The sequence below is a fragment of the Ursus maritimus genome, unplaced genomic scaffold (genome assembly GCF_017311325.1).
Source record: "Ursus maritimus isolate PB19 unplaced genomic scaffold, ASM1731132v1 scaffold_18, whole genome shotgun sequence".
Lineage (NCBI taxonomy): Eukaryota > Metazoa > Chordata > Mammalia > Carnivora > Ursidae > Ursus > Ursus maritimus.
Window position 1 is genome coordinate 48,786,509 of NW_024424230.1, and position 210,087 is coordinate 48,996,595.

A 210,087-nucleotide genomic window follows, 5' to 3' on the forward strand; every position below is an offset into this window, starting at 1 on the left:
AGTGGACCCATGTATTCAAACCCATGTTTTCAAGGGCTGATTATACATCTAAATGTCCATAGAGGATGTTAAAAATTATTCATATATTACAGTACAAAGCTTAATATGTTTCTAAATTATGAACATTGCATGGCTCCCAGTTTAAGACCACTAACAATGAACATAACATGCAAAACATTTCAATTATTTTTTAAAATTATTTTCCAACATTGCCCTTAAATCAAAGAAGAAATCAAAACGGTAACAAAAATGATTTGGAGGGCACCTGGGTGGCTCAGATGGTTAAGGGTCTGTCCCCACGTCTGGCTCCTGGCTCAGCAGGGAGTCTGCTTCTCCCTCTCCTTCTGCCTCTCCCTCTGCTCATGCTCTCTCTGTATTTTTCTGTCTCAAATGAATAAATAAAATATTTTAAAAAATAATAATTTGGAAAATATTTTAAATTTTAACATTGAGAGTCAATTACTTTTAAATTTTATTTTTAAAAATTTGTAAATGCAGTAAAATACACATAACATCAAATTTACCACCTTAACCATTTTCATGTGTTATAGTTCAATAGTGTTAAGTACCTACACACCGCTGTGCAACCAAGCTCCAGAATTCCTCCCATCTGGCAAAACGGAAACTCTGTACCCATTGCACAACTCCCCATTTTTGCCTCCCCCAACGACCAATTTTTAAATTAAAACATAAAAATAGAAGTTTTAATATTTCCCCCTACACCTATAGACATGTGAATTGGGGGCCCCCAAACTGCAGGGAGCTGCCAGAATTCTATTTCTGAGCACAGTGGCCTCTGGGGAAGAAGAGCTGGATTCTTCCCCAGTGGGATTGTGAACCGACCCCTGGGAATAATGACACTCGATATCATTTACAGGCCCTTTATAAAACACAATATCACATGTAATCCTTCCAGCATCTGCGAAACCCATTATTTTCACTTTACAGCTGAGGAAACTGAGGCTCACGATGTTCGTGAACCTGTAACCCAGCCCTGTAATGAATGACGGGGAAAAAGTCAGCGGGCAGCGCTGTGTCTCTGGGACCCAGTGACTTTGTTTTTCTCCCTTTCCTCAGCCTCCCCACAAGCCAACAGTGTAAAACTATGAAAAGAATGCTCCAGTTAGGGGTGGGTCAAGTAAGCCAATGTCAGCTCAGTTAAGGTTTGGACACTCAAAGAGTCCATTTAAAAATGGAAAAACCTGTTTAACTCTGAGTCTCCCGCGCTGAAATTACATTAAAGTGAAGATAAAGGATACTTCGGACAAACTATGACAGCAAATATGAGTTTGGTGCCCCAGTCCCCCAGCACAGAGCACCGCCTATCCTCAGGGGACCCAGGGTCATAATGGACCACTCTACAGCCCCTTGCTATTAATATTTAGTGAGAGCATCTGAAACGAACTAAAAGTGGGAACTCCAGGGGGGCTTAAAGTGATTTTAACCTCACACCAAGTTTATATGGGACTTTGATACACTGTAAACTACGGGAATAGTCCGTGGGTGGGACATCTAGGGGGAACAGAAGGAATGGGCGGGGCATTCCTAAACCAGAGATCTTCCTCCACAACATGTCACTACGGAAACTTGGCACAGGTGATTTGGTAACTGGTTTTCGTTGTGGTCTTGGAGGTGAGTGGAAGGAAACAGGTAATAACACACTAGATGGCTTGCTTGCTCATCTCACGTAATACAAAGCCTTCAGAGGTAAACCCTATCGCTATTCCTCTTTGCTAAGGAAGGTACTGAGACTCAGAAATGTTAAGTAATTTGCCCAAAGGTACACAGCAACTGTAGTTTGGAATTGGAAATAGTGGGGTTTTGGTTTATGGTGACAATGAACAGGGTATTTAAAACTGGGACAGACTTAGGAAATGTGGGCAGTATTGTTTCCTGCCACGATAGGGTAACTTTCTTGAGAAGACGTAGGAATCCAAAATTATTCTGCAACGCCCAAGGAGATAAGAAAATCCTCAAAAGATTCTCGGCGCCACATGGTTCTTTGGGCTTAACATGCCAGGGAAGGGTGATTTGTTTTTCTCTTCCATTAGGTAAAAATGCACACTAAATTGGTTTTAAGGACAGAAACTTTGCTCCCTCATGTGGTTTTCACTTAAGGGAATCATTGTTAGCTCTGAAACTGTTTGATGGAGGAATCCATTACACCCGTCTGTCCCCTGAACTAGGTCTCAGGCTTGGAGGGAACCAGTCCTTAGAAGTCCACATGAGCAAGGAGGCCAGGGGGCTAGGCAGGGGTGCTGGCCTTGAGGGAGGTCCTGGGGCAGGGTTGAGATTCTCAGGGACAGGTGTCACTTCTGCTGGGTTCCCTTATCACCCAGAGTGGGACCTGGACACATACAGCAAGGCACCACGAGGGGGAGCACTTGGAATATGGATGAGAAGAAAGACGCCTCCCCCCTCCCCTCTCCCCCCTCTACGCCCCCCAACGCAGCATCTCTGCAATTAGAGTGTAACTTGCTAGGCAGATTTGATATACAAGAATTGCACTTTCTTGCAAGTTTAAGCACATACAAACATCAAAGGCAGCATAAATAAATAAATTTGTAAGCTTTATAAGCCTTAAAGCCCACTTTCCGCATCTGCCAAGAACTAGATGTGGAGACAGACAAGTAAACAAGTAAATTATAGTCATCCGCCAGAGTGGGGACCATGTCATGGTTCACCCACATCTAGTGGTCTGTCCCATAGCAAGTACCCAATAAATAGCTGTTGAATGACAAATGAATAGATGGGTAAGATTTGCAGTCTTCAGTAGGGATCGATCAGTGCTCTTTTCTTAATCAAACAGAAAGGTAGATTCAAGTAGATCTGTCAGCAGCCAGGGGCCCGATGAAAGAATGAAGAAATACATCAAAATATGCACACTTTTTAAGCGGTGAAATCAGCTACGGTGCACACAGAATTACGAGATGGAAATAGGGTATTTGTTTCTCCTTTTTAATCAGGAAGCCCTGAAACTCATGAATGAAGTTCAGGAACATCTGGAAGAAGAAGAAAGTCTATGCCAGGTGTCTTTGCCAGATTCCTGGGATGAATGCAAGTCTTGCCTGGAGAGTGACTGCATGAGACTTTACACAACCTGCCAACCTAGTTGGTCCATGACAAACACGGTAAGGGGAAACAGAGCTCGAGCTTTCAGAATTCTTACGGTACTTACTCCAGTTTAATTTTTTTTTTAATTTTATTTTATTTATTCGACAGAGATAGAGACAGCCAGCGAGAGAGGGAACACAAGCAGGGGGAGTGGGAGAGGAAGAAGCAGGCTCATAGCGGAAGAGCCTGATGTGGGGCTCGATCCCACAACGCCGGGATCACGCCCTGAGCCGAAGGCAGACGCTTAACCGCTGTGCCACCCAGGCGCCCCTCCAGTTTAATTTTTAAAAATTAATTTATCTTACTATTTAGAACAGAGATGCCTGACCTGATTCCGGCCTTTTACGATCTAGACTCCAGCATTCATGCTGGCTTATGCGGAAACAACCTATGTACATTCAACTTACCAGCTCAAACAGCCATTCAGTGTTTGTCTCTCCCGGTAATGGCACTGAATATATCGCTCTTAGAGATATTCTGACTCTTTCTGCCTTTTGTTATTTGTGAATATGTCCCCACTAGATTGTAAGCTCTTTGAGGGCATGGATATGTTATCTATCTTCATGTAAGCATTGTAGGTATCTAATAAACGCCAAATTGAATTCTGAATAATAGTATTATAGTCTCTGATTTCAACCTGCTTTAATTTTTTTCCCTGGAGGCCAAACATTTGGAGACATTCTCTGCCTCCTGAATCTCTCCTTCGATAGGCTTCGCCTCTTCCGGCAACACACACATATGCACACGTTCATGTCCTCTGTAGCCATATCTGCGCATGTCCTGCACGACTGGCATGTTTTCTTTTTTGTTCCCTTTGGTTATCGTCTGGGCAGAGGGAATCACAGAGGGTGGTGACCTGAATAGGATGAGTTCTGCCCTATAAAAGGCTCCTATTGCATTGGCCTCAATTTCTCTTCCCTTCAAGAAGTGAGCTGAATATGAAAGGCAGTGAAATCTCCCTCCCCGTATCAGAGCATGCACTAATTAGGGTATGTTCCTGGCTTGGCAGTGCCATATCCGATTATAGCGGGAGCAACCCCTAGGACAATTCATTTGCCAAGTTAATTTACCTCAACTGTTAATTGCGTCTGCTCTATTTTTATAGCCCCGGTCACTCTCCAATATACCAGAATATGGTAGAATGAGCACTGGCTAGAAGGCAGGAGATTTGGGGACCATTCCTGTCTGTGCCAGTTGTGTGACTTTATGAAAATGTCTTGGGGCTTTAAGATTTGTTTTTGTGGGTGGATTCAGGGAAATAGAAGCTGGCAGAGAGAGGGGCAGACAATTGACCCACAATACTTTTTGAGGAAGGCACGAGTAATGTAGGGATTCCTGGAGAATTCTTTGAACAGCACTAGGATGCTAGCCCTGTGAGGTTTGGTAATTGGTATGCTCTGTAACAGTCAGCATGGCCACATCACTACAATTTAAGGGCAATTGTGTTCTGGCATGAAGTTGGGTACCATATAGATGGAGAGCACTGTGTGACTGCTGGAAAAAATTCTCCCACTGAGTATAAAATTCTACCATTATAGCTTCATTTCTTTGACTACAGCCAAGGAGGGCTTTGATCCTACTAATATATAACCATCCCTAAGTAACCTATCTAACTCAATCAAGTTTCTATAATACAGTGTGAATGTGTTTATCTTTTCCTTTCCATAGTCTAGTTTGTGAGACAAGAAAGAGGAGACCATAAATTCACTAACAATAGTCCACTGAATGAAACAAGGCAACCCCTCCCCACCCCAAACCCTGAGACAGAGGTGAAAACAAGAGCCTTCTTCACAGTTCTGTGGCAACCTAGACGGTACCGGCTGGCATGCCGACCACGGCCACCACATCAGGTGTGGCTTGTCAACAATACTGAAAACTTGGCCTTTTCAGGCCTTGGGTAGGCACATATAAACAAAGAAGAGTTTCAGATCCTCTTTCCACACTCAAAATTAAAGGTACAAGAGTGTTCATAAATGATCTTAAAATGAGTCACCTTTTCCTAGCTTGCCCAGAATTGTTTTTGATTTAGAACAACCAGTGTAAATGGACTTTAAAATTTACAGTAAGAAGTGGTCCCTGTCAATTATCATTCCATTTAAAAATAACAAAATAAAATTGATTTTAAAAAAAGAAATGGTCCAGAAAGAATTAATTTCTTATTCCATTTTATCCTCCACCCCGCAGGTCGAAGAGTTTTTCAGGAAGATATATGAATACCTGTTTCCTTTCCATGAGGATAATGAGAAAGGTCTCCCTGTGGGGGAACAGTTCATTGAGGAGGACACGCAAGTGGCTCAAATAGAGACTGTGTTCAGCCAGCTGACTGTGGACGTGACATTTCTCTTTAACCGAAGTCTTAACGTTTTCAAACAGATGCAGCAAGAATTTGACCAGACTTTCCAATCATATTTCATGTCAGATACAGACTTAATGCGGCCTGACTTTCTTCCCGCTCCATCCAAAGAGCCGAGGGAAAAAGCAGATCCTGTGCAAAGTTGGGACATTCCCAGCTTCTTCCAGCTCTTTTATAATTTCAGCCTCTCTATTTACCGCAGTATCAGTGCAACAATCACCAAGACACTGAATGCAATAGAGGATTCACCAAAACAAGGCAAAGGCAAGTATTAAAAGATGAGCTTTCCTTAGATGTCAATACTAAGGTTAAGCTTTGTTTACCTTTGGAAAGAGTAGACATTTCTAAGTCGTGCAAGGTTTCTGAGAGTGACAATTTATGGAGAATCAAAATTTCAGAGCCTCTTAGAGAAAGCTTTGAAGTCTGCCGAACACCATCCCTCCTCCGTCATTGCCAAGAGCCCTGTGGGGCTGGTGTCTCTTGTTAAAGCAAATTTTCAAAGCTGAGAAAGAAAACGCTAGCAGCGTGAGAAGCTGAACGAAAGTTGCCTCCTTTATTAAAACCCATGTAGATATGCTCAGCTCTATTCTGCTAGAACATCATGGGATTTCTTTAAAATCAGTCTAGACTCCTCAACTCCCAGTTTGGGAAGGAGCCCTCATGTCCTGTATTAACCGGGTCACGCTGAGTGCCCAGTGTCCTCTGCATCACTGCCTTACGCCTTTAAATCGTAGCATTTATGCACAAAAACACAGAAGATGCTCACAGACAAACCCCAAACTACAGACACCAGAATATCTATAAAGGATAAGAAGTGCCTCTGCCAAGGCCAAACATGCCCCACGAGGGTCCATGTTGTCTTCAGGCAGAAGACGATGCCTTCCTTGGGCTTCTGTGGGGGTGGCTGGGACACAGCATCTCAGAAATGAGAGCTGCTGGCTGGGCCAAGGTAACATCTACATTTCCTTAGACTTTTGTCTTATGGACACAGGCCCATGGGAAAATACTCCCCTCTGACATGAAAAATAATGTGGGCTCCTTCTAGAAATCCTGCCATTTGTAACAACATGAATGAACTGGAGGACATTATGCTAACTGAAACAAGCCACACACAGAAGGACAAATACTATATATGGTACCACTTATATGAGGAGTCTAAACTAGTCAGGTCGTGGAAGCAGAGATTAGAATGGGGTTGCTGGGAGCTGAGTTGAGGGGAAAATGGGAGATGTTGGTCAGAGAGTGCAAAGTTTCTGTTACGCAAGATGAGTAAGTCCTAAACTTATAAGTCCAATTGTGCAGGAAAGCGCCTATCATTAAAAACACTGTACTGAATACTTGAAAATTTCCTAAGAGGGTAGATCTTATGTTACGCATTCTTAATAATGATGATAGTAACAATAACAAATAAAAGGGCAGGAGAACATTTTTGGAAGTGATGGATAGGTTTATGGCATGGATTGTGGTGATAGTTTCATGGGTTTATACTTCTCTCCAAACTCTCCAAGTTGTATATATTAATTTATGCATAGCTTTTTGAATGTAGAAAGAAATGGGCTCCTTCTAGTTATTTTCCAATTATACCAGCTGTACCTGCAACATCTGAATCAAATTCTCAAAATCACCATGACATTGTATCGCTGGTCTCTATCTAGAAGGCGCCTACGTCACAGCACCAGAAACTGAAGCCAAAAAACAACACATGCCATCTTTCCCGTCCCATTGTCCCATGAGCAGAGAACAGCCATCATTACTGGAATCCTTGTTGGGTTCTTGTTCAGACTCTGGAGGACTTTCTCGTAAATCAGGTGTTTTCTCTGGTGTTCTATCCTGAGGTTCCAAATTTGCCGATATTCAAGGAAAGCATCAACACAGTAGACTAAACATACCAATCCTGGGGTGATATTAGATAATTTTTGCCTGAACTTCTACAGAGATACCAATTGTTTGGGGATAATGTTTGGCATGTGTTCATTAGAACAAATTGGCGCCCCCCATCTTTCACATTGCATACAACCTTATTCGGGGGTTGCTACGTTCACACGTGCACGGGAGTATATAGTGATTCCTCCACTTTGAAATGGAAATAACTTCCTAATCACTGCAACTCCCTCCCACTCCACTGACTAAGAATGTAGATTTCCACCAGTTCTGCCCCAGCTTCCTCCCCATTCTCACAGCCCAGAACCAGCCCCCCCCCCTCAGCTGACCCTCTGCACAACCTCCACGTTGGTGATAACCTGCATATCCAGAGCCCCCTGTGATGCAAAGGTAATATAATGCAAATATGAAAAACAAAACAAAAGAGCCCGTGTTACACTCTTACACTCTCTTTCCTCTGCTATCCCTCCCCTAACCAGACAGCGCCCAGCTGGCTCCACAGAGGGGACGCTCTCCTCTCAGATGAGCACCTGTGGACTATTTATCAAGAATAGGCAGGGGTTGTAGGGTATTTGCAAGTGGTTTCCATGACTTTTCTGGACAGGTGGTAGGTGAACAATAAACCTAACGCTCCTGGAAAATCTGCCTAATGAAAAGACATTCTGAGCTTTGCCCCCTTGTAGACAGAATAACAGCTGCCCGAAGATATCTACACCCTAATCCTCAGGACCTGTGAATATGGTGTGTTACACAGCAAAGGGAAAGTAAGGTTGTAGAAGGAATTGAGGTTGCTTGTCAGCTGACCTTAAAATGGGGAGATTATTCTGAATTACCATGTGGCTACAAGGGTTGTTAGAAGTGGAAGAGGGAGGCAGAGTGGAATCTCTAGAGATGGTAGCATGAGAAGGACTTGGCCCTACTTTGCTGGCTTTGCAGCTGGAGGAAGGGGGCCAGGAGCCAAGGACTATAGTTGGCTTCTAGAACTTGGAAAGGCAAGGAAATAGATTCTCCCCTAGAGCCTCCAGGGGGGAAAAAAATTGCTGCCCACGCCTTGATTTTAGGCCAGTGAGACCCATTTCAAACTTCTGACCTACAAAACCAGAAGATCATTGGTGTTATTTTAAAACCACTAAATGTGTGGTAATCTGTCACAACGGCAACAGGAAACCAGTACAAGCCTCTTGTCAGTTATAATGGCCAACACTGAGTGAGTGAGCGCTGTGTATCTGACAACCTTCATGGATGGGCTTTATTTGTCATGATTGTCCTAAGAGCTAAAATTAGAAAAATAGCTAGAATTGAATAATGAGCACCATTAAAAGAAAAGAGGAGATTATAAAAAATCAAACATTGGGGCACCTGGGTGGCTTAGTTGTTTAAGCACTCAACTCTTGATCTCAGCTCAGGTCCTGATCTCAGGGTTGTGAGTTCAAGCCCCGTGTTGGGCCCCACAATGGGCGTGGAGCCTCCTTAGAAAAAAAAAAATCTGAAATATTTTGGTTTTTAATATTTGTATTTGATTGAGTGTGGTTTCATTTTAGTCTTCATATGGGAGAATTTCCTTCCCACTTTGGTCTTTCTAAACCTCAGTTCCTGAATCTGTTGAAAGAGAATAAAATAGCTCTTGAAGTTGTCCTCGCTTGCCGTGTCAATCTCTGGAAAGGATAGAGGAGACTGCGTTCAATAAAACTGTGTGGTGTAGTAGCTTGGTGCAGTGCCAGAGGCTGGGAGGTAAGAGTTCTAATCCTACCTTAGAGAGCATTCGTTGACTTTAATTTTCCCTTGAGTGGGGTGGTGAGACAGAGGCAGGTGGGGACAGTAGATGGCCAATATGAGTGATGGCACCGGAAGTAGCTGCCTAGAAGGGTCTGGAGGCTCTGTGATGGGTTACTGCCATGCCATGGACAGGATGAGGAACTGGTAGCGTATGGCTCTGGAATTTACCATCCCTGATCTGTATACCCCATATTAGTCTAGATGCTGGGAATAAAACCACGATTATGACACAGCCCCTGCCTCTCCGGAGCTCAGTCCAGAGAAAGGAGAACAGATCACTGGACAATTACATTACCTCCGTTACCATATTGTAAGTGAAATAACAGAGGAAGGTACAGGAGAATGGCATGATTTCAAATGACAAGACCAAATCCCTTCCCTCAGTGGGGGGAGTCTAACAGAGAAGATAAGAAAGCGACCAGTACAGAAAACAGAGACAAGCTCTGCAGCAGAACTCCTCACAGGGGTCCTGGGGGTGACCTAACCAATGCCTCAGGTTTTTAAGCAACAGACTCCACAATTCAGCTCAAAATGAAATGTTTCATTTTAAAATGTTGATGATTTAATTGAAGAAAAAAATCATCAGGTTGTAAATTAATAATAAATGTTTCCTAATGTGAAACTCTCAGTTGAGAACTGTCAATTTTCTGTGGGACAGTCTTCTTTTTTACATCATCATTTTCATAGGAATTTTTAATTCTTCCAGAAAAAGAAAAGGGTTTCTCAAAAGTTGATTGGCTTTAGATGTTTCCCTAAATCTTTGACCCATCGTTCGTAACATTATATATGTGAAACGCAAAAGGAATAGTAAGAAAGTAAATGCCTACCACCCAGCTTTGGAAACAGTCCCAGTACCTTTCAAACTCCAATGTACTTTCCAATTATAGCTTTAAAAAATTAAAATAATTATTAGAAAATTTTTAAATAGAAAGAAATCCAAAGAGAAAAGTGGCCTATAATCCCTTATTTAAGTCACGGACATCAGAAATAATAATAATAAAAATAAGACACACTAAAATAATTCAAATATATAAAAGAACAAACAAATGAAAGCTGCCCTCTCTCACCCCATCAAGTATCTCTTCGAAAAGATTCCTCATGATTCTTTCCAGAAAATAAAATTATATGCATTAACCTTTCGGAGGCGGGGGGGGGGGCAGTGTACAAACAATCATAGTAATGGGGTTGTTGGATCAAAGAATATATGCAATTTTAAATAGATGTCAAATTGTCCTAGCAAATTGTGCCACAGTATGCCCTCCTATGACTGAATACAGAACGATTTTGAAAGAACTGGTACGAAACAGAAATGATGTCACGCCCACGCCTTTAAAATGCAGACCCTAATGACATTAATGTGCAAACACTATGTTACCTGCAGATTCTAACCATGGAAGCCTGACTTCAAAGGTGTTGCCTGTGCGGGACAGAGGACTGTGTGGAGAACTTGGCCAGAATTTGTCAGAATGTTTCCAGTTTCATGCCAGATGCCAAAAATGTCAGGATTACCTGTGGGAAGGTAAATAATTATTATTTTCCAGGGTTTCAATAGTATTCTGCTCAGAGGTCACAATCTCACTTTTACAAGCATCATGGGTTCATTTACCTTCCCTCAAGCACTTTTTTTTGCATGCTGATTCCCATCTGGGGGTGCTCAGCGTAGGTTTAGAAACTTTCATTATTCAAAAGTAAGCCAACTCCCTTTTTCTCTTATTTAAAATTCCATCATTGCTCCTGCAACATTTTTTATGCTTAAAGACCAAGAACCACTACTGCGTGCAAAAGAGAAGGTAGGAGCAAATTAGGGCACTCCTTCCTTCTTACTGCAAGAAAAAGAGAGCCCACCACGGAAGCCACCTTCCGTTGTATAAGCAAATTGTTAGCCAAGTGAGTTGTTTTGTTTTGTTTTGTTGTAAGTGGCATTAACCCTTTCCAATTGGTGGGTTAATTCCTAGTTCGTATTTAAATATGTAAAATGGCTCCTCCTCAGAAACAACCCTTCTCCTCCCAGACCTGGCCAAGAAAGGCGAGAAATGCTTCCCTCCTACGGCCCCTCACTGTCCTCCCTCCCTCCCGTCTTCTCCTTTCCCCTCCCCTAACTAAAGTCACTCCTCCCACCTGCCAGCCCACCCCCCCCAACACATTTTCTCATAAAAGCCAAGAGGTTTCGATTCCTATGCTTCTGCTTTTCACCTCGCTGAAGCCCTGAAGGAAGGAGTTGCTAAAAGGCTAGAAGATTGAATATAAACTGGACCTTTTTGTTTTTTCTCCTGAATGGCTAATTCACTGACTCTGCACCTCTGTTTCATCACATGGAGAATGGAAATAACAGATCTATTTTATACAGGTGTTTTCCAGATTACATGAAATGTCTACCATACTGATTTTCATTATTGAAGGTTTTGCTTTTTAAGTCACAGTTACAAGGTTGCATGCAGAAACAGAAGTTTTTATAACAGAAAAATATACACAAATACCCTGATTACTTACAAAAATAGTCCCACTCAAACATCCCATCTATGTATCATCGACTTCCTTTCATCCAGTTAAAAACTTGGCTGAATAATCTCTCCCTGTCATAAAATCATGCAGAAGATGGGAGAGGGAACCGGAGAAAGGTGGTCAAGAGGTACAAGCTTCCAGTTATAAGATAAAGAGGCGCGAGGCAGGTAAGCCACGGCGGGATGGCCATCGCTAACCTGCTGTGCGACGTACGGGAAAGTCGGTATGAAAGTAGATCCTAAGAGTTCCCCTCACAAGGAGAAATTTTGTTTTCTTCCTGTTGGATCTCTACGACATGATGGATATTAACTAAACTATTGCAAGAATTAGTTCACAATATATGTAAATCAGACCACCAGACAGTACATCTTAAACTTAGACAGTAATATATGTCAATGATTGCTCAATAAAACTGGAAAAAACACGGCAGAAATCAGATAATACAGTACAAATGTCTCAGGCAATCAATACACATCAGACGATGCGTTCGATTCAGCAGACATCGGGTAACACGGAAAGCAGGCAACGTGAATCGGCTGCTGCATAGAGAAAACGTCAAGGAAAGGGTGCTCTATCGCGCTCCCATACGACTTGAAGCTTTTAGGATAAAATGCATTTTGTTACAACGGTATGAAGGATGCAAGAACAAGAACCCATGTGCCTACAGCTGGATTCAGAAACAAAACATTACCAAAATAGATGAAGCCCCCTCTGTGCCCCTTCCAGATCACATCCTCTTTATCCCCTCAAAAGGAAACTGCTATTTTGAGTTTAGTGTTTATTACTCCTTTGCTTTTCTTTATACTGTTATCACGTGTATGTATCTAATAACACACACAGCATACATAGCAATGTTTTGCATGTGTTTCATTTTGTATCGTCCAAGTATGATTTTTAAGTTTAAAACTATGACTCATATAAATATAAAATGAGCATGTGTCAAGATGAATTGATCCTGTTAATGAGGGAATCCACAAAGTGTTAAAGGTGTTTCAAAGGAGTACAGGAGAGACTAAAGAAATTATAGTCAAAGATAGACAGAACATGGAAGTCAGATTGCAAAATTAAATATAAACTAGTTATTGGGCAATAAAATAAGTTTTGCAGTAATGTTTTCTATCAGACCAAAATAATTTATGTCTCTACTGGACAAAGAGCCCTCGCAACTTTTCAATTTAGATGTTCGTCTAAGCACATAGAATCTGGCCCTGAGCACCAGTAAATGGTAAACCCAACAAAAGATCATTTCCCTAGAGAATCAAAGCGGCTTTAGGTGGTCTCTTGGTCAGTGCTTTATATAACGTTGAAAAGAATGCAGCCATTCTTCTGCCTTATTTCCAAATTTTGGATGATTTTTCTTAACAATGTAAAATATTATTAGTTATGTATTCTTTGGCAACTTGGTTTGTCACAATATAGTTTGTGAGATCCGGCCATGTGAATACGTGTTCTAAGTCATTAAGTCCCTGCTCCCGTCAGTCTGTGCAGACCTATCAAATTTATCCATTCTCCTTAAGTCTAGTTAAGTTGCTTCCATGTGTCGCTATTACAAACAACTCTTCTACATTTTGCCCAACATTAATTTTGCCTCTTCAAGCAACATTTGATTCTTTCCTTGTTCTAAGATGAACCACATAGCTATAATTATAGATGCAAGATCTTATAAATCTTATAATAAATTTATATTTGATAAACGTTTTCCAAGACATCATAAATCTTTTTGTTTTCCCACTAGTTACCATGCATTTTTGACCCTGATTTTAAACAGATTTACTGTGACTCTTTTCCTCTTCTCCCATATCAATTGCTGGTACTGAATATATACATCCAAATTCAAAATAATAGTATCCCTTTGAGAGGACACTAAGGGGTTTTGATGTGGAAGGGGCCCAGTGGGGGCTTCGTATGTTTAGGTAATATTTCATTTCTTAATATAAGTGGTAGGCACATGGGATTTATACCAAGGAACTTTGTCTCCTGCCCATTTTGTTATATAAGACCATATAATTATCAATTGAACTAGATCTGTTTTGAAAGTGATGCGGGTATATAATCAATTACTTAAGAACAATAGGCATAAACTGGGAACTCTCCTAGGCAGAAGGGGGCATATGTATAGATTAAAACAAAATAACCACAATAATTTGTGGTTTCTTCCATCAAGAAATATTCCATAAATCTGGGCTTGGCCGTGGGTCTGTTCTTAGTGAATGCAGCATTGGCAAATGTGACCAAAGTGCAGGCTTGACATGTGCTAGTAAATTAAACCTTGTTCTGGGGCATCTGGGTGGCTCAGTCCATGAAGCGTCTGCCTTTGGCTCAGGTGGTGACCCCTAGATCCAGTCCCGCAGTAGAGTCGGGCTCCCTGCTCAGTGGGGCATCTTCTTCTGCCCCTCCCCACCCCATTCATTCTCTCTCACTCACTCACTCTCTCAAATAAATAAATAAAATCTTTTAAAAAAAAAAACAAAAAAATTCTCTCTTGCTGTTGGATATCTATCTACTACCATGTGAACATTTGTGTATCTCCTTTGGAGAAATGTCTACTCAAATCCTTTGCCCATATTTTAATTTTGTTGTTTGTCTTTTTATCATTGAGTTGTAAGAGTTCTTTATATATTCTAGATACTAAACCCTTATCAGATATATTATCTACAAATATTTTCTCCCATTCCCATGTGCTGACTTTTCACTTTTGGAATGGTCCCTTTTGAAGTATAAAAATTTTTCATTTCAATGAAGTCTAACTTATCTATTTCTTTTCTTTTTTGTATTTTGATGCTACATCTAAGAAGCCATCGCTGAAGTGCCAGGGGGCTCAGTCAATTAAGTGTCTGATTTCAGCTCAGGCTATGATCTCAGGGTCATGAGGTCGAGCCCCACATGGGGCTCCGTGCTCAGTGGGGAGTCCGCTTGAGATTCTGTCCCTTCCTTTTCCCTCTGCCCCTCCCTCCACTCACCCTCACTCTCTCTCTCAAATAAATAAATAAATCTTAAAAAAAAAAAGAAAAAGAAAAGAAACCATTGCCTAATCCAAGGTCACATAGATTCACACTTATGTTTCACCTACAAGACTTACATATCTAGTCCCTGTATTTAGGTCTCTGATACATTGGAGTTCATTTTTGTATGGTGTGAGGTAGGAATCCAGTTTCTTTCTTTTGCACTGGATATCCAGTTGTCTCAGTTCCACCTCTTGAAAAGACTGTTCTTTCCCTCATAGAATTATCTTGGCGCCTTCGTTGAAAACCCATTAACAGTAAATATAGGGTTTATTTCGACTCTCAATTCTATTCCATTGATCCTTATGTCTATCCTATGTCAATACCACACTCTTAAACGTTGTACTTTGTAGGAAGCTTTGGGAAGTGTGAGTGGTCGGTCTTCAGATCATCTTTCCACAGTATCAAGCTGCTCATCAACACAGCTATGTAACTTCCTGTAATCCTGACTCAGTTCAGATGGGCTGTTGTGCAATACAGCACAGAGCTGCAAAATCGTAGTGTCTTGTAAGCACAAAGGTTTATTTCTCACTCTGCTGCGTCAATTACAGTTTGAGTGGACGCTCTGCTACACCTGTCACTCAGGGCATTGCAGCCTCCACTATATGGAGCAAACCTAGTTCTGCCATCAGGGGAAAGGGAACATGATAAATCCTTAACTGTTCCTTGTGCATCCTCCAGAGGTGAGACCCATCACCTTGAAAACACCACACTCAACTTCAAGGTGATGGGAAGCACAATCTCCCATGCGCCCTGATCAGAATGTCAGTGAGTAGCCCTGATGACCCTTCAGAGACACTACCGAAAGGAGGAAAAGAAAAAGACACATTTGCTAAATGTCCAATGAGCAGGCACTTCACAGTGTTATATCATTCACGCCAATTTTACCTAATTGAAAACTCACTGAAGGTCCAAAGGCTGGAAATAGACCTAGAAAGCTTAAGGGCTGGGATTTAAACCCACATCACCCAACTCCAAATGTCATGGGCATTTTCCTTCACCATGTGACTTTCTTCTTTGCTAGACTGTCCCCACGTACCTGAACTACACACAAAAGTAGATGAGGCCCTCGAACTGGTCAACGTATCCCATCAGCAATATGCCCAGGTTCTCCAGATGACCCAGCGTCACCTAGAGGACACCACCTATCTGATGGAGAAGATGAGAGAGGAATTTGGCTGGGTGGCTGAACTGGCAAACCAGATTCCAGGAACTGAGAACGTCTCCAGTTCCATAAAGGTAATGGAGAGACCCGAGAACAGATATGGCGATTCCATGTGCATACATTGATTTTTTTCTGTTAATTCACCTGTGTAGTACATCGGCATTCGAAAACAAGCTGTGGGAGGATATTCGTATTTCCATTATGATTGTATTCAGGCTGACCTGAAACAAGAAACTCTATAAAGAAAACCAACTTAAAATGCAAAATGCTTTCTAATCCAGACATGGCCAATTCTGCTTAGAGCTACAGGGATGTACTTAACTGATACAAGTAACTTTTAAGAAACCTGACCAGTGTAATTTTTAAGAGAGAAAACTTTCAGGTGAAGCAACGAGCTCAAATGCTGACCCTGATACTTAGCAGCTGAGTAAGTTTGGGAACATTCCGTAACCTTTCTAGGTCTCAGTTTTCCCCCCTGAAGAATGGAAATCATAAAAGGATGCCTTCAAACGGATGTCCGTAAAGCCATAAGTATAGGTTCCTTATCCAAAGCAAGAGTTTTGCAAATTCTAGCTCTCAATAGTTTTTGAAACAAAAAGCTGCTGACTTACCTTGCGAGTTAAACGTATTTGTATACTAATATTCACAACAAAACATACTGCCATCTTAAGTTGCACTTATACCATGTTTCCCACCGTCAATCAATAACATAAAACAGTGACTGATTTCTCTTCCAACCAACTGCCCCACCCCCACTCCCGTAACCGCATTACGTTAACATACAAATGTACCGGGCTGACGACTCCTGACGAGGTTAGTTACTGACGGTTCCTAAAAAGACCTGGATACAAAAATCACCAGGCAGAGCAACTGAGGAAGCAATAGTTTGTGCCTCATGTAATATCAGTGCCTTACCCAGATCCCCCGGGATCCTTTTACCAACTTTGGCTGGTGCGGCTGCTAACTGCTCTTCTCGCCCCCAAACCTTCTCCAAAGGCTTGCCCTAGGGGACACTTAAGAGCTCCCAGCCGCAGAAACAAAACAAGTCGAAATCAGAGAGGGAGCCAAACCGTAAGAGACTCTTAATCATAAGAAACCGACTGAGGGTTGCTGCGGGGGCGGGGGTAACGGGTGCGGCGCATTAGGGAGGCACGTGATGTGATGAGCGCTGGGTGTTATTCGCAACTGACGAATCAGTGAACTCTACCTCTGAAACTAATATACTATATGTCAACTAATTGAATTTAAATAAATTTTAAAAAAAGAGCTCCCTGCAGCATCAAGGTGAGGCCAGAGGTCACCTGAAGCCACATTCCTAGATTAGCTTCTCCCTCTTAGTTTCCCCTGAAGTCACCCTTAGTCCGTCACTTGCGTCAGAGTCTCAGGCTCTGCTTCCAGGGAATCTGGCCTATGATAATCTGTGTCCTAGTAGTTCTGTCTCTTTCAGACTGCAAAGTTGTGGCCCCTGTGTGGTTTGAGACATAAGTTTAGAGAGTCATAACCAGCACATTAAACAAACAAAACAGAATAGGGCAGACTGGGAGAGAAAATATTAGAGCACATTATCTTTGACAAATCATATCGCATATATCATGGAACTTTCATTTCCATTATGTGCGTGTACGTGTGTGTAAATATGTGTGTATACATATATGTAAGACTTGTTTTTGAGTCATGACGTAAAATGTATTTGTAACTCTCGAACAGCCAAATGTTCTGAAAACCACGCTCCCATCCCGGCTGATTCTCTGATTCATTTCCTCCGTTAGATAGATCGTACCCGAGGAGAGTAAAATAATTCAGTATACTTGATCATCCGCACAAATACAGACTTTCAGCTAATGAGGAAAAGCTCTTGTCTTAAAGAATAAAATCTGAAGAAAAATTTGAGCAGTGCTTTCAGTCTAATCACAGCCCAGAGTTAATTGCTTTCATCGTCGTCAGTATTTTCCATTCTATGCTTCAGTTTGCTTATATTCTAGTGTCTCTGGGTAACACTAACAGATTTACCTGAAATTCTTTATATTGATGACAAAGGCAGTTCTGTGCAAAAATCTCCAAATGAAATAAAATTATGGTTTTCAAAGATACATTGTTCTAATAATCATTGTCACAAAAGAGCGCTTACTATGCATCAGGCAATGTTCTAAGACTTTTTCATACACCAGACCGTTTCATACTCTCAGTGATCCCTCCGAGGTATTGTTTTTCACATTTTACAGGTGAGGCACAGAGAAGTTAAACAACTTGCCTGAGGTCACACAGCTAGGAAAGCAGCAGAACTAGGATTCAAACCTAAGCAGCATTTTTCCGGAATTGTTGAACTTAACCACTTTGCCAAACTACCTGTAAAAGTTATTTTTCTCAAAACAGCTCTTATTTCATCATGTAACAGGAAGTGCAAAGTCATAAAACAGCAAGGACCGAAGAGGAATACACAAATTCCAACAGGTGAAAAGTTATGCCCCTCAGGTTGTAGTTACACGGTGTTAGCTTTATAATTATTCATTAAACTAGACAAAAAAGCTTTATGCAGTTTTTATGTGGTTATATTCACCAAAAGGAAAAGGGGGGAAATCATGTTCACTATTCTTTCATAAACTAGAATTAAGAAATTATCAGTTTTTATTCTGCTTCTTAATATTTTGTTTTAGTTTTTTTGATAAGGGGGTTATTTGAAAACATTTTCAAAATAGTTCTCTTGAGGTTACATGAACTTGCATGTCAGTACAATGTCATTTAAATTATTAAAATCAAAGTACACACACTTGAGAATTCACTAAGAGTAACCCCTGTGACTTTCAGATGACTGGGTCTCACAAACATCACACATGCCACCCTCAATTGTAAATGTCCTAGGAAAACTCAGTATTAAGCTTGGTGCATCACATTAATATTTGTGACGCTGACAGTTGTGCTCACCAAATACTCTGTCAGCAGCTCTTGCTGTCAGAACTTGCTGGTGCCACGTGGCAAGTTCTGGCCAAGGAAATGCGAACAAGACTGACCAGGGTTATTTCTAGACTGAGAGAGTGGAGGGCCCGTGTGTACTCATCTGCTCTCTGTCTCTGCCAAGGGCACAAAGAAAGCCAGGCCTTCCTCGTGTTACAGCCACGAGATGACATGCCACTGTCAACCAGGGTCCCGAGCAGTGGAGGCTGTGCAGAGCGCCTGAAATGGACACAAAACATGAGTGAGAAATAAATGTTTGCTGTGTGAAGCCACTGGGATGCTGGGGCTACTTTGTTACCTCAGCACAACCCGGCCTGTCCTAACTGATGGCTCTTACATGAATGCTGAATGTGCACTGGGGTAGAGTAATCTTTCATGTGTGATCCTTCTTCTTAGGTGGTTCCAAATGTTCAGGAAGGCGATTTTTCCAAACAAGATGACACGATGGTAGACTTAAGCGTTCTGTCTTCCCCCAACTTCACACTCAAGACCCCTCTTGAAGAAAATGCTGAGAGTTCTAACTTCATTAGCTACGTGCTGGAGAAAGCTGTGCAGCATATTAAGAAACATTTTAAAACTTGGTAAGCAGAGTGTCTGGTTAGGAATGCCTTGTTGATAGGAATAGATGATTCATTAAGGGAAAGACAACAAAACTAGTTTTTAAATATCTAGAAAATAGGGGTGCCAGGCTGGCTCAGTTGGAAGAGCAACGGACTCTTGATCTCAGGGTCATGAGTTCAAGCCCCATGTTGATAAAATACCTGGAAAATACGTTCAACCTCATTAATCATCAAAGACATAAAAATTAAGACGATAGCACTGTGTGCCTATCAAATGTGTAAATTTTAAAAAATACAAAATTTTGATAGGAATGTGATGAAATGGAAATTCTTATATGTTCTTGGCAAGAACACAAACTGTTTTTGCCTCTCTGAAAATAGCTTTTTGAAAAGCTATTTGATTATGCATGTCAAGAGCCATAAAACTTCTTTTTGATATAGCAATTCCATTTCTGGAATCAATCCTAAGAAATAAATCTATATTTGATTAAAAGTCTCCCCAACTCCCCTGCAGGAGCACCTAGGTAGCTTAGTAGGTTAAGAGGACTCTTGATCTCAGCTCGGGTCTTGATCTAGTGTCGTTAAGTTCAAGCCCTGCGTTGAGCTCCATGCTGGCCGTGAAGCCTATTTAAAAAAAAAAAAAGTCTCCCCCAGCCCCAAAATCTATATTTGCAAAATTATTTAAAGTAATAACATTTTAAGGGGCGCCTGGGTGGCGCAGTCGTTAAGCGTCTGCCTTTGGCTCAGGGTGTGATCCCAGCGTTATGGGATCGAGCCCCACATCAGGCTCCTCCACTAGGAGCCTGCTTCTTCCTCTCCCACTCCCCCTGCTTGTGTTCCCTCTCTCGCTGGCTGTCTCCCTCTGTCAAATAAATAAAATCTTTAAAAAAAAAAAAGGAGTAACATTTTAAAAACAATTGTAATGTCTAAAGACAAGAGAATGGTTAAGTAGATTGTAGTTTAAAATCTTCTGAGTTAGTGGCACAATTAAAACTGTATATAACATTCTCTTTTGGTAATATAATCAATCTTAAATAATAATTAAATTTTAATTCTAAGTTATCACTCATAAGGGACCTTGTTAGTAGGTCAATGTATAATTAAGCTAGATATTATGTAACTTGCTGCCTGTCCCTTTACCTTTGAGTTCTGGAGAACTTTTTTTCAAGTTATAGTAGTCAAACGATCGATATCTTTTTTGCATCTCCTAAGTGAAGGCACAGAACCCAGGTACTGTGGAGGAGAATCTTTGACAAGATTCTTCCCAAATGAGTTTCCTCTCCAGCAGGGGCTGGGGCGGGGGTTTAAAAGACGTGCATGTAACAGTGATGCAAGATGGCATATAGTCAGTCCCATGGCCCAGGCCTCTGGGAATTGAAGAGAGGACACTTGACTTTCCAGAAAAGGAGAAACTGTTCAGCCGGATATATTTCCTTTTTCCTCTTCTTTTCCCACTGGCCTTCTATCTCCTTTCCTTTGCTCTTTCCCTTCCTTCCTTTCCTCCCACCTTCTCTTCCCTCTTCTCTTCTTTAAAGAAAATGGGCTTTCCATTATTTTGCTATGTATTAATTTTTTCAAAAGCCCCAAGAGCATTTATGCTATTACCCATTCTGAACTTTTATTCCCAGAAAAAAATACACTGTCTATAAATAATTTATTAATATTTTGATTTTTATGCTTTTTTTTAAAGGTAAGAAAACCTGATGCATCCTATACCTGGCAAGCAGAATGACCTGTGCGGGTACCTCTGAGACCAAAAACCCCAAATGTATGAGATAAAGTAATAAATGAACAGCAGGAAAGTATGTCCGTTACCTGCTACGAAGTACCGCAATTTTCTCATGCTGAAGGGTAGTTTAATAGCTATTCAAACTGAGTTAAAGTAAAATTCCTTAAAAAAAAACCCACATGTACATACTACTGAATTCTATGGTATATTAGTAGTTCTTTGTATATTAAATAAATATAAAATCACCAAGGTGTCTGTTTTCCATCATTTCTACTACAGATATGCCACTTTCTAATGAACAAAGGGTACTTCTTTCAATTTGCTTTTGGATTTACAATATAATAATTGACTTCTTGAAAAAAATCTTTGTTTAGTAAAGACCTGTAACTTCTGCGCAGATTTTTTCTTGTGGTGGCAAAACATACATAATAAACTGTATTATCTTAACCATTTTCAAGTGTACAGTTCGGTAGCATTGAGTACATTCCCATCATTGTGCAGCCGTCACCTCCATCCACCGCGAGCACTTTTTCATCTTCCCCAAATTAAACTCTATACCCACGAAACACTGACTCCCCATTTCTCTCTCCTCCCGGGTCCCTCGCGAGCACCATTCTCCTGTCTGCCTCCTCCAGGCACCTCGCCTGAGTGGAATCAGACAGCACTTGGCCTTTTGTGACGGGCTTATTTTACTTGGCACAGCGTCCTTAGGTTTGATCCATTCTGTAGGCTGTGTTGGAATTTTTTTTTAAGGTTAAAGACTATTCCATTGTGTGTGCGTGTGTGTGTGTGTGTGTGTGTGTGTGTATCACACTTTGTCTATTCACTCACCCATCCATGGATACGTGGGTTGCCTCCTCCTTCGGGCCATCGTGAATAATGCTGCTGTGAACACCAGTGCACTTCATTGTTTCTTTTTAAAACTGACACAACAGGGCTCTCCTTGAACAAGGCCACACGTAGTTTATGGAAAATACAAGATGTCTTTGGCTGACACTTACTTAACCTCATAGTTTGAACCTTGGTGCAATAATAATAATCAGAAGCTTGTTTGCCAGTGTATGTCACCAAAGTTTCAGTGGAAATATATTTATGATTAGTCTTCCCAGTTCTGAAAAGGAATATAATGAGAGAGGACTCAAAACCGTTATAGCATTTTCCACCCAGTCTTGAAATTCTATTTGACAGGAAGGCTTGTCAGAGGAAGAGGGTCAGAGGCAGCCAGTTGAACATAATCGACTGCAAATGAAGATAAAACCTCTCCTATTAACATAAGAACTAGGAAGATCCATAGGAGAAGAAAGGGATAAAGAAAGGGGGGGGGTAATCAGAAGGGGGAATGAAACATGAGAGACTATGGACTCTGAGAAACAAACTGAGGGCCTCAGGGGAGGGGGGTGGGGGAATGGGATAGACCGGTGATGGGTAGTAAGGAGGGCACATATTGCATGGTGCACTGGGTGTTATACGCAACTAATGAATCATCGAGCCTTACATCAGAAACCGGGAATGTACTGTATGGTGACTAACATAATATAATAAAAAAATCATTAAAAAAAATAATAAAAAAAAAATCAAGAAAAAAAAACCTCTCCTATCAAAACTGAGGGCCATAAAAAAAAAAAAGACACTATTGATAGCATCTTGGACTCGTTAATGTGCAGCAGTCTCAAATAAATACAGCCTATTCAACCATATATTTGATATATTTGCCAGAGAAAGTGCCAAAAAATAAGTTAGAAAGGGAACCTGACTATTTTATGGCCAATGAGCTATGGAAAACCTGCAGAGTGAGGAGCAGGAAGGGGGGGTTGGCAAGTGGAGAGCCGCGGCCTTGAAAAGGCTCTGCGCCCAGGCTCACCTGGATTCCACTCCCAACTGCTGTATTTCCTAGGGGTGTGACTTCAGGCGAGACCCTTAACCTCTCTAAACCTTGGTATCTTTACCTTAAACTAATAAAAGGAATAGTTTTTGTTTTATAGAGTAGTTATGAGAACTACAATAAATAATCCATAATGAAAAGCATCAACAAACGGTAGTGTTGATTATAAAATGACATTATTACAAAGTACCTGACTCAGAGTTGGCTCTCCAAAATGTTTCCTGCTTTCCTTGACCTAATTGGATCAACATTCTTGAGAGTTTGGTGTGTACAGAAAAGGTTTCTTTTTTAAAGATCTTATTTACTTATTTGAGAGAGAGAGAGAGAGAGAGAGAGAGAAAGCAAGAGCAAGGGGAGGGGCAGAAGCAGACTCCCTGCTGAGCAGGGAGCCTGATGTGGGGCTGGATGCAGGACTCTGACGCAGGGCTCCATGCAGGGCTCGATGCAGGGCTCCATCCCAGGACCCTGGGATCATGACCTAAGCCAAAGGCAGATGCTTAACCGACTGAGCCACCCAGGCGCCCCAAGGAGGTTTCTTTAGACCAATAATATTCTAATGTTTTTGCTCTCAAACTTCCTAAAAGGAATCTGAAGAAGTTTATATGCTCTTGCATGTGATTTTTCAACATAAGTTGAAAGGAGAGTAAAATTTTATTTCCCATGTATTGTAAATATTAGCATTTTAAAATTATAACAGTTTCATCCCTCTTTAAAATGTATCCAATGGAATCTAAATATCATGGCAGTTTGACACCCAATATCATCCACTTAAAGATAGCAAACAAGTTTTTCTTAAACAGAAATCTTATTTCTTCCCATTTTCTCCTTAAATTCTGATTTTCTCAGAGAAATAAATACAGCCTATTCAACCATATATTTGATATATTTGCCAGAGAAAGTGCCAAAAAATAAGTTAGAAAGGGAACCTGACTATTTTATGGCCAATGAGCTATGGAAATTCTCCTTTTCTCAGAGAAAATTCTCCTTTTCTCAGAGAATTTTATCTTCATGCAATATATTTTTATGCTTAAGCATCTTTTAAAAAAGATTTTATTTATTTATTTGAGAGACCGAGCAAGAGAGAGAGAACGAGTGCGGGGAGGTACAGAGGGAGAAGCAGACTCCCTGCAGAGCAGGGAGCCCGACTCAGGACTTGGTCCCAGGCCCCTGGGATCACGACTTGAGCCAAAGGCAGACGCAACTGCCTGAGCCACTCAGGAGCCCTATGTTTAAGCATCTTTTATTGATCAATAAAATGTTAGCATTTTTAGATTTTAAAAATTAAAAATCTCCCCAGACACAAAAATATAGGTATCAAATATTCATTCTCAGTTGAGTTATCGCCTGTAATTATTATTTGTACATACGGATCAAAATAACATAAATATATTATACATTTCTATGACCATTAAACATATAACATTTTTAACAGAAATAGATCTCTTACTGAGAAGGAAGAGCTTTTCCCCCTAATAAGTTAATGTATCCATTGATAAAATTCTTTCCTAGAATAAGACAGGATTCAGCATTCATACTGCCTCTATTCTTTATTTTTATACATGCAAGTGCTCGGAAACATGCTGGCATGAATGCACTGGGGGTTGGAACGCTTCTTCCCTCAGGGTGATGGGACCTAAAGTAGCTCCTCTGTACATTTATCATGACGAGCACTGAGTAATGTATAGAATTGTTGAATCATTATATTGTACACCTGAAACTAACATAATACAGTATGTTAATTATACTGGAATTAGAATTAAAACTAAAAAAAATTATTTAATAAATAAAGTAGTTCCTCTGTATCTTCGGTAGCCCTTTACTGGGTCATGTAATCATCGTAACACTTGCCACTATCTGCAGATGTCTTGTTTGAGAACATACGCGTTGTTTGTCTCTGCTAGAACATCGGCTTCTGTGAGAGGGACCTTGTCTACCTTGCTCCCTGTTGGAATGCGGTAGGCACTGGGATATAAATTCTTCTTGGATGAATGAATAAATGATAGCTCATCTAAGAGGATCATTCATTTATGGAGCATTCCCTGGGAAAGGAACCATTCTTTCTCTATTATCATCAAACCAAGATCCTCCAAGGACCACAGTGGAAGAGGACCCTCCCCCCAGGCAGGGGAGCCTACTCTTGAGGTTCTCCTTATGGTATGACTGATATTCGGCTGGAACAATTAAACTCCGCTCAAAATAACAAAAGAAAACTAAATACGGGCGGTAACATACAGCTGGAAAATCTGGGATATTTTCAACCTGGGATCCTTCCCATGGTTGAAGATGTGTGAAGACACTTTTCAGTAGGGGTGGGGTTGGAGGAATACCGCATTTAGCTGGCAGTAGGCAGGACAATCCTGCCCAGCAAAGAACTCTGCATTTTCTGGCCCACTCAGGACTGTGCTCCCACATGGCATTTTAGCTTCTTATACCCAGGAGCACTCTCAAGCTAGAGCAGACAACATGAGTCCCCATTCCTGTCTAAAGTCTGTTTTCTGAGTTCAGGGGTTCTGACCGAGCACGTCTTTTTCCAAATGCCCATCAAAAAGAATGCCCACTGCCTCTGGTGATACCCACCCTGTCCAAACAGTACAACACAACACAATACAACACAACACGGGAGGGCCATCATTCCTAACAGAGACAGGCGACTCTTTAAAACTATTATTACGCTGGAACAAGGTAGGGTGGGGAATGTGCTGCAAGAGGGGGAAATGAATTTATGCTGACCTAGGAAAGGCCAGCCTAGTACTGTGATGGATGAAATAGATTTAAAATACCTGCTCTTCTGTAACCCAGTGCATTTCTATTTACTGTGGCTTTTGTGAGCTCTCATGCAACCAAACAGCAAGAACGTGGACTTTCCAGCTATGAGGCTTGTGAAATGTTCCCTGAAACACTCCCTCAGTCTGTTCATAGTATTTTTCTCCCTCCAATTAACCCAAATGGCCAGGTATTTTGTAAATTGTCTTTGAGAATTGACGGAATTTGTCTAGGCTTTGTGCCACATAAAGGCATGCAAGATTGTTTTCCCTGAGTAGACTAGGCAGAGCTGCCGATGAAAGATACTTACCTCTTCCTAGAATTTGTGTTACAAAAATTTTAACCTTGAGGTTGAAAGGTGCATGTTAGCAGAAAGATTGCAGAATCTTGCACAAATTCACTCAAGATAACCAGAAACAAACAAACGCTGACTTTATTGAACAGCAAGAAATAGTGTTTGGTATGTTTCATTCAGAGCCGACCTCTTATTCTTTACAATCCCAAACCCATCAACAAGAAATACATTGAACATCTATGTGCTCAATAAATAGTTGTTGATTCAAAAGCCTGCTTGTTGCATGTACATGTATTAGTACATTTTATTTCATTTTTTAAAGATTTTATTTACTTCTACGTTTTTTGAAAGAGAGAGTGGGGGGATGGGACAGAGGGAGAGGAGAGAGAATCTCAAGCGGACTCCAGGCTCAGCTCAGAGCCTATGCAGGTCTTGATCTCACAACGCGGAGATCACGACCTGAGCCAAGGCCAAGAGTTGGAGGCTTAACCAACTGAGCCACTCAGGCACCCTTTAAAGAGTTTATTCCTAAGTAATCTCTACACCTAACATGGGGTCGAACCTACAAGCCCTCGATCAAGAGTTGCACGGTCTACCTACGGACTGAGCCAGCCAGGTGCCCGTAGTACATTTTAAACTCATTATCAAATAGCTTTTACTCACCAGTGTTTACATTATAAACATTTTACCGGTAAGTGAAAATTTTAGTATTAAAAACTTCAAAATGGCTGGCTGTCACTAATGAAATAGAAAAGCTGCCTATTACACTCGCTCCAGCTACCTCACTGAAGATGGGGGAAAACGGAAACGCACATCGCCTGACCGCACGACCCCCTTCGTTGTAGGAAACACACCTCAAATAACAGGGTTTTGTTTTTATGTTTCATGAACACGTGGGGACTGTTCCAGGATCCCCTTAGTATTGAATGGCGCGGTGGCCTGGAAAACTTTCTAATCAGAAAGGCCTCTTTCAGCCAACGCACCAAGATACAGGACTTAGGTTGTCGGCTTTAAAAATGGGCTTGCAAACGCCATAGCTTTGGAAGTCCGCCGCCTCCCCCGGAGCACGCGCCCGGCCCCACCTGCGGCTCTGCGCGCTCCTGGGACGCCCGGGGGCCGCGCGCGGGCCCACGTCCCCGGGCAGGAAGGGGCGGAGCCGCCGCTGCGGTGGCGGGAAAAGAGGCGCGCAGAAAGGTACCCACCCCCTAGCCCGCCGCTAGTCGCCCGCCGCCGTCCGCGTCCCAGGACCCGCAGCCGCGCCCGCGCCATGCCCGCCCCCGGCTCCCAGCTGCAGCGTCCGCCGTCGCCGTCGCCGCCCGCCACGCAGAAACCGGGCGCCGAGCCGCTGCCGCCACCCCACGGGGAGCTGCAGTACCTGGGGCAGATCGAGCATATCCTGCGCTGCGGGGTCCGGAAGGATGACCGCACCGGCACGGGCACGCTGTCCGTGTTCGGCATGCAGGCGCGCTACAGCCTGAGAGGTGACCCCCGCGCGCCCGGGGCGAGGGAGCGTGCGCCCGAGGGGGCTCCGATTGGCCGCCGGGGGAGGGGGGCGGGGGCGCCTGGGATTGCCCGGGACTAGCCATCAACCTTTAGTCCTAACCTCGATCCTGGGAGCTCCTTAGCCCCGCTTTGCAGACCCCAAAACAGAGGCTCGGGCTAGAGAAATGATTTGCGTAACGTCACGCGGACAGGAGTGACCCAAGTGGGAGGTGAAACCAGGTCCTTTGGGTCCGGGTCCTGCGCTCTAAATCATTGGTCGTGCTGTCTGCCCCAGAGCGGCCGCGGTCTGGTCGTGTTTGCCTCATACTAGAGAGTGGGAGAGACTCTGCCCGGGCTTGGCCCCGGACTTGGCGAGAGGTTCCCCTTTTTTGCTCCTCCTCTTCTCTCCCCCTTCTGGCCCTTCGGTTTGGCAAAGTTTTTAAAAATTGGAGCGAAGGAATAAGGGCGGGTCAACGGCGGCGGGAGGAGAGCGCGAACCAGAGGCTGGGCAGGAACTTGTGGTCCGTCCCTCTTAAACCTTGAAACAGCAACACCAGAGTCCGAGTAGAAGTTCTTACTCGTCTTTTCCATTAAAACAGGATGGCTCCTGAGAAGTTTCTCTTGGCGGTTGTTAGAGTCAGGCTTTCAGGGGCCAAACAGGCGGGTGGGGGGCGGGGTGCACAAGACAAATATCCTTGACACAGCTATGGGGTGGTTTTGAGTAGGGAGATGCACTGTTAGTAAAGCTGATTCAGTGTGGGGAGCAGGGGGAGGACCCTCAACCCCACACCCACTTAGAGCCTGGAGGTTACCCAGGCTGCAGGGTAGACAGGGAGCCACTTTCCTGCAGCTCCACACGGTGGCCTCCAATGAGCCGCAGGGCTCGTTTTTTACTCCAGCCCATCAGCTCAGACCCTGGGCAAGTTACCTCTCCGGTCTTCAGCTTCCTCCTGTGCTTAAAATAGAGAATATCATGTTCAGTAGGCAGTACTGATAAAAGTAGGTGCTTAAAATTCTCCCCTTGTTACATGAATATCAACTATATGCCTGATAAGGTGAACTGAGCAGGTACTGAATTTAGAGATAACGTTTACATTTTGGTCTCTCTGTCGCTTGATGCAAACTTGTATATTCCCTCCCGGTGCCTGTAAAGTGGAGATCTTAAGGATGCCTCAAGGAAGGTGGTTGTGAGGATTCAGTAGGGTCACGCATAGCAAGTAAACCGTTACTATTTTTGGTACGCTTAAATAATAGAGGTTAATTTGCTTTGCAAATAATTAAAAACTATTCCTTAGCTTTGGTTAGTGTGATATCTCGCATCCCCCGGACCTGAGCAAGTTTTCCCTGGCAGGATAATCATGGACTAGCCCCGGGAGCCTTCAGCCTTTGTCTGGCACATGTTGTGTGTTGTTTTCACACCTCTGTGAAGGAATCCTACTAACTGGGAAGTGGGTGGGAGCTCTTTTCCTGTCTACAAGGGCATCCCTGCCTGGCCAGTGCCCCATCTAACCACGTGGAATTACCGTGGTGGTTGAGGGATTGAGGAGGGCAGTCTCAGTCTGAATTGTGTCACTGACTTAGGCCACGGCCTGGGAGCTCCACCCTGTTGTGGGGCACCCACATGATCGGAGTCACAGTTTTCTGGTTGGTCCTGTGGTCACTCAAGGGCCTTATGTCCCCGGGGGCAGTCCTCCTCCACAGAGAAAGCTGGATGATGTGTTCTATTTTCCCATCTTGAAATTATCTGGCGAACTGTTTTTCAGATGAATTTCCTCTGCTGACAACCAAACGAGTATTCTGGAAGGGTGTTTTGGAGGAGCTGCTGTGGTTTATCAAGGTAAGGAAAATGCTGCTATTGGAAATCAACAGTCAGTTCTCAACCCAGCACCAGTGAGATCCTTTTAAAAGTCCGATCGTGTCACTTCTCACTTATAGCCCTAGTGCATCTCATTTCACCCAATAAGACCCCACTCACCTGGGGTCCCTATCCCAGCTCTGGCTTCAGCAAAGTGCCACTCTGTTCCACCCACCTGGCCTCCTTGCTGATCTTTGAGTACATCAGGACATTCCCAGCTAGGGCTCTGGCGCTTGCCAGTCCTGTTCATGTAGCATGACTCACTCCCTCACCTCCTTCCAGCCCCTGCTGAATGAGCCTTCCCTAACCTTCCGATCTAGGACTGTGATTACCCCCCCATACACATCGTCCTCCCACCCTCCTTTGTTTTCTCCATAGAGAAACATCATCAGCTGATATATAATGTCTGCCCTCTCCCTTTCCCCATTCAAGGGGGAAGATAGACAACAAATAAGCAAGAATGTGTTAGAAGCTCCATGAGGGCAGAGAATTTGTTCTTCCTGTTCACATTTGTATCCCCTGGGCCCAGAACACAGCCTGCCACATAGTAGGTGCTCAACATAGAGTGATATTGAATATAGATCCCAGCCATGTTGTCATATTTGTATAAGCTAGAAGGATCTCTTGAGTTACAAGCTATACTTCTTCCAAAGGGCCAAGTAGGTACCTTGAGCGGAGGCTGAAGTGATATGATGATGGACAGCTTCCTCTCGCTCTGTCTCCTGGTCCAGACCAGTGATCTTCTGGCCAGTGCTGTTCAGAGGGTACCTGAGGAGATGGGCTCAGTTCTGGGCCATGCAGAAGCTGGGATCCCTTCTGCAGAGCACTCAGTGTGGCTTGTATGATCTTGGGCCCAACCAGACCCAAGACTTCTTACTGCATTTTAGAAAGGTTCTTTCAGATGTGGATCCAATCAAGTCTTCCTTACTTCCGCATTCTTGAGGTGTTTTCTTCTGTGTTGTCTTACCTCAGCCGGCAGTGAGCGTCTAGTTCAGGTGCGTCCTCAGAAATCCCAGAAGAGGCCATTCGTAAACCAGCTAGAGCCCAGTCCGAATGGATGAAAGAGGAGACATCAGAAGCAATATGGGAGGGAGTGTCTGGGTGGCTCATTCAGTTAAGCATCCAACTCATGATCTCAGCTCAAGTCTTGATCTCAGGGCTGTGAGTTCAAGCCCTGTGCTGGGCTCTACACTGGGCGTGGAGCCTACTTAAAAAAAAAAGAAGAAGAAGAAACATGGAAAAGATTGAAAGATGACTTATTGGAGGTGAAAAAAATAGTACAAACTCAAAAACAGGGAGGAAATGAGATGCTCAGAAATAAAATGCGTTCACGTGTTTTATCTTAATTTAGCTTGAATTCAGGATTCTTGGTACTCTTCACCAGGAACATGCCAGACTCACCTCCGATAGAGCTGCTCCCTGGTGACTGGGTGAAACACGAGAGTCAGGATGAACCCACACTGCAGCCGGCGTCTGTGGGCAAGATGGAGACTTGGGGTCTGTGCCGAGGTTCAGATCTGTCGAGCGCTGAGCACTCTGCTTAGGTTTTCTAACCCTCACAATAGAGTGTGGGGATGCGAATGTGCTCTTCCATGGGTGGGGGCAGCGAGGCTAGGGGGTCAGGGAGCTGTCAGAGGAGAAGGGTGTGGACGGCAGGCATGGTGTATGTGGCCCCACAGCCCTGCTTGTCACCATTACAGCGTGTCATACCCAGAGGCCCCTGAGGTCTGTCTTTGACCTGGATGCACGAGCAGGACACACGTTAGGATGATACGGGCCAAATCTAATGAGATGACGTATAAGTAATCAACATTGGCTTGTACTTGGGAAAAAACAAAGCCCCACCTTAATTGCAAATACGGGTTGGGGTAAACAGAACTGGACAGTGGCACATATGAGATAATGTGACTGATTTGTAAGAAGAGCTGATACTGATTTGGCCAGTTAGTGAACTGTCGTATATACCAGGTCTGAGATCCATTGAACAGATGGCGGGTGAGGCATTAAATGCATTTTGGGGGATCACACTTAGACACAAAACACATTTGGTTAAAAAACACAAAACCGTTAGGTGAAGTGGGAATAATGAAAGGACTTGGAGGTGTTTAATCTAGAACATTTAGTTGAGAGGAAGCATCACCTGTCCTGGAAGTGATTCCAGGAGACTGTCGTGGGGGCCCTTAAAAAGTCTGGGCTGGGACTGGCCCTTAAAGACAGGACATGCCGTGCGGGACGTGTTGAGTGCCTGTCCCTGGTATATTAGCCCAGGCCAGAGGCACAGCTGATAGGAGGCCCTTAGGGTGTCAGCTTCTTCACCTGGTTGCCTGCTCTGCTCTCCTGTCTCTTCCAGGGATCTACAAACGCTAAGGACCTGTCTTCCAAGGGAGTGAAAATCTGGGACGCCAACGGGTCTCGAGACTTCTTGGACAGCCTGGGATTCTGCAACAGAGAAGAAGGGGATTTAGGCCCAGTTTATGGCTTTCAGTGGAGGCATTTTGGGGCAGAATACAAAGATAAGGATTCAGGTGAGAAAACAGAGCGATGCCTCATTTCCTGAGCGCTCATCGTAGTGAGTTGTCCCCATTGTTTCAAGTGAAGCTGGGGGCATAAGAAACCAGTGTCTGGGGAGCTGGTGTAGAACTTTGACCTTGTGAGAAGCAGTTTCAGATTCAGGTAGAGGTCAGATCACACTCGGTTGCTAGCATTTATTGGGTGCTTGGTACTTTCCTCACCATGTGTCATTAGCAGGTAGGGACATGGTGGGTCAGTTGATTGCTGTGCTGAGGGAATAACGTAGGAAGAAGCCTGGGGATTGCCTTCAGTGGCTTGATCTCCCTTTTTAAGGCTGATCCACCACACACACTTTAGGTCGTGCCCATGTGATCGCCGTCCTTGGGATCCCCTCTTCTCCCTGCCCTCCTGGGGTGGAAGAAGATGAATCATCTTATTCCTGGACTTACACCTTCCTCACTCACTTGGTGGCACCATTTGCCCCCGTCCTTTGACCCTTCCTGTCCTGCCTGTCCATAGGTCAGGGGTTACAAAAGCAAATGCCTACCTCCTCAGTGTGTGTGTGTGCGTGTCTATGTGTATGTGTACACACACGTACATAGGAAGTAAAGGAAGTAATCGCTTGCTGGCTGGACAGAAACCATTGATAATTTTAGCACCTGTAGAATTATATAAACACCATCACCAAAACACAGAACTTACTATTACAGTGCATCTTTTTCTTTTTTAATCTCTGCTATTACTTTTTCTGAGGCTATGATCATGACAGGACTTCCCCCCCCCCCAAAAATTAAGAACTACTGGACTAGAATGTAGTCTGACACCAGTAAGCAGAGGTTTAACTGGAGGGGAGATGAAGCTCCGTACTTCTCAGACTTCGCGGCTTCCAGTTCCATGTCAGGAGGAAGGAGAGGAGTTAAAGTCCAGAGACCAGAAATGGGAGAAAAGTACAAGGTGGTGTGAGAGTTAGGTTTCTTGATAGTTATAAATCAGTAGGTGTTTGGCTGCTAAATTGTAATTTTGGGTGGAAGTGTTGGGGGATAGCATCTAGACCCTAGAACGGAGTCTACCGTCCTCTGTTATTTCGAGTGTGTGTGGAATGGTGTCTTCTCTTTGAGATCCAGTACTTTCCGTTGCAGCAGCGTGATGAGAATGGTTGATGGGTATAGAGACAGTCCCGTGGGGACCAGTGGAAGAAACGGATCGCTGGGTTTGGAGAAAGTTCGCAACAGGAGGGGAGGGGTGGCACCATGACAGATCAGATATTTAAAGGACTCTTTCATAGAAAAGAAAGTAACTTTGTTATGTCTCCAGAGGATAGACGTCGGACTGAACTCATCATCACCCACGAGAGCGGAGGAATTTGTAGAGCGCCTTGGATATGTTGTAGCATGGGCCACGGGGGGCTGTAGTAGGACAGTGATGGATGGCCTCCAAGGCCATCTCACGGGATGCTGTGACTGACATGTGGGTGCGTCTTCTCTTTTTGACAATTCCACAGATTATTCAGGTCAAGGAGTAGACCAGCTGCAAAAGGTGATTGACACAATCAAAACCAACCCCGATGACAGAAGAATCATCCTGTGCGGCTGGAATCCAAAAGGTTGGAAGCATCCCAGTTATTCTCTGGTGTCCAGACTGTACCAGTAGCACAAAGGGAAGCCCTGTGCCTTTGCATGGAGGCCGCCAATAGGTGGCTGGACCCTGGGAACCACCCCCCCCCCAGCCACGTGGCTGGTGTGACCCTGGGCAAGTCACTCTTGGCCCCATTTTCACCTTCAGATGATGGGGTTGGATGAGGGTGATCATAATGTGTGTATTTATACTTCTTTTACTCCAAAGAGGGCTTTAAATCACCTATAAAAATACACCCGGGATTCTAACAGTTTAAATTGGGGCGGGTGAAGTTCCATATCCCCTCCACCTGGCTGTTAACAATTTAAGTTATATTGTAACATTAAACTCTACCAAGGTGTAATAAATATTACTCAGAGTGGAATGTTTGCTTTTCTAGTAGAGACTTTGAATAGGGGAGCGTGTGCCTGGGATGCTAGTGTCCTGTGGCCCCTGGGGATGAATGCGTTCCTCCCGCTCGTAGCTTGCTGCCAGAAGGCAGCACGAGTAATTCTGGCCGGATGAGTGTTGCTTCAGTTGTGGACATACATCCGCAGACGTCTCGTGTTGATGGATGGGTCACTGTGGGCGTGGTGCCATCCCCAGGATTGGAATGGTCTGCTTTTGACCTAGGGGGCGGTGTGCGTCATGGGGGTCACTGGCTCAGTGGCCTGTTCTCATGATCTCCCACATAGGAGTCAGCTTCTGTTTCTCTCCTGTTCCATGTGCAGCTGCGATCTTTAAAACCACCCGTGCCTCATTTTCCTTTGTGCTGGCCCCTCAGATCTTCCTCTGATGGCCCTTCCTCCGTGCCATGCCCTCTGCCAGTTCTACGTGGGGAACGGCGAGCTGTCCTGCCAGCTGTACCAGCGGTCGGGGGACATGGGCCTGGGCGTGCCCTTCAACATCGCCAGCTACGCCCTGCTCACCTACATGATTGCGCACGTCACCGGCCTGAAGGTGGGCTGCGCGGGAGGGGGCGGTAGCTGCCAGCCCCAAGCGCTGAGCTCTCAGGTTGTTGAACGTGGAGAAACTGACTGCAGAGAAGTCGGGGTCTGGTTAGTTTTAAAATGTGGTCTTCGTAAGAAACGAAGCTGCTCGCCTGGCAGCCTTCCAGGAGCTTTCTGTCTTTGCGGTCTGTATAAGCAAACGGGTTTATGTGGGTTATTTATAATACAAGACACCTTTTGTGACTATCAGCTTTTCTCAAAAACTACACTGGTGAAATTGTTTTTTGGAAAGCCTTAGAATGTCTGCCTAGTCCACATAATGTGCTTTTAAATGATGTGTCTGAAAGGAATTGAAACTAAAACATTTGCCATTTTGCTTGCTCCCATGGGACTTAGCCAGGTGACTTCGTACATACTTTGGGAGATGCACATATTTACCTGAATCACATTGAGCCGCTGAAAATGCAGGTAAGATTGGTATCTGTCACACTTCGGGGTTCGGTACCTTCTCTTGTTAAGATGTTGCCTTCTGGGGCGCCTGGGTGGCACAGCGGTTAAGCGTCTGCCTTCGGCTCAGGGCGTGATCCCGGCGTTATGGGATCGAGCCCCACATCAGGCTCTTCTGCTATGAGCCTGCTTCTTCCTCTCCCACTCCCCCTGCTTGTGTTCCCTCTCTCGCTGGCTGTCTCTATCTCTGTCAAATAAATAAATAAAAATCTTAAAAAAAAAAAAAAAAAAAGACATTGCCTTCTATATCCCTCGTGGAACAGACTTTCGGCTCTGTCCTGGGGCAGAGATAAGATGCCAGCTCCAACCACAGGGACAGGTGGCAGGCAGGTGGGCGGAGACAAGGCAGACACATCCCGCAGCCACAGGCACTTCACATGACAGGTGCTGAGATACTCAGTACCAGTACCAGAGAGTGACAGGTGCTGAAATACTTAGTGCCAGTACCAGAGAGGGAGAGCCCCCATGCAGACCGGTGGGTTTGGGACCTTCCCCAGGGTAGCATTTCAGCTCATTTTTACTTGGGAGAATTTAAATGGTGATGTTTTCCCTTCATATTATGTTACATACCATATGTAGGTATTAACTTTCAAAAGTCTGTCCAAATCCCAAGTTACAGCAGCCAACAAATGATTTGAAATGGCAATTAAAATGAGTGTCTAATGCTTAATGAGCCCCACAGGAAAAATGATCGAACCAGACCCTATCAGCCCCTTCCAGATGAGATCCAGGTTTTGAAAGTTCCTCCTTTGTGGGAGCTTGGCTGCTTTTGTGTAGAGGGTGACTTCGGGGTTTGTCCAGTTGCTTCTCTGGCTGTACGCTGGACAGAATAATGTGAGGCTGGAGCCTGTGTCCACGTCCCCATTGCCGCCATCTGTTCATGCCAGGAAGCCCGGCTTGCATCCCTCTCTGTTGTCACCAGATGTCATCTTACCTCACCCTCTTTGTCAGGGACAGTTGAGATAGGGATTAACCATACTTGAGCGCCTACCAGGAGTTACGGATACAAAAGTGAAAGACTGTTCCCGTCCTTAATAAATTGACCAAGAGCAGTCAATTAGAAGATGAGCCACGGGGCTCCTGACGCAGCATGATGCCACAGAATCTCCTTCGGTCTCGATGGGTGGGAGAGACTCCGTCGGTTACATTGCACGAGTGTGGCAGGGGCAGGGGTCTGCACTATTAGACTCCTGTGAAATAATATTTTGTCGATAAAATACTGTGTACTTGTTTCACAGGGAGAAGTAAAGCAGGTTGTGCAGATAATGGCAAAATAATCATCTCCTATTGTTTTTAGCTTCAGCGAGAACCAAGGCCTTTCCCGAAGCTCAAAATCCTTCGAAAAGTTGAGACAATCGATGACTTCAAGGCTGAAGACTTTCAGATTGAGGGGTACAGTCCTCACCCGACTATTAAAATGGAAATGGCTGTTTAAGTGCTTTTAAAGGAGGTATTTGAAGGCTATTCAGTCTGTAGGGGTTGGACTGAGTGCCCAGGTGAAAGCTTGTTTGCCCTAAAGGAAGAAGGAACTAGGTCAGAAATCTCTTGGCGACCAGCGGTTATTATTAACTGGTAAGGATGTTGCCACTGGCAAACATAACCTTGCCGGTTCTCTTAGTAACCGAAGGCCTTGAGTTTGATTAACTCACTGAAGACGTGTGAAAATGCCGAGTTTGGGAATAAAGTGAGGAGAATAAAAACTGGAAGGCTCTTAAAATGTGTACATGCATTTCAACCCCACGGTTTTATGAAGGTCTGTGAATTTCAAGAACTACACATCAGCTCTTCCCCCACATCTGAGCTGCATAACACCAACATCCATAATAATGTACAGTTGTGGTTATGAACATTTAAAGTTATGTGCTTTAAATATTGCTATAATAAAGGCATTTTCTGCATTGTGTTCTGCATACATCTGGGTTTGTTTTTAATTTTTTTATTGTATATTGCCATTCTGCTCACTTCCTGCCTAAAATAGATTTAACAGAACCCTCGTAAATACACATATGCTCTGTTCTCTTTTGGGTGCTTAGTGGTTTAGTATATTTTAGAAGTGGTGACTAAACTGTATCTTGCCCTATTTTTCTGTGGTTCATCTAATTCTGGCTGCATTTTATCATTAGCATATAATGATTATTTAGGGTAAAGGTTTAAGGACTATGGAAAAATAATGTATGAAATGCCATTTTCCTGCCCATTACTGCTGCCATGGTTTCAGAATGGTGTGAATCCTGCTAATACACTTAGAACAAGAAAAGAAAGGCTAAGCCACTCCAGGGCTAATCCGTGAAATCCTTTTACCTCTGTTGCACACCAGATACCCCATAGTGCTGCAGAACTATTTTTACTCTGCTAATTTTTAACAAGTGGGAGACAGAAGGCATTGTTCCAACAATTATGCAACCTGCTGCTTATTTTCAAAGTACAGTTTAATGTCCAGGTACCAGCACTTGATAGAAATTTTGTAGGAACATCTTTCTGCACTTGGAGTTAAATCTTAATTTGTTTAAGGATTAATTAGGAGAATGTGTGTTTATTTGCTAAAAGAATCAAGTAATAATGACGACTGAGCTGACTCCTGAGGTTAACAGGACTTTCAGCTGAAACTTGTTTTGATTGCTGGGATGACTTCTTTCCCCTGTTTTTGTAAAACCACACTCCAAAAGTGGTAAGCCTTTTCACTTAGGAAAGGGTGTTAGGGCTGAACGTTTAATTCTCTTGAGCAGCAAGGAGTTTCTTCCAGACCTCACCGTCTGGATACTGGTGTTTCTTTATAGATTCCTCCTTCATTTCTGTTGAATAACCAGCATCCTATCAAAGACCAAAAAAACGAGTAATGTTAATAACCACCTGGAACAAAACTATATGTATTTCTGCTGCTCACAGAAATGCTGCTTTCGGATTATTTGAAATGGGGAAGGATACACTTCATTGGCTACGTCTCAGAATTAACCTAATCACACTTCCTTTGACAATTCAACCTCCGTTGGTGAAAATGAGCCCCAGTGTCTCGGACATGATGAAGATAAATGGTCCAGATAACACAACCGCAGCCTAAACGTTTCAATTCACTAACTTGCTACATGGTGCCAGGTTTGGTTTTTGTTGTTTGGTTTTGCGGTTTTGGCGGGGGGGCGGAGGAGAGGGGTTTGCACAAGAAGTGTACATTTTAAGGTCTCAGCTGGTGTTGGGAAGAAAGGCTGGCATTAGAGAAGCCTTGTTCGGGCAATTTCAGCCTCAACCCCTGACCTTCAGGCCTTGGGAATTTGATATTGCTAACTGAAGAGCCATTGGTAATTTCTAGATACTGAAAATAAGCTCTAAGGAGACAGCTTTGTGCTCTAGGGTCTAACCCACAAGAAAAGTATACCAGGGGCTGGAAGCTCCTTGCTTCCTCAGGGAGGCCTCTGGCCAAGCTTACCTTTGGAGGCATGTAGGACGCCTTCTTGATTATTACAGGATACCTGAAATGTTCATGCAGGTGGTCGACATATTCACACATCCTAGGAGGAAGGAATCAGATTAGGACAGTAATGTCTTAGGTCACTCACGTGGTACTAACTGTTAAAGCAAAGAGGTGAGCACCACTGAAGAAAGGGTGGCCTCGATCGGGTGCATGTTTCTATGCAAATCTTTCCTTCTCTGCCTCAGGTTCTTTCTCTGTAAAAGCAATGTGAGGGCTTGGATGAAGCCTCACGTGGGTGGGTACCAAAAGTCTCTTGGAACTCTACAGATGGTCCCTGACTTAACAATGGTTTGACTTAAGATATATCGACTTCACGATGAAGCAAAAGCCATATGCATTCAGTAGAATCTTAGTTCAAATTTTGCATTTGAGGGGCGCCTGGGTGGCACAGTGGTTAAGCAACTGCCTTCGGCTCAGGGCGTGATCCCGGCGTTGTGGGATCGAGCCCCACATCAGGCTCCTCCGCTGTGAGCCTGCTTCTTCCTCTCCCACTCCCCCTGCTTGTGTTTCCTCTCTCGCTGGCTGTCTCTATCTCTGTCAAATAAATAAATAAAATCTTTAAAAAAAAAAAAATTTTGCATTTGAATCTTTTCCCAGCTCGTGACGTGTGATACGATCCTCTCTTGTGACGCTGGGCTGTGGCGGCAGCAGCCCCCAGTCAACCACGCTATCGTGAGGGTCAACCACCAATACGCTAACAACTGTTGTACCCATACAACCATTCTATTTTACACTCTGTGTAGTATTCAATTAATTACATGAGCTATTCAACATTTTATTATAGAACAGGCTTCACGTCAGATGCTTTTGCCCAATAAAGACTAATATAGGTGTCTGAGCATGTTTAAGGCAGGCTAGGCTAAGCTGTGATGTAGGTTAGGCGTATTAAACACATTTTAAAATGTATTTTCAATATATTAATATTTATCAATATGGAGGTCAATATATTACTGTTTCAATATACTATGATGGGTTTATTGGAATGTGAAGCTATCTTAAGCCAAGGAAGATCTGTAAAGGTTTTGTGACCCCCAAAGATATCCACTTAGGCTCCATTAAGTATCTGGGATTATTTGGGGGCCTTTAGCCAAAGGCTAGATGAGTAGATTAAAATCACCAAGTGAGATCCCACCCAGCTGCACACATGATTTAGAAAAAAGAGCACAGGTTTTACTATCAGACCAATCTGTTCAAATTTGGGGTCAGCCACCCTCTAGTTTTGTGACTTGGGGCAAGTGACCTAAGTCTGCTGCCTTACTTGGGTCATCGGTTAATGAACAGCTAGGACAGGCGGCCCAGTGCCGGGTGCTGGGCCTTCACAAAGGAACTGGCAAGACCGGGCCGCATGGTTTCAGCAGACACAGACACTAAGTTATCAACTACAATCTGCGCTACGTATAATCTACAAAGAACAGGCTACAGGTGAGGAACCAGCCCCCCAGGAGAGGACGTTCTGGCCTTGAAGAATGAGCAGGGGACGGGTGTTCCACAAGGTCACAAAGCAGGGGTGCCGAGCTGCACCCCACGGCTGCTCCGCTCACACAACGGCACTCCCGAGCAGGAACGCGGCACAAGGCACCCTCGCCCACTCGTGGGTGGTCACGAGGCACTGCGCTCAGCGCTGGCCCTTTTCTGGGCCCTCAAGACCGGCAAGACCTTTCAAGGTTGGTCTGAACCTCCCCTTGGTCCCACCTTCAGGACCGAAATGAGAGGGGGCAAAAGCAGAAAAACCTAGGAATGTTCACTTTTTAGCGTACAAAATATTTCAGACATAAAAGGCAGCATCTCTGTACTCACCCCCTATCTTAAGAGAAAAACTGTTACTTTATCATTGAGGCCCCATCAACCCTCACAGGTCCCATTTCTCACCCACAGTCCCACATTTGGTGTTTACCATTCTCACGCACGTATTTATGCTGCCACATATAATGATCATGGCCAGTGATCCTTCTGCGATACCACATTTAACTCCAGGAGGAAAGAAATGCATAATAAAGCCATATGCGGGGGCAGCTGGATGCCTCAGTCGGTTAAGCCGCTGGCTCTTGATTTCGGCTCAGGTCAGGATCTTAGGGTCCTGGGATCCGGGCCCCATGTCATGCTCTGCGCTCAGCAGGGAGTCTGCTCAAGCATTCCCCCTCTCTCTCCCTCTTCCTCTGCGCCCCCCCCCCCCCTTGCTTGCTCTCTCTGAAATAAATCATTAAAATAAAAATAAAGCTGTAAGGGGTGCCTGGGGGGCTCAGTCAGTCAAGCGTCTGCCTTCGGCTCAGGTCATGATCCCAGGGTCCTGGAATTGAGCTCCACATTGGGCTCCCTGCTCTGTGGGGAGTCTGCTTCTCCCTCTCCCTCTGCCTGCTGCTCTCCCTGCTTGTGCTCTCTCTCTAATAAATAAATAAAATCTTAAAAAAAAAATAAACCGTATGTGTGCAGATGACTGGAAGACTGTCTTAAAGTTCACCTGGGCCATGTTGAGAAATAAGGTGGAACGAGATGCAGCCAGATTACAGAATTCTCCAGCGCCAGGACCAAGAGATTGGACGGAAGCAGAGAATATGCGTATAATGGAAGCAAGGCTTTAGAAAGGAAGGTGTTCTGGGGGCGCCTGGGTGGCTCAGTCGCTTAGCCTGGGTGGCTCAGTGTCTGACTCTTGATCTCAGCCCAGGTCTGGATCTCAGGGTTGTGAGTTCAAGCCCTGCTGGGCTCCACACTAGGTGTGCAGCCTACATTAAACAACAACAACAACAACAACAAAGGAGTTCTGGTTTCCATGGGGTTCCACCCACCCACCTATCACGCACCTAGAAAACAAAGGCAGCTGCCATGAACCCACTCCTCGGAAAGAAAAAGAGATCTATTAACTGCTGGGGCTCAAGCGTAATGGCCCCATGGAAAAAAGTGGAAGCAAACCCAACTCGGCCTTGGAGTTATAGGACGTGGCGAAGGACAGAGTTCTTAGTGCCTCTGATCTCCAGAGCCGAATTTTACAAGGTCTGGCCTGGGCTGAGGGACGCTGCTGAAGTTAACTCCACGTTACCTGTTCTTGAGGCTTGCAGAAACGGATATGAAGTCAAATATGATCAGGTGCTGAACCAATTCACAGAGGCCAACTCCACCAGCATGGGGGCAAACGGGAACTACAATAAAGACAGATTTCTACTTAATGCCAAGGGGGGTGGGGGTGGCGGATGAAAGAGAACCTGCAGTTTTTCTCATTGCCCGCTGGTGATTACATCATTCATTATTATTTAGGGATGAAAATCGTCAAAGATTCCCTGATTAGGCCGAAAAGAGAGTCCCTCCAGAGGGACCCGCAGGTTTGCGGTGGGCGGGAAATGGAGGTTTGGCGTGCGTCTCTGGGGCGCCCTTACTTTCAAACTTTTTGGCCATCAGCAACACTGAGAGGTTTTCATTGACACTTCCCAGCCTGCAGCTGTCAATCTGGAGAAACTGCAGGGCTTTTGCTTGTAGGAGTTGCTTAAATATCACTCTATTGTGGCACTGGAAATAGAATTAAAATAAAACCAGCAGAAGAGTCAGCTTTGGCCAAAGGCCTCTAAACCCTGCAACTCGCTGATGCCAAGGCACTCGGCAGCGGCCTTGGAGAAGCCCGGGCTGTATTTATTCTTTGCTCTCACCTGACCTGGCACAAAGCGAGGCCCGATAGTACAAGCCGGGGACCTGACTGCTCACTGCTTTGTAAATCTGCTCGTGGGAGGGTGTGAGTCACGCAAAAGTCACACCGGCTTGACATCTATTAAGGCATAGCCGTCAGCGCGGCTGGCAAGTGGGAGGCGAAGCAAAGCATCAGGATGGAGTGTGGGGATGGCGATGAGCAGGTGGCCCGGACGACGACAAACCCGAGGCTAACCAGCATTGCTCCTTTTGCGGAAACCCCAGAATCTGTTCCTTCGCACTGCTCTGCGGGTGGGCGGACGGCCGCAGGTTTTGGCAGGCATTCGTGCTTCGTTTATAAGCACAAAGAGGGAACGCAGTAATGTTTGTTCAATTTGGAAGCTGGCTTTCTTAAAACCATACAGTGCATCTTATGTCCCTGCAGGAGCAACTTTAAATTGCTGCCTTGTAAATTCTGATTAGATACTTTGGAAAAGATACATGGCCTTACGTCATATGGATTGTCAGAAAAGAGACAAACTTTTGACTCTATCCGACTCCAGACTCTACTGACGTGCTGTAAAACATCCCAAGCTCAGAGATTTAAGAACACTTCCGAACTCGGAATAATACGGGTGGTGGAGCCTAATGTATGCCAGTGTCCCCAGCGGGTGGCCAGTGTGTACTGGCCCCAAGGGAATGTCACTTACCTGTTCTCCAGTGGCAACGCCAATTCCTAATGGGGCCAGTGCCTATACAATAGAAGGCAACCTGATGTTATTTTCCTAAGTCTTTGAACTAAAACTCCTAATGTTTAAAAATATTTACAGTTGTTTCACCACTTAGAGCCGAAGAAGGAATCGTGTCTGCTGTGAGGCTGTGTGAAGTTTCCGGAACGGCAGAAGGTCGGCAGGGGGGTTGTGTGTGCACACGGGAGGGGCTGTTCGCCTGCTGCCCTTAGCCCCCTTCCTGCCATAGCTCCGCAGATTCTCCCCGCCGCCCCCCTCAGTAGGTGTTCTAGAACCTTCTCCCTTCAAGCTTAGCGAGCAGTCTTAGATCCACTTTACAGGTCAGGCTGGGCTCATTCCTTACCTGGTGAAATCCTCACCTAGCAAACGCTGGAGCCTTCTTAGCATAGCTCTGCTCTCTCCATCCTCCCACCTAAAGATACCTCACCCTCTCCGCCCAGGCTCCAGGCTGCTCCCTTCACACCTGCACTGGGATTGCCACAGGCAATTTCCTTGGGCACCTCTCGTGTCTCCCCAGCTCAGCTTCCCTTGTTCAGGAAATGATGTCAATGGCACTAATAGCTAACTCTGTCCGAGCTCCTACCACCTGTCTGGTGCTGTGTGAAACCCTGACTGAAATGACTTCTCATCACAGCCCGTTGGGATAGGAGCCACCCTTGTCCCCATTTCACAGATGAGAAACAGGTACAGGGCTAGTAACCATTCCCAGATCACAATGCTAGAAAGGGGTAGAACCAAGGCTTAAGGCTTGAACTCCAGGCTAACTCCAGAGCCAGGGGAAGCATCTGAACCACTAGATAGGAAACCTTCCCTGCAGAAAACCCCTTAATTTAGGAGCCAGGTGCCCCCGATCCTGCTACCTGTCCTGCCCCTATGTGTGGATGTGGGTGAGTCACAGACCACCCAAGCCTTGGCCTCCTTGTCCCCAGGTGAGGAGTTAGAGTGGATGGTCACTGGGGCACCTTCTAGCTTCCTGGCTTATGCTTCCAGAAACCTCTAATTTAAATGAGTGTGGTTCTCTATCTTAAAACAAAAACAAAAACCAGAGTGGTGAAAAATGGTAGAGGAGTAGGAAAGCCATTTGACTTATTCATTCTACCATTTTAAAGCGTATGTTTCTGACACTAAATAGGTACCAACTTCTATTTCTTCCTTTTAAATATATCCTGACCTGCTCTGGTCTAGCTGTCCTGTCCCTTCACCGCCCACCTGCCTAGTTTACTGGGAAAGCCTCCTAGCTTTCCTCTCTGCCTCCAGTTTCTTTCTGCCTGTTTCACACTCCCCTGTATCCCATCTCAATCCACCCTATATGTTTTTTTCCAGTGAAATCTTTGATCCCATTCTCTCCTTCAAGACACTATGGTGGCTCACTGCGTTGGAATGGACCCATCACGCAGCCCCAGGGACCTGTCTTTTCCACAATGCCCAAGGTGCACCTGCACTCTGCTGGGGATCTCCACAGCCCCACCTGTGCCGGCTGTCTCTGCAGCTTCCCTGTGCCTCGGGTTGTCTGTGCCCACATCAAGCGATCCCTCCTGAGGGGACGGCCTTCCCCATGTAAACAAAACCTTAGAGGGCTGAAGCCCGGAGGAGCTTCCAGTGAGATTCTCCGGGCAGGGGTGTGTGTGTGTTGAGGGGGGGGGGCATGCTGGTCCCTGTGTGGGCAGGCAGGCAACACTACCCCCAAAGAACCCCAAGGTGAAAGTCTTTGTGGAACCAGGGCCCTCACCAGATTCTCATTGCAGGATGACTCCTGCTCAGGGTCTGCTCTTGTCTTCCCTCCCCAGCCACTCCACTGCCCCAGCCCAGCCCTGTGTCTATCTGCAGGGACCTTCCTCCTACCATCCTCAGCACTCGGCCCCCACCCAACCATGCCAGCTATCTAGGATTCATGTGTCTTCATTTCTCTGTGGCATGGCCGTGAAGTGGGGAGAATGGAGGGCATCCCTGGAACACAGGCTTCTGTGGAGGGCTTCTGTGAAGGAGCTCATACATTCATGTCCTGAGAGAAATGGGGCAGGATGGCCCCCGTAGGACCCACAGCTTCAAATAGGACGCCCTGAGCTGTCCTTCCCAGAATGTGAAACTGCCTGTCCTCAGAGGGAAAATTTTCAGAGTAGGGGAGAGTAAGAGCAATAGAGAGTCACCTGGCAGGGGTGGGGGTGGGGTGAGGAATCTGCTCCCAGGCAGCCAGGAATGGACTGTAAGGCCAGCAAACCTACACCCGACAGCACAGTGTTGGGGGGAAAGGGCATCAGAGGAAGATGTAAAAGGGGAGTTAGGGGCGAGTGCTGGTCTGGTCGGGGAGGGGGAAGGCTTACACTCAACATGCCTCATGCTGTGCGGGGAAGGCACAGCCCCTCTCTGCAGGCAGATGCCTGGGGCTTGGACAGACACCGTCGCATATTCAAATCACACAACCCATTCCTGCCCTGATTTCTCACTCATCCAAATGCCTTTGGTTTAATGTGGCTCCTCATGGAGCTTGCTCTGGTCAGAGGATTCGAACATTCAGTGCTGCCAGAAGTTGGGACTTCTCCTCAGAAGTGACCGGGCATTCTAGCTTTATATACATCAGTGCCTGTCACCGGCTAAAGGGAGCCGCTTCCTGAGAAAGGATGTTCCTCAGATGTGCTTTTGTTTTTTTTAATTTTTTATTATGTTATGTTAGTCACCATACAGTACATCATTAGTTTTTGATTTAGTGTTTCCATGATTCACTGTGTACAACACCCAGTACTCCATGCAATACGTGCCCTCCTTAATACCCATCACCGGTCTATCCTCAGATGTTCTGATGTACCAGGGTCTCCCTAAACCCGAGAGGTGGGGAGGCCGGGTGGACCTGTGCTGGAAGTGCCCGGGTGTGAGGGCTCTAGGCAGCCTTCTCTTGGGGCAGCCTGACCATTAGCCAAGCAAACCTTTTCTTTTGGGTCAACCAGAGGAATCTACAATTTTGTTTCATTGGGGGTGAATAAAATATTTTAGTATCAGTCAGATTTCTGTGTTTACAAAGTATGGAGCCATGTCTATTAATCTTTGGATTGCTGGCAGTCTTTCAACTTTTAGCAATTTACTGCCTCTAAAATAAAGAGAAATGTAAAAAAAAAAAAAAGGCAAATAAGCAAAGAAGTTTTAGGATCTGTCACAGCCACTCCAGAAAACCAACCAAACAACAACAAAAATGTATAGCAGCAGGGGCAGTTTTTCTACCTTGGAAATGGCGGCGTGTCCCAGAATGTCATCAGGGGAGGTGGGCTCCTCGATCCACAGTGGCTTGAACTCAGCCAGCTTTGACATCCACTCTATGGCCTCGGGCACATCCCAGCGCTGGTTGGCGTCCATCATCTGCACGGAGAGAGACCCTCCACCGTGAGGTCTGCCTGGTGCTGACCTATGACAGGGCTCAGCTCTAAGGGAGGAAATGCTGTCACTCAGTGCCACCAACTGCTGAGCAAGACTTTGGAGGGAGCCTGACATTTCCTCTGTGGAGGACCAGCATGCAGTCAGCATGAAGGTGGCCAAAGAGCAGCCACCAAGACGGGAACTGTGGCCCCACATGTGTCTTCTGGAGGAGATGCAAGTCACTCACAGGGCCACTGTGCTGTCTGGAAGGGCCCTGGGCTGGGCCCAGGAGAACTGCTCGCTGGCCCTGGAGCTCTGGCCCTATCTGCATTTAGGTGCCACCCAATTGCATCTGTCTTGCAGTATCCATTGTTCTGGAAACTATTTTATCACATTCCGAATCATGCATCATCAATTCTGAATTTGTTCACTAGTCATTTTGACTCTTGCCGACTAGGAGTCTGGCACAATAATAAATAACCCAAACTCTACCACTGATGAAACACCTACTCAACTGGGCATTTTATGGATTTTGTTCCGTGTAATATTTAGAACAACTCTAGGAAGCAGTTCATATTAACCCAGTTTACTGAAAAGAAAGCTGGCATGCAGAGCAGTGAAAGAACTTGCCAAGAACAGTAAATCATGTAAATGGCAAGCTCAGGGCCAGGCCTCTGACTCCCAGGCCCCAGCTCTCTGGAAGCCAGGTGCTACCCAGAAGCTGGCTTCTGGGAGTGCAGAGCCAGAGTGCAGAGGCTAAGAAAGGGCCTCTCCACCCCTGACGTTATCACACTAAGAGAAGACAGACATGGGGATGGATGTGTCCAGCAGAAAGTGCTAAGTGGTTGAGCTCCCTCAGGGGCCACTATGAGGACCGGAGGACCGTACAGCTAGAATCACTTTGTATCACAGTAAGGACAGCCCCATAAGACAAAAGCCACATTAACTCATATATAAATAGTGGCACTTCTGATCCCAGGTCAAGGACTCAACTTCTGTTTCTGTTAACTTATGAAACATGCCTCCAAAACCCATAAAAACATCTTATTGGGAGTTTATAAAAGTATTTACATGTACTAAGAAACATCTTACAAAAATATGTAGTCAGGAGTGATCCTTACATTTATCTCAGCAAACGTGTGCCATTTCTTCCACCTTGGCTCCCTGAGACTGGCCTCCCTGCTGAACCAGGCGGGACACATTTGTTAAGGGAAATTAAATAATGACACACGAGGGCACCAAGCGGGAACCTGTTTGCTCAGGGGCATCTGTGCTAGCAAGAAGGAACAGTCCCTAACCCGGATCTTACTTAAGGTTCTGAAGAACAGAAACATTTAAAACCATCAGCTCTCTGGGTTGTTTGTTTGTTTTTAGAGAGGTCACCCACTGCAAGACCACGAAGCTGTCCTTCCTCTCACTTTCAGCTTTGAAATTCCCACCGTTCTTTAACCCTCGCTTGAAAGGAGCTGTATGCTGGCCCAAGACACAGGCTTCCTGCAAGGCCGCTCTGTCTCAATGGGAGGGGAGGACATTTACCAACGTCTTCTCGGGTCCAATCATGTTTCGGATGAGACGGCACCTACGGATGTCATCCTGGAGATCAGCACCCACTTTTACCTTAAACCTATAAAACAAATGCAGTTGGGTGGTTGGGCTCTGTCCCCTCACGTGGCGAAGACACACAGGCTCTCTGCAGAAGCAGCTGCCTCTTGCCTCTCCCGGTTGGTCTCAGACGAGCCACTTGAAAATGACCTCGTTGGTGTATCAGGGCAGCAAGGAGACATCACCTGCCGACCCAAAGTCAGGGACCTGGGAGAGCAGTCAGATCTCCAGCAGCACTGAGTGTTTGGGGTGCCATGACAAGGAAGTAAGAACAAAAGGCGAGGTCAGCACGAAAGAGAAGAGGGAGGCTGGGAGGCGGAGCCAGCCCGTCTCATCCTGAAGGTAAAGAGTCTGACGGATAAAATACCCCCACCTGCGAGGCTCCTTACAAGCCCGTGTGGTGGGCCTCAGGGGTGCTGCAGGCACCGGAGGCTGGGGACTCAGTGACTCGGTCACAGAAGGAGCAGCAGCAGAGGTCTCCTTTACACCACAGCTGGCCACTTCAGGGAGCCCCCTTCATCTGTTTGGATGCCCAAATAGTCTCCAGAGCCGGGCCTATACATCCCCTGGTGACCCCAAGCCAGGAGAGAGCGCGGTCAGCCCGAGTGCGGCACGGCCTCGCCGAGGACGCCGCACCACCGGGGGCGAGGCCAGCCTCCTCTCCCTCACTCAGGGATTGCTCCACATTCTCCCCCCCGCTTTCCCGGTGCCCACGCTCAGCGCGCTGCACGCACTCTGGCTTCTGATGCTTCTCTCCCTCCCTCTGCACGAACACGCTCAAGAAGATGTTTCTGTCCCAGATGCCAGGCTTCTGTGCAGGGAGGCCTCTGAAATCGCTCCTCAGTCTTCTGTGACTCACCAGGTCCAACTGCTCCCACCTTTCCTAGGCACGTGGAGGGAGGGAAGTATCAACGCTTCCGGAGCGCCTGTTGCGACTCCCAGCTGTGCTGGTCCTTTCCAGATAAAAACATCTTATTGCGAGGAGAATCACGAGTTAATATCATCATTCCCATTTTATAGAGAAAGAAAGTGAGGTCTGGAGAGGTGGAACAATTTGCCCACGATCACACGGCAAGTACTTGCAGGCGACGAAGGGAAAAGGCAAGAGGCTGATGCCAAATCCATCACACGCCAAGCCTCTTCCCACTGCTGCAGGCTGCCTCCTTCAAATTCTCACTCCCCAACTCTTTATTTCGCTGATGAGTCGACAAGAATTCCGTGCCTCCCAAACTTTAGCGAGCACACAAATCACCCTTTAACAGGGGACCTTGTTAAAATGCAGATTCGTGAGCAGCAGGTCTGGGAAGAGGCTGGAGAGTCTGCATTTCCCCAGCTCCCAGGGAACCCGGACGCTCCCGCATCCGAAGCAGCGGGAGGCGGGAGGCGGGAGGCGGGAGGCGGGAGGCGGGGGGCGGGGGGCGGGCCCAGAGTTGGTGGAGAGCCGGCACCCGCAGAACCTGCTGCCGTGGCTACACTGATAGACTCACGGTGACCCCACATCACAGGCTGATGGTCCCTCTGTGTCCTGCACTGTGTCAGGTGTGGGGGCGCCTGACAACCACAAGTTATCCAGAGGAAGACCCTAGGACGTCCAGGGGTCCCTATTCACAGAGAGAGAGAGAAGAGCCATGGGTTGGTCTGGAGAAAACCAGCCTAGAGAGGAGAAGGGCTGCCGTCCGAGGGGATGAGGGGGCGCCTGGAGACTCCGTGGAAAACTGGAACTAGTGACTGGAAGTTCTACAGAAGGGAAGGTTCGGATACGCTGAAGCTCTTTCCAATGCGTGGAGCCGTCCAACAGTGCAAAAGAGCCTTACCAGTTGGGCTCGCTGCTCTGTAGGTTTTCAAGCACTGAATCAATGCTCTTACTGACAGTAAAGAGTCGATTTCTATTCTAGACTGGTGCTTGAAATGGACCATCTTCAAGGTCTGTTTCAAATCTGATGTTCTTGGATTCTAACTAGGACTCACATCTCATCTTCGGAGAAAGAGCCTGGCCTATGCTGAAACTTCTCCTGTGTGTCCCTACGTGTCAGACTGTTCCCGGACGAATCCTGGCCTCCTTAGTGCCTTTGGCTCTTGGCTCCTCTCCACCGCCGAGCCTATCGTGACAGGGAGAGTGAAGTGCATTCTCACACAAACAAGTTACCTGGTCCAGCCGTCCTTCAGTGCCTCCGTGCAGAGCTGTGGGAGAAAGGAGCACAGCCGCCATCACACACCAGAAAGCTCTCTTTGGTCTGATGAGTACCCCAGTGGTCTCTGATCTGCTTTCACAAACACATGGCTGCCACATGAACCAGAGGAATGACCACGTGTTGGTGAACGAAGAGCAGGAACAGCTCCGCCAACAGAGCATAACTCCTTGTACTTGTAGGACCACTTTCTTTTCTCATCTCTAGGGGAACAATTTCTTGAATTGTTGACAACATTCTGAGAAGGGAAATGGAGCGTTTATAACCCTTCTTAAAGCGGTATTCTGCAGCATCCACAGAACGCGTGGACGTAAGGGAAACAAACAGAAGCTGTCTCTCTCTCAGCTATGAGTACAGCGTGGTGGGAAAGTCATAAATCAACCGTGCTCTGACTGCACGCTGTGTGCCAGCCACCGGGCCGCGGGCCTTACACAACTCACAGCATTATCCTGAATCCCCCAAACCACCCACGAGATGCATATCATTTCCCCATTTCACAGTGAGGAAACCGAGGCTCAGCATGGTTTGGGGAACATGGTACAATGTGACACTGCTGCCCCTGCCTAGGAATCAAATCCTGGGCTGTCACCTTCCAGAAGCCGAGGTGGGACACGCTGGGTCACAGAGTCCCGCGCCCACAGTGTGAATGGCTTTACTTCACTCCAGTATCAGTACTTTCTGAATGAGGCCTTGGATCCAAAATGATTTAGAAAGGCTAACAAGAAAAGTCCAGGAAGCCAGAAATCTAAAACCTGTCCACAAAACCAGGTTCAAGTGCCTACCTGCTTCAGCGTGTCATCTGAGTACCCCAGCCAGGCGCACGACGTGGTGTAGGCAGGGTAGCCATGCATCAGCATTTGCCCTTCTGTGGAAACACAATGCTTGTCAACATTTTGTGCTTTCCAGGGAACTTCAGAATTACAATTGCCTTTATTTAAAAAAAATTTTTTTATTGGACAGACAGAGAGAGAACGCACAGGCAGGGGGAGTGGCAGGCAGAGGGAGAGGGAGAAGCAGGCTCCCCACTCAGCAGGGAGCCCAACGTGGGGATTCTATCCCAGGACCCTAGGACCATGACCCGAGCCGAAGGCGAACGCCCACCCAACCGAGCCACCCAGCTGCCACAATTGCCTTTAGCTAAGCTACTGCCCCCAGAAAATCCAGCCTGTTCTCCTTCTGACCCTGCCTTTCAAGTGCACTCAGCCCCAAGCCCAGCCTCTGGCCACATTCACCATCACGCAAATACCGGGGATGTCAAACTAGCCCAGGTCTTCCTGTCTGTCACACCCAGGACGCTGCTTCCTCCAGATGCAACCCTTTGTCAGAGGGCCTGGCTGCTGGGCACAGGGCATGTGGGAAGGTGATGCGAACCCCAAGAGGACAGTGACCCTCAAAAGGACAATGACAGCAAAAACAATGAAGGACATTTCCTCACCACCCACCTCTCTCTTTTTTACCAACTTGACCTTTCTGCAGTATTTCTGGAAAAAAAAAATAAGACACATCATCACTTTTTTAGACAACAAAGCATGCTACTACATTATTACACACCAGCAGGTATCAGAAAACTCCCAGTTCCATCACTCGGTATGACTCACCATAGGCTTCCTCCTCGGTCAGGACGTCTGTGATGTACCTGAAATCGATGCAGGATAACAGCGTCCTGGGGTCCTGGCAGCGTGACAGGAGAGGGGAAAGGCCCAAATCAATTCACAAGCAGCTTATGTTTCTAAGGATGGACTTAGCCTTTCCGGGAAAGGGCCTTCAGGATTTGCGTTAAATTGTTTGGTTCTGTCATTCCTTGGTACAGAGCTCTTCAGAGGGTCAGTGCCGCCTCCCCAAGAGGTCTTCAAGCCCTCGTGCTGCCACTCCTCACTCCCTCCCCAACCCTTGCCTCCCCTGACATCGAGGCTCCACCAGCCCAACTAACAGGGCTCCTGGAAGGAGGGCCCAGCAGGAGGCAAGCACTCAGCACGAGTTAAGTGCAGAGATGAGCACCTGGTGTCCCTCCACATACGCATCACTGCTCCACATGTCAGGGCTGACAGTGATCCTGGAGCAGCTCAGCGGGAGAGGAAAGAATGCTGGTCTCAGAGCCAGGCCCTCCAGGTTCAACCCTGTGCCCACTGTTTATTAGCAGCCTGACCGTGGGCCATTTCCTCTCGTCACATTGGGACAATTCACTTCACCAGCAGGAACAGAACGGATTCACCATGAGCGACCCAGCATACTGCCTGGCCCTGGACCATCACCGGCTATTCTCTCCCCACCCCTTCCTACCCCTGGTTCACTGCTCTGGTCATGCTGGCAAGGCTCACAACCTCAGCTGGGCCTCTGATTGAGACCCCTCCCCATCCCAATCTAACAGCTGGGAAGCAACCAGTAGCTTCACTCCCACTCAGGTTTTACTGTGACCAACAGTACTCCACTGGTCTGTTAAAAATTATAAAAGCTCTTCCCACACTGAGATTCTGCATCTTTCAAGACTATTGGCCACAACTGAAACAGGAAATAGTATCCAAAAGAATGGAGTCAGGGGCGCCTGGGTGGCTCAGTTCGTTAAGCGTCTGCCTTCGGCTCAGGTCATGATCCCAGAGTCCTGGGATCAAGCCCTGCTACGGGTCCTTGCACAGCAGAGAGCCTGCTTCTCCTTCTGCCTGCCACTCCCCCTGCTTGTGCTCTCTCTTTCTCTCTCTGACAAATAAATAAAAGTTATAAAAAAAAAAAAAAGAATGAAGTCACAGACATCTTTTCTAGTGGCCCTCAAATCATTCAGTTTTGGAAGCTGCCTCCTACACCCCTCTGAAAGGCTGACCTTGAGCATAAAGGCGGCTCATGTCCTTCCCCTTTGGATGGGGCCCCCATGCCACCTGCAACCATGTCAGAGGGATGGTGTGATCGCCTCCTGTTTCTATTTTCTCCCAGAGAAGAGGCAATGTCTGCCCACCTACAGTCTTCAAGGCCATGGTGTTCTTTGTGTTTCCTTAATTGTAATGCCAAATAATAACAGGGCCTTCGTTTGTTGACCACCAGAGTTTTAGCAACCACGCAAGACCTCACCCTGAGGCAGCTGATGCTCAAAGAGGTTAAGTGACACGCCCACGGTCAACCTGCCAGTAAGTGGTGGAGCCCAGATTCAAAGCCAGGTCTGCCTGGGTCTGAAGTTCACTCCCCTTAACTTGTCCAGACTTTTTTTCCTCCTCAGCTGCCAGGTGCTCGACCCTGCCATAAACAGGTCAAGGAAAAAGGAAACACTGAGGTGCCTATCTTCAGCGTTTGGCTCCTTCCCCTCCAGAATCAGACAGTGGAGACCACCGCAGTCTGATTCGTCACTTTCTTTTAAATTCAAAGTGACCAGATGATATGTGAATAATATCTTAATAATAAACTCTTGCTCTTCAGGAAGCACTTTTATCGTTTGGTCTTTAAACAAATTCTATGAGGTTCTCAGAGAAGTGAGGACTATCCCCTTTTCGTAGGTAGGAAACAGAGGCTGGGAGAATTTGCATTACACAGTGGGCGAGACAGGACCTAAACTCAGGGCTTCCCTCGGACCACTCTGCCTATGTGAACACAGACAGCTCTTACTTCAAATATCAGAAAAGAAATATTAGGGTTTAGTGGGTTTTTGCTTTATCATCACTATCCTGATCCAAAGACAATCCTGAATATATTTACTAATCAAAAGGCAAGTAATCCGTGAAATCCATATCATTTACATTACATTATAATTATTAACATTATAATGTTAAAGAATTTACTTACCATGTCAACAAGTAACTTCCACAGAGGCTTGAAAAAAAAAAGAAAAGAATTGTAAAACATGTATAACGTAGACATTTTTTTTCCCCTGAAAGTAAATGCAAACTCCCAGTCTCAAACACCTGCCCGCTGGCCCACCTGCCTGCCAGGGTCTCTAACACTGCCTCCTAATCCCTCACCTTTGCTGCCCTCCCATTTCTTTCTCGGCCCTTTATAACCTACTCCTATAGTTTCCTAACTACTGCCAGGGAGAAAAAGAATCAAACAATTCTCTGTATTTCTTTTGGAGGCCTGCTGTGTATGTCTTTTGTCTCCAGAAGGCTGCTCATAGAGGAAGTGTTCACCCCTGTGCCACGTGTTGAATTATTCCACAGAGCTCCCCAAGTGCTCCTTCGATGAGTTACCTTTCCCTCCTGCTTGGCCCACAGGTCCCACACAGCGTTGAGAACGGCCGCAGTAGCCAGATGCACAACACCTTTCTCAGGACCGATCTGGTTGGGAAGCAAAACACAACAGCACGTCTTAGAAATGAAAGAGATATTTAGGTCTCCTAGCCAGGGACACATTCAACACTTAAAAGGCATCAGTAAAAGTTCATGTAGAGATTAAGCTGCTTTTTTTTTTAATAGTTTCTAACCTATAGAAAAATTGCAAGAACTGCACAAAAAACTCTTGTATATTCCCCCCATTCTCTCTGTATACAAATAGAACATATATAAGTAAAATTGATTTTACTGAACCATTTAAGTTGCAGATATCATGCCTCTCAAACCCTAAATACTTCTGCGTGTAGGTCCTAAAAACAAGAACATTCTCTCACATAACCGTAGTAGTACAATGATCAAATTCGGGGAATAGAACACTGATAGAATACTACTGCCTAAAAGACACTCCATAATCAATTTCTGCCAACTGTCACAATAATATACTTTATTTTATTAACATATTGCATTTGGTTGTCCTGTCTCTTTAGTCTCTTTACCCGGAACAATTTTTCTTATTTTTTTTAAAGAAGTTGTTGGCATGGGGCGCCTGGGTGGCACAGCGGTTAAGCGTCTGCCTTCAGCTCAGGGTATGATCCCGGCGTTCTGGGATCGAGCCCCACATCAGGCTCCTCCGCTATGAACCTGCTTCTTCCTCTCCCACTGCCCCTGCTTGTGTTCCCTCTCTCGCTGGCTGTCTCTCTCTGTCAAATAAATAAATAAAATCTTTAAAAAAAAAAATAAAGAAGTTGTTGGCATTTTTAAAGCACACAGGCTGGTTAACTTGTAACAGTGTCCCTCAGTTTGGGTTGGTCTGGGGTTCCTTCATAACTGGATTCGGGCTGTATTTTTTTGGCACAAATTTTAAGTAGACAATAATGCCATTTTGGTTTTTTATTAGGGCCATGATCTTTCAGCACTTAGGTAAGTCAGGGTCCACTGGGCTGCTGCACTGTGAGGTTACCATTTTCCCTTTCTAAGTACGGAGATTAATATTGTCCCCAAATGTGGGCATGCATTGATGATTTTTGCCTCAATCAGTTATGGCTACAATATTTGCAATACAATGGTTGTCTAACATTATCATTCTTTTTACATTAAGTTTGTATTCTATTATAATGACAAGTTTTTCCTGGTTGCTTGTCCACTACCTAAATGGACTTATGGATTCTTATGTTATTCCATGAATTACAAGCCATTACTAACGTATTTATTTTGATCTTTTGAATTGTCCCAGATTTGGCCAGTGGAAGCTTCTTCAAGGGAATGCCTTGAAAAGCAAGTTCAACATGCTTTGCAGAAAGTTCAGAATGAAATCCAAGGCAAGATGGCAAGTGCCTTCCCTCGTGCCTTTCTCCATGCATGGACGAGAGCCTGAGCAGAGGTAGCAAAAGACAGAGCTGATGTCAGGAGACAAGGGCAAGGTCCTAGTTATTGTACTGACCTTACTGGGATAGAATCCTTTTTCTAGAGCCTCACTCTTTTCATGCCTTGAACTTAAGGTTCAAAATATAGACCTATACACATAAAAGTACTCTGGTCTCTATCTCTACCTCTAACTTTGTTCTTCTCTTATGTTTCTGGCTTTAATAACTTCCTCCCCAACTCCCATACTACCCACATTATCTCTCCTCCAGAAAGGCTGCCCTTCAGTACTTAATCTTCTAGTGGGTCTAGAATACTTCTTCCATTCAAGGAGTAGGAGTAGAGATGAGGTCCATAGGGCTCTCAGGATCCAACTATGTCCAGATTCAAGTCTAACAGAAAAGAATCAGTTACCTCCAAACATTTACTCTCTAAATGGTTCAAGCCCTAATTTATCTCAATACAATGTTTGACTTTAGAATTGGAAGCCTGTTTCTGTTTCCACGTTTGTTGCCATCAAAGGACATCTTAGACCTTAGTAACATTACTTATAGAAGCATTTTTTTAAACCGGCCCCTTACCCATCTGAGCTGCCCGTCGCTTGTGAGCTGCCTGTAGAAGCCTCTGAAGTCACCAACGATGTCCCTGAGGTCCTTGTGAAGCACATGGTGGGCGAGGGCATTCACAGCACAGACAACTGTTAAGTAAGGATTCAGTTCTTGTGTATGTTTTGATATGAAGTCAATAAATTAAGACACGAAAACAACACAAACAAATGTGGGCATTTTATGAAACAAACTTCAAATACAAAAGGTATATGTTTTTAAAAACTGTCCCAAATACGTCTTCTGTGTTTGTCGTAAGTAATATCATACACGTGGAGTACATATTAATCCATATACAGAGCTTCATTTGAGTGGAGCGAACACATTCTGAATGGTTGTCATGCGGAAAACAGAGCCATCGATGTGAAAGTTTACATCATATCCCCAAACTGTCTTCTTGTTCACTTTGGAAAGTGTCTGTACAGTCAGTTTCAAAACCAAACCTTGCTAGTTCATTGTTCCTAAGGAGTAATAAGACTCTGACTTACACCAAAAAGAAAAAAAAAAAGAGAAGTATCTTCTAATTATTGTCAAGCATAGAAAATATCTTGAATTCACAACATAACACACGATTAAAGATGAAATGAATTTCCAATAAGCTTAATACTTACATGTAAAATGTTAAATTACATGAAAACACTTTTCTTAAATATTACATTTCTTCCTATTGACTTACTTAGGATATACTACTTTTTTCTTAAGCAATTTGAAAGTTAAACTTAATTTGGTTCAGCATGACCACTGATTTTTTTTGGTATTTTACTTAAGTATTTATTGTGTTATTTCAGAAGAACAACAAGTAACAAATTGAATGGGAAAGACCCTTCTACCCTTTAGTCATTCTAGAAAATACTTAGTCTATGCATAAATGGCCAAAATAATCAAATCAAGTCATCTACTTAGCCCCAAACAATTAATTTGTTATAAAAATTTTTGATAAACTTGTTGTTTGGTGTTGCCATTTCTGCGATATGACTCATCATTTCGTAGGACAGCTGGAGAGGTACAGTTTTAGTACTGGCCAGATCCTAGGAAAAAGACCGTTTCAGTATTTGAAACATGCTGTTAGGACATGCCTGGCCTCTACGTGGAGAGCCCTCAGATGATTGCACACTTGCTCTCAAATGCAGCGTTAGGGCTGGCCCAACCATTCCCGGTTCTCCAGGGCTTTTGTTAATGGGATAAAGAATCATTCCAGTTCAGACATGTACTTCCTAGAACCGTGAGAAGACAGAATCCTCCTCACGCCTTAATGGTTGATGCTCATGGATTAAAGACCTCTGAAGAGTCGGCCTGTCAGCAACTCAGAGAGAGGTATACCATTATCTAGATTAAACCTCCATCTCGTTGATGAGATGATGGCCAGAAATCACCGACGAAGCACACCTCCAATGTGCCCCACACGGCAGTGCATTTAACACAAGTTGAGGATGACCTCCTCTTTTACAGCTTCTAAGAAATGCAGCCCTAATATATTCATCTATGGTACGTAGATTGTCCTTGCACAAAAGGAGGGCACTGCAGAGGCTAACTAAAATTTAGTGCATTTGACAGAAATTTGGGTGCTGGTGGTCATCTGGTGTATGAGACAGTCTACTTCAGGTTTGCCTTGCTGCCATGGGTGGGAAATTTCATCTGGAAAAAACTGGCCATTGAAGGCAGAGCCTTGCTGACTAACTGCTTGGGATCTTCTGGCCCAGGAAGGACAAGTCAGTAAAGCTATGAATGGCCATGGTGCCTGAGCCCAAGGGCTGGTGTGAACCCTTACAGCTGTTTTTTGTCTCTTTAGAAATTCTTCTTTCTTCATCTTTTTTCCTCTATTAAAAAAAAAAAAACACAAACTATATTGGTTTATTCTATCCATTAAAAAAATAACTATAACCTTCCCTTTCTCACACACATATACTAGCACTGCCTTTGCAGTAATGAGGAAACCACTATTTATTATTATTATTTTTTTATCATAAAAGAATGAACAGGTAAGTAGGTTGACAAAGGTACAGATGGACTGTGATGAGCTAATGGAATTTTTTTCAACTTTAATGCGAATGCCATGTAACACATTCAGTGAGACCTGTGGTAAATTGCCTGAAATATGGAGCAAGGTTAAAGTTAAAATGGGTTCTGTCATGTTGTGGTCGGCAAAAGGCAGAAGCCAACTACATCATCACAAAAGAGCCGTTTATTAAAGGTATAGAGAGATGGAAACTGATTTACCCCTAGCCGAGATGCCCATCAGGACAGCTGGGAGGTGATGGGAGTGGAGGAGGGAGAGGTCAGCAAAGGCCCCGAAGCACAGAGCTCAGCAACCAGGGAGAGGAGCCTCCTATCTCCTATCTCGGGTCTCAGTGAGCACACAGGGTCCCTCCACCGCGTGCCCGAGTCAGCAAAGTTCAAAGTCTTGGCTACTAACAGAGTGATTCCAATGGCCAGTCCCATAATATATTTTGTAAGCTTGTTGAGTTTTACGCAACCTTTGGGGGCCACCCTATATGGTCTGCAATATGGAGAAGGAGGCTTCATAAAGTACTCAACTTACACCAGAGAAAATTAAAGTCGCAGAGAAGCTGACACATAGCTCACACACCTATCTTGGTCAGCGGTCACTGCCTTAAGGAAAACATTAACAGCAAATGGTTGACTTAATGGACAGGGAGACAGGGAATCGTTGCCGAGTCTCCTCGTGCTACCTGGTAAAGTCCTTCAAGGAATAATCTTCAAGACTAATCTCAAAGGCTTACCTCTGTTCTGAGGCTGCCCAAGGCCCTCCTGGACAATGAACTGAACTTTTCTCCGTGTAACTTATACCAGCTTTTAAAAAACTATCCTCAAACTGCATGATCGTTTCTTCTATGGCTGTGTCCCTGAGAAATTTGTGCATTCCTTCTCCGTATCTGCAGGATTCTGTCTCCTTTCTCTATCTCATTAAAATTCTCTCTCCAGCGCCTGACACATGGGAGCGGTCAAGGGAGGTCTGTTATAGAACTGGCTGATGGCACGACTGAAGGCCAGCCTGTGAAGAGTGGAACAGTAGTCGCCTTGCACCCACCTAAAGTGCAAGAAAGGCTCCCTTGTCCTTACACACACATAGACACACACACGTGGACACCTTTCATCTGCTTGACAATATTAAAATCTTTCAGTGGGGCAAGACTTCCGTTTACATCTAAGGGAGAGCTGACAGTGCAAACATCCAGGGGAGAGGCACTGCATCACCACCAAATTTAGAGAATGTTTCGTACCTTCTTAGATCCTCACACCTCAGCTGTCATCATTTGGCTTCAGACCCTAACGGTCCATAGAAATTGATCTGGCAAAGGTCACCTTTTGTACTTCTTGAATTTTGCACCTTGTACACAGATTAAGTATTTCAAAACAAAAATCAAACAAATAATTTGTATTTTAATGTTGTAGAGGGGCTCCTGGGTGGCTCAGTCATTAAGTGTCTGCCTTCAGCTCAGGGCATGATCCCAGAGTCCTGGGATCAAGCTCCTCATAGGGCTCCTCTACTGGGAGCCTGCTTGCTTCTTCCTCCCCCACTCCCCCTTCTTGTGTTCCCTCTCTCGCTGGCTGTCTCTCTGTCAAATAAATAAATAAAATCTTAGTAAATAAATAAATAAATAAATAAATAAATAAATAAATGTTGTAGAAAGAGGGGTGCCTGGGGGCTCAGTCGCTTAAGCGTCTGCCTTCAGCTCAGGTCATGATCCCAGGGTCCTGGGATCGAGCCCTGCATTGGGCTCCTTGCTCAGCAGGGAGTCTGCTTCTCCCTCTATGCTCTCTCTCTCTTTCTCTCAAATAAACAAATAAAACACTTTTTAAAAAAATGTTGTGGAAAGAAAGTACTTCAGGGAGTGTTTAACTGAGCAGCTGTCTGGGCCTCAGTCTCCTTATCTAAAAAAGAGGGGCCTCAAGACCACCGCTGAGCTCTCTCCACGTCTGAGAGAAGACCAGCACTCATGGCTCAGTGTGCCTCCTGCACAGCTGGCTTTGCCCGGATGACAGCTCTGCAACGGGGCAGCCAGAGGCCCTTCCGCCATGAAGAGCAGTGAGCCTGAAACTACAAGGTGTGAGTACTTTGAAGAGCGAGCAGCTTGCTGTGCACATCACAATAAGCCTTGCTACACGAGTGTCCGTCTGTCCCTGTCATGTCCCTCAGCCACCCGCCTAGCTCAGGCAGAGAAACAGGCTGAGGTTCCCCGATATGTCCGCAGTCCATCGACCCCTGCGAGGAGAAAGGCCGAGTCTCACCACCTTTTCATTGCTCCCCATGAAACACATAACAAACCACGAAACATTGTTTTTACTTAGGCTGAGCAATGTAAACACAGACAAAAGTAAGGTCACAACTGGAATCTAAGTGAAAATGAAGCATTCTGACGCTTACGAGAATGTTGAACTCACCCACTTCTGTGCCTTTTCCCAGAGTGAAGGTAAGCCCGTACCCCTGGAGCCCGTCTTCCGCATCGGTCTCTAAGACGACATAGGCAGCCGAGTAGTCAGGGTCTGTGTGCTGCAGGAAAAATGCACCCCGCCCCGCAATGCAAACATGAGAAACCCGAAGGTACACTTCAGAACATCACATAAGAATAGAAAATGCAACAGGGGACGTGCAAGAAGAGCTCTGATCTGATGCAAGCCTTGGTGTAACCCCCAAGAAAATGGGGGAGTTCTGAATGGACAAAGGGAAAGTCCTACTGAAGGATTCACATCATTTTAACAAGGGCAATGTACATTTTCAGTGCCAGTTTGCAATTAGGCCTCCTCTGATGCTCAGCTCAGATTTCAATCGAAGCTACGTCTGCCAGCTCTCTGAACAGAGCTGTATTCACAAGCAGCCTCCCTCAAATGAAAGCAGCCAAGGCTTCAGAAAGCCTCACAGAAAACTGGACTTTTCTTCACTGATGTAGCAGGGCTGAAAAGACAATGGCGCCGGTTCAGAGGAGATCACTGGGGGAAAACAAAGAATTAAAACTTCAGGACAAATTAGCCCACTTTTTGTTCTGTTTTTTAAAAGTTGCTACTATCAAATGGTATTTTGGTAAGTGTTTACTGACCAACTATGATGAAACTCAACACTACCTGTTGATAGGGGGGATGCAGAAATGAAAAAACCAGTGTGTGTCTAGAAATTTCTCCTACAGTGGGGAGAAGAAGCCAACACACCAGAAGCAGGTGAGAACTACTGTGTGGTCAGCGAGAAGTACCACCGAAGAGCAAGGGAGCGAGCAAAGAGGAAGCACGGGACTGAGACACTGCAATGGGCAAGGGGGCGAGTGAAGGCACGGGGCAAGGAGAGCAAGAGGAAACCCCACGCCGTGTGAGACAGAAGTAAAAGGCCCCTGGGGCACCAGGTGGCAAGTGAATGAAGACAGACTGGAGAGGAGGCATGGGGGCAGATAATGGAGACCCCCTAAAGCCAGGCAGAAGATCTGAATGCATCAATAAGGAACGTAGGATACAACTACATTGACGAATTTGGCATCGGGCGGTGACAATTGATTACTGTTCTTATTGTTATTATTGTTACTACACAATATTTGCTGCTCCAGCACACGATTTTAAAAGCTACTTGATTTAATTTAATCCTCACAACATTATAGAGTAGGTGCTATTATCTCTATCTGACAGATAAGGAAACAGTTTATTATTTTTTTAAGATTTTATTTGAGAGAGAACAAGTGAGAGAGAGAGCATGAGCTGGTGGGGAGAGGCAGCAGGAGAGAAGCAGGCTCCCCACTGAGCAGGGAGCCCCATGTGAGGCTCGATCCCAGCACCCTGGGATCATGACTTGAGCCGAAGGCAGACGCTCAACCGACTGAGCCACCCAGGCGCCCTGGAAACTGAGTTTAAAGAGGCAGAATTTAAATCCCTGTGCCCAGGGAAGGGGAGGAGGCAAACACAGCAGACAGGAGGCCTTTGTCTGGCATCAAAGCCTAGTGGACGGCATTGGGCGTGAAGGGTTGCTGAGCACCAGCTGCGTCTCAGAGATGGTGCAGGTTGCCGAGGATGGACAGACACGTCTGCCCTTAAGAAAGTTATAGTTTAGGGGCGTCTGGGTGGCTCAGTCAGTGGGGAATCTGTCTTCAGCTCAGGTCATGATCTCAGGGTCCTGGGATCGAGTCCCGTGTCAGGCTCCATGCTTGGTGGGGACCCTGCTTGTCCCTCTCTCTCTGCCACTCCCCCTGCTCATGCTCTCTCTCTCTCTCTCAAATAAATAAAATCTTAAAAAAAAAAAAAAAAAGAAAGTTGTAATTTAGAAGCCATGGTTACAGAAACTCCAATAACAAGAGGCAGAACACGGTAAGTCTCTGGGAGATTTACAAACAACGGAAACCAGGCAGAGAGCGCTATTAGGGTGGGCACTTGAAGCTGGAGGAGGCTTTATGCTGAAAACAGAATGTGAGCTGGTTGGTTGAGAATGGGGAGCTTTCCAGTAGTGGGAGAGGGCAGAAAGGACCTGGGATGGAAGGATAACTTTGGTGACAGTGGCAGTGAAGAAACAGAAAAGGAAAGACTGGAGTGTATTTAAGGGTTGGTGACACCCTGCTTTGGCCCCTGGGTTCCTGAGAGGGAAGATCCAGAAACAAGATGTGGGAATCATTAGCACTGAAACTATACACACAGGAAGAGTCTTACTGGGAGCAAACTATGAGACAGGACGGCCCTTGAGGCCAGAACCTTGCAGAGGGAAGAAGGGGGCCACTAAAGGAAGCAGCAGCAGTCAGCCAGGGTGTAGAGAGATGGCAGGAAGAGGAGGCAGCTGACAAAGTGACACACAGACCAGGAGAAAGGACCCTGGAAGCAGAAATAACAGTCAATCCCAAGAGAAGGAAGGAGACAGAAGTTGATTTCAGACAAAGGAGGAAGTAAGTGTAAAGATGAGAGACAATAGGAATGAACCAGTAATTTAGTGTTTGGTGGGGAAGGAGCAGACACAGAAGGAACAAAAGAGGTGTAAGCATCAAGGAAAGGTGATTTCAAAGTGGGAATCCCTGTTTATACGGGATAGAAAAGGAACCACCGGGAAAAGAGACTGAGGAAGAAAATACTGGAGATGGAGGGGATGAGAACGCGGGCCTCGGCAGTCAAAAAGGGTGGGGATGGGGACACAGTAGAATAGATTTCTCTGGGAGGATAGGACTCACAGAATAAAGGGAAAGATGAGAGGGTTGGTTTGGAGACTGATGGATGGAGATGGGGCCCAGGGAGCACTTGTCTTCAGTCTTCTCCATGATGCAATGGGCAATCTTCTAACTGCTGGGGGTGTGGGAATGAGAGTCGGAGGAGGGAGAGAGTGGTCTGGGAGCACAGCCACTCCGGGGAGCTCAGCAGACAATGGGGAAAGCAGAGGAAAAGTATGGCTGGCTGGGAAGGGGTGGAGTCAGCTGGAGCTGGGCTAGGAGCCCACAGCCCTGGAGCTCTCTGGAACCTTGATGAATGCCTCGGCAAGCAAGCAACTTATAAGTACAATGCAGGCCTGCGTGCTCCAACATTTCCTAAAAGGCCGATAAAAAAATCAGAGCTGGAATCCTTTACTTTTAACAGATCTGGGGACAGTTTCAGTGCTCCTTCATGAAAACATCCTGCTTCTGATGAGGAAGGCTCACTCATCCCTAAGTGCTGAACAGAGCTGAACTGCTGAGCTCAGCATGCCCTGAGGGCTTGGGGAGCAATGCCACCACCATGAACTGCAAAATAGCACGTGAGAATCAGCACACAACACACCCCATATCTCTGGAAGATAAATACTTAAGTATTTATGAGTTTGCCATACAGGTATCAGAGAACGTCTTCTGACCCAGAGATCATAAACGACTTAGGCCCAGAGACAAATTCCATTTCTTAAATTATTCTACTTAAAACCAGGCTACTTTAACACTTGACGAATTCAAAGCAGAGAAAAATCTAGGCCAGAGCCCCTTTGACTTCAGTTTTCTCATATATAAATAGTAATTACAGTAAATACTTTTGATGGCTTTCTCTGTGCCAGGCACTTTACAGGCATCTCATTTAATACATGAAGCAGATATACCCATGTTACTGATAAGAAAACTGAGGCTTAAGAGAGAGTGAGTGGTTTACCCACAGTTGCTACATGTCAGAGGGGCAAAGTGGTTGCATTACATCAGGTGTTTGAATTTTACAAGCCAATGAAATTTCAAACAATTATTTGGAGATCCACAAAGGATAGCCAACTGAGTATTTTTTAAGTCATTTAACATCATATAAGAAGGAACACATAAAGATTTTAAAAAGAGGGAATAACATAATCTCAGAATAAAGGACATACTTTTAAACATAATAACTTTGTTTTTACGAGAGATCTATTTTTAAAGAAAATATTTCAAGTACACCAAGAGCATAGGTAATATAATGATATCAGCGTGCCCTCTCCCCACTTAGGAAGCACAACGCCAGAGGGCGAATTAGAGTCCTCTGGTACTCATTCCCCTCCCTCCACACAGGTAACAGGTAACTATCACCCTAACATGGATGTTTCTCACTTCCCAGTGTGTGTTCACACAGTTCTTACAGTCCCATGCAATTTTTTCTCCTCGGTGGATTAAGGGCAATGAGGATCCAGGGGGGTGACAGCCCTCCGGGAGATCCAGTATAGAACTCCTTCCTATATTTGGGAACCACTGCTCTAGACGGTGGTAGGGATGGAGGGTGTCTCTCCAAACACTGTCACTAAGCAAACATGCCCTTCAGTATTTAGGTAGAAGGCTGAACCTTTACAACGTCTCCAAAGACTGGTATTTGCATAACTCTCTACAGTGATAAATCCTTTCTAACCATGTTTTCAGGTAATTTCATGAGACCCCCCTCACAAGCCCCAGAATTACTACGAGTTTGTTTGTCTGGTTTCCCAGCCAGAGTGTGACTCCGTTTCTTAGATGGGCCCAAGATGCCCAGAGAGGTTAGTGTCTTCTCTAGGTCACACAGCAAGTTGTGGAGGAGGCCGGATCATCGCCCAAAACACGCAGGCCCACCACCACGAACCCAACAAGGTTTCAGTGCAGAAGAAGCCAGCAGGTGTTCTAGGGTTTCGTTGGTGGGGATCCAACAAGAGCATTTTGCTGTTGTTGCATATTACTCATTCTACCAGTTCTGGCAAAATGCGAATTGTAAATGTAACAGGAAGTGTAAAACGTCAACAAAGAAAAAATAAGGCAAGGGGGGAAAAAAGCCCAGGAGTTGTGGAGAGTTTCTGGTTACTTTTATTCCCCTTCCCGGGCCTCCCCCTTTTGCAAAAGCAACGGTTCCAGAGTGGGGAACCTCCGCGATCCGCGGGACTCCCTGCGCCTACGTGGGCCTGGAAGTCCGCGCCGCAAGAGGCACCGGGCTGTCACTCAGCGCTTACCATGGCGTCGGAGCCGTGGCCCCCCAGCGACGTGGGGAAGCGCACGTCGCGCACGGAGAGCCTGGAGATCCTGCCACGCACCATGTCGCCGCGCACCCGGAGCTGCCCGGGCCTCCACCTCCGCTCCGGACTCGGCGCGCGGTGGGAGGGGCAGAGCCCGGCCCCGCGGGCGCTGATTGGCCGCGTGGCCGCGCCCAGGAACTTGACCTGACCCGAGTGACAGGCCGGGTTCCTAACTCCCCGAGACGCTCGAGCTGTTCCCGGCGCGTCTGCAGCCCGGCGCTAAGCCGCACCTCCCTCGCGCGGATTCGCAGCAGGTCGCGGTGGACCAAGACAAGGCGGGTTGCCCAGCGCTGTGTCGGCGTCTTGGCAGGAACCTTTCCCGCCTGGACTGGAAACTCGCCAAGTAACCTTCCCGGGAACGGCGTCCTGGAGGAAGGAGCGGGGTCTGAACAAAGTTCGATCGCCCCATAGCACAGTTGGGCCACGGGCTACACTCGTGACCTGAATCAGTGCCGGCGCAGCCAGGGGAGACGCTAGAAAATCCTAGGTGTCTTTAAGTGACCTCAGCCCCAGTTTGCCACCTGATAAATTAAGCAAGTCACCATTTATCACACCCCTTCTGAGGCAGGGTGGTTTAAATACATTACCTCTTACCCATTCAGCTCTGCAAGGTCATTTTCATTTTATTGGTGTAGAAATGAGATTCTGAGAGATTGACTTGTTCGAGGCCACACAGCTTTGTTAGGTAAGTGGCAGAGTGTTCCGGCTGCAAGCCGTGGGCTCTGTCCTCTGGACTGCAGGGACTCTTTAAAAGGGAACTTGGTGAAATGTTCATAGCAGCAATGTCCACAATAGCTAAATCGTGGAAGGAGCCGAGATGCCCTTCAACAGATGACTGGATTAAGAAGTTGTGGTCCATATATACAATGGAATATTACTCAGCTATCAGAAAGAACGAGTTCTCAACATTTGCTACAACATGGACGGCACTGGAGGAGGTAATGCTAAGTGAAATAAGTCAAGCAGAGAAAGACAACTATCATATGATTTCTCTCAGCACACCCCCTTTCAGTTCCTACCTTTGGGGAATGTTTTGAAGAATAAATGCAATGTTTGGGAAACACTGCTATAGACGTTATTCTATCAATTTGTGTTTCTGTGGGTATGGCAGGGATACTTTCAGGGGTGCCCACCTCACCTCTGCTCCTCAAGGATGCATATAACCCTACTGGATGAATTCCTTAGGCTTAAGGCTTAGAAAGTAAACTCAAATGCCTACTAAGGCTGGGTGGGCACCAACAGCAAATAGGGAGTGAAGCAAGAGGCCATTGTGACTGCAGCTAAGGGCCTTTACTCTTTGAAAGAGGTAGCCAGTTAGCTCCCGCTTATAGTGGTCCAGTGGGGATCAGAGCCCTGGATTGCTTTACATTCTCATTTTCCAAGAGAAGTCTGAAATTCAAATGTTAGTATGAAATAGCCTTTCTTTTCCCCTGTCCTGCTCTACCCACTTCCGTGTGCGTGTATCTCTGTCTCGCTCTCTCTCTGTGGAATATATGCTCAATTCACTTATTCAGAATGGGTCTGTGGCCTGGTTAATAAATTCTGAGTATTTTGTATTCTGAAGGTGTGTTTTTCTTTTGGATTTGAATGCTGCTTTTATTATACAAAAGTCTTAGTTCAAATTAATACTTTAGTGTTAAGCCCCCCCCCCCACCCCTTTCTTTGAGTGGAAGAGAAGAGTGCAAGAAGGGCAGAGGGAGAGGGAGAATCTTAAGCAGGCTCCACCTTGGGCGTGGAGCTGGACATGGGGCTCCCTCTCACAACCCTGAACTCATGACCTGAGCTGAAATCGAGTCAGATGCTCAACCAACTGAGCCACCTAGGTGTCCCTAACTCCTGTTCTTTAAAGAATAAGCTGGGGTTTTAGCCCCCTCTAGAAGTTCGGATTTTCTCTTTATGCCTTTAAAATACTATTGTGTTTAGGATTAATTTAAAAATTAATTCTGTTCTCAATTGAGGGATCCTTTCAACCAGAAGCAATATATTTCTCTGGAAAATTTTTCTCTATTTCTTTCATTAGTTCGTCCTCTTCGTTCTTTTGTTTTCTTCATCTGGAACTTAATGGGATTGATAACTGAACTTCTGAATCTATTATCCACGCTTAAAAAAAACCTTTTTGACTCTGTTCTTTTGTACTGAATTCTGGATATATTCTTTGGTTTAATAATCCAACTCAGATTTGATCTCCAACTGTGTTCCTTCTTTTACTCACCCCAGTTTTTTTTTTCTTTTGGTGTTGGATTTTTCCCCTTCCATTTTAAATTTCCAAATTTTCTTTTCATAGTACAGTTGTTCCCTCTTATCAGCAGGGGACACATTCCACAACCTCCCACCCCAGTGGATGACTGAAACCACACTTAGTACCAAACCTTAGATATACTATGTTCTTTTTTAATACATACATACCTATGATGAAGTTTAATTTATAAATTAGACACAGTAAGAGATAAACAATAATAAAATAGAATTATATCAATACACTAAATAAAAGTGAATGTGGTCTCTCAAAAAATATTTTTGTACTGTACTCACCCTTCTTGTGATGCTGTGAGATAAAATGTCTACATGATGACGAGGTGAATGTCTAGGCATTTTTGTAGTGGGTTAGGCTATTGACCTTCTGAGGGTTCATTGGGAAGATCATCTGCTTCTGGTCAGCAGGCTAACCACAGGTGACTGAAATAGGGAGAGCAAAACCACAGATGAGGAGACTAGTGTACCTTCACCCCTTCTGAAAAAAATGGATGCCACATCTTTTTAAAACAAAGTTTTCTCCATTAAGTTTGGTTCCTTAGGTGTTAGTTTTTGATTGTTGATTTTTCTTTCTGGTGGTTTTCTTCACATTAGTGTTCATCATATGTCTGTTAATATTTATTGTTGAGAATCACATTTTGCCTTTCTGTGAAGCTAGGACTTGAAGACCTGTGTCTGGTGGTTGTGGAAGAGGGGGACACGTGGCAGCCTAGGTATGGAAGTAGCTTCTCTTCCAGGTGAGGTGGCTTATGTCCCTTCTGAGCTTTCAGAAGCTGGATCCAGTTCAGGGCTGGATCCCAGAGGTAACTTTCAGAATAAACGACTCCATTTTCTGTTTCTCTTGTGGTGATCAGGATTTCCCTTAGGATCTGCTTGCTTTCCTCACCAGCCCCTGGATTCCACCTAGGACTCTCCCAAGACAAAGTGTGAACTTTGTTTGGAAAACTGCTAGTACAGTTTATTAAACTGGTATCAGCTTATCATGCCAGGACAGGCCTACCCAGCCATTCCAAATGCTGCCCTCTAATTAATGACCCTAAAAAAATCACTATAATTAATAGCTCTGTTACTTCTAGGAAAAATAAAGTAACAAGGACAGGATTTATACTACCATCTTAGTCAGAAAACCAGCTCAAATATTTGAAAGGCCTTCAGAAAATGGACCATAGGGAGAACAAGACTGATCTTGAAGAGATCAATTGTACCAACTCACTGTCTACAGGCTACAGTGCAAGGGGGAGGGGGAGACCCAAACAGAGCCCTGCAGTGTTACTGAGTTGAGGAGACAAAAATTAGTGTTTGTTTATATTAGCAGAGGGCAACGTGGCTATAGTCTGAGAGGCAGAGAAGCTACTTACATTTAATTTTTGGTTGAGTACTGACAGGCACATGAATGAGAGAAAACTACTCAAATTTGAGAAACAGCCACTAGACAGGAACAGGCAAGAAAATTATTGGCGGGCTGGGGGTGGTGTGTGTGGGGGGGCGGGGCTCAGTTGGTTAAGCATCTGCCTTCGGCTCAGGTCATGATCTCAGGGTCCTGGGACAGAGCCCCACATGGCATCCAGCTCTGCACTCAGCAGGGAGTCTGCTTCTCCCTCTCCCTCTGCCCCTCCCCTACTCGTGCTCTCACACGCTCTCTCAAATAAATAAAACCTTAAAAAAAATTGGTGGTTGCACAGGGTTAGGAATAGTACCTGTTCCTGATAGTAAAGATTTGGTAATAATACATTAGGTAGAATCCTCAGCAGGGTAGAGATAAAGTCTTCTAAGATTAAAAATTGCTTTGGACTTAAGAGAGCTTTAACGTAAACCTTGAAAGCATTCGACTGATTCCAAGTAAAGAATAGACAAAACAATCCTAGAATAATTCCTGTTCCTACTGGCCAGAGTAGAAAATGTGCATGAAATCAAAATTCAGCATTATTTGAAAGAATTAAAAAAAAAATTTCGGCAACCCAAAACTATAATTTACAGTGTTTGGCACCCAACCAAATCATTGGGCATATATAAAAGTGGAAACATATAGTCCACACAGGAGAAAGTTCACTAGAAACAGACACAATAGTCCTAATATCCAGATAAAAACCTTCAAGATGGTAGAGGAAAATGTAAGCATAATGAAGAGAGGTATGAAAGATATATTAAAAAAAAAAAGAAAGCCTGAATTTCTGAGATAAAAAATATATACTGTATGGGATTGAAAGAACAGACACTGCAAAGAAAAGATTAGTGAATATGAAGACAAAGCAAAAGAAACTACCCAAAATGAAGCACAAAGATTAAACAGAAAAAAGGACAAAGCATCCATGACTTGTGAGACAATAATAAATGGCATGACATACATGTAATTGAAGTCCCAGAAGAAGTGAATAAGAAAAACAAGTTTAAAGATAACAGCCCCAAATTTTCCAACTTTAATAAAACTGTAAGCCCACTGAATCAAAAATCTCAAAGAACCCCAAGTAGAGTATCTTTAAGGAAGTTGTGCAAAGGCATATGATAAATTGCTGAAAACCAAGAAGAGAGAGACTATATTTTTAAGAATACAGATGGGGAGAAAAGACCCTTTACACACAGAAGAATAAAGTTGAGGACAACAGACTTATTGTCAGAAATAATGCAAGTTAGAAGAGAATGAAGAGACTTCTGTGAAGTACTACAGAAAACTGTCAAGCAAGAATTCTTAACTGAGCTAAAACACATTTCAAAAAAGAAGTCAAAAGAAAACTTTTAAATGTGGTGCTATCAGATCTGTGCTCCTAGAAATATTAAAAGAAGCTCTTAAGGAGAAGGGAAATGATACCAGATGGAAATTTGGTTTTAGCCAAAGGAATATTACCAGGGATAAATGGAGACATTTAATGATGATAAAATGGTCAATTTATCATGAAGCACAACAATCCTAAAGTATATGCACCTAATAAGAGCCACATAATACATAAAAAGACCAAACTAAAAGGAAAAATAGAAAAATCTACCATTATAGTTGAGGATTCTAACATTCCTCTCAGTAACTGATAGAAAAAATAGGCAGAAAAGCAATATGAATATAGAAGATTAAGCAACACAATCACCTTGACCAAACTGACATTTGCTGAAAACTCCAGCTAACAAAAGCAAGATGCATAATATTTTCAAGTACTCATAGAACATTCATCAAGGTAGAATATTCTGGGCCACAAAATAGAATTTTAATATAGTTAATCCATTTAAGAAGGTTGAAATTATACAAAGTATGTTCTTTGGCCAAAACAGAAATAAATTATAATTAATAAAAGAAAAATATCTGGGGGCACCTGGGTGGCTCAGTTGGTTTAAGCGTCTGCCTTTGGCTCAGGTTGTGATCCCAGGGTTCTGGGATCGAGCCCCACATCAGGCTCCTTGCTCAGTGGGAGCCTGCTTCTCCCTCTCCCTCTGCTGCTCCTCAGCTACCTCTCTGTCTCTGTCAAATAAATAAATAAAATCTTGAAAAAAAGGGAAAAAGATCTGGAAAATCCCCAAACACTTAACAGTTAATTAAACAGCATAAATAATATGTGGGTCAGAAAAGAACTCAGAAGAGAAATTAGGAAATATTTGAACTGAATTATGATAAAAAACACAACATATTAAAATATGTAGGATGCAGTTAAAGCAATATTTAAAGGAAAATTTACTGCATTAAATGCTCAGATCAGAAAAGATGAAAAACGTCAAATCAATGACCTAAACTTCCATCTTAAAAAAACTAGAAAAAGAACAGGAACTACACCACAAAAATAACGAAGCCAATAAACCCAGAAAAATGGATTAGTACAGATCAGAAATCCCTGAAATCGAACACACTCGTGCACATGCACACAAAGTAGAACAAATCAAGGAAATCATATGCTGGCTCTCTGAGAAAAATCACTAACACTGATAAACTACAAGCCAGACTAATGAGAAAAAACCCCCACAAATAATCCAAGACACAAATTACCAAGATCGGGAATAAAAGTGGAGGTATCCATACAGATTCTATAAACATTGAAAGGATAATAAGGGAAGATTATGAACAAACACCAAAGCTCATTCAAGAAGGAATAATCAACAAAATGAAAAGGCAACCTACTGAATAGAAGAAAATATTTTAAGTCATATATCTGATAAGGGATTAATATCCAAAACATATAAAGAAATCCTACAACTTAATAACAAAACAAAAAACCCACAAATAGGGGCCCCTGGGTGGCTCAGTCATTAAGCGTCTGCCTTTGGCTCACGGCGTGATCCCAGGGTCCTGGGATCGAGCCTCACATCGGGCTCCTCCGCTGGGAGCCTGCTTCTTCCTCTCCCACTCCCCCTTCTTGTGTTCCCTCTCTCGCTGGCTGTCTGTCAAATAAATAAATAAAATCTTAAAAAAAAAAAAACCCACAAATAATCCAATTAAATAAGGGGTAGATCTGAATACTCATTTTTTCCAAAGAAGATACACAGATTGCCAATAAGCACATGAAAAGATGCTCAACATCACTAATCATCACGGAAATGGCAAATGAAAGCACAATGAGACATCACCTCACACCTGATAAAATAGCTATTATCAACAAGTCAAGAAGTAACAAGTGTTGGCAAGGATGTGGAGAAAAGGGAACCCTTATACACTGTTGGTGGGAATGTAAATTGGTGCAGCCACTGTGGAAAACAGTATGGAGGTTCCTCAGAAAATTAAAAACAGAACTACCATATGACCCAGCAATTACACTTCTGGGTATTTATCTGAAGAAAATAAAAGCATTAACACAAAAAAGTATATGCATCCCCATATTCATTGCAGCATTTAGAATAACCAAGATGTGGAAACAACCTAAGCGACCGTTGATGGATGAATGGATAAATAAAATGTGTATATATAATGGAATGTTAGTCTCAAAAAGGAGTGAAAGAAATTTTTCCAGTTGAGACAACATGGATGGACCTTGAGGGCATAATGCTAAGTGAAATAAGTCAGAGAAAGAGAAATATGGTGTGATCTTACTTATATGTGGAATCCAAAAAGCAAATAAACCAAGCTCACAGACACAGAGAACAGACTGGTGGTTGCCAGGGATGGGGGATGGAAATGGGTGAAGAAAGTCAAAAGATATAAACTTCCAGTTATAAGATAGTAAGTCATCAGGATGTAATGTACAGCTTAGCAACTAGAATTAATAATACCATATTGCATATTTGAGAGTTCCTTAGGAGAGATCTTCAAAGTTCTGATCAAAAGAAAAAAAATTCTGTAACTACATATGGTGACAGACATTACTAGACTTATTGTGATCATTTCACAACATATACAAATACTAAATCATTATATGTACATCTGAAACATGTCATGTTAATTGTACCTCGATTTTAAAAATTCAGTATGTTCTCTCCAGTTAATAAGGTCTTACAGTAATTTTACACTTAATATTGTATGTTGCTACTGTTACCAAAAATGTTACTATTTTGTATAAACTGTCACTTTGACGTAATAATGTAAGTTTGTTATTTTCTACTCATACAGTTATTAGTAGTATGAGGAATATCAATCAGGGTCCTAGCTGGAAACAGCACACTCAAATTAAGATGAATCAAAGATATTTACAAAAGAGGAGGCAGGATAGGGGAATCACAGGATTAATGCAATAACCAAAATTAGAAGCACTCCACCCCTAAAACAGAAAAGATAAGGGATGAGAGCTGTTATCACTCTCCAAAAAGAGAAAAAAAGGTATATTGAAAGGAACCTTTGGTTGAAGGACATAGGCAACCCAACCTCAAAAGGAGGAAATAGGGAAATAAACACCTTGATCTTTTAGTTTTCCTCCCATCTTCTGCTAGAGCTCCTCACTGGCTTACCCCAACAGGAATCCAAAGTGAGGGAACCCAGTGATGAGTACAGGGTGGCCTTCAGCAGAGTGGATGTGGAGGGGCAAACAGATGATGCGATGCATGTGTTGCTTATTTTAATAAGAAGTATTCCTTTCTGTATTGACAATTTAAATGTTAATCAGGACTATGGTTGGTGGTGACAGAAACTCAACTTGATGTCATTTAAACAAAAAAGGAAGAACTGGAGAAGAGCTGATTTTAGGGAAACAAATGTTACTGGGGCACAATCTTCCTCATCTCTACCAGGTTGGTTTCTTTTGTAAAAAGTGGGGACCCAGCAGTACTGGGATGGCATCGTTAGAGCAGTATAATGAGACGAGATGAGACTCTGCTTCCAACTCCATAGACAAAAGTTTTAGAGAAGAACTTTACTAAGAGATGTAAATGAAGATTTGCATAAACGGGCTAGGAAGACTGATTTGAAAGACGTTGATTCTTACCAAATTATAAGTATAATGTAATCCTAAACATCACTTGAATTTTTGGGAATATGAAAAGTAAAGTCTAAACTTCATCAAGAATTTGCCCAAAAAAAGGAATAGCAAAGATAACTTGTTCAATTATTAAAATGCATTATCAAGTGATTAGCAATTAAAAGTGTTATTTTGATGGAAGAATGGCAAGTTAATTGAAAAAAGCAGATATGTATAGGTATGTGCATAATAAAGAACCCAAACTAATGGGATGGGAATGGATTAACCAGTAAATGGTGCTGGTAAAATAAACTGTATGGGACAAAATTATGCTAGACCCTTAAGTCACATTTTATACCTAGATAACTTAAAGATAACTTAAAGAGAAATGTGAAAAAGAAAAGCATAAAATAGAGAAGAGGAACATTTAATCTTGGGATGCAAAAGACTTTTTAAGTATAATAAAGGAGATTTTACAATATACAAATGTACAACTTAAATGAGAAAAAATTACATGCAAAATTAAAAGACAAACAGCAAACTAGAAAAACATTCTTAAACTGAGGAACTATTACTACACTGTATAAAAATATTAAACAAATGTTTATTAAATGTTTTTGTTAATTAAATGTACTGTTCTGAAATTATAAGGGAAAAACAAAGCTAATTACCTTAGATAATAGTAAAAGATAATATTACCTTATTGAAAATAAATGCTTTAGATGGGCCATTCATAATTTAGTATAATTTTATTTTCTTTATTCCTATAATAGAACAGTAAAACACACACAGAAGTAAGGCTCACATATTTTTCATTTTTAGAAAATTAAGTCCCTTATGGTCAAAAGTGATCCTTTTATTTTATATCCTTCACACATATTCACTGTGAATAGCTTCATTCAAATTACCTAGGTTTTGTTGTACGTGTGATACATTAACTGTAGTTGCTGGTTTAATTAAAAAAAAAAAAAAAAACAGCCTTGTAACAACGTCACTCACCTGACATGGGATATTAAACACACAGAATGAGTTCAATAATGATCTGAATTTAATAAAGAATTGATTTTACTCTGCTCAAGAGTTCTAACTGAACACTTTGTTCCTAATGGAAGAACAAATTCAGAATATGCTATAAATACCAATTTTTTAAAAAAATTGATGAGAAAATATGAATAGTGGCTGAAAAGATAAATGGATGCATTCAATAAGAATTTTTATTTCAATTATCCACAAAACAATATTATAATACCTTACAAAAATATTAAGTTTTAGGCTACCATTATTCATTAAAAAAAGTGTCTGTGCTAGAAAGATTGTTTTGGCCAACTTCCTTTTCTGGTGAGGGTTACGTTCCACATTAAGACACTGAAGACGAAAAGCTGCTGGGAAAAAAATCTTCAAATGTACAAAGTTGTTTATTTTTCTTGGCAATTTAAAAATACATAACCATTTAAACTGAATACACATTAAGTTAGTGTTTTATTTCCTTACTATACAATTGATATAAGGAACTGCTCCATTTAGTTAAAACCTAATGAATACCATCAACTTTTCCTGACTTATTTTTCTGAACACAATTAGCACATAGTTTTGTTATCCTTTTTAAAATGCTTAGAAAAATTATAATATCATAGTTCACATAAAGCCCTTTAAAAATCTGATGTCCCAGGTTGTAGATGTTCAGGGTAGATGATGACAGCAGTCTTAGGAAGACCCTCTTGGAAGAGATTCAATACTAAACAGGTTACGTAAACATTAGAAACCTCCACTACTTTTAGTACCAGAACTATTACCAACTTGCACGAAGCTCATTTGTCACATTTTAAAATTGTTTAATTTCAACACAGTTACCATGGCACAGGATTTTAAACTTAATGATGAAATCGGATAAGTGATGGTAGTTAAAAATTATAATTACAGGGGCTGTTGGTTTTCAAGGTTACAGTGGAACTTGCGGTTAGGGGTTGTGAACAGGGCAAGTACAGGACAAAGCTCACTGATCTTACTAAGATTCAACTGTTTTTCTTGAATCAATGTTGATCAGGAAAAAAAAACAGGAATTGTAATTCTAAAATATGGGAACCCGATGTATTGCTTTAAAAGTGTGACTATAAAGGAGAATATTTTAAGACATAAATACCAGACTTTTATTTGTCAGTTTCAGTTCTTTTGCTACACTTAGGCCAGTAATGATGCTATTTAAATTCATATTTTGGAATTTCTTTTTGAGTCGGTCATAAAACTTTTGAGTTTCACTTCTATACTTTGGGCAAAAAACCTGTTCCCCCCCCTTTCCACCGCTGCTGTTATTCTCAAGAAGTTTTCCTCCCCAAATCAACTAAATTCTAAAAAGGGAAAAAATGATCACCAATATTTAAAAAGTTAATGCAGATTTCAACACGGATTTGAAAACTGGAGTTCTAAACATGTTTCACATAAAAGCTGTGTCACTGGAATTAGTGGGAAGCTTATAACTTAGCTATTTGAGGCTGTAACGCTCATTTAGTGTTTATGTTAAGAAAGATTAGTTTCAGTCATACCTTGTAACTCTTAAAATCTCAGAAAACAGGTAAGTAAGGAGCTGTGAGTGCCAGCAAAGCCATTTTGTCACTCCTTAACATGAACATTAAGCATAACATCCCATCCCTCTACCTGTAAAATTTTCACATTTTCTTTTCTCATATTTCTTTTAAATATTTTCCTCTCTGTCAGTCTATATTCAGGAAGCGCAAAAGTGCATTCAAGTCCCTGATCTAGTGATATTTTATATTTGTGGCACCCAACACCGTAAGTACATACTAGAAGTATCTCACAGTACCAGTCTATTTTTTAAAAAGGACTGTTTAAATACTGGGTCTTATTTTTTTCATGCTATCTAAAGATTAAAAGATTTTCCCTCGGATTGGATAGTACAACTTCAATTATATAGTGCCTTAAAAAAAATCAATGCAACCTTATAAAAGATGAAATCACTTTCTAGTTACCTTCATTATTCTAAACTGAGCTATTCAGAAAATGATTAATCAAAGTGAAAAATTTCTTCTACTTTCCAGTTCCATGAGTATGAGTATTAATATAGTGCATTTTACTTTCAAATGTCATTACTGTCGTCTAACATTTAATCAAGTTTTAGATGTTTATATTCCTTTTTGCCTCTAAAAACCTGGTGCATTTCCATGCAAAAGAAAGCAGATATTAATAAGACTGCATATTAATTGTTCAACTTAGAAAAAACTTGTGAGAACAATGAATGGAAGAAATCCTTAAAAACTGGAATGGAATTGTTTGGTCCCATAAAGTTCCTTAACTTTAGATTTTATTATGGTATAACTGCTTTTATCTCCCAAGTTTTGTCTATAATGATACACAATTTTCTCTTAACAACTGAGTTTAGGGGAATAAAAGAAAGGAAGTGATTTATAAAGAAGTAGCCTTGTTGCTCTTCATTGTCATGCTATCACTCACACTGTCATCAATATCATAACTATACTTTCTTTGGACCCTGAAATAAGTTGGAAAATTCATCATTGGTATTTTAGAGTTTAACACTTGGAAAAAAAAAAAAAGTGGTTTGTGCAACCATATCTGGAATTCCAGTTTACCATTAAAAACATGCAGAGTGAAGACTTTCTTCTTCTGATTCCTGTATGTAAAGTAAGGAAGTCTACACAAGTTCTTTACATTTTGGCAGATTTGTGCATATAAAAGGCTACTTGGATTATAAATTTTCTCCTGGCTGGTACTGTGGCTCTGTAGCAGTGAAGTAGTCTTCCAAGAAGGACTGAATATATTCAAATGTTGGTCTTTCATCAGGGTCCTTCTTCCAACAAAGATTCATCAATTCATGTAGGGATTCTGGGCAGCCCTGAGGGCAAGGCATCCTGTATCCTCGTTCCACCTGTTCTAGCACTTCACGGTTTACCATACCTAACACACAAGAGTTGAACATTAGAAAGAGTGATCCCAAACACCACTAGCAAAAGAGAACAAATCCCCTAGCTACTAACTAATTCAAGGTATAGTAAGTTTATTTAAGTGAAAAGATTCTTTCAACAAAAAAAATTTTAAATGTCAACTATATCCAGAACTTAGAAAATGCTAACCTATTTCAACATGTCTAATTTTTTTCATTCCACTTAAAACCTTACTTTTAACACTAATGTCTTCAAAAGCAACCCCATTTGATTAACGAGAATTTAGAGTACTACTCTGAAGTACTGATACTTTCTGATATTAACAGTTTACAAGGACCACATTTGGGTTAATGAGGGACGGTGGCAAGATAATGTCTGAAAGAACTTCCAAACAAATTCAAAAGAAAGTTCGTCCTGGTTCTGCCAAATATATTAACTATGTAATTATATAGATGCACTTCCCTGAAGGAGTTTCCTTATCTAATATCACCTGTTTGCCTTTCTTCAAGTTATTATATACAATTCCTTTCTTATATTCCTTTGCGATCCTGCCTCCATCAGTAGCTCACCCTGTGTTACAAGAGGCTAAGCATACCATAAATTATTGGGCTGGGGTGTTAGGGAGATGACCCAGGATATTTAAGACATGTTTATTATCCAAGAGAAGAGTAGAGATAAAAGGCCCTTTTGGAAAATGTCCTAACTGAGAAAACTGAGGTGAATGTGGGGCACACCTGGTGTGTTTGCCCTATCTCAAGGATCATGATTCTCAAAGGCTGCTGTCCATCCAATGGCAAAATAATGAGAGGGAGAGAGAGAGAGGGAAGGGAGAAAAAAGAAATAAAAGCCTTTCTCCCCTTAAATTTTTTGGTCCTAATAAACTCTAGTTAAGGCTCTTGGGGTAACCAAGAGCTAAAATGAAATGCCAGCTTACCTGGATATGGCACTCTGCCCTTTGTTACCAGTTCTGTCTGTAGAATTCCAAATGACCAAACATCAGACTTTATTGTAAATCGGCCATATAGTGCAGCCTCGGGAGCTGTCCATTTGATTGGAAACTTTGCACCTAAAACAAGGACAATCTTGCTTAAGTAAATTGTTTTTAAAAATCTATTTTTGTAAATATGGCATAAGCAGGGCTAATCTTTTGTCAATATCTCTATTGTATATGTCTTCAATGTCAGATTCTTCAAAAGTGCAAGATAGGGAAAAAATTCTTCAAAATTTAAAATTTATATTAAAATAAATCACATTTCTTCCTCATAAATGAATGACATAAGAAAAAGAAATGCTGGTGGGGACAGAAAACTGTTCAAGAAAATAGAGGTAGAGGGGCGCCTGGGTGGCTCAGTCGGTTGACTCTTGATCTCGGCTCAGGTCTTGATCTTGGGGTCGTCAGTTTAGGCCCCATACACTGGGCTCCACGCTGGGCGTGAGGCCTACTTAAAAAACAAAACAAAACCAGAGGTAGAAACTCTAATAAGCAACTAAACACATGATTACAGGATCTATAACTTTTAAGGCAGTCTAACATCTAGTAGCCGTAGCTAACTGTTGGTTGGTGAGGGCAAAGTCTACTGGATTCTAATGTTAAAAGCCTATATTTACTCAAATATTTAGTGTATGATTCTTAAGCACAAAACATTTGCTAATCATTATGAGAGACAAAAACACAGCCTTTGTGAAGCTTAGACATTTAAGGGGAAATAAAATTATAGGTAGACACCTATAGTTAGGTATATATACAACATTATAAAATAGTTATTTAGACATTAAGAAAAACAGATCAATTTTCACTAGCAGTCACAAAAAGTTTCATTGAAAAAGCAGCAGCTAGGGGCACCTGGGTGGCTCAGTCAGTTAAAAGTCCAACTCTTAATTTCAGCTTAGGTCATGATCTCAGGGTCGTCAGATTGAGGCCCAAGTCAGGCTCCAGGCCCACTGTGGGGCCTGCTTAAGAGTCTCTCTCTCCCTCTTCCTTTGTCCTTCCCTCGACCCTCTCTCTCTCTCAAACAAAACAAAATAAATAAAAAGCAGCTAAGTTAATCTTTAAAGAATCATTAGAATTTTTAAATTTAAGAATTATAGAAGAACAGGAAGATATTCTAGCTGGAGGGAACTGCACAAAGGTATAGAGGCTGAAAAGAAAGCCTGTTGAAGGCAGGGTTTCTCAACCTGGCACGAATGGCATTTGGGGCTAGATAATTCTTTGTTTGGTGGGGGCTAGTTTGCACATGGTAGGATGTTTACCAGTATACCTGGCCTCTACCCACTAGATGTCAGTAGCTGTCCCAGCTGTAACAACCAAAAACAGTCTCCAGACATTGACAAATGTCCCCTGGGGGAAGAGCATCACCCCTGGTTGAGAACCTAGTTTAAGGCAACAGTTCCCAGTGGTTGGTGTACTAATGCGGTCAATGACAAAAAATCACAGTCTGCTGGAAAAAAAAAAAAAAAAAAGAGAAAAAGGATCACAAAGCTAAAATAATTAACTTATAGGTATGTCCTCTATCCTGAGATTATGTCCTTTCTACTTGGATAGTATTAAAATGCTCTTCTTTTATGAAATGATGGCAATAGTTGATAGTTGAGAAAAATTTTTTTGGTGTGTCTACTAAGTAAATCTTTACTAATCTTTATGTTGGGTTTACTAGATTGTACTGAAATAACTTGTTTAACAATTCAGTCGTAGACAGTCAGTGAGCTCCTCGATAGCAGAAACCATGCTCTCCTACAGCGATGCCCTCATGCTTAGCAAAAACATTTGTTAAAAGTAAGCCAGCACTAGAGAGTAGGAGACGTGGCATGCCAAGGCATCTTTTTTCCCCCTTTTTTTTAAGGCCTGTTTCTTCGTAGGTGTGGAGGGTGACTGAAGGTTTTCAAGCAGGATTGACAACCTACACAGTAATTTGTTTTGGATCTTAATCTCAGCCTGTCAAAGTTACTCTCTTTCAGGGTGCCTGGGTGGCTGTCGGTTAAGATCTGACTCTTTGATTTCAGTTTGGGTCATGATCTCAGGGCCCTGAGACTGAGCCCTTCATGGGGCTCTGTGCCTAGCAGGGTGGTGGGGGGCAAGTCAGCTTGGGATTCTCTCTCCCCCTCTCCCTCTGCCCCTTCCCCCCCACATGTTCTCTCTCTCAGATAAATCTTAAAAACAAACAAAAAGTCATTCTCTTTCTCCAAAGCCCTGCTTTCGAGCCATCCCCTCTGTGAAGTCCTTCCCGTTTCCTCTTTCCCATAGAACTTTTCATTCATATACTCTTTTGACATCAATTAAACAATAACTAGCTTTATAGTTATGTGTATGTGTATATATCTACTTCACCTATTAAAATATAAGCTCTATTATATTTACTGAGCATCTACTATGTAAGCTAATGTCAAGCACAATACTTTATTTCACTGAAGTTTCACAACAATCTTCAAGAGTAGATATTACCATCTAGTCTTTATAAGTTAGGAGATTGAGGCACAGTCAAAAAAGATAACTTGGTTGAAATTTCTGAGGTAATAAGAGATGGAACTGGGACTTGAAAACCCATACTCTTTCCATATGCATATACTGTATGTATGTTCAGTAAGTATTTACTGAATGAAAGTTTGAAGAAACAGACATCAAACAGAAGAATCAACCTTATATTAATTTCCACAAGTTCCCTTCCTCTGTACAGTGTCAATCTTCCAAACATCTTTATTTTTCACAATTATAAATATAATATAAAGAATTATTATAAAACTGGGGTAAAGATGGTTTCCAAGTCCTTTATAAAATTGTATGCCACTATTCAATTTACTAACTTCAAAAATACCTTTTCTGATCCTTTAGTGTAGTAAAATCTGGATGGTTCTGAAGTTTGTCACAAAAGGAATTTAGAAATATTTATGTGTTGACATGACAAAAGTAGTTAAAAACAAAAAAAGGCATCTACTGCTTGCTATATTTATAACACAAAAAACACCAAGTTAAAGTTCTTCCTTGAGGGAAATAAGTATCATAAAGTCATGGCATCATGTATTGTATATAATTTTATGAATAAGATCAGTGTTTCTCTAACTCTTCTGAACAGACCTAGAGCTATTCTTACTCTGCAAAACCCTGAATACTCCAAAGAATGGTAAGAAAACCCACTGAACATTAGGTTACAAGCATCTATTAAGAAGTAATTTTACCTTGTCTTGCTGTATATTCATTGTCTTCAATTAACCTTGCTAAACCAAAATCTGCTATTTTGCACACAAGATTTTCCCCTACAAGAATATTAGCAGCTCGAAGATCTCGGTGAATATAATTCATTCTTTCAATATACGCCATACCATCAGCAATCTTGAAAAGAAAAAAAAAAAAGGACATATGATACAAAGGGAAGGAGGGAGAGGGGGAGTCAGAAAAGGGAGAGCAGGAGAAGAAACAAGAGATGCATATGGCCCACAAAGCCTAAAACATTTGTACGGCCCTTTACTAAAATGGTTTGCTGAACCCTACCATGGACTAGGCTTGGCAATATGCTAAAGCCTCACGCGGACAGTTTCTTGATATAAAGTTTCTCTAAACTGTCAGATTCCGTGAACATCTGGCGCTCACCAAGAAAGTGGTCTGAGAACCAACATGTGGACTAGAGCCCATCAAAGGCCCCTTGAATATCTACCATATTTCTGAATAGATAAACTTTTAATAGTTTTCACTCATAGTTAAAAACAAAGATTCACGGGAATAAAAGGCATAGCACAGGGAATACAGTCAATGATGTAATAGCATCATATGGTGATAGATGGTAGCTACACTTATGAACACAGTATAGACCTGTTGAATCACTATGCTATATACCTAAAACTAATGTAACATTGTGTCAACTATACTTAAATATGAATTTTTTTAAATATACGAAATTGCTAGTACGTGGTAACAAAAATTTAAAAATAAATTTTAAAAAATTCAGAAGAGTAAAAATATCCCATTTTTAAGTGTATACTGCCATCTTCATTCTTGTTTTGAACTATATTAAATAAAAGGTTCAGCACATACTTTAGATTTCTAATATTTTCTTTGGAATAGCAATCACTCATCTTAAAATTTATCTGCTGAAATATAAATACATATAGATCTCATATTGTTAATTCATAGGTTTCTAAGAGGCCATATGATTCACGACAGCACTATACTGAGAATTATATGCTTGGTTCTAATATTAGTAAGTGAATCTGTTAGATTCACTACATTATCTGTAACATAAGGAAATCAGACTGGATTATCTCTAATGTTACTTCCAACTCTAAAATTCCATGATTTCGCTATAAAAACAAGTCTTCTACTATGATTATTTTACAATTTTATGTACACTTTCAACACAAATTGATGCATGTCCAGATACACAAATACCTGAGCAGCCATATCAACCAGCTGTGGGAGCTTCAAATACTTCCCATCTCCCTCCTTCAGGAAATCCAATAAACTCCCTATAATAGAGAGAAAAATGTTCATAGAAAATAAGAAAATCTTAAATTAGGATTGAAATAAACCATTCCCCACCTCCAAACAATCACTACATCACAATATAAAACTTAAAACTTGTCATTCTATTGCAGCTTTGGAATATCTGAATAATTATCTTTAATATTCTAGAAGAGGTCCCTAAACTGAAATTTTAAAAACTTCTAAACATACGGAAAATTCAATAATATCACTAGACTGTAGGCATTCCTTCTTTGCTTTGATCAAGATCAGCAATACCAATTTTGATCCAAAAGGCAGTATTAGATACCTGTATGTTTTTAAGTCAATCTGAATCAAGAGCGCAGACAACCGGGATATCTTGGGGTACTTAAAAATAGACCGAGGTGGTTGAGTTGACATGGAAGTGTTAGTCTAATGAATTTCTCTCAATTTTAGCAGAAGATACCATGAAACAGCAAAGTACTATGAATAACAGGCAACAGGAAGGCTAGAAAAGTCCAGTTGCTATTCTTGTATTACTGGCTAAAAACTTACCATGTACCTGAAGCTATTCAAGAAAAAATAGCAGATAAACCAAAATTAAGGTACATTTTATTTTTTTTTAAAGATTTTATTTTATTTATTTGACAGAGAGAGAGACAGCCAGAGAGAGAGGGAACACAAGCAGGGGGAGTGAGAGAGGAAGAAGCAGGCTCCCAGTGGAGGAGCCCGACGTGGGGCTCGACGTGGGGCTCGACCCCATAATGCTGGGATCACGCCCTGAGCCGAAGGCAGACGCCCAACCGCTGTGCCACCCAGGCGCCCCCCCTAAGGTACATTTTTAAAACAGCTATACTGTTCTTGTCAAAAATAACAATGTCATCAAAGGCAAGGAAAGCTAAGAGAGGGACTGCTCCACATTAAAGGACACCAAAGAAAAACGACAACTAAAAGAAATCCAGGACCATGGATTGGATCCTGGATCGGTGGGAAAGTGCTGTTAATTAAGGACACCACCAGGCAACTGATGAATGTGAAATATGGACTGATATCAGATAATGGAATTGTATCCAATTTTGTCTTTAGCAGACAAACACTGAAGTATTTAGAGGTGAAGGGAACATAACGTTTGCAATGTGTTCCTCAGTTCAGGGAAAGTCCTTATATTTTATGTATTAAAAGTTACATATATAGTTAACAATTGGCAAATCTGGCTAAACTATGTGTGAGAATTCTATTATTCTTACAACTTTTCTAAAGTTTAAGAGTATTCCAAAATAAAGTAAAATAAAACAAAACCAGACAAGACAAAGAGAGCCCTTTCCACGACAGGACTGTGAAGCAAAGGAGAGCTATGACGTAGTCTCTTTCTTTATAGAAATTCAAAGTCAGAGAATATCTGTATTTCTTCTGGTCTGTCAACTGCAGATGGAACATGGTATGGGGTTTGTCCCTTTATCTGCCCATTTGAATATTTACTGAGTATCTACTATAGGTAAGGCACTGTAAAAGATATACAAAGATAAATAAGTCATGGTCCCTGACCTTGAAGAGATCTTGATCTAGTAAGAAATTATAATATATAGATCTAGTAACTATACAAGTAATATATGAAAACAAATATTGTACAGTAGGTGTTATAAAATGTATTGTAAAATCTATAGTTTTACAGACACAATGGATATGGTTAATTCTATGGAGAAGTCAGAAAAGGCTTTACAGAAGAGATCTGTTTCTAAGGAAGAATGGGGGCAGACAGGGAATTCTAAGAAGAGAGATTAACAAGTAGAAAGGCAGTACTGCATGTGACATCACAGTTCAGGGAACTGAAAATAGTCCTTCCTATGCAAGAACATGGGACAAAGATGGGAAGTTATGAGAAAGAGGCTGCAGAAGGAAAGAGAACACAGAAGGCAATGCATCAATGGACTTTAATCTTTTCACATCAAGTCTTACGCTGAGAAGCAGTATGATCAGATCTATGTTTAAAAAGCAATCATTCCAACAGTAATATGGAAAATGAAATTGGGCCAAAATTGCATAAAAGGACTAAGTTTAAAAGTTCCTAAAATAGGGGCCCCTGGGTGGCTCAGTCGTTAAGCATCTGCCTTCGGCTCAGGGCGTGATCCCAGGGTCCTGGGATTGAGCCCTGCATCGGGCTCCCTGCCCCACTGGGAGCCTGCTTCTTCCTCTCCCACTCCCCCTGCTTGTGTTCCGTCTCTCGCTGGCTGTCTCTCTCTGTCAAATAAATAAATAAAATCTTTTAAAAAATAAATAAATAAATAAAAGTTCCTAAAATAGTCTAGGAAAGACAGACTATTATGTTAAAATCTAGAAAGACAATGGGAATGGAGAAAAGGAGATCTTTTCCAGAGAGATGTGATAAATGGGATCAATGGCACTGAATGGACCATTATTACACAAGGTGGTGGGGAAGTGAAGACTGCTGCACCCCATCGCCAGAGTCTGGATCTCTGAGTTCCCAGGTGATGTTAATGTTGCTGCCATCCAGTGCACTAGAGATTCTTGCATATAGGCAAGAAGAGGCAAGCACAAGGACATTCACTGCAGCACTATTTGTTACAGTGACAAACTAGAAGCAACCTAAATGTTCACTGGGAAAGAAAGGAATGAACAATGGTATACTCATAGAGAATCTCATCCAACAGTTACAAATATACAACTTAGATCTTCCCTTATCCATATGAATACATCTCAAGAACATAATGTTGAATGAAAATAAAGCTAGTTAGATTTATGTAAGTTAAAAACATACAAATACTGTTAATAGGTAAATATATATCAATAAGAGCATCGATATGAAAAACACAAATGGAAAAGGTAAGCACCAACTTCAAAATTAAGGCTACTTCTGGAAGGGAAATGGGCCCAAAAGAACCTGAAGGGAAGGCTCAAATTAGAATGGGCTCAAGGAGGGGTAAAAACAAAGATGCAATTGGATCTGTAATGTTTTGTTTTCTTAGTAGAGAGATCTGAAGCAAATACGGCAAAGTGTAAACATTAGTTAAATTTGGATGGTAGGAACATGGTTGTTATGGTATTCTCTGTACATCTGAAATATTCCACAATTAAAAAAAAATCTATGAAAAGCGTTGACATTTAATACATTTAAATAGTTTTAAAAAAAAGAGTAAATGGCTGGTTAGGAAGTGAAGACAGAGAGTATTCTTCAAAAAATCTTGGCTGTGAAGGGAAGCAAAAAAGCAGAGCAGTAGGTGAAAAGCAGATGTTGTGACCAAGGAAGGGTTTTCTTTTTAGATGTAAGGGAGGATCAAAAACAAAGGTAAAGAAACTGTCCTTTAACAGAGGAAGAGACTTCTTTTGTTCACTTCCTTCCGTAGAAGATAAACTGACATCACATAAATACTCCACATGGAAATGCAGAGTATATAGAAATACACAGAAGATACAGTTCTTTTGTTTTAGGATAAAGAATCTAAATATGGTGCCATGACCGATACATTAAGTAGAAGAACATTTTTCAGTTCAACAATAATTGCTAAAATAGTGCAAAACTGCAACGCACAGAAATCTAAGATTGGAATTGGTGTCATTTTGATAATTCCTTTTCTCTGATCTTTAACCAATGACAGCAAATCCTACTTCCCCCACTCCCAAATGTGTCTTATACTTACTCTTTCAAGGAAAACATACATAAATATGCAAAAGTTTGACACATAACTTCAGGGGAAGTTCATGGACCCTTTGAGGCTCATTCATGACCTTGGCAGAGGGTAGGGACTCAAGAAGTAATAGTGAAATCAATTCAAAAGAGCCTTAAGTTTTTCTCACATACCTCTCCAGTCTTATTTCCAACCAGGCGCCTTCTGTACTTTCTACTTCCCATGATTTTGTTCCCCATTTCCTTATATCCTCTAAGCTCTGCAGAAATACCCATGCCTTTCCCTTTACCCACCCATAGCCTTTATGACCTTAAAGGTCAGTTTAAGACTTGACTTTTCTACTAATTTTTCTCAATTTATTCCACCTATGTGACCTCTTCCTCATTCTATAATTATTGAATGTGTTAAACACTCGGAAATTCATTGTGCTTTGGCCTGTAGTTTGTTTATAGTGAGCTATTATCTACTTTTATACTGAAAATTAACTCATCAGAAGGTTAGGTCTTTTCTCTGCAAATTCACTATAAGTTATTTGGGTGCTTTATTTCTTTGATACCTTATAATGATTAGGAGAGTGTCCTGTAAATTAGAAGTATTCAATACATTTTGGTTGTTGATAATTTATAGAATAGCCTGATGATAAACATTTCATAGCATATAATGATCATGACAGATATGGATATTAACAAATGGCTTCAAACACTTGACATAAGTGTAATCTGAAGGAAATATGATTGATGGCCTGGTTGAGATATAGGGAAATCAAATTCCAGATGAAGGAATTTGAACAGAATCATGGAAACCAGAAGCAGTAAGAAGACCTGTCCGGCAAGGAAAGTGGGTTTACCTGGGAGCACGAGGCAATGAGTTTGAATTATTAAGAATCAACTGCTAAGTACTTGAAACAAAATGGGAAATTATGCAGTTTTAAAACCAGAAGGGTCATTTGTGATCTTGCATTCTAAATCTCCTGTCTAGAAATAATCCTGACCCAGCAATCTGACAATTTAAGATGTCTATCATGTTCCCCCAGTAAAATAATTCTTGAAATCAATACACAAAGCTAAATGGACAATTAGCTTTACCTCCATTATATTCTTATGCTGTCAATATCTTGATTTAAGTTTTCTTCTTGTCCCTTTCTTCCCCTCCTTATATAGTTCATCCAATGCACTCTAAAAGGGATTATTTGGCAGTTGTTTACAGTAGAGATTCCTTCCAAAAAGTGCCATATGCCTTGGGGCTTTAGGTATGTTTTGGCTATCAATTAATAGGCTACCTCAATTCTTAATTTTTGGTTTTCCTATTTCTTTGGAAGGTGGGGGGTTGATTTCCTATAGCAAATATGTAGCTTGTAGTTGGCCCTGTCACCACTAGATGGAACTACACTGTTGGCCAAATGGGACTACTGGCGAGGGATGACATCATCAGTAGCTTTAATTATGGATGAGTGACTCCTTAAGAGTTTGTGGGGGGGGGGGGATAAAATTCGAGAGGGCAAAAGCAGGGCTGTCAACATATTTAGTGCTTACTGGTTCCTCTTCTAAAGCAGCATCTGTCCCTTCTCTTTATCCTGGCCCTAACCAATTCTGTTACTAATGATCTCACCTTGGGGTCTGGAGCTTGGGAAGAATGGAGAAGTTTTAGTGAATGATAGTAGAAAAAAGTTTCTAGGAACCCTGACTATGGAGATTGTGTTTATACTAAAATAAGATTTCCTTAACTTCACCTGATTTCTTTGCTTTAGGAATAAAGATATAAATATCTTTCTAATTGTGTTAATTTGTAGAAATACTCTTTTACTTTCCTAGCTATTCCATTTCCTTTAGTCAAATGGAATAAAAACTTACTTACTTTCAACATAAATTGAGCTGGCCTAATTTTCCTTTTAAACTTTATACTATCCTCTGGAATAACTGGAACTAATGACTATCCCATTACACAAAATGTCGGATTTTCTCTTTTCAATGTCTACATAAAAATCTTAAATTAGGGAATGCTACATAATAAAAATTTGTATGCATAAAAACAGAAATGAAGACTTTTTAAAAAAAATTATCAACATGAATACCCTAAAAGAAACAAATATACACATACCTTTTGACATAAATTCAGTGACAATGTAAATTGGCTCTTCAGAAACAACAGCATACAGTGGAACAAGTTTATCATGTCTTAATTTTTTCATTATTTGAGCCTCTTGAAGAAAAGCTTCTGGCATCATTGTACCTGGTTTTAGTGTTTTGATTGCTACTTTCGTGGTTCCATTCCATGTTCCTAGAGAAACACAGTCTACTATTTTAATCTATATATCAGGAGATTTTAAGCCAAACCTCAATGAGCAGCAGTTACCTTAAATATTTCAATGTATCTTATCATAAGTTATGGTGTTTTAATCTATGGCTAAAGAAATGACAAAAAAACAAAAGTTCAGACTTCTTACCCATCCATACTTCACCAAAACATCCTTGTCCTAATTTAACCTCTAGTCGCAAAGATTCTCGAGGGATTTCCCAAGCATCTTTTGCTAGACCTTGAGTCTGGGGTTTCACAGTTGGACACACGGTTGTTAACTTATGGCATAAACCATCAGCATGTTCTAGATAAATGAATAAACTATACTGTAAAATGAGTTACTTACAAAAATTAAGGTACATATAGTATATTAATGTTTTTAAAAGTTTAAATTGAAGAAAACAAAAACAAAAACATAATGTTTTCTCAGTTTTACTCTAAAAGCACGAACACCAGAAAGGGAGCTGTATGTATATAAGAAGCAAAACATACAAGAGGTGAAACATTTTTTGTTAAATACACTTTTGAAGTTATAATTTACTGAATACTTACTACATCTCAGCTATTGTGCTAATTCAGTACTTCACAAATATCTCATATAAATAAATCTCAAAAAACTTTAGCGACTTTCTTATTGTCACCCAGTAACTAAGTGATGGAGATGGGATTCAAACCATAGTTCTGGTTGTCCCCAAAGTTCTATTTTTGACCACTGTGTTTTATTTCTTCCCAAAGAGAATGCTACCATTAACTGTTATTCTTAATAACCACTAATGTAAGAAGCATACCAAAAATTAAGGAGAAAACTTCTTCATTTAAAAGATTTTTCAAATAAGGGAGACACAAAAACAGGAAATCCCAAATTCACGACGGCTTGACTTCTGAATCCGGTTTACACGATCTTTCTTATTATAAATAAGACATGTTCCCTCCCATGTTCAAGTAACCACAAAAATCAACATTCTAAAAAGTGCAATTACAACTGATGCCATTACTTGGTAACATGTTTGATCAATGTCAAGATTGGTGGTTGACTTGATAGGCTGTTTGTAGCTAGCTGTCACTCAAGAAGGGACTGCCATGGAAACTTCCCCTCCCCTAGTAATAATAATTTAAAAACTTTCAGATCCATTCATGTATCAAATTGGCAATGCAAAATTTTGAGACAGAAGAATCTAATACTGAATACCTTTCTAAGGTCCTTGAAAGACTAGAAGAATGTCTATAGTTGCGACAGGTTAATTTTCCAGGAAAAGAAAAATGCATCTTCAGATTAAATTTCATTGGACTTACACTTTATTTTATGTGGTCCAGCCCATGCAGAGGAAGGTAGCCCAAAGGACATCTGATAGAGCTTTTTACATTAAGTATTCAGTTTTACCCACTTAATAAACGTCCCTAAAAATATTTGCTTTTATGTTTTATTTATTGTCATAATTTATCTTGGTATTTAGCTACTATGAAACTCCAATGTAAACACTATGCCAGTAATATGTAAGAAATCAAATAATGGTAGTCAGATTTTAGCATACCTAAGAACCTAATTCAGGTAATAAGTACTACCTGCTCCTCATTTTAAAACTAGAATACAACAGACATCTATCGAACACACTCTTGTGTGTTAAGTACCAAACTAAACCTTAAGAGACATGAAGACAGAGATTCTGTCCTCATAAAACAGATCAGGAAATAATTTTCACCTGTGAAATATTCACATACCTGTGTAGTGTTTTACCAACTTCTGCAGAGTATCAAATTGTGCTCTGGTTGTGATATAGTATCCACCGTTGTCAAGTTTCCTAATTTTATAGTGTTTCACATTGTCACCTCTTACCTCATCCCAATCACGAATAGAGAGAGAATAAGCACCTAGTGGGGGAAACAAATACTTTTTCTGTATCTTTCTCAAAATACTGTCCAAGAAAATTTTTATACTTACACTACATTATAATTACCTTTAGTAGTTTCACTCTCTCTTACTAAGAAAATACCTCGTTGATTCCCAGGATTCAGAAGTAATCTTTCAGCATCTTTTCTCCCCATTTTGCCAAAATACCATCTGGAAAAAACAGTGCTCTGAATTAGAAATATGGCAGAGTCAGAAAGATTATAAATAAGGATCAGTAAGAATGGAGTGGAAGGATGACAACAAAGAGCTACATAGATTAAAAATACAGCAAAACTCAATAAAGGTCTTTATTAAATAGAATTATAACAAATACTACTGTCAGAATATACTGCCCTAGTTGTACCTGGTTTCCATGTATTGACTATTCAACCAGTCTCTTCAACTCTACCTTGCAAGTCACAGAATCAGTAAATAGAGAAGGAAAAGCAACAGTAACAGAGAACCTCTCAGTCATTGACAGATGGAAATGTTAAGACTGTAGTAGGAAGAACAGAAGCGGTTCTCTGGTAACAGTGTGGTCAGCTGTATTCAGAAAGATGCAAGTGAACTATATCCAAATTATGAGCAACTCTAAATTAGCATGGCTCTGATTTAATACAGATTTGTGAATAAAAATGAATATCTGCTGTGGAGAAGCTCACAGAATAAAACAGGAAGTAACAAGTGTCAAGCAGAACAGAGTTATGGAGACAAATGACAGATCATAAAAGCAAACAAACATTGATAGAGCACCTACTATGTGCAAGGCACTCTGTTAAGTGCTGTGATATGAAAACAAAGTAGTATTTATGAATCCCAGATATTCTTGGGTTGACCTAAAAAAGTATGTCACTGAAGGTGAATTTTAATTTTTTAAAAGTTGTGAGAATAGCACATAGAACTCTCATATACCCTCCACCCAGATTTCTCAACTGTTAAAATTTTACTTTGTTATGTTCTTTCTGAACAGAGTAAGTTGCAAACATTCTGAAACATTACCCCTTAATACTTCAGTGTGTGTTTCCTAAAGACAAGGATACTCTCCTACATAACCACAGAGCAAGCACCTAAGTCAAGAAATTAACACTGAAGGTAAACTTTTGAAATGAGAGAGTCTGCAGAATATAAAAACGGTTAATATAATTTTTTAAGCGAAAATATAAAGGATACAGACTAGGCAAAGCAGTATTATTAATGCAGACTCATTTATGATCCTACTATAAGCAAATACCATGGCATTAATTATTAATTTTCAAGTTACATCTCCTATTAATATGATATACTGGCTGTATTAAGACTGGTATGTAATTGTGTGTGTGTAAAACTGTGGCTAAGTAGAATGTGCATTAAAACATTTTTAAAATCAAAGTAATTAATAAAATATGAAGTAGTGCCATACTCTTCTGCCTGAATGGAATCTGCAGGGGCTACATAATTGCTAGGGATATAGCCATTCTTTCCTGTAGCAATTGATCTTGCTTCCCACCAGTCTCCTTCCCTGCAACATATAAAACAACAATTACCACAAGGTAGACGACTGCTCAAAACACAATTTATTGCAGTGTTGCCTTTTAGCTATGTAGAAAAGAGGTTTAACTTCCATTTTTTAATGCATTCATTTGATCAAAAATTAAACTCAAAAGAATAATATTTAAAAATAGGTTACTTGAGTTAAGGGAATAAGGCTAAGCAAAAGCACAAATGCATACATATTCTGCTCCAAACAACAACAACAACAACAACAACAACAAAGTTTTAATATTAGTTATCCCTTTTTTACATAACTATCTTCAACCTAAAACAATAAACTATACTAATGCCATTTGGGAGAAAAATCTTTCAAATTACTCAGTTTCAACTGGATGTTTTCTTTTTTAAAAGTCTTACTGAATTTGCATACCATAAAATTCCCCCTTTAAGACGTACAATTTAATGGGTTTTAATATATCCAGAGTTGTGCAACCATTACCACAATCAATTTTAGAACATTTCATCACCCCTCACCCAAGAAACCCTGTACCCATTAACAGTTACTCTCCATTCCTCCACCCGCCTCCCCGCCACATTGCCTGACCCTGTATATGCTTTCTGTTCCTATGGATATGACTATTGTGGGCATTTCATATAAACGTAGTCATATAAAAATGTGGTGCGGTCTTCTGGACTGGTTTCTTTCACTTAGGCATAATTTTTTCACAGTTCACCTATGTTGTAGTGTGTCATCAGCAGTTCATTCTTTTTTATTGTCAAATGCTTTTAACCATATATAAAATCATAATGTTCCTTTTTAGTCATTTTAGGAAAAGTATCAGGATGCCCTCGAACTCCTGTAGACAAAATATTTGCAAGATAGGAACAATAAAAAATTTAATTGCTAGAATAGACTGTATTTACAAAAATGTTATCCATAATACTCAAATAAGACTAAAATCAATTCAGAACATGAGAACTATGTGTAGTTTGCAATACATACCTTGACTTTTCCAAAATTAATGTGAAAGAAGCAAATATTGTCAGTCTCTAATGAGGAAGATATATATGGGTTCTGCCACTAAAAATTAAATGCATGTTTTGCTTTGCCAGAGAAAAGTATTGAAAATATTTTATCTAAATTGAAATTTTATAAATGACCCAGGGGAGTTTGTTCTCTAGAAAATGAGATGAAAAATCCTTCGGCAATTCAAATATTTATACTCATACACTTGGTTTGTAGCTTCCTAGTATATATTAAGCACTAGCAGACACACAAACTGAAAACTCTGCATCTGTGCTAACCATTCATGATTCATTCATTTACTGAATACCCTTTAAGTAATAGACTTTATGAGAGGATATGCTAGAAACAGGTAAAAAAGACAGTCTGTAACTTCAAGAAACTCAGCCCAGATCAGGATTTCTCAACCTCAGCCTTACTGACTGAGGGCTAGATGATTCTTTGTTGTTGGGGGCTGTCCTGTGCAGTGCAGGATGTTCCACAATGTCCCTGGCCTCTACCCACCAGAAAACAGTGGAGGCACCTTGTCTCCAGACATTGCCAATGTCGCCTGGGCATTTTTCCCCAGGCTGAGAACCACTAGTCTAAAAGAAAGACAAGCACACAATAAATTATAATTCGAAGTAGTGATGACAGCTATGATTGAGGTTTGCACGGGGTGCTACATCAACATGTAAGACAGACACCTAATCCACAGGCAGATGGTGTGTGGGCCAGGTGGGATAGGAAGAATGTCAAGAGAGGCCTCCTTGAGAAATGACACAGGAACATACATTTTGAAGAATGAACAGGGTTGGCCAGATAAAAGAAAAAAAAAAAAACGGAGACAGGAAGTCACGTTGCAGAAAAAAGAAACTATACGTGTGTCAAGGCATGGGAAGGTGAGAAACCCCAGTGTATTCATAAAATTACAAGCAATTCAGTATGGCTGGGCGGTTAAATGAGGAAGGGGAAGCAGCTGGATGACTGATGTCTACCATTGTTATTGCTTTGCTTTTATCTCAACAGCAACTGGTAGCTACTGAAAAAGGATTTTAAAGCAGAGAGACATGATCATATTTTATATTCTGGAACAATAATGGATAGCAAATGGGAACAAGAATGTTAGGAAATAAGACTGAAAGTAAAGAGACCAAAATATATGGGATCTATTTTCTGTAACAAGCATTGAATTTTCAATTCAAACACTGAATTTTTAGTGGGCCACTAAATGACTTTCATTATTTAGTGGCCCACTAAGTCTTAGAGTCATTTCAGAGTAAAAGTCTTAGACAATGTGTCTAAGAGTCACCTAAGGAAAAAGCAACTTAATATAGTCAGGTTGGGACTGCAGGGGCTCCCTACTTGGCCTTTTTCCTTTGTTTTTTGTTAAGAGAAAGAAAGAAAGAAGATCCTTAAATCATCTTATACTTAAATAGGAACAAAGAATTCTCTTTATAAAGATGTTTTTTTAAAGTAATGTACTTACTTGTATATACTCCCTCAATCTTCACTCTTAAATCTCTACTGTTTGGGGAAGAACCACACACTACAGCACAATTTGTAGATGTCATAACTCTGGCTACAAAAATAGTTATTATGCCATGTGTCTAAAGAAACCAAATGTATCATCCAACCCAGTGGGCAGAGACCCATGCCTCACCACTCTCATCTCTGAATCAACCAGCTAAGTGGTTTCGGCACGAAGACTAGGTAGGTTTCTGTCAGTATTTCTCCCTCACGAAATATTCCCAACACTTACGTGTTGTTAATTATTTGAAACCGTTCACCTTTCTTGAATGAAAGGTCTTCTGTAGTTCTAGCTTCATAATCATATAAGGCCACAAATATAGTAACACCACCTATTGGAGCAAAAACCAAAACAAAACCAAGGTAAATTATAGATATTAATGAAAGAGAAAAAAAATGTCATCAAAAAAGTTTAAGCATAATTTTCTTCCTAGTCTCCAGACTCTATTTCTGAATGGAGACTTGGCAACTGGAGTTTAAGTTAGTAAGATGCTCTCTGGAGATCTTCCATGAAACTACTGCATGCTAAAAATTCTAAAATTCTACACAACTACAGAAACAAATTTAATTTTGATTCATAGTAGCAATATCTCTGACTTGGAAACACAAAGTTCAAATCAATTCTGTGGCAGAAAGAGTATTAACAAGAAAAAGTATTAACAAGTACTACAAACTGGTATGGATCATCTCAATTTCTTATAAACAACGGGTGAGCATTTCCATCCTTAAAACGGAACCTTAGTAGCAATAACTAGGGATTTAGTAAGATTAGTTATCATAATGAAGATTTAAAAATGGCTTGTTTTTCTTAAAAATTAAATGATATGGCTGATATGAATCATAAATTCCAAAAATAACTGTCATACATAGAATTATACACAGATGCTTAAGAGATCAGGACACCAAACAACTAAACAAAGGAAACAAAGGAACAGAACGGATTGTTGACTGTTCTCCCCTGAGTTCCAGTCATGGATTAACCGCCTATTTGACATCTCGACTTGAATGTCTAAGCAAAGGGCACTACTATCTAATTTGGTACTCAAGCCAAGTCCCTTTACTAGCACTGTTATTCTCCCTCTAAAATCCCTCTTTATCTACTTTCTTTTGCATTTCCACTGCTGCCACCCTAATCCAAATCCTTATTATCCCTGTCTGAGTCTGCTGAGACTGTTGAGAGAAGGCAGTCTCCTAACCCACTTCTGTAACTGCTCCCCTACATCCATTCTCCACACAGCTAGCTGCCAGAGTGAGGTTTTAAAAAAGGAAATTCAATTGCGCAAATCCTTTATTAAAAACTCAATTGCTTCTCCTTGGCTTTGAATAAAACCCCAACTTCTTACCAGAGTCTGCGAGGTCCTGAGAAATCCTGACTCTTCAGTCTCCTATCATACAATTCCACCCTCTGGTGTCCTCATAGTCCTCAAAACCGCCAGGTCCATCTGTACTTCCTAAACTCTGCATTTCTTGTTCTCTCTCCCTAGAAAGCTCTCTTCCCAGCTCTGCACATATTTAGGTCATTCTCATCAATCAAACCTCAGCTCAAATGGTTTCTCCTCAAGACAGCTTTCCTTGATCTTCTAAAGAGCTTTTAACCAATCACTCTGGTCAGCTTCTTCACAGCATTTAAGAACCATTAATCATCGTGTTTAGTTGTTTATTCACTAATTATTGTCCAACCTTTGTTATAATGTAAACAACTCCATTAAGACAAAAACCTCGTTTCTCTTGCTTACAATTCTCTACAGGCAGCAGACAGACACTCCGTATGTGTTAACAGATGTATACCATGAATGGACTTTTCACATAAGTGAATTGTTTAGGTAAGTAACTACGTCCTTAAGTATCAACATTTACTTGCATTATTTTGGATTATTGTCTTTCCCAAACATATAATCCTGAAAATAACTTAAACTTGGCTGATGACGGAGGACACTATTGTGGCCATCTATTACTGAGGTATTTCGAGTTAGGGAGTTAGAATTAAGACTGTAATTGACCCTCTGATGTCCATAACTCCTCAAATGAACAGTCAGTCTCACAGAATCCACTTATGGCCTTCCTCCCTATTACTAGTCTGGAGGTAAGCAGACTGAAAGGACAAATTCATAGTCCAAGCTTACAGCATAGATTCCTTTTTTGCTCCCTCTGGTTGGTAGTAAGGACATGGGTTGCTCAGTTTGATGCTGGCAGCTGTTTTGCCAAGCCTAAGATTAAAGCTGATACCCAAGGGCTACCAGAAAGAGATCAAGAACTCGAGTGCTTGATGACATCAAGAAACTACTGCTGTATCAAGGAATCCTAGAGCTCGCCCTACCTTTTTTAAGCCAGTTATGTTTTGTTACTCAAGGAAAAGAGTATCCTGATCTGGAAACCCCACAAAAGAACTCTTTTTAAAGTTTCTGACTACTTTTTTAGAGCTTTTCTAGCTCCGTGGAAGGTTGTCAGCTGTCGCTTTTTGTTCTCTGAAAGGCTATCATAATGTATTAAATGGAGTTCCGGCACAGGACATTAAGCCTGGGCTCTCCCTGCTTATTATCCGTGACTCTGAAAAAAATTTAACTCTGAGCCTCAGGACTTTTATATTTTTAAATCAGTATCTGATAGAAAAACTATGTTATCATCACAACGTTGGCATTTAACTAATATTAAGCAACTACTATGATACTTTAATATTGGATAGTACTTTATAAACCTGAAAAGTTGTAACATTAACATTCTTGAGGGAGGGGTACACGTTTTTAATCTTTATATCCCCAGTGCCTGTCACATAGTAAGCACTTATTACTTGAACAATGAATTAATGAATTAATGGTATAACCAGTAGATAATCACCATATCATCACCAAATTTTCAGAATATCACGTATATTGTAAAACTTTAATTTGTATGTTAGAAGCTTTAATTTTCACATAAACTTGTAAGTTGTTTTTCTTACAGCAGGCAAAAACTTTATGTACTGCCTGCCTAAGGTCACGTTCTCAAGCTGACAACAGAATTGCCCATTTAAATCTCACCTGTTAAACCAGCAGGATATGAACTTGGCACCACTGAGAATGAAGACGATGCTCCTCCAAAAGGTGTGACCCCTGAGGATCCTCCAAATGGTGTCATGGAAAGACTGTTAAAATTAACAGATGCTCCCTTTGTGGAAGACGATGCTGCCACTGCAGTGTGTTCTGCCCCATAATGGCTGACACTTGTACTGACAGGTTCTGGAGTGTTTTCGGTTCTATATTTAATGGTTGGACTTTTGTTCTCTTTACTTTTAATGCAGCCCATTATCAAATCTACAAGGTGACAGGCAAATATTTTGAGAAGTGGTTAATAGAAAGTATACTTCAAAAAACTACAATTCAGAACTTCACTTTAAACAAGGAATTTTTCTCCTGCAAGAAAGTAACATTAATAAAATAAAGCAAACAAAAAACTAGACAGCTAAAAACTAAGTTTCTTCTCATTTATCTTTATTACAATTCTACTGAAGTATCACTCCAATCACGTCGTTCTCCAGCTCAACCACCTTTAATGGTCCAATGACAACATACCACAGTGTGCTGGGAAAGCCAATGGCTCTGATGCTGGAGGCCTACATTTGAACCCTGGCTTCCTACTCAGGAGTGGAGTGATTTCAGGGATGTTGCTTGACCTCTCTGCACCCCAGTTACTTGAAAAAGGGCGATAATAGTAACACCTACTTCATAAGGCTTTCTATGAGGATAAACTTAAACTTATTACAAGTTCTAGACAATATGTGGCATGCAGTAAGTACTAGCAAATACCGGTTGTATTCCTTCTATCTATACTAGCCATCTGTAATAGAAATATAATCGGAGCCACATATAATTCTCAATGTTCTAGCAGCCACATTAAAAAAATAAAAATAGATAAAACTGATTTTAATAATGCATTTTATTTAACCTAGTACATCTAAAATACAATTATTTCAACATGTCATCAATATAAAAAATTTTAATGAGTTTTTTTTGTACTAAGTCTCAGAAATCTGTAATGTATTTTAAACTTACAGTACATCTCAATTTGGACCAGGTACATTTCAAGTGCTCAATATCTATATGTGGCTAGCAACTACCATATATAGGACTGGGAGCTCTGTAACTTTTCTTATCTACAGTCACACTCTCAATGCTTACCAAATTTGATCCCAATCTATCTTTCCAACTTTATCTCCTATTATTTCCTAATACTTATCTACATACACACACTTTCCTGTTTCCCCAATATATATGCCCTGTGCTTTCCCAAGTTTGTGAGGATTTTACACCTAAAACTTTCCTACGTGCGAAAGTTCTATCCAATCACTGAAGATCATCACAAATACTACTTTTCCATTCAAGCTTTTCCCCATAATTAGCAAAATATTGTTTTCCTTAAAACCTCCAATGTACTTTTGGGGAGATTTTTATATGGAACTCTCTCACCTTATTCCATTTGGTATCCTGTTTTTTGCTTACTGGCCTAATTCCTACCCTATCCCCAAATTACTGGGAATATATTTCTTAAAAATCAAGACTTACTCATCTTTTACACACTGTCAGGCTTACCAACGTGACTCATATAATAGGTTACTGATATTACAAAATCTGCATTATTATATTCACTTACTCTGAAAGCACTAAATGGGGATTTAATTAATTAACTTTTAAAGAGCATTCTCGTTTTACAGCTTTTCCTTTCTTATGTGGCATTCAAAAGGAAGTAGGTGAGTGATAAGACAACTGCCTCATAAATTCTCAAAGACTCAACATTTACAACTTGACTGTATAACATTTAAATGTAACTATACTGCAATAATTAGAAAAGAAATAAAGGGCATCCAAATTGGTAAGGAAGAAGCAAAACTGTCACTATTTGCAGATGAAGTGATACAATATATAGAAAACTCTAAAGACTCCACCAAAAAACTATTAGAATAAATGAATTCAGTAAAGTTGGGGGATACGAATTTAATATACGGAAACCTGCTCCATTTCTATACACTAATAATGAAGCAGCATAAAGAGAAATTAAGAAAATAATCCCATTTACAATTACACTAAGAAACAAAAATAACTAGGAATAAATTTAACCGAAGAGGTAAAAAGATGTACACTGAAAACTATAAAACACCCATGAAAGGAACTGATGACAATGCAAACCAATGGAAAGCCATACCATGCTCATGGATTAGAAGAATTAATATTGGTAAAATGTCTATAATACCCAAAGTAATCTACAGATTCAATGCAATCCCTATCAAAATACCAATAGCATTTCCCACAGAATTAGAATAGTCCTAATATTTGTTGGATGGAACTGCAAAATACCTGAACAGCCAAAGCAATCTTGAGAAAGAACTACAAAGCTGAGGTATCATAATCCCAGATTTCAAGATATACTATGGAATTATAGTCAAATTATAATCAAAACAGCATGGTACTGGCACAAAAACAGACCTATAGGTCAATGCACTAGAATAGAGAGCCCAAAAATAAACCCACGCTTATATGGTCAATTGATCTATGACAAAGGAGGAAAGAATATCCAGTGCGGAAAAGACAGTCTTTCCAATAAATGGTGTTGGGAAAACTGGACAGCTCCATGCAAAAGAACAAAACTGGACCACTTTCTTATACTATACACACACACACACACACACACACACACAAAACCTCAAAATGGATTAAAAACCCAAATATGAGCCCTGAAATCATAAAACCCCTAAAAGAAAAACAACATAAGCAGTAATCTCTTTCACATTGGCCTCAGCAACATATTTTTGGATAGGTCTCCTCCTGCAAGGGAAACAAAAAAGCAAACTATTGGGACTACACCAAAGTAAAAAGCTTTTTTGCATAGGAAAAGGAAACCATCAACAAAACAAAAAGGCAACCCAGTGAACGAAAGAGGATATTTGCAAGTTATATGTCTGATAAGGGTTAGTATCCAAAATATATAAGGAACTTATACAACTCAACACCAAAATAACAAATAATGTGGTTGACAAATGGGCAGAAAAACTGAATAGACATTTTCCCAAAGAAGACACACACATCAAAAGACGAAAGACACATGAAAAGAGTTCAACATCACTAGTCATCAGGGAAAGGCAAATCAAAACCACAATGAGGTATCACCTCCCAGCAGTCAGAATGTAACAAAAAGAAATAAGTGCTGACAAGGATGTGGAGAAAAGGAAACTGCTGCCCATCAACTTCAGAAACATTATTACAAATGTAGGTCATGATTTACATTTTTAAACTTTAGGTGCAACATGAGTTTAAAAGATTTTTAGGGGGGGGGCACCTGGGTGGTTCAGCAATTAAGTGTCTGCCTTTGGCTCTGGTCATGATCCCAGAGTCCTGGAATGGAGTCCCACATGGGTTCTCTGCTCAGCAGGGAGCCTGTTTCTCCCTCTCCCTCTGCCTGCCACTCTACCTGCTTGTGTTCTCTCTCTCTGTCAAATAAATAAGTAAATAAACTCCTTTAAAAAAAAAAAAAAAGATTTTTATGGGGTGTCCTAGAAACATAACATCTTTTAAAACAGTTACGTGGGGGGACACCTGGGTGGCTCAGTCAGTTAAACATCTGCCTTCGGTTCAGGTCATGATCCCAGGGTCCTGGGATCGAGTCCCACATTGGGCTCCTTGCTCAGCAGGAGCCTGCTTCTCCCTCAGCCTGATGCTCCCCCTACTTGTGCTTGCACTCTCTTTCCCTGACAAATAAATAAATAAAATCTTTTTTAAAAATTAAAAAAAAAGTTATGTGGGAAAGCCTCTTTCAAGTTTTACAACTACACACACACACACACACACACACACACACTTAAAGATTTTATTTATTCATTCGACAGAGATAGAGACAGCCAGAGAGAGAGGGAACACAAGCAGGGGGAGTGGGAGAGGAAGAAGCAGGCACCCAGTGGAGCAGGGAGCCCGATGCAGGTCTCGATCCCAGGACCCTGGATCACGATCTGAGCCAAAGGCAGACACTTAATGACTGAGCCACCCAGGCACCCCCCACATATATATTTATTAACATATATTTATTAGACACTAAAAAGAGCTGGAAATGTCAAAAAATGGACCCTTTGCTTAAAAAAAAAAGGTCACAAATAAGTGTAGGAAACAGGTACAGCACTGTAAAATGTGAAAAATGCTGGAGTTGAGATATGTAAAAACACCACGAGACTACAAAAGAAGTTATGAGCTCTGCCTTGAGTGCTTGGGAAAGAAAATTTTGCAAAGACAGTGGCATCTAAACTAAGTCTTCAAGAGCTGGAGATTTGGGGAAGAGGAAATAGGATATTCCAGGAATAATGAAAAATGTGCACAATGGCTTAGATGTTTGAAAAGCATGGCATATTTAGGGAACAGAAAACTTCTCTGTGACAGGAGTACAAGGGGGCATCTATGAGATCATGGGACAGAGGCTAAAGGTAGAGGACAATTTACATATACAGGGAATTATTTTAGACTTTATCCAGGGAGCACTGGGAGTTATTCAAGAGTTTTTAAAAGGTGAACAGCAGGAGAAAATATGTGTTTAAAAATAACTGTGGTAGAAGTATGAATTACAGAGTGGAAAGAAAGAAATAATAATGGCAGTTAGTCAAGTTATAAACTTACCACAATGCCCCATGCAGGAAAGGACAGAAGCAGAAATACCATGGAGCCAAAGATGAGGGGAAAATACTAAGGAAGTAAATATAAGTAGAATACTGACGTGTGGATGATCAGCTGAGTATAGATAGAGGAGATATGAAGAAAAAGGAGTCATTTATTCACTCCCCAGTATTCACTGAACATTTTAAAAGAATTATGATATGTGTGTTACGGAATGGATGACTCCAAAGTTTCTAGTTTGAACTGGGTGTAGAGTAATACCATAACTGAGGTAGAGAAGAGAGAAACAGGTTTTTCTGGACAGATGCTTCATTCAGATGGTAGTTTTAGGTGCCTTTGGGGCATCATGTTGAAAAGTCTAGTAGAGGATTGATAGTATGTCAGCAAAAGAAAGAAACCAGAAAAAGAGTAAACAAAAACATTTTCACAAGGTACAGATTTAGAGGGGTATGAAGAATTAATAAAATGGTGCAGGATACCTACATATAAGGGATAAACAGGCAAAGAAATTAAGAAGTGGCAATTAGAGCTGGGAGTACTACCATAAATATAAAAACATGGTTGGAAAAGATAATCATCAACTTCAAGATAGTGGAATGGGTTGCAAAGTTTCAATTGCATCTGTGGCATTTGTTTTCTTAAACAGGAAGTAAATACAGAAATGTTAATGTATTAAATGTGGGATATATATACATACATGCATATATATAAAAATCTTTGCTTGATGTATTTTATAATGTAATACTTATTTTATAATGCAATACATTTTTAATAAGAGGTAGAATAGTATAGTAGAAATAAAGAGACAGACTTTCAGTAAGAAAATGGCTAATAATGCTACAGACCAAAATGAAGTCAGGTAGTATTTCAACTGATTTTAAAAGGCCAGCTGACTGGTAATTAAGAGCTCACTGGTGACTTTAGCAAGAGTATTTCTGCTACAGCGTCATGAAGATAAAAGCTATATTGCAGTAAATTGAGTAATAAAGTAATGACTAGGTCATGAATATATGGAGAATTTTTGGAATGCAACATCTTCATAAATTGGGAATATACACTTTTATCAAGATGTTTTCTATTTCTTTGTCTAGTTCACAAATACTGTCCTTCACAGTCTTAGTGTAATCTAGCACAGCAAACCCTTGGTTTACTCAGCCGTTCTCCTCCCTACTTTAATAAAGAATGATTGTCTGAGTTTGTTTACCTTCCTTCTATCTGCCAATTTCTTCATCTGTCCAGGCCCAAGTTGTAAATAATGTTTGATTCAAGCCACTCATGTGGTCTTATCCCTTTCTCCAATTAACTGGGTAAACCACGAGCATGGGCTTCTTCTTGGAAGTTTTCCTCACTTGTGAAAAGGAGTATAAAACAGGAATATTCCATTTTCCTCACCTAAATGTTATCATCTGTGATGCCTAAATCTGAGACAACCATTCAGGAATGACTAAGCACTCATCTGAAAGGAGGATACCAACATAGCAAGAATGGTAAGACAGAAAGGTAAAAAGAACTTGGGTCCTTTATGATATTGTTCAGGTATTGAATTGTAAAACCCTACTATAATTCTAGAACACACTTTAGCTCCAGAAATCTTATGTGAAATAATATCTAGTGGGTTGGTTTTTTTTTTTAAGATTTTATTTATTTGACAGAGAGAGACACAGCGAGGGAGGGAACACAAGCAGGGGGAGTGGGAGGGGGAGAAGCAGGCTTCCCACTGAGCGGGGAGCCCAATGCAGGGCTCCATCCCAGGACCCTGGGATCATGACCTGAGCCGAAGGCAGACGCTTAACGACTGAGCCACCCAGGCGCCCCAAATAATATCTAGTGTTTAAGTCAGTTTTAGTCTGGTTCTCTGTTAACTTGTAGCTGGAAGGATCTTAAATGATAAATCACAGGACAATAGTTAATACATTAATCCCTTTCAATCTGTCAGGATTCAATACACTGACAAAAACAGATCCCCAACTTCTTTCAAAGTGTTTACAGAAATCAGAGATATCCTTAAAATTGTAAATCTCATAGCCTAGAAAGATAAAATTAAAATTCTAAGCAAACTATTTATTTCGTACTGATATTTGATAGAGCATAATGTACATGAGTATCTGCCAAAACACAATACTTTACCTCTTATTTTGAATATTACTGCTATTTTAAAACTTTTTGAGAAATATGTACTTAAAATTAAAATTATGGATATTTCTTCTCTTAGACACTATTAGAAATTTTACCTAAAATATTTTTTAAATCCTTTGAAGTGTAATTTACATGCAATAAAATGCACCCATTTAAAGTGTACAGTTCAATGACTTATGGCAAATGTCTTTAACTGTGCAACCAATAATACGATCACAATATAGAACATTCCAATCACCTCCAAAAGGTTCTTTTGTACCCTTTTCCTATCAGCCCCAATCCCAGCTCTAGGCAACCACTAATTTGTTTTCTCTAACTCAAGATTTACCGGTTTTAGAGTTTCACATGAATAGATTCATACTATATGTAGTTTCTTGCGTCTGGCTTCCCCCCACCCCAAGCGCTGTCTCAGACACTTCCATGTTGCTACATATATAGGTAAGTAGAATTCCACTGTATGAATATACCATTATTTGTTTATTCATTCACTTGTTGATGACTATATGGATTGTTCCAGTTTGGGGCTATTATAAATAAAGTAGCTATGAACATTCCTGTACAAGTTGTTGTATGGGTTACGTAGGTCATACTTCCACCACTATAAATACCAAGGAATGGAACTACTCGGTCATATAAAGTTAAGCATACCCTTTACCGTAAGAAGCTGCTGAACTGTTTTCCACAGCAGCCGTACCATTTTGTGTCCTCACCAGTAATGAATGTAAAATCCAGTTAATCCACATTCTCAACACTTTTAAGTCTTTCTTTTCCCTCTCAAAAACCCACCATATGTATGAACCTCATGGTAACCAAAAACCTATAATAGATAAGCAAAAAATATAGAGAAAGCTAAGCATAACACTAAAGAAAATCATCAACTGCAAGGAAAGACAGCAAGAGAAGAAACAGCATTACAAAAACAATTAACAAAATGGCAATAAGTATTTACCTATCAGTAGTTACTTTTTTTTTTTTTTTAAAGATTTTATTTATTTATTTGACGGAAAGAGACAGCGAGAGAGGGAACACAAGCAAGGGGAGTGTGAGAGGGAGAAGCAGGTTTCCCTCCGAGCAGGGAGCCCGATGGAGGGCTGGATCCATCATGCCCTGAGCCGAAGGCACACACTTAACAACTGAGCCATCCAGGCGCCCCTACCTATCAATAGTTACTTTAAATTAAATAGTTTAAGTCCCCCAATCGAAAGACATATGGTTAGAGAATGGATTAAAAAACCCAAGACCCATCTATATGCTACCTATAAGAGATACATTTCAAACCTAGAGACACATACAGACTGAAAGCAAAGGGATGGAAAAAGATATTCCATGCAAATAAGAGCAAAAAAGGAGATCAGGGTAACAATACTTAAATTGGACAAAACAGACTTTTAAAAAAAGACTGTAACAAGAGGCAAAGGAGGCATTACCTAATGCTAAAGGGATCAATCCAACATGAGGATATAACAATTTTAAGTATCTACGTACCCAACATTGGAGCACCTTAATACATAAAGCAAATATTAACAGACATATAGGGAGACTGACACTAATACAATAATATTAAGGGACTTTAACATTCCACCTACATCAATGCATAGATCATCCTGTCAGAAAATCAATGAGGAAACAGTGCCTTTGAATGTTACATTAGACTAGATGGACATAACAGATATGTACAGAACATTTCATCCAAAAAAAGCCAGAACACACATTTTCAAGTACACATGGAACATTCTCCAGGATAATGGTAGGCCACAGAACAAGTCTCAATAAATTTAAGAAAACTGAAATTATATCAAGCATCTTTTCCAATTACAATGGTATGAAATTAAAAATCAATTATAAGAAAAAAAAACTGGAAAAGAACAAACACGTGGAGGCTAACCAACACAGCACTAAACAACAAATGGGTCAATGAAGAAACCAGAGAGGAAATAAAAATATCCATGGGGACAAATGAAAATAAAAACAAACCAGTCTAAATCTTTGGGACCCAGTGAAAACAGTCCTAAGAGGGAAGTTTATAATAATCCTGGCCTACTGCAAGAAACAAAAAAAATCTGAAAAACAAACAAAAAAACCCAATCTTACATTTAAAGAAACTATAAAAAGAACAAAGCCCAAAGTTTGTAGAAGGAAGGAAATCATAAAGATCAGAGCAGAATTAAGTGAAATGGAGACAAAAAAACAACAGAAAAGATCAATGAAGCCAACAGCTGGTCCTGTGAAAAGACAAACCTTTTGTTAGACACATCCTAAAAAAAAAAGAGAGACATAAAAAGAAACAGAGAGAGGAGAGAGAGACAGAGACAGAAGACAGTGAGACAGAAGACAGAGACAGAGACAGAGGGGACCCAAATGGATAAAATCAAATGAAAGAGAAGTAACAACTGACACCACAGATATACAAAGGACTGTAAGAGACTACTATGAAAAATTATACACAAATAAATTGAAAAGCCAAGATGAAATGGCTAAATTCCTAGAAATGTTCAGTCTTCAAAACTGAATCATCTGAACAGACTGATTACTAGTTACAAAATTGACATAATCAAAAAACTCCCAACAAAACAAAAGTTCAGGCCCAGATGGATTTACAGGTGAATTCCACCAAACATTTAAGAAGAGTTAATATCTAGCTCTCTTGAGTCCCACTTCCAAGACAACCAAAGAAAGGAATAAAGGTTGTGCCAAAAAGGGCTGCAGCCACATGCAGTCTATTCGCTGCACCAACTGTGCCTGTTGTGTGCCCAAGAACAAGGCCATTAAGAAGTTCGTTATTCGGAACACAGTAAAGGCCACCACCATCAGGGACATTTCTGAAGCGAGTGTCTTCAATGCCTATGTGCTTCCCAAGCTGTGTGTGAAACTACATTACTGCAAGAGTTGTGCCACTCACAGCAAGGTAGTCAGGAATTGCTCTTGTGAAGCATGGAAGGACCAAACACCCCCATCCCAATTTAGACCCGCGACCTTCACCAAAGCCCACGTAAGGAGCTAAGTCCTTAAGAACTGAAGAAAAGCTGTTCTCCAGGAAAAAAAAAATAAATGGCGATTATACTTCAAAAAAAAGAAGAGTTACTATGTATTATCCTCAAACTATTCCAAAAAACAGAAGAGGAAGGAACGCTTCCCAACACATTCCACAAAGCCAGCATTACCCTGATACTATAACCAGATAAAGACACTAGAAAAAAAAGGCCACAGACCAATATCACTGATAAACATAGATGCAAAAATCCTCAACAAAGTGTTAGCAAACCTCATTCAACACCACATTAAAAGGATCTTTCACCAGAATCAAGTAGGATTTATTCTAGCGATGCAAGGATAGTTCAATATCTGCGAATTATCAATGTGACACACAAGAGTAACCAAATGAAGGATAAAAATCATGTGATCATTTCAATAGATGCAGAAAAAGAAATCTAAATACCACACCCATTCATGACAAAAAAACTCTCAACAAAGTTGGTTTAGAGGGAACACAACTCAACATAATATAGGCCATATAAGAAAAACACACCAGCATCATATTCAATGGTGAAAACACTGACAGCTTTTCCTGTAACATCAGGAACAAGATGAGGATGTCCATTTCTCACCATTTTTATTCAACACAGTACTTGAAGTCCTACTCACAGCAATCAAAGAAAAAAAAAAGAAAAAAGAAAATACATCTAAATCGGCAAGGAGGAAGTAAAATTGTAAACTATCTGCATTTCTACACACTAATAATGAAGTAGCATAAAGAGAAATTAAGAAAATAATCCCATTTACAATTACACTAAGAAACAAAAATAACTAGGAATAAATTTAACCGAAGAGGTAAAAGAACTGTACACTGAAAACTATAACACCCATGAAAGGAACTGATGACAATGCAAACCAATGGAAAGCCATACTGATGAGGGAACGGAAGGCAAGCTGAGGACAAAGCAGAAGCTGACACCCTGCAACCCCCACCCCCCATGGGATGTATGCAACATTCCTCAGGCACTCCTGGCTGCCCTAAAGGACAAAGAAACAGTCCTTACTACCTACAGCCCATTGACAAGTCCTTGAAACAGGCATGGTGACATTCCTCTAGGACCTCAGCTGCCTCAATGTTAATACTTTGCTAAGGGCAAAAGGCAGTCCTAGCCTGACCCCCTCCCCTCCACCAAGATCCTGTAAGTCTACTTTAACGTATAAAAATTCCTTCGGAAACTTCCTTTATCTCAAACCCCCCAAGATACGTGTTGGCAATCATCCCCCAAGCATATGGCCCACCGATATATATCTGAAGGGTCTCATGACTAAGGTTTTATTAGACGGTAATAAATGACCCTTTCCCAACAGTAGCTAGCCCCCTCAAGGTCCTGGAGACCTTGCTTCCAAAATTCCTTAGAGACTTACGCTATCCCTAGCCCCCTCCCCCACTTGAGGGTATAAAATAGGCCATTCCTCACAACCCCGGGGCAGCAGCTCTTTCTGCCCACGGGTCCTGTCCCCGTGCTTTAATAAACCACCATTCTGCACCAAAGACGTCTCAAGAATTCTTTCTCGGTCGTCGGCGCCGGACCCTACCCCACTGAACCTCACATATAGTCACCTGTACCTCATCAATACCGTGCTCATGGATTAGAAGAATTAATATTGGTAAAATGTCTATAATACCCAAAGTAATCTACAGATTCAATGCAATCCCTATCAAAATACCAATAGCATTTCCCACAGAATTAGAATAGTCCTAATATTTGTTGGATGGAACTGCAAAATACCTGAACAGCCAAAGCAATCTTGAGAAAGAACTACAAAGCTGAGGTATCATAATCCCAGATTTCAAGATATACTATGGAATTATAGTCAAATTATAATCAAAACAGCATGGTACTGGCACAAAAACAGACCTATAGGTCAATGCACTAGAATAGAGAGCCCAAAAATAAACCCACGCTTATATGGTCAATTGATCTATGACAAAGGAGGAAAGAATATCCAGTGCGGAAAAGACAGTCTTTCCAATAAATGGTGTTGGGAAAACTGGACAGCTCCATGCAAAAGAACAAAACTGGACCACTTTCTTATACTACACACACACACACACACACACACACACACACACACACACACACACAAAACCTCAAAATGGATTAAAAACCCAAATATGAGCCCTGAAATCATAAAACCCCTAAAAGAAAAACAACATAAGCAGTAATCTCTTTCACATTGGCCTCAGCAACATATTTTTGGATAGGTCTCCTCCTGCAAGGGAAACAAAAAAGCAAACTATTGGGACTACACCAAAATAAAAAGCTTTTTTGCATAGGAAAAGGAAACCATCAAAAAAAAAAAAAGGCAACCCAGTGAACGAAAGAGGATATTTGCAAGTTATATGTCTGATAAGGGTTAGTATCCAAAATATATAAGGAACTTATACAACTCAACACCAAAATAACAAATAATGTGGTTGACAAATGGGCAGAAAAACTGAATAGACATTTTCTCAAAGAAGACACACACATCAAAAGACGAAAAACACATGAAAAGATGTTCAACATCACTTCATCAGGGAAAGGCATGAGGGAAAGGCAAATCAAAACCACAATGAGGTATCACCTCCAGCAGTCAGAATGATTAATATCAGAAAGAAATAACAAGCATTGGTGAAGATGTAGAGAAAAGGAACCCTTAAGCACTGTTGGTAACGGAAACTGGTGCAGCCACTGTGGAAAACAGTATGGAGGTCCCTCTAAAACTTAATAGAACTACTATGTGATCTACTTTTTCTACCACTGGGTATTTACCCAAAGAAAACAAACACTAATTCAGAAAGCTATACGCACCCTTATGTTTACTGCAACATTATTTACAATAGCCAAGATACAGAAGCAGCCTAAGTGTCCATTAATAGATAAATGGATAGGGGTGCCTGGGTGGCTCAGCCCGTTGAGCATCTGATTCAGGTCTTGACTCTCAGGTCTTGATCTCAGGGTCTTGATCTCAAGCCCTGTGTTGGGCTCCATGCTGGGTGTGGAGCCTACTTAAAAGAAAAAAATTTTTTTAAAATAGATAAATGGATAAGGATGCGATATACATACAATGGAATATTACTCAGGCACAAAAAAGAATGAGATTTTGACATCTGCAACAACATGGATGGACCTAGAAAGTATTATGCTAAGTGAAATAAATTACCAATTCAATATCTATAACATACAGGGCTACTCACATTCTCGATTTTTGTTACACTTTGGTAACTTACAGCTTTTGAGATCTGTCTAATTACCCAAATTGTTAAATTTATATTAGCATAAAGTTGTTCATAACGTTTATTAATGTACTTTGGTACCACAGCCCCTGGGGGTTTCTACTATAAGTTCTGAATGATCAACAAGGACTTTTTCCTCTAGCCAGAAAAAAATCAAATGCCTCCCCACCGTCTATGACCTCAAAGGGTACAGCTCATATCAACCTGGTCAACACTTTGCCTGGCTTTGTAGTTTCATTCTACATACATTCTACACATACATTCTAGAATTCAGAGGAAAAAAAAAAAAGAGTGACTCCTACAGAAGCTTTTAGAATCTTTTTTTTTTTTTAAAGATTTTATTTATTTGACAGAGATAGCCAGCGAGAGAGGGAACACAAACAGGGGGAGTGGGAGAGGAAGAAGCAGGCTCCTAGCGGAGGAGCCTGATGTGGGGCTCGATCCCAGAACGCTGGGATCACGCCCTGAGCCAAAGGCAGACGCTTAACGACTGTGCCACCCAGGCGCCCCTAGAATAATTTTTCTACTTAGTGTCCTTCTTTTGGAATTTTGCCCTGCAACTTTCAGCTGCCTCAGCCTCTATGAATTCTGATCTCTGTCTCCTCAACTTGTTGAGATCACTGTCCTTTGCCCAAGATTCCTTTCCCTGCTCTCTAATTCAGACTGTGCCTCTAGGCAGGAAGTTGGGGTGATTAGGTGACCATACAGCTCACTTGTTTGTTTCCCTTATTTCAGGGATCACAGTCCTGCATTGCTGCTGTCCAATATTTGAAAACAGTTGTTTCATGTATTGTGTTCAGATTTTCAGTTTTTAGAGTTTGGGGGGGGGTAGGGGGCTGGTAAATCCATCATAGCCACTTAAAATGTTCTTAAAAATTAATCCCTGGGGAAAAAATTTCATTCCCTGATTTTAATGTCATTAAAGTACAAAGAGTATTAATTTCCAAATAAATTTGTACTTCAGTTTATATAGGTTTATTCTTTAATAATGATCACTTTCAAACAAATGAACATTTTAAGTGTTTTACTGTAATTGGTTAAGGCACTCTGTGAGATTTTCCTTTTAATGTCAAGAAATAAAAATAGGGGCACCTGGGTGGCACAGTGGTTAAGCATCTGCCTTCAGCTCAGGGCGTGATCCCGGCATTATGGGATCGAGCCCCACATCAGGCTCCTCTGCTATGAGCCTGCTTCTTCCTCTCCCACTCCCCCTGCTTGTGTTCCCTCTCTCGCTGGCTGTCTCTATCTCTGTCGAATAAATAAATAAAATCTTAAAAAAAAAAAAAAGAAATAAAAATAATTTTTAAAGTTTCATTTCCTTATGTGCCCACAAGGTAACTCTAAAATTTATATTCAGCTTAATGCTCAGCAGGCTGTTTTGAACTCAAGAAGAGGTTTTATTCTAAAGATAAAAATGGTAATGGGGAGAAGTTAAAAATCTCATAAAAGTCAGAAACTTTTTTTTTTTAAGATTTTTATTTATTTATTTGACAGAGAGAGAGAGACAGCCAGCGAGAGAGGGAACACAAGCAGGGGGAGTGGGAGAGGAAGAAGCAGGCTCCCAGCGGAGCAGGGAGCCTGATGTGGGGCTCGATCCCAGGACCCTGGGATAACATCCTGAGCCGAAGGCAGACGCTTAACGACTGAGCCACCCAGGTGCCCCAAAAGTCAGAAATTTTTAATCTGATCATACAGATTAATCCCAAAAGGCTGGTGTTTCAGTTTAAATGCATATCTTGACAGGTTATCATTGCTTTACTGCTAGGAGCTTACTATTTCCTTCCCATATGTGGATTCAGCACCTCTATTTCAGTATTCCTGATGCTTTAACCAACTTTTTGCTTTGCTGGGATAGCTGTTCCCTACCCCATAACTTCTACTTTCAAGTTTGATTCATTTGTGGTCTATTCCAGGTTCCCTCAATTTCCCACAGCCACTGCTTGATTTGCCTATTTCTGAGTTTGCATTGATATGAAGGAGAGTAAAAGCAATACCCTAACTTGCTGACCAGTTATGGTTTGGCCATCAGGTGCTCACCCCATGGTCCTCCTTAAAAGACTGTTGAGTCTAGAAGGTACCAGCGTATCTGTTCTGTTTAGCATAAGTTCTTGCTTTTAGCTACACAGATGCCCACTTTAGCAAAATGTATTTAAAGTGAAAACCTTTCAAACTGAAATAATTTCTGTGTTAGAATCAGGTTAATACAGTTGACTCTTGAACAACACAGGTTTGATTGCACAGCAGGTCTACTTATACACAGATTTTTTACAGTACTGTACTTTCTCTTCCTTATGATTTTAACATTTTTTTCTTTACTGTAAGAATACAGTGTTTAATACATGTAACATACAGAATATGTGTTAATTGATTGTTCATGTTATTGTTAAGGCTCCTGGTTAATAGTTGACTACTAGTCGTTAAGGTTTTGGGGAGTCAAAAATTATACACGAATTTTTGACTGTGTAGGGGGCTCAGCACCCCAAACCCCTAAGTTGTTCAAGGGTCAAATGTATACGCAAGTTTTACCTTGATTCCTCATCATGCCTGAACTACTTTCTCATCTTCCCTGGATAATGGGCAAGAAAAAGTGTGGAACTAAAAATATCAAGAGTTTTGCTGATGAGGCAAGTTCTCAGAAGCAGAGAAGTAAAATGGTCCCTTTACTATTTCTCATATGGCTGTCCTGTCATCCCCCAAAAGAATGTAAATTATTGTACTTAAAAACCAGGGCCATTACATTTGTCTTTTTTTTTTTTTTTTTAAGATTTTATTTATTTATTTGATAGAGACAGCCAGCGAGAGAGGGAACACAAGCGGGGGGAGTGGGAGAGGAAGAAGCAGGCTCACAGCGGAGGAGCCTGACGTGGGGCTCGATCCCAGAACGCCGGGATCACGCCCTGAGCCGAAGGCAGACGCTTAACCGCTGTGCGACCCAGGTGCCCCTACAATTGTCTTTTGTTTTAAATTCCTGTAGGAAATAAAGGATAAAGTAGTGACAACAACAAGAAATGCTACCAGATATCTCAGATACTCAGGCATTCTCTTTCTTCAAACCTTTGGCCTTTGATAATCCTGTTTCAACTTTCCCACTTCTTTTCTTTCCATATACGCCCCCCACTTATTTTAGCAAAATTTATTCCAACTTCCCTACATTTCTCATACTTGCTTAAAATGGTGGATTTCTATGGGGCGCCTGGGTGGCTCAGTTGTTAAGCATCTGCCTTCGGCTCGGGGCATGATCCCAGGGTTCTGGGATCGAGCCCCACATCGGGCTCCCTGCTCCGCTGGGAGCCTGCTTCTTCCTCTCCCACTCCCCCTGCTTGTGTTCCCTCTCTCGCTGGCTGTCTCTTTCTCTCTGTCAAATAAATAAATGTCTTTAAAAATTAATAAATTAATTTAAAAAATGGTGGATTTCTGACTGTGCTTGCTGCTTCCACTACATTAAAACTGCCCATTAATGTTCCCAATTAACTCTGCATCGCTAATCTAATAGTCAATTTTCAGGCCTCATCTTACTTGAGCTGTCAGCCCTACTGGACACAGGGACCATCACTTTTCCTAAAAATGCTTTTTCCACCTGGTTTCTAGGACACACACCCCAATCCACCCCCTACTATGTAGCCCCAGTTACTTCTCTAACCTCATCTCCTACTACTTAACTTGCACCAGTTCTGCCACACAGACTTCTTCCTATCTTTCAGATGGGCCATCTCAGACCACTGCACTTTCTTCTCTCTGCCTGGAAAGCTCTTACCAGATACCTGCATAGCTTATTCCTCAGCGTCTTTTTTTTAAGTCTTCATGCTACTGTCACCTTCTCAATGACACTACCTCTGACCAACCTATATGAAGGAGCAATACAACACTCCCTAGAACACTGCCTATTCTCCTTTAACCTGGTTTATTTTTCTTGATGCCATTTATCACCATATAAAGCATAAGGGTTAAGTGCAGACTGTTTTATTTGTTTATCGGATGTACAGCATAGTAGTTAAGAGCACAGACTTTAGAGATAGAATATCTGGGTTCAAAGTCTGAGTCCAGGGGCGCCTGGGTGGCACAGCAGTTGGGCGTCTGCCTTCGGCTCAGGGCGTGATCCCGGCGTTGTGGGATCAGGTCCCATATCGGGCTCTTCCGCTGTGAGCCTGCTTCTTCCTCTCCCACTCCCCCTGCTTGTGTTCCCTCCCTCGCTGGCTGTCTCTATCTCTGTTGAATAAATAAAATCTTTAAAAAAAAAAAAAAACAACAAAGTCTGAGTCCACTACTTAGCTGTATGAGCTTTGGCAAGTTACTCAACCTTTCTGTGCCTCAGTTTCCTCAACTATAAAATGAGGATAATAAAAGTAAGCTTCCTAGAGCTGTTGAGGGTAAATAAGTTATCTGTAATGCACCTAAAACAGTACCTGGCATATATTACTCATTAACGTTTGCTATCACGGTGATGATTTTGATGATAATGATGGCTCCTGTCTCCAAAATATAAGAAGAGGAAAATTGAAAAAAAAAATTATTAAAGTATAACACATGCGCAGAAAAGCAAACATAACAAATGTACACATCAATGCATTAGCAGAAACTGAATACCAATGTAACTCATAACTCAGATCAAGAAATGTACTGCCAGCAACCATTCTACTGGAAATACACCTTGCAGTAGTATGCTGGGTCAGAGTATACACTGCTGAACAGTTTTCCAGGGTGGCTATACCAGTTTATACTCCCAACAGCAGAGTATGCGAGTTACCACTGCTTCACATCTTCACTAGTACTTGGTATTTTCAATGTGGTAGATGTGTAGTGGTCTCTCACTGTGATTTTAACTTTACACTCACAGTTACTAATGAATGAGTGCCTTCACATGTTTATTGGCCATTCTCCTTTGTGAAATGTCAGTTCAAGACACTTGTTCACTTTTCTATAGGGTTGTCTTTTTTTAATGATCTACAGGCATTCTCTATATTTCCTAAATAACAAAGGAGTGAAATTTTTATCCCCTTCACCTCTCTATTCCTCTAGAATAAAGCTAAGAACATATGAATGAAGGCTTGTTTTGTCTTCAAATCACCTCCATTTCTACAACTCTGCTTCATAATCTGCAATTTATGGTGATTCTCAACCTCTAATTCTACCGAAAGAGGTTCTAACATGTTGCCTACCTAATAATCTTTACAAAGTAAAGATTTGTAAAGACTTTATAAGACTTATTAAGGTATTCCACATTAACTTCCCCAATTTTCTTTCCTAACCTACTTTCCCCATCATTGTTAAACTTCCAAACACAGGCTTGAGGGCTGAGGAAGATAAAAAAGCAAATTAGAAGTTAACTAAACAAATCAGAGATTGTGTTTTAGGCAGAAATAGCAGGATGTTCAAAAGCCCACAGACAAGAGAGAACAAAGTGGATTTTGAAACCGTAAGTAGTTCAGTGCTGAAGTACAACATAAAAGAGTAAGAGGAAAGAGGAGGCCAGAATAAATAGCAACAGGGAACAGAGCCTCTGTCACAAGGACTTTTTTTTTTTAAGACTTCATTTAGTGCACACGAGTGGGGGGTGGGGCAGAGGGAGAGAGAGAGGAAGAGAACCTCAAGCAGACTCGTGCTGATGTGGCGCCCGAGACAGGGCTTGCTCTCACGACCCCAAGATGATGACCCGGATTGAAATCAAGAGTTAGGCGCTTAACTGACTGAGCCACCCAGGCACCCCTGTCTCAAGGATCTTACATTTCCTTCCAATTAACACAAACTACTTTAGGTACATGGACATTCATTTCATTTTTGTTGAAAGAATGCATTACTTGGTTCTGAATAATTCTATCCAACAACCCAACAAACTGTTTTCCCCAAAAGGGCCAAGCATAGAAAGAGTTCTATAAATACTTGCAGGTTTTCCAACCATTCCTAACTTATCAACTCTGTAAGTCAGATAAAAATGTTTTTCAGGGGCGCCTGGGTGGCTCAGTCGTTAAGTGTCTGCCTTCGGCTCAGGGCGTGATCCCGGGGTCCTGGGATCGAGCCCCATATCAGGCTCATCCACTGGGAGCCTGCTTCTTCCTCTCCCACTCCTCCTGCCTGTGTTCCCTCTCTCGCTGGCTGTCTCTCTCTCTGTCAAACAAACAAACAAACAAACAAATAAATAAATAAATGTTTTTCAACTTTTTATATATATGTAGATGGTCATATATCAGAATTACCTATATTGGGGGCGCCTGGGTGGCACAATGGTTAGGCGTCTGCCTTCGGCTCAGGGCGTGATCCTGGCGTTATGGGATCGAGCCCCACATCAGGCTCCTCCGCTATGAGCCTGTTTCTTCCTCTCCCACTCCCCCCGCTTGTGTTCCCTCTCTCGCTGGCTGTCTCTATCTCTGTCAAATAAATAAATAAAATCTTTAAAAAAAAAAAAAAGAATTACCTATATTGAACCTACTTTTTAACAGTGTGACTAATAGAGCTGGAACAAATTTGATATATTTCTCAATGCATCTGGCTCAATCATTAGCAGGTAACACACTGCACGATGTGTTAAGGTATTTTGTTTTAATAATATTTTATACTTTGACAATGCTTTGTTTCCAAAGTACTTTATTACTTAATCTGATCCCATAATAATCCTAATATTTTACCAGCAAAAGAGTAAGGATAACCTCTACATCATATAAGGAACCTGAAGCCTGGGGAGGTTGACTTGCTCAAGGAGATGAGGCTGAGTCTTCTGAGTTCTAGGTTACCTTCTTTCCAATACCCCTACAGAACCTCCAGGGAAGCCTGTGTATATCATTTTCTGTTCTTTGGTAAGTTATTAAATATTAGCCCTTTAGAAAATGTTACAAACATGATAACACTACTGGCAGTCAGCTTCACTGCCCCACCTATAATACAAGTGTAACTGAAAACAGTACCCCACCCCTCTGATCATGACCATGCTGCTTTATTATTAGTAATAGTGATTAATACTTTTCAGACAATTTAACATACTTTTGAACTGTTAAAAAATTTAAATGTACACTGTATCTGTAAACTAATTCTAGCAAGCTAAGCAATTATTACATTATATGCTGTATCCAGCCGGGGGGTGGGAAGCCCTGGTTTGGCATTTTGCCCAGATGGCTCCAGTTTACAACTAAGTTTTAAATCTGTAAGAAATCCCAAAGAAATAAATTTCTAGAATTAATCATAAGATATGAAATGATCAGTTCTCCACAGGTCACAGTGCTCTACAGACCATAAACATAAGGGATGATTTTTCTTTAACTTTCACTTTTAAATCTCCTCCCTTTAGCATAAAGCACAAAGGGCAGGCAGGACTAGGAAAGAATAGAAAACATAGATGGAAAGGAGGAAACAGACTACTAAAGGGCGTGCACTTTGTCTTGTAAAAGCAAACAAAGAACTTAATTTTCCAAGAGTCAAAGGAGAACAGAAAATGTGAGCAATGGAAAACTGAGCTTGCAGTGCTCACTGATAGCAATTTTCTACCTTTTTTTTTTTTCATTTTAGATACACAAACAATTGACCTTAAAGAAAAAGTAAGCCCATTCATTGTAAATTCCTCGTGGTTCCTTATGGTTTCTTTAATGAAATCTGGCATAGGATCAGCCATAAGAAGGACCTGATGTAAAAAATATGTGAAGAACTGTAAAGAAGGGGCACCTGGTGGCTCAGTTCGTGAAGCAGCTGCCTTTGGTTCAGGTCATGATCTCAGGGTCTCGGGATCAGGCCCCGAGTTGGGCTCCCTGCTCAATGGGGAGCCTCTTCTCCCTCTCACTCTGCCCACCACTCCCCCTGCTTGTGAGCTCTCTATCAAATAAATAAATAAAATCTTAAAAAAAAAATTGTAAAGAATACTTAAAATGTACTATATTAGGAATTATAGTTAAAAATCATGACTAAATGTAAAGCCCCAAGATTTTTAAAAAATTATTACATTAACATGGAACAGATCTGAATTAAGAAGATCTTATGTAAAAGTTAATTGCCTTTGGCCACTTTAGGCAATTAGTAAAAAGTTTGTTGATAGAAAGGCACATGTAAATATTTATCAGGCATCATTCCCTCTACAAATTCAACTTTTGAAAAAAAAATATGCTGATTACCTATCTTAAAAAGATTTTTTTAAAGGATTTTATTTATTTGAGAGAGAGGGAGAGAAGGAGAGCACAGACGGAGAAGCAGACTCCCCGCTGAGCAGAGACACCCCCCCCAATTTGGGGCTCAATCCCAGGACCCCGAGATCATGACCTAAGCCGAAGGCAGACGCTTAACTGACTGAGTCACCTAGGTACCCCCTCTTAAAAATTTTTATCCTCTCAGATTTTCACACTTTATCTACTACTGTCCTTTACCAAGATTTTATACCTTCAAATTACAGTAAATAATTAGGTATTACTTAAGACTAAAGAGCAGGAAAAATTAGATACACATTTTCAGAAAGTTTATAAAATTGACCTGAAAGTCTTTTCATTTTCCCCAAATTCCTACGTTTACTTTATTCCCACCATGCTTTTGCTGTAACAATACCTTAAGTTTCAATGTATGTTTTAGCCAATAGATTTAAAACTTAAAAGTTTAATTGGTATATAAATTGAACCCACAACTGTACACACGAAATTAATACAGATTTGGGGAGAGGAAGCTTTCAGCAATAGAAGTAACAAGCAAGGAAGGAGTAGTCAGATGTGCTTCAAAAACCAAAATAAGTCACATGAATCACATGAAGGGCAGCATAGCGGGAGATGAGCTGGGAAGTAAGGTAAGAAGGAATCAGTTTAATCTGTTACAGTTCTCAGAGACTAGGAACTTTTCTGATCTTTGATACCTTTGGTGCAGGTCTTGTCTTCTATTCAACCACTAGCCTTTTCTCAGGAATTAGCAGAAGCTACACACTTGCCTCTCATACTCAAGCCAATATTTCTAGTAATAGGAATAAGAAGTTTTTTTTTTTTAATAAGTTTTAATTGATATCCAAGAATTTAATTTGTGGGGGCGCCTGGGTGGCTCAGTCGTTAAGCGTCTGCCTTCGGTTCAGGGCGTGATCCCAGCGTTCCGGGATTGAGCCCCACATCAGGCTTCTCCGCTAGGAGCCTGCTTCTTCCTCTCCCACTCCCCCTGCCTGCGTTCCCTCTCTCACTGGCTGTCTCTGTCAAATAAATAAATAAATAAATCTTTAAAAAAAAAAAAAGAATTTAATTTGTACATATTATGTCCATTGGAAACCATTTTCCAGTTAACAAAAACTTTGTTTTGAATTTTAGATGTACAGAAGTTATAAACATGTTTTTAATGTATGTGCTGCCAAAGCGGACACAATAAACATTTTTTTTTTAAGATTTTATTCATTTGAGAGAGAGAGAAAGCATGAGCGGGGGAGGGGCAGGGGGAGAGGAAAAAGCAGACTCGTCACTGGGAGCAGGGAGACCCAGCACCCTGGGATCATAACCTGAGCTGAAGGCAGACACTCAACTGACTGAGCCACCAAGGTGCCCCTAAACATGTTCTTTTAAAACAGTGTCCTTTTTGGCTTATTTTCCTACCTAATATCCTTTCTCAAGCAAGATGATATATTATTACAAGTAATTTTGTTAGAATTTGATACAAATTAAATGTTTGTTTCAAAATTTTAATTACCAAATGTTAAAGATTTTTTATTTTAATTTCTACCTTTCATTAAGAAAATTCTATCCTGTCCACAATAAATGAAAAAGTACGGTTTTGGTATATACCAGGTACTTAAAAGTTTATTGTTTAATTTGCTTAGCCTGTTTCATTCAAGAATCAATGCCAATATAATTGCCTGGATATCTACTAGGTAAATGGATGTGTTCAATACCAATTTTGCCTTTAAATAGGTCTCTTTTTTCTTCTATAGTCTTTCCAGCAATTTGTTACAAGAGAATGTGGTTTTACTTTTTAAATTAACAGAAAAAGTCTCTCAGATCTTCTAAAATATAAAAACTTATTACATATGTACCTGCAGGCATTCTCTTCCAGAAACAAAGGGTGAAGATGAAAGACTAGTTCTAGTTTTGCCAAAATACCCACTCACTATAGGAGGCTCTTTTAGCTGGGCAGCCACTGGAACACCTTCCAGGAATTTCAAATTTACCGTCTCCAAAATGGGACCTGTCATCTTTCCCATCAAAACCCACCCTTCCTTCTGTCACCTGTGTTTCAATGAATAGTAAGTACATACTGCCTTAGCGAGACTCCTGAGAGTCATTCTTAACTCATATCCCACATATCCAATGAGTCACCAGGACCTGACCACACTACCCTGTAATCTCCAAAATTCTTCCACTTCTCCAACTAATCACTACTTCACTTGGCTACTAATCATGTACTGTCTGTACTATTGCAACAACTTCCTTAACTGACCTCCATACCTCCAGTGTTACAGTTTCTCCAGCCTTTTACATTTGCAGTGTGAAGATGTGTTTTCTACAAAGAAAATGAGATTAGGAGTGTGAAACGGAATAAAGGAAACCTCATTTAAAATGGAGTGGGAGGCCAGAAGGGGGAGTTCTCATGCCTTAGGGCTTGAGAATGTGGATCCCAAAAGGAAGAGACATACCTCACATTCCCAACAGGAAGAAGCCTACTTTACTCCTTCGACAGGAGAAGGGAAGAATTTCTCCTTGCCCAGCAACAAGCTCGGACAATAAGAAAATACCACAACTCAGCCTATGAGAAACCATTACCACAGAATTCTCAATTTCCTCTAAAGGACTTTTGTTCAACTTCCCACTTTCTCCTTTTCTCTATAAAGTAAGGTTCTTCTCCTTTGATCTCGACTTGCCCATGGTGTCCCAAATTGCAATGCTCTGCTATATCTGATAACCCATTTTCCTGGTCAAACTGATAGTTTTAAAGGTTAACAGGAGCCTTCAATGGCCCTGAACTCCTCTTGCTCCCAAAATAAAGGCCAAACACCTTAATCTGAAATAGAAAGCTCCACAGAATTTACCTCTCCAGGCTCATCTCTTTCCATTCATCTCTTACATTCTATGCTCCCTACGTACTAAATTTCTTTTAGATCTTCAAATGTACCATGTTCTTTTCCAACTGTTTGGCAAAACTTACCTTTCCTTATGCTTGACTTATAATTAGCCAACCTTCAGGCCTTAAACATTCAAGGAATCTTCCCTGACCTCTTAAGTGCTCTTACAGCATATTTTATTCCCTCCCCCAACCATTTACTACCCTGAATTGTCATTGCCTATTTGTCTCTATCCTCCTCTAAACTGTAAACTTGGGACAGCAAATTTTTTGTCTCTATTGTAGGTTAGCCTACCATCTACCCCACAGCTGATACCCAGTATTTTTAGAGTGAATGAGTAAGAACTAACTTTGGAGTTAGACCTACATTTCAATCCTGGTTCTGTCACTTATTAACTACTGTGCCTTTATCAAATTACTTAAATTGCTCCTAAACCTTAAGTTCCTTTTTTTTTTTTTTTTGATGATGATTAATAATACCTATCTTGCAAGGTTGTGACAACTAACTGACATTATACAGAGAGCAGCTAACACATACTAGAACAAAAGCAAGTGTTTGCATTGGTTAAGACTCTTCTGGCTACAAGGACAGAATCTAACTAAAGGTAGCTGAAGCAAAAAGAATTGTTATAAAGCCTACAGTACTTTCTCATGGAATTCAAAGTCATAGGGAAAAATTAGAACCAAGAACTTAAATAATAAAAAGTACATTTCTTTGTTTTCTTTTTTCTGGTCCTTCTGTCTGCTCCACTTTCAACCCTTTCTTCCTCATCTTCTCCTCCCCTCCCTATTTATCAATCTCTCTCCTCCTTTCCCTTCATGTGTTTGTTTCAGTCTCTCCATCTTTCACCTCTGCTATCCTGTTCATCTGTATCATTCTTCTCTCCTACAACAGAATGGCTTTTTCGACTCTTTACAGGGTAGAACATGGCTGCCAATAGTTCCAGAGTTATAGATCTTCATTTTAGAGCTAGACAGAGGGATTCTAACTATGAACTCCAAATTCCTAAAGGATTCTAGCCCAGACCCCTTAAGCCAGTGGGATCACCATAGAAACATGGCATGTGGGGAAGGTCTTAGAAAATGAGGAAGTCTAGGTAATCAAAACACTTGGGGCTTACAACTCCATCCATTAAGTAAATGCTATTAATGTTTCACAAGAATTATTTTACTTAAGTGAATTAGCTATGATAAGAATATATTAGTAATTAGTCAAGTTTTAAGTTACACTTCCCTGATTTTAAGTTTCATACGAATGGAAAATGTGATATCAACATGAAACATGTAACAAGGATTATTCTCTTTATTTTTTTAACTCCCTGAACTTCTGATCTGAACAGCTAATGATGCAAGACAGACTACAAGGTATACTTTTTAAAAATATATCTATACAAGAAAAAGATTTAAGGATATTCTAAGAAAGTTTCAAATTATACAGCACACTTACAGCTAGAGTTGGGAACAGATCTCAAAAACACCTTTTAAAACTTGAATTAGCACACTCTAAATGCCTTCCTCATATCTTCTTCCAAACTGAACAGAAAACCTTATATAAAGTGGAAAAAACGTTTGGGAAAAATCATCACATAACCTTTTACAGCTCTCTAGCAGTAAGTATAGATCCAAGGTTATAACAAAACTAAATCTGAGAGCTCAACTTAGTTCAATTGGAAAAATCAGCATAAGACAGTAAGTTCACATATCTACTTCCCCGCCTCTACACAGATTTTTCTAAGCATTTATACATATCATTTACTGGTTAATTTTTCACCTGATATTAATGTTTGTAATATACAATTAACAAAGTTTTTTAGCTATTTCCTTTAATAATAAGCAAAATAAACATAAGTTATTTACACTAAAGAAAACAGGAATGCTAAATTAACTCAGTCTTCCCAAATTTCTTATTGGCAAAATGCCTATTTTGAGACACATTTTGTCACATATATGGCCAAAACTTTTCTTGCAATTATAAGTGTCCATAGGACATTTATTAAACACAATTTCTAATTTCTTCTTGTATTAAGAGGTTTTTTAAATTTTCTTTTTAACTGCAAATTTCCTCCATGCTCATCATATTAAAATTTAAATAACAGATGTGGGGCACCTGGGTGGCCCAGTTGGTTAAGTATCTGACTCTTGATCTCAGCTCAGGTCTTAACCCCGGGGTCATGAGTTCAAGCCCCACACTGGGCGCGGAGCCTACTTTAAAAATAAATAAATAAAATAAAATTTAAATAACAAATGTATATAAAGTAAAAAGGAGTTGGAATAAAATTTAAATAACAAATGTATATAAAGTAAAAAGGAGTTGGATGCACGAACTTATTTAATCCAGAGAGTAACCACTGAAGATATGTGCCATTATTATCCCTGTTTTACAAATGAGGAAATTAAAACCTGAGACATTAAGTAACTTGGTTCTATGTCATAAAGCTAGTAATAGAGACAAAGCCAGAAGTTGAATGAATTCAGATTCTGCCTCAGTGTTTTCTACTTCCACTTCAGACATAACAAAATTACCTATTTCTATTGCTGCCATAACAAACTGTCACAAACAGTAGATTTAAACAACGCAAATGTATTATTTTACCATTCAGAAGTCTCACGTGGGTCTCATTAGGCTTAAACCAAGGTGGCAACAAGGTTGCATTCTCTCCTGGAGAACCTATGAGAATTGGTTTTCTTGTCCTTTCCAGCTTCTGGGGGCTGCCCTCATTCCTTGGCTCATGGAGTAGTCTCATCATCTTCAAAGCCAGCAACACTGCCTGGCTAAGCTTCTGCCTGTTACATTTCTTTGACTCTTCTGCCTTCCTCTTCCACTCTTAAAAACCCTTGTTACTAAACTGGACCCACCTGGACAATCCAGGCTACTCTTCCTACTTTAAAATCAGTTAATTAGCCACCTAAATTCCAACTACCACTGTAATTCCCCTCAGCCATGTAACCTAATACATTCACAGGTCCTGGGAGTTAGGATATGGATTTTCGGGGGAAGCCATAATTCTGCCTACCACAGTGTCTATATTTGTAACAAATAGGCTATCAAAATTATACTGATCCAATATGGTTTAGATAGTGAGCGTGTTTTGGCTCAAAATATATCATGTTAATTAGGTATTAAGGAACATAACTTTTCTAAATTAAAAGAATGGTTTAATTTATTTAGCTCTCAAAGTAAAACAAAGTTAATCGAGTGAACTCACTCATCTAACTAGGTCTTAGAGGGGAATAAGCCAAACAGAGATACCATCTTCCTCTTCCCTTATCAAACCTCTGAAGCACTAGCCTTGGGGGTTGAAAGAGAAACAAGCAAAGCTGGCCTTGTTCTAAGTGGCTGGAAGGAGATAGAAGCATTGTAAAAGGCCTGAATCCTGGTAACAGGGCTGTGGTTGGCATAAACCTGTTTGGATGACACTGGACCCAATTGTTCTTCAAGTGCACCCTAACAAGAATTCAACAGGAAACTGGTCTCAGCAGAGCAATTACCAAAACTACCAGGGATTTAAAGATGGGAGACTCTGGGTGAGTACATGGGTGACTTCCTTCTTTGTAAAAACACCAAACATGGAGGCATTTTCCTTTTCTTCCCTCCCTGGAGAGATATAAGGGTACTTAATTTGAGTGAGTTATTTGTGAATTAGCCTACTCTATTAAGATTTCTCTGTAAACCCCTAACTCAATGCTCATGGCGTTTTTATGGTCATTTGCAGGTATGTGCAGAGCTGTGAAAAGTTGCCAGATCCACATGTCCCCAGCTCAAGTCAAATAAGGCTCTCCTACTGTAAAGTGTCCTTTCTGCAGTCTATCTAGTGTCACTTTGTGTGTGTGTTTTGTTGGCGATGTTGTGGTTTAAAATGGCCCCCAGGTGTTGGTGCTGAAGTGCTGCCTAGGGTTCTTAAACCAAAAATGCTGAGGTGTGCCTTACAGAGAATATGTTATATAGGCTTCACTTGGACATCAGTTCTAGTGCTATTTGTGAGTTTAGTGTTAATGAATCAACAGTATACATTAAATAAGATGTCACACATGGAAGAGAAGCACACATGGAATGAGATTATGAATTGATCAGTTGACTGAAACGTTGTAACCAGAGGCTCACAGGAACCTAACCTTGTAATTCCTCTAGGAGCAATGAGTCAGTATTCACTAACTCAGTGTTCACAGTGACTTTCTTTTTTCTTTTTTTTCTTTAAACCCTTCTCCTTAAAGATTTTATTTATTTATTTATTTGACAGAGAGAGAGACAGCCAGCGAGAGAGGGAACACAAGCAGGGGGAGTGGGAGAGGAAGAAGCTGGCTCCCAGTGGAGGAGCCCGAGGTGGGGCTTGATCCCAGAATGCCAGGATCACGCCCTGAGCCGAAGGCAGAAGCTTAACAACTGAGCCACCCAGGCGCCCCTCACAGTGACTTTCTAAACCAGAACTAGTGCAGATAATGACAACTGACTGTATTTGAACACTTCGATAGAAAAGATTTCTATGAATCAAAAGTTATGCTTTTTTAAAGTTGTGGTATATGTCAAATTTCCCTCTAAAAAAATTTCCAACAACAAATTTTTAAAAAAATCTAAAATGCCATATTGTTCGTTCCATTTTTAAATTACATTTTTAAATGAATTAAAACCTCCAACAATATCCATAGTACCTCTGCATTTTTAAGTGAATTAAAATCCATTCAAATGAATTGTTACATTATATTGTTTTGCCTCAAATAGAAAAAGTATTTCATTTGCTAACCATGTATTTCATTACCAAATACTAAAAAAAATCAGGGGCACCTGGGTGGCTCAGCTGGTTGAGTGTCCAACTCTTGATTTTGGCTCAGGTCATGATCTCAGAGTCCTGAAATCGAGCCCCACATCAGGCTCCGAGCTCAGTGCAGAGTCTGCTTGTCCCTTTCCCTCTGCTCCTCCCCCCACTCACAAGCACTCTCTCTCAAATAAAATCTTAAAAAATAAATAAAACAAAAATCAATGTGACCAAACTGAGAACAAGTAGTTATGACGTTCATATTTTATATATATATTTAATAATGTGCATATTCACTACATTTCAAAGGGCTTTGATGAATAAATGAGTAAAGGAAGTAACTAAACACAAGGTAATACACCTAGAAGTAGTCTGATGCAGCATGTAGGGTAGAATAACTAATGAACTGAATTGTAATCTAGTAAAAAAAAATACATTTCTCTTAATTAGATGACAATGAGAACTATCAAACAACAGATGACACTTATACTACATTATAGCCACTATGCTTAGTACTTAAAACGGTTTATCTCATTTAAGCCTCAAAATATCCTAAAAAACAATTACTTTTCTTATTTACAGATACAGAACCTGATACACAGAGGGTTAAGTAACTTGTCCAAGGTCATACAGCAAATGAGGCAGTAAGACTTCAGAGTTCCAGTGGTTTACCAGATTCAAAATGAACCCAATTTAAAGCTTCAAGTTGTACAAACGTTTCCCTACAATAGCCTCAGGTATTTATTAAAAATGAAGATTCCCAGCTCTTAGTCTAGGTTTACTGAATTATAATTTCTAGAGGTACACTTTAGGAGCCTACATTTCTACAGACACCCCAGGTGATGAGTAGCAACAGTTCAGTTTGAAAGCCACCACTTTTAAGTATATGACTGACCCCTATTCCTGTGTTAGAAGCACATATATTCCTGTGCTAGAAGCACACTATCACCAGAAAACATCTTGCCTTTGCCATCTTCTTTGTGTCTTTGTTCATGTTATTTGCTACCTCTGGAATGTCCATTTTATTTATCCTTCAAAACATACTCAAATCCCACTTCCACCACGTCTTCCCTGAATGTGTGTTTCTCCTCTCTTGATCCGCCTTTGAACTTTAAACCTCCAATACAAAACTTCTTGCAGGTCTACATAGTAGTATATTAAATAAACAGGAAACTAATAAATAGAGTTTCCTTTTTATCTCCTAAAAAGCTTAATTGACATGGTGTCTTGCCTGAAGTAGACATAATTTTTTTTCTTTTAACGTCTGTTGAAATGAATTACATATCCTTTCCCAATCAATGTTTACGACTGGAGCCGAAAGATAAATATTAGCCAACAAATTAAAGTTTGAATCTGGCTTCTTTAACTGAAGGGAATATAGATTAAAAAAAAAAACAACAACACTGCACACAAGATTAAAAAAATAAATTCATCCCAGAATAAATTAACATATATCAGATTAATTTACTAATTACCTACAACCCCTTTAAGGTGTAAAGACTTGATAATGCTATGACTTCAAAAACTGCTCTAGCCTCAAAATGTCAGTATAAAGTGGGTGACAAGAAAATAGGAGCTATATTAGAAAGACAAATGCATAGTGACCATTTAGCTACCTCTGACATCATCTTATCAATTCAGGGTGGCAACAGCATTTGATATTAGTTTTCTGCATTGCTTATTATTTAACAACAGCTACTATTTCCATGTAGAAATATTATAGATACTCGAAATCAGTTTTATGGGAAAAAAGTATTTGGATATATCAAATTTTTATATAATTGAGCTCATGGACCATATCTGTATCATAAAAATCAAATATATCTGCATGACATATGTTCTGAAGAAATCTACATCTCCATCTACAGTTTGAATCTCCAAAGAATATGAAGTTGCCTGCTTTTACTTTTTGAAGTAAAAAATGAATGTGGAAATAGTGTGAATGGTTTTGTTCTAGTCTGATGAAGCTGTTGCATTAAAAGGAGACCAAGTTTTTAATTAAAGTTGTTTCCTTTCCTTCTATCTTCATATTGTATGATGAGCCTTTTCCCCCAAGCTAAGAATGATCACTTATTCTCAGTCTCGAGTTCCTTAGCATGACTTACAATTTAAAGCCAGAACACTGGTACAATATTTCTGAACTATTCCTTACCTCTGAGATCTATTTTAATCCCAATTATCATTTTTAAAAAACATACATATAATAACCAAGTGTATATAAAACATTGTCTAAAATCTTCTTTAAAAAAAGAACACGTTTGATTTTTAAGGTTTCTCATATACAAGAGTGCAAGTTTCCAATTATGGAAAACTATTAGAATTCAACAAGAATTTTTTTTACTCCCCAATACTATCTAGTGCTAGTACCAGAATCTTAACAGCAGTATTAGCAGTATTTGTTTGCTCAGATCAAGCATGTAAAAAAGTTTGCTGGACTGAATTACATCAACATTTGTCATATCATTATGGTCTACATTTTATATTTCTGGTTTGGGGAATAGATATTTAAAATCCCATATACATAAATACCTTGTGAGGAAACAATTTTCTGATTTTGTATCATTTATTGAGTATTGACAACAGAATATATGCTATAAAATCTAAGGAAATGGCAAAACAAGAATGTTCTGTTTGGGGTACCCGACTGGCTTAGTCAGTAGAGCATGTGATTTGATTTCTCAGGGTCATGAGTTCCAGCCCTACATTGGGGGTAAAGTTTACTTTAAAAAAAAAGGGGGGGGGCGCCTGGGTGGCATAGCGGTTAAGCGTCTGCCTTCGGCTCAGGGCGTGATCCCGGCATTATGGGATGGAGCCCCACATCAGGCTCCTGCACTATGAGCCTGTTTCTTCCTCTCCCACTCCCCCTGCTTGTGTTCCCTCTCTCTCTGGCTGTCTCTATCTCTGTCAAATAAATAAATAAAATCTTAAAAATAAATAAATAAATAAATAAATAAATAAATAAATAAATAAGTTTTCAAGTTTTCCTAAATAAGATGCATACATAAAGTTTTTCATGACCCTTGTGTCAAAGAGGAAACAGACTAAGTTAAAAAATAAAAAAAATAACAACTCTCTGCTACATCAGTGAGCTGCAGTGAAGGCTGTATTCAGAGCAAAATTTGCAGCCTTACACACTTATTACCAAAACAGAAAAAAGGAAAAAACAAAAACTAAAAAAATCCAAAAGAGGATTTTTATTTGTAAATCATACTGAGATTGCTTTTTCTGTTGTTTCTAATTCATTAACTTTTCTTTTAATTTTCTGTTCTTTCACTATTATAACAAAAAAATTCCAATATGGTTTACAAATAAAAATCAGTGAAATAAATGGCTAGATTTAATCTTAATTAAAAAACAAAACAAAAAACAGAGTATTAGGTGCAAGAAGAGTGCTAGAGCCATCAAGGATCTGAAAAGACTGTAAAAGGGAATTCTGTATAACACCCTGCTCATAAAATTTTAACTAGATGAAGGACGCCTGGGTGGCTCAGTCGGTTAAGCATCCGCTTTCCGCTCAGGTCGTAATCCCAGGGTTCTCTTTTAGGCTCTTTGCTCAGTGGGGAGCCTGCTTTTCCCTCTGCCTGCCACTCACTCCCCCTGCTGGTGCACGCACGCGCACACTCTCTCTGACAAATAAAATCTTAAAAAATATATTTAGAAAAATTGTTTAACTAGATAAAAAGGATGACTGTCTAGGCAAATAGAAATTAATAAAATTAGTTCAGTTAAAGATAGGAGACCTAAAGAAATCAATAAGCATGAAAATACTTTAAACCTTTTCCAAAAATCCATCCAAAAAAGCATGTATTTAATGGGTAAATTCAATTTCTGACACTTACATGAATAAATCAGTCTTATGCTCTTTAATCTCTTCCAAAGCATTCAGAAAAAGCTTCCTCCTTATTTTTCTTTTGCTGATAGCCCAATCCTGACAGAGCCGAAAGGTCAGGGGAACAAGGGCAAGATCTAGCTGAAGAGCTCTGAGTAAGGTAAATCTCTCTCTTCCCACCCTCAAGAATCTTCTGTTGAATTGCTAGCAAATAAGCATTACTTAGTCACTAGCTATTAAGTTTTCCTGGAGAAGTAATTGCACTGAAAATCCCTAGGATTCTATAACCACCAAGGACCAGCAGCACTGTTCTCTCCTCTGCCACCATATTTGCTCACTGAACATAATTTTTTGTTTTTCAGATCTAGAGTCTAGGACCATCCTGAAAATGCAGTACAAATATAAAATAATATGTTTTTCTACTTTCTAGTCTTAAAGCATATCTAATTTGTCCTTTGATTTTTCTAACATTTTGATATAAAGATTTAACCTAAGAGAGAAGTCCAGGCCATTTGTCTTTCAGAGATTGCAATTTTCTTGGTTGTAGTATTGTTTCAACAGACATTCTGGGTTATCAAAATACCTGCTTCCCAACCACTTGTTACACAGAGTAACAGATGCCAGAAAAATGCTAGAGCCAAGGAGCTCTGGCACAGAACTCCTAAAACCCCTTGGAATTTCCTAAGTGGTTAAGAACAATAAAGGTGAAAGGAACACCTTCTGTTATTCATAGTAAGTCTCTTTTAACCACACCTGAGTTTAGGTTAATGTGGTGATTTTCGGAAAGCCCTAATTGTAGAGGGTTGGTCGCCAGATGACACCATGTGTGATTTAGTTGGTTGGGGACTTTCAGCCCCACCACACACTCCCACCTCGGGGAAGGGAAAAGAAGCCGGAGGTTAAGCTAATAACCAACAGTCAGTGATTTCACCAGTTACTTCTATGTAAAGAAGCCTCCATAAAAATCCTAACCGAAAGGGTTCAGAGACCTTTCAGGTTGGTGAACACAGGGAGGTGCTACGAGGGTGGCTTACCTGAAGTTCACGCCCTTTCCCACATATTTTGCCTTATGCATCTCTTCCACCTGGTGGTTCCTGAGTTGCACTCTTTTATAACAAACCACTAAATCTAGTAAGTGAACTGTTTTTCTGAATTCTGTTAGCCATTCTAGCAGATTATCAGACCTGAGGAAGGAGTTGCAAGAACTCCCAATTTATAACCCTGTTGGACAGAAGCTGTGGGTAACCTGAGAATCCACTATTTGCAACTGGCACCTGAGGCTGGGGGTGGGGGAGCAGTCTTGAAAAACTGAGCCCTTAATCTGTGACATCTAACACTAACTCCAGGTTAATAGTGTCAAAACTGAACTGAAGAACACCCAGCTGGTGTTGGAAAATTAGTTGGTATGGGAAAAACCCCACATGTCTGTTGACCAGAGTATTCTGTGGGTACTCTACAGAGGAAACAGAGTTTTCCTTTCGCTTGCGGGGTTTTTTTTTTTTCCTTTCACCACTATACCCGAGTGCCTGGAACCACAGTTGTATGTTTCTCTACTAAAAAAAATATGTAGCTCATTCTCAGACTCTAAGGATAGAGTCTCGGACTCTATTGACAGTCTATCGATAGAGTCTAGGATAGTTTGTATTAGGATGTCTATTTATAAGATTAATTCATTGTATTAAAAAAATAAGCCATTTATTAAAGGAAAAAACCCAAGAAAAAAATTAAGTCAGCATCAACCCCTACTTGATAAAATAAAACCCTCCACGACACGGAAATAGAAGAATCCTTCTATTATATATCTAGAGCTAAAGCTCAAATAAACTGGCATCATGGCTTAATGGCAAACCCTAGAAACAGTCTTACTAAATTAAATTTATAACAACATTTGACCTGTTCTGAAAGTACTAACCAATGCAATTAAACACGAGAACCAAGTAAGATGGATAAATATTAGAAATGAGTTGGGTTAGAATCATTATTTATGCATAATGATTATTTATGCAGAAAAACCTAAGAGAATTAAATGAAAAACCATCAGAAACAAGACCTTTCTACAGAGCAATTACAAAATATATCCAGAAATAGCTTTTTTTATATACCAAAAATAGCCAATAAAAATATACTTTAAAAACAAACCACTCAAAACGACACACACCTGCTAAAAAGGAATCAATGCTCCTTGGGTAAATGGCTAGAGCAAGGTAAGCACCAGATTAGGCTCCTACACCTCACACCAAAAAAAAAAAAAAAAATAGTAGTACTCAAAAAATGATGGGAATGTATCAAAAGTACACAGGAGCCATCTTGAAGATCTTGCTGGCCAAAAATAGAACAAATTTGAGCATCAAAATGAATGAGGACAGGGGCACCTGGGTGGCTCAGTTGGTTAAGGGTCTGATTTTGGCCTCAGGTCATGATCTCAGGGTCCTGGCATAGAGTCCTACATGGGGCTCCCCTGATCAGCACAGAGTCTGCTTCTCCCTCTCCCCCCTGCTTGTGTGTGCTCTCTCTCAAACAAAATCTTTTTAAAAAAATGAATAAGGATATTAATGGACTGTAACCTGTCAACTAAAAAAACTCTATAAATCATTCTGATAATAAACAAACTAGGACTAAGGGAAGGTTTTCTCTTACAGAATCTCAACTAATAAATGTAGAAGGAATTACAGAATTAGAAAAGTATTATTTTGCAACCAACACTGAAATAATCAATTCAGACAAGACTCACTGATAAATGAGCTAAAAGTACTTCCCACATACTACTACTTAATTTAAAAGAAAAAAATGCTAACTTTACACTGAAGAAGCCTAACAGGTATTACTTTACCTGAGTTAATATTGCCAATAATGGGGCAGACTAACATAGAGTGCCTCTTCGTGGCCTATACTAGGAAGAACACAATACCCCATATATAGCATTGCTGCCCTAAATTAATAATCTGAATCCAATCATGAGAAACACCTGATAAATCCTAAGGTACACTGTACGAGACATGTAGTCTGACTTTTCAAAAATACCAGCATCTGAAAGATAGTGCTGAAGAGCTGTTCAAACTAAAGGAAACTAAAAAGATAGAATAACTAAATGCAATGGATTAGATTCTGTATTTTCTTACAAGGAATTATGAGGACAAGTGGGAAAATACCGATTATGGACTGCTACATTAGTTCCTTAGGGCCGCTGTAAAAAAAAAAAAAAAAAAAAAGCTTAGAACAACAGAAATTTATGCTCTCAGACTGGAATTTCAAAATCAAGGGTGTTAGCAGGGCCATGTTCCCAACTCTGGACGGAATCCTTCCTTGCCTCCTCCCAGGCTTCTGATTGTTGTTGTTAATCCCTGAGGTTCCTTGGCTTGGGCTGGATCACTCCAATCTCTGCCTCTGTTGTCACATGGCATTTTCCTCTTCTTATAAGGACACTGGTCATATTGGTTTAGGGCCCACCCTAATTTGGTATGAATTCATCTTAACTTGATTACATAGACAACTACTGATTTCTGAAGAAGTTCACATTAACAGGTACTGGGAGTTAGGACAAAAAACTATCTTTTGGGAAAACACAAGTCAACCTACAACTGTATACCAGATAACTGTAAAATGGCATTGTTAAAATTTCTAAATTTAGTAATCATAACTGTGGTTGTGTAAGAGAATGTCCCTGTTTTTAGGAAATACAGGCTGAAGTACTTAAGGGTAATAAGATGTGATGTTTGCACTAATTTTCAAATGGTGGGAGGGGGTGGAAAGAATGGGAATACCCATATATATATACACAAAGCAGGAATAATAAAATCAAATGTACCAAAATGCTAACAATTGGTAAATCTGGGTGAGGGAGATCCAGAAGTTCTATGTACTATTCTTGCAACTCTCCTATAACTTTGAGATTATTTCCAAGTAACAAGGTTTTTTCAAACCACACATGAAATAATACCTACAAGTAAGTTTAAGGAAAAATGTTTAAAGTCTATATTACCAAAATAAAACCCTGTGTAATATAAAGAACAAATGGAAACCTATAACTTTTTGGATGGTAAGAGACATTATTAAAAGATGTCCATTCTTCCTAAATAAACCTAAATAATTAACATTATCTAAATCAAAATCACAGCGAAGCTCATATGGATAAGTAAATGCATAAGAATAGCTGGGAAATTTTTGAAAAAGAAAAATGAGATTTGTCCTACTAGTAATCACAACCTCACAGTTCAGAGAATGGGCTCTGAAGTTAGAGAGCTGGTTATAGTCCTAGCTTGTACATGAATAAATGGAACTTCTCAGGGTGCCTGGGTAGCTCAGTCAGTTAAGCCTCTTGATCTCAGCTCAGGTCTTGAGCTCAGAGTCGTGAGTTCAAGCCCCGCGTTGGGCTCCACACTGGCTGTGGAGCCTACTTAAAAGAATACTAACTCAGTGCTCACTTTGGCAGCACATATACTAAAACTGGAAAGATACAAAGATTAGCATAGCCTGCAGACAGGGATGAAATGCAAATTTGTGCAGCATTCCATATTTTTTTTTAAAAAGAAAGAAAATCCTTTCATGAAATAAAATGGCTAAATGTTAGAATAAAAGACAAATACTTAACTCAGAGTTTTGTAAGAAATGAATTAAGTTAAAATATATTAAAGTTATTTTTTGCCGTGACTGGCACACAGGCAATACTCAACACTAACTGCTCTTCTCGTTGTTATCATGGTCCTAATCATTAGACTTTGTGGTATTGGCACAGGAATAAACAATATATGGAAAAGAATGAAAGCCCAGAAACAAGCTTAAGAGTAAACAAACCTCATTTAAGATATAAGATATCGTTTAATCAAAAAAATTTTTTTTTGGAAATGTCTACCTGTCTCCGTTGGTTTCTCTATTACCAAGGCCCCGGGAATAACAGAAATGTCTTTTGGAGCCTTCAGACAGAATTCTTCTGGACTTAGAAGCTTGAACTCACCTGAAACTAGACGCCCTCTTATCTACTTTCTTACTCTCTTCTAGCTTTTCTAACTTAAAGAGCATGTTACAGAAGTCAAGAGATGAAAAGAAGACTTGCTAGGCATTTCCTGTTACTTATTATGTCACCTTCCTTCAGTTGTGGATCTGTGGCTTCCTTCTTACTTCCAGCTTTGAATTCATCTTTAAGAATCATCTACATTGTCATTAGGTTTTTTTCTTCTAAGCATCAATCATTCTAAAAATCCTATTCATCTTCTGACAATATCCTAAGAGGTTCTTGACCCTCTCTTCCACTTGACCTTTATTATGAGTTCCTCCTGATTTAAGTTCTATTGATTTAAAAAAAAAAAATCAAAAACAAAATCTAAGCCCCAGCAGGAGTGGCTAAGGTGGTAAAAAGTAATGAGATAAGAACGGGAGTGGGATAGGGCTTTAGCTCCATCATAATTCCCACCTGCTACCATCCCCACCAAATTCTTTGATATGGCTAATTCCTATCTTTTCTCAATCACTAAAAGGACTACATAAATGCAGATACAATCCACAATTCTCTGACCCCTTCCCACATCAGAGTGCTTCCTACGCTCTTCATATATAAAGTCTGGGGCATTTTTAGACTTTTCATTCCTTTAGGTGGTATACTGCCCATCAGAATCTGAAATCGCAGACTTTCACTGGTTTTCAAATATGTTTCTTAAAGTCTAGAGCATACATCTACTTGAAGTCCAAAATTACTTTTCCTCTTACTTTTAATATAAACAGGACAACATGCCCCTATCTCCAAAAGTTCTTTCTATAATTTGCATATCACTTTTTTCTATTGGTCCTAATTAAGTTCAAAACAGCAAATATCTTTATAGCTTCCCTTACCACCTAAAACATGAAATTATATTTTTCCAGATACTCTGCTTCTAAAAAGCAAACTTGCAGAAGGTGCTAGGATGTTTGACTTTTTCCATCATAATTAGTTTGCTTCAGTACTAATATGTTGTCTTAAATTAAGAAGATACCATCTTGGGGCACCTGGCTGGCTGGCTCAGTCAGTAGAGCATGCAACTCTTGATCTCGGGGTCATGGGTGCATTCAGCACAGGGCTTACTTTAAAAACAACAACAACAAAAGATATCATCTTTGTTCACAACTTTCAAATAGTCTAATCATGTTTCTACAACCAGTGTATTTCCATACAGATATCTAACTTTTTTAACTAATACGTTACTTTCTCTCCCCTTCTGGGGGAAAGACAACTACTATTCCACCAAAAATTCATTCTCCCCTTCTAAGGTTGTCAGTGTAAGGTAGCCCTACCACAGACTATTGTTCTTAGTCTACTTACAACCAGATATATGCATATAACTCATTTACATCAACATAATGTAAGGGGAAGTGATGTGCGCCAGAGTTTTTAAGAAGCACAGCTGCTAGAGATATAATAAGATATAAAGAAAAGAAATCCCGGGGCGCCTGGGTGGCTCAGTCGTTAAGCGTCTGCCTTCGGCTCAGGGCGTGACCCGGCATTATGGGATCGAGCCCCACATCAGGCTCCTCTGCTGGGAGCCTGCTTCTTCCTCTCCCACTCCCCCTGCTTGTGTTCCCTCTCTCTCTGGCGGTCTCTCTCTCTCTCTCAAATAAACAAATAAAATCTTAAAAAAAAAAAAGAAAGAAAGAAAGAAATCCCCTTATTCCACATACTTTTTTTTACTGGTCTTTAACACAAGTCACTGCCAAATCAAACCTCAGTTTCTCCATCAGACTCAAGTACAATGTTTATCTGAATTCACCATGAGCACTGATGCCACTAGTTTAGCCCTAGGCCTGCCACTCCGAAGAGCCTGGAGTAAAAAGCAGCTATGGTTACAGCAGGAGCTTCTAATGAAGAACTAGCTATTTGTTGACATTTCTTTCTCCCATGCCCATGAGAAGCAAACACTGCTAGCAGACTGTTACACTGTCATACATTTTAGAGCATTTAATAAGTACCTACATTGTGCTACTGTTCCAGATGCTTGAGATAACTTCTGTAACCAAAACAAAGATCCCTCCCTACCTTCATGGAGCTTACATTCTAGCAGCAGCCACTCCCACCATTTAGAGTTGGCAAAACCGTTTAGAGTTAGTTTTAAACCTATCTGCCAACACTTATGTAGACTTAATAAACATGGGCAATAATGGAACTGTTGGAGTGATGTATGAAGGAGTTATATTCAATGTGGGATAATAATGCTACAAAACCAACCTAGCATTCTCCATTAGAAAACAATGCTCCAGCTTATTAAAGAGGACAAAGGGTACATTCTTAGAGACAACTGAAGAAATAAAAGGAAGCCAAAGAAGAAAAGGCTTCTACGGTGGTTAAGGAAATCTTTGTCAACAGAATTTGACACAGTGGTAAATGAGTAGGAAACAAAATTTCCATTTGGAACTTTAGATGAGACTTTTCATCCAGAGAGTAAGGAATTCATATAACAATAAGATTCATAGGAACAAGCCAGTATGTAAGAAGAATCCTACAGTTTCCTCCAGAAGGAAGGAAAGCTTTGAATGGCTGATGAGTCTGTACCAAGGTGTAGGAAACTGCCATCTTACTGACAAGGCAAATTTAAAAGTATGCTCTCTTTCTGCAGCATATCCAAAATGTGATGTAGGACCATTCAGACAATGCAGACCTTCCATCTATTTCTACCAACTCATCTAGGAAAAAATGATTTAATTAGCAGAAATAAAGGCAATGTTGCACAATAGAAGTTTGAGCCAGCTTCTGACTCAGAAGACTCATATTTGAGCATAAACTCAATGCAGGGGAGGTGGGGTGACAGGAAAAGAGAAAAAGAAGCTGATTATATACACATAGACTCCGTATACCCTTTACAATCCCAAACTTAAAAACGGACAGCATTTGCTACAGTTTAGTTAGTGAAATACCCATCTTTTGCCTGCTTTGTTCTTTTGATGAATTAAATTTAGATTAAAAAAAAGAAACTTGATTGGAAAAACATCCAAACACTGTCTCTTTGTTAATCTGGGCTGAGCATCTTGTTATAAAAAGACAAAAGAACATTTTGGAATTAGTATATATCAATTTTCCATTACAAAGCCAAACCTATAAAAGGAAAGTATTTGCTAGAATTTAATGTAATAACCCATCTTTTTCAGTTCATATAATATCTGACCTTGATTCCCATTATGAAATATGTACTCCAAAGCCACTTCAATTAAAAAGTATAAATGGCTGAAAATTCTCAGCTCCAATAAAAATGTACAATTTAAAAGAGAAGGAAAAAGATAAGAAATCCTCCCTTCCATCACTGCTCTTTATCCCTAAGGAAGTTGACTTATAGCAAACAGGCTTATTGTCAGTTAGATAAATTCAGTTCTACTAGTCATCACTAGTCAAGTGACCTTAGCAAATTACATATACTTTCTAATCCTCAGTTTCTTCACATGCAACAAACATCTATCTCAGCCACAATTTTTTTATTTTGAAAAGGCATTTCAAATACTTAAGTGCGATAATGCATATGAATACACGTGTAGCATAGCACCTGCCATAACACAGGTTTTCCTCCTTCATACCCAATGCCTTTGATAGTAAATGGGTGGGAAACAAAAAAAAAAAAAGGCACAAAGGAGGAAATTATAAACTTCCACATTACACTCATTCCTCAATTTCCCAAGCCCTTTTCTACTTCCCTCATTTTTGTTTCTCATTTCCAATCTTTTGAAGCTTTCCCATTCCTCACACCGTCCTATAGAGTAGGAAATAGGCTTCGAGTGCCTGGAATAAGCAGGTGGGAGAAACTAGGGACTCTCCTGTATTTAAATTCAGCTTAACAGCAAAGCCTCATTGGGAGGGTCCTGGAATTCTAATATGAAACTCATAACAGTGATTTTTAAATGACGAAGAGCTGGGAAGGTGAGGAGACAGGGTAGCTAGTAAGGCAATGGGGTCATCATCAGAGCATTTAGTAGACCAAATATTTCATATGTTCAAAGAGCTCAGATTTAAAAAAACAAAAACCTGAAAATCAATCAGAACACATTTACCAATGAAACACTATTATAACTGTTTGTTTTTATAAACTCTAATGATCTGACTAGAAATCTAACCAAAAAGGCTAACATTCCAAAAAAGACTTTTTCTGGGAAAAGATTTTGATTTTGAAAGACCCAACTGACAAACTTTGGGAACACAATTTACTTATAATTTTAGTGGCTTTTTGCTTTTGTTTTTGTTTTTTTACAAGATCTTCTGTGCAAACCTTAAAAAGCTAACATTTTCTAATGTTTATGCTTATTTTGTTCTAACTAGTAACTAAATGTGTTAAAGAAAAAAATCCAGAACAATTACTCTGCGTTTTTATCAATTAAAAAAGATTAAATGTTTTAATGTTAGTGGCTATTTTCCTGATATAATGTGGCAAAGCTATCATCCAAATAGTCGTGATTATCTGTTAACTGACATCACATCTATTTGCTTCAATGAATAAAGCCCTTATCTCTTTAATTTTACTGCAAAATAAATCTGAAATGTTCTGTAAAGGCCTTATTTTCAAATGTGCCTTCTTATAGTAAAACTTCTATATAAGTTTTATGGAACCTGCATATGTGTCACACATCTGTAATGAACTGTCTAGAAAATCAAATCAAGTCTTGCTGCCTAGAGAATTGCATCAGTTTGCTTGAGGCTACAAGTATCTAGTGCAAAGGGATTCATTAAAGTTTCAGAGGTATCACACACTAATCCCATCAAAAACCAGAGAAGTGCTGTACTAGATTATCACATTAAAAAGATCTACCAATCTACAAAATTTATAAGTCTCCTAATCATAGCCAGTTCCACCCAACTGTGAATTCCTAAAAGGCAGCAGTCATGCTGCAAACATTTTTATAACATCAAAACTAGCACAGTATTTGTTACACCATGGGTTTAATATCCACTTAATGAAATAACACTACATTTGCTGGAGAAAGTCCAGTGCCAAGTCTATGGGTCAGTTTTTTTACTACAACCTTTACTTACCTATTATCTATTTCAAATTCTAGAGTCTGAAACATTTTCTTAAAATGTTATCAATATAAAAACTTCAACTGTAACAGAACCACACATTTATATAAGGCTGAAAGGATATCAGAAACCATCAGGCCCAACTACCTCGTTTCAAATGGTGAAACTGAGGCATAGGGTATTTACTGAACTGACCAAGGCCACATAGCTCTTCACTGGCCAAAGTGGCATTAAAATCCAGATGGCCTTCTATCTTTTAGTCCTTTCCTTATTATACCATATTGCCTTCTCTGCTCCTTTTCAAATGTCTGACAACTATTATTCTAAAAATGCTCTTATCTGTAAAATACTAATTGCGTGAGAACAAATGTAAGAAATAAACTTGCCATGCAAATAAAGAATCATGGAATGTTGCATCAAAAACTGGGGATGTACTGTATGGTGACTAATATAACAAAATAAAAATTATGAAAATAGAAAAAAAAGAAATAAACTTGCCAAAGAACAATTATAAGTATTAATTATGCAGCAAAAGCCACCAACTTTCTCCACTCTACTCCCATTTCTACTTAATGCTAACAAACTGTAAGTTACATTAAAAAATTAGAGAAGTAACTAGACATCATAATTAGTTTAAGAAAATCTAGAGTTTACATACTGCTAGGAACATAGGCTGAAACCAGGCAATCTTTAAGTTTCAGCAGTCAGTCCTTTCCTCCCAGTACTTCCTGTCTTCACCCACACCCCGAGTAACAGCAGACATATCCTATAAAACACACATTCTTTTACACGAATTATATCAAGAAAATCAGGACTTCTCTTTTGGTCCTTGGAAGATATGAACGTAAGCCATGGTTATAATATTGATTGTCACTAGTAACATGATAGGCTGACAAGTGTATTTTAGAAAAATCTAGGTTTTCTTTCCTTTTTTTTTTTTTTTCTCTTTGGTGGATAGCTTGAGCTTTCTATATCCATTAAAACACTAAAAAACATTTATTTAAAATAAATCGTATTAAAGACTAGTTTAACTTCACTACAAAGAATTTCCAGTTTATTAGAAATATCAAAATGACCTTTAAATTCACATTTCCAAGTGTTTACCAACTGTTTTATAAAATCATTTTCTAAAACAAAACTTTTGAGGGTAAAAATCTAGAGAATTTGTTTTAACAATAGCTTACCAAAAAACCCACTAAGTTTTACAAAATTTTAGTAGAGGCAGATCTTTAAAATATGTGTAGCAAAAGTCTGTATATTATAGTCATAAAATACACAGAACCACATCTCTGTATACAACTCAAAATTTATTAAGCATTTATTCTACTGGAGACTGTTCTCAAAGATTCATATAAAACAGTTCCCTGCCACATGTATCACAGTAATGGAAAGAAATAATTATAATGTAAGATGCTTTCATATCAGAGGAGTTTTGTGGGAGCACAAAGATGGGAGCCAATATACCAGTGTTCTGTTAAGTATGGGCCACAATGACAATGTGTACTTGTTAACGTTCAGGAGTACGGTCTTCAGTACCTCTTCCTTCCTTCTGCTTATACAAGTTGGAGGGCTGATTCTTCCAATGCTTCGTATTACCCATCCCAAATTAGCCAACCCCAAACCAAGTTTCAAAGCCAGAATCAGCAAAAGGAATTGTCTCTGTAGATTTTCTGACAGTCATGGTAGGAGAGAGGACAAGATGCTGCTCTTTGCTTAGCATGTTTATAAAATGAGTAACATTTCAGAAGCAGCAAAATTTGCCTATGGCATCTTCCAGCCTGGGGCTTGCCACATATAGCTGATAATGTATCTGCGTTTGTTGATGTCCATCTTCTCATACCCCAGGAATAAAGAACAACAGAAAAGAATCTAGGGTTCCTACTTGCAAAATTCAGGCAGACACAGGGGAAATACCATGTGCAAGTAGTTCTAGAAATAATCCCTCTTGAGAATCTTCCACTTCCTGGGAAAAAAGTAGGGTGTCCAAAGAACTTGCATATAAACTCTCCTGCCACTCCACAAACAGTAAGAGCAGCAGCACTTCTAAGTGACACAGTTTAAAGCAGCATGGAGTCTATGGTATAAACTTCAGGGAGCCTACAGCCACATATATACACTCAAGCAAGGGAAACTGAAGGGCGCTATCCTGGGCACTGACGCTTGTAATTCAGTCCATCAGTATTATCCTGTACTTTGAAATTACAGGATTCTCTCTCTTTCCTGGAGTGAGCTTCAAGATTTTAAAGAGTAACATCAGGTAAACTCAATCCAGACCCGGATATGTTGCCATCAAGTCTGCTCGTTCCAAGACAACAGTAGTGCTGCTGCAGCCAACAATTCCTTGGCACAGAGACATGTTAAAATGATATTGGCAGCAGCACTGGCTCTTCTCTTTCACCCTCTGCTGTTACTATAGCTCCTTTTGCTAAATCTGCCTCTGAGTTTAGACAGGAGCTGGATGGTTCATAATCACCCAGCAGCTGCAGCTGAGCAATACTCAGCCTAATTGTGGCACTGGAGCAGCTGAGAGGAAGAAAAGCAATAATACATACCCTACCACAGCCACACACAAACTGCTGTACACACTACCAATAAGATACCAAGATACTTTAATAGGAACAGATTATTACCTGTAAAGAAAAGCAGTTGTACTTCTCTGGAAGAACTCTGGATTTGTATTATAGACCTGTTTAAATGTGAACTGAAGGTGACCTAAGCCATGTAGAGCTCTGAACAATGGAAGATCTTAACTAAAACTTCCTGTAAATACTCACATAACAAAGCCAGTGCCACAAACATCACCTTTATAACATGACTGAAAGTTCCTGTGATATAAGAATCTGGCACAGACGTGATTTCTTCTTTAACTCTACATTACGACAATGCAAAGCAACAAAATCGACAACTAAAACAGCAAGCTATTACATAAAGCAAGTAGCATAATACAATGATTCTCAGCATTTTTGAAACTCCAACACCATACTGTCATTTGCTTTCTTGAAACAAAACATACTCTTCTGTTAGGTGCCATATGGCACATCTTCATAAAGCTTAAGAAAACGAAAACTTATTATGCTGAGAATTTCATGACATCCTTAAGAATATCAAAACTAAGGCCAAAATTACTGATCCAAAGAATTACTGTTACAGAAAACAGAAAATGGGGGGCGCCTGGGTGATTTAGTCAGTTAAGCGTCTGCCTTTGGCTAGGGTCATGATCTCAGGATCCTGGGATCCAACCCTGCCTCAGACTCCCCCTCAGTGGGGAGTCTGCTTCTCCTTCTCCCTTTGGCCCTCCCCCTCCTGTGTGTGTGTGTGTGTGTGTGTGTGTGTGTGTGTGTGTACACGCATGCTCTCTCTCTAGTAAAATCCTTAAAAAAAGAAAAAATGGTTAAAAGACTTATCACCCTGATGTGATAGATGTCATTTACATGATTTTATGAAAAAAAACTGTATTTTATATTTAGTATCCATTAGTTTAATAAACATTTTGACTACCTAAGCTCTGCTGTCTGGGAATTTACAATATATAAGCTAAGAGGATTTAGAGTTAGTAAAATCTGGTGTTCTCCCTCAAAATATTAACATAATTAACATGTTATTTACATGTCAAAGTAGTGACAAACAATAGCTGGAATATGACAATTAAGATTTAGTAAGTCTAATCCTGTTTGCAAAGGACAGCCCAGGCAGTGTTCTAAAGGCAGTCACTAAATGTTAAGTTTTTTGTTTTTTTTTTAAAGATTTTATTTATTTGACAGAGAGAAACAGCCAGCGAGAGAGGGAATACAAACAGGGGGAGTGGGAGAGGAAGAAGCAGGCTCCCAGCAGAGGAGCCTGATGTGGGGCTCGATCCCAAAACGCCGGGATCACGCCCTGAGCCAAAGGCAGACGCTCAACGACTGCACCACCCAGGCGCCCCTAAATGTTAAGTTCTTTACACAAACACCTTATATAGTATATTACACATAGTCGCCTTAAAAAATAAGTCCTATGTGAACTAAAACAGATACAGAAAGGCACACAGAACAAATGTATGGCTTTGTGAATACACTAAGACCACCCCTGCAACCACCACCGGGTTAAAACTTTGTCACCGCTGCAGAAGCTGGGTCCCAATCATAACTTCTTCCCACCTCCCGTTATCTTTACTTTTATAGAAATCATTTCCTTGCAGGTTTTTTTTTAAATAGTTTTATTGCCCAAGTCTGCATTCCCAGACAGCAGAGCTTAGTATTGCTTTTAAATTTTTTGATATTAGGCACTTTTTTAAATTGAAGTATAAATGACATCCAATACCCTGCCAGTTTCAACTGTACCTCATAGTGACTTGATATTTTTATACATCATGAAACAAACCCCTCAATAAGTCTGGTTACCATTTGTCACCATACAAAGTTATTATAATATTACTGACCATATCCCTATGCTGTACCTTACATTCCCATGACTTATTTTGTAACTGGATTTGTACCTCTTTTTAATATAATGCTAATAGGAACTAATAAATGATGCCTACATTGAACACTAGATCGAGAGTTACGTATGTTTGTAAAGAAAAATTACTCACGTTAACAAATTATTTACTGCCTAAAAAGATGCAAATTTGAACTTTGCATTAATAAATCTTATACCATGGGCTGGTAATAATAGTTCACTTATACTGTGTTGTTGCTATTAGCTTATAACATTTATTCTCTTAACATTACATATCAGGAAGAAGATTTATTTGTATGGACATTGATTTTTCAGCTTGAGATTTTCCTGAATTAAAAAAAACTTAAGCCATGTATTAAGAATTAACTTAAGAACTAAACAAAAACTTAAGAATTAAACAAAAACTTAAGAATTAAACAAAACTTAAGCCATGTGTTAACATACTTCAGCCATAAGACAAATTCCACCTATCCCAGGAAGACAGGTCAAAGCCGTAATTTCACTTTCGGTTGAATAGAAAAGAGTCAATTTTGTGGTTTATGAAGTCAGCAAAAACATACTGCAAAATTAAAAGTTATTATAACATTATGGTGGTTACAGCAGAGTACGTATTTTAAGAGCTTTTTTATCTTTTATTCTGAAAACACGGATATGAACTGTCTTGTATTTAGATTCAAATCAAAAGCAACTGTTTCCTTTTCTTTTTCAAATTTAAGACCCTGTGATTGTCAACGAGCATTCAAAATCTCCACGGAAGTTTAGGTAATGTCCAAAATTTAAAATTTTTAAACTTCCTTTCTTAAATGTCAACTATGACAGGTGCCTCACATATTAGTAAAAGAAAACATATGTATGGCTTAGTGAAATATGACTTTCTTACAGAATATATGAAAATCACGTATGATGCACACAAGATCCTCTTTCTTCTACAAGACACTCCTTCATAACCTGCCCATTCAAAAAGTTTTCTGTCCACTGTATGCCATTGCCCCAGTTAAGATACTAGATTTACCAGGTGCTGTCTTAAGTGCATAGTTACATGTACACATTTAGTAATGTTTTCCTTAGTGTGTAACTTAACTTTAGAAATTTAACAAGATGGTTTAAATGTGTACAGAATTATCGCGATACTTCTGTCACTGCAATCCTACAGTTACAAGGACACAAATACACTACAATCATATGCAGGTATATGTGAAAGCATGTATGTGAAAGCACACCATGAAACACATATACATAATGGCATGAACATAAAGTTGCGATTCCATTAGAGACTTCTCATTTCTTTAATAATTTATAAATTGTTAGAACGTATACTACTCCATGCCTGTTTCAATTAATTACACAGAAAATAATTCAACCAAATCCGAACTATGTTGTGTCCCACTCACTACAAAACAAAAATTAAAGCCGTCCTTGCATTGGACTTATTTTCCACTCACCACAAAACAAAAATTCAAGTAATCCCTACATCGGACTTGGTTTTCGAAAAGCTTCTTAAAACGACGCTGCCCCATGCCCAATAAAGCAAAAGCTGGAAGCAATTATTAAGAAGAAAAACACACTTTAAGACAAAATTTTCTGTAACATGTGGACAGAGAACCGAACCAAATGGGAGGCGGAGTGGCATAATACTGTAAAAGTGGATGCTGAAAGGCATACTTCCCAACCCCCAACCCAAAACAAAGGAAAACTTTAACATGTTGCGGTTTTCAATCAAACCAAGTAAAGCGAGAGGCTCACCCACTCGCCCCCACACACACCCACGTCCGCTCCCCCAGCACAGTTGCCAGCCGGCGTCAGCTAACACGGAGACCCTCGGCTCCGGGACAGAAAGGGGCCGCAGCTCTCGGCCCTCAGTGTGGCCGAGCGAGCCAAAATTAACCTTGCCCCCAGGCACCGAAGGGAGGTAGCCTACCGCTCCAAGGACCTTAAGTCGGACTTGGGCGGGACCGGGAAGGACTGGACGGGGCGGAGACCGAGTCAGGGGGCAAGCAGGTAGCGCCGGGAAGGAGACACGCCCGCTGGGCGAGCCGGGACGGGGGAGGGGAGAAGTTTCTCCCCAACTTCCCGACTCCAAACCTGCGGGGGCGGGGAGCGCCGGCGCCTTTGGGCGCGGGCGGGTGCCGGGGCCTAGCACTGCCCGGGCCGGGGTCGGCCGCCTCCGCCCGCGGGGCCCCGCCGGGTCCTTACCTGCCCTCCAGCCGCGCTCTCATGAGTCGCCGCTACCGCGGCTCGGGGTAGCGAGGAGAGGGCGGCGGGCGGAGGCGAGGCCCGCGGGGCCCTCTCCCTCCTCCACCTCCTCGTCCCGAGCGCCCGGCTGCAGCGACGACGGCACAGCCGCCCCGCACTCGTTACTTCAGGAGGAGGGAATTCCCGGGCTCCCCCACCCCTCGGCCTCACTCTCCACCTCCACTCCGCGCGGCGCCGGCCCTCACTCCCGGCTCCGCCCCTCCTCGGCGGGGGCGGGGCGGGGGCGAGGGCGAGGGCGAGGGCGAGGGCGAGGGCGAGGGCGGGGGCTGCGGCTACCTGCGCGCGCGGCCGGCTTGCTCACCGGAACTCGCGCCGCGCCCGCCCGGGCTCGAGCGCCCCCCGCCTTCCGGCGCCGGCGCGCTTCGCGGGCTGCGGGCCGTCCCCCCGCCGTCCCCGTCGGCTTGTAGTCCGAGTCACTTATCCGGACCCAACATGGCGGCGGGGTCCGGGGCGGATTCCCGAGGCGGCGCTGGCTGAGGGGGCGTGAGGAGGAGGCGCTTCTTGCACGCGGAGAGCGGACCCACAGCGCCCCCTCCCCTTCCGCGGACCCTACGGCCGCGGACTCGACTGCCCCTGGAGATGGAGTGAGGGGTGCAGCTTCCGCCCCCTCTGCCTTTCTCAGTTCCCTTCGCCCCGTTCTGTAGTGCCGACGGCTTTGGGCTTTGTTTGTTTTTGTGGGGGAGGACAGGATTGAGTTATTTTGGTTAACTGTTTGCTTTTTAGTACTATGCTTCCGCAGCCTTTGTCGCCGATAGTAAAATCTCAGCCCAGCCGCGTGAGCCAGGGGGGCGTTCCTAATGCTCTCATCACCGTCCTGATCGCCGTCCAAAAACGCTCGCGTCTGGCCTCTTTCCGAGCCGGGGATCCTGTCCCAACTCCTGCAGCTTCCTGTTGATTGTTGGTCGAACCAGCCTTGCCGGGAGAAGGAACCGAAGCTGAATTCTCTTGGCGACTCTCCCAGTAATGGTGGCCTTGGCTTGTCTGGAGACAACGTATTCTTATACGATCCCGGCAACTTTCCAGTGAGGGATAGGTATTAATATCCTGTTTGACAGCTGTGGAAACTGAGGCTGCGACCCCGAAAGTGCAGCAGCCACAACTAGAATTCTGCTAATCCGAATCCAATCACCTTTCCTGTCTGCCCAGTAGCCAGCCCCTGAAGGAGAAGGGAGAGGATCCAGAAGGAACTGGGATAAAGATGAGGGTTAGTCAGTGTCAGAACAGGCTGAATGAACATTGAGGCTCTTCTGCTAAAATCACTTCTGCCCCACTTCCTCTCTGTATTTCCTCCTTGGTGGGGTTATCGGAACTATTAATGTGGGTCTGTTGGTTTCCTTTGTGGTTTTCAGCGAAATTCAGAATCATCTTTGACAAGTAAGAAATAGCACAATCATGTGTCAGTATTCTGGTATTCTAGGAATTTAGGAAATGCATATAAGGGTTTGAAATTTTTTCTTCAGCTCACTAAATGAACCAAAGGTAGGCATTGGCATTCACATTAACGAAGAGGTACACATAATATGGCATGGTGCTTTAACTGGACTTAGCTACTAAAATTTCATTTGCCCTTAGCTGTATTGGGGATCAAACATTTTCATGTAGATTTATAGTCCGGTTTTTTTTTAAACTAGAAAGTAAATTTTTGACTGTTACTTTTCTAAACTTTTAGATAAAATACAGATATTTTTGTTGTCCTAAACTCACAGCCTCAAAAAGTGAACTCTAAAGTACTAGTTTACCCTAGTTTAAGGGATGAGGTGGCTTTGAAAATGTTCTGTATGGAGTTCTAAAGGTGGGAAAGGGTGTCAAAATCTCCTACATGTTCTGTTAACTTACTGAGTTTTCTTCTATTCATCCTCATTTTGAATCTTTTTGTTAACTCATTCCCTGTTTTGGCTTTTGGAATATTCATCTACAATAGAGTTTAGCTGGAGCACATTTGAGCTCACCCTAGAACTCGTGATTTTGCTAGGAAATGTTTGTGTTTAGGATAAATCTACCTGCTGCTGCTGCTGCTTCCATCACTGAGGCTGATGATGATGATTTTCTTCTCCTGATAACTAGAAAGCCTGCAGTCCTACACAGGATGCATGCGCTGGTCTCTGCTCTCTGATAACCATCCTGTTACAACCGCTCTCAAAATGCTTTCCACTGGACTTGTGCTAACCACTCAAAGCCTGGATCTTCTCATGTCCACTTGATGCCTGAAGTTACTTAAAGCATATTAGCCTTGCCTCCTCCACCTGGCTAAAATTGCTCTTAGTCCCAATTAGGAAGAATATGAGGACCCCTCTAAACAAAGATTAGAAAATTAGGCAAATGGAAAGTATTCATCCTTGAATGTTAGGGAGAGGTGCAATAAATCCATCAATTTCTGAATGTTCCTGATGCCTTCATTGCCTCAAGGACTGGTGCTAGTGTGTTATAGTTTTTACTTCCCCTCAACTGGCCAAAGCTTAAGAGAACGAATTCATTGGATGTATATGAACATGTCCTACAATGAATAGATGTAACAAATACCAATCTTATGTAAGCTTCAGCAAAACCAGCCCATCTTTTTGCTCTGTTTTTTTGTTCTCTCCAGCTTCTAAACTTGGCTACCTGGTCTAAAACCGAATTCCATCCTGTGCCCAGTGTGCCTCCCCAGCTCCAGGACTATTTTTTGGAAGTCTGGTCTTTGGGTTGGAACCTACTTTGGGGTCATCTCTTGGTTTGTTTCTTTAACCCACATTCTTTCTGGTTCTCCTGCAGTTTGGTCCCAGGCCTGTTATATCTAGCAAAAGCCCTAGTTTCTGCTCTAGCTCCTCCTGGTACCCACTCTGCCTAATCCTAGTTAGCCTTACTTTTAACTTTAAACTCTCACACTCTCAACTTAGTTCTGTGTCAGCAGTCTCTAAGCTGGATGGCACATGGCATCTTCTCACATGCCTTCCTAGCAGAATATAGCATGAGGTGGACATCTTTTGAGGGTATTGTTTAACTCAAGTTCCTCTTCTCTGAGAACAAATCCTCTACTGATAGCAGGAGTGTCCCCTGTGATCTGAGTACCTCTATTCCCAGGCTTCACCTTGGAATTTTGAATTTTGAGGGAGTGACACAAAGGTGACTTGGTGATTATTCATGGTGGCTGTGGTATTGAGAATCCAGTGGCAGAAGACCGATGTCTAGGGATAGGGGAGTCCAGTAGCTATAGGCAAGTGTCCAGTGCCGATGGTGCCTGCATGCCAAGCAGACCATCCCTATGGCAGGACCTGGACTCTGCCCTGCCTTCCTTGGCTCCTGCATGAGTGTGTTCCACCAATCTTCCTGTCCTTTCTCTGAACTTCCAAAAGAAAATTCTCTTTCTGCTTAAATTAAGTACAGACCTCTGTTCTTTGCAAATAAAAACCACTACTTAGTCTCAGCTACTTGTTTGTACTACTGACAGGAAACTCAAATACTGTAAGGGAAGCATCTCCTGTCTCATGCACATAGAGGGGGTGGGCACGGGATGGGGGAACTGGTTTCCAGAGAGAGGATGAAGAAGATGCATAGTGAAAAGCAGGCATAAGATATTGTAGGACCCCATTGCTGACTCTAATTGCTTTGAGCCACATGTAACACCCCAAACTTACGGCAGAGTTGGCAAAGCCTGCCTGCCCAGGGCAGTCATTGCTCTTAGATCACAGCATAGTACACATCCTTTCTCCCAGAGCACTAACTCCCATCCTCAAAATCCTCAACATAACAATTCAGGCAGCAAACACCTGAAATTGGGTTAGAAGTTGAAACTCATTTGATATCTCTGCCCTGCAGGCTTGTCATTTCCTCCCAAGATCTATATTTGCAATTCCTGTAGCCATTATCAAGTGTTTGGCCCTTACTTTTCTGGTACATTAAGCTGGTGTGTGGTCATAATATGTCAGTGTATCTGACATTGAGTTTAAGCACGACTAAAATTGCTACCAGATTGCTACTTACTGGAAATCTTTACAAATGGGTTATGAAAAGTAGAGCATAACTTTGCTTGAAGGCAAGAAGTTAAAGTTAGAATGTTTACCTACATCAAAGGTTTGGAAAAGAAACTATAAATCAGGCATGCTCTTATCTCTTAAGTTAACTGACATCAGATTATGAAATATAAAGGGTTAGTATTAGGGAACTTGTTAATTGTTAGGTATTTTACAAGCTAACATTGTAGTTGGCATTTTTTAAAAAATGTGTTGAAAATAAATCTACGCTTTTTGAAAACCTTTAATAGCCTTTTTAAGCTAAATCTTCTTTTTGTATATTCAGTGGTATAATTATTTTTCACATTTGTGAAAAGTAAATGAAATCTGAGCAAATTAAAATCTGACCAGATTTTATTATGTGATGTAAACCATACTGCATTTAATCCTTTAGTAAAGTGTATTTATACTCCTTTTGATTTGTATATAAATAGGGCTTTTGACTACTTAAAATAGCTACTTAATTTTTCTTCTTTCTAAGGGAATAACATAGTCAACAAATAAGATCTATGCTTTGGTGAAATGTTTTAGGTCATGTGAATGAATTGGTGAGATTGGTAGTACAGATACCAGGATTGATAACAAGAACAACAATGGTTATCTTTTATTAAGCCCTCACTGCACATATGCCAAGTGCTTTACCTGCATCATTCACTGAATCCTCATAATCACCCTGGGGGTTGGTAGTATTATCCCAGATTACAGATTGGATTCCTCCAGTTTGGAGAGGTTAAGCAGCATACAACTAATGAGAGGAAAGTTTCCAAAACCTATTCTACTGAAAGTCTTTGTGATTATAAAAAGGAAATTATTTTTAAATGTTATTTCATTGGCCATGAAAACAGCATTTATTTCTCCAAATTCTGGAATAATTGAAATTGCTAAATTGCTTGTATTAATAGGAATCTAAATAAGAAATGTGGAATTCTAGATTTGTAGGAAATTATTTTATCATCTTGTATCTCTAAGAAAGGTTTGGGGGCAAACTGAAAAAGATGCATGAGACTATCCTAAAAAGAATGAATTCAATTCAGAAAAACAACATACATTAAGTATGGATTTCTGGAGATTAGCATTTGGCATCTATTGTCAATCTTCCAATGACACCTCCCCCAAACCAGGGTCTTCAGACAGAGAACCAAATGTCTGAGAAATGACTACATGTACAACATAATCGCCTTGCCAAATACAAATTATCTAGGTAAAGTCAATGTTAAGGTTTGCATTTTAATTTGCCAAGGCTAGGTAATTGTAGTTAAGCCTTCCCTAGTAACCATAACTCAGTGATTAGAGTCAATACACAGTTAATAATCCAACACCAGGAAAGGTTTAGTATTTTAAAAATCAACTTATTCATTCGTTCATAAAGCATCTATACAATATTTCCTGATGAATTGTGAATGTTTTAGTTTATATTGTATTTAAAAGGTCTTAGGACTTAACTTGGAGAACTAGAAATTAATGGTAGGATATTTTCTTTGTGTTGAAATCCAAGGAATGTTAAATATTAATAGACTTTCAAAGCTTTAATTGGGATTTTTTTTTCAGAGAAGAAGGAATTAATAATTTAATTATTTAATTTAATTTAATTTAAAATGCATAGTTTTCTTTTGGAAATTTTCATTAGATACTAAAAATCAGTTTTTACAGCTTATACCTAATTTGATACTACTACTACTACTATATTTTTAAAATTATTTTTTGGCTTTATTGTCATTATCATCATTTTCATTTCTTTACAGTGCACTAATCTACAACTATTTCCAATTTTTTGAACCCTGAGTTCTTCTTCTTCTTCTGTTTTTTTTTTTTTTTTTTTTGAGCCTTGAGTTCTGAATCATTAATTTGCATGGGCCTATGTCATTATGAATACTTGAAACTGTGTTTACTAAAGAATCAACAATCCTGCACTGAAGAACCAAAAAAATATACAATGACTCACACTTAAAAGAATACTATTTAAATAATCCAAATGTGACAGAGATTTTCTTTTAGAGACCCAGTAATTTTGGCATAAAATAGAAAATAGGCACTCATGTTCATTTTATGTGAAATTAATTCCAACAAGTTAAAATAGAAACAAGGCCAGAGACCAAGGAATGGATATTTTTAAAACCAGAGTGAAAATTTTGGTTTATATTACCGTGAAGCACTTTTAAAATTTATTTGAACTCCTGTTCAAGAAAATATGTGGATTCTCCTTAGACCTCTTAAGGACCTATTTTCTAGTTGTGAGTTTTATTCGAAAACCTCGAAATAGAAAAAAAAAATCCTCCTTTTGTGAAAGGCTCCAGTCTCACACACTCTCTAGAAGTCACTAGTCTCATTTCCTTTGAGATGATGAGTTATACATCCAAAAAACAAAACATTTCCTGAGTCCTTATAGAATATAGAGGATCTGTTCCTAAGTGTTTGTCACGTACCCTTAAAAATATGGTAGGTTTTTTTAGAAAGAATATAGAAATTTATATAAAATCTTAAGATGGTTAATGGCACAGACTCATGTGAAGTCCAAGCATGTATTTGATAAATTTGGTCATTTAGACATATCCACCCTTATTAAACTTTACTTAAGACAATCAGTTTGGGGGGCGCCTGGGTGGCACAGCGGTTAAGCGTCTGCCTTCAGCTCAGGGCGTGATGCCGGCGTTGTAGGATCGAGCCCCACATCGGGCTCCTCTGCTGTGAGCCTGCTTCTTCCTCTCCCACTCCCCCCACTTGTGTTCCCTCTCTCGCTGGCTGTCTCTCTCTCTGTCAAATAAATAAATAAAATCTTAAAAAAAAAAAAAGATAATCAGTTTGGAAATTCATATAAAGCTTTGACAGTGGAAAGATCTTTGGTCTGGGAGTAAATATTAATTCTGGTTCTACTTCTAGTGGGTATAGGGTTTATTCTGGGGTTATGAAAATATTCTGGAATTGGATAGAGGTAACAATTGCACAACTATGTGAATATACTAAAAACCACTGAGTTGTACACTTTCAAGGGTGAATTTTATGGTAGGTAAATTGTATCTCAAAAGAAATTCTGGTCGTAGAATTTTATGCCTTTATTTAGTTATGTAATCTTCATCCTCTGCTCTGCTAAGATATAATTGACATATAACATATAAGTTTACAGTATAGAACACCATGATTTGATACACATATCTATTGTGAAATGATTACCACAATAAGGTCATTTAGCATATCCATTACCATTTATACTACATAGAATTGATCAAAGGTATAAAAATAAAGAAATAAAACACCATTAATGTAATTTCCAATGGAAAGAATAGGACACTGGGACATCTGACTGTCCATCTGAAAAAAGAAAAGTTGCCTAGAAAATTTGTACACATTTATTGGCCATACATATGTCTAAATTTGTGGATTGTCCTTTACCAACTTTGCAATTAGGTGTGATTATTCTTTCTTTGTGGATTTGTAAATATTCTTTGTATTTTGAATGTTTGAATTCTTTATTTTTTATCAACAATGACAACATTTCCCCCACGTTTTCATGTGCCATTTAACTTTATTTGTGGATATTCTTTTAATACAGAAAAATTGAAAAATATTTTAATCTATTTTAAGTCTCTTTGGTTTCTTTTAAATTGGCAGTCTTAAAATTTCCTTTCTAATTCTAAAGTTATTTATACATTTTTCTACTATTTTTGTGATTTCCTTTTACATTAAAATATTCAGTGTATTTGAATATGTTTGATATTGACCCAGAATAGGAAGTAGTGATCTAATTATTCTCTTTTTCCAAATAGATGGTCAGTTGTCCCCGCAGTCTATTCTTTCCACTGGAAATTACACTTATTTATTTTTCTTGCCTAATTGCTCTGACTAGAACTTCCAGTATTACGTCGAATAGGAGTTACAACAGTGGGCACTTTTGTCTCATTCCTGAATTTAGAGGAAAAGCTTTCAGCTTTTCATCGAGTATGATGTTAGCCGTGGGTTTGTCACATAGAGCCTTTATTATATGTTCCTTCTATTCTTGATTTGTTCAAAGCTTTTATCATGAAACAGTGTTGAGTGTTGTCAAATGTTTTTCTGCATCTGTTGAGAGGATTATATAATTTTTATCCTTTATTCCATTAATGCGGTGAATCATGTTTTCTAACTGTGTAATCTTAAATGAATTTCCCAAGTTCTTAAGAAATTTTTTGTTTTCTCCACTGTAAAGGGAAGGCATTTTATTAGATCAACTTTTTCACAGTGTGGGTTGTAATTCCTTAGTAAGTAGCAAAACAATTTAGCAGATGGCAACCACCATCTTTTAGAAAATGAAACAAAGAAATATGAGCGTGAACCACATATAATAAGTATTATTTTGCCAAACTCATTTTCCTTTAGATGTGTACACACTGAGTCATGATGTAAAATATTTTTTTCACGGTGTGTTACAATTAAAAGTTTGCAATCCACTGTATTAGCTGATTTGTAATGTCTCTCCTTCTATAAAATTCTATCAATTTATTTGACTTGGTAATAGCAAAATCTCTATCTGATCTTGTAAAACTTGCAGGTAACATTCTTTGATCATTTACAGTTTATCAGAAGCTATTCTGAACTCTTTATGTATTAACAATCCTCACTGCAAAGTACGAAGCAGTACAATTATTATAAACCCTCCTGTCTCATAGGCAAAGAAAATGAAGGAAAAAGAAGGTCCTAGCTAAGACAAAAACATACAGCTAGAAGTGGTAGAGCTGGAAATTAAACCCAAATAGTTCAATTTTAGAGCCAACAGTTTTAACTGTCATTCTACCAAGAATTAGGCAAAAAACTTCAAAGTTTTAAATTGATCTACAATCTTGTAGTCCTTCTCCGCTTCATATTATAAAATTACATATTTTGTGTGGTGAATATTGACTTAAAAAAAAGTTTCCTTGATATTAACAAAACCATATTTGAGAAAGCATTAAAAGAGGTGGGGAGGGATAGTCAACATATCATTTCAGACCATCAACTCTCTTCCCTGTGCCCTCCATAGACTTAAGGTTTTGGCTGAGTAGCAAAAAATTTTCACCTAAAAAGAGACAGAGAGAAAGAGAGAGAGATTTCTCTGCAATAAATAGTCTTGCCTTAAGAAAAAAAAAACAACAAAAATACCCCTTTAATTCCTTTGTTTCATTCTACTAATATAAAGAATTCTTCAACTTCAGTTGAATTTCGTCACAAAAATGTCTAGTGTCTTTCCACATCTCAGAATTGTTCTAATTAGCTTCTAAAAGAGGCAAATGATAACAAGATGCATGAGAAATGAGAAACAGAATTTAAAAGAATGGCTGAAGTCAATGCAATTAAAACAACAGGAACAAATGCTAGATTCTCTTTCTATTTTTTTCCTTGATGATAGCTATATGCTGTGGCACATATACATTCTCACTCTTCTACTAATTCAATAAACACAAAAATTATTTTGACATTGTCCCTGATTTTCAAGGAGCTTCCAATCTCTTGGCAATAAAAATTGGAATCTATTGCTGGCTAATTGAACATAATAATAAAAAAAATAATTAAAAAATAAAAAAAAATAAAGACACAAAATAGAAAAACATTGGAAACTATTATTTGTTGAGTGTTTGTTCTTTACCAGGCACTTGCCCTGATTTAAATGCTAATTCACTTAAATTTGTCTTCTCCACCATCTGTGAGGTTACTCCCTCACCTTTTAAACTGAAATGTAGTTAAAATAATTTAATATTTAACGATCCATCCTGAGTTAAGCCCCATATTCTCTGAGCCTAGGAGTTTTTCCCACTATACAGCCCTGGAGTGTTGCTCTTCCCCCCATACTCAGTATACATGTATTTAGTATGTTTTCTGTTATTGGAATTATTTGAAATAAATATAATACTCTCATTCTTTGGTTTCCATTTGCTATGGGATCTATTTTACTCTTACAGGCTATTTAGAAGTTTTAGTTTAACTACAGGGACCATTATTATTCTTTTACCTTTGGTTCAGCTCAAATCATGAATATTTCCTTTATATTTACAATCATGTACATTTTTCACATTTCCTTTTTAATGCTTCACTGTGAATCATTAAATTTAAATCCTGCTGCTAATGCCTAATGGGCCAGGAACAATGTAGCTATTTAGATGAAATTTTACGAATTCATCATGGAACTTAAAGAGGAAGGGAGACCCTGGTTGAGTTTCTTTTAATAAAAACTTCTATAATCATACCCTTGGAGTAATGCTTGAGATAATGATCCCCACAAAGAACATTAAATAACATAAAGTAAAAGCATTTGTATAAAGCCTAATAGATAAACTTCTAACGAATTAAACCTATTTTAGAAAAATCAGATTATGAATTTCTTCAAGGCAGAGGAAGAACACATTTAACAGATGGGGTGCCTGGAGGGCTCAGTCGTTCAAGCATCTGCCTTTGGCTCAGGTCATGATCCTGGGGTCTTGGGATTGAGTCCCACATTGGGCTCCCTGCTCAGTAGGGAGTCTGCTTCTCTCTCTTCCTGTACCCCTCTCCCTATTCATGCTCTGTCTCTCTCTCAAAAATAAATAAATAAGATCTTAAAAAAAAAAAAAAGACACATTTAACAGACATTTTAGCCACGTAGGAATAATGCAGAACTAGTATGAAGAACTTAGTGTGACGAGCCACATACAAGCTTTCCAGCCACTTATTTTCTAAGTCAGTGTTAAAAAAAATTCAGCTGGGTAAATGTAAAGATCAAACAGGTTTTATTCAGTCATTCCTGAATCAAGCAGTGGCCCATCTAGCAAAGAGAGAGAAGCTCTGAGCAGCTAAACAGAATAGTAGACTTTTATTTATTTTTTTTCAGATTTTTTAAAATAGATTTTATTTTTAAGTTACTCTACCTCCCATATGGGGTTCAAACTCACAACCCTGAGATCAAGAGTCACATGTCTACTGACTGAGCAATCCAGGCTTCCCATTGGGAGATTTTTATAAGCAGATGGGACAGGGACAAGGAAAGAGTGGATTACTCTTCTTTCTTTGGAAGATGGTAGGGGTCTGTCAGGTGGATTACCTTGCTACTGCTGACCAAGAAATTTCAGATTGACTAGTTCAAGGTTACATTCCCAGGAGAAGTTGAAATTGCAATTAGGTTGGGTATCAAGTCTTGGTGTGCTGAGGTAGGCTTAGCACAAGTGACTCCATTTTGGCCTGTTGTGTCTTAAGAACAGGTGCCCTTTTTTCACAATCACTAAATACCAGGCAAATTACTAGTACTTCACGTCATCATAGTTCATGTAATCCCTCACAACAGTCCTACAAATTTGGGTACTAATGAGGTTCAAATGTCCTGAGAATCAGAAATATTCTTCTGTGATGAATATCCTTTTCAATTTATGCCAAATAAAAACAGAATAAAATTCTAATTTATGAATTTTCATTATGAGACTTTGTCGGGCTAGCATGCCCAAGTTTGTGCAGTTATAACAGGCAGCATCACTATTATAATCTGAGTCTGATTCATCATCACTTTTCTCTACTGCCTCCACAAATTAAAAGGTGCTCCCAGACCTACCTGTGTTCTTAGAGAGCTCAGTTCCTTTACCACATAAATAAATTTGAACTGCAAATTGTATCTGGCTTAGGCATTTTTCAAAAATTAGTATTTAACTATTGAATAGAGATTAGAATCCTTACATAAGGAAATACTTTTGGATATTTGTCATGGACAGAAAATATCTAATCTTAGTAAAAGACTTGATTAATTTCCTTATTGTCATAATGACATTATGAACAAATTATTCTATTTGTAACCTACTTAATTTTTTTCTCTCTTCGTAACAAAAAAGACTTTACATAGAATTCCCATTATCGGGTATTTTCTTCATTGGGTAGATTATGAAAAATCAGGACACTGAAGGGAGGTGATTCCCCAGTTTCTCTTCATTAGTCAATAGTAGAAATCATTATTGTTCCTCAAGAAATGCTCATTATACTGAATGAAACAAAGAAATAAAAGGATATATTCTGCTTTTAGAAGCTTAACATCTAGAATATTATACACAAAGATGAATAATAGCCCGTATCTGATACATGCTAATGAAGAGCAAAGAAAATAAAAATTTTGGGAAATTAGAGTAGAGGGAGATCTTACTAGGCAGTTGAAAAGGACTTTGAAAAAGCAGTGGGATATAATGGAGAAATCTGTTCTATGAAGGCATTTCTCAAAGGGAAGAAGATGACTTAGGCAGAGTTTCAGAGCCCAAAATATGTGTGGAGATAGAGTGTAAACGATGCCAGAAGTAGGGAGTTTGTGTGGGGGACAGAGTAGGAGATAAAGGAGTCTGATGATTCAACGTTTATGACTCTTGACTTTGAACATGAATGTTTCTATCAAATGTCTAAAGCTCTCATTCTACTGAATTTTTTTAAGGGTGGGGACTTTATCTTATCTACCCCGATATCTTTAGAGCCTAACACAGTACACTCAGTGCCTTCTGAAAGTATTTGGTGGATGAATGAATGAATGAATGAATGAACGAGTCTCAGATTAAGTGAATTACTCAAGGTCAAACAACTAGAAAGTGATAGAGTTATGACAGGAACAGACCATTTTTTAAAAAAAGATTTTATTTATTTATTCGATAGAGATAGAGACAGCCAGCGAGAGAGGGAACACAAGCAGGGGGAGTGGGAGAGGAAGAAGCAGGCTCATAGTGGAAGAGCCTGATGTGGGGCTCGATCCCATAATGCCGGGATCACACCCTGAGCCGAAGGCAGACGCTTAACCGCTGTGCCACCCAGGCGCCCCCAGACCATTTTTTTTTATCCTATTTAGACATGAACTGTAAAATGTTACAGAATCATTGTTTTTCCATTCTCCTTGGCTTTTTGGACATTTTCTTGGGTGGGCCTTAAGTTTTTATTAGTCAAAGTTCTCCAGAGAAACTGAGAAACAGAACCAAAAGGGTACGTATGTGTGTATGTGTGTGTGTGCACATGCATGTGTGTATATGTATTGAGACAGAGAGACAGAGAGATTATGAGGAAATGGCTTATGCAATTATGGAGGCAGACAAGTTCCAAAATCTGCAGGGTATGTCAGTAAGCCGGAGGCCTGGAAAAGCCAATGCTATAGTTTCGATATGATTCTCAAGGCCCGAGAACCATGACAAGCTGATGTTTTAGTTGTAGTTTGAAGACAGGGAAAAGTCCCAGTTTAAGTCAGTCAGGCAGGACCAATTCTTCCTTACTTGGGGTAGGGTCAGCCCTTTTGTGCTAGACAGGCCTTCAACTGATTGGACAAGGCCCACCACACCAGGGAGAACAATCTGCTTTACTCACTTCACCAATTTAAATGTTAATCTCGGGGCACCTGGGTGGCTCAGTCGTTTAGTGTCTGCCTTCAACTCAGGGCATGATCCCAGGGTCCTTCCTCTCCCACTCCCCCTGCTTGTGTTCCCTCTCTCACTAGCTGTCTCTCTCTCTCTGTCAAATAAATAAATACAATCTTTAAAAAAAAATTAAAAAAATAAATGTTAATCTCATTTAGGAGCACCCACACAGACATGCCCAGAACAATATCTGACCAAACATCTTGGGATCGCATGGCCCAGGCAAGGTGACACATGAAATTAACCATCACGGACCTTTGCTATTCACAAGTAATGTGATCAGTTGAATATCCCAAATCTATTCCATTAAAATGTCATGGTCTATAAATTTAGTTCTAAATGCGGATTTTACACCAGTTCCTTTCCTTGAAGTAGTACAGCATGGTGGCAAAGAACACCTCTGCTGGGGTCAAATTCCAGTTACTAGATGTGGGACCTTGATAAGTTACTTTTATTGTGTCATTTTCTTTATCTATAAATCGGGAATGGTAATTTGTCCTCCATCATACAGTTGTTTTGAGAATGAAATAAAATATGTGCATAAAGCAGTTAGTACAGTGCATGGTTCATAGTAGTCACTGAGTAAGTGATGGTTACTATTAAAAAATATTAATAAAAACTTAATGAATGAGGCATACCACTACTATTCCTCGGATTCTATTACATAAGTATTCTTTTAAAATGCCAAATTATGTTTTTAATTTTAAACACTCAAGTGGAATAATAATACTCTCCCTGGTAGATAACATTCATACATATTTCTATTTTTAATTCCTAGTATCATGCCCAATACATAGTAAGTACATGATACAAATTTTAGGAATAGTTAATATTGTTATATAGTAAGCCAAACCACCTTAACTAATACTCAAGAGTTACTATAATTGTAATCTCCTGTTATTGATGTGATATAGAGAAGGTTTACTTTGCATTCCTACTAATATACAATTTTGAGATTTTAACATGGGATAAGTACTGCCTAATAATCACATGTATTAGAGGAAAATCACCTAAATATGATTTAGGGTATTTGAATTCTGTAACTCTAAAACACACAGTTTGAGAATAACTAATATTTTCTTACTAATGAATGGTAATTTGATTTAAAATGAAACATTTGGAGAAATTGTACTGGCAGAAGGCAGGTATTTTCATTTACTTCATATCTGTTAATTATGTTGCCTTAGAAACCTGTATGCCTAAAACAGTTTCCATAAACAACAACATGAACTTTTAGTTGACTCAATCAATAAAGCATATAATTTGTATTACAACATCTTTAAATCTCAGTGGCATAAATGTAGTAATAATACTTAACACTGAATAACACTTTACAGTTTTCAAATTATTTGACTATATGATCACATTTGGTTCTAACAATAATCTCGAAGAGTGGGTAAGTAGATGTCACCATCCCTGTTTACAGGTGAGGAAACTGAGAAATGAGAGATTCAAACATTAGTATGCAAGCCATCACACATCAAATTAATGACTGAGCTCGAAACCGTTAACTTAGTGTGCTTTCTAATAACCAAACTTCATGAGACTAAATTCCAAATTCCTAAGTGTAAAATATCAGCATGATCTTTAATTAGGAAGTGATTTTCCTCTAATACACGTGATTATTGGGCAGTATTTATCCCATGTTAAAATCTCAAAATTGTGTATTAGTAGGAATGCAAAGTAAACCTTTTCTGTATCACATCAATAACAGGAGATTGTAATTATAGTAACTAATTTTATACTCTTGAGTATTAGTTAAGGTAGTTTGGCTTATTAAATAAAATCATATAGTCTAGATGATAGTTTTTCTCATATGACAGTCTTGGGCTTGACACAACTGCCTTTTTCTATGTTACTGTAATATATTTTTCCTATTGATATGATACTGTTAACTGTGGTCTTAAACTCAATTAAAAATTTTTTTAACAGGAGCTCGGTATGCAGTGGAAATAAGAATAGTTTTTGTAGGGGGCGCCTGGGTAGTGCAGTCGTTAAGCGTCTGCCTTCGGCTCAGGGCGTGATCCCGGCGTTCTGGGATCGAGCCCCACATCAGGCTCCTCCGCTGGGAGCCTGCTTCTTCCTCTCCCACTCCCCTGCTGTGTTCCCTCTCTCGCTGGCTGTCTCTCTGTCAAATAAATAAATAAATAAATAAATCTTTAAAAAAAAAAAGAATAGTTTTTGTGATTCGGTGAGGGATTTATATCGTTAACACCAGTTTAAGACTCAAATTTGTAAGTGAAGTTACAGTCCTTTTTATTTTTATTTTTTTAAAGTAAACTCTATGTCCTACGTGGGGCTTGAACTCACAACCCCCAGATCAAGAGTCATATGCTCTACTGACTGAGCCAGCCAGGTGCCCCTGAAGTTATAGTCTTGACAAGATGATAAAATAATTAGAATTACCCCAAATCTGCCCCTCTGGTGGTACAGTTATTTGGTATCCTTGCATAATTTTCTCCTGCAATTCTGTCCCCTTAGGGTCTAAAGGAGAGTGAATTCCAGTTGGGTTCACGAAGCCCCAACTTGAATGGCTTCCCGATAGTTCTACTATGTTTATAGCAGTAGAACTGTAGTACTCTTACAGTACCCGGAACAATGCCTGGCAGGCAGAAGCGTGCAATATGTTCTTGAGGAATGCATATATAAATGGAATGGCTTTGGAAGAGAAATGGGGAAGTCTGGGATAGAGGAATGGGAAGACTCTCTTTGTTAGAAGTAAAGATGAATTGATACCTCAACACTGGGACATAAAAAATGACAATCCTGTGTAGCAACTGATGAAAAGAAGCCAAAAACAAGCAGAAAATGAGGTACAGGCAGGCACAGAGGCAGTCCAAGGAAATGAAGGCAAGCTTTGACCAGAGACTAAAGACAAGGGGTGTTGGGGAAGGGAATGATGTCATCAGAACAACAATAGAGGAAGACAGTTTTGGCAGCAGCTTTTGAATAGACTTTGAAGAAAAAAAATTAGAGAGAGGGGAAAAAGGAAACGGAAAAGGGAAGTCTGCTCAGAACTCAGCATGACATTTGGAGTGGGTGGGGAGCTTCCTGTCACAGCTTGATGTTTGGAACATCTGGTCACCTCTTATAATAACTGGGCCTTAGAAACTTCAGCTTTCTCAAGTGACCTGGTTAGAAAACGTACGGATTCCATGGCCTAACGATCATCACTGGTAGACAGGCATATCTGAAGAAAAAAGAAATACAGATCGGAAACGAACTCTTCTCTTACCCTGAGAACACTCCCAGTAGTTTTCCAAGGTAAGTATTCATATTTGTAAACGTATATGCTTTATGTGTTTGGGGAATTTATTGGTTTTGTATTAAAATTAAAGTATTGCAAATTCACTTTTAATTAAATGATCTCAAATGGTGAAATGTAGCTAACAGATTTACAAAGAAAACAATTGTTTTCAAAAGCTAATGATTTTCCCCACTCCTTTATCTGTTGCATTGTTTAATTTTTACAAGATTGCATATCTTGCTTCATTTACGATAGTGGCCAAAATTTCTACAACTCAATTGTGTCCTCTAGTGTTTCATAGTATTTAATGCAGGGCTACTTTGGAATTTTTTTTTTTTTTTAAGATTTTATTTATTTATTTGACAGAGAGACAGCCAGCGTGAGAGAAAACACAAGCAGGCGGAGTGGGAGAGGAAGAAGCAGGCTCCTAGCGGAGGAGCCTGATGCGGGGCTCGATCCCAGAACGCTGGGATCATGCCCTGAGCTGAAGGCAGATGCTTAACAACAGAGCCACCCAGGTGCCCCTACTTTGGAATTATTAAAAGTGGTCACAGGTAGAACCAACTCTTGCAATGAGAAGGGAAGCAAATAATGATTTTGGCTTTATTAGCTGTAGTCCTCCTGCTGTATTAGGTAACTGTGCTATGGTAACAAATCCCCAAATCTCAGTGGCTCAAAAAACAAAGATTTATTTCTCACAGAAGTCCAGTGCAGGCTGGCCATGCCTATCTGTGTGGCACACTTTGAGGATGCAGAATTTCTTCATCCTGTGTCTGTCATTTCTTACCTGCTAAAGTCACTAGAACAGGAGAAGGTTAGGCACATTGGCCTTAAACTGCTCCAGCCTGGAAGTGACACATGTCACCCTGCTACTTTCTACTGGCCAGAACCAGTAAGCTGCCCCTCCCAATGGCAAGGGGAACTGGAGGACAAGGAGAAGCACACGGATGTTCTGGGACCACTGTCTCTGCCGAAGCTTCTAGAAGAGCAGCTGGGAATGAGCACACTAGGCATTCTAAGCTTTATTATTTTGGGAAATACTTTTGGTTTGAAGTTTTCCAGTAGGAGAGAATTCAATCAAAAGGAGAATAATAATAACAATTTTCATATTCATAATTCTTCATTTTTCAACATGGCCCTCGAAATTAAATATTTCCCTTGTATAATGGTAGAAGTGTAGGGACAGATTTTTTATAGTTCAATTTCTGTTCTAATTGACTTTTGTATAAAATAAAATGTCTCTTATTTCCTTATTCTTTGAAAGAACTATCATCTTCCTCCTGCATCTATTCCTTCGATATGTTATAATTTTGTTTTTAATTATTTCGTTCCAACTTTAACTTGGATATATTTGAAAGCTGGGCCCTAACAGCTATCCCTCCTTACTGACATTCCATCTTGGAGTAAGTGACATTTATTAATGAAATTTTGCAAGTTTTACCTATTATTAGGGAAAATGTATTTAAGGAAGCTTTGTAATTATTAAGTACTGAGCTTAATGGCTCTTTTTAAATTTTTTTATTGTGGTAAAATATACATAGTATAAAAGTTACCATTTTAACTATTTAAAAATGCACTGTTCTGAGGCACAAAGTACAGTCACGTTGTTGTGCAACCATTACCAATACGTATCTCTGGAAATTTTTCATCTTCCTGAACTAAAACTCTGTACCCTTTACACACTAACCATCATTTCCTGCTCCCTCCTATCCCTGGAAACCACCATTCTACTTTCTGTTTCTATGAATTTGACTACTTTGCATACTTTACGTGCCTTAGTATAACGTTTACAAGCTTCATCACCTGGTAGCATGTGTCAGAATTTCATTCCTTTTTAAGGCTGAATAATATTCTATTGTATGTTTATACCACATCTTGTTTATCCATTCATAAGGGCTCTTCACATTAATTTTGTTTAGTTAGTGAATCCTTAATACATATTTTGAGAGCCTTCTATAATCTATAGCACATCTTGTTTAGAAAGACATAAAATGGCTCAACCTTTGGTTCATCCTCTCACTCTACGTATCTGATATATCTTCCCATTTCTGCCTTTCATTAGGTCTTCTGGCAAATCTCCACTTTTCTTTTCTTTTTTAAAGTTTTATTTATTTAAGTAATCTCTACACCCCATGTGGGGCTCGAACTCACAGCTCCAAGACTGAGAGTCGTGCGCTCCTCCAGCTGAGCCAGCCAGACATCCCAAATCTCCACTTTTCAAAGGAGGTTTTCTACACTGTAACTAATGGTGCTCTGGGGATAATCAACCATAGTACATGGCCTCCAGTAGAAACATGTTACATCATTAAACTTTTTCTTTTCTACCTTGATATTTGAGAGACTGGTTTCTTTTTTTAAGTTATCTTATACAGAGAGATGTTATAGAGTGGTAGGCACTTAACCACCAGCTTCGCCATGTTTCTAAAGTCTTTGTCATAATTCTATTGCTGATAATATTAGGAACCCTCATAAAATAATAATAGCTGCTGAGTACAGTTCTAGGTATTTAATACGCACAGTACAACCTGACACTACTTTTTTTTTTTTCCAGGATTTTATCTACCTGTTTGAGAGAGAAGGTATAAGCAGAGGGAGAGGCAGAGGGAGAAATAGACTCACTGCTGAGCAGGGAGCCTGACGTGGGGCTCGATCCCAGGATCCTGGGATCACCACCTGAGTGGAAGGCAGACACTTAACCAACTGAGCCACCCAGGGCCCTGATGCTAGTGTTTTGAAATAGAAAACACAGGAGGAAAAGCAGGGTGGAAAGGAGGAAAATGGTAACTTGACTTCTGGACATGTAGGATTTAAGGTGCCTGAGGAAACAGCCCATGTGAAGACAGCCCGTGTGAAATGTGAATTTGTGTCAACATTTAGGAGCACTGCCAGGGCTGGAGGTAGATTTGGGAACGAATAATATGTAGGCAAGAGCTGCAGCTGCAGAACAAATGACATTTCCAAGGGAGAGAGGGAAGGCAGAGTTTCCCCTTAGCCCGACACCAGCCCAGAGCTGAGCCCGAGGCATGAGTAGGAATTAGCCAGGCAGGAAGGCAGGAAGGGACGTTTCAGGTGGAGAAAACAGTCCCTGGTAACCCCTGTTCTACTTTTCGTCTCCGTGAATTTGACCATCTGGGTACCTTTTATAAGTGGAATCATAGCATATTTACCTGTTGTGTCTGGCTCATTGGGAGCAGTGGTTTTTAACCGGGCCGTTAGGCCAAATCACCTGAGATGCTTTGAAAACCTACGGACGCTTGAACCTCTGAGCTGGGAGTTCTGAGTTGTGTGGCCTGAGGTAGGAGTTCAGCATCTGCACTGAAACAAAAAAAACAAGTGAGAACACCTGCTGTAGAAATAGAGCATCAGGGGAGGACGGTGTCGCCTAAACTAAAGGGGGCGAGGCTGCAGGTGGGGGGAATGGCTGACCGTGAAAAAGTGCCTCCGGGGGCTTAGCAGGGAGAGGTCCCCGGAGCAGCCACTGGGTCTGGCAAACAAGGTTTTATCAGAAGCTTCCGTGGAATACTTCCAGTAGAGGGATAACGGAAAAACAACGGGCAGAGCGCAACTTCTGGGACACCGAGAGAAATTGGGATCAAAATTATGGGTAAAAGGAGTCAAGGGCAGGTGGAGATGCAGGTAAGTGAAGAGATGGGGCGGGCACGGAGGGACTCAGCCCTGATAGTCTGTTTTCTAAGCGGAGACCACACGAGGGGCAATAAGAACACACACGCAAATTCTGCCTCCGCCATGGCCCGGGTCTGTGAGCTCTGTGCCTCGGATTTCTCATCTGTAAAATGGGGATTTCAAATATTATTTCCCGCCCGGTAGAACTGTTGTGAACGTTCTTAGGACAGCGCCTGGCACACAGAGAGGACACAGGTTCATTCACAGACAAGGAGGTGATGGCTGGGCTTGATGACGAACCGCCTCGGAGGCGAATAGAAAAGAAACCAACTTGAGCTGAAAAGGGGGTTGTGGGGTCAGTGTTGGTGGCGCAGCCCAAGCTGGAAACCATTGATTTGTAGCAGGATAGTTCGGTTCTGGTTTGACTTCCTCGGCCGAATTCCGCCGCAGGAAGCAGCGAAGGCGGGGCATTAGCAAAGGGGGGGGGAGTAGGCGGGGCCAAGAATCACAGGCACCGCCCACAGTGTGGTGGGGGTTCGCCCCCAGCCCGAGGCGGGGGGTGCTCTGGGACCCGGGATCAGAGAGGACTTCCGGTGCCTGCACACTGTAGAGGTCCCAGAGGAAGCTTCGTGCCGGGAAGCGGGTGGAGATGCGGCAGGGGAGAAAGGGTTTGAGAGAGAAATTCTATACGGAAAGCACGCTTTAGGACTTCTAAGTTTAATCCACCCCATCAATCGTTTGCAAACTCCTCTTGAGATAAGGAAACTGAAAGGACCCCATAGAGGACTGCTTTTTTTTTTTTTTTTTTTTTTCTTTTGCTCATTTTCCTGCTTCTATTCTTGCTAGGACCTGCACCCATGCTTTAACACACGCCTCATACACAAATAATGTATGTCCTCCTTGTAAGGGATAAGGAGTTAAAGATTTCTTTGGACTGTTCCAGCATGATAGATAACATCTAAGAAGCCACTGGTGGGGTTGTTATGTACGTTTTCCAAGACCACTGACCCCAGACACCATGACGCCAAGACCCCCGGCTCCAGGGCGTAAGCGAGTTATGGAGGACACCTGAGCACTTGTCCTTGTCTCAACCAGTTCCTGGATGCCTGAGAAGACACGCGCACTGGACCACAGTCCTCAGTGAAAACCCCAGACCCCAAGCAAAGATGAGACTCTCCTTTTCCTTTCCGAGTTTCCTAGGTGCCCTGGCTGTATCTGCTCTCTCTCTCCATCTTCAATAAACTCTGCCCTCACTTCCTCTCTGCTTGTGTTTGACTTCCATCCTGCACAAAGCCAAGGACCCTCTTGGCTGGTCCTGAGGGACCCCTCTGGGTCCTCGGAACCCTGCCAGCCTACATCACTCTGAGGAGGTCAGAGCGACTCCATTTTCATTTGTCTAGACAAGTAAGGGCGAAGGGTGTGGGGGGCTAGAAGAAACAATATTCTTTGTAAAATTTCCTTTAAAAAGGGTGTTTTTTTGTTGTTTGCTTGTTTGTTTTGGTTTGAAAACCATGGCCCTTTGGTGGAATGAATTTGGGATTGACAGTGTAGAGACCTGGACCTTGATCATGGCCTCGCGAAAGTAGTCGTAGTTGTGTGGTTTGGGCTGGGTCATTTACCTTCTTTGGGTCTCAGTTTTATCATTTGCAAAATGACAGGGCTGCACTAAGTGACTCTTTCTGCTCTAACATCCTCTCATTCTGGCTGGTGAGGGCTGGGATTCAGCCACTCAGCCGCAGCGCGCCTGTGGAGGTCGCGGGCGCCACCTTGTGGTAGAAACGGATAGTGCCGTCCACAGGCTCTGGCCAGACTCAAGACGGAGGGACGCGCGCCAATTTCTCCATGGGCTTTTATTTATACACTGAAAAATCTCTCCAGGGACGGGGAGCCCTATCCAGGGTAGGAGTGCTCTCTTGTTAGGATAAATTGAGGATGAGCTGGACATGGTACAGTGGCCAAAATCTCATCACAGCGGCCAGAATAACTCATCAACACACGTGAATAATTTATGGCACGCTCAGCCTGTTGGAGAGAGAAGGCCAATAACGTTAGCCAAACTTACTCAGAATGTGCTTACTTCGATTAAATTTTTCTTTATTGGAACAGTGACCCTGAAAATAACCACCATCATATTCAGGCCCATCTCACGAGTTTCCCAGCAGAGTTGCAAAACTGCCCTGTGCGTTTGCTGTTTATATCACCGCACCTGTTGAGCTGAGATGAAGTCAGGGTCACTCTGCAAGAAGCCACAACAGTCTCTTTGGTCTCTGAAGGATTTTTAAAATGACTGATGAGTAATATTGGAGAGCCAGGTATTGATTCAGAAGGGTTGTTGGGACAAAAGCTTCTGGGAATGGACTTGGATTATGAGCATCCTACACAAGGGCAGAAAGGGTGTCTGCTGTGAAGGTTGTCAGGAAACAGATAAAATAAAATGATAAGAGAGCAGAAATTGGAGGGAATTTTGCTGTGCTCGTCCTTGAGCCCTCAAGGAATGAGATCCATGCCTCTGGTTTTGGATTGCACACACTCGAGGTTTAACCTCACTTTTTTTTTTTTTTTAAACAGCAAAGCTGAAGTTTCCCCCTCCAAAGAACTGGCTTCAAAAATGTATTGGAAGAGTTTGCGTTCCTTTATATTTTAGGTTATTTTATTTTCTCTATAAAGAAATTTGTGGATTAAAAGTTATAGTATCCAAAATTTATTATAGGCTGATATCAAACCTATCACCTCCTTTTTAATTCTATAGGTCAATCCTGTAATCCTACCCTTCAACTCCTTGCCCCTCAGTCTCAGATCTAACTTCTAGCACACAGTGAGAAATCCAAACTCTCGACTCCCATTCCCAAAAGTCTATGACATTTATACTCATTCATCTCTCCTTCTCACTTCACAGCAAAAGTGAGTGCCCTCACTCGTGTTCTGGATCCTAGGACCTCTGACCTCCTCCTGATACATCAACTATCATCGTCTTCTGTATGTCCAGCTTCTCCTTCTGAGCATATCACCGTATGTACCTAAGTGTTCCGCATCTTTAGACAAAGAATCAAACTTGATCTTATTCTCTGCTTTGGTTACTGCCTTGGGTCTCCTCTTCTGGTCCAAGCAAACCCTGTTAACAGAGCGGGGTGTGTTCTTCATCTCCAGTCCCACATCTCGTAATAATTCCTCAAATGATAGTAATAAGGCTTCCAAACCAGATTCGGTGGATGCTTTTCTGGCCCCTCTTGTCCTCTCTTCAGCATCTAATACCTCTGACCACCTTCATTTTTTGGCTCTCTCCTCAACCGGCTTTGGTGACACCACTCTCCCAGATGCTCCTTCCTCTTCAGAAACTCCTTCTTAGTTTCCTATTCAGGCTTATGCTCTGTGTGTGTTTGTGTGCGTGTGTGAGAGAGAGAGAGAGAGAAAGAGAAAGAGAGAGAGAAAGAGAAAGAGAAAGAGAAAGAGAAAGAGAAAGAGAGACAGAGATGCTTGCCATTCATTGAGCCCCTCCTAAGTCCCAGGCCCTATAATAGTTTGCATACATTACCTCATTGAATATTCAGAACAACCTTATATATACGGTAGGTGTTTTTAATTCCCATTTTATATGAGGATCTCAAGACTCAGAGAGAGTTAAATAACTCCTGAGTAACAGACAGAAACGCAGTGTCATCTGCCTTCTGAGGCTTCTTCTTCATCGGGCCTCTTTTTTTTTTTTTAAAGATTTTACTTATTTATTGAGAGAGAGAGAGAGAGAGAGAGAAAGAGAGCATGAGCGGGGGGAGGGGCAGAGTGAGAGGGAGAAGCAGGCTCTCCACTGAGCAGGGAGCCCAGTGTGGGGCTTGATCCCAGGATGTGGGGCTCGATCCCAGGACCCTGAGATCAGGACCTGAGCTGAAGGCGGATGCTTAACAGACCGAGCCACCAAGGTGCTCCTTCATCAGGGCTCTTAAAGTCTGCCCTGCTGGAAGGCTCTGTCCACAGTCTCTCGCCTTCCTCAGGGAGTATCATTCCCACACTGGGGTTCGGTGACTGTTTCTACGCTGATACCTGTGAAGTCACTGTGTGCACTGTCACTCCCGTAAATAAAAATCCCTGTCCCATGGATCCCTCGATCTTTCAAAGTCATTGCTTGTTAATTACGGAAAGAGCACTTAATACAAGATTTAGCCTCTTAAAATTTTGAATATATAATGTTATCGTTGACTACAGTCAAATCTTATCAAAGCCCAGAGTCCTGCAGGCAGGGACCTCACCCCCTCCAACCTCATTTCTTCCTGTTCTGCTCCTCGTGTGGGGTGCTCTGGCCACACCAACCTGCTCACTGCTCTTCCGGCCTGGGTATGTCCTACCTGGCACTGCCTCAGGGCCGCTGTCCGTGCTGTTGTCTTTTGCAGCAACGTTCTTACCACGGCTTATTTCACTGTTGGCTCCTTCTTATACTTAATGCCTCAGCTTATTTACTCTCTCCTCAGAGAAAGTCTCCTGACTATCCCTGAGTGTCCTATATATAGAAGTCTGTCTTCAGTTCTTCTTGATCATATCACCCTCTATACTTATCTTGTGTTTACTTGGTCATTGTCTGTCTGCTCCCAATATAACAGAGGCCCTTTGAAGTCACGTGACTTGTCCTGGGCCTCCATGAGCATTTGCACAGGGTGTGCACTCTATGAGGGTGCCTAGCTGAGGTGCGTGAAGGTGCTAATATTGGGTCTGCCTCTACTTATGTGCCAGCAGAGCTCCCTTGAAGAAAATTGTCCAAAGATACCATCCAGGCTGGCGGTAGACATGGTTTTTCTCTGTCCTGTTCAACAGTTTATTTCTAGCGTCTAGAACGGTGACCGGTACATACTGGGCCTCCATAAAATATTCATTGAGTGAATGGAAGGGAGTGATGTAGGAGCAGGACAGGTTTATACTTGAAAAGAACCTAGTCCTTAACATCTGAAAATCTTCTGATGGGTTGCATGACACATAGAGTAAGATAAAAATTCTTTAGGTGGCCCGTTGGGTTGGGCATGCCCTGCCTCCAGCCTATGTCTGCGGCCTCACTGCACACACCTTCCCCGTGAATTGTTATGACAAACGGCTCTGGGTTTCCATTCTGATCCACTTCACAAAAGACAAACCACCAGAGATCTCTTGCTAATGAAACTGATTACAAGTCCAGAGCCTACAAAACATAGGGCGCGCTGTTTCCTGTGAGCTTCAACCTATACGAAGGGATAGTTTGTATTCCAGGACTCAGCCGAAGAGGTCTTCAATGCTTGCATTTTCTCCCGATCATAGGAACACTTCTGATGTGACTCTTCACCAAAAAACTGCCTAATAACATCAGTTCCCTCAGGTCGTGGGAGCCCAAACAAATTTACCCATGAATGCTTCCTTATTAATTTTTACTTGAATACCCATGTAAGTGGGAATTCTGTACCAATTCTGGAAGTTCTTTGACACTCTCTCTTTTTTTTTTTAAAAGATTTTATTTATTTATTTAACAGAGATAGCCAGCGAGAGAGGGAACACAAGCAGGGGGAGTGGGAGAGGAAGAAGCAGGTTCATAGTGGAGGAGCCTGATATGGGGCTCGATCCCATAACGCCGGGATCACGCCCTGAGCCGAAGGCAGGCACCTAACCGCTGTGGCACCCAGGCGCCCCTGACACTCTCTTTGATAGCTATCTCTAACCACTTGGTTCCTTAAAGTAATTCCTCCTTTGATTCCTGCTGTTCNNNTGATAGATTCTCGTTCCATTACACCTGTCACATAACGGCTGCTTCTGTCTGGCCTCTTATCCTGTCCTTTCTCCTCTCCATATTCACACATGTTGCCCACCGTCCAGGGGAGACCTCTGATCCTGGCAGTAATAGTAATGAAGCAAATCGTTCCTGTCAAGTTCTCCAGGCAAATGATGACTTTTTTCCCCCCTAGTCCTGAAGGTGACTCAAAATTCATTTCCTAATGACTAACTTCCTTTTCTGGTAACGTGATAAGAAGGGAAGCAAGGCAAAGACCCCAACGTCTAAACTCCCTCTTGGGCTTTCGTAAAATGTGTTTACACAGGAACAATTTTAGAACACCAAACCAAGCCAAACAAAATCCCAGGGCCAATGTTTTAGATTTTTCCTTATTCACTCATGTGGGAAAGCAAGTGGTGGTGGTGGTGGTGGTGGTGGTGGGGATGGCCAGGATGACCTTAGTTAACATCAAGAACATGTGATTTCGCTTAGTCCATATTTCTGCTTCGTCCTGCTTTAATATGCTACGCATTTAGAACTCTCTGATCTCTGGAACAAATGTGCCAGCCTCCTAAGCCCTCATTAGAAGCTTAATAATTTTAGGAAATTGTGGCACTGGAGTGCTCCAAGCTCCAACCGCAGGAAGCCTGGTGTGGAGAGATTGCTTTTCCAGGGGCCATTTCAAATGGAAACCATCTGGCCAAGTGAATTTGTCATGAGCTAATAATAATATATATTTTTCTTTTGATTTAAAGGACTTGGTTTTTTGAAAAAAAAATGGCACTTTAATAGTCAGCCGTTCTTATTTCATTTTGAGGTAGATATTGAAAATTTAAAAAATTTTAAAGATTTTATTTATTTATTTTAGATATATGTATATATATAGAGAGAGAGAGAGAGAGAGAGAAAGAGAGCACGAACAGGGGGGTGGGGCAGAGGAAGAAAGAGAAGCAGACTCCTCACTGAGTGGGGGCTTGATTCCAGGACCCTGAGATCATGACCTGAGCCAACACTTAACCGACCGAATCACCCACGTACTCTGAATATTAAATTTTAAATTTAGTGAGTGATCAGGGGCGCCTGGCTGGTTCAGTCGGTAGAGCATGTGACTCTCGATCTGTAGGTTATGGGTTCCAGCCTCATGTTGGGTGTAGAGATTACTTAAAAATAAAACCTTTTAAAAATAAATTTAATTAGTGATGAAATTAAAAGTGATCATTTTCCTTTTAAAATATATTCTGCCCCTCTGTATGGTTGCTTTTCTTTTCTTTTTTTTTTTTTAAAGACTTTATTTACTTATGTGACAGAGAGACAGCCAGCGAGAGAGGAAACACAGCAGGGGAGTGGGAGAGGAAGAAGCAGGCTCCCAGTGGAGGAGCCCGATGTGGGACTGGATCCCAGAACACCGGGATCACACCCTGAGCTGAAGGCAGATGCTTAACGACTGCGCTACCCAGGCGCCCCATGTATGGTTGCTTTTCAAAAATGCATCTGACCATCCTTAACTCAAATGGTAAGATAATGATGACAAAATGTTAAGAAAAAGTAGGCATCTTTCCAATTCCACGAGAAACTTTCCACCCAGAGGGTTTTTGATGGAGGATTCCATTGTATACAGTACACATTTTAGATAGTCTGGAAGCAGCCTAGGTGACTTGATGTGATAATGATAATAACAGCTATCAGTTATTAAGCATAAAATACATGCCCTGCTAAATATATGTTCTAAGTCTTTTTCATATACAGCGTAGTTACCAATTTTATTTCATAGATAAAGTAAGTAAAGCTCGGAGGAACTCAGAAACTTGCCCCAGGCCGACAGGTGGTGGGCAGCGAAGTGGGAGCTCAGCTAAGGACTGTCTGACACCAAGCACACATTCTGCGCACCAGGTGCAGACACTACAGGTAACTGCTCAGTTTTTCTTGACTTGAAACTGTCACGGTGTTAAAGAAATCCTAAGCTGATGAAATCATTCCTCATATGGAACTTAAGGTTAAAAACAAATTTGTTAAGTTCTAGTCCTTTTAAAACAACTTCTTATTCTGGAAGAGTTGGCCCCTAGTGGGATGATTAGGGCTTATTTGTCAAGGCTAATACTATCCACATATTGAGATGGCGTTTACTCATGCCTGGCCTCGTAGAAATACGAGTCTTCTGTTCACTTCGCCGTCCTTCCATTTCTTTGGCTATCTCTGTCTTTGGTAGATTCCAGGGTTCCTTTTGGCTAGAATTCAGAACGCTTCAACTAAACGATACCAATCAATTAAAGTAAAATTTAAAAATCCACCGACAGAATTCTTTTATCACCAGAATTGTTTCAGTGATAGCTTCTATTCATCTGGATTCTTTCAGTTATCATGACAGATACCCAACTCAAATCAGCTTAAGGAAAAACAATGATTTCAAGGCTCATGCAGCAGAGAAGGATTCTGGAAGGCCCTGGAACAGGGGCACAGCGCCACGAGGTCTCGCCTCATGGTTGTCTGTCTTCCATCTCTGTTGCCCCTGCTCGGCTTCCATCTGCAGACAGGCTCTCTCCACAGGGTGAGAAAGGGGATCACCAGAAGTCTCAGCTGCATTCCCATCTTAGCCACCCCAGGGAAAGATCCTGACCTGCCTCATGTGAGGCCTTCCCTTCACTGTGTGCAGGTATGAGGATCAGCCAGACTGGAGGAACATACCCACCCCTGGGTCCAGGGCTGGGGCCAGGCACAGGTAACTGACAAAGGGGAGTGGGGGAAAAATGTGCTGGGCAGCCGAAAGCAAGAGGCACCCCAGCACATTGTGTGCCCTGGGTAGTACAGCCCATTCCTCACCAGACTAACCAGTTTAGTTGATGAGATGTAATTCCTTCAGAATGGAATCTAAGTACTGTCTACCTTTGTACCAGTCAGATTAGATGACCTACTGTTCCAAAGTAAATGGCTCCAAGATCACAGGGGCTCACAAAATCAAAGATTGATTTCTCCCTCCCAGTATATGTTGGTGAGGTTCAGTACTTGTCTCCTTCTATTCTGATTCGCCCCCAACTGGGTGCATTGCCATATGTGTCCGATGTGTACCACTTGGAGATTGGGTCATGCCTCACAAGTTAAGGGCTCAGTTTTCCACAAGACTATCCTTATTTGAGACACTGGACACACTTCAGGGTTCCCAAGGCCTCCCACACTTCTGACTGACTGGCTATAAAGCAGGGGTTTCTACAACTCTCTTGGGTTTGATAATTTGCTAGAATGCCTCACAGAACTCAAGAAAGGGCTATACTTACTTTATTTATTTAGTTTATTTCTTTTAGTAATCTCTACACCCAGCATGGGGCTCGAACTCACAACCTTGAGATCAAGAGTCTCATGTTCTTCCAACTGAACCAGCCAGGTGCCCCCAAAGTGCTATACTTATGATTACAATTATATCATAAAGTGTCCTCACAGGCCGAGGTCTGGGAGGGAATGCAGAGCTGCCATGCCCTCTCCTCGGGGAGCCAGCGTGCATCATACTACCGCCAACCAGGAAGCTCCGCTGGGCTTCAGAGTCCAGGATCTCACGTGATTCAGCTCAGTCTCCAGATCCCCTCTGCTTCCCAGAGGTCAGGCTGACCCAGAGTTCCAACCCTCTAGTCACATGCTTGATCTTGCTGGTATCCTGAAAGCTATCTAGGTGCCTGCCACAGTCACGTCATTAGATAACAAAGACACTCCTGTCACTCAGGAAATTCCAAGCATTTTAGAAGCTCTGTGCCAGGAACCCTGGAAAACAACCATACAAATTCTTTATTATACGACATTTTCACTCTAGGATCGAGCCCGAAGGAGCAGCTCCTTTCTGGGACAGTGAGAGAAGGAAAGAACGATGTTGGAACCTCATGTTGGCTCTTGAAGCTTCAACTTTGCAAATGGAGTGATTTACTTCCATTCCTCTCACCTTCGCTTCCTTAAGTCACGTGGCTGGCTCTGACATCACTGAGGTAAGGAGATACAATCTTCCCCCAGTGAGGGGCAGCAAATATTTTGAACAGACAACACTGTATACCACAACCTCCTTTACAGAAAGCTAAAGCTCTGTCACTGAAATGAAATGTTGTTAGTTTGATAAACCTTTTCGTAGTTTCCTAGTTAGTTTTTCTTCGTTTTCTTAGTTTTCTTCCTGGATAGGAAAGCAGAATTTATACTAAGTGTCTACAATATGGCAATCCTGCTTTATATATGCTGTATTATATAAATAACATAGTGATTATATAAGGCATGTATTATTATTATTTTATGATTATATTATTATAATAAGGTGTATATACCCATTTTACAGATATGGAAACTGAGTCTCAAAGATAACTTATCACAGAATTATTAATTGAGTCAGATGAAAATCCAGGTCTGTCTGTCTGTAAAGCTTCTTCCTGGGAGCTTGTTAGATGCAGAATCTCAGGGCCCATCTTCCCACCCTCACCTGCTAAATGAGAAGCTGCATTTTATTAAGATTCCCGGTGATTAGTATGCACATTGATGTTTGGAATTAGATAACACAGAGATTTCAGAAGCTGAGGTTTCTTTTACTGCCTCTTTCCTGTTTCCGCCCCTCATCTGTTAAAAGAACCTAGGAAAAACATCTGTTCAGTGGCTATCACTCACCAATACTTCATACAGTCTCTTTTAAGCCTCATAAAACCCCCATACTGTCAATGCCATCACCCCCACTTTAGAAGTAAGGAAATCCAGTTTTGGGGAGACCAGAGTGCTAATGTAGGAATTGGAAAATAAAAATAATTCCTCTCAGGTGAAATTTAAGTTCAAAATGGCGTAAAGTATTGCTGCTTTTGACTTTCCTTTTTACAAATATTTAATAATCAAATAAAGCTGACAAGGGTACTAACAAAGAAAATTGTAACTGTTTGTTGAGTGCTCACAATTTACTAAGCACTGTACTAAGTGCTTTACTTTAAATATGTAAAATTATTATGTAAATGGAATTTATTCTCTCTGTCCATAATAAGTAGAAAGACAAATATCATGAAAGCATTTGGCTTGTTTAACAGGAACTAATGGCTTAAGAGAAGGAATGAAAACGGTTGATTAACTATTGTCAGCAAGACCATCTGCTCATTAGCCAGTGATTCTCAGTCAGGTGTGGGACACCTTCCAAGGGACATTTGGAGCCATATAGGGGCCCCTTTGTTTGTCACAATGAGTGGGAGGTATAACTGGTATTTAATGTGTTGGGACGATGGATGCTAAATGTTCTGCAGAGTATGGGATCCCAGCACAACCAAGTATTGTCTGTCCCCAAATGCCACTGGCACTCTCCTTGAGGAGTGAAGACCGCTGTTACAATTTTTGTATTTATAAAACAAATTTCAACTTTGAGGAGAACAATACTAATTATTCCCACCTCAAAGAGTTAACACATTCAGCTACTAACTCATTGTGATAAACCCTCTAGGACACAGCTGTACTGAAAACCCAGGGGCTTTGAGGTGAGATCCTTAAAGGTCAGAGGGACCACGCCCTTGTCCCATACCTAGAATTCCACAGATGGGGAACCTCCTTCCTCCTGGCCTGCCTGGCCAGTGTTCCTTGGGAAGAGGAGTGGCTAGTTCATTGTGAGGCAGGTTTTACTAGTAGTTACTAGTAGTTACTGCGCTTGAACTCACCCTTCCTTCTTCACTTCCTGCTGAAGGGGTTCTTACCCAAACCGCAGCAAAAGGTCAAGAGTCCCCAGGGAGCAGAGAGGCCAGCTGAAAGTCATGGACTCTTGCTCACCGTTTTGCCATTTGCTCGGCACTGGGAATGCGCTTTGGTCGGGCCGTTCTGTGTGTGGCAATAGGTCACCTGCCCTTGGATTTGCGGGTGAACCAAGTGATAAGGAAGGGAAGCAGACGGAAGCTCCACTCTTCCCTCAGGCCTGAGCCTTTCTCCAGTCCCCTGCAGAATTCCCGTGAAGCTCGGCTATAAACAAAGAGTCACTGTCTCTCCTTGTGTTCTTCCCCCTCCCCCACTCAGTCGGCCCGAAGGAAGGAGCTGGAGGGAGGCTGCAGGGGGGGGCCAAAGGGGGTCTGGAGAGAGGAGGGTCTGGAGGGAGGGGTAGCAGCAGGGAGGCTGAAGGGAGGAGAATGGAGGGAGGGGATCTGAGGAGGGGGCGTCTGGAGGAGGGGATCTGAGGAGGGGGCGTCTGGAGGAGGGGCTGGAGAGAGGGGTCTGGAGGAGGGGCTGGAGAGAGGGGTCTGGAGAGGGGAGCGGCTGGAGGGAGGGAGTTGAACCGGAAGCAGATTCCTCCGCAGTCTATGAAGTAGTCACACAGTGCTGAGCACTTTACTTAGTGTTTTCTTTACTCAAAACAACTCTGAGGGGCACCTGGGTGGCTCAGTCGGTTAAGCGTCTGCCTTCTGCTCAGGTCATGATCCCAGGGTCCTCGGATCTAGCCCCGCATTGGGCTCCTTGCTCAGCGGGGAACCTATTTCTCCCTCTCCCTCTGCCTGCTGCTCCCCCTGCCTGTGCGCGCACGCTCTCTCTCTCAGTCAAATTAATAAATAAAATCTTTAAAAACAAACAACAAAACATCTCTGAGAAATTGGTATTAGCCCTGACATGGAAGCAGGAACTTGGAGACGTTAGTAACTTGCTCAGGGCTACTGAATTAGCGGGTGCTAGAGTTGTAATTGAAATATTGTCTGGACTCTGAAGGCCATAGTTAAAGCATTTTAAAAGACAAAACAATTTCTTCCATGTTTTATGATACAGATTTACCAACGATGCTTTTTTTTTTTTTTTTTTTTTTTTTAGTTTGTAAGTAGATCTGAAGCTGTTTTTTGAGGAAAAAAATATTGTGGTTCTGGTAGCTTCTCCGAGAAAGTAGGATGCTCTGTCTCTGGCAAGAATATAAATCAGGTTCCTAAATTTCCCCAACACTTTCAGCCATGCCATCTGCACGTCTAGGATCTAAAACATATGTATTTTCCTCCGCTCAACAACACAGAAGACTGGCATTCTAGTCATTTGTCCCTATGAATTTATTGCAATTTAGCACTTGCCAGAAGTTTGCTTGTGACATCTGATGAGAGAGAGAAAGAGAGAGAGAGAGAGAAGGGAAGAATGTGAAAAAGATGTGTGGAAATTATGTTTATCTGCTTTTCCAAGGTCTCTAAATTATTTGTATTATAGGAGATGATCAGAAAATACTGTTCTTGGCTGTGTGTGTGTATGTGTAATCATAGTCCCCTTAGGAATATCTTTGTAAGAGTAATCAAACAATACTCTTAGGCGAATCTCTTTTTACTAACTTCTAAGGGTGCTTTAATTGATCTGGCAGGAGTGGTAGGTGTCCCTTTCCTCACTGTTTAGGGTCTGTCTATAAAATTGACGTTTGATGGAGGAAGGCTTTCTTTTTAAGTACAGAAGGCTGGTTCTTCAAAGTATACAAATGCCCAGGCTCTCATACTTATTGGAATAATCATCCACTACACTATTCAATGTGTTTATGTAAGCATCCCTGGGAGAAATTCTTGCTGGAGTCCAGTTCACCTTTATGGAAGAGTTTATGTGCATTATTCTATTTGGGAGGAGACTTCACACTGAATGTCTTTGTTTTATTGTTTCGGTTACTAGAAAACTCATGGCCAAATGCAGATTCAACTACACTACTTAATCATTCCAGAGGCTAAGTATACATGTTTTTCCTTAAAATACTACATTTTACATTTTAATCATCACCTTGTTTTTTAATATTTTGTAAATCCCCTAAAACATCCCCTCCCACTTAATTTTTTTCCCCCCATTGGCATAGAATTACCCCATAGATTACTTGCTAACTGTCAAGGGCAAAAATACCTTAAAAATGATGATATCTGGCTTTTACCACTCCAACACAGTGATCAATTTTATAATTACTAATAGTAGGACAATCAGGCATTCTGTGCCTCCTGATACATGCAATAGGATGTACGTATTACCACTTGCCAAAAATGTTAGCCTGAATGTAATCAAGTCTTTAGGTCTTCCAGTTCTTAGAAACAGAACAGAGAAATAAGTTAAACTGAACAATACCCTAAAGAAACAAAGTCAAATGTGCAATGTGGGAGATTGTACATACACATGGCCATGTTTCTTAGAAAACTGAATTTCATGAAAATAGGTAGGAGGTAGAGTGTGTTCTCGATTAAAAGAGGTGGGAGCAGGTACAGGAACTAAATCAACAGTCATTACTGATGGGCTCGTAAGAGTGTGGCCACTTTGGAAAACAGTTAACAAGGTAAAAGTACATTTACTACGTGATCCAGCAATTCCTCACCTAGGTGTCCACCCAAGAGAAGATATGTATTCACACAGGACTTGTGCATGAATGTTCATTGCAGCATTATTTGTAAAGTCCCCAAACTGGAAATAATCCAGATGTCCAGGAGCTGGTGAATGGATAAACAAAATGTGATCTGTGTATACAACGGAATACTACTTGGTCATAAAAAGGGACAAACTATTGCCACATGTCATAACATGGATGAACATCAAAAACATTATGCTAAATAAAAGAAGCCAGATGCATGCCTATTGTATGATTCCATTGGTAGGACATGTCTAGAAAAGGCAAATCTGTAGAGACAGTAAGTAGGTCAGTGGTTGTCGGAGGCAGGGGTGGAAAGAGAGATTTACTACAATGGTCATGAGGGATCTTTTTGGGGTAAAAAAAAAATGTTCTAAAACTAGATTGTGGTGGGGGCGCCTGGGTGGTGCCGTCAGTTAAGCTTTGCACTCTTGGTTTCCGCTCAGGTTGTGATCTCAGGGTCTTGGGATAGAGCCACACCTTTGGCTCCACACTCAGTGCCGAGCCTGCTTGAGAGTCTCTCTTCCTCTCCATCTGCTCCTCCCCCCACTTTCTCCCTTTCTCTAAAATAAAGAAATCTTTTAAAAAAACTAGATTGTGGTGATGGCTGCACAACTCCGTACATTTACTAAAAATCATTGAATCGTACACTTAAAATGAGTGAATTTTGTAGAAATTACACCTCAATAAAACTGATTAAAAAAATATATATATATATATACACATATATGTAACAGGGGCACCTGGGTGGCTCATTTGGTTGGGGATCCGACTCTTGGTTTTGGTTCAGGTCATGATCACGAGGTTGTGAGATCAAGCTCTGTGTTGGGCTCTGCACTCAGTGGGGAGTCTGCTTCTCTCCTTCTCCCTTTATCCCTCCCCCTGCTTGGACATGCTCACTCTCTCTCTCTAAAAAATAAATAAATCTTAAAAAAAAAAAAAAAGAATATGGCAGAAGTGATCCTAGACCTCCAGAGACCTCACAGATTTCACTTTTCCATACTGAAACCTTCCCTGAGACTGTCATGGAAGAGAACTGAGGTGCCTAACCAATGGCCAGCGCCAACCACTGCACCTGGGAATGAGGCCATCTTGAATCTTCCAGCCCAGCTGACTTCTAGGCGACTGCAGCCACAGGAGCAAATATAAGGGGAACCAGCAGAGGGAACACCCAGCTGATTCATGAATCATTAGACGTAATAATTTTTTTTACACTAGTAATATGTAGAGACACAATTAAATAAAAATATACGGGTGAAGCAATATGGCAAAATGTTAACAATTGTATTTAAATGGTGGCTACATGACAATTTATTGCACTCTTTCTATTTTCTGTGTATTTGAAAAATTTTAAATGAAAAGTTAAAGTAGGCACATAGGAGAAAGCATACCTAGAAAAGAAAATAGGCATTTGGGGGTGGTTATAAGTCTCTCCCTCAGTTCATGTCTATACTTCCACCCATGTAATTCTTGGAATTTGAGATAGGTCCCTAGTGAGAAGCCACTGAGAGGAAACAGAAGAGCTTCTAATCAGAGGAAAGAACAGATGCAAGACATAGAAACAGGACAGGGCAAGGTTCATTTGGGGCTTACTCACTTATTTATTTAACAAAAATTATTAGCATCTACTATGTACTCGGTACTGAAAAAGGTATTGCGGATTCATTCAGTAGTGAACAAATCGGCTAAAATTCCGGCCTCCTCGGAGCTTACATTCTAGTGAAGGAAGACAAATAATAATAAACAGGTGAATGGTATATATGGAAAATCAGATAATCAGGAGTGGATCCAGGTTTTGTGAGATTATACACACATTTGGAACATTCATTAGAAAAATAAAAACAAAATGATCTTTCGTGGCAAATTTTACAGAAATATATGATTGTGTGACTACACTTCTGGGGCCCTTCCAGTGCCGGGTTCGGATCCTGATGCTTCATCAGCTTCAGGGTAAATCTGCTCAAGTGTTGTTTGGATTTCCCCAGAAGACCGGGGATGAGGATGCGGATGTAAGTGGTGGATGTGGGAAATAATTCCAGGCAGTAGAGGGAATGGATGGGAATGTGAGAGAGAGAAGAAAAAGAAGTCAAGGAATGTGCTCACTCCTCCCTGGGGAATAGGACATCGCATAGAACATGAAGCTGACTTCCTCACTTGAAGGGCAAGGAGACTGGGGTGTTTGTGTGCACTACCCCGTTAGTCATCCGTTGAAGCTTGTTCCCCGGGGCATCATTTCCGGGGCACCTCTGGCCTGCAGGGGGCAGAGTATGTGCCAGCAGTTGGAGATGGGACTGGCCTGCACTGGAGTCTTAAGAGGGAGGTGCGGGTCCTGCCTCGAGGGCAAGTCCATACTTGCCCCACTCAGATCCATTCGGATCATACCCTCCCCACACGGCCCCTGGCCCTGCATTAGGTTCATGGCAACCTGTCCCCAAGTCTTCCGCACTGGGGAGTCAGATTTTCTAAAAAATACACTTGTAACAGGGTGGTTGGAAGCTCACGCTACAGCTTTCCCTGCTGTAGTTGGTCCCCAAACTGCAGCTGATATTCACCACCTCCCTCATCTGCCACCATTCTAGACTCTCCCCACCCTAAGCTCATCTTTCTGCTGGCCTAGGTTGCTTGGCCAGGGAGAAACCAAACCCTTTCCGGGAGGGATCTGGAAATGACAAGTGGTGGTGGCCTGGTGAATCCCTAAGTTCCGGACATATCTCTCCCTGCCTCAATGATGCAACAGCAATCTTATTTCCTCACAATATCTGGCTCATCTACTTCCATCAGGATAGTAGCTCCACTCTGTTTTCTGATCTACTAGCATGAGAAGCTCCCAGTGGCAGTCAGAACTCTTGCTCCAGTAGGACCGCTGCTAAATCCCTCAGAAGAAGTGTCTCTGTGGTCAAGGAGAGCCTAAAATTGCAGGGACAAGGCCTGCGGCCACTTTTTGTTTTCAAGACCTGTGTGCTCTAACAGAGACGGAGCACCTCATCTCTGCCAGTTCAAAGGGATTTCATGGGCAACGTGGGCAGAGGAAATACTGCAAAGGCCCAGGCAGAGAAAAACAGATGTTTTAAAAGGAACAAAGCATGGGCTTAGACTTCTATGAATACTGGAAGAGAACAGATTGATGCTAACACTGCCTGTAGAGAAAAGTGTATAGTTGGAGAAACATGTCTGGCCAGATTTTTTTGTTTGGGAAAATTAAGGGAAGGTGTTATCATGTGTGCAAAAGCCCTGATAAAATACTTGTATGGAAAAAAATTGCTTGGGCATATGACAGACCAAGTTCATCAAGAGTTAAACCAACATTTAAAATTTAAGAATTGAGAGATCATGGCATAAAGGACTGGTAACAGACATTAAAACCATTTAAACTTAAGGTTAGACTACAAAAGCAAATGCAAATTTTATTGGAAACCCTGAGGAAGACCTAAATTAATGGAGAGATAGATGACATTGAGAGAGGAAAGCCTACGTGTTTATCCCACTTACTGACTCATCTGTTGATGGACACTGAATTCGTTTTCCTATTACAAATAAGACTGAAGTGAATATTCTCATATTCTTCTTCCTATGCACAAAGGCTTGAGTTTCTCTATTACATGTACTTTACTTTTTTAAAGATTTTGTTTATTATTTATTTGAGAGAGAGACAGAGATAGTGAGGGAGAGCATGAGCAGGGAGAAGTGGGAGAAGCAGGCTCCCTGCTCAGCAGGGAGCCCTATGTGGGACATGATCCCAGGACCTCGGGATCATGACCTGAGCCGAAGGCAGATGCCCAACCGACTGAGCCACCTAGGCACCCCTATTACATGTACTTTAAAGTGGAATTCCTTATTTGAAAGACATTCTTGTGTTCAATTTAATGAGATGTTCCTAAATCATTCTCCAAAGGGGTTGTACACATTATCTTCCCACCAACAGGACATGAAAGTCCTTGTTGCTTCACATTCTTGCCAATATTTAGGACTTTATCGTTATTGAAATTTACATGAGTACTAGTGGGACTGAGCACCCTTTCATATGTTCTGGTTATTTGACTTTTCCTGTCTGACAATTGCCTGTTCATATCTTCTGTTCATTTTTCTGTTGGGTTATTTGTCTTTTTTTGTTGTTGTCTTTGATTAGTAGGTTTTCTCAATACATTGCAGATACTAATCATTGGTAATTTATGTAGATTACAGACTTCTCCTGCCAGTCTACGGTGTGTCGTTTGATTTTATTTATGATACCCTTTTGGGAGTCTGTTTTGTAGTGTTTGAGCCTTGGGGCATCGACCACAGGTGTCTGAGTAGTAAAGATCTGGGACTTTTAGGATGATGAATGATGTGCATGAGTGTGGGTAGGCTCTTATGCCAGACTGTTGGCACTTAAATCCCTTGGGCAAATTATTAATCTTTCTGTGCCTCATTTTTCTTGTTTGTAAAGTGGGGATATTAATAGTACATGTCTCATAAGGTTGTTGTAAGGAATGAATGGGTGTGCTTTTTTCTATTACTGCGTAACAAATTACCACAAGTTTAGCAACTTAACACAACACGAACTGATTAGCTTACAGTTTCTGTGGGTCAGGCATTGAGTCTGTTTTCCTCTCACACGACCACCACACTCACAGCACCTCTGACATCAGACACATGGGGCTTTCCCCCCACCGAGCAATTCTCTGTGACGCTAGCTGGCTGTCCTACAATTTACCTCAAATCCGACACCATCTACCTAGAGATGACATGAGACCCCACAGGTTAAGGGCTCAGTCCTACAAGACTGCCCCCCATCCTCACTTCAGATGCCAATTGCGAGTCTAGGTTGTCACCTGTGCTTCTGACCTATAGGCTATAAATCCGAGGTCCCATGACCCCCTTTGAGGGTTCGATTAACTTACTAGCGTGGCACACAGAACTCAGGAAAACAGTTTTCTTAATGTTTACCAGTTTATTAGAAGAGGATATGATGAAAGATGCAGATGAACATCCAGATGGAACAGGTGCATAAAGCAAGGTGTGTGGTAAAGGCACGGAGCTTCCATCTTTCTGAGGGCACCACTCTCCCCCATCCTCCACATGTTCACCAACCTGGAAGCTCTCAGAAGCCTGTACTTTGGGATTTTTATGGAGGCTTCATCACATAGGCATAAATCATTAACACCATTTCTATCCCTTCTCCCCTCTCTAGAGAATGGGCGTGGGGTTGAAAATTCCAAGCCACTCCTCTTGGTTTCGTCCTTCTGGTGACCAGCCCCCTTCCAGGAGCCCTCAGTCACCTCATTAGAACAAAAGACACTTCTATCACCTTGAAATTCCAAGGGATTTAGGAGCTCTGTTCCTGGAGTCAAAGACCAAATATCAGAACAAAAGTTGTTTCTAGGGCTGTTGTCACTTAGAAAGTCATGGAAATTTTAGGAGCTCTGTGCCAGAAACTGGGGACAGAGATCAATATATATATTTTCTATGATCTCTTAGGGTTCCAAGTATGTTTTTACTGGATCTGATGCTTTCACAAAACTGAAATCAGGGTTTTGGCCAGGGTTTCAATCTCCCCTGGAGTTTGGGGTCTTCTTCTAAGCTCATTGGTTGTTGGCAGAATTCAGTTCCTTATGGTTGTAGGCACTTTCTTGCTGTTGGCCAACTGGGCATCCTTCTCATATTCTAGAGGTTGCTGGCCTTCCCCGCCATGTGGTCCTCTCCCCAACACAGCAGTTTGCCCCTAAGGCCAGCAGGAGAATCTCTCTCATCCTCCAAATTTCTTTCTTCAGGAAGGGCTCAGTGACTTTTAAGAGCTCATATGATTAGGTCAGGCCCACCCAGGATGATTTCCCTTTTGATTAACTCAGAGTAAACTGATGAGGGACTTTATTATATCTGCAAAATCTCTCGTGCCATGTGATGTAATATAATCATGGGAGCTCCTATTCCACCACAGTTACAAGTCACACTCACACTCAGTAGGGAAGAGTTTGTACAGAGTGTGTACAGTGGGGTCAGGAATCTTGGGGTCATCTTAGAATTCTATCATGAAATTTCTACTCACTGGCTAACCTGCAACAGGTTTCAGTTAATTCCATAAACACAGTTGTATTTACAACTTGAGGAATTTCATACTGAAATTTTTTTTTTTAAAAGTAAGTTCTACACCCAGTTTGGGGCTTGAACTCATGACCCTGAGATCAAGAGTTGTATGCTCTATGAACTGAGCCAGCCAGACGTCCCTCATATTGGGGTTTCTTATCTGTTATCCTCTGAGCCCTTTGGGAAAGGGCAGTCTTGAACAGAATGGAGGGCAGGAGTAAAAGCTACCCCCCGGAACCCCTGCCAGAAGTCGCAGAGGGTCAGGACAAAGCCAAGAAGCTCTGTGCCTTCTTTTCAGGCGAGGACTGACAGCTGGAGCCAATGACATGCTTGTGTCTGACATTTGGTTGCTCTATTAATTACACAGATGAATAATTTTTCATTAGGCTTCCTCATTCGAAGATGAATATGCCTGCATTCTCTTTAGGGTCTTTAGAAAATTAGATTTCTGATTTATTTTATTGAAATTTAACTCAGTTATTTTTAATGATGACTTGAAGAAAGAAGAGAAATCATCATTCATAGAATTTTTAATGGGAAAAGTAATTTCAATATTCTTTAGGGGAAGCATTCTTGGGCAAAAGTTACCCATACAGTCCCCATGATTATTATTTCAAATATGAAACTGAGTGAAAAGAAGAAAGATTTGCTGATTTTTGTGTTTGAGGTTCATGAACCTGAGGCACAGGGAGTGGTCAACGTATTTGTAATACCATCAATTCATCCCAAGGGACAAAACATTTTTTTCTTTTTCTTCTTTTGTATCTATGTGACAAATGAATGTTAATTGAATTTATTGTAAACATTATTTCTTTTTTTTTTAACATTCATTTATTTATTTGAGGGAGAGAGAGAAAGAGAGAGCAAGAGTGTGCGTGAGTGGGGGGAGGAGAAGGAGAGGGTGAGAACTCCAAGAAGCCTCCCTGCTGAGTGTGGAGCCCACCCAACTGGGGCTCCATCTCACGACCCTGAAATCATGACCTGAGCTGAAACCAAGCATCAGATGCTTGAGCAACTGAGCCACCCAGCCGCCCCGGAAACATTTCATGCTACATACAAGTCCTTATGCTGTATACCTTAAACTTACATTGTGCTGTATGCCAGTTATATCTCAATAAAACTGGGGGAAAATGGGGATAAGATGATACGTTCTCTAAAGCTCCCTCCTCTGAACCTCTTGTTTTTTCTATTTTGTACCAGTGACATGCTGTGTTTCTTCAAGAATCTTCTATTTAGAGGCGCCTGGGTGGCACAGCAGTTAAGCGTCTGCCTTCAGCTCAGGGCGAGATCCCGGCGTTCTGGGATCGAGCCCCACATCAGGCTCCTCTGCTATGAGCCTGCTTCTTCCTCTCCCACTCCCCCTGCTTGTGTTTCCTCTCTCGCTGGCTGTCTCTCTCTCTGTCGAATAAATAAATAAAAATGTTACAAAAAAAAAAAAGAATCTTCTATTTAATACATGAGATTCATGCATTACTTGATTTCTCATTTGTTTTTCATATGCTCATTATGTTTCACTTAGATGTTCTCAGAGCAGTAGCGTACTCGGGAGCAGTGGTAACTTATTATTCTTTTGTTTTGACCTTGTAGGCTTTTCAGGGATTAATTTCTTAATTTATAGTCCAAGAAATAAAGTCCATCTTCTATATATAAAGAGAAGTAGCATCATAATTATTTTCTCTCTCCTTTCTTCTTTTCATTTTGTGTGAAATTATCTCTTGGGCCGTGATAGGTAGGAGACAGTGTAACTACAGTTAGCGGATATTTAGTGAATTTCAGCTTTTCAGACCGTCAGTCTGGTTAATCCAGTCCCGTTTGTACTTCACTTTTAGCAATGTAGAAATTCTGAACGTTCTAGCACTGGACGTAGTAACTCTGGTTTTGCAGGTTAGGCTGCAGAATTTGGTTTTTATTAAGATTGGTTTCTTAGATTCCTGGAATTATTTTTTAGCAATCTGGGCTTGTTATGCCATCTAAAAGTGTCATACCATTTTTAAAAACAACACTCAAGTGTAAGAAAAACAATAAGAAACAGGCAGCCTCATTGTAAAATTCTATTCAGTGTCCCTAACCATTCGTCAAGGTCTCTCTACATATTTGTTGTGAAAAGGTATCCTTAGCAACCAAGATCATTGACTTTTTATATAAAAGAGACCCCACACCATTCTTCTAACATCTAAAGGTTCCACTGCTTGACACTGGTTTGCTTTTCATTCCCCACGATAACAAGCACACAGATGGCGAGATGTGACAGCAAAGCACGGGGGCCACAGCACTTGAATAAAAAGTGGGATGTGCTGTAGGCCAGGCACGTGGTGGTTTCCCTTCTCAGCCTTCTCTTTTTATCTTTCATTAAGACTTTCCTAGCAAGGCTGCCCCACAAAAAGAAATCTGGCATTTCATTATGGCGCTAGGGAAAGCCAAGGAAAAATAAAAATCCTCCTGGAGCATTTTAAAAATGTAGAATGAAAAAGAGTTATATAAGTTCCACCTGGAAGAGAAATGTAGATTCTTACAAATTGTCTTTATTGAAAAAAGAATGATAACGAGAAAAGAATGATTAGCCCCTAGGATGGTCGTATGAGGGCATACTTGGGAAATAATAACATGGATGCTGTTTTCTCATTTTTCTCCCAAAATTGGTGATTTCTTTAATCAAAGGCACTTCCTCTGCTTCTAAACTGGCTTCTTTTTTCATAAACTAGGTTGGAGAAATTCTCAGAAAGATTTCACTTTCCAAATTGTTTTCCCCTGTCTTCTGCAGGAAATTCCAGCAAATGTCTCAATTCGTGACCGTGAAAGATGCCGGGCTTCCTGAGTACAGGCAGCGTGCACACAAGTTACTGTTCAGCAGTCAGAGCTATCTGCTCAAGTGGGAGGGGGGCGCAACGATAAAAACCAAACCCGTCCTTTTATTTTTTATTTTTTTGGCTCTCATATTTTGGGTAGTCATTTCCTGCCTCTAACTTGGTTCTCTTTGCTTCTGTTTAACTGTAGAAATGTTTCCTAGAATTGGTGGTTCACACTTAGAAGCCTCTTCGCTTGACAACTTACAGATTTCTTTTCACCTTTCCATGGCTGACTATTAAGTGACGTTTTCAATTCAGGCAATGCTTTTTGTTTCTGACCTGCCACTTCCTATGTGGAATAAAGACGAGGAGCTTGGGGAATCTCACTCTGAACAAGGCTCCCGGAGCTCACAGGGAACACTGTGTTCCCTCGTGAGATGCAGGAATAAAGAATTAGCTCCAGGAGGCACAAGGGACCTTCTCAGACCTTCTCCTCTTGTAGAATTCAGATCTGGTTTTATTGTCTTCCAGTTTCTGAAAACCCAAGGTGACTTTGGCATGAGGCATCTGGGCATAATCACTTCATTGTGGGTAGTTGGGTGAAGGAATCACACACACACAGAAAGCGGGAGGCCCTCCCACTGTTGTAGTGTTGCTACAACAGAAACACAGTTTCTGTTTCTTAAACCCAGACAGGACTCACTGGGTTTCTTTCTTATTAATGAGCTCCCCTTAAGGTACTAACTCAAGCAGTTCTATTATTTTTTGGTCAGAAATGACCAAATTCGCTCTTACATTAATCAAGTAAAAGGTCGTTACAAGTTACCTTATGGTCTTTCTCAGGGGGGAAGTCACCCCTTCAGAGAATGGCAAAGTTCTTCTATGTGGAATAAAATGTGTGTACTACCCAGCAGATAAAGTGTGTAAAGCAAAGAAGTTTGGCTGTGGATGTGGGATCTACCATCCAACAAAGGCTCTTTCAGGCTTGATTCCTCAACCATCAGTCCTTAAGGGAGAGGATGTTTGCTTTTTTTTTTTTTTTAAAGATTTTATTTATTTATTTGACAGAGATAGAGACAGCCAGCGAGAGAGGGAACACAAGCAGGGGGAGTGGGAGAGGAAGAAGCAGGCTCATAGTGGAAGAGCCTGATGTGGGGCTCGATCCCGTAACGCCGGGATCACGCCCTGAGCCGAAGGCAGACGCTTAACCGCTGTGCCACCCAGGCGCCCCGGATGTTTGCTTTTTTAAAATGTTATTTTGCCTTACATTAAAAGACCATGAGCCCAAGTAAATACACAGAGCAAGAACGAGTGCTCTCAAGTTCAAGGTCAGCATGCCATTCACAGCCAAGTAAACCCAGGAAAAAAAATCTGATTTTTTTCCCTCCTTCCTGACTATATCCAGAAATAATCAAGCACTTCCTTGGCTCAAGATACTAACTTTGGTCAATACATAAATGTAGTATGTTTCCATTTCATTTTTATGTTCTCTTTTCTGTCATATTGAAAGTTTCTGTGAAATGGTGCACTTTCTAATTGCTTCTATCATTTCTAGTTTTGCTTCCTCTCATTTAGGCAGCAGCTGGGGGGAAAAACAGTGCCATTTAAATAATTTATTTATTTATTTTGTAAAGATTTTATTTGTTTGAGGGAGAGAGGGGAACACAAGCGGGGGAACACAAGCAGGGGGAACACAAGCAGGGGGAACACAAGCAGGGGGAGTGGGAGAGGGAGAAGCAGGCTTCCCACTGAGCGGGGAGCCTGAGGTGGGGCTCGATTCCAGGACCCTGGGATCATGACTAGAGCCCAAGGCAGGTGCTTAACGACTGAGCCACCCAGGCGCCCCTCAATAATTGCGGTATTTAAAGTGAAAGATAGGAAGGCTGAAGTTCTTGCTCACCAGTATAAATTGTTTCCGGTCTCAATTGGCTTTATGATAGATGGCTCCTATTTGCTGGGTGGATTGTACTCTGTGAATCAGAGGATTTCCTGTAATAAGGTAGAAGTAGTTGGGGCGCCTGGGTGGCTCAGTCATTAAGCGTCTGCCTTCGGCTCAGGGCGTGATCCCAACGTTCTGGGATCCAGCCCCACATCAGTCTCCTCCGCTAGGAGCCTGCTTCTTCCTCTCCCATTCCCCCTGCTTGTGTTCCCTCTCTCGCTGGCTGTCTCTCTCTGTAAAATAAATAAAATCTAAAAAAAAAAATAAGGTAGAAGTAGTTTCATGAGTATATATCTTGGTCCAGATGTATCTTAAAATCGCTACCTACAAAGGCCAAGTGAGGCAGTTTGGGCAGTGAGAAAGAGTCCTTCAAATGGCCACTAGGTGGTGCTGCTGCACCATAGGAGCTGAATGATGTCTGCCCTCTACATTTCAGGGCTGGGAATATTTGTGCGGAGATAACTGATCACTGATATCTGTGCTCAGGGGCAATACGGTTGGCCCATGCAAAGGTGGTCTTTATATGTTATACATCCGGTAATTGGATATTCTTTTAAGCTTTTGTAGACGCTGTGATTTGTTGAGTCAACAAACTATTGTTTGTCTGTCTAAAGACCGTGATGGTTTTTTTGTTTTGTTCTAATTGGAAAGGAACCGTAACGGCAAATTCAAAATTTGTTGAGATTTATACGTAATTTTTTTACATTAATTTATGCTTTCCAATGGATGATTAAAATTTCCCTGGGACTGGGACGCCTGACGTCTCAGATAAGGGTTTGCCTTCAGCTTGGGTCATGATCTCAGGGTCCTGGGATTGAGCCCCACATCTGGCTCCCTGCTCAGCTAGAAGACTGCTTCTCTCTCTCCCTCTGCCGGCCACTCCCCCTGCTTGTCCTCTCTCTCTGTCAAATAAATTAATAATATCTTAAAAAAAAAAATTCCCGGAGACTGAGGACTTGGATGGCTGAATGGGAAAGTAAAGAACTGCTGGGCGGAGTTGGCCTCTTGAGGTGGCAGGAGCTCTGTCCTGGGTCCTGAAAAAGGAGCTGGAAGGTTGCTGGGTGAGGCACCTGCTCGCTGGGCCTGTTCTCTGCTGCAATATGAGAGATTTGGACTGGACACCACGAAGGTCCCTTCTAATTCTAACAGTCTGTGATTATCCGATTTTAAGCAGTTGCCAAGTGTAGAAGCTCCTGAAGGCCATTTAATTTTATTCCTATTTACTGGAAAGGCGTCTGAATGTTATGAGTATTTATAGTATGGTATAAGACTCTTGTTTAATGTAAATAACGCTCTTGTCGAATAATACTCTTGAATAATGCTCTTGTTTAATGTCAGAAGTGATGTTCATTCCTGGCATTCCAAGCTATAGAATGAAAACTTTGAAATTTTAGTTAGAGAAATGATGAAACTGTGTATTACAATATTATCTCAGGCTTCATCTTTGCTGTCCATGTATTAGAAACCGCTGGCCTTCTATTTGCTACATTTAAAATCACGTCACAAAGTCAGACAAAGACAAATACTGTACGTATATTCTCATCCCTATGTGGAGTCTAAAGAAGGTAAACCGGAAGAAAGAAAGGAGAATGGTGGTTGCCAGGCTGAGGGCGTGGAGGGAGGTGGTGCTTAAAGGGTACAGACTTCCGTTATAAGGTTAATAAATTCTGGGGATCTAATGTACAACATGGCGGCTATAACTTAAAATATTGTATTATATACTTGGAAGTTGTTAAGGGAGTATTAACACACACACACACACACACACACACAGGACATACACAGGCACTTATGTGAGGGATGGAGGTGTTAACTAACCTCGTTATGGTAATCATTTTGTAATGTATACATATATCAAATTATCACATTGTTCCCCTTAAACTTAGGTCTACTGTATATAATTTTTAAAAAGATTTTATTTATTTATTTGAGAGAGAGAGAGAGAGAGCCTTGGGAGGAGGGTCAGAGGGAGAACCAGGGAGCCTGAGTTGGGGCTTGATCCCAGACCCCTGGATCATGACCTGAGCCGAAGGCAAATGTTTAACCGACTGAGCCACCCAGGTGCCCCATGTACTGTACATCAATAAAATCTCAATAAAGCTGAACAAATTAAATTCATATTAGAATTTTTAGATCATAAGTGTGACAATAAAGAATTACATAATCTTCTTGTAAGGATATGATGTATTTTACAGAGTTGTGTATATATTCCCTTTGAATTACCTTATTAATTAATTTTCTTTTAAGTGATGTATTCATATATTCAGAGAACCAGTAATGTGCTCTGTCCTCAAGGAGATTACATTTTTCTAGTCAGATAATTGGACAAGCAATTACAAGAATGTGTGGGTATGTGATCTAAGTGGAAAAATACAAGATTCTCGGAGAGAACATAGCAATAGAGATGAAAATTACTATTTCTGTAGCAACTTCACAAGGAAAAACTGCAAGTTAGATTCAATTTCACAGGGTTGTTTAACAGAAAAAACGATCCTTTAACAGGGGAAACAGAAAAACGCACTGTGTGTCTGTGTTAAATGCTTTTTTCCTTTATGAAACCTGGAAATATATGTAAAATTTTCCCAACATTTTGATTATAGATGCCATAGAAAAGCTACAGAAATAAATACTAAGGGAATATTTTTCTTATAGTTTTCCAGTCACATAAACAGTTGTATCTGGAGAAAAACTTTAAATATTATTTGCTGTGAAACTTCCCCCCTGCCCTCATTACTCATATCCTCTCTGGAGGAAAATTATGAACTCCTAATGAGAACTTCATAGTTCCCCCAAATCTGAAAATAAGAAGCAACAGTTTGCATTTGCAGTATAGACCATTTCAGGTTAATGGCAACTTTTGCTTATACAAGAAATAAATAGGCTGAAATCTGTCATTCATACTGTGAGCAAAACAAGGGAGAAAATATTCCTAGAACCAGTGATTCATAGTTATTTTTGTTGGGGTGAAAAACCATCCCTTGAGAGGGACAATGGTTCAATGAACAAATGCCACAGTGCACGGGATGACACAAGCCAGATTTTGAGCTGAATGGAGGAGGAAAAAGGTTTTTTTTACAAGGCCAGTTTTGATGCAATTGAAATATTACATTTCTAAAACCCTGCTCATTGTTGATGAGTAATTTGATTTTAATGACCGTCCTTTGTTTGAGATACATATATTCTGACAGCTAATTCTCCTTTCCACCCTGAAGTAAAATGTTTGAATTTTGATATTATCCTTTATTAATGTGTTCTGTATTATTTCCACACCTTGGGCTTCTTCTAAGTGCCATATCCAATTGTAGCCACCAGAATGTATTGTGAGCCCATCTCCTAGGGACAATTTTTGGGGTGTTTATATTGAATTAGAGAATGTTAGGGGAGGACATGACTTTAAAGAGCACCTAATCCCTTATTTTACAGGTGGAAGACTCAATCATATTTAGTTACATATCTGATAGGTCATGGAGCTCCAACTGTAACTTGGAGAAGAAGAGAAAGTACAAGAGAATTTGTTTTTATGAAGAATTTACTGGGATAGCCATGGAACACATCTTATTTAATTTTGGTCCTTACAATAATCCTTTGTCATGGGCAAATCTGTATTTTTAGATGAAGAGAGTAAGGCTAGAAACATGAAGGATAGCAGTCTAGATCTAGTTTGCTGGCTTTCTCTTCACTCACCTGTATCTGTTGAGAGGCCATTTGCGTCATGCACTGTGCCAGGGATATGGAGGTGTGCAAACACAGATGGATTCCAGGCTCAGCTTGCTTACGGTTTAGCTGCAGAGACAGACATCATCCAAATAATCACACGGAAGGGTGTAAAATTACCCCATGAAGGCTCTGAAGGATAGGACAAGTCTTTTGCTCTACATCGTGATACAAAAGCAGAGCAGAGCCATTTCCCATAAATGTGGTCTTTGCAGTGGCTTTGCTAACCAAGTGCCAACCTCTTGGAGAACCAGTTGGGGAAGAAGCTGGACCAGTTGGTAGGATGACAACAGATGGACAAGGTGCCACCCTTTGAGTAACTTCTCTGGAGCCTCATGGTCTTGCTTTCATACAGCTTCCTCTAGTGATTTTTCTAGCATAGTTTTAACAATAGCTGCATCAACTTTTTTTTTTTTTTTAATTGTAGAAAAGACTTGCTTTGTGACATTGTGCTCAGGAAGGTACAGCTCGCATTGCTCTCTCCCAATCACGCTTTCTGAACCTTGGTAAAACTCCATAGAAATTGATTGTGACAGTAATGGTAACTTTTCCTTATTATGAACCGTGATCTTAAAAAGTAAGTTGCCAGGGTGTGTGGGTGCCTCAGTTGGTTAAGCTTCTGACTCTTTTTTTTTTTTTTTAAAGATTTTATTTATTTATTTGACAGAGATAGAGACAGCCAGTGAGAGAGGGAACACAGGCAGGGGGAGTGGGAGAGGAAGAAGCAGGCTCATAGCAGAGGAGCCTGATGTGGGGCTCGATCCCATAACGCCAGGATCACACCCTGAGCCGAAGGCAGACGCTTAACCGCTGTGCCACCCAGGTGCCCTGAGCCTCTGACTCTTGATTTCGCCTCAGGTCATGATCTCAGGGTCCTGGGATCAAGCCCTGCACTGGGTTGTACGCTAGGTGGGGAGATTCTCTTGAGATTCTCTCTATTCTTCCCCTCTACCCCTCCCCCAGCTCATGCTCACTCTCTAAAATAAATACATAAATCTTTTTAAAAAAGTAAGTGCCTTGCTGATTTATGAGTATCTACCCATGTGTCCATCCATCCATCCCTCCATCCCTCCATCTATTTCTCTTGTGGTCTTTCCTTGTTTCTGACACAGTAGAATTCTAAGGAGGGTTTTGTCAGTAGTTATGATGACTGTCAAATTTTGTTTGCTTGTAAGGCAGAAATCAAAGGGAATACGGGAATATGGAAAACGAAATTTTGTTTTGACAAAAATGGAAACTTAGATGAGTGCTGTCCTTTTTATATTCACTGTTGTCATTATAAAGTTTATGTAATACACTTTTATTTTTCTCTTTTGATATCTTTTTAGATACGTTTCTTGCAAATATATGCATACATATATACTTATTTATTTCTATGAAAATGAAATCATACTCTGTAAACATCTTTGTGGCCCTTTTTCTTCTTAGCAATTTATCACAAACATTTTAAGTTCAATTCATAAACTCTTCACAATAATTTTAACGGTTGCATGGCATCCCATTGTAAGAATGTGCCATTTACTCTATTTAATTAATTCAATTAATCTCCTTTTGTTGGGTACACTTTAGAATTTCTCCATTCTTATAAACTTTGCTGAAATGAACATTCTTGATGTTTACTTTGTGCACTTGATCATTAATTTCCTAGCAATAGGTTTCTAGAAGTGGAATTGCTGTATGAAAGGCTTTTGATATAGTCTGCCAAATGGTTCTTTTTTCAAAAGTTGAATTGATTTATGTTCCCATCAGTAGAGCATGAGGGTATCTGTCTCTCCACTGATTTTCTGTCATAATTCACTAAGTAATGCCAGTGAATATTTTTTACCATTGAATACTTTTCCATATATCATTGACCTGTTGCTTTTCTTGTTTTGGAAATTGCCTGTCTATATCCTTTGGCCAATTTTCTACTGAAGTGTCTTATTTTTTTGGTAAAGTCTCTTTACATAGAAAGGACATTTTCCCAGTTTATGATTTACATTTTGATTATGATAATGATGTTTTTTGACTTACAAAATTACAACATTTCGATATAATCAACTTTATTTATTTCTTCCTTTGTGATTACTCCATCTACTGTTATAGGAAGGGAAAATCTCCATGCTCTAAATTCACATAATTAGTCTACATTTTTGTTCTAGTGCTTTATTTTGAAAGATTTATATCTGCCTGGAACCTGTTTTGGAATATGGCATGTATTAGAAATATAATCTTTGTTCCAAAATAATTCAAAGAAATACTTAGATTTGTTTCTTGGGCTTTTCATATTGGGCATCAGTCTGTCTGCAGGGAAGGCACCAATATTACATTGTTCAGATTAATTTTTTTTTGCTATTTTTAATTGCTATTTTATGTTATGCAAAATGTACATAACATAAAATTTACCATTTTAATCATGTAAGCATACAATTCAGTGGTGTTAACTACATTAACAATGAAATATATCATTATCCATTTTCAGAACTTTTCCAACATCTCAAATAGAAGCTTTGTACTCATTAAACAATAATTCCTTGTTTCCCTCCTTCCAGCCCCTGCCAACCTCTATTCTACTTTCCACCTCTATGCACTCGCCTATTCTAGGTACCTAATATAAGTGCAATCATACAATATTTGTCGTTCTGTGTCTGGCTTATTTCACTTAGCAGAATGTTTTCATGGTTCATCTATATTGTAGCATGTATCAAAATTTCATTCCTTTTACAACTGAATAATATTGTTATGTGTATATACTGCACTTTAAAATCCATCCGTCTGCTGATGTATATTTGGGCTGTTTTCTCCTTTAGGCTATTGTGAATAATGCTTCTGTGAACACTTGCGTGTAAGTATCTTTTTGAAATATAGTTTTGTAATACCTTTAAATATATCATAATGTATATTTTTCTTCATTATTATTCATCCTAAATTTTTTTCCCTAGATAGTCCTGCATGCTTGTTTTTTCTCCCAAATCTGAAAATGATTTGGTTTGTTTTTAAACCTCTAATTGCAAATGCTTTTGGAATTTTATTTTGTATCATATTGAATTTATACATTAATTCTGGCAAAATCGATGCTGTTATAATATTTAGACTTCCCATTAAAATGTTATGGCTCCTATTATTTTAGTTTACATATTTATGCCCTCAGTGGATTTTGGAACTTACTAGGATAGCTCCTCTGCATTTTTTTGTTAAGACTATTCTTAGGTATTTTACAATTTTTGTGGTTACTTTTAATGGAATAGTTTGCATTTTATTTTCTACTGCTTATTGTTGATACACAGAAATTCTTGTATATTAATTTTGGTTACCAGGTACATACTTGAATAATGTGTATATAATAAATTTTAAACTGTTAGTTAATATTTCAAATTGATAGTGTGCCTGGGATCCTCTCTGGATACTAAAGCATAGATTGCTTTAGTATTTACTAGATACATAATTAACAGGAAAAAATTTGCTTTCAAAGATTAAATTGGGGCTGCCTGGGTGGTTCAGTCATTAAGCATCTGCCTTTGGCTCAGGTCGTGATCCCAGGGTCCTGGGATGGAGCCCTGCACTGGGCTCCCTGCTCAGCAGGAAGCCTGCTTCTCTCTCTCCCACTTCCCCTGCTGGTGTTCCCTCTCTTGCTGTGTCTCTCTCTGTCAAATAAATTAATAAAATCTTTAAAAAAAAGATTAAATTGTTGCTGCATATCTATATTATAGGGAATAGCAGCTTTTATCTTAAAGGCAGACAGCTCTTTTCTTTAGGAAAACTCTTAGTAGATCTTTTGGTCATGGAAATCTTAGATGAGCGAAGAATGAAAAAAAGTGTTCTGCCTAGCAAAATAACAGTAAAATAACATCAATTCTTCTGCCATCTGAATAGGAGGGAGTGGGGAACTGAAGGATGTAAAGAGAAGAAACCACAGGGAGTAATAGCCTCAGTAGGGAGAGGAGTCCCATGACAATATCACTGCTAAGAAATTCTCTGTAGAGATGGCTGAGGATCAGTGATATCTAGTAATTAATTGTAAGTTGACTCCTGTTCTGTGCCTGTTGTGATTTGTTCTACACTATAGTGTATTAATAGACAATTTATAGTAAATCCAAAGGATCACCAAGAGGAGTGGGTATGCTATGCTATGGGGGGGGGGCACATGAGGAAGCACCAGTGTTGTCATGAGGCAGAGGGAAGGGGAAGAAATGTGGGCTAGAGTTTATTGTGGTTTCTTCATAAAGGAACAGTGGAGGCAGAGTAAGCAGGCTTGGAATTGGCTAGTTTGAATAATTTCAGCAGACCTCAGGGCATAAGGGCTGTCTGAGTTGTTTGGGGTGATTAGGGCAGTTGGATAGTGGCCCAGAGTAAGGAGGAGGTTGGGGGTGTGGACTCTGGATTGCTTGGTTTGTATTGGAAACGCAGACTGAGAAGAACTCCTCTTTAGGAGGCAGGGGCGATGAATCAATCAGTCAGGAGGCCAACTCAAGGTGACTTAAACATATTACTGGGTTGTCCAGAATAAGGCATGTCCAACATAAGCACAGAGGGCAGATATTAAAGCATCAAGTTTACAGAAACTAGAAACATGGTTATTCATGATGCTGCTCAGTTTTTCAAAACCTCTAATAAGGTTCTGTCTTATGATAATGGTACTTTGGGTAATTAAGGAAACAGAGCTATTTCCCATGTTACAGATGTTGCTATAAGAAGTGAATAGAGTAGAAACTCAGACTGAGAGGTGACCCAGAGAAACATGAGCCCCCCCACCAAGAATTCTCAGAAACACTGAGGAGGGCTATAGACATGGCATGGGATGGAGACTCAAGTCAACTTCTGGAAAATAAGTGCTTCAAGGAGGCTGGAGGAGTTGAAAAAACCAATGGCAAGTCCTTGGCTTATGATAGTAGAAATGTTAAACTCTGAAGGCATAGGGCATGGCTTAAGGGCTGGTTTGTTTCCAGAAAAGGGTTCCTTTATGGAAGGAAACAAAATTGCCACCTCCAAATGTGTTTCATTGACATATCAATTATTTTAAGTTTTTTTTTTTTTTTAAGAAAAAGAAGGCTCAGGAAGAACCTTTGACCTTTCATTTAACTGCACAAAAGAATGTAGGTAGAAGACCTGCTCCAGGAAGGGAGCTGTCACCATAGATAAGTACCTTATAATATGAACTAGGTGTGGCAGACAGGGAGGAACTTAGTGAAATCTACTTATTAAAACTCCTCTCTATGTCCCATTGTTTTTGTATGGCCCAGCACACATTTGTTTACCAAATATCTACTCTTTATCATCTTCCTTCCCTTTAAAGTCCCAAACTCTTACCCCCCTTCTCCCTAGCTCAGAATGGCATATAAATCTCAAATTCCTGACTGCCTATGGACCTCATATTCACTCCATGTATGTGTAATTAAATTTAATTTTTTTTCCTGTTAGTCTGTATCATGTCAATTTAATTCTTATATAAGTCAAAGGAAATTTGAAGGGTAGAGGAAAATTTTTCCTCCCTAACACATACAAAAGTGATTCTTAGGTCATTGTCATGAACTTGGGGAATCTGATAAAAATGATGCATAAGAAATCTTTATCATTTGGGGCGCCTGGGTAGCGCAGTCGTTAAAGCGTCTGCCTTCGGCTCAGGGCGTGATCCTGGCGTACCGGGATCGAGTCCCACATCAGGCTCCTCTGCTGTGAGCCTGCTTCTTCCTCTCCCACTCCCCCTGCTGTGTTCCCTCTCTCGCTGGCTGTCTCTCTCTGTCAAATAAATAAATAAAATCTTAAAAAAAAAAAAAAAGAAATCTTTATCATTTTACATATCACTTCAGGAGCCCTTGAGCCCATCTGTAGATGCTGGTCCATGAACATTGGGTGAAACATCTCCCAATATTGAAGATATAAGTCATAGTAAAAGAAATGAATATTATGTGTTCTCCTTAAGTTGGCCATAGCACACCTGGTCCAATTATGCATCTTTGATACTACCACATATTCATTGACAGAACTACTTTTTCTTTAATCAACTCTACTGGTTGGGTTCTTACCCATAATATAGTGTAAAATAAGGTCAACTTAGAATGATAGAAGTAGTGCTTTCGTCATAAAGGCCAGGGCAGTTTTCTAGTATTTATTATTAAAACTTAATGATTTTTCTCTACAACCAATGAAGTTAAGGACTCATTTTTATGCCCTTGCTTCTACCTAAAAGTGTGGAAATTATGGTTCTTTTTTGTTCTGAGTGGAAGTGAGGAAATATGATGACTGAAAAGGAGATTTTATCTTCAAGTTATTGAAAAGTTTTCTGAATAGTTCAAAGAAGAAATGAAAATCACATAATGGAAAAATGAAAGCTTGCTTGACATTTTTCTTAAAATTTTAATAAGAGGTAATTTGATAACTTACTGCTGGCTAACATCTGCCCTGTGACCATGAATTAGCAATAATATCACTGGTAAAATGACACCTACAGGAAATAAAACAAAGCTGTCCATAAGGGTTTCATAAGACACATTTCAAGAGCCTCCATTTATCTGCTTATGTATTTTAAGTTGCAGTAAAAAGTGTCATATCATAAAGAATTTGTTTGGTCTTTGCCCAGGTTCCTGGGATGGAGATCTTAAACCCTTGGAATTTCCCCAGGGACAGAATTGTCTGTTATTCATGGTGGGACCCTCAGACCATGCTTGAGTTTATGCTAATGATGTGACTGAAGGTAGGCCTACTAGATAGTTTCAGGGTGGGGGCTGGTCATGCTGGAAAGACTAACCATGCAATTGGAGGGTTGCAGCTTTTTTTTTTTTTTAAAGAAGGTTTGAGCCAGGTGATATTAGCATAACCTCTGGGGAGGGGAGAGAGGGGCTGGAGATTGAATTCAGTCACATGTCCAATGACTTGATAAATCATGTCTAATTAATGAAACCCCAATAAAAACTCTAGACATGAATGTTGAATGAACTTCTTAGATGGTGAGTGCACTGATGTGAAAAGAAGGTGATGTGTTCTGATTCTGCAGGGAGAGGTCATGGAGCTTCTGTGTTTGGAAGCTTCCCAGACCTCAACTTACAGGTTTCTTCCTTCATCTAGTCTTGATTTTCATCCTTTGTAATAAAACAATAATCGTAAATATAGTGCTTTCCTGAGGCCTGTGAGTCTTTCTATCAAATTATTAAACCTGAGGAGGTAGTGGGAACCTCTGAAATTTTAGTCAGTTGGACAGAAGTTTGGATGGCCTGGGAACTCTGGACCTTGTAGCTGGTGTCTGAAGTGAAGATGCCCTAGAGGAGAATTGTGATCTCAACCTGTGAGGTCTGTGCTAACTTCAGTTTGTTGGGTAGTTAGCATCACAATTGCATTGCAGGAGTTTAGGTGCATGTAAGAAGAACATCCCTTGCCTGGTAAGTTATTGAGACACTGGAATTTGCTACACACTGAATAGGCAACCATCAGTCTTGTTCAAAGTGCTGTCTAGATTAGATCTAAGAGATATGGGCTAAATAGAGTTTATTACAAATTTTTACCCAATTACATAGTTCTGATATCTTATAGCCAGCTTTTTTTGGAGGGGGGCTAACACAGTTAAAAATTTACCATTTTTGGTGGGCACCTGGGTGGCCTAGTAGGTTATGTGTCTGCCTTTGGCTCAGGTCATGATCTCAGGGTCCTGGAATTGAGCCCTGCATTGGGCTACCTATTAGGCAAGGAGTCTGCTTCTCCCTCTCTGTCTGCTCTTCCCCCCTGCTCATGCACTCTCTCTCTCAAATAAATGAATAAAATCTTTTTAAAAATTTACCATTTTTTGTTGTTAATTAAGGATTTTAATAAAAATTCATTATCTAAGATTGGTAATACATTTATGAAATTATGTTGAATAAACGTCTGAAGCTCTCTACAGTAGAAAGAGGTCTCTACAATGATTTTGAAAGGATCAGAAATGTTGATGAAGCACTTATTAGCACTGTGTGATAGAGTAGAAATCTGGTTCCTGATCTTAAATATGACGAAGTTGCCATAGAGCTACTATTTACATACAATTTCCCTGATATTTGTCAGTAGTTCTTATAATGGAAAATATTGCCCTTTAAACATACAGACCTACTAACAAAAAATTTAAAGAAATCTCATGATTTGAATATTTGGACATTCAGATAGGAAAACAAATAATTCAGTTATTTTAGACAACTGAAAATAAAGAACCAAAGAGCAACTTATCAAATTCACTGGTAGCTAATATTTTCTCCACATACAGGTAGGGATAAGGAAATTACCACAGATGTTTTCCAACTCCTGACCCCTAGTTGGGCTACAAATCACCACAAAAGTTCCAACAAGGAGTATTTGTTTGGTATGCTTAAGTAATGGATAAATACAAAGCACTAAAGAAGCATGGGAACCATGGAGAACACAGAATCTCTAGAGATTGCCATGAGTGCTAAATCAGGTCTAGACAAATATATGAAGTAAGTGAAGTTTGTCTTCAGTGCCATTTAAGCATCCTCTCTTCTCTCAAATCGTCTCACCCCTCCCTTTTTGTTTCCAAATGCTATTATGCTAGGCAGACCATCTTCCCATCTCCAGAACATTCTCTGCCCTTTTCCCCAACAAGAATAGTTCTCATTTATCACATTGTGAAATTCTAATAAATTTATTCTGCCTCAGCTATTACTGATAAGTGTAAAACCTTATTCCTTCTTAAGCATGTTCCCTCAGTCTCATATGGTGTGAGTTGAGCTGTGGCAGGAAAATGTTCCTTCTTCACCACCTGATATATTTCCTCAATCCCACCATTAACCCAGTTCTTAGGGTCTTGAAGTTTTTTGATATTTAATAGACCTCTATTAAAATATACTTTAAAATACTAGCAGCCAAAGTCAGCTAGTTGAAGAGGTGGCGACAGAATGAGGGGTAAAGCCTGGAGGTTGAGGTTAGGGGAGGTTATAAGAAAGTGGGTTTCTGTTTAGCTATAGGGTCTTGAAAGAGCTCTGGAAGAAGAGACAGAAGGCTGCTTTAGGGTGGAATTAATTTATAAAACTTTAATTTTAGGGTTTAGACATAGCTATGTGAGAGAAGATCTGGAGTAAATACACACATAAGTATGTGACTGCCTCATCCACCTTGAGGAAGGTAGTCTCTATCAAAATCCTAGAAATGGAAAAGCAGATCAAGTCAGTGTGTGATTCAGGAGGCAATGAGACACAAGAGGAAAAGCATAGACTGGTTCTACTCTCACCTTTGCCCTGGGGCAGCTGTATGAACTTGGTCCAGTCATTAACCTTCCTGGGTCAGTGTCTTTCAGGTGACATAAGGGGGTCAGACTCGATTACTGGTTTCTAAAGCATATTCTGGCTCATGTTCTCATCTAGAAACTCACTTTTTGATAATTTTGAATATATTGAATGTGATTCACATCTTCTTTGTAAGAAGAAAGAACAATACAACACAATAGGTTTTGAGCTCCTACTCCACTGAAATCTCTCATTTCTTAAAAAACCCCTTACTTCTGCCTTCTGTTGTTAGTCACCATCCTTTTTAAGGGCCAACATACTTAGCACATATCATCTTTCTCTTCTACCTCGATGATGATTTTTTTCTTAAACCTTTCAAATTCCACGTGCTATTTTGGTTTTAAATTCAGGAGTACAGCTTCCATGGGACTTTGGTCTTAGGCCATCTCCCCAGGTAGGGAGACTGTGGGCAACCGTGGATCCTGGCAGCAAGGTCAGAAACAAGACTGAAGTACAAAGGTGAGTCCTGGATTTAGTTTGAGAATTGATCAAGTGATAATCTTGCCTTAGAAGTGAAGAGCAAATACCAACTCAGGAGCAAACATAGAGTCAGAAGAGCAGAAGCAGGAACAATATCTGTAGATCAAGGAACCTCTAAGCAACAGAAAACTTCTTATATAATCCCAGGTGCAATAGGACCCAGAGTTTTCTCTTTCTAGGGCATGGCCAAGACAATGTTTAAAGGCTGCTGGTATGTAGAAACTAACCACTCTGGGTAGCATTTGCTCCACTGGACTTGAAATAGAATTACAGAGAAGATATAAGGGACATGTGTTTGTGTGGGAAGGGACAGTGAGTGGTGAATGTTGGCATATGAGGTCAACAAGTGCTGAATACTTAGATATTAAAATATGTTCATAATTGTCTTGGATAGGTGATTATTTTGTCATGACTATCTTATACTACTTAATTTTCAAAGAAACTTAGATTTTTATATAACAGTTTATGTTAAGATTGTGTCAACTGAAACTTTTAAATTTTGCCTAATTTGATTAGGAAACCAACATTATCAGTTGTTATCTCATTAACTCTCACAATAATCCCATGAGATAGGTATGGAGAATGAGGAAAATGAGTTTCAAAGAGGTTAACTAACTTGTCTAAGACCAATTATAGAGAACCTAATGGGCCTGGAATTCAAACATAAACCTGTTAGATATTATAAAACCAAAGGAAACCTCACTACTGCATGTACCATAGTCAACATGGAACAGTAGTGGTTTCTCTGTTAGAATATTCTAACTATAGGGGTGCCTGGGTGGCTCAGTCTTTAAACGTCTGCCTTCAGCTCAGGTCATGATTCCAGCGTTCTGGGATCGAGCCCCGCATTGGGCTCCCTGCTCGATGGGAAGCCTGCTTCTTCCTCTTCCACTCCCCCTGCTTATGTTCCCCCTCTCTCTGCCTCTCTCTCTGTCAAATAAATAAATAAAATCTTAAAAAAAAAAAAAAGAATACTCTAACTGTATTGGCATGAAAGCCAGAACCAAGTTTCCTTCCACCTTCACTTTTTTGCCAAAACTCTCAACTCATTATATTGGTGAAACTTGGTTACTTTTGGGCAAAGGTTCATACAGCCGAAATAAAAATAATCTTTATAAAATATCCTTAGAGTTGCCCTCACAGAGACAGTAGATTAGCAAGAAAAGTGTCTGAATACTGAGGTTCTGTGCATGTATCATTCCCACAACCAAGTGGATGAGCTAGTGAGAAAAATAAATTTTCCAGTGATAGGCAAGAATAGAATTAATTACTGGTGAAAAGGCTCCCAGTGTTCTGTCTTCTCTCCTGGGCTATGTGTGTATGTGTGTGTGTGTGTGTGTGTGAGAGCATGTACATGTAATGACCTTATATCCCAGGTAGGCTAGGAGTGTGTAAGTGTATCCCTTCCTAAGTTAGGCCTGGGGAGAAATCTCAGCTTGATAGAGAAGTGCCTCCCAAAGTATGGTTTGGCAGTGGCAAATGTCTGCGGGGAAGGTCTGGGCAGAGAGTGCCTGAGGCTGCCTCCAGAGTCACCTGAGGACCCAGCGGAGTGCAGAAGAGCATTAGAAAGCTTCCCATCTCAAAAGAATAGAAAAATCTAAAATGCAGTTTTTATATTCTCACCTCAAGAAGCCACGCATGAGAAAGCAGTTGATCAAGATTAGAGCAGAGATCAATGAATTAGAAACCAGGAGCACAGTAGAGCAGATCAACAGAACTAGAAGCTGGTTCTTTGAAAGAATAAGTAAGATCGATAAGCCACTGGCAAGACTTATTTAAAAGAATAGAGAAAGGACCCAAATTAATAAAATTATGAATGAAAGGGGAGAGGCCACAACCAACACCAATGAGATAGGAAGGATCATTAGAAAAAAAGGAGAATTACAGACCGATATCCATGATGTCTATGGACGCCAAAATTCTCAACAAGATCCTAGCTAATAGGATCCAACAGTACATTAAAAGGATTATCCATCATGACCAAGTGGGATTCATCCCTGGGATGCAAGGGTGGTTCAACATTCATAAATTGATCAGTGTGATAGATCATTTCAATAGGAAAAAAGTCAAGAACGATATGATCCTCTCAATTGATGCAGAAAAAGCATTTGACAAAATACAGCATCCTTTCCTGATTAAAACCCTTCAGAGTGTAGGGATAGAGGGTACATTCCTCAATCTCATAAAAACCATCTATGAAAAGCCTACAGCAAATATCATTCTCAACGGGAAAAGCTGAAAACTTTTCCCTTAAGATCAGGAACACGACAAGGATGCCCACTCTCGCCATTATTATTCAACATAGTACTAGAAGTCCTTGCAACAGCAATCAGACAACAAAAAGGGATAAAAGGTATCCAAATTGGCAAAGAAGTCAAACTGTCTCTCTTCACAGATGACATGATACTCTATATGGAAAACCCAAAAGAATCCACCCCCAAACTATTAGAAGTTATAGAGCAATTCAGTAATGTGGCAGGATACAAAATCAATGCTCAGAAATCAGTTGCATTTCTATACACGAACAATGAGACTGAAGAAAGAGAAATTAGGGAATCCATTCCATTTACAATAGCACCAAAAATAATCGTTATCATCCGGGAATTAGAACCAGATAATGTAAAGGATCTATATTCCTAGAAACTACAAATCACTCTTGAAAGACATTGAAGAAGACACAAAGGATGGAAAAATTCCATGCTCATGGATCGGAAGAATTAACATAGTTAAAATGTCTATACCCTTGAGCAATCTACACTTTCAATGCCATCCCGATCAAAATATCAATGACATTTTCAAAGAACTGGAACAAACAGCCCTTAAATTTTGTGGAACAGAAAAGGCCCCAAAATGCACCAAGGAAATGTTGAAAAAGAAAAAGCTGGGGAGCATCACGTTGCGGTTCAAGCTATCTACAAGATTGTGATCACAAAAGACATGTGGTACTCTACTAAAAACAGACACATAGACCAATGGAACAGAATAGAGGCCCAGAAATGGACCCTCGGCTCTTTGGGCAACTAATCTTTGATAAAGCAGGAAAAAACATCCGGTGGGAAAAAGACAGTCTCTTCAATAAATGGTGCTGGGAAAATTGGACAGCTACATGCAAAAGAATGAAACTTGACCACTCTCTCACACCATACACAAAGATAAACTCCAAATGGATGAAAGACCTCGATGTGAGACAGGAATCCATCAAAATCATAGAGGAGAACACAGGCTGCAACCTCTTTGACATCGGCCACAGCAACTTTTTTCATGACGCATCTCCAAAGGCAAGAGAAACAAAAGAAAAAATGAACTTGTGGGACTTCATCAAGATTAAAAGTTTCTGCACAGCCAAGGAAACAGTCAAAAAAACTAAGATGCAGCCCACGGAATGGGAGAAGGTACTTGTAAATGACGCTACAGATAAAAGATTAGTATCCAAGATCTACAAAGAACTTCTCAAACTCAATACACGTGAAACAAATAATCAAATCAAAAAATGGGCAGAAGATATGAACAGACACTTTTCCAATAAAGACATACAAATGGCTAACAGACACATGAAAAAGTGTTCAAAATCATTAGCCATCAGGGAAATTCAAACCAAAACCACACTAAGATACCACTTTACGCCAGTTAGAATGGCAAAAATTGACAAGGCAAGAAACAACAATTGCTGGAGAGGATGTGGAGAAAGGGGAACCCTCCTACATTGTTGGTGAGAATGCAAGTTGGTACAGCCACTCTGGAAAACAGTGTGGAGGTCCCTTAAAAAGTTAAAAATTGAGCTACCCTATGACTCAGCCATTGCACTACTGGGTATTTACCCCAAAGATACAGACGTAGTGAAGAGAAGGGCCATATGCACCCCAATGTTCATAGCAGCATTGTCCACAATAGCTAAATCGTGGAAGGAACCGAGATGCCCTTCAACAGATGACTGGATTAAGAAGATGGGGTCCATATGTACAATTGAATATTACTCAGCTATCATAAAGAACGATTTCTCAACATTTGCTGCAACATGGATCGGACTGGAGGAGATAATGCTAAGCGAAATAAGTCAAACAGAGAAAGACAATTATCATATGGTTTCACTCATTTATGGAACATAAGAAGTAGGAAGATCAGCAGGAGAAGAAAGGGAAGAAGAAAGGAGGGGGTAAACAGAGGGGGGCATGAACCATGA

The 210,087-nt window shown here is 40.7% G+C and overlaps 4 protein-coding genes, 1 long non-coding RNA gene and 1 other non-coding gene across 9 annotated transcripts in view; 4 read left to right on the forward strand and 2 right to left on the reverse strand.

Annotated features, from left to right (window-relative positions):
* Positions 1-19,330, forward strand: part of CLUL1 (clusterin like 1) — a 22,234-nt gene extending 2,904 nt beyond the window's left edge. Inside the window, exons 3-7 of the mRNA XM_008690500.2 lie at positions 2,967-3,131; positions 5,299-5,731; positions 10,506-10,643; positions 15,653-15,867; positions 19,142-19,330. Coding sequence (XP_008688722.1) covers positions 2,967-3,131; positions 5,299-5,731; positions 10,506-10,643; positions 15,653-15,867; positions 19,142-19,330 — 1,140 coding nt within the window. The remainder of the gene's footprint in view (positions 1-2,966; positions 3,132-5,298; positions 5,732-10,505; positions 10,644-15,652; positions 15,868-19,141) is intronic.
* A 7,859-nt stretch (positions 19,331-27,189) lies between these two features.
* Positions 27,190-36,805, forward strand: TYMS (thymidylate synthetase). Its single transcript, XM_040632681.1, has 7 exons — positions 27,190-27,455; positions 29,220-29,293; positions 31,662-31,836; positions 33,324-33,425; positions 34,221-34,396; positions 34,783-34,854; positions 36,191-36,805. Exons 1-7 carry the CDS (start codon positions 27,242-27,244, stop codon positions 36,326-36,328), a joined length of 951 nt encoding a protein of 316 aa, XP_040488615.1. The 5' UTR covers positions 27,190-27,241; the 3' UTR covers positions 36,329-36,805.
* Positions 36,615-65,582, reverse strand: ENOSF1 (enolase superfamily member 1). Of its 2 annotated transcripts, XM_008690490.2 has the most exons (16): positions 65,438-65,582; positions 60,475-60,583; positions 56,047-56,162; positions 54,023-54,109; positions 53,622-53,648; positions 51,455-51,527; positions 51,299-51,337; positions 50,639-50,721; positions 49,814-49,848; positions 47,602-47,689; positions 45,934-46,068; positions 42,682-42,723; positions 41,728-41,857; positions 41,394-41,493; positions 38,315-38,396; positions 36,615-37,704 (listed from the first exon to the last, which is right to left on the reverse strand). In XM_008690490.2, the coding sequence occupies exons 1-16, from the start codon at positions 65,519-65,521 to the stop codon at positions 37,603-37,605; spliced, it is 1,332 nt and encodes a 443-aa protein (XP_008688712.1). In that variant the 5' UTR covers positions 65,522-65,582; the 3' UTR covers positions 36,615-37,602. The 2 variants fall into 2 exon arrangements, with proteins under 2 accessions (XP_008688712.1, XP_040488614.1); XM_040632680.1 differs by lacking the exons at positions 56,047-56,162; positions 65,438-65,582 and having other exon boundaries at positions 60,475-60,537.
* Positions 65,583-75,448: 9,866 nt separating this feature from the next.
* On the reverse strand, positions 75,449-147,507 carry YES1 (YES proto-oncogene 1, Src family tyrosine kinase). Its single transcript, XM_040632682.1, has 12 exons — positions 147,399-147,507; positions 98,245-98,517; positions 95,460-95,559; positions 92,624-92,722; positions 91,292-91,395; positions 91,056-91,205; positions 89,485-89,640; positions 89,139-89,318; positions 83,344-83,420; positions 82,137-82,290; positions 78,901-79,032; positions 75,449-77,979 (listed from the first exon to the last, which is right to left on the reverse strand). The coding sequence occupies exons 2-12, from the start codon at positions 98,507-98,509 to the stop codon at positions 77,771-77,773; spliced, it is 1,626 nt and encodes a 541-aa protein (XP_040488616.1). The 5' UTR covers positions 98,510-98,517; positions 147,399-147,507; the 3' UTR covers positions 75,449-77,770.
* On the forward strand, positions 135,224-135,327 carry LOC121103301. Its single transcript, XR_005835457.1, has one exon. It is a non-coding gene; the product is annotated as a U6 spliceosomal RNA (small nuclear RNA).
* Positions 147,508-169,876: 22,369 nt separating the features above from the next.
* Positions 169,877-199,012, forward strand: LOC121103267. 3 transcript variants are annotated; one of them, XR_005835423.1, is made up of 4 exons: positions 169,877-170,668; positions 175,150-175,283; positions 177,175-177,343; positions 188,950-189,050. It is a non-coding gene; the product is annotated as an uncharacterized LOC121103267 (long non-coding RNA). The 3 variants fall into 3 exon arrangements; XR_005835424.1 differs by lacking the exons at positions 169,877-170,668; positions 188,950-189,050 and adding exons at positions 174,821-174,891; positions 198,978-199,012; XR_005835422.1 differs by lacking the exon at positions 169,877-170,668 and adding an exon at positions 174,821-174,891.
* Positions 199,013-210,087: the final 11,075 nt, after the last annotated feature.

Coding starts and splice junctions, on each gene's coding strand:
- YES1 (XM_040632682.1), bottom strand. CDS start 98,509: ATGGGCTGCATTAAAAGTAAAGAGAACAAAAGTCCAACCATTAAATAT. Junction 89,641..91,055: donor GTTGGTAAAACACTACACAG/GTATGTGAATAT, acceptor TCATTTATCTAG/AACATGCTGATGGTTTATGC. Junction 77,980..78,900: donor GGGCAGAGTGCCATATCCAG/GTAAGCTGGCAT, acceptor CTTGTGTGTTAG/GTATGGTAAACCGTGAAGTG.
- TYMS (XM_040632681.1), top strand. CDS start 27,242: ATGCCCGCCCCCGGCTCCCAGCTGCAGCGTCCGCCGTCGCCGTCGCCG. Junction 33,426..34,220: donor GTGCGGCTGGAATCCAAAAG/GTTGGAAGCATC, acceptor CTGGCCCCTCAG/ATCTTCCTCTGATGGCCCTT. Junction 34,397..34,782: donor CGCACGTCACCGGCCTGAAG/GTGGGCTGCGCG, acceptor CATGGGACTTAG/CCAGGTGACTTCGTACATAC.
- ENOSF1 (XM_008690490.2), bottom strand. CDS start 65,521: ATGGTGCGTGGCAGGATCTCCAGGCTCTCCGTGCGCGACGTGCGCTTC. Junction 54,110..56,046: donor GCGACGGGCAGCTCAGATGG/GTAAGGGGCCGG, acceptor CTTCCCAACCAG/ATCGGTCCTGAGAAAGGTGT. Junction 53,649..54,022: donor GGGCCAAGCAGGAGGGAAAG/GTAACTCATCGA, acceptor TTTTTTTTCAAG/CCTCTGTGGAAGTTACTTGT.